The 234,911-nt window shown below is 43.3% G+C and overlaps 7 protein-coding genes, 2 long non-coding RNA genes and 1 other non-coding gene across 58 annotated transcripts; 3 read left to right on the plus strand and 7 right to left on the minus strand.

Annotated features, from left to right (window-relative positions):
- Positions 1-12,262: 12,262 nt before the first annotated feature.
- Positions 12,263-31,037, plus strand: gpr161a (G protein-coupled receptor 161a). 4 transcript variants are annotated; one of them, XM_035755643.2, is made up of 6 exons: positions 12,263-12,636; positions 16,147-16,555; positions 20,566-21,299; positions 22,102-22,209; positions 23,027-23,146; positions 27,080-31,037. In XM_035755643.2, the coding sequence occupies exons 2-6, from the start codon at positions 16,191-16,193 to the stop codon at positions 27,355-27,357; spliced, it is 1,605 nt and encodes a 534-aa protein (XP_035611536.1). In that variant the 5' UTR covers positions 12,263-12,636; positions 16,147-16,190; the 3' UTR covers positions 27,358-31,037. The 4 variants fall into 4 exon arrangements, with proteins under 4 accessions (XP_035611536.1, XP_035611538.1, XP_052378121.1 ...); XM_035755645.2 differs by lacking the exon at positions 12,263-12,636 and adding an exon at positions 14,987-15,710; XM_052522161.1 differs by lacking the exons at positions 12,263-12,636; positions 16,147-16,555 and adding an exon at positions 18,814-19,923.
- Positions 31,038-33,428: 2,391 nt separating this feature from the next.
- LOC118370588 (DDB1- and CUL4-associated factor 6-like) lies at positions 33,429-74,130 on the minus strand. Of its 6 annotated transcripts, none has more exons than XM_035755642.2 (18): positions 73,945-74,130; positions 73,673-73,786; positions 73,295-73,430; positions 71,520-71,731; positions 69,226-69,319; positions 68,247-68,369; positions 67,638-67,967; positions 67,162-67,335; positions 64,632-64,691; positions 52,759-52,984; positions 46,535-46,647; positions 45,892-46,294; positions 45,716-45,745; positions 41,727-41,865; positions 39,761-39,917; positions 34,923-35,011; positions 34,422-34,527; positions 33,429-33,989 (listed from the first exon to the last, which is right to left on the minus strand). In XM_035755642.2, exons 1-18 carry the CDS (start codon positions 74,074-74,076, stop codon positions 33,931-33,933), a joined length of 2,697 nt encoding a protein of 898 aa, XP_035611535.1. In that variant the 5' UTR covers positions 74,077-74,130; the 3' UTR covers positions 33,429-33,930. The 6 variants fall into 6 exon arrangements, with proteins under 6 accessions (XP_035611535.1, XP_035611529.1, XP_035611530.1 ...); XM_035755636.2 differs by having other exon boundaries at positions 45,892-46,291; positions 73,945-74,128; XM_035755637.2 differs by lacking the exon at positions 45,716-45,745.
- A 4,321-nt stretch (positions 74,131-78,451) lies between these two features.
- On the minus strand, positions 78,452-80,172 carry LOC127931077 (uncharacterized). Of its 33 annotated transcripts, XR_008139715.1 has the most exons (6): positions 79,942-80,172; positions 79,864-79,902; positions 79,718-79,795; positions 79,445-79,561; positions 79,135-79,212; positions 78,654-78,837 (listed from the first exon to the last, which is right to left on the minus strand). It is a non-coding gene; the product is annotated as an uncharacterized LOC127931077 (long non-coding RNA). The 33 variants fall into 33 exon arrangements; XR_008139727.1 differs by lacking the exons at positions 79,718-79,795; positions 79,864-79,902 and adding an exon at positions 79,291-79,368 and having other exon boundaries at positions 79,135-79,251; positions 79,484-79,561; XR_008139723.1 differs by lacking the exons at positions 79,718-79,795; positions 79,864-79,902 and adding an exon at positions 79,291-79,329 and having other exon boundaries at positions 78,654-78,720; positions 79,135-79,251.
- Positions 80,173-80,382: 210 nt separating this feature from the next.
- LOC127931269 (DDB1- and CUL4-associated factor 6-like) lies at positions 80,383-117,832 on the minus strand. The gene is made up of 3 exons (XM_052523312.1): positions 117,370-117,832; positions 94,258-94,319; positions 80,383-80,496 (listed from the first exon to the last, which is right to left on the minus strand). Exons 1-3 carry the CDS (start codon positions 117,458-117,460, stop codon positions 80,383-80,385), a joined length of 267 nt encoding a protein of 88 aa, XP_052379272.1. The 5' UTR covers positions 117,461-117,832.
- A 10,323-nt stretch (positions 117,833-128,155) lies between these two features.
- Positions 128,156-130,048, plus strand: LOC118370604 (uncharacterized). Its single transcript, XR_004822835.1, has 4 exons — positions 128,156-128,341; positions 128,455-128,576; positions 128,658-128,766; positions 129,533-130,048. It is a non-coding gene; the product is annotated as an uncharacterized LOC118370604 (long non-coding RNA).
- Positions 130,049-132,594: 2,546 nt separating this feature from the next.
- Positions 132,595-136,750, minus strand: LOC118370587 (60S ribosomal protein L24). Its single transcript, XM_035755635.2, has 6 exons — positions 136,601-136,750; positions 136,402-136,477; positions 135,822-135,932; positions 135,137-135,273; positions 134,681-134,744; positions 132,595-132,721 (listed from the first exon to the last, which is right to left on the minus strand). The coding sequence occupies exons 1-6, from the start codon at positions 136,603-136,605 to the stop codon at positions 132,641-132,643; spliced, it is 474 nt and encodes a 157-aa protein (XP_035611528.1). The 5' UTR covers positions 136,606-136,750; the 3' UTR covers positions 132,595-132,640.
- Positions 135,505-135,685, minus strand: LOC118370606 (small nucleolar RNA SNORA23). Its single transcript, XR_004822836.1, has one exon. It is a non-coding gene; the product is annotated as a small nucleolar RNA SNORA23 (small nucleolar RNA).
- Positions 136,751-137,309: 559 nt separating the features above from the next.
- On the plus strand, positions 137,310-147,536 carry LOC118370605 (centrosomal protein of 97 kDa-like). The gene is made up of 12 exons (XM_052523313.1): positions 137,310-137,617; positions 138,286-138,428; positions 139,145-139,303; positions 139,409-139,510; positions 141,051-141,164; positions 141,288-141,454; positions 141,884-142,048; positions 142,382-142,477; positions 142,534-142,541; positions 142,665-143,352; positions 145,078-145,153; positions 145,230-147,536. Exons 1-12 carry the CDS (start codon positions 137,584-137,586, stop codon positions 145,722-145,724), a joined length of 2,247 nt encoding a protein of 748 aa, XP_052379273.1. The 5' UTR covers positions 137,310-137,583; the 3' UTR covers positions 145,725-147,536.
- A 9,469-nt stretch (positions 147,537-157,005) lies between these two features.
- On the minus strand, positions 157,006-177,904 carry me3 (malic enzyme 3, NADP(+)-dependent, mitochondrial). 2 transcript variants are annotated; one of them, XM_035773585.2, is made up of 15 exons: positions 177,647-177,904; positions 176,372-176,592; positions 166,456-166,586; positions 165,883-166,032; positions 165,717-165,792; positions 165,449-165,610; positions 163,691-163,794; positions 163,480-163,589; positions 163,099-163,196; positions 162,317-162,430; positions 161,913-162,018; positions 161,579-161,721; positions 161,207-161,380; positions 159,689-159,787; positions 157,006-159,576 (listed from the first exon to the last, which is right to left on the minus strand). In XM_035773585.2, the coding sequence occupies exons 2-15, from the start codon at positions 176,585-176,587 to the stop codon at positions 159,415-159,417; spliced, it is 1,845 nt and encodes a 614-aa protein (XP_035629478.1). In that variant the 5' UTR covers positions 176,588-176,592; positions 177,647-177,904; the 3' UTR covers positions 157,006-159,414. The 2 variants fall into 2 exon arrangements, with proteins under 2 accessions (XP_035629478.1, XP_035629477.1); XM_035773584.2 differs by having other exon boundaries at positions 177,633-177,903.
- Positions 177,905-185,890: 7,986 nt separating this feature from the next.
- LOC118386128 (immunoglobulin-like domain-containing receptor 2) lies at positions 185,891-219,826 on the minus strand. 8 transcript variants are annotated; one of them, XM_035773575.2, is made up of 10 exons: positions 219,661-219,826; positions 206,390-206,719; positions 204,675-204,794; positions 198,858-198,914; positions 194,092-194,238; positions 193,805-193,975; positions 193,300-193,413; positions 191,971-192,172; positions 191,032-191,761; positions 185,891-187,869 (listed from the first exon to the last, which is right to left on the minus strand). In XM_035773575.2, exons 1-10 carry the CDS (start codon positions 219,725-219,727, stop codon positions 187,741-187,743), a joined length of 2,067 nt encoding a protein of 688 aa, XP_035629468.1. In that variant the 5' UTR covers positions 219,728-219,826; the 3' UTR covers positions 185,891-187,740. The 8 variants fall into 8 exon arrangements, with proteins under 8 accessions (XP_035629468.1, XP_035629469.1, XP_035629472.1 ...); XM_035773577.2 differs by lacking the exon at positions 185,891-187,869 and adding an exon at positions 189,547-190,534; XM_035773576.2 differs by lacking the exon at positions 198,858-198,914.
- Positions 219,827-234,911: the final 15,085 nt, after the last annotated feature.

The raw sequence follows: 234,911 nt of genomic DNA on the forward strand, positions 1-234,911 counted from the left end.
CGACACTGGGACAATTGTGTGCCTATGGGACTCCCAATCACAGCGGTTGTGGTCCTTCTGTAGCTCAGTTGGTAGAGCATGGCGCTTGTGACGCCAGGGTAGTGGGTTCGATTCCCGGGACCACCCATACGTAGAATGTATGCACACATGACTGTAAGTCGCTTTGGATAAAAGCGTCTGCTAAATGGCATATATTATTATTATTATTATATTATTATACAGCCTGGAATCAAACCAGGGTCTGTAGTGACGCCTCTAGCACTGAGATGCAGTGCCTTAGACTGCTGCGCCACTGAGGAGCTCAACGGTTCATACACTCTAAAAATAAAAGGTTCCTGGAGTATCCTTTAGGGGTTTTTCAAATTGAAGAACCCCTAAAGGAACCCCTATAGCAGGGGTGTCAAACTCAAATACCCAGTGGGCCAAAATGTAAAACCTGAACAAAGTCACGGGCCAACATTGAACAAATTAACCTTTTAATATGGACCCAAACAAGTTTTGCTTTAACATTGAATATGGAACAAGCATCGCTTATTACCATACAATATATCATTTAATAGTGGAGACATGCAAAATCGAATTTCAAATGAAAAAAACACATCAATGGCATTCATTTATTAAATAAATAAAATGAAAATAAAAATTGTATGCCTCTTTTCTATTTGCAGCCTTCTGATTTAAATACCAAAATCAACTTTTTCCACTGGCTAATAATTTGACAAATACAATTATAATAAATCAATCAACCATTCAAGCCCATGCCTTGTAGCAAGAAAAAGTGCATAAAGAAAACGTTAATTATTGCACACTGGTCTAATCTGATGTGCCCAAGACAGATACCTGGCATCTCTTCTTGGATGCTAGTTCATCAATGTCTGGGCTCAAGCTCTGAGCTGAAGAAATCCTCAGTATCGAGCGAAGATGTTCATCAGTCAGACGTCTCCTGTGAGTTGTTTTGGTCATCTTCATCGAGGAGAAAAGTTGCTCGCATAGATAAGTGCTGCCGAACATGGAGAGCATCTGAGCAGCTTGGGTGCAGAGCTGAGGCATTGTGTCAGGGATGAACCGTGGAAACTGTGCGGCGCCCACAGCATCATACTTTGACTTCAGCGTGTTGTTGCACTGGAGTTCAATCAGCTCCATTTGGATGTTGGTTGGTGCATTTTCCACATCAACTGCGAAGGGATTACTAAGCAGTTCAAACTTGCATTTCTGGGCATCGAAGTCGGCAAATCCCCGGCTAAACTCAGCGGCGAGAACACTGAGTTTTTCAGCAAACTGTGCGCATGGGAACACGGCGGTAGAGATCTGCGCTTTTATGGATTGGCAGCAGGGAAAATGGCAAGGGTTTCCTTGCAGCATCTGATTCTCCCACAGGCACAGTTTAGTTTTGAAGGCCCTCACTGCAGCGTACATGTCTGTGATGATGCGCTCCCCCCTGAAGCTGCAGGTTCAGCGCATCGAGATGGCTCGAGATGTCACAGAGAAAGGCCAGCTCACACAGGAACTTTTGCTCCCGGAGCTCTGCTGTATCCTTCCCTTTGGTTTCCAGGAATTGACATATTTCCTCACGCAGCTCGAAACATCTGTTCAGTACTTTTCCTCTGCTTAGCCATCTCACCTCTGTGTGATACGGCACGTCTGCATATTCCGAACCACACTCCTCCAGAAAAGATTTAAACTGGCGGTGATTTAGACCTTTGGCTCTTATAAAGTTAACTACCTGTGTTACTGTGGTCATAACATGTTCCATCTTTAGGTCTTTGGCACACAGTGCTTCCTGATGTATGATGCAGTGGTAAACAGTTAGCTCACCTGCACAGTTCTTTTCCCGCATCTTCTCCCGAACCATGCCCACCAGTCCACTCTTTTTACCGCACATCGCTGGCGCACCATCTGTCGTTAATCCAACGATTTTATCCCACGGCAGCTTTATTTCAGTTACACATTTGGAAACCTCCTCAAAGATTTCCTTTCCTGTGGTTGTGCCATGCATTGATTTGAATCCTAATAGCTCCTCCGTAACACACAGATTTGAGTCCACTCCACGGATGAAGACTGACAGCTGAGCAGTATCAGATGCGTCGCAGCTCTCATCCACAGCGAGGGAGAACGCAACAAAATCTTTTCCCTTTTCCATCAGCTGGTCATACAGATTGGTGGCAAGATCACATGTGCGATCAGCTACTGTGTTCCTGCTCAGGCTCACGTTTGAAAATGCTTGTTTTTTCTCTGGGCATACGAGGTCACAAACCTTCATCATGCACTTTTTCATGAACTCTCCCTCATTAAAGGGCCGGGCTGATTTTGCGATCTCTGCTGCCACTATATAACTAGCCTTTACAGCAGCCTCGCTTTACATTTACATTTAAGTCATTTAGCAGACGCTCTTATCCAGAGCGACTTACAAATTGGTGCATTCACCTTATGACATCCAGTGGAACAGCCACTTTACAATAGTGCATCTAAATCTTTTAAGGGGGGATTACTTTATCCTATCCTAGGTATTCCTTAAAGAGGTGGGGTTTCAGGTGTCTCCGGAAGGTGGTGATTGACTCCGCTGTCCTGGCGTCGTGAGGGAGTGTGTTCCACCATTGGGGAGCCAGAGCAGCGAACAGTTTTGACTGGGCTGAGCGGGAACTGTACTTCCTCAGTGGTAGGGAGGCGAGCAGGCCAGAGGTGGATGAACGCAGTGCCCTTGTTTGGGTGTAGGGACTGATCAGAGCCTGGAGGTACTGAGGTGCCGTTCCCTTTGTGCTTTGTGATGTGGCTTTTTTAAACATATTCTGTTGTGAAACCAAACTTCTTTTCATCTCCTCTACTTTCTGGCTCCTTTGAGTCATGTCCAGGTCCTTGTATTTGTCATGGTGTTTCGTTTCATAGTGTCGTCTAATGTTGTACTCCTTACTTACAGCCACGTTGACTCCACAAACAAGACAAACAGGTTTGTCTTTTACATATGTAAACAGATATTCTGCCTCCCACTTGTCCAGAAAGCTCCTGTTTTCTGCCTTTCTTTTCGCCATTTTTGGGAAGGGTTAGCTCGCTGACAGTTGTAGCGTCTATGTTGCTATGACTACTGTCACAGAGGAGAGAGCGTTTCTGGGTCCTGTCCTGATTGGCGCGCGAAAACAGCAGAGCATTATGGGATTCGTAGTATTAGTGGTGAATGCGCTGTATAATACCGGCGGGGCCAGCTCTAGTAGTAATTTGGTATTGTCTCGCGGGCCAAATATAATTACCCTGCGGGCCAAATTTGGCCCACGGGCCAGAGTTTGACACCCATGCCCTATAGGAACCCCTATAAGTTCTTAGAAGAAGCCTTTTCTTCATCAAATAACCCCTTTTAATGGATCCTCAAAGAACCTTTTGAAGAACCGGTTGGGGTTCATTTTTGAACTGCGCCCCGTTATTATTTTTATTAATGACAATAATATGCATAACAATAACAACAATAAAACAATATTTTAGTTCTCAGTGTTTATTAGTATTTTAGTGGAAGAGCAGAATTAAAAAATCCAAATATGAGGTAAACTCCCAGCAGAGCCCCAAGTCCAATGGGTTTATCCTCTGGCTTGTTGATGTTAATGTGTTGATGTTCTCTGTATCCATAGCCAGAATGATTTGGCAGTGACGGTGATCGAACAGGTTTCCCGTTCTATTCATCAGAGGTGTAGGGAGGGTGAAGTCTGGGAATCCCAAAAATTGTCATTATACAGATGATTAACAAAATATCCACATGATAGTATTCATACCTTGGTTTTTGTGGTGAATGAAACAGTAATGTGGAAAAACCATGGGGTTCACAAAAGCTTCAGCTTTTTGAAAGTATTTTTGTGGTAGTGGAAGAAGTTTAAAATGTTTTAAGTAAAGCGGTGAAATATAGTCAAAGTTCAATATATTAAAATATCTGGTCTGATTACTTGGATAGACTATATCAACCTTATTATTTTGCACTGTGGGGCAGTTAGATCACATATTTAATAACAAATAACCACACTAAGACTTCACTCATAAGGAATTAGAAAAGTTTTAGGCTATCATTTGGGGAGAGAAATATGAAATACAGTATGATGGTGCATCCAGTGGAAGAAGTGTAAACGTTTGTTGTGTTGAACAAATGTTATGGTAGTTGAAGTAGAAATACATAACTCGAGCGAAGTTGCGAAATATAGTCCAAGTTAAAGGTTGAGTAAGTTCGAATTTTGTCGGCAAATTTACTCATATTTCTATTATATATAAATCAAATCAAAGTTTATTTGTCACGTGCACCGAATACAACAGGTGTCGACCTTACAGTGAAATGCTTACTTACAGGCTCTAACCAACAGTGCAAAAAAAGGTATTAGGTGAGCAGTTTATGATTAGTGAATGCCATAATGGAGTTATTTTGTGGGGCAGTTAAATCACATATTTCAGCACAAATTACTACACTCAGACTACCACCACAGAATATGTCAACTGTAATAATAGAGTACAGGAGACAAGGAGGCATTGGTGAAGTTATACATAAATAAAACATGTTCATGAAGTCCTCTCTGGGCTGGAGAGGATAAGTGAGGATAAGTGGGAAGAGGGACCCACTGGCAAGAGAAGGGCAGCCCTACCCTCAGAGCACCTATGACCCCAAGGGGACACACAGTCAATACATCTGTTTCATTATTTCAAATGCAAATAACAGATTTTTTTATCATGAACATGTGTTGACCATCAAAATGCAATTCTGCTTTCACAAAACATTGCATTTTCCTCATGGTATTCCGCGACCAACGTTAATTTACAAACACACTCAACTGTAGTTTAGACATTTTCGGTTTTATTCGAGTTGTGTAGCCTATTCAGTTGAGTCAGTATGTCTTTATTTACTCCACACAAATGTTTGAAATCAAAACAAGGTAGTCTCCAATCCTACTTCCATGTTCAAGTCAAGGAATTTTTGAATATTCCTTGGTTCTAGTGGGTGGCAAGCACAGAATTGCACATCAGCACCACTAGCTGGATGGGAGTTTACTAATGTGCAATGCAGCCTACAGACTAGTACTAAAGGTAAACGATAACTACATGTAAGCAAACAGTGGTAGGTTAGTTTAGTGGGTTGGAGTGAGCTGTGTGGCATAATAAGTCTTATGTGCTCCCCCATTATTATCATTTGAAAGTTCGGAAAGGTTCCATGGTAGTTCGCATCACCTAATTTAGCTGTTACTAAAACAGCTGTACCTCTTGATTGGTAGTAGATCATTCTGCTCTGATTCCAGATTTAAATAGCAGAGAAGTAGACCAAAAGTAGTTGATGCGATTACTAAAACAGGTGTCATTTTTGTCCCATTAATAATTAGAATATGTAAGATATCTAGAGTTGTGCTTTGCCTTCAGCAAGCACACCTAATAATACTATGAGAGAAAATCCAGAGTTGTGCTTTGCTTTCAGCATAATGTATATATATATATATATGTATATATATGTGATAGAGACAAGTACAGCCACACAACATCTAAAAGGACATACATCGACAAATGATCTATGCATCCAACCAAGAGCACATGCATCTATAGAGATAAAACAGTTATGTGCCATTAGCTAGGTTTCCATACAATTGGCAACAGATTTTCAGGCAAATATTCTAAAATCTTTATAAAAACAAATGTGCATTTTCCCACCAGAGATGTGTTTCCATCCAATTGACTTGTTGGGGATAAAAGCCTGTGCATGATGACATACTGCACATAAGAATAACTTTTGAGGTTAAATTCCATGTACCGAATAAAAAAGACAAGCTAAATGAGTTTCAAATCGCATTTTCAAATCTACTGATGATTTTGTCACAAATTGTTTTTGCGTTACATAGCGAAGTAGAACTTGTGAAGTTAGCATGCCAATAGAATAAACTCAACAACTTTTTTTTGCTGCTCCCACATGATATAGTAATGATAAAAGTGTACACCACTGAAAGTAGAGACTGGGTCGAGACTCGTAGGGTGTTTAACATCATTTTGGTGGGTGCTATGCTGGCCGTAAGGTTCCAAGGCCACAATAAAACTAAATTATGAATGAGAATGTCTTTGTACTTTTAGTGTCATATTGGAGAATAGTTTGCCTCACTATGGCTCTGCCCCTACCTACATACAGTATAGTCAGTGTAATATTTATGTTGCTGCTAATGGGTTTAGGGATGGTTTCCCGGACAGAGATTGAGCCTCGTTCACGACTTAAAAGTTAGAACAATGGAGATAATTCATTGAAAGGGCTTTTTAGTCTAAGGACAAGGCTTAATCTCTGTCGGGGAAATCTGCCCTTAGTGTACTCAGTTGCATCGGACCGAGGCTCTGCATCTGTCCTCGTGCTCCTAGACCTTAGTGCTGCTTTTGATACCATCGATCACCACATTCTTTTGGAGAGATTGGAAACCCAAATTGGTCTACATGGACAAGTTCTGGCCTGGTTTAGATCTTATCTGTCGGAAAGATATCAGTTTGTCTCTGTGAATGGTTTGTCCTCTGACAAATCAACTGTAAATTTCCGTGTTCCTCAAGGTTCCGTTTTAGGACCACTATTGTTTTCACTATATATTCTGGACCTCGGCGTTACATATCAAGACCATTTCAAGGACAGCTTTTTTCCATCTACGTAACATTGCAAAAATCAGAAACTTTATGTCCAAAAATGATGCAGAAAAATTTATCCATGCTTTTGTCACTTCTAGGTTAGACTACTGCAATGCTCTACTTTCCGGCTACCCGGATAAAGCACTAAATAAACTTCAGTTGGTGCTAAATACGGCTGCTAGAATCCTGACTAGAACCCAAAAAATTGATCATATTACTCCAGTGCTAGCCTCTCTACACTGGCTTCCTGTCAAAGCAAGGGCTGATTTCAAGGTTTTACTGCTAACCTACAAAGCATTACATGGGCTTGCTCCTACCTATCTCTCTGATTTGGTCCTGCCGTACATACCTACACGTACGCTACGGGCGCAAGACGCAGGCCTCCTAATTGTCCCTAGAATGTCTAAGCAAACAGCTGGAGGCAGGGCTTTCTCCTATAGAGCTCAATTTTTATGGAACGGTCTGCCTACCCATGTCAGAGACGCAAACTCGGTCTCAACCTTTAAGTCCTTACTGAAGACTCATCTCTTCAGTGGGTCATATGATTGAGTGTAGTCTGGCCCAAGAGTGGGAAGGTGAACGGAAAGGCTCTGGAGCAACGAACCGCCCTTGCTGTCTCTGCCTGGCCGGTTCCCCTCTTTCCACTGGGATTCTCTGCCTCTAACCCTATTACAGGGGCTGAGTCACTGGCTTATTGGGGCTCTCTCATGCCGTCCCTGGAAGGGGTGCGTCACCTGAGTGGGTTGATTCACTGATGTGGTCATCCTGTCTGGGTTGCCCCCCCCCGCTTGCCCCCCCCGCTTGGGTTGTGCCATGGCAGAGATCTTTGTGGGCTATACTCAGCCTTGTCTCAGGATGGTAAGTTGGTGTTTGAAGATATCCCTCTAGTGGTGTGGGGGCTGTGCTTTGGCAAAGTGGGTGGGGTTATATCCTTCCTGTTTGGCCCTGTCCGGGGGTATCCTCGGATGGGGCCACAGTGTCTCCTGACCCCTCCTGTCTCAGCCTCCAGTATTTATGCTACAGTAGTTTATGTGCCGGGGGGGCTAGGGTCAGTTTGTTATATCTGGAGTACTTATCCTGTCCTATTCGGTGTCCTGTGTGAATCTAAGTGTGCGTTCTCTAATTCTCTCCTTCTCTCTTTCTTTCTCTCTCTCTTGGAGGACCTGAGCCCTAGGACCATGCCCCAGGACTACCTGACATGATGACTCCTTGCTGTCCCCAGTCCACCTGGCCGTGCTGCTGCTCCAGTTTCAACTGTTCTGCCTTATTATTATTCGACCATGCTGGTCATTTATGAACATTTGAACATCTTGGCCATGTTCTGTTATAATATCCACCCGCCACAGCCAGAAGAGGACTGGCCACCCCACATAGCCTGGTTCCTCTCTAGGTTTCTTCCTAGGTTTTGGCCTCCTCCCTCTCTGCAGATGACTTTGTCAACCATTTTGAAAAGAAGGTCGACGACATCCGATCCTCGTTTGCTAAGTCAAACGACACCGCTGGTTCTGCTCACACTGCCCTACCCTGTGCTCTGACCTCTTTCTCTCCTCTCTCTCCAGATGAAATCTTGCGTCTTGTGACGGCCGCCCGCCCAACAACCTGCCCGCTCGACCCTATCCCCTCCTCTCTTCTCCAGACCATTTCCGGAGACCTTCTCCCTTACCTCACCTCGCTCATCAACTCATCCCTGACCGCTGGCTACGTCCCTTCCGTCTTCAAGAGAGCGAGAGTTGCACCCCTTCTGAAAAAACCTACACTCGATCCCTCCGATGTCAACAACTACAGACCAGTAACCCTTCTTTCTTTTCTCTCCAAAACTCTTGAACGTGCCGTCCTTGGCCAGCTCTCCCGCTATCTCTCTCAGAATGACCTTCTTGATCCAAATCAGTCAGGTTTCAAGACTAGTCATTCAACTGAGACTGCTCTTCTCTGTATCACGGAGGCGCTCCACACTGCTAAAGCTAACTCTCTCTCCTCTGCTCTCATCCTTCTAGACCTATCGGCTGCCTTCAATACTGTGATCCTCCTCTCCACCCTCTCCGAGTTGGGCATCTCCGGCGCGGCCCACGCTTGGATTGCGTCCTACCTGACAGGTCGCTCCTACCAGGTGGCGTGGCGAGAATCTGTCTCCTCACCACGCGCTCTCACCACTGGTGTCCCCCAGGGCTCTGTTCTAGGCCCTCTCCTATTCTCGCTATACACCAAGTCACTTGGCTCTGTCATAACCTCACATGGTCTCTCCTATCATTGCTATGCAGACGACACACAATTAATCTTCTCCTTTCCCCCTTCTGATGACCAGGTGGCGAATCGCATCTCTGCATGTCTGGCAGACATATTAGTGTGGATGACGGATCACCACCTCAAGCTGAACCTCAGCAAGACGGAGCTGCTCTTCCTCCCGGGGAAGGACTGCCCGTTCCATGATCTCGCCATCATGGTTGACAACTCCATTGTGTCCTCCTCCCAGAGCGCTAAGAACCTTGGCGTGATCCTGGACAACACCCTGTCGTTCTCAACTAACATCAAGGCGGTGGCCCGTTCCTGTAGGTTCATGCTCTACAACATCCGCAGAGTACGACCCTGCCTAACACAGGAAGCGGCGCAGGTCCTAATCCAGGCACTTGTCATCTCCCGTCTGGATTACTGCAACTCGCTGTTGGCTGGGCTCCCTGCCTGTGCCATTAAACCCCTACAACTCATCCAGAATGCCACAGCCCGTCTGGTGTTCAACCTTCCCAAGTTCTCTCACGTCACCCCGCTCCTCCGCTCTCTCCACTGGCTTCCAGTTGAAGCTCGCATCCGCTACAAGACCATGGTGCTTGCCTACGGAGCTGTGAGGGGAACGGCACCTCAGCACCTCCAGGCTCTGATCAGGCCCTACACCCAAACAAGGGCACTGCATTCATCCACCTCTGGCCTGCTCGCCTCCCTACCACTGAGGAAGTACAGTTCCCGCTCAGCCCAGTCAAAACTGTTCGCTGCTCTGGCTCCCCAATGGTGGAACACACTCCCTCACGACGCCAGGACAGCGGAGTCAATCACCACCTTCCGGAGACACCTGAAACCCCACCTCTTTAAGGAATACCTAGGATAGGATAAAGTAATCCTTCTCACCCCCCCTTAAAAGATTTAGATGCACTATTGTAAAGTGGCTGTTCCACTGGATGTGCTAAGGTGAATGCACCAATTTGTAAGTCGCTCTGGATAAGAGCGTCTGCTAAATGACTTAAATGTAAATGTAATGGTGTGGGGGTGCTTTTCTGGTGACACGGCCTGTGATTTACTTAGAATTCTAGGCACACTTAACCAGCATAGCTACCACAGCATTCTGCAGTGATATACTATCCCTTCTGGTTTGTGTTTAGTGGGACTATCATTTGTTTTTCAACAGGACAATGACCCAAAACACACCTCCAGGCTGTGTAAAGGCTATTTGACCAAGACAGAGAGTATTAGAGTGCTGCATCAGATGACCTGGCCTCCACAATCACCTGACCTCAACCCAATTGAGATGGTTTGGGATGAGTTGGACTGCAGAGTGAAGGAAAAGCAGCCATCAAGTGCTCAGCATATGTGGAAACTCCTTCTAGACGGTTGGAAAAGCATTCAAGCTGGTTGAGAGAATGCCAAGTGTGCAAAGCTGTTATCAAGGCAAAGGGTGGCTAATTTGAAGAATCTAAAATTTATTCCATACGTGTTATTTCATAGTTTTGATGTATTCACTATTATTCTACAATGTAGAAAATAGGTCAAATAAAGACAAACCCTTGAATGAGTAGGTGTGTCCAAACTTTTGACTAGTACTGTATGTGGGATAATAGCGGACGAAATTGCCACTCCTATTTGCCACATCTTCAATTTAAGCCTACTAGAAAGTGTGCCCTCAGGCCTGGAGGGAAGCTTAAGTAATTCCGCTACCCAAGAATAGTAAAGCCCCCTTTACGTGCTCAAATAGCCGACCAATCAGCCTGTCACCAACCCTTAGTAAAATTGTGTTTGACCAGATACAATGTTATTTTACAGTAAACAAATTGACAACAGCTGTTCAGCATGCTTATAGGGAAGGACACTCAACAAGCACAGCACTTACACAAATGACTGATGATTGGCTGAGAGAAAGTGATGATAAAATGATTGTGGGGGCTGTCTTGTTAGACTTCAGTGCAGCTTTTGACATTATTGATCATAGTCTGCTGCTGGAAAAACTAATGTGTTACGGCTTTACACCCCCTGCTATAATGTGGATAAAGAGTTACTTGTCTAATAGAACACAGAGGGTGTTCTTTATTGGAAGCCTCTCAAACACAATTCAGGTAACAGCAGCAATTCCCCAGGGTAGCTGTTTAGGCCCCTTACCTTTTTCAATCTTTACTAACTAGCTTTACTAGCGCCAGTGTGTCTATGTATGCAGATGACTCCACACTATACATGGCAGCTACTACAGCGACTGAAATGACTGCAATACTTAACAAAGAGCTGCAGTTAGTTTCGGAATGGGTATCAAGGAATAAGTTAGTCCTAAGTAAAAGCATTGTATTTGGCACAAATCATTCACTAAACCCTAAACCTAAACCACATCTCGTAATGAATAATGTGGAAATTGAGCGAGTTAAGGTGACTAAACTGCTTGGAGTTACCCTGGATTGTAAACGGTCATGGTCAAAACATATTGATACAACAGTAGTTAAGATGGGCAGAAGTCTGTCCATAATAAAGCGCTATTCTGCTATCAACAGGGCAGGTCCTACAGGCCCTAGTTTTGTCACACCTGGACTAATGTTCAGTGGTGTGGTCAGGTGCCACAAAGAGGGACTGGCTCAAAGTGGAAGAGAGATTGACATCATCATTACTTGTTTTCGTAAGAGGTGTTGACAAGCTGAAGGTCCAAAGCTGTCTGTTTAAATACTAACACACAACTCAGACACCCATGCATACCCCACAGTACATGCCACCAGAGGTCTCTTCACAGTCCCCAAGTCCAGAACAGACTATGGGAGGCGCACAGTACTACATAGAGCCATGACTACATGGAACTCTATTCCACATCAGGTAACTGATGCACGCTGTAGAATCAGATTTAAAAAGCAGGTAAAAATACACCTTATGGAACAGCGGGGACTGTGAAGTAACACAAACATAGGCACACACACATGGATTTTGTGTTGTAGATATGTGGTAGTTTAGTATGGGCCTGAGGGCACACACTTAGTGTGTTATGAATTCCGCAATGAATGTATTGTAATGTATTTGTATAACTGCCTTAATTCCAGACCCCAGGAAGAGTAGCTGCTGCCTTTGCAGCAGCGAATGAGTATCCATCGTAAATACAAATGTGATATTTCAGGGTTTTATTTTTAATACATTTGCAAAAATGTCTAAAAACCTGATTTTGCTTCGCCAGTATTGGATATTGTGTGTTGATTGATGAGGGGGAAAAACGATTTAATCAATTTTAGAATAAGGATGTAACGTAAAACATTTTGTAAAAAGTCAAGAGGTCTGAATGCTTTCCGAATGCACTGTAGCCAAAATGCTGTGATAATGTATTAGGCGTACTTACTACACAAATGTCATTCCTACAGATATAAGCGTTAACGAAACTAACCAAATGTGTAGACATAGCCTTATCCGCTAGTTAGCCTATTTTTTTATTACAGCAACAAACATATTGTTTCACTCGTCGACGTAGGCTATTTGTATCATGTTGAACGTGAAAGCAAATGCAACTAACTGTCTTGCATAAAAACTAGAACGAACTAACTCAAGTAACACCCATAACAGACCACCCACGTACTGAGAAGGGGGACCCGCCAGCAAGGACAGAGAAGACTGAGTTCAGTCAGTGGAGGGCTAGTGGAGGACGCCATTGAAACCGAGAACTGACAGACTTGAAATTTGTAGCCAAAGGATAACTATGAAATGGGGAAAATTCAACAACTATTTCTACGTTGAATTAAAGTTGTAGTGCCAATGAACACAACTTTCGTTGCCAGTTCGTGGGAGATGACGGTCCTCAACGCTGTTCTAGAGGTGAGAAGAGAATAGTAGTGGAGGTGGGGAGTCTGCCAGGACAATGGAGAAAGTTTTAGCTTGCGAGTTAATAGAAGCTAGCTAGAAACAGGGTCAAAGGGGGACGACGGTATTCAAAATCTTTAAATAGCAGAAATTATGTAAGTAGCTAGCTAGACCTTTATAGGTTATTGAAGCGTATGTATGTTGTCATTTGTAACAGTGAGTGAACGGTGTCTGTGTCAATCATGCGAAACTCGTGTTTTTTTTGTCTACGTTGACCCCTCCCCCAGTGCTGTCTGTATAAATAATTATTTTACAAACTCCAAAAACAACTGAACGACCCTTTCTTGACAGCAAATGTTGTTAAAGTAGTACATCTGGAAAGTTGGGTGTAATATTTGAAGGGGTGACCTGAACTGTTTGTCAGAGTTTTGTTGACAGTAAATAACTAGGCTGCAGCTTTGTAATTCATAAACGCTAATTATCTTTACTGCCTATTGCCAATAGTATCAAAGATGTTTATGACTAACCCAAGATGGACCGTAGTCTGTCATTTCCAATGGGAGCAAATGAGTCAATGGGCAGAACAAGCGAGATCCTATTGGTGCGTTCTAGCATGTGTTTCCGTAGGGAACGCCTACTCTGAAGTGTATATCTGCAGTAACTCGATTCGCCCTTGCATTCCTAAAATATATATATATTTTTTTAATTTGGCAAAGGGTAAAGACTACAAAAGGTAGGCGACTCTGTTCGTAACATATTCTATTTTTTGGGACCAGACAACTTTATTGATTCTCAAACGTTTCATTGATGAGCAGAATGTCGGCTGAAATCTCTCGCCCCATTTTTTTCCCCCACTGCCAGCCACTGGGCTTCCTCTCATCACCATATATGGTTGTGAGTGGAATCGCCAACCGGATGTTTCAGATTTCGCCATACTTCAGCTTTATACATTGGGTGAAACATCTGGCTTATTGTTCGATCTGTGATAGTATCTTCGGGCCATGCGAGTTTTTTTAAATTTAATAGCCTCTGCGCTCGGTACCGTTTTGGAAACATAAGGATATCAGCGATGAATCATTTTCAAAACAAAAGGTTAAATTAACTACACACATTTTATAGGGTTTAGGGTACCCACATGGCCATGTTTCAGCGTTTGTTTACGGAAGACAGCATCAACTGCCTGTGTTCATTGCCCTTCTGTCTCTGAACACCTGTGTGTAAATGGAAGACGGACGCCACAATCGTGTTGTCACTGAAAACACAGTCGACTTCAACAGTGTTAACCGGTTAATTGTATAATTTGCATTTGTGGAATTATTTTGATGTGGTATCGAAGTAGATGGCTTTGTTTCTAGAACTGTACCGCAATTGACAATCGATTCATGTTTAGATTGAGTATTTTGCTGCCAGGGCCAATTCGCCTCTAAACACTGTAAGGAGTAATGTTAGTCTCCTTTATTCCATTATTAGGCTGTAGCTTACTCTGTAAATTGTAAGCCTAGCTAATGAAACACATACAAAAGTAACTTAACTTGAGAATTCAGAGTAAAAGCACAATACAGTTAGCTATACATTTAACCACATCGACTCCTGTTGGCACTCCCTGTATATAGCCATACAATTTGATTTGATAACTAGGTATTATTTTTAGGTCACGGAATGAAGGAAAACAGTTTAATCCATTCCACAGGGTGTGGAAGTTTATTCTGCATTCCAGCTGCGCAAGTCTGGACCAGTGGTCTGGACTCAAAGGATCAAATCCTTATCTTGTTGTCTTTGCTGTCTGGCTGTGTTGCCATGCCATATTATCCCATTAATGTAAGAAACCACAGCCCGATAGCATCACTGGGGGCGAGCTCCCAGCCATCCCAAAATTGCCAAAGACTGTTGAATAGCTAACAACTACCTCCTCCCTCACCCACAGACCATCAGCACTGACTCAATGTTCATCCACAGGTATTTACCCACGCAGACACATACATATACTGACACTTAGTATGCCAAACATTAGGAACACCTTCCTAACATTGAGTGTGTCCCCCAGAACTCTACAAGGTGTCGAAAGCGTTCCACAGGGATGCTGGCCATGTTGACTCCAATGCTTCTCAAAGTTGTCAAGTTGGCTGCATGTTCTTTGAGTGGTATAACATTCTTGATTCACACGGGAAACTGTTGAGTGTGAATAACCCAGCAGCATTGCAGTTCTTGACACAAACCGGTTCAAAGGCACTTGGATCTTTTGTCTTGCCCATTCATCCTCTGAATCACACAATCATGTCTCAAGGCTTAAAAATCCTTCTTTAAACCTGTCTCCTCCCCTTCATCTACACTGATTGAAGTGGATGTAACAGGTGACATCAATAAGGGATCATAGCTTTCACCTGGTCAGTCTGTCATGGAAAGAGCAGGTATCTTTGTTTCGTAAACTCAGTGTACACACACACACACATCACCATGCACACATCCACTTATGCTGCTGCTATATTGATTATTATTATCATTCATATTTATCTGGCTACCAGTCACTTTTTACCCCTGTTTACATATACATAACTACCTCAATCACTCCATTACCCCTGTTTACATGTACATAACTACCTCAATCACTCCATTACCCCTGCACATTCTAATAATAGTACTGGCACTGACCTGTATATAACTGCATTCTCACAATTTGTTTTTTCATGTATTATTACTGCTCTGTTGGGATGACCTCGCAAGTAAGCATTTTATTGCCTGACTGCCCAGACTCCTTTCTCTGGCCAAATGCTACGCCACAGACATTAGTTTCTTCTCTGCAATGAGTCTGGATCTGAATACCTGCACGACCCTTCACCGAATGTAAACACATTCCGGTCCGTCTGATTGGTCCAGAATCCGATGGGTTGGGCCAGAGACAGAACACACATGGGTAAAGTGGTGGTTTGAAAATGTTTTATTGGCTTTGATACTCTGATTGGTTAGAGACAATCCAATCGCTGATGACTTACAATTGTACAATGTCCCTCGTCTTAACAACAAACGACTTCAAGGATGGCAGTCTCAGACTGAAGTATGTAGCGAACGACAGAGCAGCGGAAGAATTTAGTGTGAGTCGTCAAGCTAAGCATTTCACTGTTTTACACCTGCTGTAAGCTGTGCATGTGACAATAAAACGTTGAAACCTGAATAAATCAAACTAGACTACAGTATTTTGTGCTGCTGCGTCAGGCACATTCATGTAATTAGATTGACAAATTACCTAACATGTATAAATGTAAGTCCAGTCAGTCTCTCTGTTTTCAGTTTAGTGAACTAATCTGGATTCTCTTCTTCCCCATACATATACAATGTGCATAGTTTATGCACTAGCTAAACAATGAGAGCAAGGGGGAGAGTGTGTTTGTGTGTGTCCTAACCTAACCATTAGAGGATAAAATGCAAAACTACATTTGAACCCTTGAGGCTTCAACCCCGACTAACCTCAACTCCAAGCCTGTGGTTGTGTGCAGTTCAGTCTAACCCTATCCTCTCCCCTCCTTCTAGTCCCCTGGTATGCCCTGTCTCCTCCGGCAGCCCAGCACCTCACCATGAATGCTAGCGGGAATGTCTCCACTGTGGGAAACGCCACAGCTGCGTGGGACGCTGGTGGGGGCCCGGTGGTGCTGGAGTCAGTGTTCATCGTCACCATCGCCCTCCTGGCCTGCCTGGGCAACTTCCTCATCGTGGCCACTCTGTACCGCAGGCCCTACCTCCTCACACCCAGCAACAAGTTTGTGTTCAGCCTGACCCTGTCCAACCTGCTGCTGTCAGTGCTGGTGTTGCCCTTTGTGGCGGTGAGCTCAGCACGGCGGGAGTGGGTGTTTGGTGTGGTGTGGTGCAACTTTACCGCCCTGATCTACCTGCTCATCAGCTCGGCCAGTATGCTCACCCTGGGGGCCATCGCCATTGACAGGTCAGTGATAGTACCCCTACACTGGGATGGCTGCTTGCAAGGTACAATATGTTTGTTGGGGATGTTGTGCTGGAGGTGTTCACTGGTCCAAAAAGTTGGACCCGTTCCGAAATGGACCTGTGGTTTTCCCACCCGGATCCGATATTTTTTAAATATAGAGACCTGTTCTGAATATACCTGATCAGATCCAGACCTGACCCAATCCAAGCCAAGTGAGTGAAGCAGCAGATAAAGCACGAGAGGGAGAGGTCCTGCTCTAGTAGGCGGGGGAGGGGCCATACTGTCAGCGAGTGAGACAGGAAGGAGGGAGAGATGGCAACCATCCAACAAGCTGACTCGCACTATAGTAGACTAATAGTTGCCAAATCTACACTGAACAAAAATATAAGCGCAACATGTAAAGTGTTGGTCCTGAGCTAAAATAAAAGATCCCTGAAATTTTCCATATACACAAAAAGCTTATGAAGCTTATTTACATTTAAGTCATTTAGCAGACGCTCTTATCCAGAGCGACTTACAAATTGGTGCATTCACCTTAGGACATCCAGTGGAACAGCCACTTTACAATAGTGCATCTAAATCTTTTGGGGGGGGTGAGAAGGATTACTTATCCTATCCTAGGTATTCCTTAAAGAGGTGGGGTTTCAGGTGTCTCCGGAAGGTGGTGATTGACTCCGCTGTCCTGGCGTCGTGAGGGAGTTTGTTCCACCATTGGGGGGCCAGAGCAGCGAACAGTTTTGACTGGGCTGAGCGGGAACTGTACTTCCTCAGTGGTAGGGAGGCGAGCAGGCCAGAGGTGGATGAACGCAGTGCCCTTGTTTGGGTGTAGGGCCTGATCAGAGCCTGGAGGTACTGAGGTGCCGTTCCCCTCACAGCTCCGTAGGAAAGCACCATGGTCTTGTAGCGGATGCGAGCTTCAACTGGAAGCCAGTGGAGAGAGCGAAGGAGCGGGGTGACGTGAGAGAACTTGGGAAGGTTGAACACCAGACGGGCTGCGGCGTTCTGGATGAGTTGTAGGGGTTTAATGGCACAGGCAGGGAGCCCAGCCAACAGCGAGTTGCAGTAATCCAGACGGGAGATGACAAGTGCCTGGATTAGGACCTGCGCCGCTTCCTGTGTGAGGCAGGGTCGTACTCTGCGGATGTTGTAGAGCATGAACCTACAGGAACGGGCCACCGCCTTGATGTTAGTTGAGAACGACAGGGTGTTGTCCAGGATCACGCCAAGGTTCTGAGCTCTGGGAGGAGGACACAATGGAGTTGTCAACCGTGATGGCGAGATCATGGAACGGGCAGTCGAGTGTACGTTTTTTCAGAAGGGGTGCAACTCTCGCTCTCTTGAAGACGGAAGGGACGTAGCCAGCGGTCAGGGATGAGTTGATGAGCGAGGTGAGGTAAGGGAGAAGGTCTCCGGAAATGGTCTGGAGAAGAGAGGGGATAGGGTCAAGCGGGCAGGTTGTTGGGCGGCCGGCCGTCACAAGACGCGAGATTTCATCTGGAGAGAGAGGGGAGAAAGAGGTCAGAGCACAGGGTAGGGCAGTGTGAGCAGAACCAGCGGTGTCGTTTGACTTAGCAAACGAGGATCGGATGTCGACCTTCTTTTCAAAATGGTTGACGAAGTCATCTGCAGAGAGGGAGGGGGGGAGGATTCAGGAGGGAGGAGAAGGTGGCAAAGAGCTTCCTAGGGTTAGAGGCAGATGCTTGGAATTTAGAGTGGTAGAAAGTGGCTTTAGCAGCAGAGACAGAGGAGGAAAATGTAGAGAGGAGGGAGTGAAAGGATGCCAGGTCCGCAGGGAGGCGAGTTTTCCTCCATTTCCGCTAGGTATATATCTATCTATATTTCTTTCAAATGTAGTGCACAAATGTATTTAGATTCCTGTTGGAGAGCACTTCTCCTTTACCAAACTAATCCATCTGTTACAAATCCCTTTTGGCCCGACAGTCTAGGGGGGATGGTAATGAGACCCGTAACATAACTCATGCAAATTATTATTGTGACAAAGTAAAAGTGTGAACAAAATAACCACGACAACAGAAATCTACCGTCAAACTCCAGGTTTATTTATAAACACACGGTAATGGGGGGGGGGGAGCAGGAAAAGGGGCTGAGCTGGACCCAAGGAAAGAAACAATAAGTATTCAAAAACACCCCTAAGCTAGACTAGTCTACTTTAACAACAGCTAACTAACTAACCAAAAATACAGTGGGTGGTCTGCCCAGTTCTAACTAGTGTATTTAACAAAGTTCACCTACGGGTAGTGTATGCCCATGGGCGATTTGTCTTGGTTTCCCCCTTTTCCCACCAGCAACAAACAAACACCATAACCAAAAACAATACTCACAGGTGATGACAAAGTGCTATGAAGTGCTTAAACAAAAGAGAGGTTAAGACACAAAGCGAGAGTGAAACACAGAGTCCTACAAACATGGCATTTACAGAGAGATTGAGCTCTAGAACAAACAAATGATGGGGTTTTTAAACCATGGGGAAGGAACTGTGATAGGTTAGGAAATAGGAGGAGGTGTGTCTTCTGATTGTTGACTGATTGGGGAGTGATGATTTTCACCTGTGAGGGGAGAAGGAGAGAAAAGAAACACACACACAGGATACACACACACAGGATAACTGTATCCGTAACACCATCCACCTGACAGGTGTGGCATATCAAGAAGCTGATTAAACACCATGATCATTACACATTGTGCTGGGGACAATAAAAGGCCACTCTAACACAGATGTCTCAAGTTTTGAGGGAGCATGCAATTGGCATGCTGACTGCTGGAATGTCCACCAGAGCTGTTGCCAGATAATTGAATGTTCATTTCACTACCATAAACCACCTCCAATGTCATTTTAGAGAATTTGGCAGTACTTCCAACCGGCCTCACAACCGTAGACCACGTGTGTGGCGTTGTATGGGCGAGCAGTTTGCTGATGTCAACGTTGTGAACAGAGTGCCCCATGGTGGCGGTGGGGTTATGGTATGGGCAGGCATAAGCTACAGACAATGAACACAATTCCATTTTATCGATTCCAATTAGAATGCACAGAGATACAGTAATGAGATCCTGCGGCCCATCGTCGTGCCATCACCTCATGTTTCAATCTGATAATGCATGGCCCAATGTCGGAAGGATCTGTACACAATACACGGAAGCTGAAAATGTCCATGGCCTGCATACTCGACAGACATGTCACTCATTGGGCAAGTTTGGGATTCTCTGGATCGAAGTGTACGACAGCGTGTTCCAGTGCCCGCCAATATCCAGTAACTTCGCACAGCCATTGAAGAGGAGTGGGACAACATTCCACAGGCCACAATCAACAGCCTGATCAACTCTCTGCGAGAGATGTCGTGCTGCATGAGGTAAATGGTGATCACACCAGATTCTTATCCATGCCCCTACCTTTTTTTGTAAGTTATCTGTGACCAACAGATTTGTGTCTGTATTCCTAGTCATGAAATTGTTGCATGTTGCTTTTATATTTTTGTTCAGTATAGGTTATTTAACATCCAATATGTAGTACCGGTCTTGACTGCATCAAACCAGGAGGAGCTAGTTAATATTAGCTTGCAAGGCTAGTTGAGGCTGCAGTCATGCGCTTTCTCATCGTAACAACGACTCCATTCAGAAAATTATGTAGAGGCCTACCTGTTGGCTCTTGGTTGTTGTAGCCCATCTTTCTCCTTTAACGTTTAATTATATTTTAATTCCATCTTCCATTAAGCATCTCTTAACTTTTGCCAGACACGGAGGCTCTGTGACCGTAGCCTAAAAATCCCTGTCACTTCCTGGCTGGTTGGTTGTTATGCTGCTCATCCCCGGAACATACTTTCTTGGTGGAATTTCCTTGCACGTTAAAATGTATGTAGGATTCCCGAACTGCAATGTTTTTTTTTCTCTCCATTGCCTCACGATCTATCATATTGTGCGCAATCATTTTTGGATATTTTTTTACACTGATAGAATGTATGGATTTGATAATGACATTATCATTGTGCCCACAGGTACTATGCTGTACTGTACCCCATGATCTACCCCATGAAGATCACAGGCAACCGGGCGGTGGTGGCAATCGCCTATGTGTGGCTGCACTCCCTGGTGGGCTGCCTGCCACCCCTCTTCGGCTGGTCCTCCTTCGAGTTCGACCGCTTCAAGTGGACATGCGTGGCGGCCTGGCACCGCACCCCTGCCTACACCGCCTTCTGGGTCACCTGGTGCAGCCTGCCGCCACTGCTCGCCATGTTGGCCTGCTACGGCGTAATCTTCCGCGTGGCACGCCTCAAGGCCCGCAAGGTGCATTGTGGGACGACGGTGGTCGCGTCTTCAGAAGAAACGTCATCGGGTGCTCAGAGGAACGACCAGCGTAAAAACTCATCTACGTCCACGTCATCCAATGGAAGCCGGTGGAGTTTAGTGTATGCTGGGAGCCAGTGCAAGGCTTTCGTCACCATTATGGTGGTGATCGGGACCTTCCTGGTGACCTGGGGCCCCTACGTGGGGGTGGTGTGTACAGAGGCCCTGTGGGGTCAGGGCAGCGTGTCCCAGGGCCTGGAGACCCTGGTGGCTTGGCTGTCCTTCTGCAGCGCCGTCTGCCACCCGCTCATCTACGGCCTGTGGAACAAGACTGTGCGCAAGGAACTGCTGGGCATGTGCTTCGGGGATCGCTACTACCGCGTGGAGTCGTTCGCCACACGCCACCGCACGTCACGCCTCTTCAGCATCTCCAACCGCATCACAGGTGAGCAGGGGGAGGGTGCTGGTAGTGTTAGGTTGAGGTTGAGGATGGATGAGATTTGAACTGGCTTTGTGTGCTGAAAACCAGCACAACCTTACTGGTGCAACATAAAATCTTGTTCTGTTGTGTTCTTTGTTGTGCTGAATGGCTGACCCTGCTATTGTGTTAATAGTTAAGTTGACTGTGTTACATTGTGTTGTGGTGTGTTGTATGTAGGGCTGTGACAGTCATTACGTATGGGCATTCCCATTCAAGTCAATGATGGCATAATGGGTGGACTGGCTGCTATTGCGAGTGTACCGATAAGAGTAAAGCAGGAAGTATACCCATCAATTTGTGCTGTGATTTGTTGATTCAACCAGACGTCATTTGAATTCACATTCTACATTACCATGGAAATTATTGCGTCACAATACCAGGCAGCCATTGCGAGGGTAAACTCCCAGTCAAATGGCCAGGGCTAGAGTTTCCAAGACGTTCTATTCATTATATTTCTATGTGTGCTGCTGCAGGGAAGGGACATTGCCTAGGCAACATAAAACTCCTTGCTTATTTCAGTAAGGAGAAAAGAAAGTTGAATCACGTTGGTAAGAGTCCATGTTACCGCAGAAAGAGACACTAACGCATGAATGGGCAGCTGTCCTGTCTTCAGTCAACCAATTGTGGAACAAACACCTATGACGGTTATTTTATTTTCATCACTGTCTTCATCCATAACCGTTGGTTATACGAATATACATAATTGTGCCAGCCCTAATTGTATGGCGTTGTATATTTGACCCTGCTGTTGTGTTTCTTCCTGCAGACCTGGGCATGTCCCCTCACCTGACGGCCATGTTGGTGGGAGGAGGGCAGCTCCTGGCCCCCGGCAGCAGCACTGGAGACACCGGCTTCAGTTTCACTCAGGACTCATGTGAGTGGCGCACACAGAAAGCTGGCAAAGACACGACACTGTTTCCATAAGACGATTCAAACAATACCTTTAAGTCCTAGTCGAGATGCAGTGTCTGAATGTTCTGAACAGTACAGATATAGCTGGGGCATATTCATTGTGGAAACTGTTTACCGTTTAAGAACAAAACAGGGTCCCTCCCTTTTTCATTTCCTTCCGTTGAATAAATGTTTTGCAACATAATGAATACGCCCCTGGTCTTCCAGTACCTTTTAAAACTGCTCCCTTAGGGCTTTATTGCTGATAAATATTGTTTAGCCTAGTTCTCTGTTGTATCATCATCATCTCTCAGCTGTGTTCTGATCAGCCCAGATTCCTGGTTCGTGGCTCATGTCTTGGCAGAGGGTAGATGGTAGTGTGTGTACTGTATTATCATGTGTAATCATCTGTCATGTGTGTGTGATACTCCTCATTGGTGCAGCATCAACAGGCACACAGGCATTCACACACTTTTTTTCACATTTACTTTTTTTGTCATTTAGCAGAGGCTTTTATTATTTTCATACTTTTTTTGTCATACTGGTCCCCCGTGGGAATCGAACCCACAACCCTGGCATTTCAAGCGCCTTTCTCTATCAACTGAGTTACCTGATTTAATACTATTTTGAGTCTTTCGGATTCGTTTAGAGAAGACACACATTGTAAGTACAATAGGATTTATTTTCTTTCGTGTCTGTCTGCTATGCATCTTGTGGTTCCTTAAACTCTACTGAAATACTGCACTACAAATACACTACAAAATACTGAAGGTCATGAATCCCCCCCTTTCCCCATACAGGTACAGACGTGATGCTGCTTGACAACTTCTCCACAGATGGCTCCTCCCACATTGGAAGCGTGGCCGTAAAGAGGCGGAGCTCGGTCACCTTTGAAGACGAGCAACAGCAGAATTCCAAAGGTACCTGTCCGTTCTTACTCGAGAATGAAACGTTTGGGGGGCTGTTGCAGTTCGAACAATATTATGCTTATTTCCCTCACGGCAGTCAAGCAATTGTATTCCGTCAAGAGTCAAAGTAGTCCGGTGGCGGTCGCATCTAGACCTCGATTCAAAGCTATCAATAAATATTTTTATATGTATGCCAAGCAATTGCAACTGTACATTGTTTGAAGCACACTTTTTACTAAGTCTAAGGGTGTTTTCACATATAGTCCTCTTTTAAACAAACCGATCTCAGTCTTCTTTAAAGTGAACTCTGGGGTAAAAAAAATATAAAAGAACTCAGTTCTCTTTGCCTTTTGAATGAGGACTTTTTTCCAGTGCACTTCAACTGTTTTGTGGGCCGAGTCCTCTTTACATTCACATTGCTATGTTTTTCCAAGATGCACTCTAAGTTTTTACAAAGAGCAGGACAAGCCATTCAATCAGAATGTGTTATGTACCTACTTACATTTTGGAAGCTAATAGATTGCATTTAGTCAAAGTATGAGCCATAATAATTGTAATTAGAAGATACTATTAAACATAAAAATGTGATTGGTAACAGAACAAATAGCAATAGAATGACTTTTGAATAAATAATGCTGTAATTGAAAATGTTACACCCAAGGTAGGCTACTGCCCCTTTAAGAACTAGAGATTTTGTACCCTTTTTATGATTCTCAGCAAATATGTTGTCTTCTCACCTTATTTAAAACCCACAATCAATAAACAATTTATGAAACTCTCTTAGCCTATAGATCACATATTGCAAACAAATGATCTAAACTAAAAACTCAATGTGAGGGGTTATGGCAGGGGAAACGGTGTTGCAGTAGTCTAGTGTGGTGTGGGAATAATGACAAGGGAACCTGGGGAGCTTTGCGTTCGCATTGTCCTAAAAAAGGGACCGCCTGAGACCACCTCTCTAGATGTTGTTAGTTCGATTCGCTTTGTGGGCTCTTTTGAGGGGTCTGAGTTCCTTTGGAGTGTTCACACTGCACAAAAAATGAAGCGTACCTCAGCTCCAATAAGGCCCCTATGGTGAACGAGAGGCTTGTAAAATCATGATTCTTTCAAGTTTTTAGGTTGCCGGTAGGGGGTCCTGTGTGCTTTGGGCATTACTGAATACATTTTTATTTATTTTATTCTTTATTTCACCAGGTAGGCCAGTTGAGAACAAGTTCTCATTTACTTACAATTGTGACCTGGCTAAGACAGAGCAAAGCAGTGCGACACAAACAACAGAGTTACACATGGGATAAACAAATGTACAGTCAATAACACAATAGAAAAATCTATAAGCAAAAAATAAATAACAATATGGGGATGAGGTAGTTGGGTGGGCTATTTACAGATGGGCTATGTACAGGTGCAATGCTCTGTCAGCTCCTCTGACAGCTGATGCTTAAAGTTAGTGAGGGAGACAATGGTCTCCAGCTTCAGTGAATTTTGCAATTTATTCCAGTCATTGTCAGCAGAGAACTGTAAGGAAAGGTGGCCAAACGAGGAGTTGGCTTTGGGGGTGACCAGTGAAATATACCTGCTGGAGCATGTGCTACGGGTGTGTGCTGTTATGGTGATCAGTGAGCTAAAATAAGGCGGGGCTTTACCTAGCAAAGACTTATAGATGACCTGGAGCCAGTGGGTTTGGCGACGAATATGAAGCGAGGGCCAGCCAACGAGAGCATACAGGTCGCAGTGGTGGGTAGTATATGGGTCTTTGTGACAAAACAGATGGCACTGCGATGGACTATACCCAATTTGCTAAGTAGAGTGTTGAGGGCTATTTTGTAAATGACATCGCCAAAGTCAAGGATCGGTAGGATAGTCAGTTTTACGAGGGTATGTTTGGCAGCATGAGTGAAGGATGCTTTGTTGCAAAATAGGAAGCCGATTCTAGATTTAATTTTGGATTGGAGATGCTTAATGTGAGTCTGGAAGGAGAGTTTACAGTCTAACCAGACACCTAAGTATTTGTAGTTGTCCACATATTCTAACTCAGAACCATCCAGTGTAGTGTTGCTAGGACGGGCGGGTGCGGGCAGCGATCGGTTGAAGAGCATGCATTTAGTTTGCTTGCATTTAAGAGCAGTTGGAGGCTACGGAAGTAGTGTTGTATGGCATTGAAGCTTGTCTGGAGGTTAGTTAACACAGTGCCCAAAGAAGGGCCAGAAGTATACAGAATGGTGTCGTCTGCGTAGAGGTGGATCAGAGACTCACCAGCAGCAAGAGCGACATCATTGATGTACAGAGAAAAGAGTTGGCCCGAGAATTGAACCCTGTACAAATTGAACCCTGTACCAGCACAAAAACATCCTGTGGTGTACTACATTAGCATCGAATAGCCCCCGCGATAGAACATCAGCTATCTGGATTTGGGTGAAGGAGAAATGGGGGAGGCTTGGGCAAGTTGCTGTGGGGGGTGCTGAGCTGTTGACTGGGGTAGGGGTAGCCAGGTGTAAAGCATGGCCAGCCGTAGAAAAATGCTTATTGAAATTCTCGATTATTGTAGATTTATCGGTGGTGACAGTGTTTTCTAGCCTCAGTGCAGTGGGCAGCTGGGAGGAGGTGCTCTTATTCTCCATGGACTTTACTGTGTCCCAGAACTTTTTGGAGTTTGTGCTGCAGGATACAAATTTCTGTTAGGAAAGCAAAGACTAGCTTTTTCAAACTGCCTGTGTATTTAGGTTCCTGTCTTCCCTGAAAAGTTTCATATCGCGGGGGCTATTCGATGCTAATGTAGTACACCACAGGATGTTTTTGTGCTGGTCTGGAGTGAACTAAGGGCTATATCTGTTCTTAGTTTTTTTTAAATTGAATGGGGCGTGCTTATTTAAGATGGCGAGGAAAGCACTTTTAAAGAACAACTAGGCATCTTCAACTGACGGAATGAGGTCAATATCCTTCCAGGATACCCGGGCCAGGTCGATTAGAAAGGCCTGCTCGCTGAAATGTTTTAGGGAGCGTTTGACAGTGATGAGGGGTGGTTGTTTGACCGCGGACCCATTACGGATGCAGGCAGTGAAGCAGTGATTGCTGAGATCCTGGTTGAAGACAGCAGAGGTGCATTTAGAGGGCAGGTTGGTCACGATGATATCTATGAGGGTGCCTGTGTTTACGGATTTAGGGTTGTACCTGGTATGTTCCATGATAATTTGTGTGAGATTGAGGGCATCTATCTTAGATTGTAGGATGGCCGGGGTGTTAAACATATCCCAGTTTAGGTTACCTAACAGTACTCTGAAGATAAATGGGGGGCAATTAGTTCACATATGGTGTCCAGGGCGCAGCTGGGGACTGAGGGTGGTCTATAGCAAGCAGCACCAGTGAGAGACTTATTTCTGGAATGGTGGATTTTTAAAAGTAGAAGCTCGAACTGTTTGGGCACAGACCTGGATAGCATGACAGAACTCTGCAGGCTATCTCTGCAGTAGATTGCAACTTTGGCCCCCTTTGGCAGTTCTATCTTGGAGGAAAATGTTGTAGTTGGGGATGGAATTTTCTGAATTTTTGGTGACCTTCCTAAGCCAGGATATCATTGTTGGTGGAGTGTGCTAAAGCAGTGAATAAAACAAACTTAGGGATGAGGCTTCTGATGTTAACATTCATGAAACCAAGACTTTTACGGTTACAGAATTAATTAAATGAAAAATTATGAAAATTTATTCATGAAATGAGTCAAAATATTTGTTCTTTTGACTGAATGAGTTGAAAAGATTTGAGCCAGTAAAAAGACAACTTCCCGTCACTAGTACATTCGTTCCACTTAGGCATTTGAGCAATCAGACTTCTGTGTAAATGTGTTCAATATTTATTTGAGCAATTTCGCATCAGGTCTTCATCACCATTCATTGTAATAGTGGTGCAAGGATGATGACCCGATAACTCAATTTCTGTTCCCTTTCCTCTCAGCTGCAGAGAGCACCACCATCCCTTCTACTGTCCAGGTCCAAGTAGAGATACACAAATCTCTGGACACCTTCGCCTCCTGCCTGGCCAGGGCCATCGAAAGCGACGCTAAGCTCACCCTCTTTGGCGAGGACACACCCCTATCTGGGGTGTTGTTTGCGGCTGCGGCGAGGGGGGCACAGAGGCCCCGTTACCTTGACGGTCAGAGACTGAGGCTGGAGAGCATCGATGAAGGGATCGTCAAAGACGACAGAGAAGACCAAGAGAGGGAGAATGCATAGAACAAATATCCCTTTTCTTCTTTTAGGTACCTAAGAGTTTATGGTACATTGGGCATTGCATACTTTATAATCTTTGAACTCAGTACGCACAGTGTATATATTTAAAATAGACATTTATAACAATGCAAGGCTTCTGCCAGTTACAGTACATGCCTCTGTATCTATTCTCATGTGAATAGATACTTCACATTTACAAGTGGGCCCAATGACCAATTTTCATACGTTGAAATCTTAAATAGCAATACAAACGAAGGACATTTTTGGACCAAATGCGTGCCATATATTGAGTGACTTGCTAGTTGTACTATATATACACCTCTGTTAAATAGGAAGCCGTAACTACTGTATCTTGATGGTTCAATGTTTGTATTTTCATTGGAAAGATTTAGTTTATGCCTATGATAATGTCTTAAGCCACTTATTCCTTATTTCTTTTCATGCTTAAAGACTGCCTCTTGCTGTTGTGAACAGATAAGTCTGTTGTGGAGTTTTAGATGGGGGAGGGGGGGACAACGTTGTGGAACGTTCATATCGAAATGTTTTATGTAGAATGAACATGCAGCAGCATACCACCCTGCATACCACTGCTGGCTTGCTTCTGAAGCTAAGCAGGGTTGGTCCTGGTCAGTCCCTGGATGGGAGACCAGATGCTGCTGGAAGCGGTGTTGGAGGGCCAGTAAGAGGCACTCTTTCCTCTGGTCTAAAAAATATCCCAATGCCCCAGGGCAGTGATTGGGGACACTGCCCTGTGTAGGGTGCCGTCTTTCGGATGGGACGTTAAACGGGTGTCCTGACTTTCTGAGGTCATTAAAGATCCCATGGCACATATCGTAAGAGTAGGGGTGTTAACCCCGGTGTCCTGGCTAAATTCCCAATCTGGCCCTCAAACGGTCACCTAATAATCCCCATTTTACAATTGGCTCATTCATCCCCCTCCTTTCCCCTGTAACCATTCCCCAGGTCGTTGCTGTAAATGAGAACGTGTTCTTAGTCAACTTACCTGGTAAAATAACGGATATAAAACATGCCTCAATGACATGTCAAGTAAGGGATCATGTCAGTTCTATTCATGACATTTCTATCTGCAACCTTTCACAACATTTGCCAACTGAACGTGGCCAGGTATTCCCGGGAAGAGAACTTCCTTGTTCTCAGTAGCTGTAATGCTTTTGGAGCATAGGACCAACTTCCTGTATACTTCAACATTTCACAGTACGGCATGTGAAAACATGCCACTATAAGATAATGTACATTTGAATGCACTTGAATAATGCAGTACCCAGAGTATGAATCCGTCCCCTTCTGATTTGTATGTTGTTTTGGAAAGCCGTGACTTATCAAGTACACTATAAATATTCAAAAGTATGTGGACACCCCTTCAAATGAGTGGATTCGTCTATTTCAGCCAAACCCGTTGCTGACAGGTGTATAAAATTGAGCACACAACCGTGCAATCTCCATAGACAAACATTGACAGTTGAATGGCCTTACTGAAGAACTCAGTGACTTTCAACGTGGCTCCGTCATAGGATGCCAGGAGAACGCTACCTGCCCCAATGTGTAGTGCCAACTGTAAAGTTTGGTGGAGGAGGAATAATGGTCTTGGGCTGTTTTTCATGGTTCGGGTTAGGCCCCTTAGTTCCAGTGAAGGGAAATCATAACGCTACAGCATACACTGACATTCTAGACGATTCTGTGCTTCCAACTTTGTGGCAACAGTTTGGGGAAGGCCTTTGCCTGTTTCAGCATGACAATGCCCCCGTGCACAAAGCGAGGTCCACACAGAAATGGTTTGTCAAGATCGGTGTGGAAGAACTTGACTAGTCTGCAGAGCCCTGACCTCAACCCCATCAAACACCTTTGGGATGTATTGGAATGCTGTCTGCGAGCCAGGCCTAATCGCCCAACATCAGTGCCCGACGTCACTAATGCTCTTGTGGCTGATTGGAAGCAAGTCCCAGCAGCAATTTTCCAATGTTTAGTGGAAAGCTTTCCCAGATCATGGGAGGCTGTTGTAGCAACAAAGGGGGGACCAACTCTATTTTAATCGCCATGATTTTGGAATTAGATTTTTGACGAGCAGGTGTCCACATACTTTTGATCTGTGGTGTATCTCTCCTGTCAGTATTACTCTACAATGGTCCTAGTGTGGGTGAGCTGTAGGCTTTGCAGGACTGTGGTATTTTATCAGACTGACAACGTCAAGCACATAATAGAACACCATGAAGCCACTTACAGTATTACTGTATTTTTCAAAAAAGTTACTCTGTTGGTTAGGATTTCTGGTCATGTGGGCTCTATGTCCCTGTATCGAGGGACACCTAGCCTGATCCCAGATCTGTAAGTGCTGCTTCAGTCAACGCCTCTGACTGTGCTTTCAAGCACATACTGATCTGAAGCCAGGCTAAGGTTACCATCCCTTGTTTAAACACTATAGTTATCACATATCTAACACGTTATACATTCTGGATCACTTCACTAGAGCACCATTTCTCACCCTGAGAGAATCACTGTCGATCTTATTAGCAATTTGGGGTGTTTACCTCAGAACTGAGTGTTCCACTCAGCGGCCAGTTTATTAGGTGCACTCGTCTAGTACCGGGTCAGGACCCACCTTTTGCTTCCAGAACAGCCTGAATTCTTTGGGGTATAGAAACATTGCTCAATTGGTATCAAGGGATCTAATGTTGGCCAGGAAAGATATCCCCACACCATTACACCACCACCAACAGCCTGTACCGTTGACACCGGGCAGGATGGAACCATGCACTCATGCTGCTGACACCAAATCCTGACTCTGCCATCGGCATGACTCAACAGGAACCGGGATTCGTCGGACCAGGCAACGTTTTTTCCATTCAATTGACCAGTGTTGATCGCGTTCCCACAGGAGCTGCCTCTTTTTGTTTTTAGCTGAATGGAGTGGAACCCGGTGTGGTCATATTCTTCAATATCCGTGACAAGAACCAACGAGTTGTGCGTTCCAAGATGCCGTTCTGCACACCGCTGTTGTACTGCGCCGTCATTTGCCTGTTTGTGGCCTGCCTGTTACCTTGTATGATTCTTGCCATTCGACCTCCTCATCGAGCTGTTTTCTCCCACAGGACTGCTGCTGACTGAATTTTGTTGTTGTTGGGTCGCACCATTCTAGGTAGACCCTAGACACTGTCGTGTGTGAAAAACCCAGGTCGGCCATTTCTGAGATTCTGGAACCGGCGCGCATGTCACCGACGATCATACCACGCTCAGTCGCTTAGGTCACTTGTTTTGCCCATTTGAAAGTTCAATCAAACAGTAACTGAATTTTCCAATGCCTGTCTCTCTGCTTTATATAGCAAGCCACGGACACGTGACTCACTGTCAGAAGAAAACCATTTATGAAAAGGGTGTTGTACCTAATAAACTGGCCCTCGTGTATATCTGTATTTATCTGTGTGTCACTGTCCCAGTATGGTACTGCATTGTTAGAGCAATACTCCAGAATGTAAGGTATTATACACTTTTGATTTCCACTAAGGGCTGGATTCATTCCGTATTGCATTAGATTTGCATTTATAGTGTGATTTAAATTTAAAGGCAGTGTTCCCGCATTCGCAGAGATTGCATACACGGTAAACGATTTGGACTGAATCCAGCCCTAAGATATTTTGTACTGTTGTATTAAAGTTTTTTTATACATAGCAGAAGCGTTCTGTGTTTTAGTTGGCTGGGTAACAATATTTCAATATTTCTATCATTTTGCTCACTGCCATGACTCCCAGATTGTTTAATCTTGCCAATGTCTTGCAATACTCTGTAACCAAATACATTTAATCACAAAGTCCTTTTTATGCACGCTTAGACAAACACAACAGAGCCCTGCATGAGGGTCAAATCTGGAGGACTAGGTGATCTCTCTCTGATGCTGACGTAAGGTTTTTAAACGGGTCAACACTCGTAAGGCCGCAGGCCCAGAAGCTATTCCAGGGAGTCTTCAGGGCATGCGTAGACCAGCTGGCAGACATTTTCAACCTCCCCTTGTCCCAGTCTGTAATCCCCACATTTTGAGCTGATTACCATCATTCCTATCCCCAAAAACTCTTAAGGCATCCTGCCACACTGACTGCCACCCTGTAGCACTCACATCTGTACTAATGAAGTGCTTTGAAAGGCTAGTCATGGCACACAACTCCATCATCCCAGACACCCTGGATCCACTCCAATTTGCATACCACCCCAACAGATCTACAGACAACGCAATCTTAATTCTGCCCTCTCCCACCTAGACTGTGAGGATGCTAATCAACTACAGCTCAGCATTAAACACCATAGGATCCTGAACTTCTTGACTGGCCAACCCCAGGTGGTAATAGTAGACAACGCCTCTGCCACACTGACACTCAACAAGGAGGCCCCCCAGGGGTGTGCGCTTAGCCCCCTCCTGTACTCCCTGTTCACCCACAACTGTGTGGCCATGCACGACTCCAACTCAAAGTTTTCTGATGTCACGACGATGGTCGGCTTGATCACCAATGGCGATGAGACAGCCTACAGAGAGGTCGTCAAGCACCAGTATGGTGCCAGGACAACCTCTCCCTCAACGTCAGCAAGACCAATGAGTTGATTGCGGACTTCAGGAAACAGGAGCGGGTGCACACCCCCATCAACATCGGGGCTGCAGTGGAGTGTCAAGAGCTTCAAGTTCCTTGGTGTCCACATCACTGATGACTGGTCCTCTCACTCCAGCACAGTCATGAAGGCACAGGAGTGCCTCTTCTCCCTCAGGAGGCTGAAACGATTTAGCACAGATCCTTAGGAACTTTCACAGCTGCTCTATACTGGTTGTATCCCCATCTGATATGGCACCTGCAACGCCCCTCGACCAGAAGGCCCTACAGAGGGTCGTGCGGACGGCCCAGCGTATAACTGAGGGTGAGCGCCCAACCATCCAGGACGTACATGCCAGGTAGTCTTAGAGGCCCGGAAAATGTCCAAAGACTCCAGCCACCTGAGACATGGACTGTTCTCCATGCTCTCAGACGGTACCAGGTATCAAGGTTCAGACCAACAGACTCAACAGCTTCCATCCCCTGGCCATCCCCCTCACACCTACACTGATTATTGATTAGATGTACTACTACCACTACACTGCTTTTCATTGATTGCCATTAGTGCTATCCTATTCATGCTATCCTGCTTCTGATTCCTATTACTCCTGTTCACCTGTATATATTAATATCCATCTGTTATCCTGCTACCGGCCACTTCTATTTTCATGAATATAGTGTACAAAACATTAAGAACATCTCTTCCCATGACAGACTGACCAGGTGAAAGCTATGATCCCTTATTGATGTTACCTGTTAAATCCACTTCAAATCAGTGTAGATGAAGGGGAGGAGACAGGTTAAATAAGTATTAAGCCTTGAGACATGGATTGTGTATCTGTGCCATTCAGAGGGTGAATTGGCAAGAGAAAATATTAAAGTGCCTTTGAATAGGGTATGGTAGTAGGTGCCAGGCGCACCGGTTTGAGTGTCAATAACTGCAACGCTGCTGGGTTTTTCCACGGTTAACAGTTTCCCGTGTATCAATAATGATCCACCACCCAAAGGACATCCAGCCAAATTGACACAACTGTGGGAAGCATTGGAGTCAACATGGGCCAGCATCCCTATGGAACACTTTCGACACCTTGTAGTCCATGCCAACGAATTAAAGCTGTTCTGAGGGCAAGCGGGGTGCAACTCAATATTAGGAAGGTGTTCCTAATGTTTTGTACACTGTATATTACCATAAGCATTTCTATATTCCTGCTACCAGTCACTTTTCAGCCTTGTTGGCACAATTATTAATCCTGCTACCAGTCACTTTCTATATTCCAGTATATAGAGTCCTCTCTTTTAAAACGAATTATACATGATGGAGTAAACGGGCCATACTGTGTTCGTGCTTCAGTCAACAGCTACACAAGCCATCTGTCCTGTAACCTGGGCGACATTCAGGATCCCTAAACTGTTGTGTGGATCCTTCAACAACGCCGAGAGGAGAGTTCAGTTGTCCTGTGTAATAACTGTTACAGGACAGAATCACAAGACATACTTATTTATACCTTTGAGACAGGCATATGTAGACATTTTTCAACAACAACATGGTTTATTTAAAGCATAATTCTTATGTTCACAGACACAATTGCAAATACGGTATATAAACATGAGTTCTCAGCCTTGCACTACAAATAAGAAATGTCACATCGTAACACTGATCAAAGCTCATTTGCTCCTGACAAAAATAATATTGCACTTTAAACATCCTCACGCACCAGTCATCTAAATAATATTCCCCTCTTTATATATATATTGCCTGGCTTTGCGCTTGCATTCACACAGTTATTTTTCTCGATGCAGTTCTCATACAGACACACCAGTAAGAAAGTCATCTTAAAAAAAAGAAGAGGGCTACAAATGTAACTAATGCTCAGAAAAGGAAATATTCTACATAATACTTGTACAAATCTCAAGATCTTCAAGTGCTTTTTAGAGCAAAAGAAAAGTGTTTTTGATTTATTTTTCAAATAAAATGGCATCTGAGCAGCTACTGCTCATCCTCATTCTCCTGTCCAGAACCTTCTGAACGGTCGCCCTCCAAGCGATCTGAGGAAAGGAATGAAAAACAAAGTGTGTAATAAACCCCTGGGTTATGTTCATTAAGGCATACGGAAAACAAAAATGTCCAGGTAATTCTACCCTATTTCAGACGGTTTTCTTCCATTTTGTGTCTAATGAACGCAGCCTAAATCCCATTTCCTACAGTACCTAGTCTGTGGTGGAAGCATCATAACTGGGTGCTGGTAATTGAGTGAATGAACCAGTTAACCTCCCGGTGGTAAGCGGTTTACTCAGCCCAGGCTCAATGGTCTCAAAGTACATCGATAAGAACATAAATACTTCCACATGCACTTTCTATTGGTTCATTGGCCAACTGCTTTTCAAAGCACCATTTTAACCAATTCGCAAAGGCCACAAAATATAGTTAATATCACTAAACTACGAGCAAAATGTAAGTGAGTGAATGAGCATGTGTACCCGTTCTTATGTGATTAAGGGAGGCCAGCATTCGCAGCATGAAGGAAGCTGGGACTGTGATGGTGTTCCTGGTTTCCTCTAGCATCAACTCGTTACGCGTGATCACCTACAGAGAGAATAAGTGTGAGAGAGAGGGTGAAAGAAAGTGAAATATACCAGTGAACCTTGTAGTTGATCTCTGAATTCATCATCTCGGTTGTCAGAAGCTTCAAAGAGAATGTGGTTTCTATCACTGACGAGTTGGGAGTGGGACGGGTGAGAAGGGGTGATGAAGGAGAAAGAAGAGGGCATGGGGGGGAGGAGGAGTGAGGATAGAGAGAAGAGAACAGAGGTAAGCCTCCTGGGCCAAGGCGTCCCCAGTCAGCTGTTGTGACAGCTCATGGAGAAGAGGGGAAGTCCCACACAGTGGGGAATCCACTCCCTCTACTGGATGACAGAAGTGCACCCCAGTCTACTTGCTCGTCTGCCATTAAGATTGAATAAATCATTGACCAAACATACCTCATCAGCTAGGACTCTGTTAAACGATGGAGACACCTCCAGAGGTGACCAGACCTTGATGTCGTAGTCGATCCCTGACGAGGCAAGAACTGGAACAGACAGGAGACGCAAATGATTGGCAATAGGGTATGATACAGTTAAAGGGGGGATACCTAGTCAGTTGTACAACTGAAATGTGTCATCCGCATTTACCCCAACCCCTCTGAATCAGGTAGGGTGTTATTGGCTCTCTACACAAGGCTGAATATGTAGCTAAAAAAACTCACTGGGATCGTAGGGGTGTGGGTATAGTGGTGAGACAAGGGTAGGTGTGTGTGTTACTGGGGTCACAGGGGTATGGTTGAGGTGTATCTGTAAGACTAGATGTAGGGATAAGACTAGGGTAGGTGTGTGTTACTCACACCGTTATTGCAATGCGTATGCCTAAGAGTGGTTGGATAGGCTGAGATTTAGGACAGGGTGGACACCACCAGAGCTTACGGACAGGCTGTGTGAAGGAAAGGCTGCCTTAAGACTGGCAAGGGGTAGAGTTGAACAGAGGCAGCTGCTGTAAGTGTGTGTGTTGCGCGCTTTCTCCAAGTTGTAAAAACAAGCAGAGCAGAAACTGGCTACTCTTTAGTTGACTGATGTAACTGGCAAAGTAACTGCTGTTTGACTTAACAGAAGAGGGAAAAAACCAACTAGTGTTTATTCCCAGTGCTGAGCTAGTAGTGTAACAGAAATGTAACGTTAGCTAATGTTTCACTCCTTCTCGACTGAAGTGAATTAATTAGCTAGCTTGTAGCTACCACAGGCAGTTCAGCTCTAGCTTCTAGCTTGCTCTCAAACTCTAGGTGGCATTCTGCCTTCTCCCTACAGTTTTAAGCAATTTGCGTCGCCCACGACTACCTCAAATCAAATTTTATTGGTCACATACACATGGTTAGCAGATGTCAATGCGAGTGTAGCAAAATGCTTGTGCTTCTAGTTCCGACCGTGCAGTAATATTTAACAAGTAATCTAACAATTTCACAACAACTACCTTATACACACACAAGTGTAAAGGAATGAATACGAATATATACATATAAATATATGGATGAGCGATGGCCGTGCGGCATAGGTAAGATGCAGTAGATGGTATAGAGTACAGTATATACATATGAGATGAGTAACGTAGGGTATGTAAACATTATATAAAGTGGCGTTGTTTAAAGTGACTAGTGATACATTTATTACATCCAATGTTTTATTATTAAAGTGGCTAGAGATTTGAGCCAGTATGTTGGTAGCAGCCACTCAATGTTAGTGATGGCTGTTTAACAGTCTGATGGCCTGGAGATAGAAGCTGTTTTTCAGTCTCTGGGTCCCAACTTTGATGCACCTGTACTGACCTCGCCTTCTGGATGATAGCGGGGTGAACAGGCAGTGGCTGTTGACATGTCCTGTGACATCGGGTGGTGTAGGTGTCCTGGAGGGCAGGTAGTTTGCCCCCAGTGATGCGTTGTGCAGACCTCACTACCCTCTGGAGAGCTTTTTTTTTCGGTGACAAGCCACATTTTTTCAGCCTCCTGAGGTTGAAGTGGTACCATTGCATCTTCTTCGTCACGCTGTCTGTGTGGGTGGACCATTTCAGATTGTCCATGATGTGTACCTTTATTTATTTTTTATTTTTTATTTAACTAGGCAAGTCAGTTAAGAACAAATTCTTATTTTCAATGACGGCCTAGGAACAGTGGGTTAACTGCCCGTTCAGGGGTAGAACGACAGATTTGTACCGTGTCAGCTCGGGGGTTTGAACTTGCAACCTTCCGGTTACTAGTCCAACGCTATAACCACTAGGCTACGCTGCCGTACACCGAGGATAGGGGGGTGCTCCCTCTGCTGTTTCCTGAAGTACACGATCATCTCCTTTGTTTTGTTGACGTTGAGTGTGAGGTTATTTTCCTGACACCACACTCCGAGGGCCCTCACTTCCTCCCTGTAGGCCGCCTCATCGTTGTTGGTAATCAAGCCTACCACTGTTGTGTCGTCTGCAAACTTGATGATTGAGTTGGAGGCGTGCACGCAGTCATGGGTGAACAGGGAGTACAGGAGAGGGCTGAGAACGCACCATTGTTGAGGATCAGCGGGGTGGAGTTGTTGTTTCCAGCCCTCACCACCTGGGGGCAGCCCATCAGAAAGTCCAGGACCCAGTGGCACAGGGCGGAGTCGAGACCCAGGGTCTCGAGCTTAATGACGGGTTTGGAGGGTACTATGATGTTAAATTCTGAGCTGTAATCGATGAACAGCATTCTCACATAGGTATTTCTCTTGTCCAGATGGGTTAGGGCAGTATGCAGTGTGATTGCGATTCTGTCGTCTGTGGATCAATTGGGCGGTAAGCAAATTGGAGTGGGTCCAGGGTGTCAGGTAGGGTGGAGGTGATATGATCCTTGACTCTCAAAGCACTTCATGATGACAGAAGTGAGTGCTACGGGGCGATAGTTGTTTAGCTCAGTTACCTTAGCTTTCTTGGGAACAGGAACAATGGTGGCCCTTTTGAAGCATGTGGGAACAGCAGACTGGGATAGGGATTGATTGGGTTGGCACCCCTCAGTCTTGTCTCAGGATGGTAAGTTGGTGGTTGAAGATATCCCTCTAGTGGTGTGGGGGCTGTGCTTTGGCAAAGTGGGTGGGGTTATATCCTTCCTGTTTGGCCCTGTCCGGGGGTGTCCTCGGATGGGGTCACAGTGTCTCCTGACCCCTCCTGTCTCAGCCTCCAGTATTTATGCTGCAGTAGTTTATGTGTCGGGGGGCTAGGGTCAGTTTGTTATATCTGGAGTACTTCTCCTGTCCTATTCGGTGTCCTGTGTGAATTGGGTTGGGGCGCTGCAGGGCGGTGGACCCCTAGGACAGGACGGGGCGACCCAGCTAAATTTAACAAAAATATAAACGCAAAATGTAAAGTGTTGGCCCCATGTTTTATGACTGGAAATATAAGATCCTATACATTTTCCATACGCACAAAGGGCTTATTTCCTGTTAGTGAGCATTTTTCCTTTGCCAAGATAATCCATCCACCTGACAGGTGTGGCATATCAAGAAGCTGATTAAACAGCATGATCATTACACAGGTGCACTTTGTGATGGGAACAATAAAAGGTCACTCTAAAATGTGCAGTTTTGTCACACAACAGAATGCCACAGATGTCTCAAGTTTTGAAGGAGTGTGCAATGGGCATGCTGACTGCAGGAATGTCCACCAGAGTTGTTGCTAGAGAATTGAATGTTAATTTCTCTGCCATAAGTCGCTTCCAACGTCGTTTAAGTATTTGGCATTACGCCCAACTGGCCTCACAACTGCAGACCACGTGTAACCATGCCAGTCCAGGACCTCCACATCCAGCTTCTTCACCTGCGGGATTGTCTGAGACCAGCCACCAATCTATAGGCCCTACATGACCCCAATGCATTGAAGAATTACACCATGTCTGGGAAAGTAGAAATGCTGTTCGGTCAGTGGATTTTTGGCCAACTGGCCCAATCGGGCCACTGACAAAAAAAAGTTCAGGTTGGAACCTGGCGTGTTTAATATGCAGCCACGGAGTGGCGGCGCATAGGCTATTTAATGTGCTTTGATTGACAAACAGCAAGCTTTAATATTTGTATTTGTATTTATTATGGATTTGCTGCCAAGGCAGCAGCTACTCTTCTTGGGGTCCAGCAAAATTAAGGCAGTTTATACAATTTTAAAAACATTACAAACACACTGTGTGGCTTTAGGCCCCTACTCCACCACTACCACACATCTACAGTACTAAATCCATGTGTATGTACTGTGCGTATGTTATCGTGTGTGTGTATGCATGTAGTATATGAAAGGTGTTGAACAGACTGAATAAAGTCGATCTCATATCTTTGCCATTCATAAATCATACAACATAATTATATGTCCATGGTATCGCATCGGGACAAGTAACCATATAGTATTTTCGAAATGTAGTCCATCAGAACTTGCCAGACAGTGACATTAAAGTAAATGACTTGTCAGCAGCCTACCGAAATAGCATCGGTAAGAGAGCCGTTCATTTGGCTTCCTAATTTGCATACTGGTAGTCTTTTGGGGAGATTATCTGCAGATAACTTATGAAAACTGTGAAATTCTCCTCACTGCAGTGAAGAGTGAGCCTCACTCTGGTCCAAAATATGATAAAAGAAAACAGATTTAATTATTTTAAAAGATATTGATATAGGTCTACTGATTTAAATCAAAGTGTTGACAACGGAGTAGTCAATTGCTACTTTCTGTGTAGCAAAGTCCATGTTTAACACCTGCTTCATTCTTCAATCATACCTGTATTGCAGATAGCTGACAAAATACCTCTTTAAGGAAGCTTGAGGAAGTCAGCAGACTCTTAAATAATTATCAGTGGAGTCAAAATTAAATTTATCCTGTGTTTTATATCATATTGTACAACAGCTGATAAAACTAACACTGTAAAAGTGTTAACAATTTAATCAGTGTCATTTTCTGGTAGTAGCAGTTTGAAAATACAATCTAGCATTGGTATGTACCAGAGGCCACCAAAATAGAGTTTGTTCGGCATACATTTCTTAACACGGGCCCTGGAAGCATGGTTGGCAACTTTTACTAATTGTCTGGCTACTCCAACTGGTTGTGGAAATCACTGAGAATGTGTTTGTTTCTTGATTTGAGGTTTTTATAAAAAAAAACATTTGCATGCTTATACATTGTGTATATTAACTATTATTCTTACTATGTTTTGTTACTTTCCCTGGGCCATTGCTGTAAATAAGAAAGTATTCTCAGTCAACGGACCTGGTAAAATAAGGAATACAAAATAAATACAACTCACTGGGGTCGTAGGGGTGTGGCTGGAGGCAGTTTACTACGTGATTGTCGGCCTCCAGCAGCATCAGGTGCTCCCCCGTGTGTCTGTCCCAGATGAAGATGTGTCCGCAGTCTGAACCGCTCATCACAAAGTTGTTTCCCCAGAAACACGACTCCTTAATCTACAGAAAACACACAAATCATTGGCGTAGATAAATGAATGTTAAATGCATTCAGAAAGTATTCAGACCCCTTCCCGTTTTTTCCACATTTTGTTAAGTTACAGCCTTATTCTAAAATGGATTAAATACATCAGGTTGGATGGGGAGTGTCGCTGCACAGCTATTTTCAGGTTTCTCCAGAGATGTTCGAAAGGGTTCAAGTCCAGGCTCTGGCTGGGCCACTCAAGGACAATCAGAGACTTGGCAAACTCCAAGCAGGCTGTCATGTGCATTTTACTGAAGAGTGGCTGCAGAGGTGGTTGTCCTTCTGGGAGGTTCTCCCATCTCCACAGAGGAACTCTGGAGCTCTGTCAGAATGACCATTAGGTTCTTAGTCACCTCCCTGATCGAGGCCCTTCTCTCCCGATTGCTCAGTTTGACCGGGCGACCAGCTCTAGGAAGAGTCTTGGTGGTTCCAAACTTTTTCCATTCAAGAATGATGGAGGCCACTGTGTTCTTGGGGACCTTCAATGCTGCAGAAATGTTTGGGTATCTGTGCCTCGACACAATCCTGTGTTGGAGCTCTACGGACAATTCCTTCGACCTCATGTCTTGTTTTTTTCTCTGACATGCCCTGTCAACTGTGGGACCATATATAGACAGGTGTGTGCCTCTGCAAATCATGTCCAATCAATTGATTTTTCCCACAGTTGGACTCCAATCAAATTGTAGAAACATCTCAAGGATAATGAAATGATGAAATGAAAACAGGAGGCACCTGAGCTTAATTTCGAGTCTCATAGCAAAGGGTCTGACTGTTTTCACTTTGTCAGTGTGGGTTATTGTGTGTATATTGACGATGGACAATATTTATTTAATTCATTTCAGAATAAGGCTGTAACGTAACAAAATGTGGAAGAAGTCAAGGGGTCTTAATACTTTCTGAATGCTCTCTCTCTCTCTCTATATATATATATACCCACAGTACCAGTCATTCAAGGTTTTCCTTATTTTTACAATTTTCTACATTGTTGAATAATACTGAACACATCAAAACTATGAAATAACACATATGGAATAATGTAGTAAACCAAAGTGTTAAACAAATCAAAATATATTTGAGATTCTTCAAAGTAGCCACCCTATGCCTCGAGGACAGTTTTGCACACTCTTGGCATTCTCTCAATCAGCATCATGAGGTTGTCACCTGGAATGCATTTCAATTAACAGGTGTGCCCGATACTCAACTAGTCTAAAGAAGGCCGGTTTTATTGCTTCTTTAATCAGAACAACAGTTTTCAGCTGTCTAACATAATTGCAAAAGGGTTTTCTAATGACCAATTAGCCTTTTAAAATGATAAACTTGGATTAGCTAACACAACGTGCCATTGGAACACAGGTGTGATGGTTGCTGATAATGGGCCTCTGTATGCCTATGTAGATATTCCATAAAAAATCTGCCGTTTCCGACTACAATAGTCATTTACAACGTTTACACTGTATTTCTGATCAATGTGATGTTATTTTAATGGACATAAAAAATGAGCTTTTCTTTCAAAAACGAGGAAATTTCTAAGTGACCCCAAACTTTTGAACTGTAGTGTATATCTTTCTTACTCTATTAAACCAGGACTAGAGTTCACTCAGCAACAATTGTCACAGTTCTTCAGAGAGTCCTAATAGAATCTTTCTCTCTATCTGGCCCATGATGAGTTTGTTGCTCTTCGCATGATGTTTTCAGTAGGGGCTCAGGTAGAAGTGAGCTGATCTAGAATCAGCTGTAAAATAGGGACCAGAAGTAACCGAAGTCGGAAGTGAAGATTAGCGTACCATTGTCCTGGAGTTACGGTGTCCCTTGTAGACCATTTTGACTGAAGGTCTCCTGATATTCTGGGTCTCGCTCTCCTCCATCTCTCTCCTCTCCTTCCTCCGACGAAACAACTCCTGGATACGGGCCGCAGCAGAGCGTCTGACACACGCCGACAGACGCAGCGACACAAAGAGACACACACAAGTTATATACAGTATTGACAGTTAATATCTTTCACTCTATATCTGCAGAGAGGGAAGTGAATACTAAGCATCTATCTATCTATCCAGTGTACAAAACATTAAGAACACCTTCCTAGTATTGAGTTGCACCCCCACCATCCTCTTTGCCCCCAGAACAGCCTCAATTCGTCGGGACATGGACTCACAAGGTGTTGAAAGGGTTCCACAAGTTGGCTGAATGTCCTTTGGGTGGTGGACCATTCTTGAAACACACAGAAAACTGTTGAAGGTGAAAAACACTGCTGCATTGCAGTTCTTGACACAAACTGGTGCGCCTGGCACCTACTACCATACTCCGTTCAAGGGCACTTTAATCTTTTGTCTTGCCCATTCACGCTCTGAATGGCACACATACACAATCCATGTCTCAAGGCCTACACTGATTGAAGTGGATTTAACAAGTGGCATCAATAAGGAATTGTATCATTCAGCTGGTCAGTTTATGTAATGGAACGAACAGGTGTTCTACACACAATTCCCCATATTGACAAAGCAAAAACGGGTTTTAGAAATATTTGCAAATTAATAAAAAAATTCTAAACGAAATACAGATTTGAAATTGAGCTTGTGCATCCTGTTTCCATTGATCATCCTTGAGATGTTTCTACAACTTGGTTGGAGTCCACCTGTGGTAAATTCAATTGATTGGACATGATTTGGAAAGACACACCTGTCTACATAAGGTCCCACAGTTGACAGTGCATATCAGAGCAAAAACCAAGCCATGAGGTCAAAGAAAGTGTAACGTCTGGAGGAAACATGGCACCATCCCTATGGTGAAGCATGGTGGTGGCAGTAACATGCTGTGGGGATGTTTTTTCAGAGGCAGTGACTGGGGGACTAGTCAGGATCGAAGGAAAGATGAACAGAGAAAAGTACAGAGAGATCCTTGATAAAAACCTGCTCCAGAGCGCTCAGGACCTCAGACTGGGGCGAAAGTTCACCTTCTAAACAGGACAACGACCCTAAGCACACAGCCAAGATAATACAGGACTGGCTTCAGGACAAGTCTTTGAATGTCCTTGAGTGGCCTAGCCAGAACCCGGACTTGAACCTGATCAAACATCTCTGGAGAGACCTGAAAATAGCTGAGCAGTGACGCTCCCCATCCAACCTGACAGAGCTTAAGAGGATCTGCAGAGAACAATGGGAGAAACTCTCCAAATACAGGTGTGCCAAGCTTGTAGCGTCCTACCCAAGAAGACGAGAGGCTGTAATCGCTGCCAAAGGTGCTTCAACAAAGTACTGCGTAAAGGGTCTGAATACTTATGTAAATGTGATATTTCCGTTTTTTAATATATTTTTTTATCAATTGCAAAAAATGTTGCTTCGTCATTATGGGGTATTGTGTGTAGATTGAGGGGGGGGGGGAAATTGTTCAACAATTTTAGAATAAGGCTGTAACGTAATACAGTGCCTTGCGAAAGTATTCGGCCCCCTTGAACTTTGCGACCTTTTGCCACATTTCAGGCTTCAAACATAAAGATATAAAACTGTATTAGGAATGTAGGAATACCTAGGATAGGGTAAGTAAGGGTAAGTAATCCTTCTCACCCCCCCCCCCCCAAAAAAAGATTTAGATGCAAGTGGCTGTTCCACTGGATGTCATAAGGTGTATGCACCAATTTGTAAGTCGCTCTGGATAAGAGCGTCTGCTAAATGACTTAAATGTAACTGTAAATGTAATGTATTTTTTTGTGAAGAATCAACAACAAGTGGGACACAATCATGAAGTGGAACGACATTTATTGGATATTTCAAACTTTATTAACAAATCAAAAACTGAAAAATTGGGCGAGCAAAATTATTCAGCCCCCTTAAGTTAATACTTTGTAGCGCCACCTTTTGCTGCGATTACAGCTGTAAGTCGCTTGGGGTATGTCTCTATCAGTTTTGCACATCGAGAGACTGAAATTTTTTCCCATTCCTCGTTGCAAAACAGCTCGAGCTCAGTGAGGTTGGATGGAGAGCATTTGTGAACAGCAGTTTTCAGTTCTTTCCACAGATTCTCGATTGGATTCAGGTCTGGACTTTGACTTGGCCATTCTAACACCTCGATATGTTTATTTTTTAACCATTCCATTGTAGATTTTGCTTTATGTTTTGGATCATTGTCTTGTTGGAAGACAAATCTCCGTCCCAGTCTCAGGTCTTTTGCAGACTCCATCAGGTTTTCTTCCAGAATGGTCCTGTATTTGGCTCCATCCATCTTCCCATCAATTTTAACCATCTTCCCTGTCCCTGCTGAAGAAAAGCAGGCCCAAACCATGATGCTGCCACCACCATGTTTGACAGTGGGGATAGTGTGTTCAGGGTGATGAGCTGTGTTGCTTTTACGCCAAACATAACGTTTTGCATTGTTGCCAAAAAGTTCAATTTTGGTTTCATCTGACCAGAGCACCTTCTTCCACATGTTTGGTGTGTCTCCCAGGTGGCTTGTGGCAAACTTTAAACAACACTTTTTATGGATATCTTTAAGAAATGGCTTTCTTCTTGCCACTCTTCCATAAAGGCCAGATTTGTGCAATATACGACTGATTGTTGTCCTATGGACAGAGTCTCCCACCTCAGCTGTAGATCTCTGCAGTTCATCCAGAGTGATCATGGGCCTCTTGGCTGCATCTCTGATCAGTCTTCTCCTTGTATGAGCTGAAAGTTTAGAGGGACGGCCAGGTCTTGGTAGATTTGCAGTGGTCTGATACTCCTTCCATTTCAATATTATCGCTTGCACAGTGCTCCTTGGGATGTTTAAAGCTTGGGAAATATTTTTGTACCCAAATCCGGCTTTAAACTTCTTCACAGCAGTATCTCGGACCTGCCTGGTGTGTTCCTTGTTCTTCATGATGCTCTCTGCGCTTTTAACGGACCTCTAAGACTATCACAGTGCAGGTGCATTTATACGGAGACTTGATTACACACAGGTGGATTGTATTTATCATCATTAGTCATTTAGGTCAACATTGGATCATTCAGAGATCCTCACTGAACTTCTGGAGAGAGTTTGCTGCACTGAAAGTAAAGGGGCTGAATCATTTTGCACGCCCAATTTTTCAGTTTTTGACTTGTTAAAAAAGTTTGAAATATCCAATAAATGTCGTTCCACTTCATGATTGTGTCCCACTTGTTGTTGATTCTTCACAAAAAAATACAGTTTTATATCTTTATGTTTGAAGTGTGGCAAAAGTGTGGCAAAGTTCAAGGGGGCCGAATACTTTCGCAAGGCACTGTAAGTATGGAAAAAGTCAAGGGGTCTGAATACTTTCCGAATGCACTGTATATACAGTATGTACACATCTTTATCCTATCAATCTTGTTGTGAGCAAACAATGAGTAATCTAAGTACTACACTCAGTCTAAGCTGGCTATATTACCATAGGCATTATCTACATTTTCTCCAGGGATTGTAGGGCTTCATTCATTCATTCATTGGCTGTTGCATCACTGGTGTTGCCTGTTACCCTGGTGATATCGCTAGGTAATCTGCCAGGGATGATGAAGCTAATAGCTCTCCTCTTAGCAAATGGTGGTGGTGATACTCACATGCATATGCATGCTCACACGATTAGTGTTTCACAACAGTGCCCACACACAAGGCTTAATAATGCTGGTGAAAACTACAAGCTCGACGCCTTCTAGGTATAGACGTACAGTAGTCTCAGGGGGTTGCTTGGACTCATGGTAGCAGTAGTTTTGGAAGTTACAAGTTTTCTATGAGCACTGCACACCTTGCAGGTTAGATGTTTAAGTTGTCAACACACAGATGTTACCTGATCATCCTATCGCCTACCGCTGATCCTCTGAAATTTGATATATGTGTATAGCAGAATCATCATCGTAATAAACCACACAGAAGAAGAGAAAAGGAGTCCTCACAACATGGAGAAAATATACATCAAAATAGTGTGTGTGTGTGTGTATATGAACTGCCGTGTTGTAGTCGTACCTCTGTCCCTGTCCTCCTCTGTACCTCGCTGAGGGGATAAGAATTGGGTCGTCATCACTGTCCTCTGAATCCTGGTTGCTACGGGAGGGTTGGCTCTGCCCACCCGGTCCCATTGGAACCCCCTGCCCCCCTGGTCCTGTTGGACCCCCATACCCCCCCTCCCCAGCAGGCTGCTCTCTCCTGCACCCCCCAGAGGTGTCCTCCGCACCCACACCCTGGCTCCTCTCCAGGGGCGAGGCAGTCAAACTCTCCCCCACAGAGGAGACTTGTGCTGGGGCCTGGGTGGGCATGTATCCCTGGGTGCTGGAAGAGGCAGCGGAGGCACCCCCAGCCTCACACACTGGGTCGGTGTGGGGAGCAGCAACCCTGCTCTGGCTTGAGGGCTCTAAACCAGCCGCAGCTGCTGGTATTGAAGGAGGAGAGAGAAAGCGAGAGAGATGTGGTCATTATGAGGCTCAATAACTGAACAGTTGTCTACGTCAGGGCAATATGTCAGAAACTAAGTGGACCTAATGGTGTTTTCGTGTGACCCACTGAATAAAACCATCCAATATTTGATGTCATGCCCACCAGATCAGTACTACACATGGTATCCCATAGAGTGCAGTAACAATCACGGCCACTCGGCCGCTCTAGTCCTCACCCTGCGCTGAGGCAGAGCTCTCTGCCGAGAGTCCCTCTCTGGTCTGGACGGCCCCTGCTGCCTCTGACTGTTTGGGCCCTCCACTTCCCCTGGAACTGGAGGCTCTGCTGCTCCTAAAGTGTGTGTGTGTGTGAGGGGGTGAGGGGGGGGGTGAGTCTTTCTTAAAGAACACCTGAGAAACATGGTCACCAAAATGAGATTGTGGATTTATTTGATGAGAAAAAAATCTGAACATCAAGGGTCAGTTTCCCTCGATATTTAGTATGTTCCGTATTTCATTAAGATTTTTTTATATACATTTTTTTAAATAATAATTGTAATTAATAAAATAAATAATGTGTAATTTAGTCCTAGTTGGGCAATGGACTTACCAATGGAATCATAAGTAATATTATATATATAAATACACACACGCACACGCACACACACACACACACTGAACAAAAATATAAAACGCAACATGTAAAGTGTTGGTTCCATGTTTCATGAGCTGAAATAAAAGATCCCCGAAAATGTCCATACACACAAAAAGCTTATTTCTCTTTTTGTGCACAAATTTGTTTACATTCCTGTTAATGAGCATTTATCCCTTGCCAGGATAATCCATCCACCTGACAGGTGTGGCATATCAAGAAGCTGATTAAACAGTATGATCATTACACAGGTGCACCTTGTGCTGGGGACAACAAAAGGCAACAAAAATGTACAATTTTGTCACACAACACAATGTCACAGATGTCTCATGTTTTGAGGGAGCGTGCAATTGGTATGCTGACTGCAGGACTGTCCAACAGAGCTGTTACCAGATAATTGTTAATTGTTCTTCTCTACCATAAGCCGCATCCGTTGTTTTAGATAATTTGGAAGTACTTCCAACCGGCTTCACAACGGCAGACCATGTGCAACCACACCAGCCCAGGACCTCCACATCCGGCTTCTTCACCTGCGGGATCGTCTGAGACCAGACACTTGGCCAGCTGATGAAACTGTGGGTTTGCACAACCAAAGAATTTCTGCAAAAACTGTCAGAAACCGTCTCAAGGAAGCTCATCTGCGTGTTCGTCGTCTACACCAGGTGCTTGACCTGACTGCAGTGGGAAAATGCTCACCTTCCCAGTCAAGTGAAATCAATATATTAGGGCCTAATTAATTTATTTCAAATGACTAATTTCCTTATATGAATTTTAACTCAGTCAAATATTTTTAATTGTTGCATATTTTTGTTCAGTGTATATTTATTACATATAGTTATGTAGGAGAGAGAGGAATTTTTTAATAAAAAAATAATATATATATACACACACACAGAGTCGTGCCCAAATTGTTTGAGAATGACACAAATATTAATTTTCAAAGTCTGCTGCCTCAGTTTGTATGATTTGCATATACTCCAGAATGTTATGAAGAGTGATCAGATGAATTGCAATTAATTGCAAAGTCCCTCTTTGCCATGCAAATGAACTGAATCCCCCAAAAAACATTTCTACTGCATTTCAGCCCTGCCAGCTGACAAGTCAGTGATTCTCTCGTTAACACAGGTGTAAGTATTGACGAGGACAAGGCTGGAGATCACTCTGTCATGCTGATTGAGTTCGAATAACATACTGGAAGCTTCAAAAGGAGGGTGGTGCTTGGGATAATTGTTCTTCCTCTGTCTACCATGGTTATCTGCAAGGAAATGTGCCGTCATCATCGCTTTGCACAAAAAGGGCTTCACAGGCAAGGATATAGCTGCCAGTAAGATTGCACCTAAATCAACCATTTATCAGATCATCAAGAACTTCAAGAAGAGTGGTTCAATTGTTGTGAAGAAGGCTTCAGGGCGCCCAAGAAAGTCCAGCAAGCTCCAGGACCGTCTCCTAAAGTTGATTCAGCTGCGGGATCGAGGCACCACCAGTACAGAGCTTGCTCAGGAATGGCAGCAGGCAGGTGTGAGTGCATCTGCACGCGCAGGGAGGTGAAGACTTTTGGAGGATGGCCTGGTGTTTGGCCTACCCCGGCCAAACCTGGACGATGGTGAGCCAATTGTGCTTCTCCCTATTGGACTCCCAATCACAGCCGGATGTGAAACAGCCTGGATTCGAACCAGGGAATGTAGTGACGCCTCTTGCACTGAGATACAGTGCCTTAGACCGCTGCGCCACTCGGGTTAGGATCAACATAATCAAAAGGAATATATTACCAAGCTTGACATATTTATTCCAGGCCCTGACAGTTTCTATTCCATCCAACTTTTTAAATAAAATAAAATGGCCTGCTCTCCAACTATATTTGTCATTGTTGATTAGTCTCATGTCGCTGTGGAGGAATTTTGGCCCTCTCTTCCATGCAGAACTGCTCTAAGTCATCGACATTTGTGGGTTTTCAAGTATGAACTGCTTGTTTCAAGTCCTGTCACAACTTCTCAATTGGGATTAGGGCTGGACTTTGACTAGCGCAGACCTAAAGTGGGCCAAATTTCTTCCACAGCGATGTGAGAGACTTATCAACAACTACAGGAAGCGTTTGGTTGGAGTCATTGCAGATAAAGGTGGCACAAAATGTTATTGAGTGTAAGGGAGCAATTACTTTTTCACTTGGGCATTGGTGTTGCATAAATTTGTTTATAAAATACATTAAATAAGTATATCATTTTTGTGTTATTTGTTCACTCAGGTTCCCTTTGGTTGAAGATCTGATAACATTCAGCATCGAAAATATGCAAAAGTAGAGAAAATTAGAAAGGGGCCAAATACTTTTTCGTGGCACTGCAGTTACATCCCTTTAGATTTGGTATGTTATAAAGTTAAACAAAAAACTGAAATATTTGATACAATTTGGAAGACAAACACTACATGGTCAAAAGTATGTGGACACACCTTAAAATTAGTGGATTTGGCTATTTCAGCTACACCCATTGCTGATAGGTGTATAAAATCGAGCACACTGCCACAAACATTGGCAGTAGAATGGCCGGTACTGAAGAGATAAGTAACTTTCAACGTGACATTGTCATAGAATGCCACCTTCCCTACAAGTCAGTTCACCAAATAACTGCCCTGCTAGAGCTGCCCTGGTCGACTTTAAGTGCTGTTATTGTGAAGTGGAAATGTCTAGGAGCAACAACGGCTTAGCCATGAAGTGGTAGGCCACACAAGCTCACAGAACGAGACTGCCGAGTGTTGAAGCGTGTAAAAATCGTATGTCCTCAGTTGCATTACTCACTACCGAGTTCCAAACTGCCTCTGGAAGCAACTTCAGCACAAGAACTGCAGCCACACACAAGCCTAAGATCACAATGCGCAATGACAAGCATCGGCTGGAGTGGTATAAAGCTCGCCGCCATTAGACGCTGGAGCATTGGAAACGCGTTCTTTGGAGTGATGAATCACGCTTCATCATCTGGCAGTCCGACGTAAGAATCTGGGTTTAGAGAATGCCAGGAGAACACTACCTGCCAAAATGCATAGTGCCAACTGTAATGTTTGGTGGAGGAGGAATAATGGTCTGGGGTTGTTTTTCATGGTTCGGGCTAGGCCTCTTCATTCCAGTGAAGGGAAATCTTAACGCTACAGCATACATCCAGAAGGCGAGGTCAGTACAGGTGCATCAAAGCTGGGACCGAGAGACTGAAAAACAGCTTCTATTCCAAGGCCACCAGACTGTTAAACAGCCATCACTAACACAGAGAAGCTGCTACCTTTCAGTTTATGTCGTAAATTTACATACACATTAGCCAAATACTTTTCAACTCAGTTTTTCACAATTCCTGACATTTAATCCAAGTAAAAACTCCCTGTCTTAGGTCAGTTAGAATCAGCACTTTATTTTAAGAATGTGAAATGTCAGAATAATAGAAGAGAAAATTCTTTATTTCAGCTTTTATTTGTTTCATCACATTCCCAGTGGGTCAGAAGTTTACAGACACTCAATTAGTATTTGGTAGCATTGCCTTTAAATTGTTTAACTTGGGTCAAACATTTCGCGTAGCCTTCGACAAACTTCCCACAATAAATTTGGGTGAATTTTGTCCCATTCCTCCTGACAGAGCTGGAGTAACTGAGTCAGGTTTGTAGGCCTCCTTGCTCGCACACGCTTTTTCAGTTCTGCCCACAAATTTCCTATAGGACTGAGGTCAGGGCTTTGTGATGGCCACTCCAATACCTTGACTTTGTTGTCCTTAAGCCATTTTGACACAACTTTGGAAGTATGCTTTGGGTCATTGTCCATTTGGAAACCCATTTGCGACCAAGATTTAACTTCCTGACTGATGTCTTGAGATGCTGCTTCAATATATCCACATCATCTTCCAACCTCATGATGCCATCTATTTTGTGAAGTGCACCAGTCCCTCCTGCAGCAAAGCACCCCCACAACATGATGCTGCCACCCCCGTGCTTCACGGTTGGGATGGTTTTCTTCGGCTTGCAAGCCTCCCCCTTTTTCCTCCAAACATAACAATGGTCATTATGGCCAAACCTTTCTATTTTTGATTCATCAGAGCAGAGGACATTTCTCCAAAAAGTACAATCTTTGTCCCCATGTGCAGTTGCAAACCATAGTCTGGCTTTTTTATGGTGGTTTTGGAGCAGTGGCTTCTTTCTTGCTGAGCGGCCTTATGTAGATATAGGACTTGTTTTACTGTGGATAGAGATACTTTTGTACCTGTTTCCTCCAGCATCCTCACAAGGTCCCTTGCTGTTGTTCTGGGATTGATTTGCCCTTTTCGCAATTTCGAGGAGACAGAACCCATCTCCTTCCTGAGCGGTATGATGGCTGCGTGGTCCCATGATGTTTATACTTGCGTACTATTGTTTGTACAGATGAACATGGTACCTTCAGGTGTTTAGAAATTGCTTCCAAGGATGAACCAGATTTGTGGAGGTCTACAATTGTTTTACTGAGGTCTTGGCTGATTTATTTTGATGTTCCCATGATGTCAAGCAAAGAGGCACCGAGTTTGTTGGTAATCCTTGAAATACATCCACAGGTACACCTCCAATTGACTCAAATTATGTAAATTAGCCTATCAGAAGCTTCTAAAGCCATGACATAATTTTCTGGAATTTTCCAAGCTGTTTAAAGGCACAATTTAGTGTATGTAAACTTCTGACCCACTGGAATTGTGATAGTGAATTATAAGTGAAATAATCTGTCTGTAAATATTTGTTGGAAAAATTACTTGTGTCAGGCACAAAGTAGATGTCCTAACCGAGTTTCCAAAACTCTAGTTTGTTAACAAGAAACTTGTGGAGTGGTTGAAAAACGAGTTTTAATGACTCCAAACTAAATGTATGTAAACTTCCGACTTCAACTGTACTGGATCACTAGTTACTTTAATAATGACACTTTAATAATGTTTACATATCTTGCATTACTCATCTCATATGTATATACTGTATTTCATATCATCTATTTATTCTTGTCTATGCCGCTCGGTCATCGCTCATCCATATATTTACAGTATATGTATATATTCTTATTCCATTCCTGTTAGATATTAATTGATTGATATTGCTGTACTGTCGGAATTAGAAGCACAAGCATTTCGCTACACTCGCAATAACATCTTCTAACCATGTGTATGTGACCAATCAAATGGTATCTTATTTTGCAATGACATTCTAGACGATTCTGTGCTTCCAACAAAGCGAGTTCCATACAGAAATGGTTTGTTGAGATCGGTGTGTTAGAACTTGACTGGCCTGCACAGAGCCCTGAACTCAACCCCATCAAACACCATTGGGATCAATTGAACACCGACTGTGAGCCAGACCTAATCGTCCAACATCAGTGCCCGACCTCACTAATGCTCTTTTAGCTGAATGGAAGCAAGTCCCCACAGCAATGTTCCAACATCTAGTGGAAAGCCTTCCCAGAAGAGTGGAGGCTGTTATAGCAGCAAAGGGGGGACAAACTCCATATTAACGCACATGATTTTGGAATGACATGTTTGACGAGCAGGTGTCCACATACATTTGGCCATGTAGTGTATGTTGTTCACTTTAAAGAATGTTTGGTATAGTGGCCATTTTGTTTGTTTGTTTTTGTGTTCGTTTTTAAGGTCTTATAAAAATGATAATAATAAAACAAAGTCACAACAACAACAAAATCTCCATGGAGCGTGCTTTTCATTCCAGCAGTAGGCTTAACCTGGGTCTGTGAAATCAGCTCATAAAGTTTGAATAGGGTAAAGTTGTGCTTCTGGCCTTTTAAGCTGTGGAGTCAGAGACTCGCTTGCTCACCACTCGTCAGTGAAGTCCAGTTTGATGGTGCTGGTAGTGGTTCCCTCAGTGCTGTAGTGTAAACTCAGGACTGGTTCTGCTGTGCTGGCTCGACTACCTCCTGGTCCAGTACTGCTACTGGGTGTCCCGGGTGAGGTTCCAGCTACACTGGAAGATACAGACTGGGTTTTCACCTTGATTGAACTCGCTCCAGCACTTTGCTCCACACTCACAGCTTCTGATGCTCCTGAGAGACAGAGATAGAGAGAGCAAGAAAGGGAAATAGAAAAAGATTTAATAAAGTGGAATATATTAGCTTTATATATATGACAATAGTTTAGTCTTTGAGTGGCTCCTGGTTACCAAAGTAAAAATCCCTACTAGCCTCCATACATTTTCAACACAGTTATTCATCGTAAGGCATTGGGTACATTTGAGACTTTGTGATAAAACAATGAACTAATGTGTAAACTAAAAATATTTTTGCAAATAGATTCCATTTCAGTGTTAGCACTTTGCAGAATGTAGTCTGTAGTTGTGTTGGTTAAAAACATGCCAACTAGATTATATTTGATGTTTTTTACTATATATGACAATATAATATGATGACAACATGCAGCATTGTTATTTGAGGTAGATCAATGGCAAATTTGCTGGTGTTAAAATCTTGGTGTTGAGGTAAAAAAAAAAAAACATTTAAAGTGTTGCGAGTGTTATATTGGAGTGTTGTTCAAGTGGGGTTAACCTATGGGATTCAAATTGACGCCACATGCGGTGAATAAATTAAGTGTTATTTGAATCCCAGTGGAATCGTTACTCTACCGCGTCAACTCTGAATGAAAAAGACGTGGGAGGGCCCTCATGATCATATCTCCCAGGATGCTTTGTTGCAGGTTGCTTTTTAGAATAGTTTGTTTAATATCTATGTTTCTGCATGCACATTGATTCATTGATCTTATAATACACAAAGATAAATAACACATTTTACTTCACTAATTCAATCTGTAAGCGGTTGGACTAATTTCACCCATTATTGAGATGGTTGTTCCAGTTTATATGGTTTAAGTAGTCTAATTTATCCATCTTCCCCACCTTGACAGACATTCTAATTGCAGATTGCGGGTGATTAAAAGTTCCATTTGTTTAATATCCTAGATCTGAGTGGATTCCAATAGGAATTATACAACACAAGCCAGCATAATGTGACTTGCCAATGTTGCCTGCAAACCAAAAGTTCAGACCACTGTGTTAGGGTAAAACAAGGCTGTCAAAGTATTGCCTTATGATAAAAGTAATGTACTGTCATAAAGAATTGTATTTTTATGATATAATATTCACTTAGGAATTCACTTGCTGAATGCAACAATCATGTCTCTGTCAATAGCAAACACAGATATGGGTGGTACTGGTAACTTAAAAATTCCTTCAAAAGGCACCCTGTGAAATAAATATGCGAAAAAGGCTTTACACCACAAAAAAAATAGTTACGGTAACACCACAGGTGTTAATGCCCTAACACTGAGGAAGTGGAACAGCATCTGCCCTAATAAAGTGTCCATTTAAGTCCAAATTTGCAACACCCATAATGTTAGGAGACCCAACACTCTTGGGGTGTTAGTTTATCAACACTTTGAAAAGTGTTAGTTTAACACTATTTCGGCGGGTCATATACAGTGCATTCGGAACATATTCAGACCCCTAGACTTTTTCCACATTTTCTTACGCTACAGCCTTATTCTAAAATTGATTACATTTGTTTTCTTCCTCAACAATCTACACACAATACCCCATAATGACAAACCAAAAACAGGTTTTTAGAAATGTTAGCACATTTATTAAAGACTTTAAAACTGAAATATCACATTTACATAAGTATTCAGACCCTTTACACAGTACTTTGTTGAAGCACCTTTGCCAGCGATCACAGCCTCAAGCCTTCTTGGGTATGACGCTACAAGCTTGGCACAGCTGTATTTGGAGAGTTTCTCCCATTGTTCTCTGTAGATCCTCTCAAGTTTTATCAGGTTGGATGGGGAGCATCGCGGCACAGCTATTTTTCCGTCTTTCCAGAGATGTTCGATCGGGTTCAAGTCCGGGCTCTGGCTGGGCCACTCAAGGACATTCAGAGACTTGTCCCGAAGCCACTCCTGCGTTGTCTTGGCTGTGTGCTTAGGGTCGTTGTCCGGTTGGAAGGTGAACCTTTGCTCCAGTCTGAGGTCCTGAGCAGGTTTTCATCAAGGATCCCTCGGGCCTTTGGAGTGGCACTGTGGTCTAAGGCACTGCATCGCAGTGCTAGCTGTGCCACTAGAGATTCTAGGTACGAGTCCAGGCTCTGTCACAGCCGTCCGCAACTGGGAGACCCATGGGGCGGTGCACGATTGAACCAGCGTCGTCCGGGTTAGGGGAGGGATTGGCCGGCAGGGATATCCTTGTCCCATCGCACACTAGCGACTCCTGTGGCGAGCCAGGCACAGTGCATGCTGACACGATCACCAGGTGTACAGTGTTTCCTCCGACACATTGGTGCGGCTGGCTACCGGGTTTAGTGGGCAGTGTGTCAAGAACCAGTGCGCCTTTGTTGGGTTGTGTTTCGGAGGACACACGGCTCTCGACCTTCGCCTCTCCCGAGTCCGTATGGAAGTTGCAGCGATGAGACAAGAGTAACTACCAATTTGATACCACAAAACTGGGGAGAAAAGGGGCAACGCACAAAAAAATACAATAAAAAAGATTTCTCTGTACTGAGCTCCATTTATCTTTCCCTTGAACCTGACTAGTCTCCCAGTCCCTGCCGCTGAAGAACATCCCCACAGCATGATGCTGCCACCCCCATGCTTCAACATAGGGATGCTGCCAGGTTTCCTCCAGACGTAACGCTTGGCATTCAGGCCAGAGAGTTCAATATTGGGTTCATCTGACCAGAGAATCCTTTAGGTGCCGTTTGTCAAACTCCAAGCGGGCTGTCATGTGCATTTTACTGAGGAGTGGCTCCTGTCTGGCCACTTTACCATAAAGGCCTGATTGGTGGAGTGCTGCACAGATGGTAATACTTCTGGAAGTTTTTGGAAGGCACTTCTCCCCCGATTGCTCAGTTTGGCCGGGTGGCCAGCTCTAGGAAGAGTTTTAGTGGTTCCAAACTACTTCCATTTAAGAATGATGGAAGCCACTCTGATCTTAGGGACCTTCAATGCTGCAGAAATGTTTTGGTACCCTTCCCCAGGTCTATGTTTCAACTCAATCCTGTGGCGGAGCTCTACGGACAATTCCTTTGACCTCATGGCTTGGTTTTTGCTCTGACATGCACTGTCTACTGTGGGACCTTATGTAGATAGGTGTGTTCCTTTCCAAATCATGTCCAATCAATTGAATTTACCACAGGTGAACTCCAATCAAGTTGTAGAAACATCTCAAGGATGATCAATGGAAACAGGATGCACCTGAGCTCAATTTCAAGTCTCATAGCAAAGGGTCTGAATACGAATATAAATAAGGTATTTCTGTTTTATATTTTTAATAAATAACAAAATTCTAAAAAGCATTTGCGCTTTGTCATAGTGGGTATTGTGTGTAGATTGATGAATAAGGCTGTACTGTATCAAAATATGGAAAAAAGGAAAGGGTCTGAATACTTTCCAAGTGCACTGTAGCTTCTATATGCTGCAGGAGTGCTCCTTGAGTTGCCTTTCCTCCCACAGACACGTTTCCATAAAATCCCCGTTCGCTTTGTCATTATGGGTTATTGTGTGTAGATGGATGAGGAAAATGTTTATTTAATACATTTTAGAATAAGGCTGTAAAATGTAACAAAATTTTGAAAAATTCAAGGGGTCAAGTGAAGGGGTATAGGAATGCATTTACAGACGCACAATCGAGAGCATCCTGTCGGGCTGTATCACAGCGTGGTACGGCAACTGCACCCCCCTCAGTCGCAAGGCTCTCCTTAGGGAGAGCGGTTGGATCCTTAGTCTGCACAACACATCACTGGGGGAAAACTACCTGCCCTCCAGGACACCTACAGCACCCGATGTCACAGGAAGTCCAAAAAGATCATCAAGGACAACAACCACCCGAGCCACTGCCTGTTCACCCCGCTATCATCCAGAAGGCGAGGTCAGTACAGGTGCATCAAAGCGGGGACCGAGAGACTGATAAACAGCTTCTATCTCAAGGCTATCAGACTGCTAAACAGGAATCACTAACTCAGAGAGGCTGCTGCCTACATGGAGACCCAATCACTGGCCATTTCAATAAATGGATCACTAGTCACTTTATACAATGCCACTTTAATAATGTTTACATATCTTACATTACTCATCACATGTATATACTGTATTCTATACCATCTATTGCACCTTGACGATGCCGCTCGGTCATCGCTCATCCATATATTTATATGTACATAATCTCATTCAGCCCTTTAGATTTGTGTGTATTAGGTAGCTGTTGGAGAATTGTTAGATTACATGTTAGATATTACTGCACTGTTGGAACTAGAAGCACAAGAAGCACTGTTTCCAAGATGGCGTAGCAGTTCAGACGTCTTTTGTCCTCGTCTTGTCGTGTCCCGTATATACAGTGCCTTGCGAAAGTATTCGCCCCCCTTGAACTTTGCGACCTTTTGCCACATTTCAGGCTTCAAACATAAAGATATAAAACTGTATTTTTTTGTGAGGAATCAACAACCAGTGGGACACAATCATGAAGTGGAACGACATTTATTGGATATTTCAAACTTTTTTAACAAATCAAAAACTGAAAAATTGGGCGTGCAAAATTATTCAGCCCCTTTACTTTCAGTGCAGCAAACTCTCTCCAGAAGTTCAGTGAGGATCTCTGAATGATCCAATGTTGACCTAAATGACTAATGATGATAAATACAATCCACCTGTGTGTAATCAAGTCTCCGTATAAATGCACCTGCACTGTTATAGTCTCAGAGGTCCGTTAAAAGCGCAGAGAGCATCATGAAGAACAAAGAACACACCAGGCAGGTCCAAGATACTGTTGTGAAGAAGTTTAAAGCCGGATTTGGATACAAAAATATTTCCCAAGCTTTAAACATCCCAAGGAGCACTGTGCAAGCAATAATATTGAAATGGAAGGAGTATCAGACCACTGCAAATCTACCAAGACCTGGCCGTCCCTCTAAACTTTCAGCTCATACAAGGAGAAGACTGATCAGAGATGCAGCCAAGAGGCCCATGATCACTCTGGATGAACTGCAGAGATCTACAGCTGAGGTGGGACACTCTGTCCATAGGACAACAATCAGTCGTATATTGCACAAATCTGGCCTTTATGGAAGAGTGGCAAGAAGAAAGCCATTTCTTAAAGATATCCATAAAAAGTGTTGTTTAAAGTTTGCCACAAGCCACCTGGGAGACACACCAAACATGTGGAAGAAGGTGCTCTGGTCAGATGAAAACAAAATGGAACTTTTTGGCAACAATGCAAAACGTTATGTTTGGCGTAAAAGCAACACAGCTCATCACCCTGAACACACTATCCCCACTGTTAAACATGGTGGTGGCAGCATCATGGTTTGGGCCTGCTTTTCTTCAGCAGGGACAGGGAAAATGGTTAAAATTGATGGGAAGATGGATGGAGCCAAATACAGGACCATTCTGGAAGAAAACCTGATGGAGTCTGCAAAAGACCTGAGACCGGGACGGAGATTTGTCTTCCAACAAGACAATGATCCAAAACATAAAGCAAAATCTGCAATGGAATGGTTAAAAAATAAACATATCCAGGTGTTAGAATGGCCAAGTCAAAGTCCAGACCTGAATCCAATCGAGAATCTGTGGAAAGAACTGAAAACTGCTGTTCACAAATGCTCTCCATCCAACCTCACTGAGCTCGAGCTGTTTTGCAAGGAGGAATGGGAAAAAATGTCAGTCTCTCGATGTGCAAAACTGATAGAGACATACCCCAAGCGACTTACAGCTGTAATCGCAGCAAAAGGTGGCGCTACAAAGTATTAACTTAAGGGGGCTGAATAATTTTGCACGCCCCAATTTGTCAGTTTTTGATTTGTTAAAAAAGTTTTAAATATCCAATAAATGTCGTTCCACTTCATGATTGTGTCCCACTTGTTGTTGATTCTTCACAAAAAATACAGTTTTATATCTTTATGTTTGAAGCCTGAAATGTGGCAAAAGGTCGCAAAGTTCAAGGGGGCCGAATACTTTCGCAAGGCACTGTATATATATTTACAACTTTTTTCACATACATTTTTTAAATTTTCCATCAACTCATCTTCAAAACACTCTCCTGCAACCCGCCTCACCAATTTATATGTATAAAAAAGTATTATTTACCTCAAATCTGTAATCCTCCAAGAAGCTATCCAGAAACTCCAAGAAGCTAGCCAGAAACTCCAAGAAGCTAGCCAGAAACTAGCCAGAAGCGAGCCCAGAAGCTAATCCAGAAGCTAATCAGAAGCTAGTTCAGAAGCTAGTTAGCTTCTTTACTGGCAAATCGTTAGTATTCAGCTAACCACGGTTTGTGGTCATCGGCTATTCTTTAGCTCGAAAATTTATCGGCAGTTTTGTACGGCGCAGCGCGGCTCGGAACGGAACATAACGGACCAATTTTTCTCTCCATGTCCCTGGATTTCAATCGCTCTCTGGACATTCATACCTGGATCTTACAGCTAGCTAGCTGCTATCCGTGTGACTATCGGCTTTCGTCGATTCCGGAGCAAACATCAATTATTCCGGAGCTAGCCAGCTCCGTCAATACCTCCTGAGTTCCATCAATCACTCCTAGGCTGCAGTCACCTATCCGGACCCGTTTTACTGCCTACGCGGAGCCCCACCGGGCCTTCACAACTGGACTGCCGACGTTATCTACCCGAAGGAGTTATCTGTTAGCTGTCTAACCGTTAGCTGTCTTATCGGCTGCTATCTGAATAGACAATCGGACAATTTATTCATTTATTTTTATTATTATTATGTTTTCTTCTTGGGCCTCTATAACTATATCTATTGTTTTTATTTTTGTTGTTGTTGTGTGATTTGGATTAATCCCCTCTACCACACGGAACCCCACTCATCGACTGACGGAACGCAAGAGGTGGCTAATAACAGACCTCCATCCTATGCTAGCTTGCTACCGATGGCCTGGCTAGCTGTCTAAATCGCCGTGACCCCCAACCAACCTCTCCACTCACCGGACCCTTTTGTTCACTCGACTAAGCATGCCTCTCCTTAATGTCAATATGCCTTGTCCATTGCTGTTCTGGATAGTGTTTATTGGCTTATTTCACTGTAGAGCCTCTAGTCCTGCTCACTATACCTTATCCAACCTATTAGTTCCACCACCCACACATGCAATGACATCTCCTGGTTTCAATGATGTTTCTAGAGACAATATCTCTCTCTTCATCACCCAATACCTAGGTTTACCTCCACTGTATTCACATCCTACCATACCTTTGTCTGTACATTATACCTTGATGCTATTTTATCGCCCCCAGAAACCTCCTTTTACTCTCTGTTCCAGACGTTCTAGACGACCAATTCTTATTGCTTTTAGCCGCACCCTTATTCTACTCCTCCTATGTTCCTCTGGCGATGTAGAGGTGAATCCAGGCCCTGCAGTGCCTAGCTCCACTCCAGTTCCCCAGGCGCTCTCTTTTTGATCTACTGTAATGATAGCCTGCAGAGTTCTGTCCTATTATCCAGGTCTGTACCCAAACAATTTGAACTTCTACTTTAAAAAATCCACCTCTCTAAAAACAAGTCTCTCACCGTTGCCGCCTGCTATAGACCACCCTCTGCCCCCAGCTGTGCTCTGGACACCATATGTGAACTGATTGCCCCCCATCTATCTTCAGAGCTCGTGCTGCTAGGCGACCTAAACTGGAACATGCTTAACACCCCAGCCATCCTACAATCTAAACTTGATGCCCTCAATCTCAAATTATCAATGAACCTACCAGGTACCTCCCCAAAGCCTTAAACACGGGCACCCTCATAGATATCATCCTAACCAACTTGCCCTCTAAATACACCTCTGCTGTCTTCAACCAAGATCTCAGCGATCACTGCCTCATTGCCTGCATCCGTAATGGGTCAGCGGTCTACCCATAGTAGAGGATGCCTGGATATTTTTTTTAAATGCCTTCCTAACCATCTTAAATCACCATGCCCCATTCAAGAAATGTAGAACCAGGAACAGATATAGCCCTTGGTTCTCCCCAGACCTGACTGCCCTTAACCAACACAAAAACATCCTATGGCGTTCTGCATTAGCATCGAACAGCCCCCGTGATATGCAGCTGTTCAGGGAAGCTAGAAACCATTATACACAGGCAGTTAGAAAAGCCAAGGCTAGCTTTTTCAAGCAGAAATTTGCTTCCTGCAACACTAACTCAAAAATGTTCTGGGACACTGTAAAGTCCATGGAGAATAAGAACACCTCCTCCCAGCTGCCCACTGCACTGAAGATAGGAAACACTGTCACCACTGATAAATCCACCATAATTGAGAATTTCAATAAGCATTTTTCTACGTCTGGCCATGCTTTCCACCTGGCTACTCCTACCCCGGTCAACAGCACTGCACCCCCAACAGCAACTCACCCAAGCCTTCCCCATTTCTCCTTCTCCCAAATCCATTCAGCTGATGTTCTGAAAGAGCTGAAAAATCTGGACCCCTACAAATCACCCGGGCTAGACAATCTGGACCCTTTCTTTCTAAAATTATCTGCCGAAATTGTTGCCACCCCTATTACTAGCCTGTTCAACCTCTCTTTCGTGTCGTCTGAGATTCCCAAAGATTGGAATGCAGCTGCGGTCATCCCCCTCTTCAAAGGGGGGGACACTCTTGACCCAAACTGCTACAGACCTATATCTATCCTACCATGCCTTTCTAAGGTCTTCGAAAGCCAAGTCAACAAACAGATTACAGACCATTTTGAATCTCACCATACCTTCTCTGCTATGCAATCTGGTTTCAGAGCTGGTCATGGGTGCACCTCAGCCACGCTCAAGGTCCTAAACGATATCTTAACCGCCATCGATAAGAAACATTACTGTGCAGCCGTATTCATTGATCTGGCCAAGGCTTTCGACTCTGTCAATCACCACATCCTCATCGGCAGACTCGACAGCCTTGGTTTCTCAAATGATTGCCTCGCCTGGTTCACCAACTACTTCTCTGATAGAGTTCAGTGTGTCAAATCGGAGGGTCTGCTGTCCGGACCTCTGGCAGTCTCTATGGGGTGCCACAGGGTTCAATTCTTGGACCGACTCTCTTCTCTGTTTACATCAATGAGGTCGCTCTTGCTGCTGGTGAGTCTCTGATCCACCTCTACGCAGACGACACCATTCTGTATACTTCTGGCCCTTCTTTGGACACTGTGTTAACAACCCTGCAGGCAAGCTTCAATGCCATACAACTCTCCTTCCGTGGCCTCCAATTGCTCTTAAATAGTAGAACTAAATGCATGCTCTTCAACCGATCGCTACCTGCACCTACCCGCCTGTCCAACATCACTACTCTGGACGGCTCTGACTTAGAATACGTGGACAACTACAAATACTTAGGTGTCTGGTTAGACTGTAAACTCTCCTTCCAGACCCATATCAAACATCTCCAATCCGAAGTTAAATCTAGAATTGGCTTCCTATTTCGCAACAAAGCATCCTTCACTCATGCTGCCAAACATACCCGTGTAAAACTGACCATCCTACCAATCCTCGACTTTGGCAATGTAATTTACAAAATAGCCTCCAATACCCTACTCAACAAATTGGATGCAGTCTATCACAGTGCAATCCGTTTTGTCACCAAAGCCCCATTTACTACCCACCATTGTGACCTGTACGCTCTCGTTAGCTGGCCCTCGCTTCATACTCGTCGCCAAACCCACTGGCTCCATGTCATCTACAAGACCCTGCTAGGTAAAGTCCCCCCTTATCTCAGCTCGCTGGTCACCATAGCATCTCCCACCTGTAGCACACGCTCCAGCAGGTATATCTCTCTAGTCACCCCCAAAACCAATTCTTTCTTTGGCCGCCTCTCCTTCCAGTTCTCTGCTGCCAATGACTGGAACGAACTACAAAAATCTCTGAAACTGGAAACACTTATCTCCCTCACTAGCTTTAAGCACCAACTGTCAGAGCAGCTCACAGATTACTGCACCTGTACATAGCCCACCTATAATTTAGCCCAAACAACTACCTCTTTCCCAACTGTATTTAATTTATTTAGCTCCTTTGCACCCCATTATTTTTATTTCTAATTTGCACATTCTTCCATTGCAAAACTACCATTCCAGTGTTTTACTTGCTATATTGTATTTACTTTGCCACCATGGCCTTTTTTGCCTTTACCTCCCTTCTCACCTCATTTGCTCACATCGTATATAGACTTGTTTATACTGTATTATTGACTGTATGTTTGTTTTACTCCATGTGTAACTCTGTGTCGTTGTATCTGTCGAACTGCTTTGCTTTATCTTGGCCAGGTCGCAATTGTAAATGAGAACTTGTTCTCAACTTGCCTACCTGGTTAAATAAAGGTGAAAAAAAAAGCATTTCGCTACACTCGCATTAACATCAACTAACCATTTGTATGTGACCAATAGAATTTGATTGTATACACACTAAGAAAGTGCTGAATTTAACACTGTGTTAAAATTCTGATCTCAAATATGCTGTGCATACTCAGTCCCCTGTGCTGCATTGTACGCTCACCTCCTAGTGACTGTCTTGTTACACAATAACATTTTCGTGTAGGTCTACTACACACAGTTCACACTGACAGTGTGCAAGGCATTCCTTACACAGAGGAAGAGTGGAATGGTTTCAATCGTCCCAAACCACAGGAGCAATACATATAATGTATCATATACTATCAAAAACGTGAGGTGCACTTGATTTAACTTGCCCATCACAACGGTACCAATAGAACCAATAGGACAGAGACCACCCTGCACGCCGGTGAAGCTAAATCAAGTGGACCTCAAGCATTTGCCAGTGTTTGACCCAGATCTGAACCAAAACATCACACAGGTGAGTAGGAAACAATACAAATATACAGGGGTCAAACGCAAGCCTCTCAAACTACCACCACACACAATAGTTCATCACAAAATGTGGCTTGGAATGTCATTGTATCATAGGGTATATTGTGTTAATGTTCTGTGAAATAAGCCAATACAGGGACGATTGTTAATGGTCTGAGCGTGAGATGATTTACAGCCCGGCTGTGACTGAGTGAAAAGGCAGAAGAAGAGGAGCAAGATTGTGTTATGAGTCCAACATAAAAACAATACTTTATTTTAATTTGATTTAACCTTTATTTAACTAGGAAAGTCAGTTAAGAACAAATTCTTATTTTACAGTGACGGCCTACCCCGGCCAAACCCTAACCCAGACGATGCTGGGCCAATTGTGCGCCGCCCTATGGGACTCCCAATCACAGTCGGTTGTGATACAGCCCGGGATCGAACCAGGATCTGTAGTGATGCCTCTAGCACTGAGATGCAGTACCTTAGACCGGGAGCCCAAGGGCTGGCGAATGACCAAACATTATCTCAAGCTATAGGTTCAACAAGAGATCCTTGGATAAGATATCCAACACCAGCCTTCGCCCTGGGGACTGGGTTGGTCAAATGTGACTAGAATGCATGCCTAGTGAAAATGCTCTCAGGTAAAGATGGTGGAGGGACAAGGTGAACACCGGAAGTCTCATGCGAATATATTTTAAATGCCACACAGACGAGACAGAAAGCACAGAGGAAAACAGAGATACAAAAGAAGGAGAGAAAGAGAGGAAGAAAGTACAGGGATACAGGGAAAGAAGGAGAGAGTTTAGGAGGGAGGGAGAGAGCGACAGCGAGAGAAAGATAGAAGGGAGGAAAAGAGGGGAGAGGAGACGCACCCTGCTGCTCATCCAGAGTCATGGATCCCAGCTGTTTGTTAACCACAGATGAGGGAGAATCTGGAACACAAATAAGACTCACTAAACAATGGGAATAGAGGTCGGAGGTCACACCAGAGGTCATATGGTCACGCTCAGGTCAAAGTTCAAACGCTCCTTAAATTGGACCAAGGCCAAGCAGGAAGAAGAGTTAACAAACACGGCTACATGAACAGACAGTGTTCTTTGTTGCAACGCTGGGAAGCGCTAGGAAGGACAAGTTGATATTGATATGGGTATAGAACAGCAGCAATTGCCCTAGACACAGCTTGTGGGAGATTGAACACAGACTGTAGAGTGCCACACGTGCAGAGCTGAAAATTATATCACACGCGCGATTCAAGGTTTGATGTCAATTGAAGATTTACACAGTAGTTTAACTTATTCACGCATCTCAAGTTACTCTCACAGGGCCAAGTGAGACCTCAGTCATGGTCTGATGGACCTCACAGTAATACCAACATCCACTCACTCCATGCCTGTTAAGCGGATACCAGTGGCAAACCACACTGACCAAAACCCATGTCATGCCCAAACACCTGTCACCTTATGTGAGCAGTAGTCAGTCATCTCAAACAAGGCATTATGCAGAATTTCATCACTGGTCAACCTTTTACTCCACCTCAAATTAGATTCATAGACTTCACCAAAAAAGGTGTTACCGGTACATATTGATTGATTTCCACCCCAATGTCACATGGTCTGATGCCAGTGCATTCCACTGCAATTCAAGCTACGTACGTACACATTACAGCGTTGCGTTAGGCAAATCGTAGAGGATTGAGAATGATCATTGTTATTTCACCTTAATATCAAAATACCAATTGGTGTGCACAAAGTAGCTTCCTCAGTGTCTACAGTAAACCCAGATATTTCACAGCACCGAAGAGGCCTTTCGCCATTGCTGAAGCTCAAATGTTCAGGTCCAAATATGGACATATCTAGTTTAAGTACAAAGAAAACTAAATCATTCTTGCCACTTACATTATATACTGTATGTATTCTCATATTTCAACACTGTAAGAATTCTACAATGGGGTTAAGTGAGTTGGAAAGTGATGTGTACCAGACGGAGTGAAGAAGCTCAGTACAACATGACATTAATAGACCATGGGGGTGTATGCATCAATCGTTACATCAGCTCCTAGAAGATCTGATACAAAGGCTGTAGAGAGATCAGATCTTAATCTTAGCCATCCATAGTCGTAGTCAATGTTCCCTCGCCATTTTTCGGCACTGATGTCAGGTCTGCTGAGCACAAACTTGAACGTTGTGAAAATTCTGTGCAACTTCTGGCACGTTTACTGTGAACACTGAGGCTGTACCCGCTTTAAGTTATAGTTATAACAGTGAAGGCCATTGTGGCTATTTGATCATAATGTAGGCCTATCAGAGTGGCCTACCATCAAACACAATGGAGAAAATCCCATAACATTTTTTACATTGAAATAGCTGTTCTATCATTCAGCCTACAGTGTTCAATATAGGCCTACATTCCATTAGACTTTTGGAAAAAAATATGCAGGGCTTGACATTAACCGGTTTACTCACTTGTCCTTCAGACAAGGAGGTGAATGAAATTGCAAGAAACCACTTTACAAAATAAAATTAGCTTAAAAAACTAGCTTACTCAAGCCTGTCTCAAAATACAACAGTGTCCCCTTAAGATGGAAAAAAATGCTCTTTACCGGACTTGCTTTTCAAAGATGTCTAGAAATGCACACATTTTGTAGGAAGCAAACACTAGCAAAGAATATGAACAAATGTACACATGTGGCTACATGCAGCTCTAGCTTTGATCTCAAAAGAAGCGCAACTACTATCGACCACTCATGCTGTAAACACAGTCCGGTTCAAAGTGAACTGCACAGATCCATATATGGCAATGGTCTATTTGCATATAGGGATACTGCAGCTCTGATTGGTTGTACCGCACCGGCAATATACACCTGCAATAACATCTGCTGAACACGTGTATGTGACCAATAAAATATGATTTGTTAAAGAGAAAAACTAGAAAGTTGAGTGAAGTTCAATCTCGTGCTTCTCTGCGCAAGCTGATATTTATTCTGCATGGCAGTCCAGAGGGAACTGCGTGCCAACCACTTCATATTGCTTTTGATGCCAAGGGGGTGAAGAAGCAGTGTTCCACAGCCAGAGGGTGCCAAATGCCACACCATACAGGGGAGCGACAGGCGGGACTACCCAAGCAGCAAAGGGGTTGTGCATGTTTGGTGGGAAGGGTTTTGGGTGAGGTGTAAATGAGAATTAGGAAAGGGAATTTGTGTAGAGGGGGTGGTGAGTTAGGTAGAAGAGAGAAAAGGGTGTATGGGTGTGGGGATTGGAGTAGGATGAAGATGACCCATAGACAGATATAAGGTCAGATTCAGTAGGCTAAGATGATCCTCGATCTGTACGGGCAACGTTTGACCGAAAGTATGGGAATATTAAGTGGAAAGCAGGAAGTAGAGGGGTTGGGGTGGCAAGTAACCTGCAGGGGGGGGCGTCTCGGTGGAAGCGCCAATAGCAGCAGGCCCCCTTGATTGGATCTCAGTGGCTGCGGTGGAGGAAGGGGTTTGGCTCTGTCCTGGGGGTTCGGCCAACAGGAGCAACCGCTGCAAACGCCTACACACTAGACTTACCGGCAGCCGGTTAGGGCCGTACTCTGACAGAGAGATAGAGAGACGAGAGGGATAGAATGAATGGAGGCAGAAGACAAGAGAAGAGAAGAACAAAGGGAAATAAAAGGAAATAATATGGTTGAAAAAGGAGAGGGTAAGGCTGCTGCTTGAGTGGCACGGCTCCCACACACCAATAGACGGTACACACACACTCACACACGTGTTTTGGTCTGCTTGTGGGAGTCTACTATGAGTCACCGGTTAGCTCACCTCAAATCAAATATGCTGACTCGCCCCTCTTATGGGAGTACTCAGTGTGTGTGTGTTCTCTCCACGCAATTCTTACCAGACAGTGCAATCTCTGTGGTGGGTGTGGGTGTTGGCGTGGGGGTCACAGGCATGTCTGCCTGACTCCTCTGTTCTGAGTCTAGGGAGGAGGTGAGGGAGGAAGGGAGCACCGAGCCCTCCATGGACGAGCAGCTTGACGCAGGAGGTGCTGTAACTGTTGACGATGACTCTGAGGTGGACTTGGGGAGGGGTACAGGTACAGAGGCAACGGCTGGGGCCTCTGTTTCCATGGAGCCCTCTAGGGATCTGGCTTGTTGTGAAGGGGGTATTGTAGGGAGCGTTGGGATGGTGGGTGTTGTAAGAGCCCCCTCTATACGGGGAAGAGTGCCTGGAGGAGACAAATGGAACAGATGTTTTGGAACAGGGTTTTTTACTGAAGCATGTCTTTTCAGTGTTACTTCAAGGAGAATTTCCATCTTCAGACAGTTCTATTATATTGTATTCTATTTCATTATTTTTTATTAAATTATTTCCAACTTTTAACGTTTGTCCCTTTTAATGTTTGTCCCAAACGAACAACTAAGGTCTGATCATAGATCTGTGGCAACGGGCCAACACTAAGTACCATTTAAGCTGGCCGCCAACCACTACCGTCCCAGTGTCTCACCTCTTGGGCGTGTTTGAGAGCGCGTGGTCCCCCGGCTGCTCTGGGCCTCGCTGGCCTCCTCGAACCAACGGGACAACATGTCTGACATCCTCTGCATCAGCGATACGTTCTGGCTCTGTTCTCCTGGGAGGGTTCAAAGGTCAGAGGCGGCAGGGTAGCCTAGTGGTTAGAGCGTTGGACTAGTAACCGGAAGGTTGCGAGTTCAAACCCCCGAGCTGACAAGGTACAAATCTGTCCTTCTGCCCCTGAACAGGCAGTTAACCCACTGTTCTCAGGCCATCATTGAAAATAAGAATGTGTTCTTAACTGACTTGCCTGGTTAAATAAAGGTCAAATTAAAAAAATTAAAAAGAGATCGGGTTGGCATGGGACATGACTAGTCGGCATTTCTCAGCACAACATTTCCTTGAAAACCCACAAAGTTATTGTTGTTGTTGCCCCCTTTACCATCGGTCCAGACAATCCTCGTATCAGGGTATAGCTTGTACTATAATGCATAAGTCCCTCAATAGCCAACAGCGGAGTACCAATCCACTGCATCATCCAGACATTGACTAATTGGGAAAAAAAGTTTGCTTCTCCTTCATCTACAATACCCTAAGATCTATAAAAGTCTGTGATGGTGAGAGGCAGCTTTATCACAGTCCCAGCTGGGCCCGTAATAAGTTGTGAGTCAGTGAAAGCTAAAGCTAACGAGATCCCCATAGACAGAGATAGGCCCTGTTAGCCTCATTAGCAATGAGAGGTAGAGGCTCTGGGTGAGAGATTAGAGCTCAGGCTCTCAGAGGAGATGGAAGAGACGTAGAGAGTAATCAGGCTGTGTGTGTGTGTGTCAGGGAGAGCGAGAGAGCGAGAGCGAGAGAGAGAGAGAGAGAGAGAGAGAGAGTAGAATGTGTGTCTGTGTTCAGTCATACCAAATGAAGAATAACGGAGAGACTGAGGAGGTTTGTTTGTTGTGAGAGTGATTGTGCACGCTTACCGTCCCGCTCTCTTTCGCTCTCAGGGCGAGCACGGGGTCCAGTGTCAGACCAGTCACCTCGTAGACGAAGACGCTTCACTGGGGGTTGCCGCAGCTGTGGACACACACACAAAATATTAAGCATAGTTAAAAATAGCCATGGCACAGTCCCAGTCACTCCCCCACACAGGAAAACAGGCCTAGAGCCAGGGACCTGGTCACCCAACACTGGTGCCTTAACTCCTCCCATGGGGACGGATAGAGAGAGGGACAGCTAACTTCAGGAGAGAGAGATGAAGAGAGAGCGAGAACGTGGGAGACAGAATCACAACTGTGTGGAGAGATAAATAAATAGAGCGGGGGGGTGAGAGAAGGTAAAGAGCTGAGGGGAGAGGAGAAAAAGACAGGCGAGATAGTGAGAGGGCTGAAGGTGTGACAAAGAGTTGCACAAGTAGGGTTGCAGGAGTAAGATTATGGGTGGAGAAAGAGAGCATTAGAGAGAGGTAAAAAGATTCCTTGGCAGGCCCTACAGTCCCCGATCTGGTTTATTTCGGTGGGGTGAGTGGTGGAACATTGCCTACGTCGGTAGCTGTATTTAGAAAGGCATGCGGGAGCAGAGCCGGGTGACAGTTGAGACAGCTGAGGAGACTGGCACCGTGATCTAGCACATCCAGAAAAACTGCTTCCCCCCAAGCCCTTACTCTTTACTTGGCCCACGTCCTTAGAGACTGTGTTTGTTTGCGGGAGTGTGTGTGTGTGTGTGTGTGTGTGTGTGTGTGTGTGTGTGTGTGTGTGTGTGTGTGTGTGTGTGTGTGTGTGTGTGTGTGTGTGTGTGTGTGTGTGTGCACCACTGAGTTTATGAGCAGAATATTTTCTTGTCTTCCTTCCCCTGGAATCTAGTGTGTGATCCTTTGCTCATCTCCTTTTAATTTGATTTTCCCTCTTAATCCTCCTGTTCCCTCTCTTTCTTCCTTCCTTCCCCTCTGCCTCACTCTTTATGTCCTTCCTCAGGCCTGTCAGGGTTGTTTGTTCCTCTCACTGCACCAGCTGCCACCGCACAACACATTAACAGGAGATGCCCTGAGAGCACTTCAGTCACTCAACACAAAGCCAGCTATGTCTGTTTACAATCACCATCCCCTTGGTTTGAGAGTGGAGGGGGAGCTAACATTCAGGGTTGGGTAGATTACTTTCTAAATGTAATCCATTACAGTTACTAGTTACCTGTCGAAAATGTTCATTAGTAACTTAACTTTTGGATTACCAAAACCCAGTAACATAATCTGATTATATTCCATTACTTTTAGATTACTTTCCACTTAACAGGCATTAGAAGACACAAATGTATGCTACCAACTGAACGTCATGCCACTGTCAGTCCACTGGTCACAAAAACAATGATTGGTAGGCAGCTTAAACGTCTTCAATTCAACCATTATGGGGTTAAAATACACGTTTAGATCTGTGAACATCCACCCACAACAACCACAATCCGTAAGGCGCAAATAGCTAAATGAGAGAACAGCATGGTGATTCACATCAATGCGCTATCTAGATATCAATAATAAGTGATATCCGTATCACCGTAGACTACAACACTGATGTCATCCTTACCTCCGAGCGTTTATTCAGGTTGGATCATCTTTGAATGCTGACAGCAGTCTCACCATTGGAAGGCATAGGTTGGACTGGAGCCTACAAAGCCTATTCCTGCTCCGTTCCCACAATCAATCCAACACATTTGGTGTGTCTTCATAGTGGTCTCTGACTTGTGGTCAGACTCGCTCAGGTGGAACAAACTTAAACGTGTGCCTTTTTTAATGCTGATTTGAATGTCATGCCAAAGTTTTCCCCCCGCAAACGTTCTTTCTGAATTTAAAGTAATCCTCGAGGTAATCATCTAGTTTTTCAAAGGTATCTGTAATCTCATTACAATATTTTTGCTGGTAACGTAACGGTTTACATTTAAAAATGTGTTTGTAATCCATTACATGTAATCCATTACTCCCCAACCCTGCTTACATTAGAAGCCTATGTCTTGTCTGGCCATGTGTGTGTTTATGCTCCCAGAAAAGTCCCATATGGACAATAAACAACATGGTACCATGATAAAATCCCCCACTGACTCATGTAATTGCTCTTGAATGTTTTTAACACACAGAAGGAGAGTGTAAAAATACTGAAGTACGTATACCCACTTTCACAGAGGGGCAAACACAGTGTGTGTGTATCCTAGCCTGGCTGTGCATAGAGAAGTATACACCTTTCATATTTAACAAACTAAAATGGTGGCGTCTCTTCCCTCCTCTCCTCACCTCCTCCCTCCTCTCCTCGGATGGGCCCTTCAGCTCTCGGGCCTGGTCATTTTTGGGATCAAACAGGTAGATATAGTCTGAAGAATAGCTGACCAGCACCTCCTGTCCATCTCCACTGTAGCAGAGCGACGTCACGCGACATAACTTGTTGGACAGGTGGGCGGGGACAAAGCGCACACACATGCCAGTCGTTCCACGGCCCATGTAGTTACCTGAGGGAGGGGGGCAGAGAATTTAGTGAGACAGTCAGAGGCAAGTAGGGGGGAACGACATGGGGCAGAGTTAAACTAAACAAAGTCAGTAGTAGCGCAACTCCAAATGTTTCTATTATTTAACCTTTATTTTAACAGGAAAGACATATTGAGATCTCTTTTACAAATGTGCCCTGTATATACACATTAGACCCTAACTATATCTATCTATCTATCTATCTATCTATCTATCTATCTATCTATCTATCTATCTATCTATCTATCTATCTAATCTATACACATTAAAATACAAAATCACAGTCATGGGAACTACAAATTAAATATCACAAATCACCCAGAAAACAGTCCCCAATCAATAATTTTAATTTGCCCGAACATCAAGATGAAATGTATTTTGAATTTTGTTCCAGCAATACGGTGCATTAAAACTAAAAGCAGATTTACCCAGCTCGGGGGAGACCGTAGGAACCTCAAGAGTTAACCAATCCTGTGAACGGATTAGGCAACTCCGGTATCTATACTTCAACAGCAAAGTTAGATAAGACGGAGAGACGGACGTTTATGAAGTATGGGCATGTAAACAATTAGGGAGTAATGTAGAGATCTACGGATCTTTAGTGAAGTCCAGCCTATCTTTTGATACAGGATGCAGTGATGAGTATCAAAACTGCCACTTGTAACAAAACGAAGGGCACTATGGTAGACGGCATCCAAAGGTTTAAGAGTAGTAGCAGCTGCACTTTGATAAATAATATCACCATAATCAAGAACAGACCAAAAGGTTGACTGAATAACCTGCATCGTACTGCTAAGAGAAAGGCACAATCTGTTTCTGTAGAAGAAGCCAACATTAAATCTTAACTTCTTAACCAGCTCATCTATGTTTTTTAAACGTCAAACCCATGTCAATCCTAATGTCTAAGTATTTATATGCAGGAACACCTTCGGTTGGAGAACCGAGAGTTTGAAAACAACATGCATTTCACTCGTTCGATGACGTTGGCTCCAATGGTTAAGGTTAGATCCTAGATTCTGTCTGTCTCCCACAATGACAGAGCATTCAGAGACGCATCCCAAAGGATGCCAGACCAACACAGCCCAGCCATCTAGACGAGAGTGCGCTCAATGGAACAGACATTCATCTTTCTCTAGCCCACAGGGCGATGGCAGCACTGAGACAGGCACAGACAGACAAGACAGCCTCTAGTGCATTGCCCTTATCTGTCAACCCAAAGACCTGGCTGCCACAGTGTACTGCTGCACTCTGGAATAAGTGAAAAGCAGTTGCAGGTGCTGGAGGGATGGTGTCTCTATGATCCAGTAGTATGGGTGATTGCACTGTCCCAACAGCAGAGTGGACAGGAGTATAGATATATCCATAGATACACCGATAGAATAATACAATATGACAGGGGATTGTTGACAAACTGATCTTCCAGTCCATGAAATATCTATTGATAAAAATTCAGACAGACAGTTGTACAACAAAGACACACAGACATACGCAGAGCGAGAGAGATATATTTGGATAGAACTAAATGAGAGGACAGAGTTGTTTGTTACCCGTAGCCCTGGTGCCCAGCATGCGTCTGTCGTAGATGCGTACTGAACTATCGGAGCAGCCCACCGCCAGGTAATAGGGCACTAGCGGACAGATGGAGATAGACGTTGCCGCCCGCCGACAGTTTATCAAGATGTCCTGGTGAGAGGAAGAGAACGTAAACAACAACAGACTAGTTGGCTAAAATCAGACAAGCCGGCAAGGTGTGATATAATATACAAATAAGAAGATAAAATAATAAAGGATGTGCTGACAAATACAAGAGGCCAAATAATAGACCAATAAAGAAAAACAAAAAGGAATGAGAGATAAGTGCTGATTGTTGTTGTTCTTGGTTTGTTTTTTCACGTTCAAAAATGTAAAAAAAATCCCTTCCTTACGTCTTTGCAGTCCTCTTTAGTGCAGCTGGTCTTCATGCGCAAGTCGAACCAGCGCACGGTGCCGTCCTCCCCACACGACAGGAACGTGTAGGGGTCGTTGGGTACCGTCATAATCTAACAGCAGAACAGGAGGAGAGAGCGCAGCAAGAGGTGGAGGGAAAGAGAGAGAGAGAAAGGTGGGAGGACATGTGAAAAAATAAACAATGTTTGCATAGCTCCCTCAACCTATTTTAAATTAGCCACACACAAAAATAAATCCTTGTGTACAGTACCTCATAGGCTGTGCCGTAGTGGCAGGTGAACTGGCACTGCCTGTTGATGTCGGGGCTCTTCTCTGTGTGGGTGTAGTAGATGATACCATCCCCAGAGCACGAGATGATCTGCTGATCACTGGTCTGAGGCATGAACTTAGCACTGAAGATGTTTGCCCGGTGACCCGACCGTATGGTTGCCTTAACCTGAGGAGAGTTTCAGAGAGGAGAGTGTGTAGCAAGTTGCAGTGGTGTGTGTGGTTGGCTCTGTTGTATACATAGGAAATGAAGGACATATGAAATCGGTGTTACACATTTTTAAGTTAAATGGACTCTTCTGGGAGTTATCTTAACACTCAAGAGAGTTAATACACTCCCTGGAGTTCATTGGGACGGAGAACTTTTAACTCCATTAAGAGTAACCAGAGACGCAGTTAAATCTATGGAGTTATTCACAGATGTGGGAGAGGCCTCTGTCATATTTCCCAGCAGGGTCTGTTGCAGGTAGATTTTTATTAATTGTTTCTTTCAAAATCGGTGTTTTCGCATGTACATAGATTATTTTTTTTAAATCTACACAATTCTTTTCTTCAAAACGAATCCAATCTGTAATTGGTTGGATTTATAGCAACCGTTAGTGAGATAGTGAGTATACGTAGCCTTGATGTACACTACTTGACCAAAAGTATGGGGACAACTACTCGTCAAACATCTCATTACAAAATCATGGGCATTAATATGGAGTTGGTCCCCTTCACTGCTATAACAGCCTACACTCTTCTGGAAAGGCTTTCCAATAGATGTGGAACCTTGCTGTAGGGACTTGCTTCCATTCAGCCACAAGAACATTAGTGAAGTCGGGCACTGATATTGGGAGATTAGGCCTGGCTTGCAATCGGCATCCTAATTCATCCCAAAGGTGTTAGATGGGGTTACGGTCAGGGCTCTATGCAGGCTAGACAAGTTCTTCCACACTGATCTCGACAAACCATTTCTGTATGGGCCTTGCTTTGTGCACGGGGGGCATTGTCAAGCTGAAACAGAAAAGGGCCTTCCCCAAACTGTTGCCAATGTTGGAAGCACAGAATTGTCTAAAATGGCATTGTATGCTGTGGCGTTAAGATTTCCCCTCACTGGAACTAAGGGGCCTAGCCCGAACCATGAAAAACAGCCCCAGACCATTTTTCCTCCTCCACCAAACTTTTCAGGTGCTTTTACACCTGCATTGTTTGCTGTTTGGGGTTTTAGGCTGGGTTTCTGTACAGCACTTTGAGATATCAGCTGATGTACGAAGGGCTATATAAATAAATTTGATTTGATTTGATTTACAAACTTGGCACTATGCATTTGGGCAGGTAGCACTTTCCTGGTATCTGCCAAACCGTGATTCGAAGCGTGATTCATCACTCCAGAGAACGCGTTTCCACTGCACCAGAGTCCAATGGCGGCGAGCGTTACACCACTCCAGCCAACGCTTGGCATTGCGCATGGTGATGTTAGGCTTGTGTGCGGCTGCTCGGCCATGGAAACCCATTTCATGAAGCTCCCGAAGAACAGTTATTGTGCTGACGTTGCTTCCAGAAGCAGTTTGGAACTCAGGACTGAGTGTTGCAACCGCTTCAGCACTCGGAGATCCAGTTCTGTGAGCTTGTGTGGCCTACCACTTTGCGGCTGAGCCGTTGTTGCTCCTAGACGTTTCCACTTCACAATAACAGCACTTAGAATTGACCAGGGCAGCTCTAGAAGGTCAGAAATCTGAAGAACTGACTTGTTGTAAAGCATCCTATGATGGTGCCACGTTGAAAGTCACTAAGCTCTTCACTAAGGCCATTCTACTGCCAATGTTTGTCTATACACCTGTCAGCAACGGGTGTGGCTGAAGTAGCCAAACCTATTAAGTTTGAAAGGGTGTCCACTAGAGGTTGACTGATTAATTAGAATGGCCGATTAATTGGGGCCGATTTCAAGTTTTCATAACAATCGGTAATCAGCATTTTTGGACACCGATTATGGCCGATTACATTGCACTCCATGAGGAGACTGCGTGGCAGGCTGACTACCTGTTATGCGTGTGCAGCAAGAAGCCAAGGTAAGGTGCTAGCTAGCATTAAACATATCTTATAAAAAACAATCAATCTTAACATAATCACTAGTTAACTACACATGGTTGATGATATTACTAGTTTATCTAGCTTGTCCTGCGTTGCATATAAACAATGCGGTACCTGTTAATTTATCATTGAATCACAGCCTACTTCGCCAAATGGGTGATTTAACAAGCGCTTTCACGAAAAAAGCACTGTTTGTTGTTGTGTCACTTCTCTTGCGTTCATTGCATGCAGAGTCAGGGTATATGCAACAGTTTGGGCCGCCTGGCTCGTTGCGAACTAATTTGCCAGAATTTTACCTAATTATGACATAACATTGACGGTTGTGCAATGTAGCAGCAATATTTAGACTTATGGATGCCACCCGTTAGATAAAATACGTAACGGTTCCGTATTTCACTGAAAGAATTAACGTTTTGTTTTCGAAATGATAGTTTCCGGATTTGACCATATTAATGACCTAAGGCTCGTATTTCTGTGTGTTATTATATTATATTTAAGTCTATGATTTGATACAGCGGTCTGACTGAGCGGTGGTAGGCAGCAGCAGGCTCGTAAGCATTAATTCAAACCGCACTTTACTGCGTTTGCCAGCAGCTCTTCGCTGTGCTGTTTATGACTTCAAAGCCTATCAACTCCCAATATTAGGCTGGCAATACTAAAGTACCTATTAGAACATCCAATAGTAAAAAGTATATGAAATACAAATGGTATAGAGAGAAATAGTCCTACAATAACTACAACCTAAAACTTCTTACCTGGGAATATTGAAGACTCATGTTAAAAGGAACCACCAGCTTTCATATGTTCTCATGTTCTGAGCAAGGAACTTAAACGTTAGTGTTTTTACATGGCGCATATTGCACTTTTACTTTCTTCTCCAACACCTTGTTTTTGCATTATTTAAACCAAATTGAACATGTTTCATTATTTATTTGAGACTAAATTGATTTTATTGATGTATTATATTAAGTTAAAATAAAAAGTGTTCATTGTTCATTCAGTATTGTTGTAATTGTCATTATTACAAATATATATATATATTTTAAATCGGCCGATTAATCAGTATCGGCCTTTTTTGGTCCTCCAATAATCGGTATTGGCGTTGAAAAATCATAATCGGTCGACCTCTGGTGTCCACATACTTTTGTACATATAGTGCATTGTATTTTCTTCCCTACTATGACAAGCATTCTGAATGCAAGTTGTGAATGATCTCTTCCTGCAAGTTGACTTCCACAGAAATGTGATATCACATCGCAAACCACAAATAATTTGACACATTAAGAAATATTAAAATAAGGCTTTACACTCTTATAACTCAAAGGAAATAAACTGGAGAAATGCACTCTGCTGTAGATTATTGTTAATTCAAAACAACACAGAAATGTGCAAAATGGCAAGGGAGTTGATTAAAAACAACACTGAAAATAGTAAAATGTCAATTGGGAGTTAAATTTAAGCAATTCTGAGAATTGGATATTTACTCCATTTAATGTCATTTTTAACTCCAGAAATATCCACATAATGACCAGAGTAGTGGGGGTGGGACCATATAACACCCAAAATAGTGTTACATTTACATAAAATGTAAAGCTTTAAGATGTAACTTTTTGTGAGGGGCGACCAAGTTCACATCAAAATGTGAGCTATAAATCTGTCATTCTACTTGAAAGCAAGTCTAAGAAGTGGTAGATCTGTTCTATGCGCGCTATTTCTATGCTTCTGGTTCTTAAGTTTTTGCATCTTTTACTTTTGGTTTTGTACACCAGCTTCAAACAGCTGAAAATACTATATTTTGGGTTATTGAAAAGGTATTTCACAGCAGTACAATGATTCTCTACAATTAATTATCAGGTAGAACAGAAACCCAGCAAGCTCCGGACCTCATAGGGTAAGAGCTGTATACCCATGCTCCACACTATATTTGCTTGCTTTGTCACATAAACTGACGAAATGGCGGAGAGATATCTGCATATTGCACCTTTAAGTGATTGTATAATAATTGTAAAATATAAGAGGGCTGAAAAAGGTTTACTTAATGCAAACCCGGGCACTGAAAAAAATCAAGCCAGCGCTTAATTGACCCAGGTCCTCAAGTTTCATATCAACACAAGAGACAGACATTGCTGATTTTGATGTTTAAGAATCCCTCCACAGCCAATTTATTTGACTGTTGATTCGGGTGATAGGAGGTGTTTGACATCTAACCACTGTCTGGTTTTTTCTTTGTCCGTATTTATCGGCAAGACAGATCTTTCAGCAGGCATATTTAAAAAAATATATATATTTATTTTATCTTTATTTAACTAGGCAAGTTAGATAAAAACAAATTCTCATTTTCAATGACAGCCTAGGAACAGGGGCAGAACGACAGATTTTTACCTTGTCAGCTCGGGGATTCGATCTTACAACCTTTCGGTTACTAGTCCAACGCTCTAACCACTAGGCTACCTGCTGGTTACTAGTCCAACTCTCTAACCACTAGGCTACCTGCTGGATACTAGTCCAACGCCCTAACCACTAGGCTACCTGCTGGTTACTAGTCCAACGCCCTAACCACCTAGGCTACCTGCTGGTTACTAGTCCAACACTCTAACCACTAGGCTACCTTCTGGTTACTAGTCCAATGCTCTAACCACTAGGCTACCTGCTGGTTACTAGTCCAACGCTCTAACCACTAGGCTACCTGCTGGTTACTAGTCCAACGCTCTAACCACTAGGCTACCTGCTGGTTACTAGTCCAACGCTCTAACCACTAGGCTACCTGCTGGTTACTAGTCCAACACTCTAACCACTAGGCTACCTGCTGGTTACTACCAACGCTCTAACCACTAGGCTACCTGCTGGTTACTAGTCCAACTCTCTAACCACTAGGCTACCTGCTGGTTACTAGTCCAACGCTCTAACCACTAGGCTACCTGCTGGTTACTAGTCCAACTCTCTAACCACTAGGCTACCTGCTGGATACTAGTCCAACGCCCTAACCACTAGGCTACCTGCTGGTTACTAGTCCAACGCCCTAACCACTAGGCTACCTGCTGGTTACTAGTCCAACACTCTAACCACTAGGCTACCTTCTGGTTACTAGTCCAATGCTTACCTGCTGGTTACTAGTCCAACGCTCTAACCACTAGGCTACCTGCTGGTTACTAGTCCAACGCTCTAACCACTAGGCTACCTGCTGGTTACTAGTCCAACGCTCTAACCACTAGGCTACCTGCTGGTTACTAGTCCAACACTCTAACCACTAGGCTACCTGCTGGTTACTAGTCCAACGCTCTAACCACTAGGCTACCTGCTGGTTACTAGTCCAACTCTCTAACCACTAGGCTACCTGCTGGATACTAGTCCAACGCTCTAACCACAAGGCTACCTGCTGGTTACTAGTCCAACGCTAACCACTAGGCTACCTGCTGGTTACTAGTCCAACGCTCTAACCACTAGGCTACCTGCTGGTTACTAGTCCAACGCTCTAACCACTAGCCTACCTGCTGGTTACTAGTCCAACGCTCTAACCACTAGGCTACCTGCTGGTTACTAGTCCAACAATCTAACCACTAGGCTACCTGCTGGTTACTAGTCCAACGCTCAAACCACTAGGCTACCTGCTGGTTACTAGTCCAACGCTCTAACCACTAGGCTACCTGCTGGTTACTAGTCCAACGCTCTAACTACTAGGCTACCTGCTGGTTACTAGTCCAACGCTCTAACCACTAGGCTACCTGCTGGTTACTAGTCCAACGCTCTAACCACTAGCCTACCTGCTGGTTACTAGTCCAACGCTGGCTACCTGCTGGTTACTAGTCCAACGCTCTAACCACTAGGCTACCTGCTGGTTACTAGTCCAACGCTCTAACCACTAGGCTACCTGCTGGTTACTAGTCCAACGCTCTAACCATTAGGCTACCTGCTGGTTACTAGTCCAACGCTCTAACCACTAGGCTACCTGCTGGTTACTAGTCCAACGCTCTAACCACTAGCCTACCTGCTGGTTACTAGTCCAACGCTCTAACCACTAGGCTACCTGCTGGTTACTAGTCCAACGCTCTAACCACTAGGCTACCTGCTGGTTACTAGTCCAACGCTCTAACCACTAGGCTACCTGCTGGTTACTAGTCCAACGCTCTAACCACTAGGCTACCTGTCACCACAATATAATGAGCACCAATAAAGCACTCTCTCTATAAATCCATTATCATTTAACCCAGGACGATCCTGTTGTTATAACACAGTTAGCTACATGATGTTGGTGATTGTAAGGTCATCAGGTTCATCTGTATACAACAGAACTGGATTCAAATACTATTTCAAAATACACTTTTTGAACCCAGGTCTGGTATACAGTACATCAGACTCTAGCTCTCCTTACCTTTCTGTTGTATGGGTTTGTGATGACCAGGTTGGTATCGTCTGACCCTGACAGGATGTACTCCCCTGTATCGTTCCAGGATATGGTATTGACCTGATTGGGACAAAATACAATGTGTGAGTTCACTCCCTGCACACATAACAATATTGTTACAACGTCTACAACTGTGGATATTCCTAAACCAATCTAAGGTGTAACATCTGAATGTGTCACTGTCCCTCAAATCAAATAGGTAACCAGGCGAACGTTCACCAAATTAGAAACATGGAACTAGAATGGAACGAAAGGCGATTAAGGCCTTCTCTATGCGTGTCTTTGCCTAGATCATTATTTCACACCTCCTCCCCATCCACCCCCCAATTCCCAAATAGTCTTTCTGGGTGACTTAATCCCCTGTCGTGTCTTATTTTCCCTTCCTTGTCGAGCAGATTTAAAACACTTTAAATGGTATTGCATTTTCACAGAACGGCTGTAATTTCGGAGAAACTGCTCACATCACTGTCTGGTAAAATACATTATCTTAATAAGAGTGGTGTGTTATGTGCTAAAATAACACACGTCTGCTGTAACTAGATATATGGTTGATGGTTTAGATTAGAAAGAGACACACACAACACTATACAGACATACAGACACAAAAGGGAGCTCATTCTAAATGTGGGGGACGATGTCATGCATGCATTGGAAACAGACAGATTATCTTTCACTGATAAAGAACACGAATGTCTCTCCAAAGGGGGTAAGAATGTTTTCCTGTTGTCACCACTCTGCTAACACCGTATGTCAGTGGTGGCCAAGACACAATACAGCCACGCTATTAAATACTACACTGCTGTGAAATGGTATCAACCTAGAAAAGCACAACATTTTATGTTACAGAAAAGTATTGTACAAATGTAGGCCTAGATTGTTCAATAAATAGGCTATTCATTGAAAACTGTTTTTAAATCGAGAACTGGTTAATTAAAATATATATATTTTTATTGTATTTTTTTTATTTCACCTTTATTTAACCAGGTAGGCTAGTTGAGAACAAGTTCTCATTTGCAACTGCGACCTGGCCAAGATAAAGCATAGCAGTGTGAACAGTGTTACACATGGAGTAAACAATTAACAAGTCAATAACACAGTAGAAAAAAGGGGGAGTCTATATACATTGTGTGCAAAAGGCATGAGGAGGTAGGCGAATAATTACAATTTTGCAGATTAACACTGGAGTGATAAATGATCAGATGTCATGTACAGGTAGAGATATTGGTGTGCAAAAGAGCAGAAAAGTAAATAAATAAAAACAGTATGGGGATGAGGTAGGTAAAAATGGGTGGGCTATTTAGCGATAGACTATGTACAGCTGCAGCGATCGGTTAGCTGCTCAGATAGCAGATGTTTGAAGTTGGTGAGGGAGATAAAAGTCTCCAACTTCAGCGATTTTTGCAATTCGTTCCAGTCACAGGCAGCAGAGAACTGGAACGAAAGGCGGCCAAATGAGGTGTTGGCTTTAGAGATGATCAGTGAGATACGGATGCTACGGATGGGTGTTGCCATCGTGACCAGTGAACTGAGATATAAGGCGGAGCTTTACCTAGCATGGACTTGTAGATGACCTGGAGCCAGTGGGTCTGGCGACGAATATGTAGCGAGGGCCAGCCGACTAGAGCATACAGGTCGCAGTGGTGGGTGGAATAAGGTGCTTTAGTGACAAAACGGATGGCACTGTGATAAACTGCATCCAATTTGCTGAGTAGAGTGTTGGAAGCAATTTTGTAGATGACATCGCCGAAGTCGAGGATCGGTAGGATAGTCAGTTTTACTAGGGTAAGTTTGGCGGCGTGAGTGAAGGAGGCTTTGTTGCGGAATAGAAAGCCGACTCTAGATTTGATTTTCGATTGGAGATGTTTGATAGGAGTCTGGAAGGAGATTTTACAGTCAAGCCAGACACCTAGGTACTTATAGATGTCCACATATTCAAGGTCGGAACCATCCAGGGTGGTGATGCTGGTCAGGCATGCGGGTGCAGGCAGCGAACGGTTTAAAAGCATGCATTTTGTTTTACTAGAGTTTAAGAGCAGTTGGAGGCCACGGAAGGAGTGTTGTATGGCATTGAAGCTCGTTTGGAGGTTAGATAGCACAGTGTCCAAGGACGGGCCGGAAGTATATAGAATGGTGTCGTCTGCGTAGAGGTGGATCAGGGAATCGCCCGCAGCAAGAGCAACATCATTGATATATACAGAGAAAAGAGTCGGCCTGAGGATTGAACCCTGTGGCACCCCCATAGAGACTGCCAGAGGACCGGACAGCATGCCCTCCGATTTGACACACTGAACTCTGTCTGCAAAGTAGTTGGTGAACCAGGCAAGGCAGTCATCCGAAAACCGAGGCTACTGAGTCTGCCGATAAGAATATGGTGATTGACAGAGTCGAAAGCCTTGGCAAGGTCGATGAAGACGGCTGCACAGTACTGTCTTTTATCGATGGTGGTTATGATATCGTTTAGTACCTTGAGCGTGGCTGAGGTGCACCCGTGACCGGCTCGGAAACCAGATTGCACAGCGGAGAAGGTACGGTGGGATTCGAGATGGTCAGTGACCTGTTTGTTGACTTGGCTTTCGAAGACCTTAGATAGGCAGGGCAGGATTGATATAGGTCTGTAACAGTTTGGGTCCAGGGTGTCTCCCCCTTTGAAGAGGGGGATGACTGCGGCAGCTTTCCAATCCTTGGGGATCTCAGACGATATGAAAGAGAGGTTGAACAGGCTGGTAATAGGGGTTGCGACAATGGCGGCGGATAGTTTCAGAAATAGAGGGTCCAGATTGTCAAGCCCAGCTGATTTGTACGGGTCCAGGTTTTGCAGCTCTTTCAGAACATCTGCTATCTGGATTTGGGTAAAGGAGAACCTGGAGAGGCTTGGGCGAGTAGCTGCGGGGGGGCGGAGCTGTTGGCCGAGGTTGGAGTAGCCAGGCGGAAGGCATGGCCAGCCGTTGAGAAATGCTTGTTGAAGTTTTCGATAATCATGGATTTATCGGTGGTGACCGTGTTACCTAGCCTCAGTGCAGTGGGCAGCTGGGAGGAGGTGCTCTTGTTCTCCATGGACTTTACAGTGTCCCGGAAGCTTATGGAGTTAGAGCTACAGGATGCAAATTTCTGCCTGAAGAAGCTGGCCTTTGCTTTCCTGACTGACTGCGTGTATTGGTTCCCGACTTCCCTGAACAGTTGCATATCGCGGGGACTATTCGATGCTATTGCAGCCCGCCACAGGATGTTTTTGTGCTGGTCGAGGGCAGTCAGGTCTGGAGTGAACCATACACTGCTCAAAAAAATAAAGGGAACACTAAAATAACACATTGCTCCTCCTTGCACAAAGGCGGAGGTAGCGGTCCTGCTGCTGGGTTGTTGCCCTCCTACGGCCTCCTCCACGTCTCCTGATGTACTGGCCTGTCTCCTGGTAGCGCCTCCATGCTCTGGACACTACGCTGACAGACACAGCAAACCTTCTTGCCACAGCTCGCATGATGTGCCATCCTGGATGAGCTGCACTACCTGAGCCACTTGTGTGGGTTGTAGACTTCGTCTCATGCTCCCACTAGAGTGAAAGCACCGCCAGCATTCAAACGTGACCAAAACATCAGCCAGGAAGCATAGGAACTGAGAAGTGGTCTGTGGTACCACTTGCAGAACCACTCCTGGGGGTGTCTTGCTAATTGCCTATAATTTCCACCTGTTGTCTATTCCATTTGCACAACAGCATGTGAAATTTATTGTCAATCAGTGTTGCTTCCTAAGTGGACAGTTTGATTTCACAGAAGTGTGATTGACTTGGAGTTACATTGTGTTGTTTAAGTGTTCCCTTTATTTTTCTGAGCAGTATATATATATATATATATATATATTCCTAATGTAAATTAGCTTCAGAAAGTATTCGTACCCCTGTTGTGGTACAGCCTGAATTCAAAATAGATTCAATATATTTTTTTCACACCCATCTACACACACACAAGTACCCCATAACAACATGTTTTTGCACATTTATTTAAAATTAAATGCAGAAATATTGAATTTATATAAATATTCACACCCCTGAGTCATACATGTTAGAATACCCTTTGACAGTGATTACAGCTGTGAGTTTTTCTGGGTAAGTCTCTAAGAGCTTTGCACACCTGGACTGAACAATATTTAAACAATATTCTTTAAGAAATTATTTAAGCTCTGTCAAGTTGGTTGTTCATCCTTGCTAGACAGCCATTCCTTGCAATAGATTTAAGCCGGTTTAAGTCAAAACTAACTAGGCCACTCAGGTAAGCAACTCCAGTGTAGATTTTGGTAAGCAAACTGAAGCTGGTTTTACTCTAGGATTTTGCCTGTTCTTAGCTCTATTGCGTTTATTGTTATCCTAAAAAACTCCCTAGTCCTTACCGATGACAAGCATACCCATTACATGATGCAGCCACCAACCTTGCTTGAAAATATGAAGACTGGTACTCAGTGATGTGTTGTATTTGTATTCAGGACATAAAGTTAATTTCTTCTTAAATTTTTTTGCAGTTTTACTTTAGTGCAATGTTGTTGATCCATCCGCCGTTTCGCCTACCACAGACATTAAACTCTGTAACTGATTTAAAGTCACCATTGGCCTCATGGTGAAATCCCAGCGGTTTCCTTCCTCTCCGGCAACTGCGTTAGGAAGGACACCTGTATCTTTGTAGTGACTGGGTGTACTGATACAACATACACAGTGTTATTAATAACTGCACCATGCGCAAAGGGATAATCAATGTCTGCTTTAAAAAAAAAATCCATCTACCAACATCCATTTACCATTTGTAAACATTTCTAAAAAATATAATTCCACTTCGACATTATGGGATATTGTGTGTAGGCCAGTGACACAAAATCTCAATTTAATCCATTTTAAATAACACAACAAAATGTGGAAAAAGTCAATGGGCGTGCATCATTTCTGAAGGCACTGTAATTCTATAAAGTTCTAATGCTAGTAATAGCCGAAACACATTCCAATTCATGTCATGTAAATGATGTTCAGTGCTTCAAGCCAAGCACTCGTCATGTCCACCCCTCTCTCTTGCTCTCCCCACACCCGTGAAATTTCAGTGGCATCTCGGCCCTGCACTTATCTGACCAATCAAACATGTAAAGAACGATCTTACCAGTTCCACAGCCAAGATGCTCTATCGGCGCTAATTGGGGGAGTGAATGAATGAGCTAAATATAAAAACGATGTTGATTTAACTGGTTAAAAAAGGAACAAAAAAATAACTATATGAACTGTAACTTTTCTTTGGTTAGAACCAGCTCAGAACTTCATTTTCTTGTCAGAACGGAGCAAAAAATGAATAGAGTTCTGCTCACAATGGAAAAATAATTCTGGTTCCAACCCCTGCCACAACAGCCATCTTTTTTGTTCAAGCAGACTGTAGCTTGACCTTAATAAAGGCCTATCCTATCACTTGCATTAAACATTCTTCTGCATGTTGTGTTGTATACGGATACTACTACTTGTGGGAATTATGTGTGTCTGTCAGCCCTGACCACTCAGTGTGCCACCTTCTGCTGTCCAGATGCCCCTGGCTGCCCAGGTCCCTACCTCCCTCCACTCCCCAGCCTCAACCCGACTCAACCAGAGGGTTATACTACAAAGTAGGATCAATGAATTAGCCAAATAACTTGCCTAAATATTCTGAAATTACTTTTTATTTTTTAGAAAGGGAAACTTGAAATAGCCATGGTCTAACTGACTCAACAACCAAAAACACATTTCTAAGTTTAGCTTTCTTAAATGAACCAGAAAACCAATAGTTATTTTCGGTTATTTATCCAAGTTAAATGGCTAACGCATTGATCCTGCTTTATAGTATACCCCTCTGGTCCTTCAGTCAGACTAGTCTAATTCTGAATAAGTCTGAAACCAAACCCTACAGTGGTTTCTTCTCTTAGCCCCAGTACCTTCTATGTTGTAGATCTATAGGAAGAAGAAAGTTGTGAGTAGGAACAAGGGCAAGGGGCTGTTTAAGAAATTGGTATTTTAGTCAAATAAGTGTAATAATAGTCCACATGACAATACAGTATGTATTAGTCTATTTCTGATATCCAATACTTGTGTACAGTATGTTATCTACAGAGTAGATCTAAATGTATCTCTTCCATCATACTTTTTCAACATCTGGCAATACAGGTTGTGTTGGGATTCGAGAAACTGAAAAGTGATGGCCCCCAGCACCAAACACAACATCTTGTCACTCGTACGGGCACAATAGGGGTTGTGAGTGAGAATGGCACAAGTGACACTCCTCAATTACTTCCACGACTTCAGGTCTCCAAAATGAGAGAGAGGACATTAGTGACAGACAGGACCTCGGGGAGAGAGACAGGGGCTGGTGATACAGGAAGCGGAGCAACATTTAAAAATGGCTTCCTTTCGTCTTCTTGTCGATGTGCATCTTTCATATGAGAAAGTCAGAGTAGGTGGGTGTGATATGCCATCAACTCCAAGCTACTGGTTTGAGAGAATGGAGCTAACGAAATTAGACAGCCGTCGCTAGGGCAATTATGTGTATGTATGTAGCCTACAATCTGGGAATATTGCAGTAAATTGTATCAAATCAAATCTAATTTGTCACATACACATGGTTAGCAGATGTCAAATCAAATCAAATTGTATTTGTCACATACACATGGTTAGCAGATGTTAATGCGAGTGTAGCGAAATGCTTGTGCTTCTAGTTCCGACAATGCAGTAATAACCAACAAGTAATCTAACTAACAATTCCAAAACTACTGTCTTATACACAGTGTAAGGGGATAAAGAATATGTAGATAAGGATATATGAATGAGTGATGGTACAGAGCAGCATAGGCAAGACACAGTAGATGGTGTCGAGTACAGTATATACATATGAGATAGGTATGTAAACAAAGTGGCATAGTTAAAGTGGCTAGTGATACATGTATTACATAAGGATGCAGTCGATGATATAGAGTACAGTATATACGTATGCATATGAGATGAATAATGTAGGGTAAGTAATATTATGTTAATGCAACTGTAGCGAAATGCTTGTGCTGCTGGTTCTGACCATGCAGTAATATCTAACAAGTAATCTAACAATTTCAAAACAACTACCTCATACACACACAAGTGTAAAAGGAATGAATAAGAATATGTATATAAAAATATATATGGATGAGCGATGGCCGAACGGCATAGGCAAGATGCAGTAGATGGTATAGAGTACAGTATATACATTTGAGATGAATAGTGTAGGGTATGTAAACATTACATAAAGTGGCACAGTTTAAAGTGACTAGTGATACATTTATTACATCCAATTTTTTATTATTAAAGTGGCCAGAGGTTGAGTCAGTATGTTGGTAGCAGCCACTCAATGTTAGTGATGGCTGTTTAACAGTCTGATGGCCTGGAGATAGAAGCTGTTTTTCAGTCTCTCGGTCCAGCATTGATGCACCTGTACTGACCTCACCTTCTGGATGATAGTGGGGTGAACAGGCAGTGGCTCGGGTTGTTGTTGTCCTTGATGATCTTTTTTAGCCTTCCTGTGACATCGGGTGGTGTAGGTGTCCTGGAGAGAAGGTAGTTTGCACCCAGTGATGCGTTGTGCAGACCTCACGACTCTCTGGAGCGCCTTACGGTTGTGGGCGGAGCAGTTGCCTTACCAGACGGTGATACAGCCTGACAGGATGCTCTCGATTGTGCATCTGTAAAAGTTTGTGAGTGTTTTTTGTGACAAGCTGTTGAGCCTTCTTCAGCACGCTGTCTGTGTGGGTGGACCATTTCAGTTTGTCCGTGATGTGTACGCCGAGGAACTTAAAACTTTCCACCTTCTCCACTACTGTCCCGTCGATGTGGATAGGAGGGTGCACCCTCTGCTGTTTCCTGAAGTCCACGATCATCTCCTTTGTTTTGTTGATGTTGAGTGTGAGGTTATTTTCCTGACACCACACTCCGAGGACCCTCACCTCCTCCCTGTAGGCCGTCTCGTCGTTGTTGGTAATCAAGCCTACCACTGTAGTGTTGTCTGCAAACTTGATGATTGAGTTGGAGGCATGCATGGCCACGCAGTCATGGGTGAACAGGGAGTACAGGAGAGGGCTGAGAACGCACTCTTGTGGGGCCCCAGTGTTGAGGATCAGTGGGGTGGAGATGTTGTTTCCTACCCACACCACCTGGGGGCGGCCCGTCAGGAAGTCCAGGACTCAGTTGCACAGGATGGGGTCGAGACCCAGGGTCTCGAGCTTAATGACGAGTTTGGAAGGTACTATGGTGTTAAATGTTGAGCTGTAGTCGATAAACAGCATTCTTACGTAGGTATTCCTCTTGTCCAGGTGGGTTAGGGCAGTGTGCAGTGTGATTGCGTCGTCTGTGGATCTATTGGGGAGGTAAGCAAATTGGAGTTGGTCTAGACTCTAGGGTGTCAGGTAAGGTGGAGGTGATATGATCCTTGACTAGTCTCTCTTCACACTTCACACTCTCTTCAGTCTTTCTCGCACTTCATGATGACGGAGGTGAGTGCTACGGGGTGAAGGTCATTTAGCTCAGTTACCTTAGCTTTCTTGGGAACAGGAACAATGGTGTCCCTCTTGAAGCATGTGGGAACAGCAGACTGGGATAGGGATTGATTGAATATGTCCTTAAACACACCAGCCAGCTGGTCTGCACATGCTCTGAGGACGCGGCTAGGGATGCCGTCTGGGCCGGCAGCCTTGCGAGGGTCAACACGTTTAAATGCTTTACTCACATTGGCTGCGGTGAAGGAGAGCCCGCGGGTTTTGGTAGCGGGCCATGTCGTTGGCACTGTATTGACCTCAAAGCAAGCAAAGAAGTTGTTTAGTTTGTCTGGGAGCAGGACATCGTGGTCCGCGACAGGGCTGGTTTTCTTTTTGTAGTCCGTGATTGACTGTAGACCCTGAGCCGTTGAATTGAGACTCTACTCTGTCTCTATACTGACGCTTAGCTTGTTTGATTGCCTTGCGGAGGGAATAGCTACACTGTTTGTATTCGGTCATGTTATCGTTTGCCTTGCGCTGATTCAAATCTGTGGTTTGCGCTTTCAGTTTTGCACGAATGCTGCCATCAATCCACAGTTTCTGGTTGGGGAAGGTTTTAATAGTTGCTGGGGGTACAACATCACCGATGCACTTGCTAATAAACTCGCACACCGAATCAGCGTATTCATCAATGTTGTTGTCCGACACTATGCAGAACATATCCCAGTCCACGTGATTGGAGCAATCTTGAAGCCTGGAATAAGATTGTTCGGACCAGCGTTGAACAGACCTGAGCATGGGCGTTTCCGGTTTTAGTTTCTGTCTATAGGCTGGGAGCAACAAAATGGAGTCGTGGTCAGATTTTCCGAAAGGAGGGCGGGGCAGGGCTTTGTATGTGTCGTGGAAGTTAAAGTAACAATCTATGTGTAGCCATCTATGTGTCTGCTTAGGGGGGATATATACGGCTGTGATTATAATCGAAGAGAATTCTCTTGGAAGATAATGCGGTCGACATTTGATTGTAAGGAATTCTAGGTCAGGTGAGCCAAAGGACTTGAGTTCCTGTATGTTGTTATGATCACACCACGTCTCGTTAAACATAAGGCATACCCCTCCACTCTTCCTCTTACCAGAGAGATGTTTGTTTCTGTCGGCGCGATGCGTGAAGAAACCAGGTGGCTGTACCGACTCCAATAGCGTATCTCGAGTGAGCCATGTTTCCCTGAAACAGAGAACGTTACAGTCTCTGATGTCTCACTGGAAGGCAACCCTTGCTAGGATTGTCTACCTTGTTGTCAAGAGCCTGGACGTTGGCGAGTAGTAAACTCTGGAGTGGTGCGTGATGTGCCCGTCTACGGTGCCTGAACAGAAGACCGCTTCTTCTGCCCCTCCTGCGGCGTCGTTGTTTTGGGTCGCCGGCTGGGACCCGATCCATTGTCCTGGGTGGTGGTCCAAACAGAGGATCCGCTTCGGGAAAGTCCTATTCCTGGTCGTAATGTTGGTAAGTTCACGTTGCTCTTATATCCAATAGTTCCTCCCGGCTGTATGTGATAAAACTTGAGACTTCCTGGGGTAACAATGTAAGAAATAATACATAAAAAAACAAAATACTGCATAGCTTCCTGAGAACGCGAAGCAAGGCGGCCAACTCTTTTTGTTTGTACTAAGCAGCAGTTTCATCAATTATGTATCCCTTTATTTTTCAAACAGAAGACTCCAACCAACTGAATGGACAGGATTAGAATGACAGAATCCTTGGCCCAAGCCAGCATCAGGCTGTTTGCAGTGGTAGAGGGAGTGACTGGCAGGCTCACAGTGTGACAGTGTGAGTGACTGGCCATAAGGCTGCCTCGGGTTTCAAAAAGATATCAGCAGACTGGTCAGAGCTCAACACTCACAGCCACGCTATTAAATACTACACTGCTGTTAACTGGTATCAACCTAGAATAGCACAACATTTGATGTTACAGAAAATGTTTGTACAAATGTAGGTTGAGACTGTGCAATAAATAGGCTATTCACTGAAAACTTATTTTCAAATCTTGAGAACTAGTTATTTTAAAAAATACATACAGTTGAAGTCAGAAGTTTACATACACCACAGCCAAATACATTTAAACTCAGTTTTTCACAATTCCTGACATTTCATCATAGTAAAAATTCCCTGTCTTAGGTCAGTTAGGATCACCACTTTTTTTTAAGTATGTGAAATGTCAGAATAATAGGAGATAATTATTTATTCCAGCTTTTATTTCTTTCATCGCATTCCCAGTGGGTCAGAAGTGTACATATACTAATTGAGTGTTTGGTAGCCTTGCCTTTAAATTGTTTAACTTGGGTCAAACGTTTCAGGTTGCCTTCCACAAGCTTCCCACAATAAGTTGGGTGAATTTTGGCCCATTCCTCCTGACAGAGCTGGTGTAACTGAGTCTGGTTTGTAGGCCTCCTTGCTTGCACACGCTTTCTCAGTTCTGCCCACAACTGTTCTATAGGATTGAGGTCAGGGCTTTGTGATGGCCACTCCAATACCTTGACTTTGTTGTCCTTAAGCCATTTTGCCACAACTTTGGAAGTATGCTTGGGGTCATTGTCCATTTGGAAGACCCATTTGCGACCAAGCTTTTATGTCTTGAGATGTTGCTTCAATATATCCACATAATTTCCCCTCCTCATGATGCCATCTATTTTGTGAAGTGCACCAGTCCCTCCTGCAGCAAAGCGCCCCAACAACATGATGCTGCCACCCCTGTGCTTCATGGTTGGGATGGTGTTCTTCAGCTTGCAAGCATCCCCCTTTTTCCTCCAAACATAACGATGGTCATTTTGACAGAACAGTTCTATTTTTGTTTCATCAGACCAGAGGACTTTTCTCCAAAAAGTAAGATCTTTGTCCCCATGTACAGTTGCAAACCGTAGTCTGGCTTTTTTATGGCGGCTTTGGAGCAGTGGCTTCTTCCTTGCTGAGCGGCCTTTCAGGTTATGTCAATACAGGACTTGTTTTACTGTGGATATTTATACTTTTGTACCCGTTTCCTCCAGCATCTTCACAAGGTCCTTTGCTGTTGTTCTGCGATTGATTTCCACTTTCTCGCACCAAAGTACATTCATCTCTAGGACACGTCTCCTTCTAGAACGCGTCTCCTTCCTGAGCGGTATGACGGCTGCATGGTCCCACGGTGTTTATACTTGTGTACTATTGTTTGTACAGATGAACGTGGTAGCTTCAGGCGTTTGGAAATTGCTCCCCAGGATGAACCAGACTTGTGGAGGTCTACAATTGTTTTTCTGAGGTCTTGGCTGATTTCTTTTGATTTTCCCATGATGTCAAGCAAAGAGGCACTGAGTTTGAAGGTAGGCCTTGGAATACATCCACAGGTACACCTCCAGTTGACTCAAATGATGTCAATTAGCCTATCAGAAGCTTCTAAAGCCATGACATAATTTTATGGAATTTTCCAAGCTGTTTAAAGGCAGGCACAGTCAACCTAGTGTATGTAAACTTCTGACCCACTGGAATTGTGATAGGGAATTATAAGTGAAATAATTTTTCTGTAAACAATTGTTGTAAAAATTACTTGTGTCATGCAAAGTAGATGTCCTTACAGCTGTGAGTCTTTCTGGGTAAGTCTCTAAGAGCTTTGAACACCTGGATTGTACAGTAGGCCTGTCCGTCACTCCCTGTATGTATGTCCTCCATCAGTCCCTGTATGTCCGTCTGTCTGTCTGTCAGTCCCCGCCTGTTTGTCCGTCGGTCCCCCTCCGACCGTCCGTCAGTCCCCATCGGTCCGTCAGTCCCCGTATGTCCGTCAGTCAGTCCCCGTCTGTCCGCCCGTCAGTCCCCGTATGTCTGTCCGTCAGTCCTCGTCCGTCCGTCAGTCCCCCTATGTCCGTACGTACGTCCGTCCACGTCCGTCAGTCCCCGTCCATCCCCGTTTGTCCCAGTCTATCCGTCCGTCCATCAGTCCCCATCCGTCTGTCTGTCCGTCAGTCCACGTCTGTCTCTCTCTCTGTCTGTCAGTCCACGTCTGTCTGTCTCTCTCTCTCTGTCTGTCAGTCCACGTCTGTCTCTCTGTCCGTCCGTCAGTCCACGTCTGTCTCTCTGTCCGTCCGTCAGTCCCCGTCTATCCGTCCGTCTGCCCGCCCTGTCTCTCTGTCCCCGTCAGTCCCCGTCGGTCGGTCTGTCCGTCAGTCCCCATCCGTCCGTCAGTCAGTCCCGCCGCTTGTCCGTCCCCTCCGCTCAGTCCCCATCCGTCAATCAGTCCCGTCTGTCCCCATCCGCTTGTCCGTCAATCCCTGTCCATCAGTCCATCACGTCAGTCGGTCAGACTCAGTCCCACACAGACAGACAGACAGACAGACAGACAGACCAGACAGACAGACAGACAGACAGACAGACAGACAGACCAGACAGACCCAGACAGACAGACATGACAGACCAGACAGACAGACAGACAGACAGACAGACTGTGTCAGTCCATCACAGACAGACAGACAGACAGTCGGACAGACAGACAGACACAGACAGACAGACAGACAGACAGACACACAGACACAGACAGACACAGACAGACAGACAGACAGACAGACAGACAGACAGACAGACAGACAGACAGACAGACAGACAGACAGACAGACAGACAGACAGACAGACAGACAGACAGACAGACAGACAGACAGACAGACAGACAGACAGACAGACAGACAGACAGACAGACAGACAGACAGACAGACAGACAGACAGACAGACAGACAGACAGACAGACAGACAGACAGACAGACAGACAGACAGAGACAGACAGACAGACAGACAGACAGACAGACAGACAGACAGACAGACAGACAGACAGACAGACAGACAGACAGACAGACAGACAGACAGACAGACAGACAGACAGACAGACAGACAGACAGACAGACAGACAGACAGACAGACAGACAGACAGACAGACAGACAGACAGACAGACAGACAGACAGACAGACAGACAGACAGACAGACAGACAGACAGACAGACAGACAGACAGACAGACAGACAGACAGACAGACAGACAGACAGACAGACAGACAGACAGACAGACAGACAGACAGACAGACAGACAGACAGACAGACAGACAGACAGACAGACAGACAGACAGACAGACAGACAGACAGACAGACAGACAGACAGACAGACAGACAGACAGACAGACAGACAGACAGACAGACAGACAGACAGACAGACAGACAGCGGGGGAGGGTGAATGGTGAAGTGCTCTAAAGATGAAAGGAGGGACAGATGTGCACAGTGTACACCACAGACACAAACACACACAAGGGTGGGTAATGTGTACTTACACAGCCATCGTGGACATTGAGTGTCGCTTCGAGTTTCAACCGCTGGACAAATTCTCTTCTGCCTGTGCAAAAACAGAAGAAAGATATTCTTATCAAGTCACAATTGTTTAGCCATGACTTGTTACTTTCATTTATTTTTGCATTAATTCAGTCAGCATAAAAAAATAACTGATGAATTCAAGTCATCGACTAGGGTAGATGGCCATCATCGACTAGGGTAGATGGCCATCATCGACTAGGGTAGATGGCCATCATCGACTAGGGTAGATGGCCATCATCGACTAGGGTAGATGGCCATCATCGACTAGGGTAGATGGCCATCATCGACTAGGGTAGATGGCCATCATCGACTAGGGTAGATGGCCATCATCGACTAGGGTAGATGGCCATCATCGACTAGGGTAGATGGCCATCATCGACTAGGGTAGATGGCCATCATCGACTAGGGTAGATGGCCATCATCGACTAGGGTAGATGACCATCATCGACTAGGGTAGATGACCATCATCGACTAGGGTAGATGGCCATCATCGACTAGGGTAGATGGCCATCATCGACTAGGGTAGATGGCCATCTTCGATTAGGGTAGATGGCCATCATCGACTAGGGTAGATGGCCATCATCGACTAGGGTAGATGACCATCATCGACTAGGGTAGATGGCCATCATCGACTAGGGTAGATGGCCATCATCGACTTGGGTAGATGGCCATCATCGACTAGGGTAGATGGCCATCATCGACTTGGGTAGATGGCCATCATCGACTAGGGTAGATGGCCATCATCGACTTGGGTAGATGGCCATCATCGACTAGGGTAGATGGCCATCATCGACTAGGGTAGATGGCCATCATCGACTAGGGTAGATGGCCATCATCGACTAGGGTAGATGATAAAGCAATGGCCATACCCTATATCAGAAGTGTTGGAACCCATTTGTAAGGCTCCGTTTTCTTTTGCCATGGTTTGTTTTCATGCCTCAGCTCTCACTATTTACAGAGGGAGCAGGAAGATGAATAACGTGTCACATTGATTGCAATGATTCTGTCTTTCTGTGGCTTATAATGTATTATTAATCTTGAGGAAGCCTCCCTCACATCTGCTGTCACCATCACAGGGAGAGAGGAAGAACCAAATGAGCAGGTTGCCTATCCTGTTGTGAAATAGACTTATGCCATGAAGAAAGGTTCAGGTTTGGCAGTATTTTATGAATGAACTTGCTTCTAAACGTACATTGTATTAGGCTAAAAGATCCAGGTTTTAAAATAAAAATCACCTCAAATTATTAAACTTGCCTTCGAATAGTGAGAAAAAAACAAAAAACATTGGGCGAGTATTCATGCCATCAGGTAAAGCGATGACAGACTAGAATCTAAAAACCATTCCTTGTATACTGCAATCGTAGTAGGCATGGAAAGGATGGCCTTAGTTCCATAATCCACTATGACAGACTCTACTGTGCATTGACAGTTCACAGCCAATGTCAAAGGCAATCAAGTAGAAATACAGCAGACAGTCAATAACACTATGGCCTGCCTTTGTGACCTTGCATGCCTCGTGCCAGTCCTGAAATGCTCATATAAAACGAACTAACACTGACGCTTCGTATATTGTGTCGCCTAGCCAGATGAAATGTGAAGGTCCCATTCAATAACAGAGAGGCAAAGGTAAATAAATAGGTAATGTGATAAATAAGTGGGGCATATTTTGTCCTACAGCTTGGTTCTAGCTGCTGCGTTGCTGTTCAAATCAAACAGTAACAACAGTGTTGCCTCCATTGTCTCCATATCCCCTCCTTTGTCTTTCAACCTTCAGATATTTAAAGTCAAATGCCCAAAAAGACAATGAGACCCAGATAAACATGTCCCAACCCCTTTTCAATTTGCTGATGGGCATTGATGTCATGGGAAAGTAACGTGATAATAGATTTAGCTGAAACCATGGAGGCTACTTTGATCTTGCTAAATCTCATGGGTGAGGAAGACCGTGCAAAATATAGCCTTAAAATGTGCTATGATTAGCCTAGGCCTAACTATCCCTTGAAGTATATTTCTAGCTTTTTGTTGGGATTTAGACCCCACAAATGCTATGCTAGCCCCCCTTGGCGGCCGCCCTTTTACAGTGCCAAATTTTTCCTCCAACTGGTATGATTACCTGTCCATTGACAATGACAGCTCTAGCAACACAGCCAACCTTGTCAAGCTAAATGCAGCGCTAGGCAAATCCATACGCCACCTGCCCCACCCCTGGGCCTGCTAATCTTCACTCAAACGCCACTCAGTACAATCACAGGTTAGCTTGGTCCCAGATAGAAAATACACATTTAGCATACAGTTAGCTCCAGACAGCATAGCCACATATAGCATCATGCTATACAAGCTAACGTGACACCAGTGTCACCAAACCCTAGAGGAGTGAATTGACCATGTCCCAAGATGTCTGATTCTGCTTGAAGAAGCCATAGGAAAAAAAGACAACCCTTTAATTTCAGCGTTTCTCATTCTTGAGGTAGAAAAACACTAAAACCACTGGTATGGATGGAGATGTGTGTCAACATTTGCAATCCATCCGTGACTGAAACTGTCTGGAACTCTGATTGAAGATGGTTGATATCCTGAATGGCCTGGTTAACACAGTGTCTGGCAAGTCCATAAAGTTTGAGAGCAGATGTGTCTTTGACTCAATATCACATAGGATACCATGATCATAGCTATGTTGCTAAACACTGTGCATGGTGGTTGATACTGTAGATTTGCAAGCAAGTTGTAATTGTTATTCATCTTTGGGAAACAGAGAATGCGAGACATGCAGAAGATCACATCTCTCAAAGCCACTTCCTCACCACTGATTCACTGAAGTCATACATACATTACACACACACACACACACACACACACACACACACACACACACACACACACACACACACACACACACACACACACACACACACACACACACACACACACACACACACACACACACACACACACACACACACACACACACACAAAGCTTGCCCTAAAGTAAATTGCCAAAATGATATAGCCTAATGATATAGCCTAATTAGCCTACTCCAATAAATAACATACAAATAGGCTACTACACCAGAAAGCATGATTTGGCTACAGAGGACCATTAGCCTATTTTTAAAAACGCAGCTGTGGATTGCTTTAAATCGCATCGTCTACAGTTGGAAGGGCCAGCAGTTTGGGCAGCGCGAGCAGCAAATGCTAAGCAGATGATTGTTGAGTTGAGACTGTCAGTGAAAAGTAGAGGCCCAGCCAGGCATACCGCAATATTTTAAAATACAATCGCGGGAAAACAGTTTGGAAAGCAAATAGTTATTGCTGTAAAGAGAAGACAAGATTCTAAAATGTCTTTAAGTTATCAAAATTCTCGACTGAACTGAGCGAACAGTATTCCCTAGGCCTGCCTATTTGGCACCAGCGGAGAGCATCGGCCATATCCCTGATGAGTGCTCATATTCCCTCTTTATCATTGTTGGGTCAGTGCCACTTGAAAATGTGTTTTTGGCCAATCATTTCCTCCTCCAGGTTACAAGGAAATCATATTGTATGAGTCTTCCCTGCTCTCAGGCCTTTTTATATTGCTCCCGAGTGGCCTAAGACACTGCATCTCAATACAAGATGTGTCACTACAGTCCCTGGTTCGAATCCAGGCTGTATCACATCCGGCCGTGATTAGGAGTCCCATAGGGCGGCGCACAATTGGCCCAACATCGTCCGGGGTAGGTCGTCATTGTAAATAAGAATGTGTTCTTACTTGCCTAGAGAAATAAAGGATACATATGGATCAGACAATGTTGTTTTTATCGACCTGTTTGTCAGTGTCAGCAGAGTAGTTTATCCTGTAATTTGTGTCAAAAAAGAAATACAAATGTTTCACCTAATGTCTCCAGTCATAAAGTGTAGAATTTCATGAAATGTATTTATAAAAAGGCAAAAAAATTTCCCCTGCAAAAAAATGAAACTAATTTGATATAGCCAGCCATGAATTGAACAGTCTTTGTTTGCATACAATGATTGAGTTATATTATTAGCCTAAATGATTACTATCCAATCCACTCATCACATGAGGAATAGCAGCCTACATAAATCTGCAAATGTGATGATGCATGGAATGCTTTATTATAGGCCTAAAGTTGCATTTTTATCGTAACATACTAAATCAGCTTAAGCTTTGTCTCAATAGGCAATATCAACAAATCTGTGAGCATTAGTAATTGAAGGGAGGCAGTGCATTCCTTACAGGGACAACTCCCTGATTCATCAACATGTTAGTCAACCGCAAAGGTTTGGCCAACATGACCCAACCTGAGAAATGACGTGGTACCTGGTTTTATAGCAATCAAACACAAAGGATCAAATGAACACTGTGGTTCATAATCCTCTTGATAAGTGAATAACACATAACAGTATGATTCTATGGAGCTTGATCATTATTTTTCACCAGCAAGTGAAACATCCACACAATGAAACTTAAAAAGGCACGGATGGAGTGGTAGAACATTGTTGAAATCCATGTTAGCAGAGGGCAACACAACAGATAGGAATCAAATATAAGCACAGCAAATCAAAAACATTGAATATGATTTTCTATTGAGAAAATAGCCTAGGCATATAAAAACATAAGTGTTTTCATCAGAGCGTCATCGATTTTTTGTGAATGGTGCTCAAGGAAAAGCCCGGTTCAGTTTCAGGTCAGGGTCCTGACATGAGTGCACATATCCAGTACCCACACTACCAGAGAAAAACACCAGTGTTGTCCTGGTCCACCCACTTGGGCTGCCAGTCAGTGTATTAGAGAGCCAAACCCAGGAAGAGTGGCTTGTAGGAGGGACAGCTGAAGGTTAGTAAACACTACAGAGCTGCAGGCAAGAAATAAAGATGAGCAGGAAGAAGGATTAAGTAAACCAATACATGTCCTCATTATAGAAACAGTAGATTGTTATGATCATTTTGACGTTGAGGATTCCATAACTGTAGCCTCCTCTGTCATACGCCTACTGTTTCATCTAAGATCATGTAGTCTGGTGTAGCACACTCATAGAACTCTGTTCCTTGCAGACACTGCAGCGGTTGAAAAAAAGTGGTCTTTCTTCTCTCGACCAGAGACTTTAGATTAAGACCCAGGTCAGAGAGAGGCATTCAATTCCAGTGCATTTCTCACTCAAGCAGATTCATTTCAATGTCTGTCGGAGTTATATTATGGCTAGCCCATTTGTCCCAAATCGACTGATTCTTTCCTTGTGTGTCGAGGAAAACAAACACTAATGCCAGTGTTTTTGAACACTTACTGTACTCTGATTTTAAAGCTTTGTTTGTGAGCTTTTTTTTATGAATCCTCCAATCTGTGCTCATGATGTGTCCCAATTAAAACTGTCCCCCATGAAAAGTAACTGAAATTAATGGAGAGCTGTGTTTGGGCGGAAGGAAGCGATGATGATGTTTGGGCTGTCGTTCTGTGAAGCCCAGCAGGGTGTCAAGGATTATGATCAATTATTCAAATCCTGGCCCCATCTCCCACGCATGCACGCACACACACACATCAGTATTACTCACAATTCTTTGTAAGGGGGCCACTTTAGGTTGAGACAATCATTCAGAGGGCCACACAGATCTTTAAATTTGTTGTACTTTTGCTTCCAATATTATCAATTATCAATTGAGAGCAAATTCAGAGAGCACATACAAATGATTTGATGTACAGCACATCACAAATATATACATGTGATGTAGCCTATTTGATGTGTGTAAGACCCATATTAAGGGTTACTTCAGTAGTTGGATAAGCAAAAATGTCCATTCTGCTCCTTGACTGAATTCATTCTAAACGTATAGTCTGTTGTTGCAATGCTTGTGAGGCAATCCAGGTGTCCATTGGTCAGTCTGTTTCTCTGTTTTTGTTTCACAATGTTCATTATTGAGTCTCTTCTCCTTCCCTCACATGTTTGGGGCGCCGTCAGTGCACAAAGATGCCAGATTTGACCAGTCAATATTACTATCAGCAAAAAATGTAACAAGGGCTTTCAGAATATCCTCTCCTCGTGTTTGATCCTGAAGGTGCAGTAAACATAAAAGTTCCTTTCTGAATGGCTCGTTTTGAGGGAAGCGGACCCAAACACATAATTGGGCAATGTCACTAACATCAGTGCTTTCGTCAAGTGCAATACTAAAATACGGCGCCACGGATGAGTCAGTAATCAGTTGCTTACCGATTGTCCTCGCCAATGTTTTTTCTCTCACCCTTATTTAACCAGGTAGGCCAGTTGAGAACAAGTTCTCATTTACAACTGCGACCTGGCCAAGATAAAGAAAAGCAGTGCGACAAAAACAACAACACAGAGTTACACATAAGCAAACGTACAGTCAATAACACAATAGAAAAAAATATCTATGTACAGTGTGTGAAAATGTAGTAAGATTAGGGAGGTAAGGCAATAAATAGGCCATAGTGGCAAAATAATTACAATGTAGCAATAACACTGGAGTGATAGATGTGCAGATGATGATGTGCAAGTAGAGATACTAGGGTGCAAAAAGAGCAAAAATAAATAACAATTTGAGGAATGAGGTAGTTGAGTGGGCAATTTACAGATGGGCTGTGTGCAGGTTCAGTGATCGGTAAGCTGCTCTGACAGCTTATGCTTAAAGTTAGAGAGGGAGATATAAGACTCCAGCTTTAGTGATTTTTGCAATTCGCTCCAATCATTGGAAGCAGAGAACTGGAAGGAAAGGCAGCCAACGAGGAGTTGGCTTTGGGGATGACCAGTGAAATATACCTGCTGGAGCGCGTGCTACTGGTGTGTGTTGCTATGGTGACCAGTGAGCTGAGATATGGCGGGGCTTTACCTAGCAAAGACTTATAGATGACCTGGAGCCAGTGGTTTTGGCGATAAATGAAGCGAGGGCCAGCCAATGAGAGCATACAGGTCGCAGTGGTGGGTGGTATACGGGACTTTGGTGACAAAACAGATGGCACTGTGATAGACTACATATAATTTGCTGAGTAGAATGTTGGAGGCAATTTTGTAAATGACATCGCCAAAGTCAAGGATCGGTAGGATAGTCAGTTTCACGAGGGTATGTTTAGCAGCATGAGTGAAGAAGGCTTTGTTGCGAAATAGGAAGCCGATTCTAGATTTAATTTTGGATTGGAGATGCTTAATGTGAGTCTGGAAGGAGATTTTACAGTCTAACTAGACACCTAGGTACAGTTGAAGTCGGAAGTTTACATACACTTAGGTTGGAGTCATTAAAACTTGGTTCTAAACCACTCCACAAATCTCTTGCTAAGAAACTATGGTTTTGGCAAGTTGGTTAGGAGATGTACTTTGTGCATGACACAAGTAATTCTTCCAACAATTGTTTACAGACAGATTATTTCACTTATAATTGACTGTATCGGGGCCTCCCGGGTGGCGCAGTGGTTAAGGGCGCTGTACTGCAGCGGCAGCTGTGCCATCAGAGTCCCTGGGTTCGCGCCCAGGCTCTGTCGTAACCAGCCGCGACCGGGAGGTCCGTGGGGCGACACACAATTGGCCTAGCGTCGCCCGGGTTAGGGAGGGCTTGGTCGGTAGGGGTGTCCTTGTCTCATCGCGCACCAGCGACTCCTGTGGCGGGCTGGGCGCAGTGTGCGCTAGCCAAGGTGGCCAGGTGCACAGTGTTTCCTCCGGCGCATTGGTGCGGCTGGCTATGTCCACAGTAAAACAAATCCAATATTGACATAACCTGAAAGGCAGCTCAGCAAGGAAGAAGCCACCTCTCCAAAACCATTTGCAACTGCGCATGGGGACAAAAATCGTACTTTTTGGAGAAATGTCTCCTGGTCTGATGAAACAAAAATAGAACTGTTTGGCCATAATGACCATCGTTATGTTTCGAGGAAAAAGGGGGAGGCTTGCAAGCCGAAGAACACCATCCCAACCATGAAACATAGGGGTGGCAGCATCATGGTGTGGGGGTGCTTTGCTAAGGGAGGGACTGGTGCACTTCACAAAATAAATGGCATCATGAGGATGGAAAATGATGTTCATATATTGAAGAAACATCTGAAGACATCAGTCAGGAAGTTAAATCTTGGTCGCAAATGGGTCTTCCAAATGGATAATGACCCCAAGCATACTTCCAAAGTTGTGGCAAAATGGCTTAAGGACAACAAAGTCAAGGTATTGAAGGTTGTGGAAAGCTACCCGAAACGTTCGACCCAAGTTAAACAATTTAAAGGCAATGCTACCAAATACTAATGTGATGAAAGAAATAAAATATTAAATAAATCACTCTACTATTATTCTGACATTTCACATTCTTAAAATAAAGTGGTGATCCTAACTGACCTAAGACAGGGAATTTTTACGAGGATTAAATGTCAGGAATTGTGAAAAACTGAGTTTAAATGTATTTGGCTAAGGTGTATGTAAACTTCCGACTTCAACTGTATCTGTAGTTGTCCGCATATTCTAAGTCAGAACCGTCCAGAGTAGTGATGCTAGTTGGGCGGGCGGGGGCGGGCAGCGATCGGTTGAAGAGCATGCATTTAGTTTTACTTGTATTTAAGAGCAGTTGGAGGCCACAGAAGGAGTGTTGTACGGCATTGAAGCTTGTCTGGAGGTTTTTAACACAGTGTCCAAAGAAGGGCCAGAAGTATACAGAATGGTGTCATCTGCGTAGAAATGGATCAGAGAATCACCAGCAGCAAGAGTGACATCATTGATGTATACAGAGAAAAGAGTTGGCCCGAGAATTGAACCCTGTGGCACCCACGTAGAGACTGCCAGAGGTCCGGAAAACAGGCCCTCCGATTTGACACACTGAACTGTCTGAGAAGTAGTTGGTGAACCAGGCGAGGCAGTCATTTGAGAAACCAAGGCTGTTGAGTCTGCCAATAAGAATGCGGTGATTGACAGTCGAAAGCATTGGCCAGGTCGATGAAGAAGGCTGCACAGTACTGTCTTTTATCGATGGCAGTTATGATATTGTTTAGGACCTTGTGCGTGGCTGAGGTGCACCCACGACCAGCTCGGAAACCAGATTGCATAGAGATAGAGGACAAGGTACTGTGGGATTTGAAATGGTCGGTGATGTGTTTATTTTGAAGACTTTAGAAAGGCAGGGCAGGATGGATATAGGTCTATAACAGTTTGGGTCTAGAGTGTCTCCCCCTCTGAAGGTCGAGACCGAAGAGGGGGATGACTGCTGCAGCTTTACAATCTTTAGGGATCTCAGACGATAGGAAAGAGAGGTTGAACAGGCTAGTAATAGGGGTTGCAACAATTGCGGTGGAGAATTTTAGAAAGAGATGGTCCAGAATGTCTAGCCCAGCTGATTTGTAGGGGTCCAGATTTTCCAGCTCTTTCAGGACATCAGGGGTAACCAGGTGGTAAGCAAAGCCAGCCGTAGAAAAATGCTTTTTGAAATTCCCGATTATCGTGGATTTATCGGTGGTGACAGTTTCCGAGCCTCAGTGCAGTGGACAGCTGGGAGGAGGTGCTCTTATTCTCCATGTTCTTTACAGTGTCCCAAAACTTTGGGGAATTTGTGTTACAGGATGCAAATTTCTGTTTGAAAAAGCTAGCCTTTGCTTTCCTAACTGACTGTGTATATTGGTTCCTAACTTCCTGAAAAGTTGCATATCGCGGGGGCTATTCGATGCTAATGCAATCCACCACAGGATGTTTTGTGCTGGTTAAGGGCAGTCAAGTCTGGAGTGAACCAGGGGCTATATCTGTTCTTAGTTCTACATTTTTTTGAATGGGGCATGCTCATTTATGATGGTGAGGAAAGCACTTTTAAAGAATAACCAGGCATCGTCTACTGACGTGATGAGGTCAAAATTCTTCCAGGATACCTGGGTCAGGTCAATTAGAAAGGCCTGCTCGCTGAAGAGTTTTAGGGAGCGTTTGACAGTGATGAGTAGTGGTCATTTGACCGCGGACCCATTACGGACGCAGGCAATGAGGCAGTGATCGTTGAGATCCTGGTTGAAGACAGGAAAAGTGTATTTAGAGGGAAGGTTGGTCAGGGTGATATCTATGACGGTGGCCATGTTTACGGATTTGGGGTTGTACCTGGTAGGTTCCTTGATAATTTGTGTGAGATTGAGGGCCTCTTGCTAAGATTGTAGGACGGCCGGGGTGTTTAGCATATCCCAGTTTAGGTCACCTAACAGTATGAACTCTGAAGATAAGTGAGGGCAATCAATTCGCATATGGAGTCCAGGGCACAACTGGGGGCTGAGGGTGGTCTATAGCAAGCGGCAACATTTAGAGACTTTCTGGAAAGGTGGATTTTTAGAAGTAGAAGCTCGAACTGTTTGGGTACAGACCTGGATAGCATGACAGAACTCTGCAGGCTATCTCTGCAGTAGATTGTGACCCCGCCCCCTTTGGCAGTTCTATCTTAGCGGAAAATGTTGTAGTTGGGGATGGAAATTTCAGAATTTTTGGTGGCCTTCCTAAGCCAGGATTCAGACACGGCTAGGACATCAGGGTTGGCGGAGTGTGCTTAAGCAGTGAATAAACAAACAGATGTCTTCTATGAGTCTTGTTATTGTCGACTCTGAGTGTTGCAGTCCCTTTATTTGCTTTAAAATAGCTTCCTTGTTTGTTACATCAGCATACAATATTTCAGCTGAGGCCAAAAAACATTACTTCACAATCTCCGCATCTTTGAAGGCCTTCTTGTTTCTCGCGAGTATCCAAGCAATCTCAAATGTTGCCTCTGTCATTTTCCCTGCAACAGTGCTCGATCCTTTGAGCTGTCCTTTGAGTTGCGCTATTTTGTTGTTGAGGTTGCTTTGTGGCGGATATGTTTTGTCAACATGGGCATGGTGTGACTGGATTTCACTCTAAATTTGCTTGCTTAAAACATTTGACTGCCTTCTGGCAAACAAGACAAAGTGAGCTAATCCCATTATCTCTTCATGAATCAACCCTGTCCTTCTCTTAGCCACCGGAGCCACGTTAGCTAGCTGCATTTCTCCGCCGCCATCTTCCTGATTGTTTGTTCACAGCTTTCAAGTTGTTTCCAGCTCTTACCCCTCATATTCATTGTCAATAGATTTACATGTCTTTTTTACAATAAATCGATCCATGTCTACCAGACTGCAAAATTAGCTAGTATCAAACTGAAATGTGTCGGTCTCTGTAGCTGAGCAGTTGCGTTCTATTTTGGCCAACATTCTATTTCGGCCTGTCTGTTCAACAGCGGCGCTATACTGCTGTCCAGGGAACAATAGATATATTCAATGAAGTGATTCAGGCCTGCATTAAACACATTGAATTGAAATTGTATCATTGTTATGTATTATGAATGGGAAATAGGAAAATCACAGCGAGCCGCAAATTAACAGCTCGCGGCAATGAGTACCACTGCTCTACATGCAGAGAACTGGATGTGTAGGAGGTAAAGTTATGTGTATGGGCAACGGTAACGGTAACAAAATGACGCAGAGACTCAGATTTCTGGCAGCATAATGCTGTGGTGATGTTATTCAGCGGCAGGGACTGGGAGACTAGTCAGGATCGAGGCAAAGAGTAACGGAGCAAAGTACAGAGAGATACTTGATGAAAACCTGCTCCAGAGCACTGCAGACCTCCAGAGCGCTGTGAACCTGGAAGGTTCACCTTCCAACAGGACATTGACCCTAATCACACAGCCAAGACAACGCAGGAGTGGCTTTGGGACAAGTCTCTGAATGTGCTGAGTGGCCCAGCCAGAGCCCGGACTTGAACCCCATCGAACATCTCTGGAGAGACCTGAAAATAGCTGTGCAGTGACACTCCCCATCCAACCTGACAAAGCTTGAGAGGATCTGCAGAGAAGAATGGGAGAAACTCCCCAAATACAGGTGTGCCAAGCTAGAAGCATCATACCCAAGAAGATGCAATGCTATCATCTCTGCCAAAGGTGCTTCAACAAAGTACTGAGTAAAGGGTCTGAATACTCATGTAAATGTGTGATATTTCTACTTTTTTCTAAAAATGTCTAAAAAACTGTTTTTGCTTTGTCATTATGGGGTATTGTGATGAGTGAAACAAAACAATTTAATCAATTTTAGAATAAGGCTGTAATGTAACAAAATGTTGAAAAAGTCAAGGGGTCTGAATACTTTCCAAATACACTGTAAAATAGATTAAATTGAGATTGTGACAGTGATCTGCACACTTGTCCGACGTGTGTATATTTTATGCCTGCTACGTAAGAGAGACAAGAATTCATGATGAGAGGAGAACAGTTGCTTCGCGAGGTAACTACCTGAAAATACATTATCTCAGTCATTGATATTTGGTATTCAGCAGTCATAAAAGTCATATGCCTTATTTACGTTGAAGAAGTACTAAAATAGTGATTTTTTTTTCAAACAGCATAGGCAGCAGCTCTTTAGAGATGAGATGACTTCGAATTAAATAAAGTCATCAAATAAAACAAATGTAATAAACACAACTGAAATATTTGATTAAAGTAATGAGAATAAGCAGTAAATGGGCAGTCACTACCATCATGGAACTTGTATTATTTGTTTCATCCTGTGTTGTTACAGCGTTCAACCCACATAATGCATTTAAAATGAAATAAATAAATAAAGATACTTAAAAAAATAATAATTGAACGGAAACTAAACCGACCTCAGAAAGCACTAATCGCTCAGCACTACTTACACGGAACCCAAACCAGCTGCGTGCGTGCGCCATCATGCATAAATGTTTTTTGTCCCCCTACACCAAACGTGATCACGACACGCAGGTTAAAATATCAAAACAAACTCTGAACCAATGACATTAATTTGGGGACAGGTCGAAAAGCATTAAACATGTATGGCAATTTAGCTAGTTAGCTTGCACTTGCTAGCTAATTTGTCCTATTTAGCTAGCTTGCTGTTGCTAGCTAATTTGTCCTGGGATATAAATATTGAGTTTTATTTTACCTGAAATGCACAAGGTCCTCTACTCCAACAATTAATCCACACATAAAACGGCCAACCGAATTGTTTCTAGTCATCTCTCCTCCTTCCAGGCTTTTTCATCTTTAAACTTATATGGTGATGGCATCTTCACTTTTATAGTATTACCACAACAACCGGCAAAACAGTTCGTCTTTCAATCACCCACGTGGGTATAACCAATGAGGAGATGGCACGTGGGTACCTGCTTCTATAAACCAATGAGGAGATGGGAGAGGCAGGACTTGAAGCGCGATCTGCGTCAGAAATAGAAAGGAGTTCTATTTTAGCCTTTGGCATCGCAGACACTCGTTGGCGCACGAGAGCAGTGTGGGTGCAATAATTGAATAACATGGATGTCTACATTTATTTTGCGACGCTCGCGCATGCGACATGTCCGGTCTGGTCAGCATGTTACTGTAGTTCCATAACCAAAATAGATTTTTTTCAAACTGAAGGTGTTAGCACTTCACTTTTTCTATATTCTCTTTTGTTACAAAGTGGGATTAAAATGGAAGGAATAAAACATTTTGGTCAATGATCTACACAATTTACTCTAATAACAAAGTGGAAGAAAAATTCTAACACTTATGAAAAATAAGACCAATATATTTTGTTTAGATAAGTATTCACCCCCCTGAGACAATACATGCAACTCACTGCCTTCCTGAAGACAAACAATCTATACAAAATGCTTCAGACTGGTTTTAGACCCCATCATAGCACCGAGACTACATTAGGAAAGGTGGTAAATTACCTTTTAATGGCGTCATACCAAGGCTCTTCATCTGTCCTCGTACTCCTAGACCTTAGTGCTGCTTTTAATACCATCGATCACCACATTCTTTTGGAGAGATTGGAAACCCAAATTGGTCTACACGGACAAGTTCTGGCCCGGTTTAGATCTTATCTGTCAGAAAGATATCAGTTTGTCTCTGTGGATGGTTTGTCCTCTTGACAAACCAACTGTAAATTTCGGTGTTCTTCAAGGTTCCGTTTTAGGACCACTATTGTTTTCACTATATATTTGACCTCTTGGTGATGTCATTTCGGAAACATAATGTTAACTTTCACTTCTTTGCGGACGATACACAGCTGGACATTTCGATGAAACATGGTGAAGCCCCAAAATTGCCCTTGCTGGAAGCATATGTTTCAGACATAAGGAAGTGGATGGCGGAAAATGTGTTACTTTTAAACTCAGACAAAACAGACGCGCTAGTTCTAGGTCCCAAGAAACAAAGATATCTTCTATTGGATCTGACAATTAATCTTGATGGTTGTACATTAGTCTCGTTAATCTTGATGGTTGTAGTCTCAAATAAACTGAAGGACCTCGGCGTTACTATGAATCCTGATCTCTCTTTTGACGAACATATCAAGACTGTTTCAAGGACAGCTTATTTCCATCTACGTAACATTGCAAAAATCAGAAACCTCCTGTGCAAAAATGTATCCATGCTATTGTCACTTCTAGATTAATCTACTGCAATGCCCTACCTTCTTGGCTAACTGGATAAATCACTAAATAAACTTCAGTTAGTGCTAAACACCGCTGCTGGAATCTTGACTAGAACCAAAAAATGTGATCATATTACTCCAGTGCTAGCCTCTCTAGACTAGCTTCCTGTTAAGGCTAGGGCTGATTTCAAGGTTTTACTGCTAACCTAACAAAGCATTACATGGGCTTGCTCCTATCTATCTTTCCAATTTGGTCCTGCCGTACATACCTACACATACGCTACGGTCACAAGACGCAGGCCTCCTAATTGTCCCTAGAATTTCTAAGCAAACAGCTGGAGGCAGGGCTTTCTCATATAGAGCTCCATTTTTATGAAATGGTCTGCCTATCCATGTGAGAGATGCAGACTCGGTCTCGACCTTTAAGTCTTTATTGAAGACTCATCTCTTCAGTAGGTCCTATGATTGAGTGTAGTCTGGCCCAGGGGTGTGAAGGTGAACGAAAAGGCACTGGAGCGACGAACCGCCCTTGCTGTCTCTGCCTGGCCGGTTCCCCACTCCACTGGGATTTTCTGCCTCTAACCCTATTACAGGGGCTGAGTCACTGGCTTACTGGGGCTCTTCCATGCTGTCGCTAGGAATGGTGCATCAGTTGAGTGGGTTGAGTCACTGATGTGATCTTCCTGTCTGGGTTGGCGCCCCCCCCTCGGGTTCGTGCCGTGGGGGAGATCTTCGTGGGCTATACTCTGCCATGTCTCAGTGTAGTAAGTTGGTGATTTGAAGATATCCCTCTAATGGTGTGGGGGCTATGCTTTGGTAAAGTGGATGGTGTTATATCCTGCCTGGTTGGCCGTGCTTCTACACCTTCATTGCTTGCTGTTTGGGGTTTTAGGCTGGGTTTCTGTACAGCACTTTGTGACATCAGCTGATGTAAGAAGGGCTTTATAAATAGATTTGATTGATTGGCCCTGTCTGGGGGTATCGTCGGACGGGGCCACAGTGTCTCCAGACCACTCCTGTATCAGCCTCCAGTATTTATGCTGCAATAGTTTATGCGTTGGTGGGCTAGGATCAGTCTTATATCTGGAGTACTTCTCCTGTCTTGTCCAGTGTCCTGTATGAATTTAAGTATGCTCCCTCTAACTCTCTTCTCTCAGAGGACCATGCCTCATGACTACCTGGCCTGATGACTCCTTGCTGTACCCAGTCCACCCCAGTGCACCTGCTGCTGCTTCAGTTTCAATTGTTCTGCCTGCGGCTATGGAACCCTGACCTGTTCACCGGACGTGCTACCTTGTCCCAGACCTGCTGTTTTCGACTCTCTCTCTCTCTCTACAGCACCTGCTGTCTCAAACTCTGAATGATTGACTATGAAAAGCCAACTTACCTTTACTCCTGAGGTGCTGACCTGTTGCAGCCTCTATAACCACTGTGATTATTATTATTTGACCCTGCTTGTCATCTATGAAAGTTTGAACATCTTGGCCATGTACTGTTATAATCTCCACCCGGCACAGCCAGAAGAGGACTGGCCACCCCACAGAGCCTGGTTCCTATCTTTGTTTCTTCCTAGGTTCCTGCCTTTCTCTGGAGTTTTTCCTAGCCACCATGCTTCTACATCTGCATTGCTTGCTGTTTGGGGTTTTAGGCTGGGTTTCTGTAAAGCACTTTGTGACATTGGCTAATGTAAAAAGGGCTTTATAAATACATTTGATTGATTGATTGATTGATGTTAGAAACACCTTTGGCAGCGATTATAGCTGTGAGTCTTTTTAGGTAAGTCTAAGAGCTTTGCACACCTGGATTGTACAGTATTGCCCATTATTCTTTTTTAAATTATTCAAGCTTTGTCAAGTTGGTTGTTGATCATTGCTTGAAAGCCATTTTCAAGTCTTGCCATAGATTTAAGCCGATTTAGGTCAAAACTGTAACTCGACCACTCAGGAACATTCACGGTCGTCTTAGTAAGCAACTCAAGTGTAGATTTGGCCTTGTGTTTAAGGTTAATGTCCTGCTGAAAGGTGTATTTTTCCCCCAGTGTCTGGTGGAAAGCAGACTGAACCAGGTTTTCCTCTAGGATTTTGCCTGTGCTTAGCTATATTCGGTATCTCTTTATCCTAAAAAACACCCTAATCCTTGCCAATGACAAGCATACCCATAACATGATGCAACCACCATCATGCTTGAAAATCTGAAGAGTGGAACTCAGTGATGTTTTGAGATTTGTCCAAAACATAACGTTTTGTATTCAGGACATAATGGTAATTTCTTTGTCACATTTTTTACAGTATTACTTAAGTGCCTTGTTGCAAACAGGATGCATGTGCAGGCTTCCTTCTTTTCACTCTGTAATTTAGGTTAATATCGTGAAGTAACTACAATGTTGTCGATTCATCCTTAGTTCTCATATCACAACCATTAAACTCGGTAACTGTTTTAAAATCACCATTGGCCTCATGGTGAAATTCTTAAGCAGTTTCCTTCCTCTATGGCAATGGAGTTAGGAAGGACGCCTGTATCTTTGTATTGATACTGGGTGTAAAAACGAATTAATAACCACCATACTCAAAGGGATATTCAGCTTATGCTTTTAATTTTTTTTTTTTAAACACATCTACCAATCAGGGCCCTTTTTGAGAGACATTGAAAAACCTTCCTGGTCTTTGTGGTTTAATCTGTGCTTGAAATTCACTACTCGATTGAGGGACCTTACAGATGTGTGGTGTACAAAGATGGGGTAGTCATTCAAAAAGCATGTTAACCCCTATTATTGAACACAGCACGAGTCCATGCAACGTATGTGTTTTGATTTGTTAAATTATTTAGGCTTGCCATAACAAAGGGGTTGAATACTTGACTCAAGACAATTCAGTTCTTCATTTTTTATTCATTTGGAAAAATGTCTTCAAAACAAAATTTCACTTTGACATTAAGGGTAGTGTGTGTAGATCAGTGGCACAAAATATACATTTTAAATTCAGGCTGTAAGTATGGCTAGACGGTGCACTGTCCGTCTCTCAGCACATATCAAAGCTGCAGGCTAAAGTTAAATCTAGCTTGGTTTCCTCTATCGTAATCGTTCCTCTTTCACCCCAGCGGCCAAACTAACCCTGATTGAGATGACCATCCTACCCATGCTAGATTACAGAGACATAATTTATAGATCGGCAAGTAAGGGTGCTCTCGAGCGGCTAGATGTTCTTTACCATTCGGCCATCAGATTTGCCACCAATGCTTCTTATAGGACACATCCCTGCACTCTATACTCCTTTGTAAACTGGCCATCTCTGTATACCCGTCGCAAGACCCACTGGTTGATGCTTATTTATAAAACCCTCTTAGGCCTCACTCCCCCCTATCTGAGAAATCTTCTGCAGCCCTCATCCTCCACATACAACACTCGTTCTGCCAGGCACATTCTGTTAAAGGTCCAAAAACACACATATCCCTGGGTCGCTTCTCTTTTCAGTTCGCTGCAGCTAGCGACTGGAACGAGCTGCAACAAACACTCAAACTGAACAGTTTTATCTCAATCTCTTCATTCAAAGACTCAATCATGGACAATCTTAGTGACAGTTGTGGCTGCTTTGCGTGATGTATTGTTGTCTCTACCTTCTTGCCCTTTGTGCTGTTGTCTGTAACCAATAATGTTTGTACCATGTTTTGTGCTGCTACCATGTTGTGTTGCTACCATGTTGTTATGTTGTGTTGCTACCATGCTGTGTTGTCATGTGTTGCTGCCTTGCTATGTTGTTGTCTTAGGTCTCTCTTTATGTAGTGTTGTGTTTCTTGTTGTGATGTGTGTATTGTCCTATATCTACAGTGCCTTGCGAAAGTATTCGGCCCCCTTGAACTTTGCGACCTTTTGCCACATTTCAGGCTTCAAACATAAAGATATAAAACTGTATTTTTTGTGAAGAATCAACAACAAGTGGGACACAATCATGAAGTGGTACGACATTTATTGGATATTTCAAACTTTTTTAACAAGTCAAAAAAAAAAATTGGGCGTGCAAAATTATTCAGCCCCTTTACTTTCAGTGCAGCAAACTCTCTCCGGAAGTTCAGTGAGGATCTCTGAATGATCCAATGTTGACCTAAATGACTAATGATGATAAATACAATCCACCTGTGTGTAATCAAGTCTCCGTATAAATGCACCTGCACTGTGATAGTCTCAGAGGTCCGTCAAAAGTGCAGAGAGCATCATGAAGAACAAGGAACACACCAGGCAGGTCCGAGATACTTTTGTGAAGAAGTTTAAAGCCGGATTTGGATACAAAAAGATTTCCCAAGCTTTAAACATCCCAAGGAGCACTGTGCAAGCGATAATATTGAAATGGAAGGAGTATCAGACCACTGCAAATCTACCAAGACCTGGCCGTCCCTCTAAACTTTCAGCTCATACAAGGAGACGACTGATCAGAGATGCAGCCAAGAGGCCCATGATCACTCTGGATGAACTGCAGAGATCTACAGCTGAGGTGGGAGACTCTATCCATAGGACAACAATCAGTCGGATATTGCACAAATCTGGCCTTTATGGAAGAGTGGCAAGAAGAAAGACATTTCTTAAAGATATCCATAAAAAGTGTTGTTTAAAGTTTACCACAAGCCACCTGGGAGACACACCAAACATGTGGAAGAAGGTGCTCTGTTCAGATGAAACCAAAATTGAACTTTTTGGCAACAATGCAAAACGTTATGTTTGGCGTAAAAGCAACACAGCTCATCACCCTGAACACACCATCCCCACTGTCAAACATGGTGGTGGCAGCATCATGGTTTGGGCCTGCTTTTCTTCAGCAGGGACAGGGAAGATGGTTAAAATTGATGGGAAGATGGATGGAGCCAAATACAGGACCATTCTGGAAGAAAACCTGATGGAGTCTGCAAAAGACCTGAGACTGGGACGGAGATTTGTCTTCCAACAAGACAATGATCCAAAACATAAAGCAAAATCTACAATGGAATGGTTCAAAAATAAACATATCCAGGTGTTAGAATGGCCAAGTCAAAGTCCAGACCTGAATCTAATCGAGAATCTGTGGAAAGAACTGAAAACTGCTGTTCACAAATGCTCTCCATCCAACCTCACTGAGCTCGAGCTGTTTTGCAACATCAAGTCTCTCGATGTGCAAAACTGATAGAGACATACCCCAAGCGACTTACAGCTGTAATCGCAGCAAAAGGTGGCGCTACAAAGTATTAACTTAAGGGGGCTGAATAATTGTGCACGCCAATTTTTCAGTTTTTGATTTGTTAAAAAAGTTTGAAATATCCAATAAATGTTGTTCCACTGCATGATTGTGTCCCACTTGTTGTTGATTCTTCACAAAAAAAATACAATTTTATATATTTATGTTTGAAGCCTGAAAGGCGAGGTCAGTACAGGTGCATCAAAGCTGGGACCGAGAGACTGAAAAACAGCTTCTATCTCAAGGCCAGACTGTTAAACAGCCACCACTAACATTGAGTGGTTGCTGCCAACACACTGACTCAACTCCAGCCACTTTAATAATGGGAATTGATGGGAAATGATGTAAATATATCACTAGCCACTTTAAACAATGCTACCTAATATAATGTTTACATACCCTACATTATTCATCTCATATGTATACGTATATACTGTACTCTATATCATCTACTGCATCTTTATGTAATACATGTATCACTAACCACTTTAACTATGCCACTTTGTTTACATACTCATCTCATATGTTTAAACTGTACTCAATACCATCTACTGTATCTTGCCTATGCTGCTCTGTACCATCACTCATTCATACATCTTTATGTACATATTCTTTATCCCCTTACACTTTTGTGTCTATAAGGTAGTAGTTTTGGAATTGTTAGCTAGATTACTTGTTGGTTATTACTGCATTGTCGGAACTAGAAGCACAAGCATTTCGCTACACTCGCATTAACATCTGCTAACCATGTGTATGTGACAAATAAAATTTGATTTGATATGCTCAGCTCTGTTCAGAATCAATAAAGCAGTAGACAAGTTGATCCAATTTCACCTTTTCTATTCTTATTATCCATGGAACCCCTGGCCTAAGTGATTCGTCAATCGAAGAAAATAACACTTCTCTAAAATCTACTGATCACTTCATCTCATTATGCACAGACAATATATCTCAATCGCTCCCAAACGCACTGAAGACCGTAGATACATTTTATTGCTTGAGATTACACTGAATTTATCTAACCAAAATCAGCCCTACTGCCTCTCAAGACCCCGATGGAGGACTCCATCTCTACTTATGGAACCCCCATAGTTATCTTTTTATATTTGGGAGTATATATATTTCCTTTGATAAAACCATAGCCACAAATTAACAAAATGCTCAAAATCAGTTAAATCTGGCCTTGGTAGATGGAATAATATCCCAGTTGCTTTAACCAGCAGAATATCTATTGTCAAAATGAATATAATGCCACTGCTGAATTTCTGTAGATCACTGCTTCTCATGGCTCCCCCTTCTGGCTATTGGGATACAATTCATAGTCCAGTCTCAAAATGTACAGTACCAGTCAAAAGTTTGGACACACCTACTTATTCCTGGGTTTATCTTTATTTGTACTATTTTCTACATTATAATAATAGTGAAGACATCAAAACTATGAAAAAACACATATGGAATAATTGAATAACCAAAACAGTGTTTAACAAATCCAAATAGACTTTATTTTTGAGAAAAGTAGTCACCCTTTGCCTTGATGACAGCCTTGCACACTCTTGGCATTCGCTCAACCAGCTTCATGAGGTAGTCACCTGGAATGCATCTTAATTAACAGGTGTGCTATGTTAATTAAAAGTTAATTTGTGGAATTTATTTCCTTCTTAATACGTTTGAGCCAATCAGTTGTGTTGTGACATAGGGGTGGTATACAGAAGATAGCCTTATTTGGTAAAAGACCAAGTCCATATTATGGCAAGAACAGCTCAAATAGGCAAAGAGAAATGACAGTCCATCATTTCTTTAGGACATGAAGGTCAGTCAATAAGGAAAATGTCAAGAACTTTGAAAGTTTCTTTAAAGTACTGTTGCAAAAACCATGAAGTGCTACGATGAAACTGGCTCTCATGAGGACCGCCACAGGAAAGGAAGACCCAGAGTTACCCATGCTGCAGAGAATACGTTCATTAGAGTTAACTGTACCTCAGATTGCAGCCCAAATAAATGCTTCACAGAGTTCAAGTAACAGACACATCTCAACATCAACTGTTCAGAGCAGACTGTGTGAATCAGGACTCCATGGTCGAATTGCTGCAAAGAAACAACTACTAAAAGACACCAATAAGAAGAAGAGACTTGCCTGGGCCAAGAAACATGAGCAATGGATATTAGACCGGCGGAAATCTGTCCTTTGGTCTGATGAGTCCAAATGTGAGATATTTGGTTCCAACCGTCTGTTTTTGTGAGACTCCGCGTAGGTGAACAGATGATCTCTGTATGTGTAGTTCCCACCGTGAAGCATGGAGGAGGTGTGATGGTGTGCTGGTGCTTTACTGGTGACACTGTCAGTGATTTATTTAGAATTCAAGGCACACTTAACCAGGATGGCTAACACAGCATTCTGCAGCGATATGCCATCCCATCTGGTTTGTGCTTAGTGGGACTATCATTTGTTTTTCAACAGGACAATGAGTCAACACATCTCCAGGCTGTGTAAGGGCTATTTGACAAAGAGTGATGGGAGTGATGCATCAGATGACATGGCCTCCACAATCACCCGACCTCAACCCAATTGAGATGGTTTGAGATGAGTTGGACCGCAGAGTGAAGGAAAAGCAGTCAACAAGTGCTGAGCATATGTGGGAACTCTTTCAAGACTGTTGGAAAAACATTCCAGGTAAAGAAGGTTGAGAGAGTGCCAAGTGTGCAAAGCTGTCATCAAGGAAAGGGGTGGCTACTTTGAAGAATCTCAAATATAAATTATATTTTGATTTGTTTAACACTTTTTTGGTTACTACATGATTCCATGTGTTATTTCATAGTTTTGATTTCTTAACCATTATTCTAAAATGTAGAAAATAGTAAAAAAATAAATAAAGAAAACCCCTTGAATGAGTAAGTGTGTGCAAACTTCTGACTGGTACTGTATAATATAATGATAGTTACTAATTTGATTAGCAACTGGGAAAATTGCAATATTCAATATTTCCAATGACGAAGCCCAATATTATATTCTGTCGAAATACAATCTTCAAATGACCAGCATTATTATTATTGTTTTTATTTATTTTGTAAGGACAAAAGGTAGACTGCAGATGGATATAGAAATGTACCCCTGGGTACCATCTGCAACTAGTGTAACCTCTGTGTGGAAATCATTGGTTAATCAAACATCAATATCAACACAGGAATTGACAGAACTATAAGTAATGGTGTATCTTGGGTGTCGCTACCTAAAAAGGCATAGCTAGATGTGGCAAGCAAAGGGGTATTGTTACAAATAGCAAGCTACCCAAGCGGAAAGGCAAGCAATCGTTGCAATGAAACGAAGTATCAACGCTAATGTCTAAACTGGGAAACAAATTAGCGCCAATGTTGTTGCAAGTTTGTATTTCACGTGTCAGCAAGCTAATCGAAAATATAGTTAGCTAGCTAGTTAACTGATCGACGTTCACTAGCTGTAGCAAATTATTTTGGACCCAGTCAGGAGCTCTTACCTAAGTAGTTGATCCTGACAGCATTCGGTTCATTATATCCAATTGAGCGCTTGTTAACATCCCAAACCAGGTTACCAGAGCAGGACATCATGCTCGAACCTCCTTTTACTTAAAAATAGCATTGAAATACAGTTGTAAACCCTGCCTTCTGACTATCGCCTTTGGATGTTGTTTTGCTTGTTCTCTGCGGGGTCGTTGGGGCCGTTGCGACGTACAGTAGCTAGCTAGTAACGTCAGCATGGGCGCTAAGCTAACTCTAGCTATATCAAGCTTTTATCTTTATCGCCCCTCTTCACTTTGCAGCCTCTCTTCGGTCGCTATATTCTTCTGATGCTTGTTATTTGGATGGCTCTCTACTTCCCTGTCTTGTTGTGTCAGACCCTGCCTATGCAACCAATGAACTCCCTGGTTGAAACAACGCAATGAAGCAGGTTCTCAGTGGTATGTGAACCGTTCTATGCGTTGTATTTCTATGTTCGAGACCATTAATCGAGACCGTCAACATTGCAGCGGTATGACGAAGCACTCAAGGAGAAGAACCTAGTCTCTAACAATATTAGTTGAAAACCCAGTTGAGGCCAATATATATAATATAGTTATAATTGCGCGATTATGTAGTAAAGTGTTATCATATTAATACTGGATGTGTAGGTAGATTAACAAATGGTAGACTCTGGGGACCGTTCAGCAGGACGCAACGTTTTGGAGCATTCAGATTAAACGCGTCAAGTTCTTTGGTGCGCACACATCATTGACAACATGAAACTGTCCTTCCATAAACCGTGTGGTGAAGGCGCAACAGTGCCTCGAAATTCGTCTTGGCCCTCACAAACTTCTACAGATGCACCATTGAGAGCATCATGTGCCTGCCCTCTGCCTGCCCTCCAGGACATCTACACTACCTGGTCGGCGCCTGTTCACTCTGCTACCATCTACAGGGAGCTCCAAAAGTATTGGGACAGTGACACATTTTTGTTGTTTTTGAAATTATACAATGACTATGAGGTAAGTGCAGACTGTCAGCTTTAATTTGAGGGTGTTAGGTAATATCAGGTTAAAAAAAAAAAAAAAAAAGGAATTACAGTACTTTTTGGTCATAATCCCCCCATTTTATGGGACAAAAAGTATTGGGACAAATTCACTTATTACTCTACAAACTTGTTGGGTGCATTTGCTGTTTGTTTTAGTTGTGTTTCATTTCTAAAACACTTCCACATTAATGTGGATGCTACCATGATTATGGATAATCCTAAATTAATCCTGACTAATGATGAGTGAGAAATTTACAGATGCACAAATATCATACCCCCAAGACATGCTAACTTCTCACTATTACAGGGGAGGTCAGCATAACAGGGGAGGTCAGCAGTTTTGGGAGGTATGATATTTATGTATAATTTTCAAATCCAAAGTGCTAGAGTACAGAGCCAAAACAACAAAAAAAATGTGTCACTGTCCCAATACTTTTGGAGTTCACTGTAGGAGGAGACAGTACAGGTACATCAAAGCTGGGACCGAAAGACTGAAAAACAGCTTCTATCTCCAGCCTCTGCCCAATACCCTGCTCCGAACTTAGTCACTGTTACTAGCTGGCTCCCACCCGGTACTCTACGCTACAACTTAGAACCTGCTGCCCTATATATATAGTCATTGAACACTGGTCACTTTAATTATGTTTACATACTATATTTTAGTCAAGGCTCATCCTACCTACTGCTAACTACACATACTGTCTATACACACCATTTTATATATGTATACTGAACATAAATATAAAACGCAACATGTAAAGTGTTGGTTTCATGAGCTGAAATAAAAAAATCCCAGACATTTTCCATTCACACAAAAATCTTATTTCTAACAAATTTTCAGCACAAACTTGTTACATCCCTATTAGTGAGCATTTCTCATTTGACAATATAATCCATCCACCTGACAGATGTGGCATATCAAGAAGCTGATTAAACAGTGTGATCATTACACAGGTGCACCTTGTCCTGGGAACAATAAAAGGCCAGTTTAAAATGTGCAGTTTTGTCACACAACACAATGCCACAGATGTCTCAAGTTTTGAGGGAGCGTGCAATTGGCATTCTGACTGCAGGAATGTCCAACAGAGCTGTTGCCAGAGAATGTAATGTTAATTTCTATACCATAAGCTGCCTCCAACATAATTTTAGAGAATTTGACAGTATGTCTAACTGGCTTCACAACCACAGACCAAGTATAACCACACCAGCCCAGGACCTCCACATCCAGCTTCTTCACCTGCGGGATTGTCTGAGGGGGGTGGGTATGGGGGTGCTGAGGAGTACATTTCAAGTCGGAAGTTTACATATACTTATGTTGGAGTCATTAAAACTTGTTTTTCAACTACTCCACAAATGTCTTGTTAACATACTATAGTTTTGGCAAGTCAGTTAGGACATCTACTTTGTGTATGTCGCAAGTAATTTCTCCAACAATTGTTTACAGAGAGATTATTTCACTTCTAATTCACTGTATCACAATTCCAGTGTGTCAGCAGTTTACATACACTAAGTTGACTGCCTTTAAACAGCTTGGAAAATGTAGAAAATTATGTCATGGCTTTAGAAGTTTCTGATAGGCTAATTAACATAATTTGAGTCAATTGGATGTATTGTGGATGTATTTCAAGGTCTACCTTCAAACTCAGTGCCTCTTTGTTTGACATCATGGGAAAAACAAAATAAATTAGCCAAGACCTCAGAAAAACATTGTAGATCTCCACAAGTCTGGTTCATCCTTGGGAGCAATTTCCAAATGCCTACGGCTACTTGTCTCCCTCATTGCCCCTGGGACTGTGCCACAGACCAATTCTTTGGTGCTACACTTCCGCTCGGACGCATCTACCCTCTGTCTGTGGCTGAAACCCAGGCCATGGAGGATTACACTACTGTTCAAAAGTTTGGGGTCACACAGAACAGCGCAAACTGGCTCTAACCAGAATAGAAAGAGGAGTAGGTGTTGAGGACTTGTGAGGTGTCTGTTTTTCAAACTAGACACTGTAATGTACTTGTCCTCTTGCTCAGTTGTGCAGCAGGACCTCCCACTCCCTTTTCTATTCTGGTTATAGCCAGTTTGTGCTGTTCTGTGACGGGATTAGTACACAGCGTTGCATGAGATGTTCAGTTTCTTGCCAATTTCTCACATGGAATAGCCTTAATTTCTCAGAACAAGAATAGACTGCTGTGTTTCAGAAGAAAGTTCATTGTTTCTAGCCATTTTGAGCCAGTAATTAAAACTACAAATGCTGACGCTCCAGATACTCAACTAGTCTAAAGAAGGCCAGTTTTATTGCTTCTTTAATCAACATAACCATTTTCAGCTGTGCTAATATAATTGCAAAAGTGATTTCTAATGATAGCCTTTTAAAATTATAAACTTGGATTAGCAGACACAACGTGACATTGGAACACAGGAGTGATGGTTGCTATAATGGGCCTCTGTACGCCCATGTAGATATTCCATAAAAAATCTGCAGTTTCCAACTACAATAGTCACTTACAACATCCTTTAACAATGTCTACACTGTATTTCTGATCATTTTTTATGTTAATGGTCAAAAAATGTGCTCTTCTTCCAAACAAGGACATTTCTAAGTGACCCCAAACTTTTGAACGGTAGTGTTCATTCAAAAAGCGCTCCAACTGGGTTTCACCCATGTCCCCTGCGATGGCTGGTTTCTTCTTTGTGGCCAAAAAGTAGAGAGGATTACGCCCATGTTTCGATTACCATGGACTTGACATCACTAAGAAGTATCGGTACCCTCTCCCGTTGGTGCCATCGAGCAGTTCTTCACCAAACTGGACCTGCGGAGTACCTACAATCTCCTCTGCTTCTGGGAAGGGGATGAGTGGAAGATGGCTTTCAGTACGATGTCTGGTCACTACGAGTATTTGGTTATGCCCTTTGGCTTAGCCAATGCTCCGTCAGTGTTCCAGGCATTCATCAACAAGGTGTTCAGGGACCTATTCAGATGGCAGGTGATTGTATACATCAACGACATCCTGATCTTCTCGACCAACCTGAAAGATCACTTCACCCACGAGCAGTTGTGCAACACCTCTTGGACAATCACCTGTTCGTCTAGGCGGAGAAGTGCCAATTCCACCAGAGGGCGGTATCATTGGGTTACCAAATCAGTCCACAGGGAGCTGAGGATGGAGGATATGAAGGTGGATGCGGTAAAGTCATGGCCAGTCCCTACCACCAACGGGTTACAATGGTTTTTGGGGTTTGACAACTTCTACCGCCGCTTCATCAGGAACTTCAGTGCTGTCGCCACCCCTCTCACCTCCCTCAAGTGTGCGCCTCGCAGGCTGGCGTGGTCTCCAGCAGCCGACGAGGCTTTGCTCTAGGAGCGTTTCACCTCCTCCCCCTCCTTGCTAAAACACCCATATCCCACGCTGCCTTTTGTGGTTGAGGTAGACGTATCTGAGGTGGGCGTGGGGGCAGTTTTGTCACAATGACAGGGTAACCCAATGAAATTATATCCTTGTGCTTTTTTTCTCTCCAAGAAACTGTCCTGCGCAGAGAGGAATTATGACGTTGTGGATCGGTAGCTCCTGGTGGTGAAGAAGGAGTGGAGCTCTTCGACCATTGGAACATAGAGTACATACGGACAACAAGGAGACTGAATCCGCGCCGAGCCAGGTGGGCACTTATTTTCACCAGGTTCGACTTCACGCTGACCTATCGCCCAGGTGCTAAGAACATAAAGGCCAATGCTCGGTCCCGTAACTACAATTCGGGAGAGGTTCTGTCCAGAGGGCACCCATAATCCCATCCTCCCGAGTCGTGGGTCCAGTGGTTTGGGATGTAGACATGGACATCTGCCAGGCTCTAGAGGGAGCTCGCACCCCGGAATTGTCTTCTTGAGCGCATCTACGTGCCCACAGGGATAAGGGATCGGCTGCTGACCTGGGCACACAGCTGTCGTCTCTGGACATCCAGGTATTTCTGGCACCATTCACTCCATCGCTGAGAAGTACTGGTGGCCCACCTTGGTGCAGAATGTCACACGGTATGTCAACTCCTGTTCCGTATGTGCTCAAACCAAATTCCCCCAAAATGCTCCAGCAGGGAAGCCCCTGCCACTTCCTGTGCCTCAGGGACTTTGGTCACATCTCTCCATTGGTTAGTCAATCTTCCTCCCTCTGATGGTTTCACCCCCATTCTGGTGGTAGTGGATAGATTTCCCAAGTCCTGTCGATTTAGTTCCTGGTCTCCCCACTGCTCTCCAGGTTGCTGAGCCACTCTTTCGGCATTTTGGCCTTTTGGAGGACATTGTCTCTGACCGTGGCCCCCAATTCACATCACGAGTTTGGAGGGCCTTCTTGGAGAAGCTTGGTCACGGTCAGCCTCAATTCCGGGTATCGGCCTCAGTCCAATGGGCAGGTGGAGAGGATGAACCAGGAGCTGGGGAGGTTCCTGAGGAGTCACTATCTTGAGTGGCAGGGTGAGTGGGAACAATTTCTTCCCAGGGCAGAGTATGCCCACAACCCCCTAGGTCACTCCTCCACTGGGTTGACCCCCTTCCAGTGTGTTTTGTATTTTCCAGCCAGAGCGCGGCTCCTGGGGTAGATGAGGTGTGAAGCTACACGCACATGAGACTCCGGCGCACCGTCCATCGTCATAAGGAACAGGCAGACCGCCACCGCAGTGAGACCCTTATGTTCCATCCTGGGGACCGCATCTGGCTCTCTACCAGGAACCTCCCACTCCAGCTGCCCTGCAAGAAACTGAGCCCCCTGTTTGTGGGGCTGTTCAAGGTTCTGCGGAGGGTCAACGAGGTGACATAAAGGTTACAACTACCCAGTCACTATCGTATTAACCCTCGGTTCATGTCTCTTCTCAGGCTGGTGGTTCCTGGTCCCCTAGCTTATACTGTCCCCCACAGCACCACCCCACCCCCGGACAGTGAGGGGAGTCCGGCATATGCCGTCTGATCCCTACTGGACTCCCGACATCGTGGGTGTCGGCTCCAGTATCTGGTGGACTGGGAGGGGTATGGTCCAGAGGAGCAGTGTTGGGTTCCGGTGGAGGACATTCTGGACCCCAACAACATCTGTGATTTACACCTTTGCCGCCCGGACCGACCCGCTCCTCCTTGTCGTCCCTCTGGTCGGCGTTGTCCTGCGGCTGGAGCCACGTGTCAGCGGTGGGGTGCCGTCACATATTTTCCTGCTCCTCCCCTCCGGCATGCGACGTCACCAGAATAGTAACCACCGGTCCTGGGATTCATCATTACGCACACCTGTTCATCATTATGATTCACACCTGGACTTCATAACCCTCATTTCCTACCCTTTTTATGTCACTCGCTTATGTTCACTCACCATTTGGTATTGTTATTGTGTACCGGCTTGTAGCCACATGGATTTGTCTCATTTTTGTTTTATTAAACATTGCACCTGCTTCCTGCCTCACATTATTATACAATCTGCCAAGTTCGATAATGTTTTCGTACTTAACATGACCCTAGTGTATTCATTAATCCAAACAGTTGCTAAATGGAAGTTGGACATTTCAGGTGGGTCCCTCCCCGTTTTGTTTTGAAACAAAATTTGTGTAATAAATAAACCCCCGAACTCCAGTACACTTTAACCAATGAGCTATACACTGTACAAAACATTAGGAACTCATGTTCTTTCCATGACATACTGGTGAAAGCTATGATCCCTTACTGATGTCACATGTTAAATCCACTTCAATCAGTGTATATGAAGGGGAGGAGACTGGTTACATAAGGATTTTGAAGCCTTGCCATGGATTGTGTTTGTGTGCCATTCAGAGGGTGAATTTGAGTGGGATATGGTAGTAGGTGCCTGGCTCACAGGTTTGTGTCAAGAACTGCTATGCTGCTGGGGTTCATCTAAGACCTTTTTTTTTGCACTATTGGTTAGAGCCTGTAAGTAAGCATTTCACTGTATGGTCTACATGTGTTGTATTCAGCGCACATGACAAATAAACTTTGATTTGATTTGCACACAAGTTTCCCGTGTGTATCAAGAATGGTCCACCACCCAAAGGACATCCAGCCAAATTGACACAACTGTGGGAAGCATTGGAGTCAACATGGGCCAGCATCCCTGTGAACCGCTTTCAACACCTTGTAGAGTTGAAGGCTGTTCTGCGGTGAAACTCAATATTAGGAAGATGCTCCTAATGTTCTGTACACTGTTATATTAAAGGTTTAAACCAATCATATCGGGAGGATTGAAATAAATTGCACTAACTCGACAGAAATAGTTCTAAAGCCAAGTTCTAAAGCCAAGAAAACAATATCCTTTACATTTACATTTAAGTCATTTAGCAGACGCTCTTATCCAGAGCGACTTACAAATCTACCTCTGTCTCCTGTAGTTTGACGAAAGTCATTTGAATTTAATAATATCCTAAAAAATGCAAAAGTATCTCAATCTTTATCTATCCAACCATCTTACAAACTCACCAAGCTTCTAAATCACACATGCCCACTTTGATTGGATGGACAACATGTCAGTTCCTACTGCAAAAGCTTTGATTGGATGGAGGACGTCCTCCGGAAGTCGTCATAATTACCATGTAGGTCTATAGGTCTATTCACACGGGACTAGTATTACTAGAATGTCGGTTATGTAATTATTACCCCAGTATTTAAGGTGGACGATTCAGATGATTTAGTTTTACCAAACTGCCCCTGTAAAAAATAAATCCTCTTTCAAAATGTACTGTTATGACGGAAGTCTGTAGGCTCTTCCATGTGTGAAGACTTTTCAAATGTCTAGCCTAATATTGGCCTAATGGCCTTCAGTTCAAAGAGTCTAAATAATGCATATCAATAAGAACCATGAATGGTAACCTATGCAGACATTTAATTAGCTGATGTATTTGGCAATCTGTCAATTCATTGGCACAATATTGTCCACTTACACTATTTAAAAGAGAAGAACCGCATTAGGAAAGTTTGACAAAACAGTTCATTCATCTGTAGGCTATGTGCATAGCACTTTATTTTAAGCATCAATTTGTTCCCATGTTCTTACTCAAACTGGGTGCAGCACCTGTTTTAAACTCTGTAATATCCCTCAAAACACAGGGATGGCGATTCACAAGGGACAAGTATTATCAGGGGACCTGGGAGTTTGCTGAAAAACAGTGGGGTTTTAGGGCAGGGATAATAACCTTCCTGCCAAGTAAAAATTACTGACATGGCAGAATCTGACTGGACTCAAATTATGGATGTGGCGATTTGTGCTCGTGCACATGATTATATTACCTGAGCTCCCCCAGTAAATATTATCCCATCGAATAGGGTTTATGGAAGGGGATGAGAAGCATGAACCTGAAAAAAAACAGACCCTAGGCCAGAGCATTTGAAAATTGTGGGAGGCAACACGGATGTCTAGAGAGACTAGTATACACTGATGACCGTGGTTGTTGCTGAAGTGGCCTTAGTCAAAAACCCTTGCTAAATCTTTTGATGTATGCAACCAATAGCTACTATCTAATCTCGCCACTCTTGCTTATCTTAGTGTTTTAAAACCAAACAAATGGCAAAATACAGATTTGACGCCTCTAAATCTGAATAGAGCGAGGTAGAACCAGCCAACTGTTTTGCAGATTTGTTATCCCAGTGTGTACAGATTATGGTACACAGTAGCTGGCTGCATGAGTGGGGTTGCAGCTCAGACAGACATTGGTTGCAGGTCACGTGGAGCTTTGTGTGTGAGATGGATTTTTGGAATCCAATAGTGCAACTCCACTATGAAAGAGTGATGATGAGACTCAGATGTTGCACTTTAAAATGTATGTCAAACAAAAAACAATGATTACAAAGTTAAACAAAATATACAACTATATGCAAAGACTACTTTACACATTTCCACTGAATTTGGAAATGGTTTGTGCTTTCATTCTGTTACCTTACTTTGCATCTGCAGGTGTTTTTCAAGTATATGTTTTCTATAATCTATAGTCCTTGTGCATAGAGCTGTATGGTTTGTTGAACTGGTTGGTTTTTGTTTGAAATGCATTTTAAAGTAAAATATCTGAGTCTCTGCATCAATATGTTACAATGGAATTGCCCAATACCAAGGAGATTGGTTGCCAAGAGTAGCAATTTCCTTTTCAGAATTGGCATGGTTCCTCACAGAATGAGTGATTGCATGTTTTGAGGAAATCAATGTGACTACCTTCAAGTACAAAGAAAGTTGAGAGCAAACTCCTTGCTGTCTTTGAACACTCACCTACACCAGTATATTTAGCTACAGCTGTTTTCTAACCTTTGTCCTTACAAAATCGGATATCCTTTCTATAACCTGTGCATATCTTGGGAGAGGACAGACTCACCATTGTGCACAGGTGATAAGATGTGTTATTATATGTTCACAGGCAAGGTAAATGCCAATAAATACAAAGCCATTCTGAGTGATCACCTTCAGTTTATTTAATTAATTCATATCCTGATGGGAGTGAATGACAATGTACCCATCCACAGGACACGAGTGGTCACTGAATGGTTTTATGAGCATGAAAATGATGTAAACCATATGCCGTGGCTATCTGTCATCAGATCTCAACCCAATCGAACACTTATGGGAGATTCTGGCTGAAACGGCGGTTTCCACCACCATCAACAAAACACCAAATTATAGAATTTCTCTTGGAAGAATGGTGTCGCATCCCTCCAATAGAGTTCCAGACACTAGAATCTATGCCAGGCGTATTGAAGCTGTTCTGGCGGCTCGTGGTAGCCCAGCACGCTATTAAGACACTTTATATTGGTGTTTTGGCAGTTACCTGTATGTGCCTTCGGCAGACAAATATTGTGAAGGGACAAAGCTGTAACACTGGTCTAACCTGTTGCAAAGTCCTACATAAGATGCTCTCTGCTGTGTATCTTTTGCTGAACAGCATGCTGCTCTGTTGTGGTTATCACTAGTTGCATTAGTTGCATTCTGGCAACGTTACTTTTCGTATATAGGAGGGGGAAGCCTTGCATAGATACATTGTCAATGAGTTCCTCATTATCAGGACCTTGTTGTGGCAGCCTGGCATGACCATGGCTTGATGTTTCTTAGGAGAGGTCATACAGCCTACTTTGGTTATAGCAGAACAATGAAAATAGTTCAGCCAACCAATCCACAACCATCAATCATATGAAGTATTAGGTGTCTAAGATTTCCCTGCCCTGAACTAAGTTAGAGGAATAATGTTTAATTTAGTGTGCCTCTGACAGAGCACTTACTGACCTCTTGATCGGGATGTAAGTACTGGGGTTATGTCAAAGAGCAATTCCACCACTTTTCAACCTCATTTTAATGATCTCCGCCACAATACCAGTGTCTTCATTTGTGAAAATGGCACAGTTTTACGTCTTGTATAATACAAATATAAAGTTTAAAAAATTATACCCGGGGACCACATCAAAAGTTTATTTTTATTTTTAAACAGTGATTTTCAAACACTGAGATTCGCGGTGACTTGGGGAGCAACGAAAGACCCTTCCTCTGGCTAGAAACTCACAGCAAATTTAGAAAATCACTGTTTTTCTTACTTTTAATCCTACCCTGTGATGTCACAGAGAATAATGTTTTAGGACCATTCTTCTTTTTAACCACAGATCATAGAAACATGCAGTCTTCACAAATGTAGACACTGGTATCCCAAGCATTTCGCTACACCTGCAATAACATCTGCTAAATATGTATGTGACTAATAAAATTAGGTATGGAGCTGAGGTTGGAAAGTGGCGGAATTGCCCTTTTAAACAAGTCTATGGTAGTAGTAAAAGAGTGCTTCATGGAAGATTATAGTATGTTATAACGTGTTGTCACAACAAAGTAACTTTTTGCAAAGAATTGTCTGATTTTGGATGTTTTGTAACATTTTTTTTCATGGATTGTCTTTTCTCTCATTCCAGGTCCAAGGATTGTTTTTCTTCTGGGCCCCAGTGTTCAAATCGGTACGGGCTGCATTTGCTAAGCTTGAGCTATTGCATTTATCTAAACGTAAACATGTAAGAAGGCATTGTCTAATGAAACTAATTCCAGGTCAGATGCATCTTCATCTCTATAGGGTCTGGTCGGGGCTGGTCTGACAGAAATGAGTCAACCAGCAGAGAAACTGAGCCTTTCCCTGTCTGGTGTACTGACAGCCACATGTATAGTGGAGTTCCTATATTCTTCAGTGAGTAACAGGTACAGTTTAAATTAATCCTGTATTCTTCAGTCAAATTAACAACTTCACTCCTTGACTAATCCCATTTCCCACTTTCTCAGGTCTGACCTGGTCCAGATACTCTTTGGTCATCATTCCAAAGAACTGGAACTTCTTTGTCAACTTATTTGTGGGTAGTGCTGGAATATCCCAGCTCTACAGGATTTTCTAGTAAGTGAACCTATCTTAGAGCGCAAGGAATGAAGACCTATGGATTGGGCATCGCCATAAACAGCCCAGTAAAGTTATTCTTTACGAATCAATCTGTAGGCTCAAACTGTTGTAACTAAAGTTCTGTGTTTTCTTTTTTAATATTTCGCTTTATTTCCTTGGAATTATGATGGGAAATGTATTAGACTATTTAATTTTTTTATTTCTCCTTTATTTGACCAGGTAGGCCAGTTGAGAACAAGTTCCCATTTACAACTGCGACCTGGCCAAGATAAAGCGAAGCAGTGCGACAAAAACAACACAGAGTTACACATAAACAAACATACAGTCAATAACACAATCGAAAAATCAATTTACAGTGTGCGCAAGTGTAGAAGATTAGGGAGGTAAGGAAATAAATAGGCCATTGAGGCGAAATAATTACAATTTAGCATTAACACTGGAGTGATAGATGTGCAGATGATGATGTGCAAGTAGAGATACTGGGGTGCAAAAGAGCAAAAAGATAAATAACAATATGGGGATGAGGTAGTTGGGTGTGCTATTTACAGATTGGCTGTGTACAGGTACAGTGATCGGAAAGCTGTTCTGACAGCTGATGCTTAAAGTTAGAGAGGGCGATATAAGACTCCAGCTTCAGTGATTTTTGCAATTAGTTCCAGTCATTGGCAGCAGAGAACTGGAAGGAAAGGCCAAAGGCTAAGACTAAGTTTACATAAACCTACATGTTTTTATTTTTGTCTTTTTGCCTTATCCCACACTATAGGTATGAGCACTAGCAAAGGAGGCTGCCCCTGCAGAGTCTTGAGTGTTGAGTTTCACCAATCTAATCCAACTCCCTGGACCGAAAGGGAGCCTCATTACCGGCAGAAACCCAGCTCCTCCATTCCGCTTCCACCCTTGCTCCATTTTACAGTAAAAAAAAAAGAATGTTTCCTTGCTGGAGATCATTTACTTTGCCTGGATTTCTTCAGGTTTATAATGGCATATTAACCCTTACCAAAACACACTCAAATGGTGTCATCTGCACACAATGTTTTATTTTTACTTCATGAAACAAGTTGTTTAATTGTTTATTCTTAAATTAATATTTATCATGCATTTTTTTGGAAGTGTTGCTTTTTTCCAAACTTTTTTTTTTTTTTTCATCATACCTCATGGTGTGGTTTCCTAAGGATGATCTTAAGTCTGTGTTTGAATGTCTCCAATATTTATTAGATCAATGTTGGTAATTATTTCTATAGTCGTACCTGAAGGATGATTAAACCATACATTCATGCCATGTGGCTGACTGTTCCTTCCACGTGTTGTAACTGCTTTAACCAATCAGGTAAACATTTCACATAGTAGCTTTTAACTGTAGATCTAGTGTAATTGGCACCCTGTCTATTGCTAATAGAAACATGAAATGACCAGCTTTCTTTCCCTGATCATTGGGTAATGTTTGGTGTCACGGTCAATGGGGCTGAATCTAGTACCTGGAGTCAATAAGGAAAACTTTAGGGATACAATGCATATAAAAAGTCTACGTCCCCCTAGGATTTCTTCACATTTTGTGTTACAAAATAGGATTCAAATGGATTGAATTGTCATTTTTTGACAATGATCAACACAATCGAATGTCACAGTGGAAGAAAAATTAATGCAATTAAAGATTAATTCAAAATAAAACATACCTTGATTAGATAAGTATTTTCCCCTGAGTCAATACATGTTAGAATCACCTTTGGCAGCAATTACAGCGGAGTCTTCTTGGGTAAGTCTCTTAAGACCTTTGCACACCTGGATTGTGTATTTACCCATTATTATTTTTCAAAATTCTTCAAGCTCTGTCAAGGTGTTGGAGATCATGGCTAGACAGCAATGTTCAAGTCTTGCCATAGATATAAGCAGATTTAAGTCAAAACTGACACTCACTACCTTCTTAGTAAGCAACTCTAGTGTAGATGTGGCTTTGTGTTGTAGGTTATTGTCCTGCTGAATGTGGGATTCTTCTCCCAGTGTAGATTTGGCTTTGTGTTGTAGGTTACTGTCCTGCAGAATGGTGGATTCTTCTCCCAGTGTAGATTTGGCTTTATGTTGTAGGTTATTGTCCTGCTGAATGTGGGATTCTTCTCCCAGTGTGGATTTGGCTTTGTGTTGTAGGTTATTGTCCTGCTGAAAGATGGATTTCTCTCCCAGTGTCTGGTGTAAAGCAAACCGATTTTGCCTGTGCTTAGCTCATGTTTGTTTTCATCCTGAAAAACTTGTCTTTGCTGTCAAACATACCCATACCATGATGCAGCCACCACCATGCTTCATAATGAGGCAGTTACTCAGTGATGTTGGATTTGCCCCAAACGTAAGGCTTGTATTTAGGCTAAAGTGTATTCCTTTGCAGTTTTTTTTCTTCAGTATTACTTGAATGCCTTGTTGCATTGTTTAAGAATGTTTGTATTTTTGCTGTTAGGGTAATTGTGGAGTCACTACAATGTTGATCCATCCTCAGTTCTCCCATCACAGCCATTGAACTCCAGCCTTTTTAAAATCACCAATGGCTTCCCTAAGCAGTTTCCTTCCTGTCCTGCAGCTCAGTTCAGGGGGACATCATCCACAGTCCAATTATTAACTTACTGCAACCATGCTTAAAGATATATTCAATGTCTGATTTGTTACCCATCTACCAATCACTGACCTTTGAGGGTTTCAAAAAGCTCCCTGGTCTTTAGTTGAATTTGTGCTTTAAAAGTCAAGGGAGAGGGGGTGAATATTTGTGCAACAACTACATTTGTTTTATTTAATAAAAAGTGTAGAATTTGCTTTTCACCTTGACATGAGTACTGTGTAGATCAATGACAAAATTACAATTAAGGCCATTTCAAGCCCACTTTGTAACAAAATGTGAAAATGTTCCAAGGGGGTGTTGACTTTCTATAGGCACTGTTTGTATTGGCCCTGTAGTCAAGGTCCTTGTCTCCTATTGGTTAGTTCTCAGTAATTGGGAGATGCATAATGTGTTAAATGTAACTAGTGTAGACGAGAACACATGCTATCAATCCTACACATTGGAAATAGTTATCCTCTGATAGACGATGCAATAACTGGCAAACTACATTGTCCATAATGCACACAACCTGTAATAACTGAACATGAACTTAGTGTATTTGTAATGGTATGCTCTTGTATTAACTATTTGGGGTGGCAGGGTAGCCTAGTGGTTAGAGCGTTGCAGGTTCAAACCCCCGAGCTGACAAGGAACAAATCTGTCGTTCTGCCCCTGAACAGGCAGTTAAACCCACCGTTCCTAGGCCGTCATTGAAAATCAGAATTTGTTAACTGACTTGCCTAGTTAAATAAAGGTTAAATTTTTTTTTGAACTATTTGAATTCAATCTTGGCATATTCTGCAGCAGTGTTATTCTTGCACAGATTGCTTGGAGGGGGAGTATGCAGGCTCAGATTTCAAAACATGGTTTTGACCCATCTTGCCATTGACTATTGAGGTTTGGATAGTGCAACTTGGCACAAGGGTGGAACAAATGGCCATGCCTCTGAATAAATTACTGGTTTGACATGATCTTTATGTAGTCCCCATTGATTGGTCCACCTTCGTATGCACATTACATTTTTATTCAAGTCACTGAGTCAAAATCGCTAGGAGGAAGAAACCAGAATCCAAGGGGAGGCACATCTGGTTGTACCAGGTGAAAGATTGGAGTCCTATGACCAACTAACCAGACAGTTGACCACTAGCAAGGAAGGACAGTTCAGGGTGCATGACCAAATCAGGTCAGACAATTGTCAATTCCACAAATCCAGAAAACAAAAGCACTGACAAACACCAAACATCTTTGATTACCAAGAATGTTTATTCACAATCAACAAAGCCAAAAGCTTTAGCGTTTGCCACCAACGCGAGGCGCATTGACCTTCATTTGCTTTGCCACCTTGGGTTTGGGTGCAGCCTTGGCAGGTGCCTACATAGGGAGACAAAGTACAGATTAGACAAAGTACTAATAACCCTTTTAAAACAGATGTGGTATATTTATTACCTGTAAAAACTACAAGGTAATGCTGATGACCCCCTTTTAAACAGCCCCTTTATCACTTCTTGCAGGTACACCCTTTTATATATAGTGGGTTACTGGCAAATTGGGAGGGGTGGTGTTAAACCATGGGGCTATTTGCACTTCAAATGTATTAAACAATGGAAGTGTTAATGAATTTATCTGAAAAAGCAGAAACATTCAGACCTGATATCTGTATTTTGGTTACAGGTATTATATTGTTGGTTTTGGATTGTAATATTACGTAATTGTTTATTCTATTTACTTTCTTTTGTAGTCTTATGTTTTGCTTTAATGTATAGATGCGGCTTATGCAATAGCTAATCGGGATCCAAATAAACTAAACTATTTTGGTTACAGAAAATGCAGGAATCATTAGGTCTTTAGGTGGCTTTTAATGTACCTTGTTTTTTACTCCCTACTAGAGAACGACATGGGTTTTTAAGTGCTAATGTCAATGTTGGTGGTCAAGGAGGCTATTGTATGCTGATAATAAATATAATTACATTTGAACATTTTGATGAGACATTTTCCAAAACCGCTATGTATGCATTAAATCAATTACACAACCATACAATCAATTTGACTTTTAATAAACAGTAATAATTTTGGCATAGACCAACTCACAATACAGGTGAATTCATGTTCAATAGGACTTTGTGAATGCACTGAGCAAATTTTGGGCTGATTTCATTAGTTTATGGGACTACAGATGACAAAATATATGTTTCCCTTTCATTTGGGACCATGAGACCTACTGATCAACATTTTTATAGAAATAGCCCATTTTCTTTTATAAAAATGTGCACCATCTCTTTAAGAGAGACGACGCCACTTGTGTCAAGTAACCAGGCATTCTGGTAATGGAAAGATACGTGATTTTGCCAACATTTGGTGACAATCATCTTTTAAATTAGCAAATTTTGCATTATTGATTGCATATTAGCTATCACAAATAAAGTTCTAGGGTAGTGAGTGAACTGACGTTATTTTCACAGCTAGCTCTATGAATGGTGTTTAGCTAGCAAGCTACCAGTACGTTGCCTTATAAAGCCCTGCAGCCTGTACGGACATTGTTTTGCAGTAACAGTAAATACATTTCTACATTCCATGTGGCATTATTAATGTGCTACATTTATATGCAGCAAGCAGCTCAGAGGTTCCTCGAGAACAGGCTAACTAATAATGAGTGGCGCCAGCTTGCAGGAGTTTCACACGAGGCAAGTACACTTGCTATTAAGGGGAAAGGCCGACACAAGGGCCGATACACTAGGAAAGGCGAATATCGGCCAAAGATAAATCGACCCGACCGATATCTCTCTACCCCCCTATTGCTTTTAGACAAAAAAGCAGATATAAAAATGCAGGTATGGTAAAAATATCAAGATTTCGGGCTATATGAATGGGATATAACTGACACCTTTGGACTCTCCAATAGGAATCTAATGTAGTTCCTTACCACAGTGCTAGTTTTTTTCTTTACAGCTCTTGATAAACCACTTGGTGCCATTAAAGTTCCAAGCATAAATAAACCATGTGAGACATTTCTGCCAGAGGCTGAGGTGACTAAAAGCAGCAATGTAAACTAAAGATATTGCAGAGCGATCCAAGAGGATGCAATTGTGAGTGGTCCCTTCACTCTCCTGCAAAAGGATAGCTGAATGACAACTGCTGAGGATACTGCGGAACATGTTGCTACATGCTTGCTTGCTGAAGTGGGTCCAAAACTTACCATTTTTACTTTGTGAGTCTACCTTCAGTGTGAAAATGTAGATTCCACATTAAAACCTTGCTGTGTTTTATAAACGCAGGTCATAATGGTTTTACTTTCTGACCAATCAGATTCACACATGGCTATATTAATCTTACCTTAGCACCGGCAGCAGAGGGTTTCTTGGTTGTCTGCTTTGCCTTCTTGGCCTCCTTGGCAGCTCTAGTGACAAAAGAATGATAGAAATTAGGCCAATGCCACACATCCAAAAAACAACAAGACAGGAGTCCACAGACTACAGAAATAACACATCGACTGACTAGAGTAATAAAACGCCATTATTGCATATGCAAGGCTAAAAAACCAAGACTGACAATTCACTGTTGAATTTTAAAAATACAATAACTACAGTACCACAGGAAAGTCAAGTGTCACAGTGTGAACAGCTAGCTATTTGCTCTTCACAGAGCCAACTCTGACAACACTAAATTGTTAAACACTATACAATAGTTCACTATAGCAGTAAACAATTCACTTTCTTTGGCACCAAAATGGCAGCTATTGACATCTAAAGCCAAGTTTCTGGTAAAGCATGGTTTTGGTGAGGTCCTCACCTGATGGCCTGCTCACGCTGGGCCTTGCGGACCTCAGGCTTCTGGTTCCTCTTGGCCATGATCTCAGCCAGGGAGGCGCCGGTGATGGCCCTCTGGAACTTCACGGCACGGCGTGTGCGCTTCTTTGTCACCTCTTCCTGTTGGGACAGGGAACAGCACGGCCACATTCAGGATCAAGTATGGGCAGTTTGGTAGTGTTAGGTTATTAGCAGGTACAACACAGGAGAAAACATTGCATTTTAAGTAGCACTCATGTAGCTGAACTAGTCCAATAAGAATGCTCATTAACACTATAGTTTTGTGCCAAAGGAACAGTAACAACCACACAGGTGTACTGCATTACTGCAAACCCCTTTCTCACATATAAGGTTTGTAGGAGAGTATGGAGGCTGGCCAGTGGTAAGGAGTCAGAGACGTCACAGAGCCAGTACTATGATCTCCAGTGGCTCTATGGCCGCAGGTATGTGGAGTGAGCACTGCCGTACAAGCTATAGGACACAGCCTGGCAACAGCACATAACACAGATGGCAACCACGCACACCTTCCCACCCACAGCCAAAAACAAAGGCACACCAAAACACACCGTGTCAAAACTTAGGTTGTATAACTGAATCACAAGGTAGACACTCACAGTAGCCACCACTTGTCAGCATTTGAGGGGAAATTATGCACCAGAGGTACTTACAGACTGGCCCTTCTTGTGCTTGCGCCTGTACAGCACAGTCCAGTTGATCTGTCTGGGGTTCCTCTTGGCCAGGAAGGCAGACTCACATTTAGCATTCAGGAACTGGAAAACCTGGGTGGGGGTGTAAACTATACATGAGTGAGATATTTGACAGTTATTTGGCATGTTGACATGCCCATGTCTAGTTGTAATATTGTTATAACTGCAGTGGAGAAAGGTTTTGACGAGGTGGTATACAGCTACGACCAGAAGTGACTTTTTCGTAGTAAGTTATGAGAATTACTGTAGAAGGTTATGAGAATTAAGTTAACGTTAGGAAAACGGTTACCTACAATGCACTCAACCTACTACGAAAAGTCACTTCCGGTCGTAGTTTTACTCCTTGTCACAACAATGAATACATTGCATAGCAGCGTCTGTCCAAGTGACAGGCCAAGAACCAAGTACACACTCAATGAACAGTTCTACTGTAACAATCTTAATAGAATGTCAGCCATGGCTTATTGCAACCAACCATGATAAAACAAAATTAACTAAGTGGCATTAGAGGAAGGAAAAGAGTAGACCTAGGGTGCAGTACCTTCCCATCTATTCTGGCGTATCGGACACCATGGCCGGGGTATATTTTGTACCCACTGAAACTGCACAGCTCGACCCTGTAGCGGAATAATATAAATCATTAGAAGATAAACGTGTCATTCTGTATACTAGCGCATTTTTAGCACTAAAACGGTTATTTTAAAGCTTTGATGGCAATAGATATTATTCCGTAAACTCACTTCATGATGGTTGAGGGGGGACACAAAACCGGAAAGAAAGATGTCGGAAACGGAAACGAAGTTACGGGTAGGATTTCTTCATTATTATCTATTATTATTATTTCCCACTTATTTTTTTCGACACAGCATGTATTTTTTTCCCTTACATTTCAGTCAGAAGCATTATTTGGATTTTGAAATATAAATGTTGTTCATGCAATGTAGTTGACCAATAAACAGCTCGATCGGTTGATTGGCATTGACACAGCGGGAAGTGTGGCCTTGATTTTTTTTATTTGCATTATTATTTTTTGTTTGTTTTATTGAAATTCCATACATTTTGAGGGATACAAATTTAAATGTGTTACAAAAATCTATACATCCTTCTTAAAAATGTTTTACATAAAACGTCACAAACAGATAAACACAAAACGTTACAGGGTTTTACGTTCCAAGAAATTAGAAAGCTTAATTAAGAGTTTCAATTGATTTCAGTAACTTCTTATTCTTACAGAGCATTCCATTTAATGTGTCAAAGTAATTATTTAAGTCCAACTTTTAAAAAAAATATTTAATACCGGTTTTTTTTTCTTTTTTTCCCAAAAACAAAAAGGAAAGCCATTTGTTAGTTTCTCTAGCCCTTGAGGTATGGCCTTGATAGAAAGGCTAACGAAAGGAACCAATCAAAAATGAACAAAAGTAAGAGATATACTTGATCAGTATACACTTTGAAAATAGCATCTGGAATTGGAATTGCTATCAGCTGTAAATCTATTGAAGTCTATTTCCCCCGGGGAATCGACAACAGTGACGCGCTGCGGTAAAGCATGTTTGTAGTCTTTTTGAAATCAAGCATAGTGGTCCTTTATGGCGAACGGATTTTTTTTGTACTACATATTCCGGTAAATTCTTAATCGTTTTTTATGTTGTACTGACTGACAAGACAGTTGTGCGCTGGGAACCAGGCTAGCGAATTTTGTGCATTATCGTATATTCTTCGCAGAATGGGAATATCAGATGTAACATTTGACACAACTGGTGAGTGAGTGCATGACCGCTCCCTTTCTGATGTTCGACTTTGTAGGTCAACGATTTAGCGAACATACCTATAACGTTTCTTTCAAATGATTGGCTTTATCCTACGTTAGCTAGATAACTAGCTGGAGCTACTTACTGTCTGTAACTACCTATCCTGTCCTCATTCCAGCTAATGTGGTCTCATCTCATAGTCCATAGTCATGCTTACAGGACTAATGTGGAGCCAACAGATCACAATGGCCTAATTGATTAGTGGTTTCAGTTGGGCCATGCTGCATTGGATATGTGAAAAAATATTTTCATTGTCTGAACAAGAGTCCCAATATCATGCTCAATTTTCACAACCATCATGTCTCCAATCCCACTGCTTTATCAGCTACTCAATCAACAGAGTGAATATGAATGAATCATCATCCCTCAGACTATAGTAGACCCAGTATGAATAAACTGCATAATGGTGATCAACAGAAGTTCTCCAAGACTGCTTGCATGTTTCAGTTGGCTCCCTGTCTGTATAGTAGATTTAAAAGCTTGCCTCCCTAGTTGCCGTTGAGAGGCTGATATTGTTTCTATGCATCGTTCATGGTGATACTATCAACATGTGCATAATAGATTATACATTCATCCATCCACTCCCATGTTTATGGTTCTCCCGGTTTCCCCTTCAGGTCCTGTGGTGGACTTGTCAGCCCAGGGTCTGCAGAAGCTGGAGCCCAGTTTCACCTGCTCTGATGAAACGCACACGCTCATCCTGGACCGGAACCACATCATGAAACTAGACCATTTGGAGAGGAGCCAAGGCCTCCAACAGGTAGGCTCTCTGTAAGTGAGGTCTTGGTGGACTGTATATTCTTTAGATTAGGTTTTACTTTGTTTTTGCTCCCGTGTGCTGGTAAGGGCACAGATGACAGACAGGTAGGATTCCAGTTGAGGGGGTTTAATAATGCTGAAGAGGCACAGGCACAGAACAGCACCGCACAGTGTATGTAGTATGGATTGGCTAAGGCACTTAGTGGTCTGTCAACTTTATTCAACCAAAGTGTGTGTGGAATATCAATAAGGACACACACACTGGTCTTGGCTAACACAATGAAAGCTAACTGGTGGGAAGAAACATGAATGGCTGGAACTTTCTCTCGAGCTGATCTTCTTTGAGCTGAAGATTGCACCGCATGCACTACTCCACTTCACCGGTGGGCGGAGCTACAGCTCTGATATGATGAACTAACATTACTGATATGATTAACTACATACATCACAGCCTTTCACACACTCCCTCTTACTGGGTACTGTTACTTGATTGTTTGTGTGACTACATTTGCATTTCCACCAAGGCACATTAGATGGAATATGTTCAACTTAACTGTTGAACATGGTTGAATTCCTTATCTAATTTGTAAAATGGGCGTTTACTACTTCTATATGTTGTTGCAAACTTGCAATGTACCACATTGGGTTGGATTAGTTCCATCTATATTGTTTTGTTGTCTCATCCTGCCTCTCTTTCCTGTTTTCTTTGCTGTGCAGTTATCTGTTGTTGGAAACCGCCTGGTGCGAATGATGGGTGTGTGTCGTCTGACCGAGCTGAGAGTTCTGAACCTGCCCAATAACAGTATTGGCTATATTGAAGGGCTGAGAGACCTGCCACACCTGGAGTGGCTCAACTTGGCAGGCAACAACATCAAGGTGAGGTGAAAAAAGTGGACACTGTACTCCCTCTATATTTGTGTACATTTTGTCTCCTGATCATATATCATGATCATGCAATCTGGATGTCCACTTTTCTCTCAGGTCATTGAGCAGCTCAACAACTGTGTGGCTCTCCAACACTTGGACCTGTCTGATAACAACATCTCCAACATTGGTGATGTTACCAAGCTGTTAGCCTTGAAGGTGAGAACAGGTCTTGCCTCTTGGCTTTTCAGAATTATGGGGATTCAGATAGAATTCTGGAGCAGTAAGTAGGAGAGTTTAAACCTGTCTAGGACTGGGGAACCCCTCGCCAACCCAACAGCCAATAAAATTGCAGGGAGCCAAATACAAATCAACAGAAATCTCATAAATCAAATTACAAGTATTAGGCACCATTTTAAAGATAAAATTCTCATTAATCCAGCCACAGTGTCTGATTTTTTAAAAAAAATGCTTTACAGCGAAAGCTCCACAAACGATTGTTAGGTCACCTCCAACTCACAGAAAAACCAAGCCATTTTTCCAGCCAAAGAGAGGAGTCACAAAAAGCACAAATAGAGATAAAATTAATCACTAACCTTTGATCTTCATCAGATGACACTCATAGGACTTCATGTTACACAACACATGTATGTTTTGTTCGGTAAAGTTCATATTTATATCCAAAAATCGTATTTTACATTGGCGTGTTAGATTCAGTAGTTCCAAAACATGCAGTGATATTGCAGAGAGCCATATGAATTCACAGAAATACTCATAATAAATGTTGATGAAAATACAGCTATTATACATGAATCTTTAGATGCACTTCTCCTTAATGCAACCGCTATGTCAAATTTGAAAAAAACTTTACGGAAAAAGCATAATCTGAGAACGGCACTCGGAGCCCAAACCAGCCAGAGAAATATCCGCCATGTTGGATAGTCAACATTATTCATAAATAGCATTATAAATAATCCCTTACCTTTGATCTTCATCAGAATGCACTCCCAGGAATCGCAGTTCCACAATAAATGCTTGTTTTGTTCGATAATGTCCATTTATGTCCAATAGCCTCTTTTGTTAGGGTGTTTGGTAACAATCTAAAAGTGCGATCTGGTCCATTCGGACGAAACGTTCAAAAAGTTATATTACAGGTCAAAGAAACTTGTCAAACCATGTATAGAATCAACCTTTAGGATGTTTTCATCATAAAAGTTCAATATTGTTCCAACCAGAGAATTCCATTGTCTGTAGAATTGCACTGGAATGAGAGCAACACCTCAAGTGAAAGCGTGTGACTGAGAACGAGGCTGTAGGCAGACCCCTTAGTAAAACATCTCCCATCCGGCCCCCCTTCACATGAGCAGCCTAAAACCACGTTCTAAAGATGGCTGACATCTAGTGGAAGCCTTAGGAAGTGAAAAATAACCCATATCCCACTGTGTATTCGATAGGGGTGAGTTTAAAAACTACAAACCTCAGATTTCCCACTTCCTGTCTGGATTTTTTTCTCAGGTTTTTGCCTGCCATATGAGTTCTGTTTATACTCTGTTTATACTCAGACATTATTCCAACAGTTAGAAACTTCAGAGTGTTTTCTATCCAATACTACTAATAATAATATGCATATATTAGAATCTGGGACTGAGTAGGAGGCAGTTCACGCTATTCATCCAAAAGTGAAAATGCTGCCCCCTATCCCAAACAAGTTAAGTGATTGGTTGTGGTGTTGATTGACTGGCTGCCATTTCTCTTGCAGACCCTTCTCCTTCATGGAAATAGCATTACGACGCTGCAGACCGTTCCCACTCATTTGCCCATCCATCTGTCCATCCTCTCCCTGGCAGAGAATGAAATTCGAGACCTCAATGAAGTAAAGACCCTTCCTTTTTGTTCCTTTGCACTCTCACCTGCTCAGCTTTTACAACAATCTCTCTCCTAGTTCTCTCTCACCTGCTTGTCTCTTTCTTTCTCTCTCTCTCTCTGCCTCCCACAGGTCTCCTACCTGGCACCCCTCCATGACCTGGAACAGCTCTCCATTATGACTAACCCCTGCATCATGGTAACACCCTCGTTGCCTGGATACGACTACCGGCCGTACATCATGAGCTGGTGTCTGAATCTCAAGATCCTGGATGGATATGTGGTGTCTCAGAAAGAAGGGTGAGACTAGTTCCAGAACTCACAAATGCCAGCTAGGCATGGGAAGGGGGGTAGGCAGGGATTGAGAATAAGGGTTTCCCTATTGCCCGAGGAAGTGACTTGAGCAGTTGCACAAGTTGAGCCTGCTCTAAGATAATAACCAAAATGCAAAGAATTCCAGTAGTCTGGTCTTTCTGGTTCCTCCTGTTTGTAGGTGAAAATAGCTACTTAACAATTGTGCAAGTGATCATAATCTTTGGGCAATCAAAAAATACTCCTGACTTGCCCAAAGGGGTGAGAGCCTTTCAGACCATAATGTCAATCCCTTGGTAGGGAAATGGACTTGTGACTGCAAAGTTGCCGGGTCGTATTATCCAGTTATACCATCCAAGTGTTGAGTGATGATCACTCTTGTTGCTGGTGATTAATGTCTCTAACGTCTGATCTCAGGTTGAAGGCAGAGTGGCTGTACAGCCAGGGCAAAGGTCGATCATACCGGCCAGGTCAACACATGCAGCTGGTCCAGTACTTAGCCACCGTGTGCCCTTTGACCTCCACGACAGCCCTGGAGACCGCGGAGGATGCCAAGCTGGAGAAGATCCTCAGCAAGCAGAGGTAGGAGAATGCATTCACAAAAGGACTGTGATGCCAACAAACTATCACACAGGTAGGGGATGTGTTCTCCTCCCTGTGATCACATGGAAAAAGTGCCAAATATAAATCCTACCCATTGTTAGAATCCATTTGACATTAAACTGGATCTATCTGTGGCTTTTCTGCTTAGTTTTCGTCATTTACCTTGCGGTACCTTGAAGTTATCTTTTAACCAGATGAGAAATATGAAGTAGATGAGACAACTTGCACAATCATTGAAATGACTGTTTAATTACTCTCTCCTTTGTATCACATTAGTTAACCAGGGGACCTGTGTGTGTGTAATATATACAGGTTCCACCAGAGGCAGCTCCTGCAGCAGACCCAGGGGGCTTTCCCAGCCCTCCCCGCCCCACCCAACTGGATGTGGAGACTCAAAGCCCCCGCCATGTGCCTCTAATAGAGGAAGACAGAACCACAATGCCTTTCACTGCTCCATCAGCCAGACAGACAGGTGGAGGACATGAACTCTACCTGTGTTTGTGTTTCTCTCAATTCTGTAACTCGTCAATCAATCCCCATGTGTGTCTGGTGTGTAAATCTAATCTCTTCTTTGTGTGTGTGTGCATATGTTCAGAGCTAGCAACGGTGCAGGTGAACACCTGGCTAGGCTGCGACCCCTCCCAGGTGACCTCTCCTCCTCTCCGTAGCCTCAGGGGTGTGGAGGAGCGCCTCTACCTGGAGGACGTCCAGAGCCAGACAGATGAGGACAAACTCAACGGCAGCCTGCTCTCCTCCGAGTCCACCTTCCTCCTAGTCACCTCTGAACCCCCCCGCTCTGACAGCGAGGATGAGATGGAGACGTTTGAGCACGACTCGCTGGTACCCGAACACCCCATTCATCCCAAAAAGACCCTTGCTGAAAAGACCCTACAGGCACCCTTGGGGAAAGGGAGTGAGAGCCAGAAGGAGAGAGAAAGGGTGTCAGGTGACGGCCACCTCACCTGTACCTTAACCTCAACTGCCGGTCTACCTATGATGGGAGACGACCAATCACAGACCAATGACAGCGCTCCGCTCCAGGGAGCATACTCAAACTGCAATGCTGTAGAGGTGAGGGCAGGATATAAGCAGGAAGATAAAGCATTGGTGAGATGTGATAGGCTGGGTCGCTGTGAGGCAGACAGGGCCGCCGTCAGGATCCAGGCATGGTGGAGGGGAATGTGGACTCGGCGCTGCCACCCGCTGGCCAAAGAGGTGCGGTGTGAGATCCGCCTGCGCAGGATGCAGGAGCACATAGTCTTCATTTCTGGAGAGTTTGAGAGGTATGGAACAGACCCCAATAAATCCAAGGGCTGTGTTCCTATTCTCTACTCTTTTCTAGAAGGGTGCTCTCATTCACTCCCCTCTCATGCATTAAAAAGCATTGGATTGCTGCGTACATGCCTGATGGGAGTTTCCACCATATTCCTCTCACCAGTCCATTCCTTTCAAATTCATGAGGGGCAGTGTACAAGTGCACACTCAAGGAGAAGGGTAGAGAATTGGAGTTTAGACACTGTTCTCCAGTCCTGGTCCACAAAGTGTGCAGACTTCACCAGTTTCAATCAGTCCACTAGTAATAATGTATTAAATTTGTAAATTGATTTTAATTACAAAACTAATCTTAAAGCTCATAGAATAAAATATAAACTGCTACTAGTTATAAAGCCCTCAATTAGTTTGGATCATGTCTGTTGGCACTGGGCTTGAACACAACCAGACAAGTTGTGATTGTGCATGAGGTATTACCAATGTCATATGTGCATGCTTCATTACTATGTCTGGATGGTGTTGTCTAAAAGCCATTTGTTTATAGACTTGCTGGTGAGCTAGATAAGAAACTGGCAAGAATATCTCCATACAAAACTTCAATTCCCATTTAAAAATAGCAGACATTTAGCCTTTTGTAAGGAGTGCACAAAGCGTTGTCTTTGGCCATGCTCCAGAATATGGCTATAGCCATTGGAATGTTGGAAGCCTTGTTCTCCTGCAACAGAGTGCCATTTTTTATGTACAGTTGAAGTCGGAAGTTTACATACAAATGTATTTTATGTAAGTTTAAATGAAACTTCCGACTTCAACTGTATCTACAGTGGGGCAAAAAAGTATTTAGTCAGCCACCAATTGTGCAAGTTCTCCCACTTAAAAAGATGAGAGGCCTGTAATTTTTATCATAAGTACACTTCAACTATGACAGACAAAATGAGAAAAAAAATCCAGAAAATCACATTGTAGGATTTTTGAATGAATTTATTTGCAAATTATGGTGGAAAATATGGTGCAACTTGCACAATTGGTGCTGACTAAATACTTTTTTGCCCCACTGTATGTATATACGGTTGAGGTTGGAAGTTTACATACACCTTTGCCAAATACATTTAAACTCAGTTTTTCCACAATTCCTGGCATTTAATCCTAGTAAAAATTCCCTGTTAGGTCAGTTAGGATCACCACTTTATTTTAAGAATGTGAAATGTCAGAATAATAGAGAATGATTTATCAGCTTTTATATCTTTAATCACATTCCCAGTGGGTCAGAAGTTTACATGCACTCAATTAGTATTTGGTAGCATTGCCTTTAAATTGTTTAACTTGGGTCTAACATTTCGGGTAGCCTTCCATAAGCTTCCCACAATAAGTTGGGTGCATTTTTGTCCCATTTCTCCTGACAGAGATGGTGTAACTGAGTCAGGTTTGTAGGCCTCCTTGCTCGCACATGCTTTTTCAGTTCTGCCCACAAATTTTCTATAGATGTCCTAACCGACTTGCCAAAACTACAGTTTGTTAACAAAACATTTGTGGAGTGGTTGAAAAACAAGTTTTAATGACTCCAACCTAAGTGTATATAAACTTTTGACTTCAACTGTAACTAGCTAGCTCTTTCAACACTTCTGTTGGCACACCCAGATAAGTCTGAAGGATGAAGGTATCTAGCTCTTTCTGTTGAAGATCAAATATCAGACAAATATGTCAAATTCTTCCAAAGAATACTCTGTTTGTGTGTTCAGAGTGAGGCAGCAGCATGAAGAGGAGAGGTTGAAGAGACTGGTACAGGAGGAGGCTGTGAGGTTTCTATGGAGGCAGGTCAGTGATGAACAAGCTCATGCATCAAATGTAAATGCACATACACACCCTTTCTCACTACTCCCCATCTCTGCAGCTTCAGTCCATGCAGCAGTGGCAGTGTTCTGTAGAGGGGCAGCTGGCCAGCGTGACTCAGGCCGGGTCATCTCTTGCTCCAGCCCTGACCTCCGGGCTCTGTGACCTCCCAGCTCTTCGACTCCCCCTACCTCTGGACTCCAGCACTGCAAACCCAGCCTGTACAGTCCTCTCCTTCCCAGACTCGGGGTTCCAGTCAACAGATGAACTGCAGGTGGGGCAGGAAGACACTTTCCTGAGCTGTGGGACGGGCGACTCTCTGGAGACTGTGTGGCCGCTGGTCGTGGGGGGGTTCCTGGCTACTCGTGGTGGGGGGAACAGTCAGGACTGCAGTCTGCTGGAGCAGTACCTGTCCTCTGTGCAACAGAGAGAGGAGGAGGCAGAGGGGGGTGCCAGCGACAGAACAGGCACACCACAGCCGCCCTCATCTGCCGAAACAGCACAGCCTGACTCCCCCACTCAGAACACAGGAGACACACTGGAAAGTCCAATTTGAAGTGCCTGTCCTGCTCCTAGTCTTCTGGGATTGGCTTAGAGACTGCCCATAAACTCAGTCCATCTGTGCTGATGAATGTTATTGATGGCTCTAACAGCGCCTCATAGACCTTACTGACTAACATCCATATAGCGAGTGGCATATGGACTCACGAATGTGTATACATTCATATAGCCTGGATGACTTTTCTCATTTTGACTTTAAATCTCTTGGACTGCTGCTAGCCTGGAGACCTGACTGTTCCTGCATTCAGTAATGCTTTGTTGGTTGCCATGATTTGTCAGTCCAAGGACAATTAGGCTAATGCTTGACTTGCATTCGGGAGACGTGGGAACGATAGTCCCAGCTTCCGACACCTCTGAGTTTTTCCGTACACGGCAGACATGCAATTTAGACCGGTGCTAAAAATGTTAATCCCTGACATGCCCCAACATTAAGTGATAGCACGTCCGGTGACAAGATTCTCCAGGACAATCGGATAGAAAGACATCCCACGGTACTCAGTAACCCTTTCTTTGACCTCACTGAAGCTATACATAACCTTAATTAACCTAAGCCTATTTTCTAAACCTAACCTTAATTCATTTCGACCCCTGTGCCTAAGTCTTTGTTCTGCTGGTTGAATCTACACTTCCTTTAAGTGTAAGTATTAAGTCCATCTACCCTCCAACTTTGGTCATCTGCAACTTCCCTGTCTGTCATGCTCATGCAGTGGTGGAAAAATTACCCAGTTGTCATACTTGAGTAAAAGTAAAGATACCTTTTTATAGAAAATGACTGGAGTGAAAGTCGCTGAGTAAAATTCTACTTGAGTAAAAGTCTAGAAGTATTTGGTTTTAAATATACTTAAGTATCAAAAGTACAAGTATAAATAATTTCAAATTCCTTACATTAAGCAAACCAGATCACAATTTTATTTTCTCTTTGCGGATAGCCAGGGGCATGCTCCAACACTTAGACATCCTTTACAAACGAAGCATGTGTTTTGGAAGTCTGCCAGATCAGAGGCAGTAGGGATGACCAGGGATGTTCTCTTGAAGTGAGAATTAGACTATTTTCCTGTCCTGCTAAGTTTTCAAAATATAACGAGTACTTTTGGGTGTTCAAGGAAAATGTATGGAGTAAAAAGTACATAACTTTCTTTCGGGAATGTAGTGAAGTAAAGTTGTAAAAAGAAAAAATAGTAAAGTATAGATAACCAAAAAAACTAAGTAGTACTTTCAAGTATTTTTTTAAACTTAAGTACTTTACACCCTGTGCGAACGTTATGTTATCTGTATTTATCCCTATTTATTTATCCATCACATAATGGTTTTTATGTCCTTTTCCCTCTTATTCTCTGTTTCACAGACCACAACCCTCCTAAAGCCCATTCCAAACCCTAAACCTTCATTACCCAAACTCCATCAAACCATCCTCTCTGCCTTTTCTCTATGAATAAATATCAAAACATTATGCATTCTCACCGATAACCCACAGTGGAAATATAACCCAGCAGTCAGTTACGCTATACATGATTTATAGGGCTGTCAGTGTTTATCAGTTAACTTTTAGTAATTTAAGTGCACTTAAAGAAAATAGTGCATTGTTGACCTGACGCATGAAAGAAAGTCATGACTGGGCTGATGGAAACATGAATTGCTCTTAAAATTGTATAAATGCCTACAGACAACTTGTTTGCTTGACATTTTGTGTCTGTAAAATTAATTATGTGAGAAATGGCATCACGTGATATGTTTTGTGGTCCTCCCACTACAACTCGAGAAAGCTTGCAGTTTATTAGGCTACAAATTAAATAAATTATGAACATCACAGGGTGGTGAGCTTGATACTCCTTTCCAATAAATATTGAGACTTATTCTGGTGACATGATGATCGATGCTTGGCTGCCATTTAACAAATACAAATAATATTGCGTCCATAATGATCTCCATGTATACTGAACAAAAATATAAACGCAACATTAAAAGAAATGTTCCATTCTCACAAAAAGTGTATTTCTCTCAAATTTTGTGCACAAATTTGTTAACATCAAGTTATTGAGCATTTGTCCTTTGCCAAAATATGCCACACCCGTCAGGTGGATGGATTATCAAGAAGCTGATTAAACAGCATGGTCATTACACAGGTGCACCTTGTGCTGGAGACAAAATGCCACAGATGTCTCAAGTTTTCAAGAAGCGTGCAATTGGCATGCTGACTAGAGGAATGTCTACCAGAGCTGTTGCCAGAGAATTGAATGTTCATTTCTCTACCGTTTGCCGTCTCAAAACAATTTTAGAGAATTTGGCAGTAAGTCCAACCGGCCACACAACTGTAACCATGCCAGCCCAGAACCTCCACATCCAGTTTCTTCACTTGCAGGATCGTCTGAGACCAGCCATCCGGACAGCTGATTAACCTAAGGACTATTTCCGTCTATAATAAAACCATTTTGTGGGGAAAACTCATTCTGATTGGCTGGGCCTGGCTCCCCAGTGGGTGTGTCTATGCTCTCCCAGGCCAGTGGGAGGGGGAACCTGAAAACCAGCTGTTGTTGGCAGAGGTTTGCAACTCTCCAAGCTCGTCATCAAGCTCGAGACCCTGGGTCTCGACCCCGTCCTTTGCAACTGGGTACTGGACGGGCCGCCCCCAGGTGGTGAGGGTAGGCATCTCCACCCCGCTGATCCTCAACACTGGGGCCCCCACAAGGATGCATTCTGAGCCCTCTCCTGTACTCCCTGTCCACCCACGACGCGAGGCCACGCACGCCTCCAACTCAATCATCAAGTTTGCGGACGACACAACAGTGGTAGGTTTGATTACCAACAACGACGAGACGGCCTACAGGGAGGAGGTGAGGGCCCTCTGAGTGTGGTGTCAGGAAAATAACCTCACACTCAACGTCAACAAAACTAAGGAGATGATTGTGGACTTCAGGAAATAGCAGAGGGAACACCCCCCTATCCACATCGATGGAACAGTAGCGGAGAGGGTAGTAAGTTTTAAGTTCCTCGGCGTACACATCACACACAAACTGAATTGGTCTACCCACACAGACAGCATCGTGAAGAAGGCGCAGCAGCGCCTCTTCAACCTCAGGAGGCTGAAGAAATTCGGCTTGTCACCAAAAGCACTCACAAACTTCTACAGATGCACAATCGAGAGCATCCTGTCGGGCTGTATCACCGCCTGGTACGGCAACTACTGCGCCCACAACCGTAAGGCTCTCCAGAGGGTAGTGAGGTCTGCACAACGCATCACCGGGAGCAAACTACCTGCCCTCCAGGACACCTACACCACCCGATGTCACAGGAAGGCCATAAAGATCATCAAGGACAACAACCTCCCGAGCCACTGCCTGTTCACCCCGCTATCATCCAGAAGGCGAGGTCAATACAGGTGCATCAAAGCTGGGACCGAGAGACTGAAAAACAGCTTCTATCTCAAGGCCATCAGACTGTTAAACAGCCACCATTGAGTGGCTGCTGCCTACACACTGACTCAACTCCAGCCACTTTAATAATGGGAATTGATGTAAAATATATCACTAGCCACTTTAAACAATGCTACCTAATATAATGTTTACATACCCTACATTATTAATCTCATATGTATACGTATATACTGTATTATATATAATCTACTGCATCCTTATGTAATACATGTATCACTAGCCACTAACTATGCCACTTTGTTTACATACTCATCTCATATGTATATACTGCACTCAATACCATCTACTGTATCTTGCCTATGCCGCTCTGTACCATCACTCATTCATATATCTTTATGTACATATTATTTATCCCCTTACACTTGTGTCTATAAGGTAGTAGTTTTGGAATTGTTAGCTAGATTACTTGTTGGTTATTACTGCATTGTCGGAACTAGAAGCACAAGCATTTCGCTACACTCGCATTAACATCTGCTAACCATGTGTATGTGACAAATAAAATTTGATTTGATTTATTTTTGGTCTATTAACCAATTTCCCCAAACTCCTGCCCTTGTAAACCTGCTGATTAGAAGGTCCTGTATAGATTATATTTTCAACCAGCAACTATCAGAAATAACATTGCTACATTTTTTTCACACTTTTACAGTGTTAGTTTCATCAGCTATTGTACAATATGACACCAAACAAAGAAAAAAATGACTTGACTGCACTGGGCCTTTAACTCTGCTTTTAGTTTTTGGAGAACTGCAGTCCAAGTTCAAGCAGGTGTGTACCTCTTGCTGCTGCTTGTGTAGCTGTTCCAATCATTGCTTAGAAATTAACAATTCAAACCAATCATTGCCAGCTAGTCATTAATGTCATCCACGACAACAACACATAATGTACAGGTACATATAGTGAATTCGAGTGTGCGCCTGTCATTCATTCATTCATTCATCATGGAATAAAGTAAGGAATATGGGCATGTGTAATACTGATCTGTTGGGGAAATAATTAGCTAAATATCAACATAACTGATGTCCTCCTCAGTGGTGTTTGAAGCAGAGAGGAACGCTTTCCCAACGCCGTCCTTGCTCTAAAAAAATGGTCAGGACCAATTTATAAATAAAATGCTGTTGGAATAAGAGTGTGTAAGTAAACAGAGGCGAGATGTAACATAAGTGAATACAATTAATAGGTCATTGATGTCATCTTCAGATGTTGAAAACATTTGGTAACGTGACCGAGGTCAGATATTTGCCTTTAGTTTTCCTTAAGTCCATCAACAGTAGTTAGGGTCAGTCAACAGTGACAAATCAAATTTCAATAGCTCTTTAACCATTACTCCTAAAACTTTCAAAACTGGTTCTAGCTAATCCGATGGCATAGACACACATTGCACACACTTTTTTTGTCGGTTTACACTACACACTATTTAAAATGATTTATTTAAATTTTTGAAATTCAATAGTGCCTTGGTCATGTGACCCTCACACCTCAAACAAGGTTCATAATGTAAACTCAGTGGGCCTACACATTGGGCAGCCTTATATGTAGCACAACCTTTTGTTTGTCCATTTTCATCTCACACAATTTTACATTAATTTGGTCAACTTTCTAATTTCAATAGCTCCTTGGTCATGTGACCTACTGGACTCGAACAAGGTTCAGAATGTCCACTAACTACCCTTCTATATTGCACACCCTTTAGTTTGTCCATTTTCATCTCATGCATGAATTAAATGAATTTTTAAACGTTTTACATTTAAATAGTTCCCTGGTCATGTGACCTACAAGCCTCAAACTACTTTCAGAATATCCACTGACTAGCCTTATACATGGCACACCCTTTTGTTTGTCCTTTTTCATCTCACACGATTTTACATTAATTGCCTGTTCTGTTCCCCTGAAGGACAGTGTAACTCAGACACCTATTCACTTGGGCCTTCCTGACCTCTAGGCAGGCCCCCATTGACCTGAGGATCTCTGACTCCAGGCCTCTAGGCCTACACTCCCTGCCTGCCTACCCTCTCCCTGGGCCTGAGAGTGTATAGCTTACTCCCTGGAACTACAGACCTCCAGGTCTCCACACCTACTCTCCCTACCCAGTCAACACCCCTCTCACTGCGCATCACCACGTCCTGGCCAGGGCTCAACCATCTCCATAACCTTGCCCACCAGGTGAACCGGGGCAACCACACTAAGATGTCTACATTTCCACTGTCAAGAACCATGTGCACCTGGTAACCCAAAACAGGCTCTGTGCACTTGGTGACCTGCCCACTTTTTTAGCGGGGTAGGCCGTCTTTGTAAATAAGAATTTGTTCTTATCTGACTTGCCTAGTTAAAAAGGTTAAATAAATAAAAAAATAATTCAAGTCCCAACTCCACGGCCCCCCGTGTCCGGCCGCCCCTGCTCGGACTCTTGAGTGCCTCCCGCCTTGATGGAGGCCTCCTCGTGCACCTGGTGACCCTTTGAGTCCAAACCTGACACAGTCCCACTAGAGGACGACCCGGGCGGATGGGCGACCACCACCTAGCCCCCTACCTATCTAGAGCCCCATGGCAATGTCTTACGCCTTCTACCCACCTGCCTGGGCTCTGTCACACTCTGTGTCTGGCCTCTGGCCCTTCTGTGTCCACCTGGTAAACCATAAGTAAAGAAGGAGGATGGTGGAGGAAAACGTCTTCCGTCCCTGACAAAAGCTTGGATCGAGGGTTGACTTTCAATAGATCGCAGCGAGTGAGCTGTTCTGCTACGTACGAAACCCTGACCCAGAATCAGGTCGTTTATGAGTGATTCATCACCAGGTTCCCCACAAACATGCAGTGTGCATCAGGAGATCACTAAAGGCTCTACTCACCTGCCAAAAGAAGCAGGCTATCCCGGGACAACTGAAGATCCGCGGCGCTACGGTATCGTTACATTTAGGGGGGATTCTGACTTAGAGGCGTTCAGTCATAATCCCACAGATGATAGCATTGCACCATTGGCTCCTCAGTCAAGCACATACACCAAATGTGCTTGGGTGATTTGAGTGCGACCGCAACAGGTGGGTATGCTCCTTTGAATTTCGTCAAGTTGACATTCGGTGATCCGTGCCCAGTGGGAACCTAGGCTTCTTCCATCCGATTTATGGGTCTGAAGCAAATCAATGGGTGTCGATGGTACTACCCACATCAGATGTAGGCTTCCCTCCCCAGACAAGCTGGAGATACCTCTCCCTACTTCGTAGGGCATGATCCAGATCCTTGCAATGCCCTATCACTGCGGGGCCAATGGGTTTAGTCTCCGCCTCGAGTCTAGGGAGCGTAGAGGAGACCTCCCCACCTACAATGTGTGGTGTCCCGCACTCAGGCAAGCCTGATGCCTGGTAGTGTCAGCTAATGGTAAGGCACATGCCATCTCCACGACATGCTCCAAAGAGAGTGGAGGAGAGCTCCCACATAGAATGTGTGGAGTCCCGCACCCAGGCGGCCCTGAGACTTGGCAGTGTCCATAACTGCTAAGCACATTCTATCTCCATTAAGTGCTCCACTGTTAGCGGGTCCAGTCAAAGCCAGCATTCGATTCAAACCTTCGCAGTTTAGAGTTAGCTAAGTATACAGGGGACGTGTGTTTAAACGTTTCACCACAGCCGCTCTGTGATCAGACTGATGTCAGTAGTACACTTTCATCAGCCGTCTCCCCCTCCCAGCCAAAGCCAGGGATGTGTTCATTCTCTGATTGGCTTCCTGTCCAGGTCAGGATTCATTTTCAATAGCTCCGCAGCAAATCGTTGAGTCTGGTGGAACCGCCCTCACATTTTCATGCTTGACCGAAAGCCCCATATTCCAGGACTGACTGCCGCCTTCCGTTATCGATCAACAGCCGTCACCAACTGCAGGACTTTCTTTGCGTACGGACTAGGACCGAGGTAACTCCAGTTTGGTTTGCATCGTTAGCGACACTGAAAACAGGTGACATACAGGGAGGGATTGGAAGAGCCCTGCTAGAGGGCTACCTCATTATCTCCCTTACTAACGCTAAGGACTACGTAAGAGAGTCATTGTTACTCCCGCCGCTTACCTGCGCTTCATTGAATTTCTTCACTTTGACATTCAGAGCACTAGGCAGAAATCACATCTCGTCAACACCCACCTCAGGCCTTTGGGATGTTTTGTTTTAATTAAACAGTCAGATTCCCCTGATCCACACCAGTTCTCCTAGCTGCTAGGCGCCAGCCGAGGTGACCCGCCGGAGACCCAGCGTAAACGTGGCCGGCAAGCACCGTAGCTGGGGAGATCCGTGAGAAGGGCCCGGCACGCGTCCAGAGTCGCCGCCAACCGCCGGACCCAACCACTCACCGGTCCACCTTCGGCCTCCCGGCGCACGCAACAACTTGCGTGACCACGCACGAGAGCCCCCGAGATGGGCTGCACAACAAACTTCCAACGGTGGCGAGAGGAGGGTGACGGAGCGACAAATGAAAATGGACATTCTGAACCTTGTTTGATTCCAGTAGGTCACATCCTGTAATAATCTAATGATTGTGTCATGATATTAGGGCCAGCAGAAAATGGTCAAACACATCTTGATCCAGAGACCCATCTTCCAGCTGTCAGAGAGACTGGCCTACTCCCACAGCCTTAAGCAGGCCAAAGCCCTTCCAGCAGGTCTGTCTTTTGATCACACCTACTGTATGCTGTTTGGCCCCACCTCACATATTTCTTTAACTCCCTGCTCTCCTGTGTGGGTGTGTGTTGGAGGAAATTATAGTTGAAATTATTAATAATGTATACATTTCAATTAGAACCATTTATTCTAATACTTATGTATGGGCTCTTGGTTAAGCTGTTACTGAAAATGTAAGCAAAACGAATTAATTGTCTGTACCTCGCGGGAAGTTTAAGGGAGAGGGATGATGTATCTTTTCTGACAGATGAGAAGGGTCATTGATGTACCATTTGTGGAGGAGAAGATATCTTTTAGACAGATTGGAATATCTGGTTTATGAGGGGAGTAGAAGACATCTCCGGACCTAAAAACACTGGGCTATTGTGGGAATCGGAGAGAGTGTGGGAAACTGATGATGTCATTTTCAGTTTATAACCTGTGGAAATATGTGTATGTGGTTAGTACTCTCTGGAATTAAACACTGTTTACCTGGCTTTTAAGACTGGTCTCGATCTACTTCATGCATAATTAATGAACTTACACCTCATTAATGAACTAGAGCGAGTGCGAATTTGATTTTGGCTATAAAACATATAGGAATTTAGAAATTCCACTAACAGTGTGTGAGAGTGTTTTACAGAACATACAGTGTACAGGTGTGTGTGTGTGTGTGTGTGTGTGTGTGTGTGTGTGTGTGTGTGTAAACCTAAAAGTAAGAGTCGGTGTCCTATTTGCACAGGTGTTCCGGTGGTCTAACTGAACTACACGTCCCTATCGTTGGAGAGCCCGTTTGACTGCGACCAGGTAGAGGGGTATGTGAGGGAGACACTGCTCCTCTTGCGCCGGGCCATCTCCACCCAGCGGTCCATCCTCTACCTTCCACAACATTGGCCTCCTCTCCTTCCAACACCCCAGGTGGGCTAATGGTATAGTCTAGAAATTATACAGTATAGACATTTGGGATCATTGTTTCAGGTGATGGATAGCAAAACAAAAGTCATTTGGAAAAAGTAGATGTCCACAATTCTGATATGCTCCCAAAACAGTGATTAGTTAGTGAGACGCACAAGGCGTGGAACGTTTTGATCCCCATTGGGATCTCGTTGTAGTAGTGTTTGTGTCTACTACACTGCACAGACTAAGTTACTGACGCAGTATAGCTGTCAACAAGACTATAGCAATGGGTTAAGTTTGAAAGTGAAGAGAAATATTTAATTTGTTTGAGGTCCAGAGATCATTTGAAAATGTAACGTCTTTACTTTGTCTCATCACCAGGGTCAGGATGAAGTTCTAAAGGAACTGTGTCACTGCCAGAGTGCTCTGGACTCTCTCCAATGTGTGCAACTTTACTTACTCCTTATAAAGCCCTTTTGTAACTGGTTGGTTGTAACACTACTACACAATTGGTCATGCGACATCAGTAGATGATCCTAGAGAGGTTTGGATATCATAAGAGAGAACCATTGGAGATTTGTGTGTTTTTTATCTTGTAAAAGATTCTATGAGATGAGCGCTGTGTGCAAATTTTTGGTGCACCTTCAGCGTCTGTCTGTATGTGTGGGGGGTGGGTGTGTCTATGTTCTGATCTATGTCAATGTGTGTGTTTGTGTTTCCAGGGGCTGGACATCAGTAAATGTCTGGTGTCTGCCAGCCAGCAGAGAGACAAGGCAGAACAGGCCCTTCTGTTGCCTAGCAACCCCACCGGAAAACAGGGGGTGGCAGAGGAGATGGGAGAGGTAACTGAGGGGGACGGGTTGCATTCATCAGGACCATTGAATGGCTTCAAACAGTTGCTTAAGCAATATATTTTTTGCACAATAACTTTGTGGAGGAGAGAGGAGCAGGTAGAGGGACATCAACTCTGAGAGGATCAGTGTCCAACAGATGAGCTAGAAGAGTGTGAGAGTCATCTGGCACAGCTGTTACCTTTGAAATATGTTACTAATCCTTGGGGAAGCTTGTTGCATTACTGCTGTTGTGTGTTCTGTAGGAGTCGTGTTTCCTGTGCAAGCACCATGCTCAGTAGAATGTGTACATGGGTGGAGATACTGAGAGGAGCAGGAGGAAAACCTCCTACTGCACAATGAGCAGGAGAGAGATCAGCTAAACCTGCAGAGGGAACAGGCAAGCTCACATACACGTCCTCAGCAATTATAGAAATACAACAATACAAAACCATGATTACTGGAGAATAATTACCCGAAGGGACCACCTCCAGAGTTCAGAATAGACAGATGTTTTTCACCCTATTTTTACCTACTGAGTCAAGTAGTGAGGAAGCTGAGGAAGTCACAGAGGGACAGGAACAAGTGATGAACCTACTTTCTCTCTCTCTCAGGCTGAGCAGCATCTGATCCGGGAGAACAGAGGTTGGCAGCATTTAACCTGGGTGTGGCAGAGGCCGCGAGGGAAAGTTCTGCCTCAAGACCCAGCAGGTTCTATGTGAGTCCCTGTGAATACTTCTATTTAATTTGATGTGTTTCTCCACTAAGATCTATAGTAACTTCACGGCCTCCTCCCCAGGGCTCGTTCAACTTCCAGGGCCGCCCTCTGATGACCCCGCGGCTGCCCAAGCAGAGGCAGTACCTGCAGGAGCTTCTGGAGCAGGCTGACAGCAGACGGAGCAGACAGATACAGGCCCACCAAGCACAGGACCTCATACACCGCCTGCGACAGGTTCAGCTAGCAGCCGAGTGAGTGTGTGTGTGAGTGTGTGTGTGTGAGGGGGAGCAAGTGCACAATTTCAGAGAGAGGTGTAAAGAAAGAGAATTCAGCAAGGGACTGTATATCCTCTTTGCTTTGCAGCTGGAGGAGCTCAGCAGGAAAGCGCCTGACAGGCAGCCGGCCTCGGAGGGTACCCCATTTGTCCAGGGCTGTATCCAGGCACTCTGCGTTGCGCTTAAGAACATCCCTTAGCCACGGTTATTCAAGTGATCCTGGAATAATAAGGCCCATATAACATGTAAAGAGTTGCCCTTCCTGTCTTTCAATGAATAAGGCCTATAAAAAGTGTTGTTCCTCTTGTTTCAGGGCTGACTGTTGCCTGCTGATAGACCAGTGCTCAGGGCTGCAGCGATGTCTGCAGTTTAAGAGACTCTCCAGCTACAGTGGAGAAACCAACGTGTGGAAGGAAACACGCTACATCAGCAGCATGACACAAAATGTGTTAAGCATCAACAAAACACTCAGTAGTTTTGCTAACAATATTCACTTAGTGTCTTTTTTATTCCCTTCAAAACATACATTTTTCCTTGAACCCCAAATAGAATTCCTTCTGTGGTGCATCACGCCTAAGCAGAGCATAATATTCTCTGGGGGAAAGAAAATATAACATTTACCATGTCTGTCATTACCTTTGGCAAAAACACCTAAACCGAAACAGGCAAAGCTTTATACAAAACTACACACAAAAAGATGCAACCCCTCCATTATTAAAATAAGCATATCCAAAGAGGCAATCACATATGTAATTATTATAGGCGCTACTCTTGCTCTCGAGAACCCAAGGCATTCTCAGCTATAAGCACTGCTTATTGGTGGGAACATGTGAACTATAACGCGACGCTCTGTTTTAATGTTTAGAAACGTCAATCATCATCGTTGCGATACCGTTTTGGAAACATATGGAACCTATCTTTCATATTTGCGAATAAGAATCTTACCAAATAAAAAATATGACCAGACATCCATACAACTGTATGCCTACCATTGACGAACTACACTTCCTCTCCAGTTATGCTTACACAGGTGCTCGAGCACGATAGATAGCTAATAAGCACAGGTGGTCTTCTGTAAACAAGCGCTGCAACATGGAGATATGGCCGTGTGGGAACACCAACCCGATAAAAGGTGTGTAGTAATTTAACATTTTTGTTTTTAGAAAAACATTTTTTTTGCCGATATGGAAGCTACTTTCCTTATGTTTCCAAAATCATACCGCAAGCGATGTGTTAACGATCAGAACAAGCGTAGGTGCTCTTAACAAAACTCCCCCGGCCAGAAGTTACCGTCATGAATAGATGCTAAAGGTAGTTAGCGTCTATGCATGGGCTAGTGGTACACTAGTGTTTATTAAAGCTTCCTCTATCGTGTACACAAACGTCGGGCACCGCACAAACATGAAGTCCCTTGTGGCCCAGTTGGTAGAGCCCGGAGCTTGCAACGCCAGGTTCGTGGGTTCAATTCCGACGAGTACGAAGAAAATATAAAATTGCACTGTAAGTGAGATAAGAGTGTCTGCTAAATTACTCAAATGTAAAAGTCAGTTCCTAATGGTAATGATGTCGGGGATAAAAATGTAGCTTAGTCATCTCGTTAAAACTCTGACACGCATCAACAGGGAAGTCTAGAATAAAAGTACAAGATGAACAGGGTGTCCTATTTTAAATTCTATAGGTTATCTAACTGGTCCTCTTGTAAACCCAGGCTTTGGCAGGAGTGTAGCCTAAAGTATGAAGTGACAACAGGGAGTAGTAATACATTGTCAGTTAATAATATATTGGAGTTGTGCTTTAAAATCAATGATATTGCAGTGTGAACCAGCGTGTACATATTCTTTGCTAATATCTGATAGAATCCTCCAACTAAAGACTAGAATCTGCAGGATGTGTGAGGTCAGGAGGTCAAACGGAGGCCGGCACTATGAGGGTTTGCGTTTATGTCCGGACAAGAGGTCCATCTTAACAGTCTAAAACTGGCGGTCTCCTCCTATGCTTGTCTCCTATCTTTTATCGAGACTAATTTGAAAACAATGGACAGGTAAAGGCAATATGGGATTCACCCATCCACTTTTCCAAGCAAAGGAAGCAAGGTAAAACTATTGAGATGCAACCTACAATAGATGACAGAGACCTTTCGGGAATATGCCATTTCTTCCTAAGTTAGTCTATTAGTTATTAAAGCTAGTCCAAACATGCTCAACGGAGTGTGTTATTAGGGGTTTGGTGACACAGAACAGTCTGTCTTCAGATTCTGTATCAATCACAAATAAATAATCTCAAAATAGAATATAGAATGTATAGAACAGATAGGGTTCCCTCAAGTTACACATGAAACGTCGTGGCACTAACCTGGCAATTTGATGATATGGACACATATAGCGATATGGTAAACAAAGCAATTACAAAAGTCAAGGGGGTCATCAAATGAAATGACTGAACCTTCAGAAAAATACCCCTTAAATTATATTTCTGCTGGTTAACCATTTGTAATCTCCTACAGATGTGCATCCTATGTATTACATTCTATGGGCACTGGGGAGTGTCTAGAGGCAATGGAGTGTCTCGTCTTGATGACCTAGCTGCAGAAGGCTTTGGGCGCGTTCCTCTGCCCAGGCGTTGAGGACACATGCCAGATCTTACAACGCCTGGATAGGTATTTTATGTATGAGTTAACCACATATGTTATAGCAATCTGGTGCTGGAAGGCACTGTCGATGCCGTGGAATGCAACCATTGGTTGATGCATGCAACGTCTGAGCAGGGGAACGTGAGTGATGATTGGTGAAATTATGCGAAATCTGGAGAGGCGGCAGCGCATGTCTGATATGTGTAGCTCCCTTGTGCTGTACTGAGGGATCGAACGTTGGGGATAGAAAGAGAGGTGGCTGATGGAGTTCACACGTCCTGGACTTTCATGGCATCCACGGGCCAGTCGTAGGTGTCCTGGACGAAGGAGTCATAGTCGGGGCTGTAGACATGGGAGAGCACAAACGCCTCCTTGTCCTTAGGCTCCGGGTACAGGGAGGCAATTTTGTGTCTGTACGCATAGTCAACCACCTGAGAGATGGGTAGAGAAAAATATAAATTAGTTACACAGAACACTGATGTATTGATGTGTGGAATGTAATGCTGGTATTGATGGTTTTGTGGGGTGGAGTCAGTCTCTAACCTTGACAGCGATCTTAAAGGACACTTCTCTGATGCCGTTGAGTGGAGGGTAGAGTCTTCCCTCGGCCAGGTGCTCCTCCGTTACCATGTCAGCTATCGCCTGAGAGAGAGAGAAACAGGAAATGAAAAAGAGAAGTAAAGAAATGGAGGGCTCTATGCTCTACCACTTTGGATTTGAAATTATACAATGACTGAGGTTAAAGTGCTGTTTCTAAACACTTCTACATTAATGTGGATGCTACCATGATTATGGATAATCCTGAATAATCATGAGTGAGAAAGTTTGACACACATATCATGCCCCCAAGATGCTAACTTCTTCCCATTACAATAACAGGGGAGGTTATCATTTTTTTTTGGGGGGGTGTATTTATACCTCCTTTTGGGGGGATATTTATACCTCCAACTTTCTCATTCATCATTATTCACGATTCATTCAGAATTATTTGTAATCACTGTAGCATCCACATTAATGTAGAAGTGTTTAGAAACATATTACATTCTTATTTACAATAAAAGTGACTCCAAAATGACAACAGTATTTACCAGTCATTTCTATTGGGCACAAAATAATCTGAAACGCAACCAAAACAAACAGAAAATGCATTCAACAAGTTTGTAGAGTCACAAGCTTGATGTAAAGCAGTGCATTTGTCCCAATACTATTGGTCCTCTAAAATGGGGGGGGGACTATGTACAAAAAGTTCTGTAATTTCAAAACAGTTCACCCGATATGGATGAAATACCACAAAATTAAAGCTGACAGTCTGCACTTTAACCTCATAGTCATTGTATCACTTAAAATACAAAGTCCTAGAGTATAGAGCCAAAACAACAAAAAATGTGTCATTGTCCCAATAATTTTTGAGCCCACTGTATATATTTAAATCAATGATTATTTCAAGAAAGGGAGTATCCATGAATATAGTGCATTCCGAGAGTCCTTCTATCCAAAGGGGGCGTTCTGTCATGCTGGCACAAACTCTGAGCTCACTGGGGCGTGGCTACTGACTGGGCACAAGTTCAGATGAAAAACATTTCTCATTTAGATAGCATTGTGATTTTAGCCATCTTCACAAAACTATTCTCATATTTCATTATATAATATTTACAAAATTTAGGTTTAAACCTGATACATAAGATGTGTACACTTTCAGAGTTACCGTTACCTTGATATACCATCCTTAATGACATCACAGAATAATAAACTTTAACCACATATTTAGAAATCGCCCAGTTTTCCTAACCACACCAATATTTCTACTTTGATTTTTCAAACGACACAAGGTAAATTGGAACAATAATATAAAAATATATGTATTTTACAGGGTATAACGTTTTTTTTTTAAAGGATATTTTACGAGTGGACAGAAATGTTGAAATTGAAACTAATATTATATTATTTAACTTGAACAATATTATTAGATCATTGGATTGATAAGCATTACATACACTCTTTACCTCTGCTGTTTGGGAATGTTTTTTGTTGAAAATGTCAAATTAAAAGGCAAACAGTTACCTCGGCTGTGGTGAGGAAGATGTCGTCGGAGATTTGGCGCACCCCGCAGGCGATGACCCCCAATGCCACGCCAGGGAACACGTAGGCGTTGTTCCCCTGACCGGGGATGAAGGAGCGACCGTCAGCCAGGGTCACCTTATTAAAGGGGCTGCCACTGGCAAAGATGCCCCGCCCCTGGGACAGAGGAAGAAAATGAGAAAGAGAGCGAGCGAGAAAGTGAGAGAGAGTAAAAAAAGAGAGCCTGAATTCTATTTCAGATCATTCTATTTCTATGACAGCAAGGATATTTAGTAAGCGTACATTGATTGGCACTCGAACAAGGGAACAGTGAGTGAATGTCTATTCTCTAGGTTAGGATCAGAGTTTCAGTACCTCCGTGAGTTGGTAGCACTGCTCGGCGGTGCACTCTGCCTTGCTGGTGGGGTTACTCAGGGCGAAGATGATGGGCCTCTCGTTGAAGGACGCCATGTCCTTGATGATCTTCTCAGTAAACGCCCCTCCGATGGCCGCCACTCCTGCATACAGGAGAAGAAAAGAAAAAAAGTACTGAGTGTGAGAACAAAACACGCATATCTTCCTGAGATGCTCTGCAATGTTGAGTTTCTGTCCAGTGTCCATTACTGGTCTGTTTCTAAAGAAACATTCTGTATATGACAGATGAGCCTTAGTTACACTGGTGAGACAATATGTGATCATGGCAACTGACCGATGAGGGCGGTGGGCTTGACGGTGTGCACCACCTCCTCCAGCGTCTTGATGTGGGCGTGGTCATGGGCAAACTCCTCCTTCTCATGGTTCAGGTTTCCTCTGCCCTGTGGGTCACACCATGGTAACATCAGTCAGTCTGACATACAACTGGATCCAGTTCAGGAGGTTGTAACGTTCTGAACGTTGCCCATAGAACTGACTGACATTATTCCCTATTCTACATGACAGTGCAGCATAACTGATCTACATGATCTTTCTATCTGAAAATACTGTAACATTGCATCCTACTGAACCCGACCAATGTCTTGGTGGACAGCTCAGGAGAAGGCTGATTAGATCAGCGTTTTGAAGCTATTCAAGTGTATTAGGAGGTTAGCTATGATAATATGGTATTTCTGTTACCTTGACGATGAGGCCCCTGGAGTCGACCATCCAGATCTTCTTTGCGGCTTCCGTGGCCGACACCCCCTCCTTTGCCATGGCCATGATTAGCAAGTGGGCAATGCCCAGTGCAGCCTGGGTAGTAAACAAAAGCAGTGGTAAAGTCCTTAAATGAAAATACTTGAAAGTTCTCCTTATGTCGTTTTGGGGGTATTTATATTTGACGACTTACTTCACTACATTCCTAAAGAAAATAATGTTCTTTTAACTCCATACATTTTCCCTGATACCCAAAAGTACTTATTACATTTTTATTACTTAGCAAGACATGAAAATGGTCCAATTCAGACACTTATCAAGATAAATCCCTGGTCAGCCTCTGATCTTGCGGACTCACATGCTTCGTTTGTAAATTATGTCTGAGTGTTAGTGCCCCTGGCTATCAGTAAAAAATAATGTTTTTGTAAAAACGATGCCATCTGGTCTGCTTAACATAAGGAATTTGAAATAACATACTTTTGATACTTCCAAAAATATTTTTGCAATTACATTTACTTTTGAGTCATTTTCTATTAAGGTATCTTTACTATTACTCAAGTATGACATCATTGTAAAAATGACAGTTCCATGATGAATCCTGCTACTAAGCAATCTACCCAATCACTGCCATGCAACATGATTATTTTCAAGCCATTTCATTGTTTTATCTTTCAAGGCTTGATTCAAGAGCGAGGTTTCCCCCCAAAAAATCAACATATTTTGGTGTTTATAATGAACACAGATCAGCGCATTTGTCCTCTTACCTCCCCAGCCCCCTGGAACACAAAGGTGTGGTCTGACAGTTTGTTCTTGGTGATCTTCAGAGCAGCCAAGACCCCAGCTACTGCTACTGAGGCTGTGCCTGGGAGAGAGTGAGTGAGACAGGGTGAGAAAGAGACAAGCACAGGAGACATAAGAGAGAGGGTGAGAAACACAAGGGATGGGTTATACGGTTGTTCTCAGAAGTCAGAATGGTTTTGCACATCCATCTTTCAACAGTACACAAAACTCTATTATGAGTCTCTGACTAAGACCACAGGAGGGCTTCAGTCATCCATACAAACAGGAGGGCATCAGTCATCCATACAGCAAATAAGGCGTATGGAGTGCAAATAGATTTGACAGGGAAAAAGAGAACAAGTTACCTTGGATGTCGTCGTTGAAGGTGCAGTAACGGTTGCGGTATTTGTTGAGGAGGCGGAAGGCGTTGGAGTTGGCAAAGTCCTCAAACTGGATCAGGCAGTTCATTCCATACCTGCATTCCGTGGAGCAGTGAACAGTCAGTCAAATTACACACACACACACACACACACACACACACACACACACACACACACACACACACACACAACCTACTTGTCAGTAACTGCCTGCATGAACTCATCGATGAGGTCATCGTACTCCTTTCCTCTGATCCTCTTGTGCTTCAGGCCGATGTACAGGGGGTCTTCCAGGAGTGCCTGATCAAAAATAACATTTCACCCTCAAGCTCTATGACGAGGGCCTCCAGGAAATAAGGGAAGTAACTAAGTGATAGTGGAGCCCTGAATTCCAAATCATCATCTAGCACCTGTCCAACCCCTTCAGAGCTACAGGAGGGGGGAGGGGCGAGGGGTCCATTTGGAATTGAACAACACTGTTATGCAATCTTGGTGAATCCTAAAATGATTGTATTCTTACCTTAACCCTACAGCAGCATATTTAGTTCACTAGGTAAGATATAAACTCAGCAAACTTAACATGTGTTAGTATTTGTAAGAACATAAGATTCAATAACTGAGACATAAACTGAACAAGTTCCACAGACATGTGACTAACAGAAATGGAATAATGTGTCCCTGAACAGGAGGGGGGGGGTCAAAAGTAACTTTCAGTATCTGGTGTGGCCACCAGCTGCATTAAGTACTGCAGTGTATCTCCTCCTCACGGACTGCACCAGATTTGCCCGTTCTTGCTGTGAGATGTTACCCCACTCTTCCACCAAGGCACCTGTAAGTTCCTGGACATTTCTGGAGGGGAATGGCCCTAGCCCTCACCCTCTGATCCAACAGGTCCCAGACATGCTCAATTGGATTGAGATCCGGGCTCTTTGCTGGCCATGGCAGAACACTGACATTCCTGTCTTGCGGGAACTCACGCACAGAAGGAGCAGTATGGCTGGTGGCATTGTCATGCTGGAGGGTCATGTCAGGATGAGCCTGCAGGAAGGGTACCACATGAGTGAGGAGGATGGCTTCCCTGTAATGCACAGCGTTGAGATTGCTTGCAATGACAACAAGCTCAGTCCGATGATGCTGTGACACACCGCCCCAGACCATGACGGACCCTCCACCTCCAAATCAATCCCGCTCCAGAGTACAGGCCTCAGTGTAAAGCTCATTCCTTCGACGATAAACGCAAATCTGACCATCACCCCTGGTGAGACAAAACTGCTACTTGTCAGTGAAGAGCACATTTTGCCTGTTCTGTCTGGTCCAGTGATGGTTTGTGCCCATAGGCGACATTGTTGCCGGTAATGTCTGGTGAGGACCTGCCTTACAACATGCCTCAGGACAGCTTGAGCACTGATGGAGTGATTGTGCGTTCCTGGTGTCGGACAGTTGCTGTCATCCTGTACCTGTCCCGCCGGTGTGATGTTTGGATGTACCGATCCTGTGCAGGTGTTGTTACACGTGGTCTGCCACTGTGAGGACGATCAGCTGTCCTTCCTGTCTCCCTGCAGCGCTGTCTTAGGCGTCTCACAATACGGACATTGCAATTTATTGCCCTGGCCACATCTGCAGTCCTCATGCCTCCTTGCAGCATGCCTAAGGCACGTTCCCGCAGATGAGCAGGGACCCTAGGCATTTTTCTTTTGGTGTTTTTCAGAATCAGTAGAAAGGCCTCTTTAGTGTCCTGGGTTTTCATAGCTGTAACGTTAATTGCCTACCGTCTGTAAGCTGTTAGTGTCTTAACGACCGTTCCACAGGTGCATATTCATTAATTGTTTATGGTTCATTGAACAAGCATGGGAAACCGTGTTTAAACCCTTTACAATGAAGATCTGTGAAGTAATTGGATTTTTACAAATTATCTTTGAAAGATAGGGTCCTGAAAAACTCCCGGTAGAAGTACCTGGTTGTCGGTGCCTACGTCCAGCAGGACTGGCAGACACTGCTGGGGTGGCACTCCTCCGCAGGCCGTGTACAGGGCCAGTTTACCCACTGGGATGCCCATGCCGTAACTGCCCAGGTCGCCCAGACCCAGGATACGCTCTCCGTCCGTCACCACAATGGCCTGGGGATACACACACACGGTTTGGTTCACATGGTGAAAATTGTTTACACCCTTGTGTCCATATCCTGTACCATGGAGTAAAGTGTGTGTGTTAGGCACTCCTTACCTTGATGTTCTCCTCAGGCCAGGAGTTGAGCATGGTGGCGATGTGGCCTTTATCATGGATGGTGATGAAGAGACCTCTGTGGGATACATGCTAACACTTCAGAACCACTATCATCGATAGTCACACAGCAATTCACTGGGTGTGTGTGTGTGTGTTTCATATCTACCGTGGTCTCCTGAAGGCCAGTCCGTACTGTTGGCAGGCCAGCCCTACAGTGGGGGTATAGACAATGGGCATGAACTCCTCTACATCAGATGTCAGCAGGCGGTAAAACAACTTCTCATTCCTGTCCTGCAGAGTCATCAGCAAGATGTACCTAAGAGAGAGAAATGGAGAGAAAATGGGAGGAGAGAGAGAGACAGAGAGACAGAGAGAGAAAGAGAGAGTAAGAGACAGAGAAAGAGAGAGACAAGAGAGACAGAGAAAGAGAGAGACAAGAGAGAAAGAGAGAGAGAGAGAGTAAGAGAGAGACAAGAGAGAAAGAGAGAGAGAGAGTAAGAGACAGAAAGAGAGAAAGACAGAGAGAAAGAGAGAGAGAGAGAGACAGACAGAAAGAGAAATGGAGAAAGAAAATGGGAGAAATAGAGAGAGAGAGAAAGAAAGCAGAACAAGGTGAAACAAAGACCAGTAAGTGATGAGGGAGATGAAAGCTACTGTATTTGTGTATTTTTAGCCATCATACAGTATGTGTGTTGTGTGTGTTTTATTTGCATCTGAGTGAGTGTGTGTGCGTGCTCACTTGTCGAGGGGGTTGCGGCCCTCGTAGCTCTTCATGATACGGAGCACCTGGACGTCCTGGGAGAGGTAGACGGGGGGCAGCAGGCCGTGGATGCCCAGCTGCAGACGCTCCTGTAGGGTGAAGGCCATGCCCTGCAGGGGGGTAGAGACGCACACATCCAACATAAAGGGTCAACGATAGCGCTGTGTAACAGACACCATCCAATGTTGTAGCATTGGTATAGCTAGCATTGATCTAGCTAGTTCTTGTTCACATAAACACCCAGTTATCAGGCCTTTACAATTATTGTCTTCAATAGAGAAGCTTTAGAGCTTTAGCTGTGTTGTGGTTCTGATCATGTCTTGAGCATTCCTTTTTTTTAGGCCTATTGCATTTAGGGAAATTCATATAGTTGCTCAAAGGGCTGACCGGACCCCAACTTTGTGGTCTGGCTGTGCTTAGTGCCACTACTCTGTCATGTCAGTATTCTGGTGTTCCCTCTTTCTCACACACACACACACACACTCGCTCTAGCTCTTTTTTATTTCTTCAAATGGAAAGAATTCCTCAGAAAGCAAGAGGCTCGTCATGGAAATAAAATACAATTTTCAGGAACTTGCTACTGTAAATGTACTACTATTGTAGTGTCAATATGTAAAGTTGTGATAGTCTAATGTAACACTTGCACCTGGGGTTTGGTCCATTAATAATAAACAGCTGTTAATATGTCAATCACAGTGACACAGGTTTCTGGATCAAAAAGGGGCTTAGTTGGTGGGCGTGGCAGGGGGCGTTGCAATCTGCGTGGTCGGCCCATCGGTGCTGCTGAATTTAAAAGAAAACATTTTAGGGCCCCCCCATCTTGGCGGTGTAGAGAAATCTTTGACTTTTTAAGCCAATTTTGTGCATTCTACTAATTTATCCATAAAGTTCAGACAATTTTTTTTGCCGTTTTAAAGCAGATTTGCTGCAATTCTGTACATTTAGGCATGGAGCTGAAAGAAAATGTTGCAATTTTAAAACAAATGTCCTGCTAGTCTACATATTCTGCCATGGAGCTGAGATAAAATGTTGTAGTTCTAAGGTTAATTTCCTGCAATTCCATGCATTTTGCCATGGCTAATGCCGTGTTCTTTTTGGAATTTTCAAATCCCCCTGACTGTCTAGCTTTTATTTTGGTGACTGTTAGTACTCAAAGATTATATTATGAAAAATATATACTGTGCCTTAAGAAAGTATTCATACCCCTTGACTTATTCGTCATTTTGTTATGTTACAGCATTAATTCAAAATTGATTAAATATATTTTCTCACCCATCTACACACAATACCCCATAATGACAAAGTCACAAGATGTTTTTAGACATTTTTGTTAATTTATTGAAAATTCTGAAATATTTCATTTGCATAAGTATTCACACCCCCAAGTCAAAACTTTGTAGAAACCCCTCCGGCAGCAATTACAGCTGTGAGTCTTTCTGGGTAAGTCTCCAACTGCTTTCCACACCTGGATTGTGTAACATTGGCACATTATTCTTGTCAAAATTCTTCAAGCTCTGTCAAATTGGTTGTTGATCATTGCAAGACAACCATTGTCAGGTCTTACTATAGACTTTCAAATAAATGTAAGTCAAAACTGTAACTTGACCACTCAGGAAAATTCACTGTCTTCTTGGTAAGCAACTCCAGTGTAGATTTGGCCATGTGTTTTTGGTTAATGTCCTGCTGAAATGTGAATTCATCTCCCAGTGTCTGGTGAAAGTAGACTGGTGAAAGCACAACCCCGGCGCCGACAAAGATGGCCGCCTCGCTTCGCATTCCTAAGACACTATGCAGTATTTTGTTTTTATGTTATTTCTTACATTGGTACCCCCAGGTAATCTTAGGTTTCATTACATACAGTCGGGAGGACCTACTGAATATAAGAGCAACGTCAACTCACCATCATTACGACCAGGAATATGACTTTCCCGAAGCGGATCCTGTGTTCTGCCTTCCACCCAGGACAATGGATCAGATCCCAGCCGGCGACCCAAAACAACAACGTCTTAAAAGGGGCAAACAAAGCGGTCTTCTGGTCAGGCTCCAGAGACAGGCACATCACGCACCACTCCCTAGAATACTACTCGCCAATGTCCAGTCTCTTGACAACAAGGTTGATGAAATCCGAGCAAGTGTAGCATTCCAGAGAGACATCAGAGACTAACGTTCTTTGCTTCACGGAAACATGGCTCACTCGAGACATGCTATCGGAGTCGGTGCAGCCAGCTGGTTTCTTCACACATCGCGCCGACAGAAACAAGCATATTTCTGGTAAGAAGAGGGGTGGGGTAGGGCTGGTAAAACCCTGGATCATTGTTATTCTAACTTCCGCAACGCAACGCATATAAGGCCCTCCCCCGCCCTCCTTTCGGAAAAGCTGACCACGACTCCATTTGTTGCTTCCAGCCTACAGACAGAGACTAAAACAAGAAGCTCCCGAGCGCAGGTCTGTTCAATGCTGGTCCGAACAATCTGATTCCACGCTTCAAGACTGCTTTGATCACGTGGATTGGGATATGTTCCGCATTGCGTCCAACAACAACATTGACGAATACGCTGATTCGGTGAGCAAGTTCATTAGAAAGCGCATCAACGATGTTATACCCACAGCAACGATTAAAACATTCCCAAACCAGAAACCGTGGATTGATGGCAGCATTCGCGCAAAACTAAAAGCGCGAACCACTGCTATTAACCAGGGCAAGGTGACTGGAAACATGACCGAATACAAACAGTGTAGCTATTCCCCCCGCAAGGAAATCAAACAAGCTAAGCGTCAGTACAGAGACAAAGTAGAGTCGCAACTCAGACACAAGGTATGTGACATGGTCTACAGTCAATCACGGATTACAAAAAGAAAACCAGCCCCGTCGCGGACCAGTCTTGCTCCCAGACAGACTAAATAACCTTTTTGCTCGCTTTGAGGACAATACAGTGCCACTGACACGGCCCGCTACCAAAACCTGCGGACTCTCCTTCACTGCAGCCGACGTGAGTAAAACATTTAAACGTGTTAACCCTCGCAAGGCTGCAGGCCCAGACGGCAACCCCAGCCACGTTCTCAGAGCATGCGCAGACCAGCTGGCTGGTGTGTTTATGGAAATATTCAATCAAACCTTATCCCAGTCTGCTGCTCCCACATGCTTCAAGAGGGACACCATTGTTCCTGTTCCCAAGAAAGCTAAGGTAACTGAGCTAAACGACTACCGCCCCGTAGCACTCACTTCCGTCATCATGAAGTGCTTTGAGAGACTAGTCAAGGACCATATCACCTCCACCCCACCTGACACCCTAGACCCACGCCAATTTGCTTACTGCCCCAATAGGTCCACAGACGACACAATCGCAACCACACTGCCCTAACCCATCTGGACAAGAGGAATACCTAAGTGAGAATGCTGTTCATCGACTACAGCTCCACATTTAATACCATAGTACCCTCCAAACTCGTCATCAAGCTCGAGACCCTGGGTCTCGACCCCGCCCTGTGCAACTGGGTACTGGACTTCCTGACGGGCCGCCCCCAGGTGGGGAGGGTAAGGTACCAACATCTCCACTCCGCTGATCCTCAACACTGGGGCCCCACAAGGGTGCGTTCTGAGCCCTCTCCTGTACTCCCTGTTCACCCACGACTGCGTGGCCATGCACGCATCCAACTCAATCATCAAGTTTGCGGACGACACTACAGTGGTAGGCTTGATTACCAACAACGACGAGACGGCCTACAGGGAGGAGGTGAGGGCCCTCGGAGTGTGGTGTCAGGAAAATAACCTCACACTCAACATCAACAAAACAAAGGAGATGATTGTGGACTTCAGGAAACAGCAGAGGGAGCACCCCCCTATCCACATCGACGGGACAGTAGTGGAGGGGTAGTAAGTTTTAAATTCCTCGGCGTACACATCACGGACAAACTTAATTGGTCCAACCACACAGACAGCATTGAGAAGAAGGCGCAGCAGCGCCTCTTCAACCTCAGGAGGCTGAAGAAATTTGGCTTGTCACCAAAAGCACACACAAACTTCTGCAGATGCACAATCGAGAGCATCCTGTCGGGCTGTATCACCGCCTAGTACGGCAACTGCTCCGCCCACAACTGTAAGGCTCTCCAGAGTGTAGTGAGGTCTGCACAACGCATCACCAGGGACAAACTACCTGCCCTCCAGGACACCTACACCACCCGATGTCACAGGAAGGCCATAAAGATCATCAAGGACAACAACCTCCCGAGCCACTGCCTGTTCACCCCGCTATCATCCAGAAGGCGAGGTCAGTACAGGTGCATCAAAGCAGGGACCGAGAGACTGAAAAACAGCTTCTATCTCAAGGCCATCAGACTGTTAAACAGCCACCACTAACATTGAGTGGCTGCTGCCAACATACTAACTGAACTCCAGCCACTTTAATAATGGAAATGTATGTAAAAAATGTATCACTAGCCACTTTAAACAATGCCACTTAATATAATGTTTACATACCCTACATTACTCATCTCATATGTATATGTATATACTGTACTCTATCATCTACTGCATCTTTATGTAATACATGTATCACTAGCCACTTTAAACTGTGCCACTTAATATAATGTTTACATACCCTACATTAATCATCTCATATGTATATACTGTACTCGATACCATCTACTGCATCTTGCCTATGCCGTTCTGTACCATCATTCATTCATATATCTTTATGTACATATTCTTTGTCCCTTTACACTTGTGTGTATAAGGTAGTATTTGTTGAATTGTTAGGTTAGATTACTCGTTGGTTATTACTGCAATGTCGGAACTAGAAGCACAAGCATTTCACTACACTCGCATTAACATCTGCTGACCATGTGTATGTGACAAAATTTGATTTGACTGAACCAGGTTTTCCTCTAGGATTTTGCCTGTGCTTAGCTCCATTCCTTTTCTTTTTAGTATCCTGAAAAACTCCTCAGTCCTTAACGATTACAAGCATACCCATAACATGATGCAGCCACCACTATGCTTGAAAATATGGAGATTGGTACTCAGTAATGTGTTGTATTGGATTTGCCCTAAACACAACACTTTTTATTTTACCTTTATTTAACTAGGCAAGTCAGTTAAGCACAAATTCTTATTTTCAATAGACGGCCTAGAAACAGTGGGATAACTTCCTTGAACAGGGGCAGAATGGCCTTGTCAGTTCGGGGATTTGATCTTGCAACCTCTCAGTTACCCGTCCAACGCTCTAACCACTAGGCTACCTTTGCTTTGCCACATGTTTTGCAGTATTACTTTAGTGCCTTTTAGGAAACAGGATGCATGGTTTTGAATATTTGTATTCTGTTCAAGCTTCCATCTTTTCACTCTGCCAGTTAGGTTAGTATTGTGGAGTAACTACAGTACAATTATTGAACAATCCTCAGTTTTATCTTATCACAGCCATTGTCGAAAAGATATTAGTTTGTCTCTATGGATGGTTTGTCCTCTGGCAAATCAACTGTAAATGTCTGTGTTCCTCAAGGCTTTGTTTTAGGACCACTATTGTTTTAATTTACCTCTTGGTGATGTCATTCAGAAACATAATTTTAACTTTCACTGCTATGCGGACGACACACAGCTGTACATTTTGATGAAACATGGTGAAGCCCCAAAATTGCCCTCCCTGGAAGCCTGTGTTTCAGACGTAAGGTAGTGGATGGCGGCAAATGTTCTATTTTTAAACTCAGTCAAAACAGAGATGCTTGCTCTAGGTCCCAAGAAACAAAGATCTTATGTTGATTCTGACAATTAATCTTGATGGTTGTATAGTTGTCTCAAATAAAACTGAAGGACCTCTGCATTACTCTGGACCCTGATCTCTCTTTTATCAAGACTGTTTCAAGGACAGCTTTTTTCCATCTACGTAACATTGCAAAAATCAGAAACTTTCTGTCCAAAAATATGTCCATGCTTTTGTCACTTCTAGGTTAGACTACTGCAATGCCCTACTTTCCAGATACCAGGATAAAGCACTAAATAAACTTCAGTTTGTACTACAACACGGCTGCTAGAAAAAAATGTATAATATTACTCCAGTGCTAGCCTCTCTACACTGGCTTCCTGTTAAGGCAAGGGCTGATTTCAAGGTTTTACTGCTAACCAACAAAGTATTACATGGGCTTGCTCCTACTTATCTTTCCAATTTGGTCATGCCGTACATACCTACATGTACGCTATGGTCACAAGACGCAGGCCTCCTTACTGTCCCTAGAATTTCTAAGCAAACAGCTGGAGGCAGGGCTTTCTCCTATAGCGCTCCATTTTAATGGAATGGTCTGCCTATCCATGTGAGAGACGCAGACTCGGTCTCGACCTTTAAGTGTTTATTGAAGACTCATTTCTTCAGTAGGTCCTATGATTGAGTGTAGTCTGGCCCCGGAGTGTGAATGGAAAGGCACTGGAGCACCGAACTGTCCTTGCTGTCTCTGCATGGCTGGTTCCCCTCTCTCCACTTGGATTCTCTGCCTCAAACCCTATTACAGGGGCTGAGTCACTGGCCTACTGGTGCACTTCCATGCTGTCCCTTGGAGGGGTACGTCACTTGAGTGGGTTGAGTGACTGACGTGATCTTCCTGTCCGGGCTGGCACCCCCCTTGGGTTTGTACCGTGGGGGAGATCTTTGGGGCTGTGCTATGGCCAAGTTGGTGGAGTTATATCCTGTGTGTTTGGCCCTGTCCGGGGGTATCGTCGGATGGGGCCACAGTGTCTCCCGACCCCTCCTGTCTGATCGGGCTAGGATCAGTCTGTTATATCTGGAGTATTTCTCCAGTCTTATCCGGTGTCCTGTGTGAATTTAAGTATGCTCTCTAATTCTCTCCCTCTCTCTTTCTTTCTCTCTCTGAGGACCTGAGCCCTAGGACCATGCCTCAGGACTACCTGGCCTGATGACTCCTTGCTGTCCCCAGTCCACCTGGTCGTGCTGCTGCTCCAGTTTCAACTGTTCTGCCTGCGGTTATGGAACCCTAACCTGTTCACCGGATATGCTACCTGTCCCAGACCTGCTGTTTTCAACTCTCTAGAGACAGCAGGAGCGGAAGAGATACACTGAATGATCGGCTATTAAAAGCCAACTGACATTTACTCCGGAGGTGCTGACCTGTTGCACTCTCTACAACCACTGAGATTATTACGGTCATCTAGGAACATTTGTACATTTTGGCCATGTTCTGTTATAATCTCCACCTGGCACAGCCAGAAGAGGACTGGCCACCCCTCATAGCCTGATTCCTCTTCCTAGGTTCTGGCCTTTCTAGGGAGTTTTTTCTAACCACCGTGCTTCTACACTTGCATTGCTTGCTGTTTGGGGTTTTAGGCTGGGTTTCTGTACAGCACTTTGTGATGTCAGCTGATGTAAAAAGGGCTTTATAAATACATGTGATTGATTGATTATGTTTTAAAGTCACCATTGGCCTCATGCTGAAATCCCTGAGGTCTCCTAATTTACCAGCAACTGAGTTAGGAAGGACACCTGTATCTTTGTAGTGAATGGGTGTATTGATACACCAACCAAAGTGTAATTAATAACTTCACCAAGCTCAAAGGGATATTCAATTGCTTTTTTTACTAATAGGTTTCCTTCTTTGCAAGGCATTGGAAAACCTCTCTGGTCTTTATGGTTGAATCTGTGTTTGAAATGTACTACTCGACTGAGGGAACTTACAGATAATTGCATGTGTGTGGTACAGAGATGAGGTAGTCATTCACAAATCATGTTAAACACTATTATTGCATGCAACTTATTATGTGACTTCTTAAGCATATTTTTTCTCCCAAACTTATTTAGGCTTAAAACATAATTCCACGTTGATATTATGGAGTACTGTGTGTAGGCCAATGACATAAAATATAAATGTACTTCAATTTAGACTGTATCACAGCAAAATGTGAAAAAAGTCAAGGGGTGTGAATACTTTCTGAAAGCACTGTAGGTCCATTATCTTTATCATATGTGTTGTTGTTTTTTACACTATTTGGATTTAGGCATCCCAAAAAAATGCTTAGGTGGCCAGCCCAAGGATTTTAATCGCAGAAAAATCACTGCTTTCTCATACTATGTGATGTTAATGGGGATTTTTCCCCTGAGTCAGATGAACTCGTGAGAACCTAAGAACTGTTTGATGGTGTGATTGTTAAAATGTTTTAATAACTGGTGATATAAAATGTCCTTCAATATGCTGAGGGGTTAATGGGACTGTGTTAGAGATTTATGGTCATAACTGAGAGCAGACTTTGAAACAGTTGTCTGGAGGATGAAAGGTCATGTATTGGTCCCTTTCTACAACCTACAAGTCTTTGCTAAGTAAAGCCCCACCTTATCTCAGCTCACTGGTCACCATAGCAGCACCCACCCGTAGCACTCTCTCCAGCAGGTATATTTCACTGGTCACCCCCAAAGCCAATTCCTCCTTTGGCCGCCTTTCCTTCCAGTTCTCTGCTGCCAATGACTGGAACGAACTGCAAAAATCACTGAAGCTGGAGACTCATATCTCCCTCACTAACTTCAAGCACCAGCTGTCAGAGCAGCTCACAGATCACTGCACATAGCCAATCTGTAAATAGCCCATCCAACTACCTCATCCCCATACTGTTATTTATGTTGCTCCTTTGCACCCAAGTATCTCTACTTACACACTCATCTTCTGCACATCTATCACTCCAGTGTTTAATTGCTATATTGTAATTATTACGCCACTATGGTCTATTTATTGCATTACCTCATTTGCACACTGTATATAGACTTTTTCTATTGTATTATTGACTATGTTTGTTTATTCCATGTGTAACTCTGTGTTGTTGTTTGTGTCGCACTGCTTTGCTTTATCTTGGCCAGGTCACAGTTGTAAATGAGAACTTGTTCTCAACTAGACTACCTGGTTAAATAAAGGTGAAATAAAATTAAAAAACATTCAAACATTTAAATAAAGTGCAACAAAGACATAAGTAATTCAACCACAAGATGGAAATACATTATTCGCACTTACATAATCTGACACACACACACACACAGTTAAACCTGTGAGATAGAGCAGCAGTTAGAGGCCCTAAAGTAAAGCCATCAAGGAAGCACAGCTGACTTGCCATGGCAATTACACTTTCATAGATAGAGAGAGTTGGGTAATGCAAAGAGCAGACTATAGACACCTATACCCTATAATATGAAAATGTCTGGTGTACAAAAAAGGCCATCAGTGTTTTTTTGTGTGTTTTTGAATCATGTTTCCTCACATAGAAAGTGCAGAACAGCAGTTCTAACAATGGACAATTCCTGTCCAGTTCAGTCTCATTGGCATCAACAACAATGACCTAGAATAACCTGAAGAGGGGTGTCACATGGCCCCTTTTGGATTGGGCTATAGAGAGGCTATAGAGATCCCAAGGCTCAATTGAACCTACATCTGCAGGGGCAAACAATATCAGAAACAGAACCATTCTTGCATTTCACTCTTCACCCTTTATATCTATGTTACTATAATGTTCCAAACCAGACAGTCACACCCCCTTTACCTAAAGCTCCCTTATCAATGGGAACTTTGACTGACCTGATACTTACAGGTGGTTTTGCGAGCCAATGCTAACTAGCGTTTGCGCAATGACTGTACCCATAGACATCCAGTCATTGCACGAACGCTAGTTAGCATTGGTTAGCAAGAATACCTCCAACTTCCTTCATACTGGGGACAGAGACATAAAAATGGTATCCACGAGTTCATCTGACACTGGGGGAGTACAGAAAGGGCCTAATTTACAAAATCCTAAAGTATCTAACCACACACACACACACTGTTTAACATTGCAACATATAATCTCAATTGTTTAAATGAGTGCAGTGGCGTTTCATCTGATGGCACTGCACTGTCTGTGGTGGTCTAGGGATTTACCTTGTTCAGGTGGGGGTTTCTGGTGATGTCATAGCCACGCTTCTTGGTGCTGACGCTGCCCTTGCGGCTCGAGTCCGAGTGGCACACTCTGACAGCCTCGAGGCAGGTCGCACGGGCCACAGTATCAGGATGGCCCGTTGTGCCCGCGAGGACCCTCATAGCGCCCACTGTCATGCGTCTGCACAGCGACACACTCCTGCCTGGTAGGGAGTTCATATTTCCTGTGAAGAGAGAGGGCGGGAGAGGTGTTAACTTTTCCTAAATAACTTCTGTTTAAAAAGAGAAGGGTGCAACTGCAGCCTGAAATTCAGGGCGTTCCTGCATGTGGGCATTCCTGCATCTGCAGGAACCCTCTAAATACTTCTATTGGTCCATTTTTAAGCTATGACTCTGGTATATAGGCGGGAAGCAGGGGCATTTCAGTACAGTAGGTGGCGGTAATGCATCATAAAGTTGGATGCCAACTGCTTATAAACCCCACAGAAGAAAACGCGGGGGCAACAACAGTTGCTAGCTTTTATTTATTTAATTAGGAAAGTCAGTTAAGAACAAAATATGATTTACAATGATGGCCTAGCAAAAGGCAAAATACCTCCTGCAGTGACAGGGCTTGGGATTTATTTTATTTTTAATAAATACAATATAAATATAGGACAAAACACACATCACAACAAGAAAGAAAGCATAGCTATATAGCTACCCATATGGGCACTGTTATCCTGCAGTTCATACGATGACGGCTGGGGTTTGGTAAGCGGGAACGATGACACTGTGTGCTAGTTTAGCTAGCTAGTCCAGGAGGAACTCCTGTACACGACAAGGGGGGCGTTCATGCAGTAACCAATGGAATGGGATGCCCGAGGGCACATGCAGGAATGCCCCGAATTGCGGCCTGCAGTTACATACTATTTTATTTATAATAAAAAAATACAGAAGAGCTAGAATTTCATGCACGCAACCTGCATACCATCCAATGTCAGCATACAGTTGGCCTCCACATACAGTAGCCTAAACAACGCTAGGCCCTGAATCTATAACGTATGGCTAAGCATTTAATTCAATAAGGAAGTTAATTCAACACTCGCAGTAGGTAAACAACAGGTGCCACGATGATGATGGCATTGTAAATATGGTGTTTTTCAGTATCCATCCTAATCGACAAGTTAATTTTGCATCTTGTTGTGCAACTGTGAGCTATATATGGTCTCCAAATATAGGCAGCAGCACACATTTTGGGTTATTTACAAAACAAACTAAGTACCTTTAGCTCGCTACCTGAAAACCGTTTGACGCTGCCCTTGAGTTCCTATCCGTAAAAGCCTTCAATCTTCATAGGGTTTGGTGGCAGACGACTGTTTTTCTCCGTCGCTGATGTTTTTATCAGTGGATGTTGAGATGAATAGTCTGAAACAGCTGATACAAGCTTCTTTGACATTGAGACTTCACTTCCCAATGAATCTGCAGAAGAACCGCCCTTTTCGTCAAGACCGTCCAATCAGATAAAGCGAAATGTGATTCATGTCCCGACGCTCCTCCTTCCTGTTTCAGGGTACTGTATTTTCCATTGTTATAATTTATAGCTCTTCCTGTATCATATCAAAGAGAGTACCCGCACAGGCAGAAGGGATAACCCAGACACATCACAGGGGCTATAAAGCTGAAGCATCCGTTTACAGCGTTTTCTCACCACCAAATATGGTAGTGAGAGGAAGTCTAGTCGCGGGTCGTGGGAAATGGAACGAGGAGAAACTGTGCCGGTCTAATTTTCTTATCGATGAAACATCTGATCTCAATACATTTTCTGTTCGCAAAAGTCAAATCTGTTACGAATACAGTGCAGTAAGTTTTATAGACTTGACGCTTTGCCAAAGTAGAAAAAAATTGCGTTGTTTGTGCACTCCAGAAAGGCGTTCCCTATAATAAATATATGATACAATAGGATCTCGCTAGTTTGTGCTTGGCTTTGCCCACCTCCTTGCTTGTTTAACCCGCTATGCTTAATTTGCTCCCACTGTAAACGCCATAGGTGTAACTATTTGTGGTACTAGTGTTGGAGTCTTTGATCATATCCACGTAACTGAATTAAACAGATGCTCTGTCCGGTCTGCAATGCTGAGTCAACCTCCAGATTCAGATGCACTGTATACCCACAGAGACACTGAGAAAAAGTGCAGATGTTCAGAGTTGTGCGCCACCATGCAGAGAAGTACTTATTGAAATTTTATTTAACCTTTATTTAACTAGGCAAGTCAGTTTCTTATTTTACAATGACGGTCTACCCTGGCCAAACCCTCCCCTAACCTGGACGACGCTGGGCCAATCGTGCGCTGCCCTATGGGACTGTACTACATTCTGTTCTGTACTGTACTGCAGCATTAAGTCAATTCAATTCAAGGGCTTTATTGGCATGGGAAACATGTGTTAACATTGCCAAAGCAAGTGAGGTAGACAACATACAAAGTGAATATATAAAGTGAAAAACAACAAAAATGAACAGTTAACATTACACATACAGAAGTTTCAAAACAGTAAAGACATTACAATTGTAATATTATATATATACAGTGTTTTAACAATGTACAAATGTTTAAAGGACACAATATAAAATAAATAAGCATAAATATGGGTTGTATTTACAATGGTGTTTGTTCTTCACTGGTTGCCCTTTTCTCGTGGCAACAGGTCACAAATCTTGCTGCTGTGATGGCACACTGGAATTTCACCCAGTAGATATGGGAGTTTTTCAAAATTGGATTTGTTTTCGAATTCTTTGTGGATCTGTGTAATCTGAGGGAAATACGTCTCTCTAATATGGTCATACATTGGGCAGGAGGTTAGGAAGTGCAGCTCGGTTTCCACCTCATTTTGTGGGCAGTGAGCATAGTCTGCCTACGGCGGCCTTTCTCAATAGCAAGGCTATGCTCACTGAGTCTGTACATAGCCAAAGCTTTCCTTAATTTTGGGTCAGTCACAGTGGTCAGGTATTCTGCCGCTGTGTACTCTGTGTAAGGCCAAATAGCATTCTAGTTTGCTCTGTTTTTTTGTTAATTCTTTCCAATGTGTCAAGTAATTATCTTTTTGTTTTCTCGTGATTCGGTTGGGTCTAATTGTGCTGTTGTCCTGGGGCTCTGTAGGGTTTGTTTGTGAACAGAGCCCCAGGACCAGCTTGCTTAGGGGGCTCTTCTCCAGGTTAATCTCTCTGTAGGGGATGGCTTTGTTATGGAAGGTTTGTGAATCGCTTCCTTTTCAAATCAAATTGTATTTGTCACATACACATGGTTAGCAGATGTTAATGCGAGCGTAGCGAAATGCTTGTGCTTCTAGTTCCGACAATGCAGTAATAACCAACAACTAATCTAACTAACAATTCCTAAACTACTGTCTTATACACAGTGTAAGGGGATAAAAAATATGTACATAAAGATATATGAATGAGTGATGGTACAGAGCAGCATAGGCAAGATACAGTAGATGGTATTGAGTGCAGTATATACATATGAGATGAGTATGTAAACAAAGTGGCATAGTTAAAGTGGCTAGTGATACATGTATTACATAAGGATGCAGTCGATGATATAGAGTACAGTATATACGTATGTATATGAGATGAATAATGTAGGGTATGTAACATTATATAAGGTAGCATTGTTTAAAGTGGCTAGTGATATATTTACATCATTTCCCATCAATTCCCATTATTAAAGTGGCTGGAGTTGAGTCAGTGTCAGTGTGTTGGCAGCAGCCACTCAATGTTAGTGGTGGCTGTTTAACAGTCTGATGGCCTTGAGATAGAAGCTGTTTTTCAGTCTCTCGGTCCCAGCTTTGATGCACCTGTACTGACCGTGCCTTCTGGATGATAGCGGGGTGAACAGGCAGTGGCTCGGGTGGTTGATGTCCTTGATGATCTTTATGGCCTTCCTGTAACTTCGGGTGGTGTAGGTGTCCTGGAGGGCAGGTAGTTTGCCCCCGGTGATGCGTTGTGCAGACCTCACTACCCTCTGGAGAGCTTTACGGTTGTGGGCGGAGCAGTTGCCGTACCAGGCGGTGATACAGCCCGCCAGGATGCTCTCGATTGTGCATCTGTAGAAGTTTGTGAGTGCTTTTGGTGACAAGCCAAATTTCTTCAGCCTCCTGAGGTTGAAGAGGCGCTGCTGCGCCTTCTTCTCAATGCTGTCTGTGTGGTTGGACCAATTAAGTTTGTCCGTGATGTGTACGCGGAGGAATTTAAAACTTACTACCCTCTCCACTGCTGTTCCATCGATGTGGATAGGGGGGTGTTCCCTCTGCTGTTTCCTGAAGTCCACAATCATCTCCTTAGTTTTGTTGACGTTGAGTGTGAGGTTATTTTCCTGACACCACACTCCGAGGGCCCTCACCTCCTCCCTGTAGGCCGTCTCGTCGTTGTTGGTAATCAAGCCTACCACTGTTGTGTCGTCCGCAAACTTGATGATTGAGTTGGAGGCGTGCGTGGCCACGCAGTCGTGGGTGAACAGGGAGTACAGGAGAGGGCTCAGAACGCACCCTTGTGGGGCCCCAGTGCTGAGGATCAGCGGGGTGGAGATGTTGTTGCCTACCCTCACCACCTGGGGTCGGCCAGTCAGGATGTCCAGGACCCAGTTGCACAGGGCGGGGTCGAGACCCAGGGTCTCGAGCTTGATGACGAGCTTGGAGGGTACTATGGTGTTGAATGCCGAGCTGTAGTCGATGTACAGCATTCTCACATAGGTATTCCTCTTGTCCAGATGGGTTAGGGCAGTGTGCAGTGTGGTTGAGATTGCATCGTCTGTGGACCTATTTGGGCGGTAAGCAAATTGGAGTGGGTCTAGGGTGTCAGGTAGGGTGGAGGTGATATGGTCCTTGACTAGTCTCTCAAAGCACTTCATGGTGACGGAAGTGAGTGCTACGGGGCGGTAGTCGTTTAGCTCCTTAGCTTTCTTGGGAACAGGAACAATGGTGGCCCTCTTGAAGCATGTGGGAACAGCAGACTGGTATAGGGATTGATTGAATATATCCGTAAACACACCGGCCAGCTGGTCTGCGCATGCTCTGAGGGCGCGGCTGGGGATGCCGTCTGGGCCTGCAGCCTTGCGAGGGTTAACACGTTTAAATGCCTTACTCACCTCGGCTGCAGTGAAGGAGAGTCCGCATGTTTTCGTTGCAGGCCGTGTCAGTGGCACTGTATTGTCCTCAAAGCGGGCAAAAAAGTTATTTAGTCTGCCTGGGAGCAAGACATCCTGGTCCGTGACTGGGCTGGATTTCTTCTTGTAGTCCGTGATTGACTGTAGACCCTGCCACATGCCTCTTGTGTCTGAGCCGTTGAATTGAGATTCTACTTTGTCTCTGTACTGACGCTTAGCTTGTTTGATAGCCTTGCGGAGGGAATAGCTGCACTGTTTATATTCGGTCATGTTACCAGTCACCTTGCCCTGATTAAAAGCAGTGGTTCGCTCTTTCAGTTTCACGCGAATGCTGCCATCAATCCACGGTTTCTGGTTAGGGAATGTTTTAATCGTTGCTATGGGAACGACATCTTCAACGCACGTTCTCATGAACTCGCACACCGAATCAGCGTATTCGTCAATATTGTTATCTGACGCAATACGAAACATATCCCAGTCCACGTGATGGAAGCAGTCTTGGAGTGTGGAGTCAGCTTGGTCGGACCAGCGTTGGACAGACCTCAGCGTGGGAGCCTCTTGTTTTAGTTTCTGTCTGTAGGCAGGGATCAACAAAATGGAGTCGTGGTCAGCTTTTCCGAAAGGAGGGCGGGGCAGGGCCTTATATGCGTCGCGGAAGTTAGAGTAACAATGATCCAAGGTTTTTCCACCCCTGGTTGCGCAATCGATATGCTGATAAAATTTAGGGAGTCTTGTTTTCAGATTAGCCTTGTTAAAATCCCCAGCTACAATGAATGCAGCCTTCGGATAAATGGATTCCAGTTTGCAAAGAGTCAAATAAAGTTCGTTCAGAGCCATCGATGTGTCTGCTTGGGGGGTATATACGGCTGTGATTATAATCGAAGAGAATTCTCTTGGTAGATAATGTGGTCGACATTTGATTGTGAGGAATTCTAAATCAGGTGAACAGAAGGATTTGAGTTCCTGTATGTTTCTTTCATCACACCATGTCTAGTTAGCCATAAGGCATACGCCCACGCCCCTCTTCTTACCAGAAAGATGTTTGTTTCTGTCGGCGCGAAGCGTGGAGAAACCCGCTGGCTGCACCGCCTCCGATAGCGTCTCTCCAGTGAGCCATGTTTCCGTGAAGCAAAGAACATTATAGTCTCGGATGTCCCTCTGGAATGCTACCCTTGCTCGGATTTCATCAACCTTGTTGTCAAGAGACTGGACATTGGCGAGAAGAATGCTAGGGAGTGGTGCACGATGTGCCCGTCTCCGGAGTCTGACCAGAAGACCGCCTCGTTTCCCTGTTTTTCGGAGTCGTTTTTTTGGGTCTCTGCATGGGATCCATTCCATTGTCCTGTTTGAAAGGCAGAACACAGGATCCGCGTCGCGAAAAACATATTCTTGGTCGTACTGATGGTGAGTTGACGCTGATCTTATATTCAGTAGTTCTTCTCGACTGTATGTAATGAAACCTAAGATAACCTGGGGTACTAATGTAAGAAATAACACATACATTTTTTTTTAAAACTGCATAGGTTCCTAGGAACGCGAAGCGAGGCGGCCATCAGTACACTTTTAGGTGGTTGTAGAATTTAACGGCTCTTTTCTGGATTTTGATAATTAGTGGGTATCGGCCTAATTCTGCTCTGCATGCATTATTTGGTGTTCTACGTTGTACACTGAGGATATTTTTGCATAATTCTGTGTGCAGAGTCTCAATTTGGTGTTTGTCCCATTTTGTGAAGTCTTGGTTGGTGAGCGGACCCCAGACCTCACAACCATAAAGGGCAATGGGCTCTATGACTGATTCAAGTATTTTTTGCCAAATCCTAATTGGTATGTTGAAATTTATGTTTCTTTTGATGGCATAGAATGCCCTTCTTGCCTTGTCTCTCAGATCGTTCACAGCTTTGTGGAAGTTACCTGTGGCGCTGATGTTTAGGCCAAGGTATGTATAGTTTTTTGTGTGCTCTAGGGCAACAGTGTCTAGATGGAATTTGTATTTGTGGCCCTGGTGACTGGACCTTTTTTGGAACACCAATATTTTGGTCTTACTGAGATTTACTGTCAGGGCCCAGGTCTGACAGAATCTGTGCATAAGATCTAGGTACTGCTGTAGGCCCTCCTTGGTTGGTGACAGAAGCACCAGATCATCAGCAGACATTTGACTTCGGATTCTAGCAGGGGGAGGCCGGGTGCTGCAGACTTTTCTAGTGCCCGCGCCAATTCGTTGATATATATGTTGAAGAGGGTGGGGCGTAAGCTGCATCCCTGTCTAACCCCACGACCATGTGTGAAGAAATGTGTGTGTTTTTTGCCAATTTTAACCGCACACTTGTTGTTTGTGTACATGGATTTTATATTCCATCAGTTTGTATAGCAGACCCTCATGCCAAATTGAGTCTAAGGCTTTTTTGAAATCAACAAAGCATGAGAAGACTTTGCCTTTGTTTTGGTTTGTTTGGTTGTCAATTAGGGTGTGCAGGGTGAATACATGGTCTGTTGTACGGTAATTTGGTAAAAAGCCAATTTGACATTTGCTCAGTACATTGTTTTCATTGAGGAAATGTACGAGTCTGCTGTTAATAATAATGCAGAGGATTTTCCCAAGGTTACTGTTGACACATATTCCACGGTAGTTATTGGGGTCAAATTTGTCTCCACTTTTGTGGATTGTGGTGATCAGTCCTTGGTTCCAAATATTGGGGAAGATGCTAGAGCTAAGTATGATGTTAAAGAGTTTTAGTATAGCCAATTGGAATTTGTTGTCTGTATATTTGATCATTTCATGGAGGATACCATCAACACCACAGGCCTTTTTGGGTTGGAGGGGTTTTATTTTGTCCTGTAGTTCATTCAAGGTAATTGGAGAATCCAGTGGGTTCTGGTAGTCTTTAATAGTTGATTCTAAGATCTGTATTTGATCATGTATATGTTTTTGCTCTTTATTCTTTGTTATAGAGCCAAAAAGGTTGGAGAAGTGGTTTACCCATACATCTCCATTTTGGATAGATAATTCTTCGTGTTGTTGTTTGTTTAGTGTTTTCCAATTTTCCCAGAAGTGGTTAGAGTCTATGGATTCTTCAATTGCATTGAGCTGATTTCTGACATGCTGTTCCTTCTTTTTCCGTAGTGTATTTCTGTATTGTTTTAGTGATTCACCATAGTGAAGGAGTAGACTCAGGTTTTCCGGGTCTCTATGTTTTTGGTTGGACAGGTTTCTCAATTTCCTTCTTAGATTTTTGCATTCTTCATCAAACCATTTGTCATTATTGTTAATTTGCTTCGGTTTTCTATTTGAGATTTTTAGAATTGATAGGGAAGCTGAGAGGTCAAATATACTGTTAAGATTTTCTACTGTCAAGTTTACACCTTCACTATTACAGTGGAACGTTTTACCCAGGAAATTGTCTAAAAGGGATTGAATTTGTTGTTGCCTAATTGTTTTTTGGTAGGTTTCCAAACTGCATTCCTTCCATCTATAGCATTTCTTAATGTTACTCAGTTCCTTTGGCTTTGATGCCTCATGATTGAGTATTGCTCTGTTTAAGTAGACTGTGATTTTGCTGTGGTCTGATAGGGGTGTCAGTGGGCTGACTGTGAACACTCTGAGAGACTCTGGGTTGAGGTCAGTGATAAAGTAGTCTACAGTACTACTGCCAAGAGATGAGCTATAGGTGTACCTAACATAGGAGTCCCCTCGAAGCCTACCGTTGACTATGTACATACCCAGCGTGCGACAGAGCTGCAGGAGTTGTGACCCATTTTTGTTGGTTATGTTGTCATAGTTGTGCCTGTGGGAGGGAATGCTGTCACCTCCAGGCAGGTGTTTGTCCCCCTGTGTGCTGAGGGTGTCAGGTTCTTGTCCGGTTCTGGCATTTAGGTCTGCACAGACTAGTACATGTCCCTGGGCCTGGAAATGATTGATTTCCCCCTCCAGGATGGAGAAGCTGTCTTCATTAAAATATGGGGATTCTAGTGGGGGGATATAGGTAGCACACAGGAGGACATTTTTCTCTGTTAGGATCATTTCCTTTTGAATTTCTAGCCAAATGTAGAATGTTCCTATTTTGATTAATTTAATGGAGTGAGTTAGGTCTGCTCTATACCAAATTAGCATACCCCCTGAGTCCCTTCCCTGTTTCACACCTGGTAGTTTGGTGGATGGGACTACCAGCTCTCTGTAACCTAGAGGGCAACCAGTGGGTCCGTCTCCTCTATACCAGGTTTCTTGCAGGATGACAATGTTTCCCTCTGCTGGACGAATATAATAACACTCTACCAGCATTTTAATCTAATGCATGTCTCAAGCTATTGTTAGTTAATAACATCTGAGAACCAGTGTAGATGAAAACGTTGGTATTAAGAATTAAAAGGCACACATCAGTTATCTTTACCTATTTATTTAAAAAGTGTTACATTTATAGTATATTCCCAGTACAAAATATTTTCCTAATTTAATTGATGCAAAACTGTATATAGGCAGAAGTAAACAGACAGCACTTTGTTTAACTAAAGCATCTCCATCTAATATATTTGATAAAAAACCTCAGACATGTAAAAATGTAATGGACGTATGCACAATTGGCCCAGCGTCGTCCGGTGTCCACATTAATTGGTAGTTACAGTCTTGTCTCATCACTGCAACTCCCATTCGGACTATATATATGTCCCTTATCAGTGCCTTAGACCACTGCCCCACTCGGAAGGACCTCGGATAATCATGAATAAAACGTGAATAATAATAATGAATGAGAAAGTTAAAGGCATAAATATCATACACCCCCCAAAAATACTAACCTCCCCTGCTAATGTAATGGTAATAATATGAGGTTAGCATGTTTTGGGGGCATGATATTTTTGCATCTGTAACTTTCTCACTCATCATTATTCACGAATCATTCAGGATTATCCGTAATCATGCTAACAGTAGAACTGTTAAGAAACAACATAATCTGAAAACATAACCAAAACAAACTGCCAAATGCATCCAACAAGTGTGTAGTCACAAACTTGATGTAGTCATTTTGTGCTAGGAATATGGGGCCAAATACAAACATTTGACAACATTTCATACATTATAAGCGAATTTGTTCAAATACTTAAGACACCTTTAAATGGGGAGACTAGATACATTAAGGGCATTCATTACTAAACAGTAAAACAAATACATTCTCTAATGTTGCCTCATAAAACATTGGATCTCAAATCCAAACTGCTAGAGTATAGAGCCAAATTCAAAGTTATAGCTTCACTGTCCAAATAAATACGTGGGGGAGTGTAGGTACTGTTAAAGCTCTATGTCTGTACAGGTATACATACAAATCATTCAAATCCAGACATAAAATATTTACACAAGAAGCAATCTAATATCACACAGTCAATTAGCTGAGTCACCTAATTACAGCATATCCTTTTAATAATTTTGGTTTACGAACCCATTATCTTCACTTCTCTTCCAAAGACAGACAGACAGTTTGTGGAGACATACTAAATCAAATCAAACTTTTTCACATGCGCCAAATACAACAAGTGTAGACCTTACCATGAAATGCTTACTTACAAGCCTTTAACCCTTACAAGCCCTCGTTTTTTGAAACGAAAACCAGTTTGTATTGGACAAATTCTAGTCGGTCCCTCTCCGTTTCGTTCCGTTGGCTCTGTTTGGTTCTTAAACGGTAAACGATTTATGTTGCAAGACGTAATGAATACACACCAGGTGCCAAGGCAACTTTACCAGGCAAAATCCGTCGGCGCGTGCCCAATCCCAACCCCAGCGTCAGGTGACATCGTTGAACCCGCCTTGAGCCGTAACAGGTGCAACACAATGCAGGTGCGTATGGAAGACTCGTGCACATGGACAATAGTTTTGAAATACATGTAGGACTAAATGTATCAAATAGTTTGGGGAAATAGATCTAGGACTTTAAAATTGATTATCTTAACAAGATAACCCCTCTGGAAATGTCTTTTACATAGTGCCTTGAGAAAATCAGATATCTTTTTCTATAGGCCTATAGTAAAAGTGGTGATCTTTCTATATATCAATTTATATAGAATTATATGTTGGGTAGGCTCCAGTACAGTGACCATAACTTAATTTACAACATTAGATGGATGTATCAGCATAGTGTGCAGTAGTCGTGGACTGTCAGCCAGCCTATTCAACTCAGCAATATGATGTACTATAAAGGGGCCCCAGCTATCTCCTCTTCAGTGTCTGTCCTGCCCTGGGTTTGTGTCTTAATGCCAAGCTTGTTTGTACTCTCGGCAGGGTGGGAATTCCATGTCAACAGTCCTTCGACACACAAAACAGGCAGGGAGAAAAGGGCCCAGGCCACAGCACTGTGGAGAGGTCACGGTTATGTTGCTCTGAAAGGAAGGAAGGGAGGTTGTTGGTGGGTGGTATTATTTGTAAGGCTCTATTCATACCGGTAGACAGTCACTCTATGAAGTTTGGCCAAGCCCCAGCCTTGAAGGATGGTAAACGTTAAACAAGGGTGGGAGTGCTTTTGTGTTAATAGTTTTCCCCCTTTCTCTCCAACATGTAAGCAATTCACTCAACACAACAACATGCCAACTTTAGTTCCACTCTCAAGAGCTCTTCTAGACTCAAAGTAAAGCACTTTGAGACCTTGTGAAAAACGTTTTATAAATGCAGAGCACTCAATTTTACATTGAAGAGGGATTCTGCATCTGTGAAGACCAGATAGTGAAGCGAAAGCTTCCTTCCTGGTATTGTGATGTCATCCTGGAATGCATCTTGGTCTGACTTGTGGAATCTAGAATCCTGTCATATTTCCTGCTACACTCCATTTCCCCGTGTCATGGTCAGCATATTGATCAATGTTCAGTGTTGTCCCACATTCAGAAGGGACAGATACAGTGAGCTCCAAAGTATTGAGACAGTTACATTTTTGGTTGTTGATTTGGCTCTGTACTCCAGCATTTTGGATTTGAAATGATACAATGACTATTAGGTTAAAGTGCAGACTGGCAGCTTTAATTTGAGGGTATTTTCAGGTAAACTGTTTAGAAATTACTGAGCTTTTTGTACATGATCCCCATATTTTAGGGGACCAAAAGTAATGGAACAAATTTACTTATGTCTATTAATTAAAGTAGTCAAAAGTTTAGTATTTGGTCCCATATTCCTATCTATTATCAGATTATTATTATTATTATCCTGAATATATTGTGAATAATGATGAGTGAGAAAAGTACAGACCCACAGATATCATAGCCGCCCAAAAATGTTAATCTCACCTGTTATTGTAATGGTGGGGAGTTAGCATGTCTTGGTGGTATTTGTGCATCTAACTTTCATCATTATTCACAATTCATTCAGGACAATAAATAATGGTAGTGTCCACATTAATGTAGAAGTGTTTAGGAACATATTCTATTCTTATTTCCAATGAAAGTGACTCCAACATTTACCATTCATTTCTATTGGGCACAAAATAATTTGAGAAAAAACCCAAACAAACAAGCAAATGCATCCAACAAATGTGTAGAGTCACAAGCTTGATGTAGTCATTGCATGCTATGAATATGGGACCAAATACTAAACTTCACTACTTTAATACACACAAGTGAATTTGGGGGGGACCATGTACAAAAAGTGCTATAATTTCTAAACAGTTCACACCATATGAATCAAAATTCATTTTAACCTCAGTCACAGTATCTTTTCAAATCCAAATTGCTGAAGTACAGAGCGAAAAACAAAGAAAGATGTCACTCTCCCAATACTTTTGGAGCTCACTGTATTTCAGCCACAGATACAGTATGTGTCTTGGGGAATAAGAGAGATGGTATAAATTGTTCGTTGTTTCACCTGTGTATGTGTGAAAATGAATGGTCATTGTCAGAGAAGGGTGTTAAGAGTTGTGAATCTGTTGTGCTTGTGTGTGTGTGAAGAAAGTTGTTAGCAAGCGCTGTGTGTGTATTAAGCCGTTAACATAGATAAGCGATAAGATACACACACTCCATATCCAATGTACACACACATAACATGATGTAATAACCCCACACAATGGTACAACCTAAGATATGCAACAGGTGTTTATCAAAATCATCAATGTCAAACAAGTGGAATACAAACGTCTGCTCTGGCTGAATGGCAGTTTCAAACCACAGTTCAATACTGTAGGCTAATACAGAATAGCATTACAGTTCAGTTGCAAATCAGTTGCAAATTCAAGCTCAGTAGGTACAGTATATGACACACACACACACAATGAAGACAGGTGAACCTGAGTTGCCATTTTATAGGCCCAATTGACACCTATTTTGTGTTTCCTATAGCGTGATAGCATTTTTGGCATGGGGTATTGGAGGTATAATTATAATGACGAATTGGTGAATATAGATCATTTCTGAAACAATCCAGCACTTTTACACACATAATGATCCTATTAAGTTTCTTTGATTACTTCTTTACCTACCTTTTTTCTAACCCCTTGTCCCAACTCTCCCCCACACCTAATAATACCCATCGATACATACAAATACCCCTAATTGCATCATTGTTGTCAGGGTAACTTTATGGGAACTGTAACCATGTTGTGTAGGTGAGAGAGGGGGACTGCTCTGTAGAATCCTTGGTTTGAGATGACAGATTAACCTGAACATGGGCAAACGGTGCACATACACACACGCTGCACCCATACATACCCATTCAAGTGATATATATGCGCGCACGCTAAACACACATACAATAATATTTTCCAAATGTTCCTCAATTCATGCATAAACAATGCACATTCCATTGTCTTTTCATGATCCCTGCAAGGTGCCTTCCACTCCTTCTGTGGAAAGAAGCCTTCTATTGGGTACGCCTCTCTCCATGTGGTTGATGCCTGATGTGCAGTTAGTCTCTACCAAGCTGATGCATGACATTTTAAGGGATGCATGATGTTTTAAGTGAGTGACATGTGATTCTCAATATTGGCAGTGCAGTGCTGTGCAGGCACGGGCTTGGGTTCTCTCTGGTGTGTCAAACTACGAGAGACTCTCTGCTCAGAGCAGGGGTCTGTTAAAGAAATACACCAAGAGCCACACGTTAGATACCCTGCAATCATGTTGCTCATGCTCGATTAGTCAGTGAGGGGATCCACACCAATCATGCAGGTCATGGTTTGTTAGTAATGTCTGAGTTCCACAAGAACGATACAATCACATACAGTAACATGCATTCTTGTTGGCATTAAGATTGGACCTTTTTCCTCTAAAATAAAGCATTAAACATTACATTATTTACAAAATAGATCAAAATGACATCAAAATAGTGCTTTGACTCTTTTTTTCACATAACAATCAATCAACATGAAATACTTTAAAGAAAATTATGTACAACACCCACTGATATAAAATAAAGACGCTAACCATGGCCAGTTGGTGTAATACTAAGACACTAGGATGGGTATACAGACTGTTAGAGTTGCTAGCCTTGCTACGTCTGAGCTCTTCTATCTGTGACAACCTGAGAGGGAGGGGTTCTTCAACTTGATCCTCCTATAGGTAACTCACCATATTTCGGTTCTTGTCCCTATCCTCTCGGTACCCCTGTACGGTGTGTGCTAATCCTTTAGGGGGACGGGTGTAGGAGAACGGTTGCATGGACGGGTCAGTGGACCGGTACCGTTCTGAGGGCGGTTCGACCGTGCGGCTACGTTCAGCGGTTGGGTTGATCGTTTGATACCTTTCCACCTTCTGCTCTGAGTACGGAGGTAAAGAGTCCTCATCCTCGGGCCGGTTGCTAGACGACTGTCTGTAGAAACCATCACTGCCCTTGCCCTTCGAACTGGCCTTGGAAGGAGTGTCACTATCCTCGTCAGCCCGTCCCTTTCCTCTCTCGTCCCTCTCCCCTGCCCTCCCCCTCGCCTTATGCTCCAATAGGTCATTGAGAAAAGCGTAATCGTAACCCCTCTCCCCATGGGTGTGCTGGTGGGGGCGATCGGGATCGCCATCCCACGTGTCCCTCCTCTTCTTCTGCGGCGAGGGAGGGGGGCTGCGGCGGGGATGCCTGTTGTTGTCCCGGTCTCCATGAAAACGGCGAGGGGGTCTGTGGTCCCAGTAGGGAGGGTAGTGCTCTCGCACCCGTAGCGCCAGGTCGTAGTCCATGTCCTGGTCTCGGGGCTCGCCCCTCCAGACACGGGGGCCGCAGGACATAGAAAACTCCTCCAACTCATCCAGAGAGCCGGTACGCCCCCTGGTGCCCAATGTCTTCCTCTCCAGGTGCACAGAGCGAGGGTTCCACCTTAAACACAGGGAAGACAGGGGATCAGAGTACATAACAGATGCACAGTGCTAACAACATTTTTAGTCCTACACTAAATACAAGATAATCAGGAATACAATATACAATACATATACAACATCCTCTTCTCTTTCTCTCACACACACACACACAACGTATCTTGAGTACTGTAGAGACAGTCATAGAGTTACAGTCACACTCAGTGGTACCTGCTGTTTTGTTTGTCATCCGTGTCGTTGCCACGGTAATGCCTGGGTCGACGACTGTTGTGCACGGGAGCTGCCATGAGTTCTGATTGGTCATCTAGGTCGGCGATGGGCGGGAGAGCGTTCATCTGGACTGTCCGATAGGTTTGCCGGAAATCCGTGTCCCCTCCCTCATGCAGAGAGCTGAGCTCTGATAGGCTACTGGCTGCTGGGACAACACATCACTATAGAGACTTTTACTGATTTCAAGAAAAGTTTTTACAATAGTATTTTGAATCTGAACTAATCTACGGCATCGACAGTACACCACCATCATCACTATGCATCAAGACTCCTAATCGAGTCACAGACACATCATCAAATTTCACCAAAACTAATGCAAATAACATCTGATAGCCATAGTGTAAATACAGACTTCCAATTTTCAAAGCAAATGCTTTTGCTGATGGCTCTCATGGTATGTTGCTCTTAGTTTACATCTTGGGAGAGACATTATAAAAGGAATCTGAGCCAATTATGAAATTACAACATGCCACCCATAGAAACAGAATACATAGAATGGGTATGCGTTCCGTGGAACACACCAGCCAAAAAGGGCTGTCTTCCTCCGCCTTATTGGAATTTCCAATGACAAGATGCTTTCCACGGCAATTCATGAATAAATGTGTGCTTACAAACAATTACTAAACCTTCTTACATTACTGGTATGGAAATGAACTTTCATGTGAAATAGAGAACCATGCCATCTAATAGTATCAGATTAAAATGCAACAGTCCAATCAATACAGAGCACTGATGTCTTTCATCTAGAGTCAAATCGCCATCCATGGTCAAATGTGTTTGAGTGACATCATCCCACCCCAATGGTCTGTGTATACTGATGGTATTACTATTTGATTATCTACTTAAAAACCTTCTTATAAACATTATGATAATACAGATAACATCGTCCAAAAAATGTGCTGTATTTACTAATGTTGATAAGTTTACAAATGGATGATAAATCATTTAATAATGGTTTATAAGCAATTTATAAGTAGTCCTTAAAATGGTTACCAAACAACCTTTGACTGATTCAACACAAATGGATTCTCTCAGTAGATGGAATTAATGACATTCAGTGTATTTAGGGTTAGTTTGTTATTAATGGTGAAATCAATAGTTAATGGAGAATGTAACGGAGGGTTTCTGATGAAGAGGACACAAACCTTTACACAAGCACTAACCAAGACACTTACATACAAACACACACATTAAACACAGACCGAGACAAATACACAGACATGCACACGTGGCGATTATAGAAAAACTACTGACTCCATACAGGCTTACATTGTGGAGGAGCCATCTTGGCAGAGGGAAACTGTCCCAGCTCCTTCTCCACGTAGTACAGAACCTTCATAGAGTTCTGACTGTGACTGGGCTGGAGACGATAGCCACTGCGTACTGTAGACACAGACGCACACACACCCACACACACTTATATCAAGGATAAAAGCCACTATGGGCACAGTAAAAATCCAATTACACAAACAAAAACACATAAAAACACACACGCACACACACCCCCACATGAGCATATGAATGCACCCATGCACACACACACAGTCACCCACCCACACACACACGTCTGGTCATAGACAACTCCACCCAGTTTAGAAACAGAAAATGAAGAGTGACATAAGAAGAGGGTTAGTTAACTCGTGTGACCCTCTACAAATGGTAGTTCATGTTACTGTGATATATCATGCAAAACTACATTTCCCACAATGCAGAATGGCTTGTCCAAGTCCTGCAGACTGAAAGGACGAGCGCAGGTATGGGTCGGGTCACTCACCCCCAGCTAGGTTCTTCTCCACTGAGGGGAAGGAGAGCATCTTAGGGTCCGAGGGACGGAGGGACGGAGGGGCAAAGGGGACCATGGTGGGGACCCCAGGGATATAGTAGGGGGGGTACACAGCAATCTGGGGGGGCTGGCCACTCTTTGCCATCTTCCCTGCCTCATAGACTGGAAAACAATGACAAATAATATTAAAATCCTAAACTTTTTAAAAGGTAAACAGATGAATGTAAGACTGTGTGTGTTTGTAGTTCTGTGTTTGTGCGCGTGTGTGTGTTACTCACGGTGACGTGGGCAGCAGCAGGTGTCGGGGCAGCAGCAGCAGCGGAGGTAGCAGCAGCAGGAGTGAGGGCAGCACTGACACCAGCAGATCCCCATCAACAAAAGGAACAAGATACTGCCCAGGACTACAGATCCCACAAACGTCCACTCTGGAACACGAACACAGAGATGAATAAGACTACAGATCCCACAAACAGTAGATATACACATCTTTTGTTACTTGAGTTAGTAACTACATGTGACTCACTCAAGTTACATCTTCTGCATCTCTGTCTATAATAACCATTGACATGAAAGGTCATATTAACCCCCCAACACTCTGGGTGTAGAGAGGCAGAGCTTGCTGGCTGCACGACAAGGCTCTCAACACTAATGATGAATTCGTCAGGGCGTAAGCAGAAATGAAAATGTCAATACTTCAGTATTGTGAAAAAACACATCCCAAGTGGACCTCTTCAGAGAGAGGGCGGGGGGAGGGGGGTTCTTGTGAATAATTCTGCTCCATTGAGGCGAGGTATTAAATACACTCCATGCATTTAGTACTGTAGTAAGAATATGATTGGGACAGGAAGGCTTCCATTTTATAAATGCTCACAGATCATTTGTTTGCTCGACATGGTGGGATTTTTCTGTGTCGGTAAAATTAATTATTGCGAGCAATGGCAGTGGAAATGCCTTTATGCGCAAATATTGATATAATAATCATGTACATTTGAAGTCAGTTTTTCACAATTCCTGACATTTAGTCCTAGTAAACATTTAATGTCTTAGGCCAGTTAGGATCTCCACTTTATTTTAAGAATGTGAAATGTCAGAATAATAGCAGAGAGAATGATTTATTTCAGCTTTTATTTCTTTCATCACATTCCCAGTGGGTCAGAAGTTTACATACACTCAATTAGTATTTGGTAGCATTGCCTTTAAATTGTTTAACTTGGGTCAAATGTTTGGTGTAGCCTTCCACAATACATTTTGGGCCATTCTTCCTTACAGAGCTGGTGTAACTGAGTCAGGTTTGTAGGCCTCCTTGCTCGCACACACTTTTTCATTTCTGCCCACAAATGTTCTTTAGGATTGAGGTCAGGGCTTTGTAATGGCTAGCTATACCTTGACTTTGTTGTCCTTAAGCCATTTTGCCACAACTTTGGAAGTATGCTTGGGGTCATTGTCCATTTGGAAGACCCATTTGCGACCAATCTTTAACTTTAACTGATGTCATGAGATGTTGCTTTAATATATCCACATAATTTTCCTACCTCGTGATGCCATCTATTTTGTGAAGTGCACCAGTTCCTCCTGCAGCAAAGCACCCCCACAACATGATGCTGCCACCCCCATGCTTCACGGTTGAGATGGTGTTCTTCGGCTTGCAAGCCTCCCCTTTTTCCTCCAAACGTAATGATGGTCATTATGGCCAAACAGTTCTATCTTTGTCCCCATATGCACAATCTTTGTCCACATATGCAGTTGCAAACCATAGTCTGGCTTTTTAATTGTGGTTTTGGAGCAGTGGCTTCTTCCTTGCTGAGCGACCTTTCAGGTTATGTCGATATAGGACTCGTTTTACTGTGGATATAGATACTTTTGTACCTGTTTCCTCCAGCATCTTCACAAGGTCCTTTGCTGTTGTTCTGGGATTGATTTGACTGGCTTACTGGGGCTCTCTCATGCCGTCCCTGCAGGGGGTGCGTCACCTGAGTGGGTTGATTCACTGTTGTGGTCAACCTGTCTGGGTTGGCACCCCCCCCACTTGGGCTGTGCCGTGACGGAGATCTTTGTGGGCTATACTCAGCCTTGTCTCAGGATGGTAAGTTGGTGGTTGAAGATATCCCTCTAGTGGTGTGGGGGCTGTGCTTTGGAAAAGTGGGTGGGGTTATATCCTTCCTGTTTGGCCCTGTCCGGGGTGTCCTCGGATGGGGCCACAGTGTCTCCTGTCCCCTCCTGTCTCAGCCTCCAGTATTTATGCTGCAGTAGTTTGTGTCGGGGGGCTAGGGTCAGTTTGTTATATCTGGAGTACTTCTCCTGTCCTAATTCGGTGTCCTGTGTGAATCTAAGTGTGCGTTCTCTAATTCTCTCCTTCTTTCTTTCTCTCTCTCGGAGGACCTGAGCCCTAGGACCATGCCCCAGGACTACCTGACATGATGACTCCTTGCTGTCCCCAGTCCACCTGGCCATGCTGCTGCTCCAGTTTCAACTGTTCTGCCTTACTATTATTCGACCATGCTGGTCATTTATGAACATTTGAACATCTTGGCCATGTTCTGTTATAATCTCCACCCGGCACAGCCAGAAGAGGACGGGCCACCCCACATATGCTCTCTCTAATTCTCTCTTTCTATCTTTCTCTCTCTCGGAGGACCTGAGCCCTAGGACCGTGCCCCAGGACTACCTGACATGATGACTCCTTGCTGTCCCCGGTCCACTTGACTGTGCTGCTGCTCCAGTTTCAACTGCTCTGCCTTGTTATTATTCGACCATGCTGGTCATTTACGAACATTTGAACATCTTGGCCATGTTCTGTTATAATCTCCACCCGGCACAGCCAGAAGAGGACTGGCCACCCCACATAGCCTGGTTCCTCTCTAGGTTTCTTCCTAGGTTTTGGCCTTTCTAGGGAGTTTTTCCTAGCCACCGTGCTTCTACACCTGCATTGCTTGCTGTTTGGGGTTTTAGGCTGGGTTTCTGTACAGCACTTTGAGATATCAGCTGATGTACGAAGGGCTATATAAATACAGTTGATTTGATTTGATTTGCACATTCGCACCAAGGTACGTTCATCTCTAGGAGACTGAACGTGTCTCCTTCCTGAGCGGTATGACAGCTGAGTGGGTCCATGGTGTTTATACTTGCATACTATTGTTTGTACAGATGAACGTGGTACCTTCAGGCATTTGGAAATTGCTCCCAAGGATGAACCAGACTGGTGGTCTACACATTTTTTTCTGTAGTCTTGGCTGATTTCTTTTGATTTTCCCATGATGTCAAGCAAAGAGGCACTGAGTTTGAAGGTAGGCCTTGAAATACATCCACAGGTACACCTCCAATTGACTCAAATGATGTCAATTAGCCTATCAGAAGCTTCTAAAGCCATGACATAATTTTCTGGAATTTTCCAAGCTGTTTAAAGGCACAGTCAACTTAGTGTAACGGATGTGAAACAGCTAGCTTAGTTAGCGGTGCGCGCTAAATAGCGTTTCAATCGGTTACGTCACTTGCTCTGAGCGAGGGGACGGACGTAAAATTATACTGTTACATTAGTGTATGTAAACTTCTGACCCACTGGAATTGTGATACAGTGAATTATAAGTAAAATAATCTGTCTGTAAACAAGTGTTGGAAAAATTACTTGTGTCATGCACAAAGTAGATGTCCTAACCGACTTGCCAAAACTATAGTTTGTTAACAAGAAATTTGTGGAGTGGTTGAAAAATGAGTTTTAATGACTCCAACCTAAGTGTATGTAAACTTCCGACTTCAACTGTATTGAAGTAACATGGAGTCACAAGACATGTTGTGTGGTCCTCCACTACAACTCGGGAAACCATGCAGTTTATTTGGCTACAGATTAAATAAGTTACGATTAACTTCACAGGCTGGTGATAGTGCACGTGATGAGCTTGATGCTCCTTTCCAATAAATATCGAGGGTCTTATTCTGGTGACATGATGATCAATGCTTGGCTGTAGTTTGACAAATAAAATCATGTTGTTCTTATCAATAATAATCACATAATGTAGGTAGCTACTATGACTGTGGGATGTTGGCTATAGCGCACGTGCCATGACCAGATGCAACAGGTTTTGTAACATGGGCATTTAAGTACGTTTGATGGAAACACATCTCTCTCTCTCCCTCCCCTCCCGGAGGACCTAAGCCCTAGGTCCATGCCTCAGTCCACCTGGTCGTGCTGCTGCTCCAGTTTCAACTGTTCTGCCTGCGGCTATGGAACCCTGACGTGCCACCTTGTCTCAAACTTGCCTGCTGTTTGGACCTGCCTGCTCTCTCTCGATCGACCTCTCGACCTCTGAATGCTCGACTATGAAAAGCCAACTGACATTTAGTCCATAGGTATTGCATTGACCTGTTGCACCCTCTACAACCACTGTGATTATTATTTGGTTCTGCTGGTCATCGATGAATGTTTGAACGTCCTGAAGAACGATCTGGCCTTAATAGCCATGTACTGTTATAATCTCCACCCGGCACAGCCAGAAGAGGACTGGCCACCCCTCAGAGCCTGGTTCCTCTCTAGGTTTCTTCTTAGGCTCAAGTCTTTCTAGGGAGTTTTTCCAAGCCACTGTGCTTTTGCATCTGCATTGCTTGCTGTTTGGGGTTTTAGGCTGAGATTCTGTATAAGCACTTTGTGACATCTAATGATGTAAAAAGGGCTTTATAAATAAAGAAATATTGTTTTATGCAGATTTTTTAAGATTCGCATGAAAATATGTCGCAAATTGGACAGAAACCTAGCTAGTGAGAGTGAGTTAATGCAAGACTGCGCAGAGGCAGAATATAAGATGAGGCCACATTGGTTCTTTTGTCTGCAGTTGTTAAAGCAATTCCCAGAAGATGATTGGACAGTGAGAGAGCAGCATGGGGGGGTTGCGATGACAGGTAAGCAGAGCCAGAGCAGGGGATGTCACCGAGGGGAACAGGTAAGGAAGGGACAGGTGAGGTGAAAAGGCAGCCATTTTTGGCATAATCACACACAGACTAACAGAAAGACAGACAGACCGTGGCCAGCGAATGAGGAAGCAAGCAGCCGTACCTGGTATAATCTCCACATCAAACTCTGGCAGGAGATCGTCCAGCACACCTGTCCTACCTGCAGAGAGAGGGAGACCAGAGGTGAGGCGCAGCAGACAGGAAGTAGCAGAGGGCAGAGGTCAAAAGTGAGGCAAATCAGCCAATCAGATGGAGTTATTGACTGAGGATCATGCATTGAGACTGGCAGAGATTAATCGACAGACACCAGGGGAAAACAGTACAATTCGTTAACACCTGATGCTGAAGCCAAAGTGATAATCATCATAAATCATTTCCCATTATTAAAAATGGATTTGAGAGAACATGTTAATGGTGGGTGAAAACAAAGTTCCAAGTGTGTCGCTTAATGATCTTTATGTAGTAAAAACCATGAGCTGACGCAAACCCAACATTTTTTGTTGAGGTGCTGGCTAACAGAGGGTAAACTATAAAAAGAAAGAAAGTCGCACTCTCTAAATATGCTCCAAACAATTCAATGGGTGCACCTAACCAACATTTCGGCACGCAGCATCTTCTTTAGGGTTATTGATCTCCACACACAGTCTTAAAGGCCACGAGTTCTGAGATCAAGGATCAAACTCTCATCTCACACTGAACCTAAATTTAGCAGGGTGCTATATTTCTGTGATGTTACTGTACAAACCCGCAACACATACAAATACACATCCAACATGCTCCACACGTCACATGATACTACAAGGCAAGCTAAAAGATCTGTAATCAGTGTGAGAGATTTACAACATAACCCATAACTGAACTCAAAGGTATATTCAGCCCTGTCAACAGGTCCTGTACCCAATAAAATGCTCTACGGGACGTTGAGATAAGGTCAGAGTGGAGGGGGTAGGAGGGGTGTGTGTGTATGTGGGGGAGGGGGCGTTAGGGGACAGACACTTCTGAAGCATTCTGGGTCACCAATTAACTATTAGAGCTCATCAGGGAAAGAGGGTCAGACGAACACTATCGCCATGGTAACAATGGTGGCTTTGTCTTTGCTAAACGTGAGAGAGACAGAGGAAGGGAGGTAAAAGTTAATGGAGATAGAGACAGAGTGAGAGAAGGATGAAGGGCAATGGAGATACAGAGAAAAATAATAGTGGGACCAGTCCGTGGCCTCACCCAAACGGCAAAATAAGCTAATTCTAATCTCTGTGTTTTAACCCTCTAGATCGGTTCAACAGGGTTGCTAAAATACCTGGTTTACTCTCATTACGTGTGCGTGCATGTGCGTGTGTCTCTACATATCAATCCCTAAAATAGTGTCTAAGGGTTATTTGATTCAACAGGTCTGCTAGCTGTCAGGGTAGACTGAACTCCCACAGCCAGACAGGCTCCAGTTGGCAGTAGTCATGGAGATAAGCACACTCCTCTCCTCTGATAAACAAAACACGCACACAAACACACACACACACACACACACACACACACAGATCCTACCAACCTGCTCTGGCACTGAGTCGTATAAACCCAGCTGAGCTCAGAAACCTGAAAGAGGGGAGAAACGATGTGCCTCAGAGGGGAGGGAACAATTATAAGAAGACAGGGGTAATAAGGAGTAGAGGAAGATGAGGCCCTCCAAGGGGGGAAAATAAAAAGCAGTGAGAGCAGTAGCAGTGTGTAGGTTAAATCACTGAGGAAGCCAAGCCAGTAAAAGAGCCATATTACAACCTATGTTGTGATATTTGCCTTGTTTTCTCTATAACACATTCCTTTAAACGCCACTGTGACACAAAATAAGGCTGTGACAACTAAAAGAAAACAATCACACAGTGGCGGAATAAATTCAACTACACATACGTTTGTTTCATCACAAAACCAGAGAGCAACATCTGTCCGGCCAATCCCACAAAGCAAATATTGCATGTTACAAACAGCTACAGTATATGGCCTGCAGCGTGGTCAAACAAGTTGACGTTTGACAGTTTACTAAACAACTACTGATTTAGAACCACAGAGTTACCGCAAGTCAGCACAGAGACAACAGGAGCACTGCCTCCACTATTCCAGCACCATTTAACTTAAACATCATATCAACAAGGCTATACATGCTTAGTTTAATACACTGAAAACAAACTTAATGTTGCTAAATATCATGTGGCTGTCCATGGTACTTATTTGTGTGTGTGTGTGTGTGTGTGTGTGTGTGTGTGTGTGTGTGTGTGTGTGTGTGTGTGTGTGCAATAATTTTTTAAAAGTTGACTCATCCTACTTGTAGACTAGTTGAACGCCAATGCCATCCTCCTCTCGTTCATGTTGGCAAAATGGTCCATGGATCTGTCATACAGTACACTTTTAGTTTTTGTTTTCATAGGCTAACTAGCTAAAATGCTTGCTAACCTAACTTCCTCGCATGGGCAACAATGAACCAGCTAAGTTAGCTAGCTAGTTAATGTGAGCCTATACCAGCCTACATATTGAACTTCAATCAAATCAAATCGTATGATTTTATTGGTCACATACACATGGTTCGCAGATGTTATTGCGAGTGTAGCGAAATGCTTGTGCTTCTCGTTCCGACAGAGTAGCAATATCTATCAATTCATATCTAACAAATCCACAACTACCTAATACACACAAATCTAAGTAAAGGAATGGATTAAGAACATATACATATAAATATATGGATGAGCAATGACCGAGCGGCATTGGCAAGATGCAATAGATGGTATAAAATACAGTATATACATATGAGATGAGTAATGCAAGATATGTAAATGTTATTAAAGTGACATTATTAAAGTGGCCAATGATTTCAAGTCTGTATGTAGGCAGCAGCCTCAAAGGCCAGTGGCACAATATATTAATTTATGTTTACATCAGAATCGCCATCATAATCATTTAGCCTGTACATAGGATTAAGTTAAAACCACAAGTCCAGATCCTCCTCTCCATGCATGGCTGAGGAAAGGGCCGGTTTAGCAAGCTCGCTACTGCAGGACATCAACCCAAGCAAACCAGGAATAGACAAGTTTTTACCAACAATGATGACGTTTTGGCGAAGATGAGATTTGATTGGTGGGAAGGCAAATCCAAACTGGCCTCCCTTGGGAGGCGTTTTGCTGCGCCAGGACAATCCACAGTTGAGCTCAGCTCAACGCTGATTGGCTAATAATTATTTTATTTTTTTATCAAGGGAAGCCAAATGCTTGCTGGCATCAATCAATCAAATGATACGGCGGCAACATGTCATTCTTTTGTTCCAGACAGCATCAGATATATGGGCTACATACAGTTGAAGTCGGAAGTTTACATACACTTAGGTTGGAGTAATTAAAACTAGTTTTTCAACCACTTCACAAATTTCTTGTTAACAAACTTGTTTTGGCAAGTCAGTTAGGACATCTACTTTGTGCATGACACAAGTCATTTTTCCAACACTTGTTTACAGACAGATTATTTCACTTATAATTCACTGTATCACAATTCCAGTGGGTCAGAAGTTTACATACATTAAGTTGACTGTGCCTTTAAACAGCTTGAAAAATTCCAGAAAATTATGTCATGGCTTTAGAAGCTTCTAATAGGGCAATTGACATCATTTGAGTCAATTGGAGGTGTACCTGTGGATGTATTTCAAGGCCTACCTTCAAACTCAGTTCCTCTTTGCTTGACATCATGGGAAAATCAAAAGAAATCAGCTAAGACATCAGAAAAAAAATGTGTAGACCTCCACAAGTCTGGTTCATCCTTGGGAGCAATTTCCAAATGCCTGAAGGTACCACGTTCACCTGTACAAACAATAGTACGCAAGTATAAACACCATGGGACCACGCAGCCGTCATACCGCTCAGGACGGAGAGGCGTTCTGTCTCCTAGAGATGAACGTACTTTGGTGCGAAGTGCAAATCAATTCCAGAACAACAGCAAAGGACCTTGAAGATGCTAGAGGAAACAGGTACAAAAGTATCTATATCCACAGTAAAACGAGTCCTATACCGACATAATCTGAAAGGCCGCTCAGCAAGGAAGAAGCCACTGCTCCAAAACCACCATAAAAATGCCAGACTACGGTTTGCAACTGCACATGGGGACGAAGATCGTACTTTTTTGAGAAATGTGCTCTGGTCTGATGAAACAAAAATAGAACTGTATGACCTTAATGACCATCGTTATGTTTAGAGGAAAAAGGGGAGGCTTGCAAGCCGAAGAACACCATCTCAACCGTGAAGCATGGGGGTGGCAGCATCATGGTGTGGGGGTGCTTTGCTGCAGGAGGGATTGGTGCACTTCACAAAATAGATGGCATCATGAGGCTGGAAAATTATTTGGATATATTGAAGCAACATCTCAAGATATCAGTCAGAAAGTTAAAGCTTGGTCGCAAATGGGTCTTCTAAATGGACAACGAGCCCAAGCATACTTCCAAAGTTGTGGAAAAATGGACAACAAAGTCAAGGTATTGAAGTGGCCATCACAAAGCCCTGACCTCAATGAAAATGTGTGGGCAGAACTGAAAAGGTGTGTGCGAGCAAGGAGGACTATAAACCTGACTAAGTTACACCAGCTCTGTCAGGAGGAATGTGCCAAAATTCACCCAATTTATTGTGGGAAGCTTGTGGAAGGCTACACCAAATGTTTGACCCAAGTTAAACAATTTAAAGGCAATGCTACCAAATACTAATTGAGTGTATGTAAACTTCTGACCCACTGGGAATGAGATGAAATAAATAAAAGCTGAAATAAATCATTCTCTCTACTATTATTCTGACATTTCACATTCTTAAAATAAAGTAGTGATCCGAACTGACCTAAAACAGGGAATTATTACTAGGATTAAATGTCAGGAATTGTGAAAAACTGAGTTGAAATGTATTTGGCTAAGGTGTATGTAAACTTCCAACTTCAACTATATACTGTGACGGAGGGGCATCGTTTCCTGTTGATGACATTAAGCCACTTGCGAACCTATGGAAAATTATGAAAACACAGGGAGACGACTAACTCTGAAGGAATTACAAGGCCAAAGTCAGCTCCTCTCCTGTGTCACAACATAACGCTCTCTTTCTCTCTCTCCTTTTACATCTACATCACTGACCCTTAACACGCTTTAGTCTCATCCTCCCCAAATAAGGGAATGTTGCCATGGCAACAGCTTAAGAATTGGATTACATAGCTCACAATAATAACCTAGAACTACTCTCTGTAATATATGTTGTAAACTCTCTATTATGTAGTCTATGTTCAATGCTGTGGCACAAAAGTCTACCTGGCCTATATCTGCGGTTATAAGGGTTTATGTATGGCTATGTCAGGGTTATGTCAGCTGGTCTACAAGGGTAAGCTCAGCCAAACAATGGGTCCTCTCAGAGAGGATCAGAATCGTGTGTAGGGCAGCGCACGCCATTCTGCCCGTCGTCATGGCAGCACTTGTAAGTACACTTTGGAATGCAGACGCCCTCTAGAGCAAGGATGTTTATATTAAGCACTCCATTATGAACCATACCAAACAAACAAATACACTTACCCTACACACTGACACACACACACAAAAGTGAACGCACACACCACAGTCAGCATATGAGACTGGTACAACGGCACAAATCCATTGGTTTTAGGGTGTGCATTGGTTTTACTGCTGTGGTAAGGTTCAGAAGGTGAGACACAAGACAATACATAAGAGTATACTTGTTTCCTACTTCCTTAACTCCCAAATCCTTTTAAACAAGGGAGGACCTCGAAAAAAGAAAGCCCCAACAGAATGTTCAGATTCCTGTTAATTTCTGCTCTAAAACTTCCTCTTTGATGTTGAGGTTGTTGAAATCCTGTGTTTAATGTTTACTTCCTGTGTGTGGAGGGTTCCCTTCCTGTGGTCACTCACCCAGCACCAGTACCTCCACCTGGCCCTCGTTCTTCCCCTCCAGGTCGTCGGCGATGACGATCTTACAGAAGTACACTCCGCTGTCGCCCCACTGCAGCTTCCCGATCCGCAGGTCCGCCTCTGGACAGGGATAGGACACAGGGTCAGAGGTCAGGACAAGGGTCATAGGTGAGAGGTCAAATGATATGAGAGCATGGTCAGTATATCCTATGAAAAAACTAGGAACCTATAAAACCTCTAAAAAATTATACATATGAAACACACTTAACAAATAATCAACAACTGCATACAGTAACAAAATTATATACTGCTAAGCCAGGTGTACACTTCATGATTTTGGCCCCGATTTAGCTGTCCCAAGTTCTTGAAGTCGGAGACAAAATCCCCATGTCGTTGCCTACTCGGGGCGTGCGGCAGTCAATGGCACTCGTTTAATGTGAGCGGGTCAGAGACGCAATCTCAGGGCTACCGATCCCATCTTTGAGCAGTCCCAGACGTCCAGATATTTTCAAACATGTTTGATTTCATCAGCACAAAATCTGCAATGCTCTTGTAGTGTGAGATGTGCAACGACAACTTTTAAGTGATCAGCAATAGCCAATGAGAGCTCGGCAGAAAAGAAGCCAGTGAAACGATGACGTTGTTTCGCATCACACAGAATGTGTGTTGCTACTTGCCTTTAACCACAGCCAAAGTGTCAAATCGTTACACCTCTAAAGCTCACAGGCAATGCTACTTAATTCAAAATGTTGGCTAGATATTTCAACTCTGTATGGCAAGCGTGAATGTCTGACCGAAAACGTTTGAGGTTGTTTTGAACCACAGCTCGTTCTACAGTAGCTACGTTAACAATCTAATCACATCATTGCTTCATTGTTTTCGAGAGACAAATTGGTGGTATTGAGAATCCTCAAGACCAAGTGAAGAATCTTGTTGTTACATTTACATTGTTGTGTGTGACACCCCGTCTGTGCCAAACCTACAAATCTACAGGAAAGTTGGTTGTTTAATGTGAAGAGGCTCAGTGATGTTAAGATTTTGAAAGTCATGTAGTGTACACCCGGCATTGGTCAAACAATACACTGAACAAACCTCAAAGATACATTCCATTGACATTTAACTAATTCATACATCCAACAGCTTTCTATATAAGAATTATGACAACAGGAGGGTGTTTTGTTAAAAAAGAGACACAAAAGTAGGTGGGTGCTCTCTATTGAAAGGCAGAAAAAGGTGGGTATTTCATGTGGATAAGAAACTCAATGGGGGTGGTTTATTGTGACTAGGATAAGAGAGTGCAGTGTGTGAAGAAGACCAATCCATTGTGAACAGGGGTCAGTGTCGTTAACAATGTGTGTGTGTGTGTGTGTGTGTGTGTAGCCTGGCCTATTGTGAAGCAGAGAGAGTGAACGACTATTTCAAGAGCAGGAAAAGCAGAGCACAAGCAGCCATGTTTCCTGTTGGGAGATGGATCATAAACAGTAGACTGGGATAATAGACAGGCTATGACGGACAAGACCACCGCCTATAACACTGAAGCACTGACATACAGTAAACAGCATTATAACGTGTCTGCACATGTCGTATGTCTTCCCTGACAACATTTCCACAAGCACAACCTTTCTAGTCATTGAAGCTCATAAAACTACAAAACACCTCCGCACACAACTTCCAATCACAACACAAATCTACTCATTAACCAATCTCCACAGTACTGTTGACGATGGCGATGTCTCGGCCCTTGTAGTGCTCAGCCAGCGTCATGGAGGATCCCTGGCCGGACGCTACGATGCGGACGGTGCGGCTGCTGTCGGAGCACTCCAGGTGGGCTGCGGCACCCAACTCGGGCCCCTGGACCCCAAAGCTTTCAGGAAAAGTGAAGGAGTCTCGTGTGCGGTCGCGGCAGTAGGATTTGTACCACCATTGCACCACAGGGGTCTGAGAGGAAGGCGTATGGTACTGGCACTCGAGCACCACCGACTGGAAGAGCATGGCGAAACGCCTCTTCTCCCGAACCGTCACCTGCACCCCCGCACACACACAGACTGATACACACACAGACAAGGTGTGAGAAAATGAGGGAGAAAATAGACTGGAAGCGGTTATTTAATAATACAATAATCAAAACAATATTTAATGTTATATTATGACAATATAAAGTTAACACAGTCCTATGAATAGAGAAGTAGGTGTCACATTTTAAATATCTAAAGGAAGTCTGCATATAAGGCCTTTAACATACACTACACTACATTACATTACATTACATTTAAGTCATTTAGCAGACGCTCTTATCCAGAGCGACTTACACTACATGACCAGAAGTATATGGACACCTCATCAAACATCGTATTCCAAAATCATGGCCATTAATATGGAGTTGGTCCCCACTTTGCTGCTGTAGCAGCCTCCACTCTTCTGGGAAGGCTTGCCACTAGATGTTGGAACATTTCTTCGATGCTTGCTTCCATTCAGCCACAAGAGCATTAGTGAGGTCGGGCACTGATGTTGGGTGATTAGGCCTGGCTTGCAGTCGGCATTCCAATTCACCCCAAAGGTGTTCGATGGGGTTGAGGTCAGGGCTCTGTGCAGGCCAGTCAAGTTCTTCCACACCGATCCCGACAAACCATTTCTTCTCTATTGACATTGTCATGCTGAAACAGGAAAGGGCCTTCCCCAAACGGTTGCCACAAAGTTGGAAGCCCAGAAACATCTAGAATGTCATTGTATGCTGTAGCGTTCCAGTTCTTCACTGGAACTAAGGGGCCTTGCAAGAACCATGACAAACAACCCCAGACCATTGTTCCTCCACCAAACTTTACAGTTGGCACTATGCATTGGTGCAGGTAGTGTTCTCCTGCCATCCGCCAAACCCAGATTCGTCCGTCGGACTGCCAGATGGTGAAGCATGAATCATCGCTCCAGAGAGCACGTTTTCACTGCTCCAGAGTTCAATGGCGGCGAGCTTTACACTACTCCAGCCGACGCTTGGCATTGCGCATGGTGATTTTATTGTATGCGGCTGCTCGACCATGGAAACCCATTTCATCGAGCTACCGGCGAGCAGTTCTCGTGCTGACTTTGCTTCCAGAGGCAGTTTGGAACTCAGTAACCGAGTACAATTTTTACACCCTTCAGCACAGTTCTGTGAGCTTCTGTGGCCTATCACTTCGCGGCTGAGCCGTTGTTGCTCTGAGATGTTTCAACTTCACAATAACAGTACTTACAGTTGACCGGGGCAGATCTAGCAGGGCAGAAATTTGACAAACTGACTTGTTGGAAAGGTGGCATCCTATGATGGTGCCACACTGAATGTCACTGAGCTTTTCAGTAAGGCCATTCTACTGCCAATGTTTGTCTATGGAGATCGCATGGCTGTGTGCTCGAGTTTATACACCTGTCAGCAATGGGTGTGGCTGAAGTTGCTTAATCCTCTCATTTGAAGAGGTGTCCACATACTTTTGGCCATGTATTGTATCTTTTGAATAGCCAGAGAAACATGCAAATGGTAAGGAGATTAGACTTTACAGTTGAACGCTCTCCAACACCAGCTTTGAGAAGCACCCAGTCCAACACCACTTAGCCTCTACCCATAGTAGAGCCCACAGCAGTCCAACTCTCCCTTTCATACCCTACTCTCCCTTGCACATCCAACAGGTTAAGGGGGATTCCAGAAGGATCCTCTCAGTTAACTAAACCACAAAACTCAGGAGCGGGTCTGTATCTGTTGTGGAAGTGATGACCTGATTTCACCAACGCCTAAAAACATCTGGTCTGACTCTACTGAGAACCGTTTGTGGGTGTGTGTGTGTATGCGTAATGATGACTCCAACTGGGCTCTTGAGTGGCGCAGGTGTCTAAGGCACTGCATCTCAATGCAAGGGGTGACACTACAGTCCCTGGTTCAAATCCAGGTTGAATCACATCTGGCTGTGATTGGGAATCCCATAGGGCGGCGCACAATTGGCCCAGCGTCGTCTGGGTTTGCCGGGGTAGGCCGTCATTGTAAATAAGAATTTGTTCTTAACTGACTTCCCTAGTTAAATAAAAATTTAAATTAAATCCCCAACAGGGAGATTGCCAAGTGGTGACTTGCACAGTATCTAGATGGGGGGGGGCTCCTCTCTCCAGTATACGGGAGGTCACAGAGGTTACATTCCGCCGTGTGTGGGGGGCAGGGGCAGGACTGTAGTAGGAACGTAGGGGGTTGTCATGATAAATGGGAACAGTGAGGGGGTTGTGGCCAGAGCAGTATACTCTGCAGCCAGTCTAGGTGGGGCATGCAGCAGGAACTCACTCCAAACATTTCCAAGAAAAGAGGAAATCACAGCAAGCGGTTCTACACAGTGGCCCTCTCCTTAGCAGCACTTTCCCAAGTTTTCAGTTTAGTGCAGATGAAGGGAATGAGACAAGGAGGGGATGCAGTTTTACACAGATTGAGATTCCTACTTTGTACTAAAGAGGAGCCAGGGCGATTCATGATTATGGCATTCAAATTTCCTACAGAGCTCCAATTAGAAGTTGCGGCTAACAACAGATCTAGGCTCAAGCTAAATAAATATCTGACCCTGCACCAACGGTTCACCAACTCCTCCTACAGAGTCAGAGGTAGATGTCAGTTACCTCTGGTCAGTGCAAAACAAATGAGAGAGAGAGAAAAGTGGCAGTTCTGTTCTTTATATATATATATTTTTATTTTAAATATGAGAGGGTTGGAGAAAAAGAAAGATGGAGGAGAGAGTGCTTCTAAATTCTTCCCGTGGGGTAAATGTGGCCCTCCCTTAGTCCTTTTGTTCATGGTCCAGCGCATTGTTTGGAATTAGTATAATCCTACAGTGCCTTCAGAGAGTATTCATACCCCTTGACTTATTCCAAATGTTGTTGTGTTACAGCCGGAATTCAAAATGAATTCAATATTTTTTTTCTCACCTGTCTAACCTACACACAATACCCTATAATAACAAAGTGAAAGGATGTTGCTAGAATGTTTTGCAAATGTATTGAAAATGAAAGACAGAAATATCGCATTTACATAAGTATTCACAAATGAGTCAATACATTGTAGAAGCACCTTTGGCTGTGATTACAGCTTTGAGTCATCTTGGGTATTACTGAATCAGCTTTGCACTTCTGGATTTGGAGATTCTCTCCCATTCTTCCTTGTTAAGTTAGATTGGGAGCGACGGTGAACAGCAATCTTCAAGTCTTTCCACACATTTTCAATTGGATTCAAGTCTAAGCAAGGACTTTCACATTCTTTTTTCTGAAGCCATACAGTTTTGGCTGTATGCTTGGGGTCATTGTCCTGTTGGAATGTACACCTTCGCCCCCCTCAAAGCTCATTTGTACTATGAGCAGGTTCTCATCAAGGATTTGCAAGTATTTGGCTCCATTTATTGTTTCCTTCTATCCTTACCAGTTTCCCCGTCCCTGCTGCTGAAAAGCACCCCATAGCATGAAGCTGACATCACCATGCTTCACAGTAGGGATGTTGTTAGACGGATGAGGAGCTGTGTCTGGTTTCTCCAGACATAGCACTTTGCATTCAGGCCAAAGAGTTACATTTTTGTCTCATCAGACCACAGATTCTTTTGCCTAATAATCTGTCTTTCATGTGCCTTTTTGCAAACTCCAGGAGTGCTTATCATGTGCCTTGTTCTCAGGAAGGGCTTCAGTCTTGCCACTCTCCCATAAAGCCCAGATTGGTGAAGTGCTGTAGAGACTTTTGTCCTTCTGGCATGTTCTCCTATCTCAGCCAAGGAACTCTGTAGTTCTGTCAGAGTGGTCATTGGGTTCTGGTCACCGACCTGACCAAGGTTCTTCTTGCCCGGTTGCTCAGTTTGGTCGAACGTTCAGCTCTAGGCAGAGTCTGGGTAGTTACATATTTTTTCCATTTCCCAATAATAGAAACTGCGCTCTTGGAAACTTTCAACACACTAGAAGTAGTTTTATACCCTTCCACAGATATATGCCTCATCACAATTCTATCTTGGAGATCTACGGACGGTTCCTTGGACTTTATGGTATATTTTCTGCTCTGACATTCTGAATTGTCAACTGTGGGATCTTATACTGTATAGACAGGTGTTTCTTTCTAAATCATGTCCCAAAATGTTTTAATTGGCAACAGGACTCCAATCAAGTTGTAGAAATTGGATGCATCTGAGCTCAATTTGGAGTGTCAAAGCAAAGGGGTGTGAATACTTACAGTACCAGTCAAAAGATTGGACAAACCTACTCATTCAAGGGTTTTTCTTCGTTTTTTACTATTTTCTACATTGTACAATAACTATCAAAACTATGAAATAACACATATGGAATAATGTAGAAAGCATTTCAATTAACAGGTGGGCCTTGTTAAAACTTAATTTGTGGAATTTCTTTCCTTCTTAATGCATTTGAGCCAATAAGTTGCGTTGTGTCAAGGTAGGGGTGGTATACAGAAGATAGCACTATTTGATAAAAGACCAAATCTATATTATGGCAAGAACAGCTAATATAAGCAAAGGGAAATGACAGTCCATCATTACTTTAAGACATGAAGGTCAGTCAATGTGGAAAATTTCAAGAACTTTGAAAGTTTCTTCAAGTGCAGTCGCAAAAACCCTCAAGCGCTATGATGAAACTGGCTCTCATGAGGACCGCCATATGAATGGAAGACCCAGATTTACCTCTGCTACAGAGGATAAGTTCATTAGAGTTACCAGCCTCAGAAATTACAGCCCAAATAAATGCTTCACAGAGTTCAAGTAACAGACACATCTCAACATCAACTGTTCAGAGGAGACTGTGTGAATCAGGCCTTCAAGGTCGAATTGCTGCAAAAAAAAAAACACTACTAAAGGACACTAATAAGAAGAAGAGACTTGCTTGGGCCAAGAAACACGAGCAATGGACATTAGACTGGTGGAAATCTGTCCTTTGGTCTGATGAGTTCAAATGTGAGATTTTTGGTTCCAACCGCTGTGTCTTTGTGAGATGCAGAGTAGGTGAACGGATGATCTCCAAATGTGTGGTTCCCACCGTGAAGCATGGAGGAGGAGGTGTGATGGTGTGGGGGTGCTTTGCTGGTAACACTGTCTGTAATTTATTTACAATTCAAGGCACACTTAACCAGCATGTTGCTACACACGCCTGGTGCAAAAGAACGGCCAATAGCCAATTGCCCTCTTGATGAGGGGGCGGGGTCAGCTCTCCAATTAATCGTGGAGTCGACCAATCAGCTGCTGGGGGATTTCAGGAAGCCATCTCCTGAAACACACTCGATTACACAAACTACAACACAGAAACTGGGGAACGTAACAATGTCTACCACAGCATTCTGCAGTGATACGCCAACCCATCTGGTTTGCGCTTATTGGGACTATCATTTGTTTTTCAACAGCACAATAACCCAACACACCTCCAGGCTGTGTAAGGACTATTTGACCAAGAAGGAGAGTGATGGAGTGCTGCATCAAATGACCTGGCCTCCACAATCACCTGACCTCAACCCAATTGAGATGATTTAGGATGAGTTGGACCGCAGAGTGAATAAAAAGCAGGCAACAAGTGCTGAGCATATTTGGGAACTCCAAGACTGTTGGAAAAGCATTCCAAGTGACTACCCCATGAAGCTGGTTGAGAGAATAACAAGAGTGTGCAAAGCTGTTATCACGGCAAAGGGTGAAGAATCTAAAATCTAAAATATATTTTTGCTTAACACTTTTTTACTACATGATTCCATATGTGTTAGTTAATAGTTGTGATGTTTTCACTATTATTCTACAATGTAGAAAATAGTTTTAAAAAACTTGAATGAGTAGCTGTGTCCAATATTTTGACTGGTACTGAATGTAAATGAGATATTTCAGATTTTAATTTTCAATACATTTGCAAAAATTCAGGCTGTAATACAACATAATGTGGAATAAGTCAAGGGGTATTATTAATTTATGAAGGCCCTGTATGGGGACAACAGAATGGAGGAGGGGGATGTGAGGACTCCAACCAATGAGATTATCTCATCAGGCCCAGTGAACAGCCAATTAGCGGTTAGAGATTTGAAGAAGAGTTTATTATATTCTAGCGAGGAGGAGAAAGAAAGAGGGACAGAAAGAACAGACAGGGTGGGACACCTTGGTAACCTCATGATTCACACATCAAAAAATATTCTGGGACCTTTGATCCAAGGTGTCAGCCTGTCTCAGCATCTCTCTAACAGAGAACAACACAAAACTGTCCGTGCATTTAACTTGGCACTCCAAAACACATATTTATAAACCTCTAAAAATACTCACAAGTGTGACATAACAAAAATACATTTATACCTACAGTGCATTCAGAAAGTATTCAGGCCCCACATTTTGTGACCTTACAGCCTTATTCAAAAATGGATTAAATAAAAAATGTCCCTCATCAATCTACACACAATACCCCATAATGACAAACGCTGAAACAGGTTTACAGAAATTTGTGCAAATGTATTAAAGATTAAAAACAGAAACACCTTGTTTACATAAGTAATCAGACCCTTTGCTATGAGATTTGAAATTGAGCTCAGGTGCATCTGGTTTCCATTGATCACCCTTGATGTTCCTACAACTTGATTAGAGTCCACCTGTGGTAAATTCATTTGATTGGATATGATTTGGAAGGGCACACACCTGTCTATTTAAGGTCCCACATTTGACAGTGCATGTCAGAGCAAAAACCAAGCCATGAGGTAGAAGGAATTGTCTGTAGAGCTCTGAGACAGGATTGTGTCAAGGCATAGATCTGGGGAAGGGTACCAACAAATTTCTGAAGCTTTGAAGTGACTCCATCACTCTTAAAATGTTAGAAGTTTGGAACCACCAAGACTCTTCCTAGTGCTGGCCGCCCAGCCAAACTGAGCAATTGGGGGTGAAGGTGACCGAGAACACAATGGTCACTCTGAAAGAGCTTCAGAGTACCTCTGTGGAGATGGGAGAACCTTCCAGAAGGACAACCATCCCTACAGCACTCCACCAATCAGGCATTTATGGTAGAGTGGCCAGACAGAAGCCTCTCTTCAGTAAAAGGCACATGACAGCCCACTTTGAGTTTGACAAAATTCACCTAAAGGACTCTCAGACCATGAGAAACAAGATGATCTGGTCTGATGAAACCAAGTTTGAGCTCTCTGGCCTGAATGCCAAGCGTCACGTCTGGAGAAAACCTGGCACCATCCCTACGGTGAAGAATCTCGAGGCTGTAATCGCTGCCAAAGGTATTTTTTTATATATACAGTGGGGAGAACAAGTTTTTGATACACTGCCGATTTTGCAGGTTTTCCTACTTACAAAGCATGTAGAGGTCTGTATTTTTTAATCATAGGTACTCTTCAACTGTGAGAGAAAATCACATTGTATGATTTTTAAGTAATTAATTAATTTGCATTTTATTGCATGACATAAGTATTTCATCACCTACCAACCAGTAAGAATTACGGCACTCACAGACCTGTTCGTTTTTCTTTAAGAAGCCCACCTGTTCTCCACTCATTACCTGTATTAACTGCACCTGTTTGAACTCGTTACCTGTATAAAAGACACCTGTCCACACACTCAATCAAACAGACTCCAACCTCTCCACAATGGCCAAGACCAGAGAGCTGTGTAAGGACATCAGCAATAAAATTGTAGACCTGCACAAGGCTGGGATGGGCTACAGGACAATAGGCAAGCAGCTTGGTGAGTTGGCAACAACTGTTGGAGCAATTATTAGAAAATGGAAGAAGTTCAAGATGACAGTCAATCACCCTCGGTCTGGGGCTCCATGCAAGATCTCACCTCGAGGGGCATCAATAATCATGAGGAAGGTGAGGGATCAGCCCAGAACTACACGGCAGGACCTGGTCAATGACCTGAAGAGAGCTGGGACCACAGTCTCAAAGAAAACCATTAGTAACACACTACGCCATCATGGATTAAAATCCTGCAGCGCACGCATGGTCTCCCTGCTCAAGCCTGCACATGTCCAGGCCCGTCTGAAGTTTGGCAATGACCATCTGGATGATCCAGAGGAATTAATGGGAGAAGGTCATGTGGTCTGATGAGACAAAAATAGAGCTTTTTGGTCTAAACTCCACTCGCCGTGTTTGGAGGAAGAAGAAGGATGAATACCACCCCAAAAACACCATCCCAACTGTGAAGCATGGAGGTGGAAACATCATTCTTTGGGGAAGCTTTTCTGCAAAGGGGACAGGACAACTGCACCGTATTGAGGGGAGGATGGATGGGGCCATGTATTGCGAGATCTTGGCCAACAACCTCCTTCCCTCAGAAAGAGCATTGAAGATGGGTCGTGGCTGGGTCTTCCAGCATGACAACGACGCGAAACACACAGCCAGGGCAACTAAGGAGTGGCTCCGTAAGAAGCATCTCATGGTCCTGGAGTGGCCTAGCCAGTCTCCAGACCTGAACCCAATAGAAAATCTTTGGAAGGAGCTGAAAGTCCGTATTGCCCAGCGACAGCCCCGAAACCTGAAGGATCTGGAGAAGGTCTGTATGGAGGAGTGGGCCAAAATCCCTGCTGCAGTGTGTGCAAACCTGGTCAAAAACTAGAGGAAACGTATGATCTCTGTAATTGCAAACAAAGGTTTCCTTACCAAATATTAAGTTCTGCTTTTCTGATGTATCAAATACTTATGTCACGCAATAAAATGCTAATTAATTACTTAAAAATCATACAATGTGATTTTCTGGATTTTTGTTTTAGATTCTGTCTCTCACAGTTGAAGTGTACCTATGAAAAGAATTACAGACCTCTACATGCTTTGTAAGTAGGAAAACCTGCAAAATAGGCAGTGTATCAAATACTTGTTCTCCCCACTGTATATATAGATACGTTTTTTTGAACTAGGCAAGTAAGTTAACTTCTATTTACAATGATGGCCTAGGAACAGGCCGTCATTGGGCGGCAGGGTAGCCTAGTGGTTAGAGCGTTGGACTAGTAACCGGAAGGTTGCGAGTTCAAACCCCCGAGTTGACAACGTACAAATCTGTCGTTCTGCCCCTGAACAGGCATTGAAAATAAGAATTTGTTCTTAACTGACTTGCCTGGTTGAATAAAAAAATATATAAATAAAATAAAAATAATAAAATAGAACAGTCGGTTAACTTCCTTGTTCATGGGCAGAACAACAGACCTTGTCAGCTCGGGGATTTGATCTAGCAACCTTTCAGTTACTGGCCCAACGCTCTAACCACTTTACCCTTTACTCAACAAAGTATGTGAATAAAGGTATTTCTTTTTTTTGCAAAAAAATACCAACCTGTTTTTGCTTTTTTTGTAGATTGATTACCGAAAACAACAACATTTGAATCAATTTTAGAACAAGGCTGTAACTTAACAATGTGGAGAAAGTCAAGGGTCTGAATACTTACTGAATGTACTGTATGATCCTGATTCAACTCAAAACATACATTTCCTAATCCAAATTCACAACAAATTACCAGAAACACTTAACTGTACTGAACAAAAATATAAATGCAATATGCAAAGTGTTGGTCCCATGTTTCATGAGCAGAAATAAAATGTTCCATAAGCACAAAAAACATATTTATCTAAACTGTTGTGCACAAATTTGGTTATATCCCCGTTAGTGATCTTTTCTCCTTTGCCAAGATAATCCATCCACCTGACAGGTGTGGCATATCAGGAAGCTGATTAAACAGCATGATCATTACACAGGTGGACCTGCTTGGGACAATAAAAGTCAACTCTAAAATGTGCAGTTTTGTCACACAACACAATGACACAGATGTCTCAAGTTGAGAGCTTGTGCATTTGCCATGCTGACTTGAGGGATTGTCCACCAGAGCTATTGCCAGAGAATTTAATGTTCATTTCCCTATCATAAGCTGCCTCCTATGCTTTTTTCGACAACTTGGCCAGTTTGTCCAACCGGCCTCACAATACGCAGACCACACCAGCCCAGGACCTCCACATCTGGCTTCTTCACCTGTGTGGCTGTCTGTGACCAGCCACCCGGACAGCTGTTGAAACTGTGGGTTTGCACAACCAAATTGTTTCTGACAGTTTATGCATAAATTGTCTCATGGAAGCTCATCTGCGTGCTCGTCATCCTCACCAGGGTCTTGACCTGACTGCAGTTCGCCGTCGTAACCAACTTCAGTGGGCAAATACTCACCTTCGATGGCCACTGGCACGCTGGAGAAGTGTGATCTAAACGGATGAATCCCGGTTTCAACTGTACCGGGCAGATGGCAGACAGTGTGTATGGCGTCACGTGGGCAAACGCTTTGCTGATGTCAATGTTGTGAACAGAGTGACCCATGGTGACGGTGGGGTTATGGTTTGGGCAGGCATAAGCTACGGACAACAAACACAATTGCATTTTATCAATGGCATTTTGAATGCAGCAATACCTTGACAAGATAGTGAGGCCCATTGTTGTCCCATTCATCCACCGCCATCACGCCATGTTTCAGCATGATAATGCACAGCTCCATTTCAAAGATCTGTTCACAATTCCTGGAAGCTGAAACCATCCCAGTTCATCCATGACCTGAACAAGCAAGCGGCACCATGAAGACCAAGGAGCTATCCAAACAGGTCACGGACAAAGTTGTGGAGAAGTACAGATCTGGGTTGGGTTATAAAAAAATATCTGCAACTTTGAACATCCCATGGAGCACCATTAAATCCATTATTAAAATATTTTAATAATATGGCACCACAACAAACCTGCCAAGAGAGGGCTGCCCACCAAGGAGGAAATTAATCAGAGGCAACAAAGAGACCAAAGATAACCTTCTCCTTTCCCCCTTCTGATGACCAGGTGGCGAATCGCATCTCTGCATGTCTGGCTGACATATCAGTGTGGATGACAGATCACCACCTCAAGCTGAACCTCAGCAAGACGGAGCTCCTCTTCCTCCTGGGGAAGGACTGCCCGTTCCATGATCTCGCCATCACGGTTGACAACTCCATTGTGTCCTCCTCCCAGAGCGCTAAGAACCTTGGCGTGATCCTGGACAACACCCTGACGTTCTCAACTAACATCAAGGCGGTGTCCCGTTCCTGTAGGTTCATGCTCTACAACATCCACAGAGTACGACCCTGCCTCACACAGGAAGCGGCGCAGGTCCTAATCCAGGCACTTGTCATCTCCCGTCTTGATTACTGCAACTCGCTGTTGGCTGGGCTCCCTGCCTGTGCCATTAAACCCCTACAACTCATCCAGAACGCCGCAGCCCGTCTGGTGTTCAACCTTCCCAAGTTCTCTCACGTCACCCCGCTCCTCCGCTCTCTCCACTGGCTTCCAGTTGAAGCTCGCATCCGCTACAAGACCATGGTGCTTGCCTACGGAGCTGTGAGGGGAACGGCACCTCAGTACCTCCAGGCTCTGATCAGGCCCTACACCCAAACAAGAGCACTGCGTTCATCCACCTCTGGCCTGCTCGCCTCCCTACCACTGAGGAAGTACAGTTCCCGCTCAGCCCAGTCAAAACTGTTCGCTGCTCTGGCCCCCCAATGGTGGAACAAACTCCCTCACGACGCCAGGACAGCGGAGTCAATCACCACCTTCCGGAGACACCTGAAACCCCACCTCTTCAAGGAATACCTAGGATAGGGTAAGTAAGGGTAAGTAATCCTTCTCACCCCCCCTTCTCAAAAAAAAAAAAAAAGATTTAGATGCAAGTGGCTGTTCCACTGGATGTCACAAGGTGTATGCACCAATTTGTAAGTCGCTCTGGATAAGAGCGTCTGCTAAATGACTTAAATGTAAATGTAAATAACCCCGAAGGAGCTGCAAAGCTCCACAGTGGAGATTGGAGTATATGTTCATAGGACCAGTTTAAGCTGGACAAACTGTAATTGCTGCAAAAGGTTGCTCTACAAAGTATTGACTTTGAGGCGGGTGAATAGTTATGCACGCTCAAGTTCTGTTTTTTGGTCTTATTTCTTGTTTGTTTCACAAAAAAAATATTTTGTATCTTCAGTGGTAGGCATGTTTTGTAAATCAAATGATACAAAAATAAATGTTTATTCCAGGTTGTAAGGCAACAAAATAGGAAAAATGCCAAGGGGGTGAATACTTTCGTAAGCCACTGTACCATACACCATCAAATAGTGTTCTTTTTTTACACAATCAAATCATGTTCTCTTTTCTTGAAGAGTAGACAACACAAACTGGTTATAGTTTAACCAGTCTACTAGGCTCTTCTTGGTCAAAGTTCTGAGTCACACCATGCTTCCTGACCACATCAGGCCCTTTCCTTGCAAACAACTGACACGTTTTCTTGCCAGGCATTCCAACACACTGATTTGACTCCCTAGAGGACTTTTTTTGTTCTTGTATAGGTCTACAGAAAAACCTCTTCAAAATACAGAATTAAATAATGGTTACATTTGATATTAATTTACAAAATCAAAAAGGTGGGAAATTGGGCTCTCAGAATGAGAGTTCTATGTGTGTTATAATAGAGGACCAGCATATCTCTGCCTATTAAATGTGTATGTGAGTCATTGGGGTGCAGGCATAACGGGACCTTCTATTTTCTATTTCACCTTTATTTTGACGGGGAACTCATACTGAGACTAGAGTATTGTTTACAGATAAGCCATGCACACAAACCAACCCACAATTACAAAATATATTAAGAATAAACGTGTTCACTAGCGTCCTCATTCCACACATTCCTCCTGTAATTTAGGACAAAAAACAATAGAGGAAAAACAAGAGTAGACTACCTAAGGCACATCACTGCACAGGTTCAAAAATAAAGCAAATCAGACTAATCCCCCAACACAACAAGTGGGCAAACAAAAGTATGTTTATAAAAATGAAGGGAATCCAAAAGTCATGTTGACTTTTGAGATCGTAGCCTACTGTAAAGGTAGACCCGTTAGCTGCTGGAATAAAGTGAAGGGGTCAAACTGTTGCTGGCTGCATCTACGGCTTTCGCAGACAGATGACAAAACAACATGCTGAGTGAGTAAAGAAAAAAACATTTACCTGTTATGCAAAAAATAATCCATCGACCTAACAGCCAACTCATTTTTTCGGATAAAAAGTGTCGCATTCAGATAGAATTAATCCAAATGTTCGTCCTGCCCATTGTTCGCCTCATTCTTTGGTCCGTTGAGTGCGCACAAGAATAAACCGGGAGAGCCGAAGTGTCAGTCCGAGACCAGGGGGAGTGTACCACTTCACCAGCGGGTGAGTTCCAACTGCACTCCAACAAATAAATGTTTTAAAATGTTTTACCACCCTTTTACCTAGAATAATCGTACATGCACGCGTTTAAATAGATTTGTGATTAAAAACATTACATCTAAACTGGTCTCCAAAAACGTCAATTGAAAATATTTTATTTTTATATAAAATCAGGTCATACTAACTCCGGTGTGATCCTTTAAAATGTAAAAAATGTAAACAAGAATAATCCTTTAGTTCAGTTTTTCCTTCACTTTATTATCAGTAAATGCTCTATAATAAAAACGTTATTAAAAGTTATTAAATTACATAAATATTTTCATTACATTTCCATGAATCATTCATAACAAGACTTAATTTATTGATTGGCATAATGACTAGCAAATATTAAAACAAATTAATTAATAAATCAGTGCTTTATCAAATAAAAAGGATGTAGGCCTACTTTCATCACAAACAAATAATTAAAAGATAGCACAGAGTCAAAACCATTCCATAATTACACACATACTTCTAACAGTTAATGACCACATGGGGTCGCAACCATTGAGATATATATATATATATATATATATATATATATATATATACACACACACACACACACACACTATCTATCTATCTATCTATCTCTATCTATCTATCTATCTATCTATCTATCTATCTATCTATCTATCTATCTATCTATCTATCTATCTATCTATCTATACACCAGTTGACTGACAGGGGGCTCTGTTTTGAAGCCACAGCTCCTCCATCTTGGCTTGGCACTCCCCCACCATTGTAAAAAATATATATATATATATTAACTGTCTACATTTGTTTTTGCGACGTTTATTCTGTAACAGACACCTTAATAAATACTTTTAAATTATATTATGTGAGCTAAACAACTATTTTTTTAAATCCTTAAAGTATAATTTTTTTAAAGTTCTAATGTTACTGTCCACACTACAACAAAAAATACATAAATACATGTAATTTTGTCCTTGAAATACTGTAGAATTCCAGTCATTGCTATGGAGGACTGCTTCTACTGATGGCCGACCAATGGCTACAGTGGAATACTCGTTTCTGATTGGCTTGAAGAGCATTCTAGAGCGTACATTATGTAAAGGATAATCAACGAGGGGCTATGCGTTCTATGGAAAATAATGAACGTCGTGGAAGGTATGTTCCAGAGAAGGCATAGAGCTCCAAGTTGATTATCCCTTTTATACCATGGTTATAAATGTGTTCATTTGCTGGTAGAAATTTGTTCAACATCCACTGAAGTAGCTAGAAAGTTTACACTACATAGCTGCAGTAGTTGCCATGGTAACCAAGCAAACATACTTCCTCGTCTAGCTAATAAAATCATCAGTCCTAGTTTGCCATTTCGATTGGGCACAGCAAGAGTTCAGTACGTTTCCACCAATAGCAAGCCTGAGGGGGAGAAGACCGGGCTAGTTTTGAAGTTAAAGTAGGTAACTGTGATTCTAAGGTGATTTTGATCCCTGGTTAATGGCGAACAGTGAAGAGACCAGATAGTAACTCTAGATACCGGCAATTCTAGAGTTTCCTCTGGGTTTCTGAAGATACGTGACGCTAATAGCTAGCTTCTATTAATGTTAGCCGCTAGTTAGCCAACTCAAGTTAGCTAGTGTCGTGGAAATATTGGTCCAAATATTTCTCAGATACCGGAACTCGTGAATTCAAATAGACTTTATTACAAAAGTAACAGAAGCCGAGCAATTCCATGGAACAACTGACCTCTCCAGTCTCAGCACTCTGCTTTTATACAGTTTTGCCCTTACATAACATATATGGACACTCCTCTCTTTGTAAATGATTAACACCCCTTGGCATTTCACCACTATTATCTTCTGGCTTGTTCACTCACTTCTGACTTATTTATGCTCATCTTAGATTTTATTGGTGGCGTCACCATGGTACTGATACAAAAAAATAATACATGTATTACTTACACTTATGCTGGGAACATGTATATGTCAAATATTATTTGATTAGTACAAACCTATTCTTATTGCAGATACATGGCTTGTGGTGCCTATACTAATTTCTGTTGATCCAGCCCTGTACAATCCCATAGATTCTGCTTACATTTTGTTTTTAAATGTCTAATTTCTGTTGATCCAGCTCTGTACATTCACCTGGGCTCAGCCCTTATTCTGCTTACACATGTCTGCTAATTAACCCTATGTTGATTATGTTCACTACTTCTGGGAGAACAGTCTAGGTACTGGGAAATCTGGAAATTCTCCAACACTAGTAGCCAGCAGATCTTACACTTTCTGACAGCTGCACTACAGGGTCGGACAGGCCGTTAGCTTAAAGGGGAAATCTGCAATTGCACATATATTTTTTGACTTCTAAATGAATGATATTTGATTCTTAAAGAATATAAAGTATAAATGCCTAATTTCACCTTTATTTAACCAGGTAAGCTAGTTGAGAACAAGTTCTCATTTGCAACTGCCACCTGGCCAAGATAAAGCAAAGCAGTTTGTAGCAAAATCTATATACAGCATGTGCAAATGAGGTAGGATAAGAGAGGTAAGGCAATAAATAGGCTATGGTGGCAAATTATTTACAATATAGCAATTAAACACTGGAATGGTTGAATATGCAAGTTGCGATACTGGGGTGCAAAGGAGCAAGATAAATAAATCAATAAATACAGTATGGAGATGAGGTAGATTGGATGGGCTATTTACAGATGAGCTATGTACAGTAAATAGCAAGTAAAACACTGGAATGGTGGATTTGCAGTGGAAGAATGTGCAAAGTAGAAATAAAAATAATGGGGTGCAAAGGAGCAAAATAAATAAATAAATAAAATAAATACAGTAGGGAAAGAGGTAGTTGTTTGGGCTAAATTATAGGTGGGCTATGTACAGGTGCAGTGATCTGTGAGCTGCTCTGAGAGATGGTGCTTAAAGCTAGTGAGGGAGGTAAGAGTCTCCAGCTTCAGAGATTTTTGCAGTTCATTCCAGAGAACTGGAAGGAGAGGCGGCCAAAGGAAGAATTGGCTTTCGGGGTGACCAGTGAGATACACCTGCTGGAGCACGTGCTACGGGTGGGTGCTGAGAAGATGTGGCTTTACCTAGCAGAGACTTGTCGATGACCTGGAGCCAGTGGATTTGGCGACGAGTATGAAGCAAGGGCCAGCCAACGAGAGAATATAGGTTGCAGTGGTGGGTAGTATATGGGGCTTTGGTGACAAAACGAATGGCACTGTGATAGACTGCATCCAATTTGTTGAGTAGAGTGTTGGAGGATATTTTGTAAATGACATTGCCAAAGTCGAGGATCGGTAGGATAGTCAGTTTAAAAAAAAATATATATATTTAAAATTTTACTCCCTTTTCTCCCCAATTTCATAGTATCCAATTGTCAGTAGTTTCTATCTTGTCTCATCGCTACAACTCCCGTATGGGCTCGGAAGAGACGAAGGTCGAAAGTTATGTGTCTTCCGAAACACAACCCGCACTGCTTCTTAACACAGTGCGCAACCAACCCGGAAGCCAGCTGCACCAACTATGATTTTGATATCATGGACAGCCAGTCCTTGCATCCCTCAGCTTTTAAGTGAAACAGAGCAGCTTTATTGCTTCAACTGCTGATTTTTTGTTTTTTATTTAACCAAGCAAGTCAGTTAAGAACAAATTCTTATTTACAATGACAGCCTAGAAACAGTGGGTTAACTGCCTTGTTTGGGGGAAGAACGGACAGATATTTAGCTGGTCAGCTCAGGGATTCAGTCTGGCAACCTTTCAGTTACTGGCCCAACACTCTAACCACTAGGGTACAATTGGAGTCGGAAGTTTACATACACTAGGTCGGAGTCATTAAAACTTGTTTTGTAGACCTCCACAACTCTGGTTCGTCATTGGGAGCAATTTCGAAATGCCTGAAGGTACCACGTTCATCTGTACAAACAATAGTACGCAAATATAAACACCATGGGACCACACAGCCGTCATACTGCTACGTACTTTGATGCGAAAAGTGCATCTCAATCCCAGAACAACAGCAAAGGACCTTGTGAAGATGCTGGAGAAAACGGATACAAAAGTATCTATATCCACAGTAAAACGAGACCTATATCGACATAACCTGAAGGGCTGCTCAGCAAGGAAGAAGCCACTGCTCCAAAACCGCCATAAAAAAAGCCGAACTACGGTTTGCAACTACACATGGGGACAACGATCGTAATTTTTGGAGAAATGTCCTCTGGTCTGATGAAATAAAAATAGAACTGTTTGGCCATAATGACCATCATTATGTTTGGAGGAAAAAGGGGGGAAGCTTGCAAGCCGAAGAACACCATCCCAACCGTGAAGCATGGGGGTGGCAGCATCATGTTGTGGGGGTGCTTTGCTGCAGGAGGGACTGGTGCACTTCACAAAATAGATGGCATCATGAGGCAGTAAAATTATGTGGATATATTGAAGCAACATCTCAAGACATCAGTCAGGAAGTTAAAGCTTGGTCGCAAATGGGTCTTGCAAATGGACAATGACCCCAAGCATACTTCCAAAGTCGTGGCAAAATGGCTTAAGGACAACAAAGTCAAGGTATTGGAGTGGCCATCACAAAGCCCTAACCTCAATCTCATAGAAGATTTGTGTGCAGAACTGAAAAAGCGTGTGCGAGCAAGGAGGCCTACAAACCTAACTCAGTTACACCAGCTCTGTCAGGAGGAATGGGCCAAAATTCACCCAACTTATTGTGGGAAGCTTGTGGAAGGCTACACCAAACATTTGACCCAAGTTAAACTATTTTAAAGGCAATGCTACCAAATACTAATTGAGTTTATGTAAACTTCTGACCCACTGGAACGGGATGAAAGAAAGAAAAGCTGAAATAAATCATTCTCTACTGTTATTCTGACATGTCACATTCTTAAAATAAAGTGGTGATCCTAACTGACCTAAGACAGGGAATTTTTACTAGGATTAAATGTCAGGAATTGTGGAAAACTGAGTTTAAATGTATTTGGCTAAGGTGTACGTAAACTTCCAACCTCAACTGTGTGTTCCCCCCTTATATCTTAATGTAATGCCATAAACATTTTATGCAGATTAGTATCAATGATTTATCAACAGCTGTGACAAGTTGTCCAGCATAGGAAATCCTCACTGGTACCCTAGTTTATAGACTTGTACACTGAGTACACTGAGTGTACACTGTACACTGAGTGTACAAAACATTAGGAACACCTACTCTTTCCATGACATAGACTATCCAGGTGAAAGCTACAGTATGATCCCTTATTGATGCCACCTGTTAAATCCACTTAAATCAGTGTAGATTTAGGGGAGGAGACAGGTTAAAGAAGGATTTGTAAGCCTTGAGACATGGATTGTGTATGTGTGCCATTCGGAGGGTGAATGGGCAAGACAAAAGATTGAAGTGCCTTTGAAGGGGTATGATAGTAGGTTACAGGCACACTGGTTTGAGTGTGTCAAGAACTGTAACACTGCTGGGTTTTTAATGCTCAAAAGTTTCCTGTGTTTATCAAGAATGGTCCACCACCCAAAGGACATCCAATTTGTGGGAAGGAAGCATTGGAGTCAACATGTATGGAGAACCAAAGCTGCCAGAATTAGAATTATGTGAATGCAAACAAATAGATAAATACATGGATGAATTATTGCACACATAAATAATGAATCCCACCTTTTCATTTTATTTCTGTATTTCTTCCTCCAATATGATAATGAGGGGGTGTCAAACAAACTTATGTGGGTGGTATCTAACTCACCATTGGTTGATCAATGCCACGGCACGATGATCGATTGTATTTGTCTGGTCTGCGTTAAGACCAGAAGTTTAAAGGCCATGTTTCACATTTTCGTCTGTAAAACAGTTACTTTTTGGGGGAAATTGGAAGTAAAATATATTATATGCCGCACATGCACCATAATAACACACACAAATAAAATGTTCCTTGCTTGACGTAGAAACCGGTGAATAGTTATAGAACACTGAGCCGTTGACTGCACCAGGTGGCTGTGTTATGAGTCAGTTGCTTTGGCAATAAGGCACCAGACTACAGCCATAGTTTTGAACCTAGAATACCAAGAGACGAGAGTAGGCAAGGAGTCGAACAAGAGGGGCGAGAGGAATGTCAAGTTGTCCAGAAAGTATGGTAAGCTAACGTTACTGAGTATCAAGCTAGTTAGCTTGGCTAAAATTGATAAAGTCGAGTTTGCTAGCTAGCTGCATTTTACAGCAAGACTCAGTTTTTCCACTTAAAGCTAGCTAGCTAGATAATGAACTAAACCATTATCTAGGTAGCAAAAATATTTGTCAGATGTAAAGCAGGATCATGGCAGGTCAGAAGCAAAGCATTTCGGTTAACTCAAATTAACTATACTGAACAAAAATATAAACACAACATGTAAAAGTGTTGGTATCGTGAGCTGAAATAAAAGATCCCAGAAATGTGTCACTCACAAAAAGCTTATTTCTATCAAATGTTGTGCACACATTTGTTTACATCCCTGTTAGTGAGCATTTCTCCTTTGCCAACCAAAATAATCTATCCATCTGACAGGTGTGGCATATTAAGAAGCTGATTAAACAGCATCATTACATAGGCGCACCTTGTGCAGGGGACAATAAAAGGCCACTCTAAAATGTGCAGTTTTGTCACACAACACAATGCCACAGATGTCTCAAATTGAGGCAGCGTGCAATTGGCATGCTTGCTGGAGGGCACTTACAGAACTCTAAACCTGTGTGGAACCACAGGGTATGGGAAAGCAGGTCCTCCGGCATCCTGGTACCCAGGCAATGATTTTCAGGATTACTTTGTGTATGAAGAAGGGAAGGCTTTCCTGGTGTATGGGTCCCACATTGAGGTTGAGGGGTGCTGTAATGTGCTTGATTGTGCTGGATCCCAATGGTTGCTTATCCAGGGCTTGGACCGGAAAAGTATAGGAGAGAAGGTATGAAGGAATGTTCAGGGAGGAGGCAAGGGCCTTGTCAATGAAATTCCCCACGGCACCGAAGTCCACGAGCTGGAGAGACAACACGAGGGACAGCCAGTCAGTGAAATTGAAACGAGAAAGGATTTGGCGGAAAGAGATGATGAAATACTCATGCCAACCCCGGGAGACGGATGACAACAGGGCGGTCCCTCTGCCCTCGTGGATCCCTGGTTAGGACGCACCAGACACTGTTGAATCTGGTGCCCCTCCTGACCACAATCGGGATAGAGCCTCAGCTGTCGCCGATGGCGTCGCTCCGCCGGAGGAGGTGTGTGGACCCTATCTCAGTTGGTTCAGGCTCTGTGTCAGGATGGCCAAAGGAGGAGGGCGAGAGGCGATGGAGGCGCCGATGCTCCTGAAGAAGGTTACCCAGACGGATGGGCATCGCAATGAGTGTGTCCAAGGAGAGATTGTTATCTCGGAACGCCAGCTTCGTCTGGACCTCTTCGTGCAGTCCTCTTCTGAATAGATGTAACCGATGTGAAGTGGTTAGTAGGGTGAGCGCTAATAGCGTGATGTGATGTGATGTCACTCACTCTGAGACCTTGAAGTGGTTGTTCCCCGCGACTTTTGTGGAGCGATGGGTAACGATGCTTCGTGGGAGGCAGTTTTAGATGTGTGCAGAGGGTCCCTGGTTTGAGCCCAGGTAGGGGTGAGGAGAGGGACGGAAGCTATACTGTTACACAGAGCGCCGGCTCATTCCATCTGCTGGAGGCTGCCACGGTCTGGAAGGTGAGGGCACACTCCGCAGCAGTCTGGGCACCCTGCAAGAGTCAGGGTAGGTGCTCACCTCCCTCTCTGCCCTCCGGTAGCTGATTGAAGACCGCCCTGAACAGAGCCATCAACCTCTCATAGGAACCCAGCTCCTCATCTCTTCTCTCCCAGATGGCCGTGACCCACTCCAATGCCTCTCCGGTCAGCAAGGAAATGATCGTGGCAACCTCTGACCTCTCAGTGGTAAGGGCTCCCATCTGATGGGCGATTTAATTAGGGCCGATATCAAGTGTTCATAGCAATCGGTAATCAGCCTTTTTGGACACCGATTATGGCCGATTACATTGCAATCCACAAAAAAAATGTGGCAAGCTGACCACCTGTTACGCAAGTGCAGTGTCAAAATAATCTTGTGGCTGCAAGGAGCCAAGGTAAGTTGCTAGCTAGCATTAAACTTATCTTATAAAAACAATCAATCAAGTTGCCCTGGATAAGCGAGCCTCTGCAAAATGTATATCGTTGTATAGGCCTATTCGTTTTTTAAATATTACATTTTGGCATAAATAATGAATTACATGCACTAAACAAGGATATACTGAACTCACAAAATATGACATGATAAACTGTTTGAAACCACCAAGGGGCCAGGGTTCCGGTGCATAGATTTTTGTACTGGTCCTCCATGGGAATCGATCCCACAGCTCTGGTGTTGCAAGCACCATGCTCTACCAACCAAACCACACAGAACCAGGCAACACATTTGAAAGTGATTTGTGATGAAGAGAATGACTCATTTCCATTTCAGCATTATCATCTGCGACAATTTCAAAGATGTTACAGTTAATATAAGGATATCAGTCAACTGAGAGAAATTCACTAGGCCCTAATCTCTGGATTTCACATGACTGGGAATACAGACATGCATCTGTTGGTCACAGATACAGTGCCTTGCGAAAGTATTCGGCCCCCTTGAACTTTGCGACCTTTTGCCACATTTCAGGCTTCAAACATAAAGATATAAAACTGTATTTTTTTGTGAAGAATCAACAACAAGTGGGACACAATCATGAAGTGGAACGACATTTATTGGATATTTCAAACTTTTTTAACAAATCAAAAACTGAAAAATTGGGCGTGCAAAATTATTCAGCCCCCTTAAGTTAATACTTTGTAGCGCCACCTTTTGCTGTGATTACAGCTGTAAGTCGCTTGGGTTATGTCTCTATCAGTTTTGCACATCGAGAGACTGAATTTTTTTCCCATTCCTCCTTGCAAAACAGCTCGAGCTCAGTGAGTTTTCAGTTCTTTCCACAGATTCTCGATTGAATTCAGGTCTGGACTTTGACTTGGCCATTCTAACACCTGGAAAAAAAGAAGAAGAACTGGGACATTTTCAGCTTCCAGGAATTGTGTACAGATCCTTGCTACATGGGGTTGTGCATTAACAGGTTGAAACATGACGTGATAGCGGCGGATGAATGGCACGAAAATGGGCCTCAGGATCTTGTCACGGTATCTCTGTGCAATCAAATTGCCATTGATAAAATGCAATTGTGTTCGTTGTGCGTTGCTTATGCCTGCCCATGCCATAACCCCACCGGCACCATGGGACAGGGATGTAAACAGAAATTGAGAAATAAGCTTTTTGTGTGTATGAAAAATGTCTGGGATCTTTTATTTCAGCTCATGAAACATGGGACCAACACTTTACATGTTGTGTTTATATTTTTGTTGGGTGTAAATACGAAGCTGTGTGAGGCGATGATCAGTGGTGGAGAAAGTACGTAATTGTCAAAATTGAGTAAAAGTAAAGATACCTTAATAGAAAATGACTCAAGTAAAACTGAGTAAAAGTCTAAAAGTATCTGGTTTAAAAGGAACTTAAGTGCAGTGGTAGAAAAAATAATAAATTGTCATACTTGAGTAAAAGTATATGTTGTACATCAAATTCCTTGCATTAAGCAAACCAGAAGGCACAATTTTCTTATTAAAAAAATATATACGGACAGACGGGCACACTCCAACACTCGGGAATCATGGGAAAATGTAATGGAGTAAAAAGTACATACTTTCTTCAGGAATGTAGTGGAGTAAAAGTTGTCAGAAATATAAATTGTAAAGTACAGATACCCCAAAAGACTACTTAAGTAGTACTTCAAAGTAGTTTTACTTAAGTACTATACACCACTGGCAATGATGTCACCCTGACATGTAGTTTCATACCTGCCAGACAACTCAATTGGTCACCACCTCATGGTCCACGCAGGCTGATTCCTCTGATGTTGATCCAAAGGTCAGTCAGAAGACGAGAGAAGGGATTGCACAATTTGCTTAATGTCAAAATGGAAATTAAGATCAACAGAAGGAGTACAGTTGGATCAAGTGAAGATAATTTCTCTTAATTACGTAGATGGATTTTTTTTTTCTCCCAGTTGGACATGCTAAGGCTTAATTACTAAGAGCACTAGATGCAGTGTACTTTTTCACCACTGAGTGTGTGCACTGTAGTGTGTGTATAGGCAGAATGTGTATTATTTTGTCTCCCTGGTTCGTGCAGATCGTTATTGCCTCGTTGTACTTTAACAACGGTCAACTGGGCATCAAGCCCTCCCATGAGGGCTGAGCAGAGTTGAACCATGACGTCCCTGGAGGGCAGAACACCCTGCGCAAGGTGACCACATGAGAACCAGCTGTGGCAGTGCAGGGTCCAGATCCCTGGAGACGACAAGGGGAGGCTGTCCGCCATATCCAACTGGTGGTCCTGGGTGAGAACAGTAGCCATGTAGGGAAATAGTATGAAAAGGTTAAATCTGTTTTAAAGATGGAATAGATACTTCAATTTGGTCTTGTCATGTAAAGGGAGGAGTAAAATACCTGCCACTGGTTAGGTCAGAGTTTCCCAAACTCGGTCCTGGGGACCACAAGCGGTGCACGTTTGGATTTTTGCCATAGGACTACACAGCTGATTCAAATGATGAAACAATCATCAAGCTTTGATTATTTGAATCAGCTGTGTAGTGCTTGCGTAAAAACCTAAATGTGCACTCCTTGGGGTCCCCAGGACCGAATTTGGGAAACGCTGGTTTAGCTGTTCTCAAAGTTTACTTCAGCAAAATGGTTCTAATAGGATATTCAATAGGACTCCACTGCCCTCTTCTGGACTACTTATCAAATGACATTATATGATGTGACGTTTCCTTCCCTTCCCAGTGGCTCCCTCTGTAAATGTAGGACAGTGCATGGTGAAGCAGAGTACTGGACCAACAACACCCCCAGAGCAATCCCACCTAGGACCACTGAGAGTATGTACTGTGTGTGTTCAGATTTACTTTTAACAAGCAATAGAATAATGGCAGAGTTTTGTATGTAAAACATCCATTTGTTTATCAGTGTGTACTTGCAGCAGTGGAGGCTGCTGAGAGGAGAACGGCTCAAAATAATGGCTGGAATGGAGTGTAATGGCTGGAATGGAGTGAATGAAATCAAACATGTTTGACACCATTCCATTTACTCCATTCCAGCCATTATGAGTTGTCCTCCCCTCAGCAGTCTCCACTGACTATCCTCTCTGAATTTTGACTTCCTAATTTCCTTGTTGTTCTTTCAGAGGTTTCCATGCAGTTCTCTTTGCAATATCTCCATGGCGACTTCTGGTTTCTACATCTGCATGGCAACCAATCAGATCCACTCTGCCAGCTCAAACTTTACTGTCATGCCCCATGAGTATTCAGTATACTCTTTTTTAAATATTTTTTAAAATCAAATATTTGTATTATTTTTAATAAGGTACACAAAACAGGTACACATGGACAGAAAGAGGTGATAAGACCAAGAGAAGACAAACAGTTCCTGCCCCATCTACAGGACTTCCCCAACCCAAATGTAGATTAGTGGTTCACAATAGCAGTCTTTTTACAGTCATTTACAGTCATTCAAATCAAATCAAATGTTATTTGTCACATACGCCTTACAGTGAAATGCCTACTTACAAGCCCTTAACCAACAATGCAGTTTTGAGAAAATACCCCCCCAAAAAGTATGAGATAAGAAAAACAAATGATTAGTGATGCAACCAGACAGTGATGCAACCCAGGATGTTCTCGATGGTGCAACAGTAAAACCTTTTGAGGATCTGAGGAACCATGTCAAATCTTTTCAGTCTCCTGAGGGGGAATAAGTTTGGTGGTGCCCACTTCATGACTGTCTTGGTGTGCTTGGACCATGTTAGTTTCTTGGTGATGTGGACGCCAAGCAACTTGAAGCTCTGCTCCACTACAGTCCTGTCGATGAGAATGGGGGTGTGCTCGGTCCTCCTTTTCCTGTAGTCTACAATCATCTTCGTCTTGATCACGTCGAGGAAGAGATTGTTGTCCTTGCACCACACGGTCAGGTCTCTGACCTCCTCCCTATAGGCTGTCTCATCGTTGTCGGTGATCAGGCCTACCACTGTTGTGTCATCAGCAATTTGTTTATTTCCATGTTTATAATGTCCTTGAATGATAGCAGCCACTGCTGTCTGCTTAAAAAACGAGGAGCCTGCCAATGTGAGGCTATCATTTTTTTGGGCTGCTGTTAATCCAGCAAGCCAAATACCTTGCTGTTTGACAGATAGAAAATAGTGTAATCATTTAACAACAAAATGTGAACATGGTACATTTCTACCTATTATGACAGAAAGACAGGATGAAACACAACTCCAGAAACGTAAAACCCCTCAAACCATATGAAGAAAATGCCCCAGGAAGCCCCTGAGGGCACAGTGAGCAATTTGGGGATTGTCTAGCTTTCATTTGAAATAGTTTGCATGTTGTGCAGTAAGTCCTATGGGCCAAATTGAAATGTATCATTTGGTGGTTGGGGTTTCTTGATGAAATTGATATGTTGGACCCAACTCTGGTTCAATTAGTTACAGTACTACATACGGAAATGTCTTTCTTCCATGATGCGTGGGAAGGGATTGGATTATGAGTAATTTTACGTAGCAGAGAATGTAATTTAGAGACCAGTCCCTGTGTACTACTATGCATAAATAATGTGTGGATAGGAAGGATAGACCATTCTTGCACCCAAGGGACTCCATAAGCTTCCAAAGCAGAACGGATAAAAAAGGAAGTTAAATTGCTTCTGTGAGTATTGCAGTTGCAACTATTCAAGTAAGGTGTAATCAATGAGGGGCTATGCTTTCTATGGAAAATAAAGAACGACGTGGAAGGTGTGCGCCATAACCTGCTTGTGGAGTGAAATTGGCTATAAATTAACACAGAATTTAACACACTTGCCATGACTATAATTTGTATATTTTTCACTAGAAATGTGTTGCCGGTAGAAATGTGTTCAACATCCCCTGAAGTAACTAGCAAGTTTACTCGATAGCTACAGTAGTTGCTGTGGTAACCAAAAAAACAGACGTGCTAGTTTAGCTAACCAAACCATCAGTCCTAGCTTGCTATTATGAAAATGTTAGTCAGATTCATATTAGCCTACTAGGCTAAAGTAAATTGAACTAAATGCATCATCAAATATGCTTAATGCTGTCAGCTGCAAATATGTTAGAATATTGCATATTATAAACTGTGTGGTTCGAGCCCTGAATTGGCTGACAGCTGTGGTATTTTTCAACCTAATACAATGGAGTCTAATTCCTGACTGCTGATTGATTAAAACCATGTTCCAGCCAGTGTCTATTTCACAAGTTACCACTGGCTAAATCTATTACGTTAAAATGCCTATTTACTCTGTTCCATCTGACTGTCTCATCAGCCCAGCCAGGCAATTTATAAACTTGATTTCCACTATAAAAATCATCTAGACCTTATTTCACATTTCCTTTAGACTAACATTTAGTTTTGAGTTGATGAGACAGTAGGATTGCGCAGTCGGACGGAACAGAGTAAATCATAGATTTAGCTGGTGGTAACTTGAGGAATAGACACACCTGCTGGAATGCGGTTTTAACCAATCAGCATACAGGATTAGACCCACCTGTTGTATAATGAAGCAATAAGGCCTGAGGGGGTGTGGTATATGGCCAATATACCAAGGCTAAGAGCTGTTCTTAAGCACGACGCAACGCGGAGTGCCTGGATACAGCCCTTAGGTGTGGTATGTTGGCCATATACCACAAACCCCAGAGGTGACTTATTGCTATTATAAACTGGTTACCAACGTAAATGGAGCAGTAAAAAAGAATTGCATACCTTCGGTATATGGTCTAATATACCACCGCTGTCAGCCAATCAGAATTCAGGGCTTGACATACACATTTTATAATTCCCTATAAAACACTGTATATATGCACGGTAGAATTCAATGGCTATAGTTAATTCTTACATGTTTTGTTTAAGCTTCTTTTAAATGCAAAAGTCTAATTGAAAAAATTATTGGCATTGTTGAATTCGAGTTTCATAATAGCAATCTAGGACTAATGGTTTGATTACTGGATGTTGAACCCATTTCAAGTGGCAAATGTGTTAATTTATAGCCATGGTCAGTGGCGATTTTAGCATGTAAATCTTGGTGGGACAGAAAAAATGTTTTGCATGCCAGCAAAGCCACTACACAACACAACAAAACAACACTAAACAATACATTAATTGCACTATAACAGTGACAAACGGTACCCACAAAATGTTAAGGCCTACATAAAGCTGTCCCAACAGCAGTCCTAACACTGCTACACCTGGCTGTCAGCGGTGCCTTGTCTGGCAGCGAAACAGATCATTCAGCCTCATTTACTGCCTTAAAAAGCATAGCTGATATGGCTGACTTGCTTTAACAGATGTGGTTTCTAATGACAATTGAGATGTACAAACTAGGGCATAAGGGGACGACAAGCAGATAAGAGGCAATCCGTAATTTCGATTAAGACATTAATGAGCGAGCTAGGACGGACGTAGTCAATAGAACTATTTGTTTAGCACTTTTAAAATGTACAACGACGGAATTTAGAATATGGACCGTTCTTACAGTGTTCTCCCTGTACACCAAGTCAGAACTGTAAGAACCACACTCTACTGAAAAGCAGGATAGTGATTGCTTTGCGATGCTTGCAGTCACTGATGCAGTCACTGATTCCTTCCAAACTACTTTGTTGAATTTGCGATTTCTAACTTGTGTAATGTCAATGTCCAATGGCCGATGAGCACCGATACGTTTTAGCTATAATTTCTTTCATTATTTCTCTTCATATGACAAAGATTAAAAAGGATTTGCCAGTAGATTGTCGACTTGATTCATGATGACTGCTAGCTTAGATTTTGAAAGTATGATGTTGACATGATCAGTCCAATAAACGTGATTTGACATAATTTTATCTGTGGCCAACGACCTTCTAAT

Source organism: Oncorhynchus keta, chromosome 7 (assembly GCF_023373465.1).
Source record: "Oncorhynchus keta strain PuntledgeMale-10-30-2019 chromosome 7, Oket_V2, whole genome shotgun sequence".
Taxonomy (NCBI): Eukaryota; Metazoa; Chordata; class Actinopteri; order Salmoniformes; family Salmonidae; genus Oncorhynchus; species Oncorhynchus keta.

Bases quoted from the DNA above. Each gene is read 5' to 3' on its own strand.
- gpr161a (XM_035755643.2), top strand. From the start codon at position 16,191: ATGAATGCTAGCGGGAATGTCTCCACTGTGGGAAACGCCACAGCTGCG. The intron at 21,300-22,101 runs GTGAGCAGGGGG...TTCTTCCTGCAG, and splicing joins CATCTCCAACCGCATCACAG to ACCTGGGCATGTCCCCTCAC. The intron at 22,210-23,026 runs GTGAGTGGCGCA...TTCCCCATACAG, and splicing joins CAGTTTCACTCAGGACTCAT to GTACAGACGTGATGCTGCTT.
- LOC118370587 (XM_035755635.2), bottom strand. The intron at 134,745-135,136 runs GTGAGGACCTCA...TTTTGTCACTAG, and splicing joins CAGCGTGAGCAGGCCATCAG to AGCTGCCAAGGAGGCCAAGA. The intron at 132,722-134,680 runs GTAAGATTAATA...CTCCCTATGTAG, and splicing joins CCTCTGCTGCCGGTGCTAAG to GCACCTGCCAAGGCTGCACC.
- LOC127931269 (XM_052523312.1), bottom strand. From the start codon at position 117,460: ATGATGTCCTGCTCTGGTAACCTGGTTTGGGATGTTAACAAGCGCTCA. The intron at 94,320-117,369 runs GTAAGAGCTCCT...GTTTTTGCACAG, and splicing joins TGTCAGGATCAACTACTTAG to GCAGAAGAGAATTTGTCCAG. The intron at 80,497-94,257 runs GTAAGTACACAT...TGTCCCAATCAG, and splicing joins TCAATGTCCACGATGGCTGT to GTCAATACCATATCCTGGAA.
- me3 (XM_035773585.2), bottom strand. From the start codon at position 176,587: ATGAACTCCCTACCAGGCAGGAGTGTGTCGCTGTGCAGACGCATGACA. The intron at 163,795-165,448 runs GTACTTCTACCG...ATTTTTGATCAG, and splicing joins ACGTAGGCACCGACAACCAG to GCACTCCTGGAAGACCCCCT. The intron at 162,019-162,316 runs GTAACAGAAATA...TGTGACCCACAG, and splicing joins CCAGGGGCCTCATCGTCAAG to GGCAGAGGAAACCTGAACCA.
- LOC118370588 (XM_035755642.2), bottom strand. From the start codon at position 74,076: ATGCCTCAGACCAGTGATCAGCAGATCATCTCGTGCTCTGGGGATGGT. The intron at 73,787-73,944 runs GTACTGTACACA...TTCTGCTGTTAG, and splicing joins ACTACGGCACAGCCTATGAG to ATTATGACGGTACCCAACGA. The intron at 52,985-64,631 runs GTGCGTCTCCTC...TCTGTCTCTCAG, and splicing joins GACTCTGGATGAGCAGCAGG to GAGCATCAGAAGCTGTGAGT.
- LOC118370605 (XM_052523313.1), top strand. From the start codon at position 137,584: ATGGGAATATCAGATGTAACATTTGACACAACTG. The intron at 137,618-138,285 runs GTGAGTGAGTGC...TTTCCCCTTCAG, and splicing joins TGTAACATTTGACACAACTG to GTCCTGTGGTGGACTTGTCA. The intron at 141,455-141,883 runs GTGAGACTAGTT...GTCTGATCTCAG, and splicing joins GTGGTGTCTCAGAAAGAAGG to GTTGAAGGCAGAGTGGCTGT.
- LOC118386128 (XM_035773575.2), bottom strand. From the start codon at position 219,727: ATGCGACACTTTTTATCCGAAAAAATGAGTTGGCTGTTAGGTCGATGG. The intron at 193,976-194,091 runs GTGAGTAACACA...ATTGTTTTCCAG, and splicing joins CTGCTGCTGCCCACGTCACC to TCTATGAGGCAGGGAAGATG. The intron at 187,870-191,031 runs GTGAGTTACCTA...CCTTCCTTTCAG, and splicing joins GGGACAAGAACCGAAATATG to AGCAACATAACCGTGACCTC.